This window comes from Panthera onca, chromosome B1, assembly GCF_046562875.1.
Source record: "Panthera onca isolate mPanOnc1 chromosome B1, mPanOnc1 haplotype 2, whole genome shotgun sequence".
Lineage (NCBI taxonomy): Eukaryota > Metazoa > Chordata > Mammalia > Carnivora > Felidae > Panthera > Panthera onca.
This window is the reverse complement of record NC_138342.1, coordinates 71,542,864-71,804,076: the sequence shown is the minus strand read 5'-3', so window position 1 is coordinate 71,804,076 and position 261,213 is coordinate 71,542,864. Positions and strand designations below refer to the sequence as shown.

The following is a 261,213-nucleotide window of genomic DNA, read 5'->3' as shown; positions in this document are numbered from 1 at the left end:
CTCTGTCTCAAAAATAAATAAACGTTAAAAATAAAATTAAAAAAAAAAAGAATCTCAGGAGAAAGGTATATGTCAGTTAGAATTGGAGATATTTAGCATGAAGAAGCAGAGTCATGAAGCACACAATTGCTACCTTCACGTACTTGAAAAGCATCCATGTGGAAGAGAGACTTAGATTATTTTATTTATCCTTAAGAAGTAGAACCAGGTCCAATAAATAGAAACTACTGGGTAATAGATTTCAGTTATTATAAAAAAAATAACTTTCGGGGCGCCTGGGTGGCTTGGTCAGTTGAGCGTCCGACTTCGGCTCAGGTCATGATCTCACGGTCCGTGAGTTCGAGCCCCGCGTCGGGCCCTGTGCTGACAGCTCAGAGCCTGGAGCCTGCTTCCGATTCTGTGTCTCCCTCTCTCTCTGACTCTCCCCCATTCATGCTCTGTCTCTCTCTGTCTCAAAAATAAATAAACGTTAAAAAAAAAAAAACTTTCAAATATATTCAGTTCTACTTAAAGATTTGATAACTATAAATATCAGAGCCACCTTTTGCGGGAGGGGTTGTTTTGTTTTTAATCTCATATTACACAAAAGTAGAGAAGGTTACTATTAAAGGTGGGGAGTTCTCTGTTGCTGGGGGTGTCCAAGCCATGGCTGGAAGGTCAGAATTGGTCCTACAAGCATTGGGAAGAATATGAGTTAGATATTGCTACATAACAAACCACTCCAAAGTTTAATGGCTTAAAACAAAGCTATTTAAATCTGGGGGTCAATACTTCGAGGTAATTTAGCTGGATAATTCTCCTGATCTTGGCTTAGTTCAGTCATGTGTCTACAACTGATGGGTCAACTGGCAACTGGTACGTTCATCCTGAAGCAGGCTAGCTTCCCACTGCAGAGAGGAAGTTCCTAACAGAATAAGAGGAAGTGTGCTAAGCACTGGCACATCATCACTGCATCCTATTGGCCAAAGCAAGACACAAGACCAACAGAGATTCAAGGAGTGGGGAAAGAGACTTCATCTCTTCATGGTGGGGGCGGGGGGGGGGTAGATAAAAAGTCATATTGGAGGGGCCCCTGGGTGGCTCAGTCAGTTAGGCGTCCGACTTCAGCTCAGGTCACGATCTAGCAGTCTGTGAGTTCAAGCCCCGCATCGGGCTCTGTGCTGACCGCTCAGAGCCTGGAGCCTGTTTCAGATTCTGCGTCTCCCTCTCTCTCTGACCCTCCCCCGTTCATGCTCTCTCTCTGTCTCAAAAATAAATAAACGTTAAAAAAATTTTTTTTAATTAAAAAAAAAAGTCATATTGGAAAGGGCTGAGGTACAGGGAGGAATGAAGGATTGTTGTCCTCTTTGCTATCTTGTACAGAAAGTTACTCAAGGATGTTTAGCAGAGGAATAATGTAATCAAATGGACATTCTAGAATGATCACCCTAACAGTGTATTGAGAGGCATTGCTTTAATCCCTCAAATTATACTACAGAAAACACACAAGTTATATACAGTCATCACTTTGCATGGTTCTGATATGCACAAAATTTAGTTATCATAGGTTTAAGTTAAATAGCACTATCCCTCAAGGATGCAGTTGAAATCTCTGTTATCAGGGTATAGTAACTGCATGATTATATAAGGTATCAACTTCCCCACTTTTCCTCGGTCCACAAATCACTGTGTAAATAACAGCTGCATATCATGATCAGTGACTAATCACATCACTGTTTTCAAAGTCTGTTAGTGATTGATCACTGCACATCTGTAATTCAATTCACAGATAACAAAGGATGTAGTTGCAGATGCTTCTTGTCTCTCAGTGATAAACCCACGTGACATTTTATGAAAACAGACCATTGAAAGAGGGAATTGGCCAAGAAAAATGGAAGTACAGGAAAGAAACAAAAAGTAGTAACACTAGATGTAACATAGTAACACTAGATGAAATAGCTGACCATGGGACTGGTGACATTACATATGCAGCCAGAAGAACTTAACAAAGGCAAACTTATGAACATAAAGCAGGAAAGTAGTGACTAAAAGGATAAAAATGTCCCAGGGGATGGCAACAGCAAAAAAAACTTTGCATTAAAGCAACTCTTGGGGTGCGTGGCTAGCTTAGTCAGTTAAGCATCCAACTTTGCCTCAAGGTCGTGATCTCATGGTTTGCGAGTTTGAACCCACATGGGGCTCTCTGCTGAGTGTAAGGAGCCTGCTTCAAAACCTCTGTCCCCCTTTCTCTCTGCCCCTCTCCCACCTGTTCTCTCTCTCTCTCTCTCTCTTTGTGTGTGTGTGTGTGTGTGTGTCTCAAAAATAAATTTAAAAAATAAATAAATAAATAAAATAAAGCAACTCTCAGAGCTATTTTACAACACTAAAAGCACAAAGGATAAAATGTTAGAAACTGATTCAAACTTAGGAGTATAATGGGGCGCCTGGGTGGCTCAGTCGGTTAGGCATCTGACTTCAGCTCAGGTCATGATCTTGCAGTCCATGAGTTCAAGTCCTGCGTCAGGCTCTGCGCTGACAGCTCAGAGCCTGGAGCCTGCTTTAGATTCTGTGTCTTCCTCTGCTCACCCTCTGTCTCTTTCTCAAAAATAAATAAAGACAAACAAAAAAGAAATTAAAAAAAAAAAAAAGGAGTATGAGAATTAGCCAAAGCAGAAAAAGGATGCTAGCTCCACATCATAAATTACACGATGAGAAGAAGACAAGTGTTACTCAAACTACTTGGGATAATTGTTTTACAAATAAACAGTTTAATTCTCAATCGAAGGTTTTAAATTATTTAATTATTTATTACAAAACAAATATTACTTTTACTATTCTTTTTTCTTTTTGTTATACATTTATAACCAACGATAATTATTTAATTGTTTATTACTAAACAAATATTAGTTTTACTATTCTTTTTTCTTTTTTTTTTATACATTTATAACCAACAATAAGACAGTTTTTAATGTTTTGACAAAGGGTCACAAGACAACTGTAATTCTTCCCATTGATTATTAAGATTGCTTGGCATGGTTCCAGTTTGCATAGTCATTTTTATGGTCCCATAGTAGTGTGTAAACAGAGGACCGCCTGTACGGGAAACTTCCAAATCAGGCAATGAGATTGTTATTTATAGTTACCTGGTTTGGAATTGCTTTGGGAGTAGCAACTCTGTAATTAATAAGCAAATAAAACATTAGTTGTTAGGGAAACAAATTGAATTTTAATCAGCAAAAATATTTTTAATTAAAACTAATACGATGGCTTAAAAAAAAGATTAAACTGCTTTAAGATCTAGTGAACTACTTTCAGAAGGAAAACTGGGGATATGTTTTTCCCTAAACATTACTTCAGAGACAGCAATAATGATGCATGATGAACAGCAAGTAGACCTTTATCAAGAATAAAAGCTTTCTGCAGTGCCTGGGTGGATCAGTCGGGTAAGTGTCTGACTCTTGATTTCATCTCAGGTACAGATGTCACAGCGGTGAGGTGGAACCCTGCATTGGGAACTGGGCATGGAGCCTGCTGAAGATTCTCTCTCTCCCTCTCCTTTTCCCCTTCCCGACTTGCCCACAATCTCTTACCCTCTCTCTCTCTCTCTCTCTCTCTCAAAAAGAAAAAAAAAAGAATAAATCTTTCTGTTTCAAAATAAAAATCTGTTACAATGTCATCAAAAATGAAAGCCTCCAATTCTTTGAAAGCTGCCAGTGTTTGGGGGGCTGGGGGCTTACTACCAATCTTGGGAACAGCATACTCTGTATTGGTCCCTCTGATCATCCGAGCTAGAGGAATAAACAAAAACACCTCAAAAGCCAATTCTTCCATTGCTTTCCTATACCCTTATGGTCTGTCTGGTCCCAAAATGCCAGTTGTGAAAGCATTAAGGGTGAACACCAAATTGTGTGTCCAACAAACCAAGTTCATGCACCAAACAAGGCTTTAAAAAGATAAATGTTTAAATCATAGCTCTCTTCCCTCCACAATAAAATGGATAAAAATACATATCGCTTTTGAGAAAAGGAAGAAGAAAAGAGGAGACAGGGAAAATGCAAACATGGGCCATGGGTAAGTTACAGGTATTTCTTCCGAGACTCTCTTCATACTAAATTACCCTAGCAATCTAAACATGCATTTGTTTTAAGGTATTAAGAAAACGACCATATTTATTTATTGAACAAGTGCCTACTGTGTGCCAGGCACTGTCCTATGCACCTTATGAATATTCACTCAGAATTATCCCACTTTAGAGAAAGAAACTGAGGTACAGAGAGGCTAAGTAACTTGCCCAATATTCCAGCAAAGCTGGAATTTGAAACCAGACAGACCGGTCAAACAGTCTGTGCTGTTTTTCACTGTACTATGACAGACATATCAATGCTTTCCACCCAGAAGTTTAGTTTGCTGTGTTTTTATTTTACTTTTCAGATCCCTCCTATTGACTTCTGCTTGTTCTGCGGAAACTTGGAAAGCATTATCCTCTTTACCCATGTATAGGAACTTGTACCTGATTCGGGATCTATGATTTTCATTCTGTGAACTTTCAATGAGATAAGATTCTACATAGAGCAGACATGTGCCTCTGTTTCTTAAACAAAGGCAGGGCTATTTCTGTAAAGTGATAGTCTTTGAAGAAATAGTTATAGCTACTCAGCTCTAGTGTTAATATGTATCAGGCAATGTGCTAAGCACATTTATGCACAGTTCCTCCTGTGTGTTACATAATAACTCTAGAGGTAAGCACCCGTATAATGTCTATTTTATAGATCAGAAAACAAGGTTAAAGAGGTTAAGTAAGGTTCTAGGGTGCCACCTGGGTGGGTGCACGAGAGTCCCTGATTCCAGCCCAGGCCTGTGTACTGGGTAGTGAGGAAGAGCAGGACGGGAGTTCAGGGACCTGGGCTGGAGTCCTGGCTCCATTACTACCTCACTTTGCTGCCGTCGTCTTCAGTTTTCTATTTCAGGAAATGGCCACCGTTCTCCATGCCCTTCCTTCCAAAACAGGTGGTGGTTATAAAGGCACGACAGCTCTTCAGAAGTCGCAGTCTGCAGGCAGAGCCCCTCGCCTTAATTTTCACCGATGGGTGGCTGAGACCAGCAGAGGGTTCAGGGATCACCCTGGTTCTGAGCACAGCCCAGAAGGGCAGGTGTGTAATCACTCTGGATGGAGCTAAGGAAGGCCCTGCTCATCTACCTCTTGACCAGAATTAAGGACCCTCACGTCTGAGTCCTGACTTTACAGAAGCTACGTTTGGAAGTAAGGAGTCCTTAGACCTGAGGAGGAGTGAACCTGGGTTCCCATAGCCACTCACCTTGGCCCATGGCTTTCCTTCTTTGGGTCCCCGCGTTTCTGAGCTGTAAGGTAAGAGTTTAGGACTTGAACCCGAAGTGTGGTTCTCAGCATTCCTAAAGCCTCCACCATTCATCTGAGAGGAGGAACAACAAAGTGACATTCTGTTCCTTTATCTACTTACCTTTCTAAATTATAAAAGTAACACAGTGACATTTTGAATAGAGCCTTTCCCTAAGACTATGGGCTGAGTGGGAAGTACCTGTTTCCTGTCTCAGGGCGTGATCTGTTTCAGCTTGGCCTGGGAGAATCTTTCTGCTAAGGGACTGAGGAGAGTACTAGGTTGAAGAATAGACTCCTTAGATCAGGGGTCGACAAACTATGACTGACCTACAGGCCAAATCTGGTCCACCTGAAAGGTTTTTAAATTTTTTAATGACTGAGAAAAAAATGTGACATGTGAAAATGATATGAAACTGAAATTTCAGTATCTGTAAATGAAGTTTTTTGGGGAACACACACACACACACACACACACACACAAAGGTTATAAGTAACTTGTTCAAAGCATCACAGTCAGTAGTTGTGGAGCCTGGACTCAAGCCAAGTTCATCTGACTCTGAAGATCACTGCTTTGTCTACAACCTTATATCATTCTGTGTCATTTTCCAAGGTGGATGTTTTCTTACAAGAATATTCAAAGAGTTTAAGGAACAGCAGAAGCCAGATATGGTTTACAAATAAAATTCTTCCTCTGAAAAATGAGAAGCCACACAGATAACCATTGACTAACCTTTTACAATCAACAAGTCATTGATGAATAAATACTACAAAACAAAATTTAAATGGAAGTTTTAACTATAACGAAGACTCCCTTCTAAGGCATAATTGTCATTAATATTTCTTACCTAATCCAGAACATTTCTCAGAAAAAAACATGACACTTTACAAACACCTTACCCAAGTCTTCCTGAAAACCCCTAATAGTGCTGACTTTTCCAAAATAACTATTTTTCAAAGTGCCTGAGTAGCTCAGTCGGTTAAGCATCCAACTTCTGCTCAGGTCATGATCTCATAGTTCGTGGGTTCTAGCACCGTGTTGGGCTCTGTGCTGACAGCTCAGAACCTGAAGCTTGCCTCAGATTCTGTATCTCCCTCTCTCTCAGTGCCCCCACACCCCACTCATGCTCTGTCTCTCTCTCCCTCTCTCTCTCTCTCTTTCTTTCTCTCAAAATAAACATTAAAAAATAAACAGTAAACATTAAAAAAATAAACATTAAAAAATTTCAAAATAATTATTTTTCAGAACCTAGACAGCCTTCACGGTGTTCAACAATCCCAGCCAATGTTCCTACCACAGTTTTTTCATTGTCTCTGTCTTTATTTCCTATTATCAGTGAATAAAGAGAACACTTTAAAATATGGCACGTATCCTTTCAAACACCATGTCCTTGAAAAAGGAATATAAAGAGAAAGCAACAGGAAACAGTGTGTGCTAAATTGATTTTAGACCCACTACCTGATGTTTTTCAAGATGGATTAATTTATAATTTGGAGACCATTCTACATGCTTATTTATAACTTAGCTATTTTATTGTAAATTATTTATTTAATATTTATTTATTTATTTATTTTAATGTTTTTATTTATTTTTGAGAGAGAGAGACAGAGAGACAGAGTGTGAGCAGAGGAAGGGCACAGAGAGAGGGAGACACAGAATCTGAAGCAGGCTCCAGGCTCTGAGCTGTCAGCACAGAGCCCAACGCGGGACTTGAACTTGTGAACTGCAAGATCATGACTTGAGCCGAAGTCAGACACTTAACTGACTGAGCCACCCAGGCGCCTCTATAAATAATTTAAATGACTCTCATATTGATATCTTTCTTTTTCTAAGTTATCTTATTTTATTTTTTTCAGGATCCTAGTGTTCCCAAGCAATTACCTTGATCTAATGGCAGGTGGAGGAGGATAAGAGTTGCCATTTCACTTCATTCCCTCTTCAGTTACAAATGCCCCTCTTCCTACCAAACACACACACACACACACACACACACACACACACACAGAAAAGTAAAAGCCCCATTCATTTTGGAAGAATGTGTTCAGTTATGATCGTTTTACATGAACTTTACCTGTTCCATTGGGAATCTATCAAAATACATTTAAGAAAATATAAAAGAAACCTGATTTAAAATGGGATGTTTTATTATATTTCAAATTAACCATAAGGCATCTATTTACTAATTAATCAATCCTTAATTCTCAAATTTTCCTCTGGGATAACTCCTTTTCATTTCTCCCGTAACCCCACCTTAGTCCCATTTAAAAATTTTTTGAATATTCGGGGCTCCTGGGTGGCTCAGTTGGTTGAGCGTCTGACTTCGGCTTGGGTCATGATCTCACGGTCCATGAGTTCGAGCCCCGCACCAGGCTCTGTGCTGACAGCTCGGAGCCTGGAGCCTGCTTCCGATTCTGAGTCTCCCTCTCTCTCTCTGACCCTCCCCCGTTCATGCTCTGTTTCTCTCTGTCTCAAAAATAAATAAACATTAAAAAAAAATTAAAAAAAAATTCTTTTTGAATATTCAATAAAATATGTTTTTAAGTAATAAGGAATTTCCTCCATTTTTTAGGTGTTGGACATATTACCCAAAACTGGATTCACCTCTTATGATCTAGCCAAAAAACACAACCAGGCCAAAGAATATAAAAGGTAAGGAGAGTGTTAGGGATATTTCCCAAAGCAGTGTCTGTTTGAACAACAAAACTGGGTAAATTTTAGGCTATGGGTGCATACATATTCATGACTGGGCTTGAGCAATGGGGAGCTCAGCACGGAATTGAGGCATCATCAGTTCTCTGGCTCCAGTTAGTTCGGTATCTGAGTGCTCAACGGGGGTTCAGCCCTGCAAAGTTAGCACAAGAATGTGAGTCAGCTCAATCTTTACTTTTGAATAAGCACTGAGTTTTACCACTGATTTATTGTCTCAGGTTATCTCCTGGCATGATAATGGCTGTTTGCTCTTACATTCTTTTGTTCTTTTAAAATCATTGACTACTGAGGTCTATTCTACAATTTCATCATACCCCAGCAAGTTCTGCAAGAAGTGTGCTTTGGACAAGTAGTGCCAGTCAGGCATAGGTCACAAGATGGCTATGGGCCTAACATGACTTTTCTTATGTCAGAAAGCTATGTCTCATCTTTCTTTTTCTGGGAATCCCTAACTCTTTCTGCCTGAAGACAGAGGGGTGTAAGAGCTAAGCACATAATTTTCCCCTTCAAAGCCATGGGTCAAGCCTGCAAGGAGGGTAGAGAAAGAAGCAAGATTCATATAGAATTTAAGAATGAAGCATTAAGCTGGAGTGAACTGAGTGCTATTAACTAGAATAGGTAGAGACTAGATGAGGTAACACAGGAAGCTTCTTTGCCCTCACACAGCAGTGAGAAGGCAACAGGAAAGTCACCGTCAGCATTCATTTACACAAAGCCACAGATAACATCCCTTTCTTTTTTTTATATTTTTATTTATTCTTCAGACAGAGAGAGAGAGACGGAATGCAAGTCCCGGAGGGGCAGAGAGCAAGGGAGACACAGAATGCAAAGCAGGCTTCCAGCTCCGAGCTGTCAGCACACAGCCCGATGCAGGGCTCGAACTCACAAACGGTGAGATCATGACCTGAGCTGCAGTCAGAGGCTTAACCGACTGAGCTACCCAGGCGCCCTCATAACAGCCCTTTCGGATGCATTCCCTCCAGTCTTCGCTGGCCTAGGGTGTCTAAATCAGGTGTTTTTGCTTGCATAATCTAAAAGTAGAATGAAAGGTTGAAGAATTTTTCTACACATCTCTAAAAAGCACATACAATGTGGTATCATCGTTCTCAGAGCTCATTCCTATAGTGAAATGCCCACGTGCATAAAAGGAAAGCAGCTGCCCCCCTTTGTAACCAGTACCAAAGAAAAAGTGCACTTTGCCGTCTTTATTACAGCCACCATCCGTCTTCATGCATCACTCCCTAAAGCTCCAGCATTACAGGGAGTTTCTGCTAATGCTAGATTGAAGCGTTTAATGGGTGGAAGAATTAAACAAAAACAAAAACAAAAGAGCCATCACAAACTGCAAATTAAGGGATCAGCAAAACCCCTGCTGGTTTAAAAATCCCATTCGACCTTGCCAATACACTAATTAATATAATAAAACACACAAAGATCTTGCTTAAAATTAAGCTAGCAGGCTGCCCACGGCTTGCTGCCCACTCTCTGAGCAAGCATCTGCTTAGAATGTAACCAATTGTCTCCTTGGGAGGTTAAAGGAAGGGAGGGGAAAATGGCTTTGGCAGAGTCTAACAGTTAACTATGCCCCTTTTGAAAATAGAATTCTTACCCTGTTTTTAATGCCAAGCACATATAATGTCAAGTAAATTGGTCTCAATACAAAATATGACAGAACTGCAGCGAGTGCATGAAAGAACTACTATTTACATTAATGAAAATAATAGAAAAAAATATATATAATCTCATAATGTTACCCAGTATTTGAAAATTTTCTTCTTGGGGCGCCTGGGTGGCTCAGTCGGTTGAGCGTCCGACTTCGGCTCGGGTCATGATCTCACAGTCTGGGAGTTCGAGCCCCGCATCGGGCTCTGTGTTGACAGCTCAGAGCCTGGAGCCTGTTTCAGATTCTGTGTCTCCCTCTCTCTCTGACCCTCCTCCATTCATGTTCTGTCTCTCTCTGTCTCAAAAATAAATAAAATAAACATTAAAAAAATTTTTTTTAAAAAGAAAAGAAAAGAAAATTTTCTTCTTTCCAACTTTCAGCACTCTCTTATGCCTAGAACAGAGCTTGGTACATGTGAATATGTATTTAAGAACTCTAGTAAAAAACCATACACCTGTTGATGTTTCACAGACATTGTTAATGTTAGTGATGCAGTGTTAGTTCTTGATGTCCAAACTCAGAGGCCGAACATCTTGTTTTGCTTTGTTCAATCACTAATCATTATGCCCATCACTGTTCCAGACACAATAAACAATATTAAAAAAAAAAAAATTAAAGTTTCCAGGGGCACCTGGGTGGCTTAGTCGGTTAAGTGTCTAGCTCTTGATTTCAGCTCAGGTCATGATCTCAGAGTTCATGGGATCAAGCCCCTGTCAGCGTGGAGCCTGGTTGGGATTCTCTCTCTCCCTCTCTGCCCCTCCCCCACTCTCTCTCATACATACACACACTGTCTCTCTCTTTCTCTCAAATAAATATATATATATATATATATATATATATATTTTTTTTTTTTTTTTTTTTTTTTAAATTAAAGCTTCCAGGCATCTGGTTAGCTCAGTTACTTAAGCATCTGACTCTTGATCTCAGCTCGTGTCTTGATCTCAGGGTTGTGATTTCAAATCCCATGTTGGGCTCCACACTGGATGTGAAGACTACTCTAAAAAAAAATTTTTTTTTTAATTTAAACCTTCCTTAAGCTTTTTTGGTCTGCAAGAAAAAATGTACAAATAGGAAAAGTTAAATAACAGTACAGAGAAATAAGAACTGAGTGACTCATAACCAGGAGTAAACTGGTATATTTCTCTTACAGTTCCTTTTTTAAAATTTTTTTTTCATGTTTATTTATTTTAGAGAGAGACAGACAGACAGAGTGCAAGTGGGGAGGGACAGAGAAAAAGGGAGACATAGAATCCAAAGCAGGCTCCAAGCTGTCAGCATAGAGCCCAACGTGGGGCTCAAACCCACGAACCGTGAGATCGTGACCTGAGTCAAAGTCGGATGCTCAACCGACTGAGCCACCCAGTGGCCCCAGCACATTTTTTGAAAATTTACCTTTTACACCATTAAATTACCTTATCATCTTTGACCTGAGCTGAAGTCAGACATTTAACTGACTGAGCCACCCACGTGCTCCTCTCTTACCGTTTCTTATGCCATTTATTAAATATCTTCTGCATGCTACACACTGGAGTAAGCCACGTACCTATGTGATTTCATTGAGTTCTCACTGCTTTGCTTCAGAGTAGGTTTTATAATCCCTAGTTTTATAGAAAAGAAAATAGATACTCAGAGAGATTACTCAAGGTAATAGTAAAACACGGAGTTTAGGATTCCAGATGTCTTACCTCAAAGATTATACCTTTCCAAGATGTCATGCTGTCTCCTATTTTTAAAACTTATAAAGTACATTTGTGCCACTTCTCAGAGCTACAGAGGTATTTAGGAATGGTATAATAAATTGCCATGTACTCATCGTCCATCATCAGTAACTATCTCCTTGTAGCCAATCCTGTTTTATATATACTTGCGCACCCCTCACCCTACTCATTACATTATTTTGAAGAAATCCCAGATACCATGTTATTTCTTTTTAAAAATTTTTTAAAATGCTTATTTATTTATTTTGAGAGAGAGAGAGAGAGTGCATGCGAGCAGGAGAGGGGCAGAGAGAGAGAGAGAGAGAGAGAGAGAGAGAATCCTAAATAGGCTTCACACTGTCAGCACAGAGCCCGACTTGGGGCTTGAACCCATGAACCATGAAATCACAACCTGAGCCAAAACCAAGAGTCAGACACGTAAACAACTGAGCCATGCAGGCACCCCAGAAACCATGTTATTTCACCTGGATTTTAGTGTATCTCCAAAGACAAGGGCTTTTGTAAAGAAAAATCTATAGGGGCACCTGGGTGGCTCAGTTGGTTAAGTGCCCAACTTTGGCTCAGGTCATGCATGATCTCATGGTCCATGGGTTCTAACCCTGCATTGGGCTCTGTGCAAAAGCCCAGAGCCTGGAACCTACTTCAGATTCTATGTCTCCTTCTCTCTCTGCCCCTCCCCTGCTCACGCTGCCTCTCTCTCAAAAATAAACATGAAAAAAATTTTTAAAAATCTATAATCACAATACCATTATTACACCTAAAAAATGAACTAGAATCCTTTCTTTTTTGTGGGGGGGAGAGAGACAGAGCATGAAGTTGGACGCCCAACTGACTGAGCCACCCAGGCGCCCCTTAATTAACAAGAATTCTTAATCCAAATATCCAATACATGTTCAAGTTACTCCTCTTGCCTCATAATTTTTTTATGGTTGTTTTGTTCAATTCAGAATCCAACTAGAATTCACACATTGCATGTGGCTTCTAGGTCTCTTACGTTTCTTGAAACTTAGAGTTCTGCCTTGAACACTTTCTTTCTTGGTAGTCTGTTATTGAAAAAACCGAAAATAGGAGACAGGCTCAGATATGCAAGCATATAAAGGGTTTTATAGGCCATTGTGAGAACTTCAGGTTTTAAGTGCAATGGAAGGTCATTAGGAAAATAAAATGTGATCTCAATTTTTTCTAGCCTCATTCTCATGTGGACAATGGATTATGTAGTGGGCAGGAGTAGAAACAGGCAGAGTCATTGCCATCTCCAGCATTAGATACCGCCCTTAATCTTGTGTCCCTCGGCTATGACTTCACATGAAGATTTTCCTGTTTTCAAGATTATCAGTGACTACACTGGATGTAGACATTTCCTACCAAACAGTTCTATTTGGGACAGGGGACAACTTTCTTTTGGGGATTCTTGATAATTAACATGAATGAACATACAGCAGATTAATCTTGGCATGGCAGAGAATAAGCCCTCACTTGCTCTGAAGTGCTCCCCTCTGTGCAGAGACAAAGTGGCCCTTGGCGAGACTTGCCAGTATGAACTAAACCCCACTGTTTGCAGCAGCTTGTAGCACAAGCCTCACTGAGCCTGCTGGAGTTGGCAGCATTAAAAGAAACTCGGCCCTTGTTAATTATCAGAGCTTAATGCCCCATTCGGGTTTTTCCAGCTTCTACTTCAAAATAAAGTGAATATTTCTAATTCTCAAAGATTTAAAAAAACACACCTTTCAGAAAGAATTAATATGAAAGCTTTTGGGTTTGCATGCTGCCAATGATATTGAAATGTAAGTGCCAGGAACGGACCTTTCCTAAACCGGGGTAATTAATAATAAATTATTTTATTCTTCTCTTTTAAAAGATTAAATTTCCCCAGGGCACCTGGTTGGCTCAGTCGGTTGGGCGTCTGACTTTGGCTCAGGTCATGATCTGTAGTTGGTGAGTTCAAGCCCTGCATGGGGCTGACTGCTGTCAGCATGGCGCCTGCTTGGGATCCTCTGTTCCCCTCTCTCTCGGTCCCTCCCCCACTTGCATGCTCTTTCTCTCTCAAAAATAAATAAACCTTAAAAAAAAAAAAAAGATTAGGGGCCCCTGGGTGGCTTAGACTGTTAAGCTTCCGACTTCAGCTCAGGTCATGATCCAACGGTTAGAGCCCCGCTTCAGGCTCTGTGCTGGCACCTTGGGGCCTGGAGCCTGCTTCAGATTCTGTATCTCCCTCTCTCTGCCCCTTCCCCACTCATACTCTGACTCTCTCTCTCTCTCTCTCTCTCTCTCTAAAAATAATAAATAAACATTAAAAAAATTTTAAGGATTAAATTTCCCAATATTCTCTAGAAGGCACAATAATTTTTGTCACTATGAATTGTTTTTTATAAGTTACTTCCTGTTTACCAGTTCCTTTGGAACTCTGTTGCATAGTCACAGTGACAACCCAAAGGAATGTCCTGGTTGAACGTACTTCCATGTCAGACTGCTTGGGTTTGAATCCCAGCTCTGCCTCTTAATTGTGTAACCTTCCCGAAGATACTTAATCTCTCTGAGTTCAGGTTTTCTCCTCTAAAAAGTGGAGATGGTAATAGGAATGTGTCATAGGCTTGTACTGAGGACAAATGGGTTAATATCTATAATGGATTTTGAATACTAAAAATAGTGCTATAATATTTAGTGCTATATTATTATTATTAGCTACCTCCAAAGATTTAAAATGTTGTTGAGGTTATGATTCTTTCTTTCTTTCTTTCTTTCTTTCTTTCTTTCTTTGTGTTTAATTTTTTAAGTACATAGTTCAATGGATTTGGGTATATTCATAAAATTGTACAGCTGTCACCACTGTAATTCCAGAGCATTTTCATCATTGCAAAAACAGATCTGTACATGTTACCAGTCACTCCCCACTCTCTGGCAACTGCTCATCTACTTTTGGATACTATGGGTTTGCCTGTTATGGATATTATACATAAATGGAATCATAGACTACATGGCCTTTTGTGTCTGATTTCTGTTTTTTTTTTTTTAATTTTAAAGATTTTTTTTTTTTTATTTTTAAAATTTTTTGAGAGAGAGAAAGAGTGTGCCAGTGGGGGAGAGGGACAGAGGAAGAGAGAGAGACAATAATAAGTAGCCTCCACACTCAGTGCGGAGCCCAATGTCGGGGTTCCCATGACCTGGGGATCATGACCCAAGCTGAATTCAAGAGATGGAGGCTCAACCGACTGAGCTACCCAGATCCCCTAAGGTCTGACTTCTTTCACTTACTATAGTATTTTCAAGGTTCATCCATGTTGTAGCATGTATCACCAGTACTTCATTTCTTTTTGTGGCTGAATAATACTCCATTGTATGGACATACCACATTTTGTTTATCCTTTCATCAGTGGATGGACATTTACATTGTTTCCACTTCGGGGCTATTATGAATAATGCTGTTATGGATATTCATACACAAGTTTTTGTACGGACATAAGTTTTCAGTTCTCTTTGGTAGATACTTAGGAATGAAATAGCTGTGTCACGTAATAAGTCTACTTTTAACTTTTTTGAGGAACTGCCAAAATGTTTTCCAAGGTGAGCACATCATTCTGTATTCCCACCAACAGTATATGAGGATTCCAATTTCTCCTCTTCCTCATCAGCACTCATTATTGTTTGCCTTTTTTAGCATAGTCATCCTAATGGGTGTGAAGTGGTATCTCACTTTGGTCTTGATTTGCAATTCTACTAATGACTAATCATGTTAAACATCTTTTCATGTGCTTATTGGCCATTTGTGTATCTTCTTTAGAGAAATGCTTACTCAAGTCCTTTGCCCATTTTAAAATTGAGATGTAAATATTCTTTATACATTCTGGTTACACGTATCTAATCAAGTATATACTTTGCATATATTTCTCCCATTCTATGAGTTGTCATTTCACTTTCTTGATAGTGTCCTTTGAAGCACAAAAGTTCTTATTGTTGAGGAAGCCCACTTAAGAATTTTTAATTTTAATCTTTTATTACTTGTGCTTTTGGTACCATATTTAGAAACCATCACCCAATCCAAAGCCACAAAGATTTATGCCTAGGTTTTCTTCTAAGAGTTTTATAGTTTAGCTTTTGATCCATTTTGAGTTAATTTTTGTATATGGTGTAAGAGAGGGATCCAAACTCATTCTTTCGCATCCTGGCTAGTATGTCTATCCATCTAGCAGTACTACACTGTCTTGATTACCACACCTTTATAGTAAGTTTGAAATTGGGAAGTATAAATCCTTCAACTTTGTTCTTCTTTTTAAGATTGTTTTGGCTACTCTGTGTGCTTTGTATTTCCATGTGAATTTTAGGATCAGCTTGTTAATTTCTGCAAAAAAAAAAAAAAAGAACAGTTCGGATTATGTTGAATTTCTGGATTAATTTGGGAAGTATTGACATATTAATGATATTAAATCTTCCAACCTATGACCATGAGATGATTTTCTATTTATTTAGGTCTCCTTTTGTTTTATTCAACAATGTTTTATGGTTTTCAGTGTACGAGTCTTATATTTCTTTTGATGTTATTATAAATGGAATTGTTTTCTTAATTTCATTTTCAGATTATTCATTGCTAGTGTATAGAAATACAGCTAATTTTTGTGTATTGATCTTATACCCTGCAAACTTACTGAACTCATGTGTTAGCTCTAATAGTTTTGTGTGTGTGTGTGGATTCCTTTGGATATTCTATATATAAAATTCTGTTATCCATGGATAAAGTGACTTTTACTTCTAGCTTTCCAATTTGAGTGCATTTTATTTCTTTTTCTTGGTTAATTACCCTGATAAACCTCCAGTACAGTGTTGAATAGAAATGGCAGGAGGGAGCATCCTTGTCTTGTTCATGATCTTAGGGGAAAGTTTTTAGTCTTTCACAGTTAAGTATGATGTTTAGCTGTGAGTTTTTCACAGATATTCTTTGTCAGGATGAGGAGGTTCTCTTCTATTTCCAGTTTGTTGTGTGTTTTTTATTATAAAATGTTGTTGGGTTCTCTCAAGTGTTTTTTTCTGCATCTATTGAAATGATCATGTAGGTTTTTTCCCCCTTTGTCTTTAATATGATATATTAAATTGATTGATTTTCATAGGTTGAACTGTACTTGCATTCCTGAGATAAATCCCACATTAGTTGTGGTGTACGATCTTTTAAATGTGATGCTAGATTCAGTTCACCAGTACTTTGTTGCAGATTTTTGCGTCTGTGTTCATAAAGAATATTGACCTATAGTTTTCTTGTGATGTCTTTGTTGGTAATGGAATAATGCTAACTTCACAGAATGAGCTGGGAAATTGGGACAGCTATAGGAATCTGTTCATTCATGTAGATTATCTAGACCTTCAGTTGACATTTAATTGTTTACAGTATTCCATTGTAATCCTTTTTGTTTCTTTAAGTTGGTAGTAATTACCCTATTTCCACTTGTGATTTTAGTAATTTCAGTCTTCCTTCTTTTCTTCTTCATCAGTCTTGCTAAATCTACCCTTTTGCTACTATTTTTCAAAAAAAACCTTTAGGTTTCCTTAATTTTCTCTTTTGTTTTTACATTCTCCAGTTTATATAATTCCACTCATTGGGGCCTCTGGATGGCTCAGTTGGTTAAGCCTCTGACTTCAGTTCAGGTCCTGATTTTGCGGTTTGTGAGTTTGAGCCCCGCATCTGGCTCCATACAGACAGCTTGGAGCCTGCTTTGGATTCTGTCTCCCTCTCTCTCTGCCTCTTCCCTGCTTGCACACTGTCTTTCTCTTTCTCTCTTTCAAAAATAAATGAACATTAAAAAATTTTTTATATAGGGGCACCTGGGTGGCTCAGTCGGTTAAGCGTCCGACTTCGGCTCAGGTCATGATCTCACGGTCTGTGAGTTCAAGCCCCGCGTCAGGCTCTGTGCTGACTTCTCAGAGCCTGGAGCCTGTTTCAGATTCTGTGTCTTCCTCTCTCTCTGACCCTCCCCCATTCATGCTCTGTCTCTTTCTGTCTCAAAAATAAATAAACGTTAAAAAAATCTTTAAAAAAAAAATTTTTTTTTTATATAATTCCACTCATTTATTATTTCCTAACCTCTATTTGCTTTCAGTTTACTTGATTTAAGCTCTTTATTGTTTTTTTTTTTCTGATATAGGCAACTGCAGCTATACGCTTTTTCACCCTGTTCTAAGAATACGCTTGTTGATAAGTCATTCAGGACTAAATGCATGGAATATCAGTTGTAATGCCTAGCATCCGAAGACCTAGACGTATTAACAGGACACAGATTTGTTTTTCTGCAAGAAGAGCAAGAGCAGAACTCATTATCAATGTTAAATTTGTATTATTATCTTCAATATACCAACTAAAAGCTATCAAGCCTAATATTATTTTCAGAAATAGGCTATAAATAATAAATGTAAAACTTAGAAACTAACACTCCATTAATTTCTCCCTGTCAATCAGCCAATATTTTCCTTATGTCCACGCTGACATATCTATCTCAATCTAATTGTTTATTTATTTAACCAATGGTTGGATCTCTATGTTGTTTGTTAAGCCTTCTGATGAAAGAAACTAGAACTAGGCTAACTCTCTGTTCTTCTAATTATGCTTTAAAAAAAATTTCTAGGAAGAGAGTTTCTACTGGGAACAGCTAAATAAACAATTTTAAGAAAGAAAAATGTACTGGCAAGTACCTCATCCTTCAAGTCCCAGTGCAAATACAACTTTTCTTTGAAGACTTTTCTGATCTTCCGGAAAAATTATGTGTTCCCATAATTTTCTTTCTTTTTTTTTTTTTTTAATATTTATTTATTTTTGAGAGACAGAGTGAGACAAAGTGAGACTGGGGGAGGGGCAGAGAGAGAGGGAGACACAGGATTGGAAACAGGCTCCAGGCTCTGAGCTGTCAGCACAGAGCCTGATGCGGGGCTCGAACCCACAGACTGTGAGATCATGACCTGAGCCGAAGTCGGACGCTCAACCGACTGAGCCACCCAGGCGCCCCTCCCATAATTTTCCAATATATTTTTGTTTTATAGGATTTGCCATGTTTTATTGTTATTATTTGTGTTATGGTGTCTTCCCTAGTAGACTGGTAGACTGTGAGTTCTGGGAGGGTGAGGAGCATGCTTTATTCACCACTGTGTCACCAGGGCCTGGTACCATGCCTGAGACTCAACACTGTATTCATCTGGGAACATGGCTACCAGCCAGTTCTGGGATTTTAGCCATGAGAATATGTGACACTTTGGAAGTTCATTTCACATCTGTTGTCTTCTCATTTATTCTCTCATTATCAAAGTGGTTGGGATTGATTTTGTCATCTTCAGTTTAAAATTAGAGAGACATAGTATGGAGAAGTTAAATGACTTCCCAAAAGTTACACAATGAATAAAAGTCTAAGCTTTTATGTAAATATTAAATTTTATTTAAATTTATTTGGAATAAATTCTCTATCATCAGCCTGCTAAAATGATGCCATGTGCTTCTCTGAGGCTGCCTCCCATAAGGTATCTATCTATTAACAAATCAAGTTCATGGGTTTTTTTTTCCTAGTATAAGGCAAATATTCCTAAAATAGAAGGAAACATGGCAAATTTTACCAAAATCCCTAGGAGAGAGACTACTGTTGGTTTTTTTTTAAACTTTCTCCTTAACTTGTATCAAAGCTATCAAATTTAACTTTTAGAGAGTTGTTTCCTTTTGTTTCCATTCCTTCCACCTTGAAGGTAGAGTGCTTCCTTCACTACTGCTCCTTTACCAACATGCTCCAGCAGAGGGCGCTCCAAGGGCTTTACAACTATTAGGGAGTCTCACTTCCACTCCACATATCCAAAAGACAAGTTTTAATCTAATTCTGGTGCCAAATCATTGAATGGGGCTGGCTTTTCCCTGGCTCCTACATTAGGAGCTGGTAGGGTTTGAACAACTTGAAGAGAAAGACTGTATTATATCATAAATCTCCATATTCAATTAAGGTTGTATTTAAATATTCAATATGAAGTATAGAACATTTTTAACACTTGATTTGTTATAGTTCGAGATCATAACAGATGATGATTAAATGATAACAACCATGCTCCCCTGCCCCCCACCCCCAACAAAGGTGTAGCTTGTCCAGTTGTCTCAAAGGATGACACACAAAATTTTCTTCCTGGAGGAACAGTACTTTTTAACGACAATATGCTCTATGCTTCATAATCTCATCACTAGAGATGACCACTGTTCAGTGTGCCACATAACTAACATTCCTATGCATATACAAATGTGTTTATTTTTATAAAGCAGGGTTTGGACTCTATACCTTTATATCTATCTATTTATTTGTTTGTTTGTTTATGTAATTTTTAAGCCCAGTATAATTATATTACTTATATTACAATATAGGGATTCAACAATTCTATACATTACTCAGTGCTCATCACAGTAAGTGTCCTCTTAATTCCCTTCACCTATTTCACCCATCTCTCGTCTACCTCCCCTCTGGTAACCAGCAGTTTGTTCTCTGTATTTAAGAGTCTTGTTTTTGGTGTGTCTCTTTCTTCTTTGTTAGTTTGTTTTGTTTGTTAAATTCCACATGTCAGTGAGATTATAAGATATTTGTGTTTCTTGGACTGACTTATTTCACTTAGCATTATACCCTGTAGATCCATCCTTGTTGCAAATGGCAAGATTTCATTCTTTTTCTCGCTGAGTAATATTCCAGTGTGAGTGTGAGTGCATGTGTGTGCATGTGTGTGTGCGCATGTGTGTGTGTGTGTGTGTATAAAACATCTTCTTTATCCATTCATCTATTGATGGACACTTGGGCTGCTTCCATAATTTGGCTATTGTAAATAGAAGAATATTTTTCTATTTTCTTAGTTTAGCAGGTCAAATCCTTAAAAATATCTTTATACCTACAATATGGACCCAAAATTCATCCTACTCTAAATGTACTAATCCATCCAATAATTGAACGTTGATTATAGCAAATTGTTAGTTGGCCTGTGTTTTTGATAGTTTAAGCAATGTCTAAACAATGACAAAGAATGCATTGTGGAATGCTTCTAAAAGATACATTTAGTTTGAAATAAACACTTAAAAAATATTTATTTAAAATAGTAAATCAAGGGATACCTGGGTGGCTCAGTTGGTTGAGTGTCCGCTTTGGCTGAGGTCATGGTCTCACAGTTCATTAGTTCAAGTCCCACATCAGGCTTGCTGCTGTCAGTGCAGAGCCCGCTTCAGATTCTCTGTCTTCCTCTCTCTCTGTCCCTTCCCTGCTCATGCTCTTTTCTCAAAAAATAAAATTTTTTAATGTTTATTTTTGAGAGAGAAAGAGAGAAAGACAGACAGACAGGGCCCAAGTGGGGGAGGGGAAAAAGAGAGGGAGACACAGAATCTGAAGCAGGCTGTCAGCACAGAGCTCAATGTAGGGCTGGAACTCGTGAACCATGAGATCATGACCTGAGCCAAAATCAGATGCTTAACCTACAGAGCCACCCAGGTGCCCCTTCTCAAAAATAAAATTTAAAAAACCTTTAGGGACACCTGGGTGGCTCAGTGGGTTAAGCATCTGACTTTGGCTCAGGTCATGTTCTCACAACTCATGAGTTCAACCCCCTCATCCAGCTCTGTGCTGACAGCTCAGAGCCTACTTCAGATTCTGTGTCTCCCTCCCTCTCTTCCCCTCCCCGGATCACACTGTCTTTCTCTCTCTCTCTCTCTCTCTCAAAAATGAATAAAATTTTTTTTAAAAAGTTTAAAAAAAATGATAAAATAATAAATCAAACAATGAAAAAAGAGATGGAAAATATTGAGTATCTTCTATAGGCTGGCTATGATGCTAAAAAATTTCATTTGTAAAAATCACTTCCAGGCAGACTAAGGATTTACATATAAAATGTAAACCTCAAAAGCTTTAGAAAAAAAAGCAACTTTATGTTTCATGAATAGGAAAGTTTTTTTAAGTTATGAAAAGCTCAACCCATTAGATAAAGCTTGATACATTTTATTATCATTTTAATTAAGAATTTCTGATTATCAAATGTTACCATTAGAAAGTAAGAAGAGGGCACCTGGGTAGCTCAGTCCCTTAAGCATCCAACTCTTGATTTCAGCTGAAGTCGTGATCTCACCGTCATGAGATCCAGCCCTGTATTGCGTTTTGCACTCACAGCAGAGCCTGCTTAAGATTCTATCTCTCCCTCTTCCCCTGCCCCTCCCCTACTTGTACACACTCATTCTCTCTCAAAAAAAAAAAAAAAAAAAAAAAGGCAAGAAGACAAGCCATAAGCCAGAGAAGATATTTAGTATTCATATAATAAACAGTGAATTACTATTTAGACTATAAAAATTACTCCTAAAAAACTATCTTGAATTTTTTTTAATTTAAAAAAATCTGAAAAAGAATGAAAATCAAATTTAAAATGGAGGGAAAATTAAACAAAAATTTTGCAGAAAAGGAAATCTGAATATGTAATATTAAAACTCATTTATAACTAGATAAATGCAAATTAGAACCAGGAAATACTATTTTTTTAAGTAGGCTCCACACCCAATGTGGGATTTGAACTCACAACCTCAAGATCAAGAGTCACATGCTCCACCAACTGAGTCAGCTAGGGCCCCTAGGAGATACTATTTTTATCCACCAGATTGACAAAAATGAAAAAGTCTGGGAAAACTAGGTGTTGGCCAGAATGTGGAACAACTGAAATCCTCAGAAAGTTTTCTCAAAACTGTAAGTGATATAACCATCTTGGAAGACAATTTGGCATTATTTAGTAACATGAAAGTCACCAACACTATGAAATCAGCAATTCTACTTCTTGAGAAACTCTTAATTTTTTTTTAAAATTTGCTCTTTTTTTATTATTATTATTTTTAATGTTTATTTTTGAGACAGAGACAGAGCATGTCAGAGAGAGGGAGACAGAATCTGAAGCAGGCTCCAGGCTTTGAGCTGTCAGCACAGAGGCTGATGCGGGGCTTGAACTCACGGAGTGTGAGATCTGACCTGAGCTGAAGTCGGATGCTTAACCGACGAGCCACCCAGGTGCCCTGAGAAACTCTTAATTTTCTATGTAAACTTATACATGTCACAAATGTTCGTAGCAGTGTTGTCTGTAATCGTAAAAAACTAGGAATGACTCAATTACCCATCAACAGAAAAGATGAGAAAAGTATGGTATATGCATTCAATGCAATACCATACAACAATAAAAAATGAATAAACCATAACCAAATACATTAACAAGGACAAATATCTCAAATACAATAGTGAGCAAAGAAAGTAAGTTGCAGAAAAATACATATGTTACCATTAATTTAAAGTTCAAAAACATGAAAAATAAATGCAAATATGATAAAACTACAAATAAATATGTGGGAATGATAAATATTACTTTCGGGATAGTGTTTATCTGTGGAAGAGAGAGAGGGATGTGTTTGGAAAGCACCCCACCAGGGTAAGTACACAGTTTATTTAATTACCCTTTCTACCTTTATTTTTTTTCTTTCTACCTTTATTTAAGTGGTACATGCACATATACCATTAAGTGCCAAATAAATGTAATTATTTTAGAACATTTAAAAATTTGTATTAAACATATAATTAGCTCTGAATTGAGATAAGTCATTCTGATAGAATGTGTTAGATTTAAAGAAAAAAATTTTTTAATGTTTATTTATTTTTGAGAGAGAGAGAGTGAGTGTGATCAGGGGAGGGGCAGAGAGAGAGGGAGTCACAGAATCTGAAGCAGACTCCAGGCTCTGAGCTGTCAGCACGGAGCCCAACATGGGGCTCGAATTCATGAACCATGAAATAATGACCTGAGCGAAAGTCAGGCGTTTACCCGACTGAGCCACCCAGGCGCCCCCAGAATGTGATAGGTTTAAATTTGAGTCACGAATGTAGAGATAAAGTGTTAGGAGTGTGGTAGGGTCTCCTCCCTAAGGAATATGGTAAGAAAAGACTTCAAGATAAGGGAAGGCAACCTTCCTTATGTTATGTGCCATGCCTATGTAACATCCCTCAAGCCCTTGTAACATGAGACTATCCAATCAGACTGTATGTCTATACATTATCCATATATGGGGGACGAAGAAGTAGAAAACGCGTAAAAAGCCCCTGTGGTGTTCAGGGCTCAGTTTTTTTGGGTACAGACCCAACTGAGCTCGTGCCAGCACAAATAAAGTTGCTTCCTGGAAAGAAAAACCTCGGTGTCATGATTGTGTGAGAATCCTGCTGTAGGAGAAAATGAGATATTGTGAACAAAGAAACTGCAAAATCATATTTGGATTGGGGTACAAAAAAGAAAAGAGATTAAAAAGAAGTTCCTCTATTTCAGATTTTGGAGGCCAAGAGAATTTGGGTGTCACTGAGGAAGTTGGGAATAGTAACTGATTGGAAGTCAGGACTCAACATGCTGATACTCAATATTGATAGGACATCCAGTGGAGGGATCCACTAGGTTTTTAGAAAGACTCATGTGAGGGGTGCCTGGATGGCTCAGTCAGTGAGCTTATGACTCGTGATCTTGGAGTTATGGGTTCAAGCCCCGTGTTGGATATAGAGCTTACTAAAAACAAAAAAACAAAAAAACAAAAAAACAGAAAACAAAAAACCTTCATGTGAGGGGTCACTGGTACAGGGGTCAAGGTAAAACTTAAATGTGAATTCGACACCTGAAGCCAGAAGATGTCAGAGGACTCTATTAGACAGGTCTGTTCTGCAAGAAGAATAACTGAGTAACAAAGAGCAATACAGCATGACCTTCAGCTAGCACTACAGCAGCATCTTCCTATAAGTGTCCTTATGAATAGGAATAAGGCAATTCAGGGGCGCCTGGGTTAAGCGTCCGACTCCATTTTGGCTCAGGTCATCATCTCATGGTTCGTGAGTTTGAGCCTCTCATCCGGCTCTGGGCGGATCCTGTTTAGGATTCTGTCTCTCTCCCTCTCTCTCCCTCCTCTCTCTCTCACTCTCTCTCCCTCTCAATATAAATAAATAAACTTAAAAATAAAAAGAAAGAAGCCAATTCATAAAAAAAGGAAAAGAATTACCAATGGGAATATTAAAAGTTCATCCTTATTATTAATCAAAGAAATAAATATTGGCAAAGACTTCAAAAAAATTTTTTTAACGTTTATTTATTTTTGAGACAGAGAGAGACAGAGCATGAACGGGGGAGGGTCAGAGAGAGGGAGACACAGAATCTGAAACAGGCTCCAGGCTCTGAGCTGTCAGCACAGAGCCCGACGTGGGGCTTGAACTCATGGACTGTGAGATCATGACCTGAGCCAAAGTTGGCCGCTCAACCGACTGAGCCACCCAGGCGCCCCAGGACTTTAAAAAGAAAATAGAATTGATAGAGTTGTCAGGAAATAAACAATTTTATCATTACTGGTAAGAGGATGAACCTTCCTAGGGGCCGCTTAGGTTAAGATATCACAAATCTTTTGAATTTATGTGCCCTCTGATGTTGTAGTTTCACATTTGGGGAAATATCTTGATGATTTAGCTACAAGTTATACAGCCTTTTTTGAAAATCAAAAAACTCAAAATAACCAAAAATGAAAGCTTTATTAAAGGGATAGTAATGGTAAATCCATACAGTGAAACAGGCTACAATTTTTCAATGTTGTCAAACATAAATATTTTTTAACTTGACAATTTATTCAGTATATATTCTCAAATGAGAAAAAAAAAAAAAGAATGTTAATTCATGTAAAGAAAATGGTCCAAAGGATACACAGCAAGATATTAACTGTTGCTATTTTAGAATAATGATGCTGTTTCAACAATAAATACATGGTGCTTTTATAATAAGATAAAATTACACTAACACTTACTTCTAGTTTTAAAAATGTCTTTATAATTTTTCTGCAGTGGTTCAAAAATATGTTTAGATGTCATGAAAGCAAAGAACAAGGAAAACATCAGGATAGAGAAGTTATATCCAGCAAAGCACGTCCTTTATATATTCCTGCCACAAGTAAGCTATCTTTGGTATATCTCATCATTCTACCCTAGAAGTAAAGCTGAAGATAAGAATTTAAGTTAGAATTATTTCATTTGGGAGGTGATTCCCAGAAGCAGGGGCAGCAGAGATGCAGAATGAGAAAGAGAAGGAAGCTATTAAAGGTGCATTATCATGTAGATTATCTCTGTGGGCCATTGAGTTCAGTTCCCTGAGGAATTCTGGGAAACTGTGTGGAAGGTACCTCAGAGTTACCCCCCACCCCTGCCATGTAAGTGAGTTTGCTTTGATTTTTAGTCAACTCCCTCAGTCACTGGTTGAGAGATGCTTGTAAGAGAGAGGGAAGACAGCTAACTTCCCAGCTTCTGGCCTCCTTTGCCTTTGGGTACTCAGGAAGCCAAAAACAAAACAAACAAACAAACAAAAACCACAAAAAACAAACAAAAAAACCCTCAGGTGAAGAGTCACAGATGTCTGCACAGGGAAGCCTAGGTACCACCTGCCAAACTTCAGGAAAACCCCTACTGACACAGTGTGTAAAAGTCCTAACATCTGGATATCTCCCGCTTTCCAATACTGACTTTGAATGATTTTTTTCCCCACTGAATGCCTACATAATAATATGAAGGTACAATATGAAGGGGTAGGTAGGTTGTGATGATGATCAAAAGAGGGAGAGGATTAAGAAGTCTACAGTTTGTTTTAACTGGTCTGTGCTGAACACTGTTAGATGCTGTGGAAATAGAAAGGAAGTGTAATTCAGGGTGCCTGGGTGGCTCGGTTGGTTGAGCATCCGACTGACTTCGGCTCAGGTCATGATCTCGCAGTTTGTGAATTCAAGCCCTGCATTGGGCTCACTGGTGTCAGCGCAGAGCCTGCTTCAGATCCTCTGTCTCCCCTGCCACCGTACCTCCCCCCGCCCCCCGCCCCGCCCCGTCCCCCATGGCCTCTGCCCCTCCCCCCTCTCAAAAATAAACATTAAAAAAAAATAAAAGAAGTGTAATTCATAAATTCTGGTCCACAGAGCTTACAATAGAATGGAATGTATATACATGTGAAACTTTAAAGTGTTAATAAGGATGTATATAGTCAAGTGTCAGTGCCAGCGATACAGATAAAATGTTGAGGAGAGAGGCCTTTCCATACTTAAAAGTAGGTCATACACTGAATCATAGGCCAGACCAGAGGATTATATTACAATTGACAATAATGGCATTCTAGGTGATAAGCCCAGCAACAACAAAGGTGTAATAGCAGGTATGCTGAACATCTTCCTGTTGTCTCTATCCTGATTGGTGCCAGAAAATCTGACCTTTTGGGCAAAATTAAAAGACTTCCTTGCCCTCTGGCTCCCAGCAGCCACCTTTGGCAGGGGCTGTGCTTGAGGTGAAAGAGAAGGACAAGGACTATCCCAACTTCCTTCTCTCAGGGTCACTACAAGTTAGCTGCTTTCCTTTAGCAAGTCTTTACTGTAGTCAGGAGGGCCTGTACACACAGCTTTCTCTCCTCTCCACCTTCTAGCAACTACTCTCTTTTTTTTTTTTTTTTTTTTAATTTTTTTTAACGTTTTTTTATTTTTTATTTTTGAGACAGAGAGAGACAGAGCATGAACGGAGGAGGGTCAGAGAGAGGGAGACACAGAATCTGAAACAGGCTCCAGGCTATGAGCTGTCAGCACAGAGCCCGACGTGGGGCTCGAACTCACGGACCGTGAGATCATGACCTGAGCCGAAGTCGGCCGCTTAACCGACTGAGCCACCCAGGCGCCCCTAGCAACTACTCTCTTGCTAGCTCAGGAATACTGCATTGTTCCTAGGAGCTTTTCCTAGAATCTAGAACCTTTTCATACCTTTATTAAATTTCAAATTGCTCCTCAAATACACCGTGAGTTTTCTGTCAGCTGCCTGATTGAAAGGATGGGAGGAGGCTCTGTTGAGAGAAGAGTGAAATGTTTGACAGAACTTGATGAAATAGTTCATGTTGCAGAGTAGAGGCAGGTAAGATGGACATTTTCTTTTGAAAGTTTTTAAGTTTATTTACTTATTTTGAGAGAGAGAGAGAGAGAGCGGGTACGTAAATACATGCATGCAGGAGAGAGTCAGAGAGAGAGGGAGAGACACACACACACACACACACACACACAGACACACACACACACACAGAGAGAGAGAGAGAGAGAGAGAGAGAGAGAGAGAGAGAGAATCCCAAGTACCATCAGCTTAGAGCCCAACACGAGGCTCAAAGTCACAAAATGTGGGATCATGACCTGAGCCAAAATCAAGAGTCAGACACTTAACCGACTGAGCCACCCAGGTACCCCTTTAAAGAAAAATGATACTACAAATATGAAGATAATATTCTGAGTGAAGTTTAAGCATTCTTTTTTTTGAAATTTAAACATTCTTGACTGACATGCAAATGGCTGTTTGCCAATGAGCATGCAGCAAAGGTCATCTCATATTCTCTATCCTGAACTCTCTTTGGCCTCATTTGTTTTCTACTCAACAGTTGGGAGCATAAAGGAAGTCTTTTTGTGGGTAGGCACATATCCAATTACCCACTGGTCTTCTATGATACAAGTTTTCAGCTGATGATAAAAGTAGCAACTGAAACCTTCCAACTAGGCTGAACAACATGCTATTCTACTAGTAATCCAGTTTGCCTCTGAGGAAATTGGCTGAAAGTTTCACTTCTGGTTCTGCTTCCTTAAAAAATAAATGAACTTATAACAATTTCTCCTGTTTAATGTTGGCTTGTAAACTCCTGAAGACAATTACTTACAGAGAGGCTATGAAATTTGAGCTTCTTTCTGGACCATCTTGTGTAAGGATATTATGGGTGCAGGAGGGTTACGGGACAGCCAGCAACTATTGAAGTGAAAGAATTACAACATCTACAAAAGGTTGCAACGTGATAGCCTCAAAGTATTGTCTTAAAGTTTCTATGAGAAATGGTCACTGCCTAGTGAAGTAAATTCACATCCATTGTACATCCTCTGTCTGATTACTCAATCTTGGTTTATCACTTTTCATCAGTGGTTTTCATCTGCTCATCTCTTCTTGGCTCCTGACTGTTGAACCATCTTTCTCTACTGACCCATTGAAAAAGCAGTCTTAAATTGCTAATTAACAAGGAAAGAAAGCCTGCAAGCCTGGGCAGGCCTCTGTGGCAGTTCCAAAATTTGGAAGCAGCTCCATTTTGTTTATCACATAGAGATATTATTCTTTTTGAGACTGGAAATTCACACTCCTCAAGGCCTATAGTGAGACTGTTCGGTGGTTCAATGGTCATCAAGGACTCAGGCTCCTCTGTCATTTGCCATCCTATTCATAACTCAAATAACTTCTTGATCCAAGATGGCTGCTAGAACTCAAGCTATTACTACACTTGATCTTACCCAAAAGGCCGAGAAGGTATTACTTCCAGGAAGAGAGAAGATGAGAGGATCTTCCCAGCTGAATCAATTCCCTTTAAGCAGCCATCCCCAAACCTCCATGCAATGCTTTTATCTAATGCTTAGAACTTACTTTGTCAGAGAGGCTGAAAGATAATTTGTTAGCTAGGTACATAGCCACCCCTCAAGAAACTGGGGTTCTTTTATTAACAAAGAAGGCAAGAAGATATTGTTTAAGCAACTAGCAGTATCCGCCATGCTGCATTTAATTTAATTAAACTAATATTTCAAAAAATAGACTTTTTGGAGATAGGTTCTATTATAAGAATGTGAAGATGTTATCAGAAACCTAATGTAATATAGATCTAAATCTTAATGAAACGAGTACTTTTCCTTTTTTTAAAGTTTTTATTTATTAATTTTTTTTACTTATCTCTACACCTAATGTGGGGCTCAAACTCATGACCCCAAGATCAAGAGGCAAATGTTCCTTCCATTGAGCCCGCCAGGTGCCCTGAAATAAGTACTTTGCATACAGATCACACATTTGGAATATATGTTGGAATTGAAACACAATTGCATTTGTTACACTGTGTCAGTTTCTACCATATATATGGATACAATTTTGCTCAGGAGTGTATTGCACATATTTCAAACATAGATATTGGAAAACAGAATTTCTCTAAATTTGTTTTTCTGATGACTAAAGTCACAATACTTATAGAGGGGGTAGGGATGGAGGCAAATTGCTCTCATCCTGTGACTTCATGGATTGCTCTAGAGAGCCAAATATATAGCCTGAAAGCTCAAACATGTCTAGGCAAGTTCACAGGAAATTGACTTGGGCAGGATGGAGTAGCAAAAGTGAAATGTTAAAAATGAGGGGAACGTGGATTAAATTATAAATTGTAAAAACTCACAAACACAAGTAATTTTCAAAAGAAAAAGTACACAAATTGAACCAGCAATGGCCATACCAAAGATGCTTTCTGTTTTAGTTCCATCCATTGACCCAGACTACCCAAAAAACTTATTACTGTAAACAAGAACTATGTATCTACTGTGTAAATATATCCTCAAGTAATGTTCTCTAGCCCAGAGTTTCCCCCACTCCTTTCACTCTTTTTTTTTTAACTCAAATTCTGTCTTACAGAGATATTCTGAAGCCACCAGTGGGAATTAGCTATCATCCTTTAGAAAGCAGAGTTGAATAGTTGAAACAAGGCCTTAGAGTCTGCAAACCTTAAATATTTACTATTTGGCCCTTTTCTGAATATATTTACTCAATTCTCCTTTACTTCACAAAGTTGATATGGATTCATTTATTGTCTGAGTGTTTATTAAACAGCTACCATAAATCAAGTACTATGCTCCTACTTTCTATTTAAGCATCCTTGGGATAAATGAAAGAGGTAGATAACTAATTAAAATGCTCACCGGTAAGTGCTACATTTGGGGCAAAAATAGGTTACAATGTGAGCATATATGTAAGAAACTAACCCAGAATTGAGGAGAGGGGACTGTAACCAGGGAAGACTTCCTCATGAAAATAGTATCTAAGTTGATATTGGATGATGAGTGGAAGTTAGCCAGGCAAAGAGGGAGAAGGCACAGGAATTACAAAGGCCCAGAGAGAAATTAAGGAAATGCAAATATTTCAGAGACTAGAATGGAAAAAGGTTAGCGAAGGTTTAGAGATACCCATGTCTGATTATTGGCAAGGGTAATGAAGGTTAGAACTGTCATAAATTAAAATAGCATAAGCTGGGCTGCAGGGTGAAGGCCAGAAAACATAGCCATCAGTGTGTTGTGGGGGAGAAGTCAGGAAATGACAGTTAAGGGAAGTTAACGCACCACAGTAGAGTTTGGCTGTGAAAGAGGTGATAAGATGGGGTGGAGGAATGGTAAGAAAGTGCAGTCCAGTGACTCTGTAGGACTTGGACGGGCGAGGTGGTGCTGCATAGTGGTGCTCAGGCTACCAGTGTGGAGCCTGACCTGGGTCCTTAAATCCAGGAAATCAGAGATCATTATCTGAGCTGAAGCCAAGAGTCGGATACTTAATGACTGAGCCACCCAGTCGCCCCTAACAAGGTTCGTTCATATAGCTTTCTCCATCCTAAATTCCATTTCTGGTGATTAAAATGTCTTCTTTCCTCCTGGTATAGGGAAGGCACCTTTCACATGGTAGTTTTATGAACTCTTTCAGGGAAGAAAGGTGAGAGGGTGAAGCGCAGAGTGACCTTCCTCCTTCTGCCATTTTTCTCAAATTCCTTTAGCTTTATTCCATATGCTAACGTGCCATATTCTGGGATAGCATGTCTTGAACCCCCTCAAAGGTATATCTTGTTTTGTGAGATATATATATTTTTAAAATAATTGAGAGCACTGCTGTGGATATATTATTTTTTAGGGAACGACTCTCTCCCCCCCTACTCCTAGTTTATTGACATTTGGTTTGAGAATTTAATTTAATTTTCAGGTTTTTTGTGTGATTCTCCTCTCCCAATGAAAAATTCTAGATTGGTCTACTTTATGTGTTCCCCACTCCCCTTGTCACTCTATGCATACCTTTTTATTTCTCTGTTCGTTTTCTGTTTCCTCCACTAGATCTCAGGTCTCCAGGAGTGCAGGGACTATTTAGTTTTGTTCACTGTGTATTTCCCATTTCCTGGCTCAGTGCCTGGCAAATAGTAAATGCTCAATAAATATTTTTGAATAAATAAATGATGAGTATTGAAATTTTGTGTATATTTCTTTGATGTAGTTAGTGACTACAGGTAGTATATTGCTTTGTATATTCAGCAGAGAAAAAAGCAGCTCTACTGTATAAGCATTTTTTATTTCATTTTTCTTTTAAGTAAGCTCTAAGTCTAACAGGGGTCTTGAACTCATGATCCTGTGATCAAGAGTCACATGCTCTACCAACTAAGCCAGCCAGGCCCCCTCTATGAGATTTTTTAGGAGACATAGTACACCTGATTAAAAAAAAAAAAGTTCTAATTACAGAAAAAAAATTCTATTAGAACACAGCTTTATTTATTAAAAACATTTTTTAAAGTTTATTTTTGAGAGAGAGAGAGAGAGAGAGCAAGAGCCAGCAGTGGAGGGGCAGAGAGAGAGGGAGACACAGAAACCGAAGCAGGCTCTAGGCTCCCAGCTATCAGCACCGAGCCCAATGCAAGGTTGGAACCCATGAACCATGAGATCATGACCTGAGTGGAAGTGAGAAGCTTCCAGTGACCCACCCAGATGTCCCGGTTTTATTAAATATATATTGTATTACATCATGCTTCCAGACAAATTTTATAATTGTGTGTGTGTGCACACTTTGTTTTTTTTATGTATTTATGCATTTATTTATTTATTCATGTGTATGCGTGAGAGAGAGAGAGAGAGAGAGAGAGAGAGAGAGAGAGAGAGACTCTGTGTGTGAACAGGGAGGGAGCAGAGAGAATCTCAATCAGGTTCCACACTGTCAACAGAGAGCCTCAGGCATGACATCAAATGTGGTTTGCTTAACTCACTGAGCTGGAGCTCTGTGTGTGTACACTTTAAAACGGGTCTTGCTCTATTTTTCTAAGGGCATTGACATTAAATTTGTAAAATACAATGCTCTGAAGAGAAATATTTTGAAATCTTAAGGATTATTTATTTCAATTTCTGTTATGTAAAAAAAGTGATTTTTTTTTCTGGAAATGAAATTTCAGATTCAAGTAGTCATTTTTGGGTTTTTACCTAACATGATATTTTTTTTTTTAATTTTTTTTTTTTAACGTTTATTTATTTTTGAGACAGAGAGAGACAGAGCATGAACGGGGGAGGGGCAGAGAGAGAGGGAGACACAGAATCAGAAGCAGGCTCCAGGCTCTGAGCCATCAGCCCAGAGCCTGACGCGGGGCTCGAACTCACAGACCGCGAGATCGTGACCTGAGCTGAAGTCGGTCGCTTAACCGACTGAGCCACCCAGGCGCCCCAACATGATATTTTTTTAAAAACCTCTTTTTCCAGCAAACCTATGTGTCAATACAAACCTATGTGTTAATATTCATAAATGTACCTAGAGTTAAATTTATTCTGAAATATATTTCTGGGGTTGTAAAAGCTTGAGGTTGTCTAACAAAAGACATATTAGGAAAATATACTTAAAAATTTTTTTCTTTGCTCTCTCTTAATCTCCCACCTCTACATTCCATTGACTTTATGGAAAAATTGTTTTCTTTCAACATCATTTTTACTTGCAATGGTTTTTGGCAGCGTGTGCGTAGGTCAGTTAACTGCTTAAATTTACAAACTGTGGGTCTATATTTATAAACACAAGCTGCTGTGTATATCCTCTGCAGAAAGCGTAGAGAAACTGTCATAGGAATAAAAACGGAAGTCCTCCCGCTCCCCCACCTTTTTTTAAAAAAGAGGTATAAACCCCAAGAATACCCAACGCATAGGAGGGGAGTTGGTGGATGTAAAAAGAAACTGAATTTTGCACGGCCATGGAAATGTAAGTAATGGATAACTCCAGAATTATTTATGCGGTGTCCTATCTCGATCTGTTTTGAGGACGTCCCTTAGGCCCTGGTCAACCTTCCCCCGCCTCCCGGCAGCACCGCATCAACAGTCCCCTAGAGCCTCCAGCCGCTTGTGAGCGAGAGGGGGCGGGGAGGACGCGGTGGGGGGCGGGCACCCGGCGGAGGTAACCATAAACCACACCTCCCAGAGTGCTGTGCGCGGGCTTCGGCGCGCGCTTCTCTCGCCGCGCCAGAGGCCGCCGTTCTCGGGGCTGAGCCGAGAGGAAGCCCGGCGCTTGCCAGGGCTCTACGGGGCCGCGCAGGAGGGCGCGCGTCCGTCGGGTGCTCGCGCGGGTCTAGTGCGGCGCGGCTAGGTGCTGCGGGGAGACGCTGGGTTGCGGTAGCCTGGTTGTAGGTCTGCAGCTTTAGCGAGGCCGGGAGGAACCGAGCGGAGGGACAAGCGGAGGACCGAGGTAACTGCTCTTCTTCCCCCCTCATTCCTCTCTTCCTTTGTGCGGTGCTGTGGGTTCACGCCGAGCCCTCCTTTAACCCAACCCTAAATATCGTTACGCCGCTCGAGCTTTCGCTTCTGGCTCCGGGATACTCCAGCCCTACCAGGCAGTAACTAAAACTCCACAGCTGAGAGGGTTTGGGGCCCATTAAACCGCTGCACGTTTTCTGTCGCTCCGGTTGGCGGGAGGAACGGGGTCGCATTTCCTCGAGGAGATCCCCAGCCTCTGGCTCTGTCATCCCCGTCGGTGGCCCCTTGGCTGTCTCCTCTCGGTCTTTCGAAGAAGAGACGGACAGGCAGGTGCTTGGTGGCGTGCAAGGAATGAACAGTAGCGGTGCGGCCGGCCGGGTTCGGGGCCCAGGGAGGGCGGCCGGCCTGTGGGTGCGCGGCAGGTGGGCTGTCTCCTGGCCCTGCGGCGTGGGGACTCGCAGCCCGCCGGGGACTGGCTCGCCGGAGGGGCTCGCTGCCCGTTGGGACTTGCTGGTACCGGGGGTTTGCTGCTCGCGTCGGATGTCCCTTCCGCGGGAGTAGAGATCCTAATGGAAGAGTGCCTCCTGGTGTGACACCAGTAACCAAAGCCCCTTTCCGAACACGCAGCCGCTCCGTGGAGTTTGTTTTACTGCTCCACAACCAGCTCTTTCTTCCTTCCACTCACTTCTGGGCTTAGTTAACTTGCTGATTTCTTCAGGGAGGGCGATTTGTCTACATAGTTGGGAGTTTTCTAGTCCTAGTTTTCAAATCCTTTACTGGATTTGCACAGTCGTAGCGTTTGCGCTCCTGGGTGTGAAAAGCATTTTACGTATTTTCCCACTTGGCAGTGTTGAATCCGATGACTTTACGTAGGAAATTGAACCTTTCTCAGTAATTCCCTTTTATCCGTTTTAATAGCATAACTGTTTTTGGCCCTTTACCCTATGCTAATGTTACCGCCTTGGGAGGATACTTTGGGGAAAGCGTCTTGAAAAACCTGGGTTGACGATAGTAGTTTATCTGCTGGTTGCACTTTTTCATTATTTTTGTTTTCTGTAAGTTGATAATTGACGTTTGCTGTTCTTTATTCTCACTTTATGAGGAAACCCTTTCTCCATCTCCCTTGAATCCTGACCCTGGCAGAGGGTGGTCTTGGGAGAACAGGAGGACCTCTGCTTGGCGGTGGCTTTTTTCATTGGCTGCTGCTTTTCCTTTTCCTTCCTGAACTACAACGTTCAGTCCCTTTGTATATTGCCTTTTAAAATATCAAATAATAGGAACATAAATATAAAAAGGAATCTTAAGATAACTGTACTCACATATGCACTGTTTCGTATTAACATTTAAAACATTCTTTTAGTATTTGATAAGATTACTATTATTACTGTGTTTTTTTTTAAATGATAATATATTCTGTAATAATTGCACATTCTGTATTCTGGCAGGAAACTTAATTCACAGTCGGGGTAATTTTTAGAAAACAGTATTTCCTCATTTGTTAAGAAATCCAGGTAAATTTTGACACACCCACCGACTCCTTTTTCAAAACAGTTTATATTTAGGGCAGTTTTAGGTTCATAGCAAAATTAAGTAAGGTACAGATTTCCCATATACCTTCTGCCTCCATATGCTCCTGCCCTGCTCCACATATATACAGCCTCCCTCACTATCAAAATTGCCACGTGGGAATTGTAGTTTTGTTAGAAAAGATGAATCTACATTGACAGATCATTATCACCCAAAGTCTGTAGTTTAGATAGGGTTCACTCTTGATGTTGTATATTCTATGGGGTTTAGACAAATAACACTTTTTTTTTTTTTAGAGAACTTTTAATTAAGAGTTGTAGAGAATGGAAATGAGTATTGTTATTGAAAAAAGATTACAAGGGTGGGCGCCTGGGTGGCTTGTGGGTTAAACGTGGGACTCTCTTGATCTTGATCTTGGCTCAGGTCATGGTCTTGCAAGTTGGTGGGATGGACCCCAACATGGGGCTCAGAGTTGACTTTGAAGAAGTCTGCTTGGGATTCTCTCCCCATGTCTCTGCTCCTTCCCTGCTTACACACACACACACTCTCTCTAAATAAATAACCCCCCCCCACAAAAAAAGATTACAAGATATTTTGAACATCCTAAAAATTAATTTCAGTTAGTTTTTGTGTTTTAAAAAAATTGGGTGTTTAAACTTTTGGTTTCTTATGTTTAAATTTTCAACAAAGTTATTTGTTTTTGTATATTAAGAGTTAAAGAGATGAATGAGAAGAAATTCTTCATAGAATAACAAAAATAATCATTATTTTCTTAGCTGTAAAAGGGGTATAAAATGTTGTTATAATGTGAAATCATTTTATAAACTGTCATAATACACTAATGTTTATTGATATCATTAGTTAGATGCTGTATTTTGAAATTCTGCCAATTCATCATATTTTCAGGTGAATACGGCTTAATACCATCAAACTTTTTTTTTGTTTGTTTGGCAGAACATGAGTTTATTGTCTGGTTATGAATGATTTAGTTTGATGAGTCAGAGATAAAATTATGGAAGAGAGTCAAAAATGCCTTGGGAAAATTTCTACTTCATCTCTCTGGTTCTTAACCTAGATCTATGATGGTGTCCATAAATAGTCTTCCCAGAGTCTGTGAACTCTGTGTATCTGTACTTTCTGGGGAAAAGACCCCTAGCTTTCAGTAGATGTTCAAAAGGTGTTCATGCCCCCTCCCCCCCCCCCCCAACCGCCAAAGGTTTTAAGAACTATTAGGATTGGTTATCTAGGCAGGCTTGTTTGCTAAACATTTTGTAGATTATTTTTAATATTAGGTTTTTAAAATTTTTTTTAAGAAAGGTAATCTTTGAAGCACCATGAGTGCCTGTTTTTCTTCCAGAACTAGTAGTTGATATTAATGATATACTATGTTCATATAAATAATAGTGCTGCTTCTTATATATGGAGATGACACCACTAATTGGTCCATTGTTGTTAGGCAGATACTGCCCATTCCTCTCTTCCCTTAATGTTTATTATTTATTTTTGAAAGAGAGAGAGAGGGGGGCGCCTGGGTGGCTCAGTGGGTTGAGTGTCCAGCTTCGGCTCAGGTCATGATCTCACAGTTTGTGGGTTCGAGCCCCGCATCAGGCTCTGTGCTGACTGCTTGCTCAGAGCCTGGAGCCTGCTTCAGATTCTGTGTCTCCTTCTCTCTCTGCCCCTCCCCCACTCATGCTTTGTCTCACTCTGTTTCTCAAAAATAAATAAATGTAAAAAAAAAAAATTTAAAAAAAAGAGAGAGAGAGAGAGACAGCACGAGCAGGGGAGAGGCAGAGAGAGAGGGAGACACAGAATCCAAAGCAGGCTCCAGGCTCTAGGCTCTGAGCTGTCAGCACAGAGCCAGACACAGGGCTTGGAATCCATGAACCATGAGATCATGATTTAAGCTGAAGTTGGAACCTTAATGGACTGAGCCGCCTAGGCGACCCTCCCCTCCACTCTTGATGGGCAATAGAATAGGTCCCAAGGAATGACACCCAAATACAATCCAGCATGTTAGAATCTTATTTTGAAATGCTTAAAGATAATTTGATTTCCTTATTTTAAAATTTGAACATTTTTTCTTTTCTCTACAGAACACCAAATGCTAAAGAAAATTAAGTATTTTGTTTTCCAAACTACATATTTGTTGTTATGTGATATTTCTTCTTGTATAGCACGGAGTGTAAAGTTTTATTAAATCCTAATTGATGGTTGTTTTGACTTACAGTGTTGCTGGTTTGGAAAGAATTTGGGTATGATTTTTCAAGAAATTGACCACCTGCTTATATAAATTAGATTATAATTTATAATTTTAGTTTATAACATTTAAAATTAATCTTATTTGCATTTGGGGAATTTTAGAGTTAGGTTAGAGTTCTAAGTTTGGGTTCATTCTTATAATAGAGTTTGGAAGTAAGCTATATCAAACTGCCCTATTTTTCTTTTTAGTATTAGGTTGCTGGGCTCTGAGGCTTTACGGTGTGAAGCCAACTTCTGTTTCTGGATCAATTTCGAGTAGCATTCACAAGGCCTGAAGAGTAGGAAGTGAGTTAAGTGTTGCAGCACAAACTTAATAACAAATGTATGCAGCAGAGTAATATCTTTTTGTCTTTTTCCTTGAGATATTTTTTACTTTTCCTTTTGATATTGGTATTTTCATATGAATTGGAAAGCTTTTCGAAGTTCAGGTTCTAAGTCAATTCTTGGGAATTTATAGAGTAGTGTAACAGAACTGTGTTTGACTCACCAGGTTTGCTTCTTAATAAAATTAATCTGAGAGGTTTAGATAAATCTCAAAGATCAATTAGAGGTGGATACTATCATTTGCATAGTACTTTGCATGTACAAGGTAAGTCACTATGCTGCATCTTTAGTTATTTTAATGCAGAGGATTGCTTATTACTTTAATAATGAAAGTTTGAGTTAAATTAATTGGATCTAAAACAAAGGGGGATCATTTCGGTAAAAATTTTACCTATGGAAAAACTATCATTTTAAGATCAGTGATTTTATGTGTATTCTCTTATCTTTGAACTTTAAAAAATTGAAAAACATTTCCTGTATGGGGAGATAATTATTAAATTTTTTTTTTAACGTTTATTTATTTTTGAGACAGAGAGAGACAGAGCATGAACAGGGGAGGGGCAGAGAGAGAGGGAGACACAGAATCAGAAGCAGGCTCCAGGCTCTGAGCCATCAGCCCAGAGCCCGACGCGGGGCTCGAACTCACAGACCGTGAGATCATGACCTGAGCTGAAGTGGGACGCTTAACCGACTGAGCCACCCAGGTGCCCCGGGGGGATAATTATTAATACCCCATTTTAGTTCTTATAATTTATATATACCATACAAAGATATAGTTAACGTCATCTTTGGCCTTGTGGTAAGACTTTTGGCTTTGTAGTCAGGCAAGCCTATGTTGAGTCCTTGGCATTGCCACTTAATAGCTTTGTGACCTTGGGTAGCTTTCTTAGCTTCTCTGAACTTCTTTATCCACAACTGTCAGGTAGGAATAATACCTCTTTGGTTTGTCCCAAGGATTGAAATGAACAAATGTTACATATCTAGCTCAAATAATAGCAGTTACTTGTATAGTTTATGTGCTAGACAGTTTATTAACTCATTTAATTCTTGTAACAGTCCTGTAAAGTTGGTACTGTTGTTTTCCACATTTTTACAGATGAAGAAACTGAGGCTAATGAAAAGTTATATAACTTAACCAAGGTCATACAGCTAGTAAGTAGATAGTAAGCACTCAAAGCTGACTGTTGTCATTGAAAGAACAACAACAAGGAAGACTTAGGCTAATATAACCAGTCCTTATCTTTTTCTGTAATGAAAAATGCATCTGCATGTAAATTATTATAAAGCATATTTTATTTGTTGGAAAAGATGTTGATTGGAGTATTGTGTTCCTGACTAAGGACTCGGGATCACATAATTTATAAAAGCAATAATGTTCATTTATTGAATGCCTATTGTAAACTAGATACAGGGTTAAACATTTTATATATTATTACTTCATTTAAACTTCACAACAAACTTAAAGCTGAGGTTCAGAGTGATTTTATTTTATTTAAAAAAAATTGTTTTTAATGTTTATTTCTGAGACAGAGACAGAGCACGAGTGGGGGAGGGGCAGAGAGAGAGGAGGACACAGAATCTGAAGCAGGCTCCAGGCTCTGAGCTGTCAGCACAGAGCCTGACGCAGGGCTCGAACTCACAGACTGTGAGATCATGACCTGAGCCGAAGTCGGATGCTCAACCGAGTGAGCCACCCTGGCACCCCCAGAGTGATTTTAAGTGATGTGCCCAAGGCTAACAGCTAACAGAGAATCCCAAACTGATCGTAAGGTCTGCTATTAATCATTAGTTTATGTGCCTTGTGTTAGCTATTGCTAACAGATTTTTCTAAAAATCTAAGCAACAGCTTAAGGAATTTCAAATACAAGAAAAGTACTCTCATAGTTTAGAAATAAACAGTGATTACCTAAAACTAGGGTCTTAGAGGCCAAACTCAGCTTATTCTCACTTTTGTAAATAAAGTTTTATTGGAACACAGCCACACTTAGTTCCCTTATGTATTGTCTCTTGATGCTTTCATACTGTAACGGCATACTTGAGTGGTCATGAAAGAGACCGTATGGGCCACAAAGCCTAAAATATTGACTGTTTGGTCCTTTATGGAAAAAGATTGATGATCTGTGACCTGCCCAATCCTGTTCTTTTTATAAATGAAGAAACTGAGACTTGGGGAGATTAGGTAACTTACCCAAAATGTAGCTAGTTAAAATCCAATTATACTGATTAACTCACTGTTACTTCTGCTATATCATGCTACCTCTTTTTCTTTTTTAAAGTTTTAACTTATTTATTCATTTAAGTAATCTCTCTACCCAACATGGGGCTCGAACTCACAACCCTGAGATCAGGAATCACATGTTCTTCTGACTGAGCCAGCCAGGTGCCCCATGCTACCTCTTTTTAAGTTCTAAAAACAACTGTACCTTATGGTCATTATATGAGGGACTGTAAAGCATTGTAAAATGTTTATGACCTATAAGAATATTTCTTTTTAAAGTTATTTATTTTTGAGATTGAGAGAGAGAGTGCAGGGAAGGGACAGAGAGAGAGGGAGAGAGAGAATCTCAGGCAGACTCCACACTGTCAGTGTGGAGCCTGATGCAGGGCTCGAACCCACAAACTGTGAGATATGATCTGAGCTGAAATCAAGAGTTGGATGTTTAACCAGCTGAGCCACCCAGGTGCCCTGACCCATAAGAATATTTAACCTAGTTAAAACAGGCATGCTAGCTGTGATAGTAAGTATTTAGTCATTTCTTTTTTATTCTTAAAATTTGAAGAAATTTTGGGAATATGCTTTGTATGTCCCATGCCATAAATTTCTGTGGCCCACTTTCAACTTATGTTTCCTTATTTTCCTTCACAGATTTTTCTATAGTAAATAGAAATTTTTGTAATCATTCCTTAATTGATTCCGAAACAGCAGTTGCAGTTGGAACCTATCTTGTAGCTGGAAATCTATCATATCTCCATATTTACAAAATAGAGATTGTACATCTTGCATCCAGTTTTCTTTCCATTTACCTTTACATTATCCATGGAATCTTTCCCTTCCTTCCTTCCTTCCTTCCTTCCTTCCTTCCTTCCTTCCTTCCTTCTTCATGTCCAGCACATAGCCCAGTGCAAGGCTTGAACTCATGACCCTGAGATCAAGACCTGAGTTGAGATCAAGAGTTGGATGTTTAACTGACTGAGCCTCCTGAGCACCCATATCCATGGAATTAAAAAAACACATTTTTAAAAATCTTTATTTATTTTTGAGGGGGGGGGGACAGAGTGTGAGCGGGGTAGGGGTAGGGAGAGAGGGGGACACAGAATCTAAAGCAGATTCCAGGCTCTGAGCTGTCACCACAAAGCCCCACGCAGGGCTCGAACTCACGAACCATGAGATCATGACCTGAGCTGAGGTTGAACGCCCAACTGACTGAGTCACCAAGATGCCCCTGGAATTTTTCTTTTTTTAATGTTTATTTATTTTTGAGAAAGAGAGTGTGAGCTGGGGAGGGGCAGAGACAGGGACAGAGGATCCGAATCAGGCTCTGCTGATAGCAGACAGCCCAATATGGGGCTCGAACCCACAAACAACGAGATCATGTCCTGAGCTGAAGATAGATTTAACTAACTGAGCTACCCAGGCTCCCCTCCATGGAATTTTTTAAGCATTGAGTTGATATGATCAGATTTGAATTAAGGAATGATAACTGGCAGCAGTAGGAAGGATGCACTGGTGAGAGAAGAGGCTTTGGGAGGTTGTCATCATAGCTGTGAGATGATGGGGCCTGTGACTAAAGTGGTGTTGCTGGAGAAGAAGGGCCAACATTATATGAGAGAAATTGAGGAAACATAATGTATGAAACTTGGTTATAATTAGGTAGAGTGGAGTGGGAACTTTGAATGCATGGGAGCTTTCGCATTCAGTGGGGAACCTTGATCATCTGGGATAGTTTGTGTTCTCCCTTAATATCCAGTACGTCTCTTTACTGTTGACTTTACTACATTATTTTTATCATCTGTTTTTGTCCCATCTGGATAATTCAGGCTCATTAATGGTAGGAATTATGTCATGTCTTATCCTTTTTCAAGGGGGACTTATTTTAGATAACTTTTTAAAAGGTTAGATTACTTTTGTGCATATGTTTTTTAAAAGTTTTTTATTTAGTTTGAGAAAGAGCATGTGTGAGAGTATGAGCAGGGAGGGGCAGAGAGGAAGACGGAGAGAGCGAGAATTTCAAGTAGGCTCTGCATCCGGCTCAGCATGGGAGCCCAATGTGGGGCTCTATCTCACAACTGTGAGATCATGACCTGAGCTGAAATCAAGAGTCAGGTGCTTAAGCGACTGAGCCACCCAGGTGCTGCCAGACTCACCTTGAATAGCACTGCTGTAAAGCACTTGGTTGTTGCTTTTCATATTCATCTTTGAATTTCCATAACCTGCAATGTAACATGTGACTGGTTGACGAAATGAATAGGTTTCAAGGCAAATAAATGGTGTTTCCCCTTAACACTGATAATATTTCCATTTTTATTGCAATTCCTTGAAATGTGATTTTGAAACCATGTGACTTGCATACACAGTATCTATATATATATGTGTGTGTGTGTATGTTGGTTCCTGTGCTCACCTTGTGAAAGTAAAAGGAAGTTTCCAAACTCCTAGAAGACTGATTCTTGTATAGCCATGATAACAATTAGTCACTTGAACCAGTTTTAAACCTGCTTACTGAATACATGACAGCTCTTTGGAATTGTTTTTAAGTCACTGTGATCAATCAATAACAACCTACCTTAGTGAACAGGATTTTGCAAGCCAGCTAGTCAGTGGTAGCCCTTTTAGTAGCACTGCTTCTAAGCCTCTAAAAATCCACCAATCCCTGAACTCCAGATTTCCTCCTAAACCCTATATAAGATTAGCAATCTGCTCTACTCAGGTCTGTGCCTGACCAACATAGCTCTCCCTAAGGAAGTAATTATTATCTAGCTTTGTGTTCTTTATTTTGATTGGCTATTGAGTGAGAAACATCTTTTCACAGTCAGAAACAAATTATTGGTAAATTTATTTTTTGGTAGGCTTTATATTTTTATTCAGATTGTCATTTATTAATTTAAGTACAACCCTGTGACCCCTATGACCTTCTTAAAACAATTTCTTTTAAAGCATATTTATTTATTTTAAGAGAGACAGAGACTATGAGCAGGGAAGGGGCAGAGAGAGAGAGAGAGAGAGAGAGAGAGAGAGAGAATCCCAAGCAGGCTCTGTGCTGGCATCATTCGATGTGGGGCTCAAACTCATGAACCATGAGATCTTGACCTTAGTGTAAACCAAGAGTCGGATGCTCAACTGACTGAGCCACCCAGGCGCCCCACTCCTGTGACATTCTTAAAGAAAACTAGCAATAGAGTCCCTACTTAAGAGAGAGTTCATACACATTGCTCACATACTTAGGTAAAAATTCAAGTTTTTAAAAAATATTTTTGTTTCTTTTACTACTTTATATTAGACTTTCTGACTATTATGACTATAATAAATTTTGTTATCCAGTTCAAATAAGGGGGGGATGATTATGATAGTGAAACAATACTAGATAGCTTTCTTAATAAAACAGACCCCAAAATAGGAACATCTTACAAAGTATTCAGTGTAGTAAAAACGTTGATCATAGACTCTGGAAATGACATTAGTATTTAACGAGCAGACTTTGATAACAATTGTATCTAATATGTGGTAATGCTAAGAAAAGCATTTTTTAAAGAAAAACATTTTTTTAAGTCACAGTAGTTAATTGTTAGGAGTCATGTGTACCTTGACCAAGTAGTAACAATTGAAACTGTAATCCAGTTTGTCAAAGCAGGGGCTTCTCTTAATTATTGGTTCAATATATTTTCTTTTGGACTGTTTTTTTTTTTTTATTAAATATAATTTATTGTCAGATTGGTTTCCATACAACACCCAGTGCTCATCCCAAACAGGTGCCTACCTCAATGCCCATCACCCACTTTCCCCTTTCCCCCACACGCATCAACCCTCAGTTTGTTCTTTGTACTTAAGAGTCTCTTATGGTTTGCCTCCCTCCCTCTCTGTAACTTTTTCCCTCCGCTTCCCCTCCCCTCTGGTCTTCTGTTAAGTTTCTCAGGATCCACATATGAGTGAAAACATATGGTATCTATCTTTCTCTGCCTGACTATTTCACTTAGCATAATACGTTCCAGTTCCATCCACGTTGCTACAAATGGTCAGATTTCATTCTTTCTCATTGCCAAGTAGTATTCCATTGTATATATAAACCACATCTTCTTTATCCATTTGTCAGCTGATGGACATTTAGGCTCTTAACATAATTTGGCTGTTGTTGAAAGTGCTGCTATAAACATTGGGGTACAAGTGCCCCTATGCATCAGCACTCCTGTATCCTTTGGGTAAAGTCCTAACAGTGCTATTGCTGGGTCATAGGGTAGATATATTTTTAATTTTTTGAAGAACCTCCACACTGTTTTCCAGAGTGGCTGCACCAGTTTGCATTCCCACCAACAGTGCAAGAGGGTTCCCATTTCTCCACATCCTCTCCAGCATCTATAGTCTCCTGATTTGTTCACTTTAGCCACTCTGACCGTCATGAGGTGGTATCTCAGTGTGGTTTTGATTTGTATTTCCCTGATGAGTGATGTTGAGCAACGTTTCATGTGTCTGTTGGCCATCTGGATGTCTTCTTTAGAAAAGTGTCTATTCATGTCTTCTACCCATTTCTTCACTGATTATTTGTTTTTTGGATGTGGAGTTTGGTGAGTTCTTTATAGATTTTGGATACTAGCCCTTTATCCAGTATGCCATTTGCAAGTATTTTTTCCCATTTCATCAGTTGCTTTTTAGTTTTGTTGATTCTGCAGTGCAGAAGCTTTTTGTCTTGATGAGGTCCTAATAGTTCATTTTTGCTTTTCATTCCCTTGCCTTTGGAGATGTGTCAAGTAAGAAATTTCTGTGGCTGAGGTCAGAGAGGTTTTTTCCTGCTTTCTCCTCTAGGGTTTTGATGGTTTCCTGTCTCACATTCAGGTTCTTCATCCATTTTGAGTTTATTTTTGTTAATGGTGTAAGAAAGTGATCTAGTTTCATTCTTCTGCATGTTGCTGTCCAGTTCTCCTAGCACCATTTGTTAAAGAGACTTTTTTCCATTGGATACTCCTTCCTGCTTTGTCAAAGATTAGTCGGCCATACATTTGTGGGTCCAATTCTGGGTTCTCTATTCTATCCCATTGGTCTGTGTGTCTGTTTTTGTGCCAATACCATACTGTCTTGATGATCACAGCTTTGTAATAGAGGCTAAAGTCTGGGATTATGATGCCTCCCACTTTGGTTTTCTTCTTCAGTATTACTTTGGCTATTCAGGGTCCTTTGTGGTTCCATACAAATTTTAGGATTGCTTGTTCTAGCTTCGAGAAGAATGCTGGTGCAATTTTGATAGGTATTGCATTGAATGTGTAGATTGCTTTGGGTAGTATTGACATTTTAACAATATTCTTTCTTTCTTTTGGACTGTTTGATTCAAAATTTAAAGTCTCTATTCTTTGCGGGGCGCCTGGGTGGCTGAATTGGTTAAGCATCTGACTTCAGCTCAGGTCATGATCTCATGGCTCGTGAGTTTGAGCCCCACGTCAGGCTCTGTACTTACAGCTCAGCGCCTGGAACCTGCTTTGGATTCTGTGTCTCCCTGTTTCTCTGTCCTTCCCCCTGCCCTGCTCACGCTCTGTCTCTCTCTCAAAAATAAATAAAAATTTAAAAAAATAAAAAAAAACCCTCTATTGTTTTTGTAAATAAAAAGGAAATAATGAATATAGCCTAGGATGTAATATTTTGTATCATCTAAAATCTTCACATAACTGAATTATAAAGAGTACAAAGTACAAAGTTACTTTAAAGAAGAATGAGTCTAGGCTTTCTAGAACAGGAGCTTGTGAAGATGCCCGGGTAGGAGGATTCTAAGTGCACCTCCTCCAATGGACACACCAAGGTACAACTAAATAATGTGCAACTTACTCTGAAAATGACCTGAAGACTAACAGAAGAGCTGTTTCACAGCTGAAGACATATAGAAAAAGCCCCATTGACTAAGGTAGGGAGGGACAGAGATGTGGCTGGGAACAAAACCCCTGTACAGGGAGAGGGATCTCACAGGTCTGGAGGTCCTCCCTGGGAAGTGAAGGGATCAAGCCCCATATTGGGTACCCCACAGGAGACCTGTGCTGGGAAAATGAGCCTCAATAACATCTGCCTTTGAAAATCACCACAGCTTAACTCTAAGAGAGAGTGCTATAGGAAATGGAGACTCTGCTTAAAGGGCCCCCACACTATATCACTCTCTCTGAGACCCAGCACAGAGGCAGCACCTTGAAAAGTACCTGGCTTATATGTGGAAGAGATTTGTTGACTAATTTTAGAGCACATGCTAGAGAGGCTGAGACCTGTAGGAACTTTCTCTAGGAACAAGTGCTGGCAGGCATCATTTTTCTTGCCCTCCTTCGGCCTGACTGGCCCAAAGCTGTTGGGAGCCAGTTCTGACACTCTCCATCTACCCTGTTAGTACTGCTCCCCCACCCAGCATTCTTTTGTGGATCTGACCTCAAAGCAACTCTTATCCTGCCATACCCAACAGGCAGCCTTGGTGTTCCCTTTCCCTCTAAAGCAATTGCTACCCCATCATACCCAGCAGGCAGCTCCTCCCAGTGACTCCTGCCCCAGGTGGGAGGAACCTTGCCCATCAGCACTCCTGCAACAGTTATGGCTAAGCCTCTCAGCCAGCTGCACCAGGGGTTAATCCCACCCACCAGCATGCCCATAATAGCTGCATCTGGGTCATTTAGCCAGCTGTGCTAGGGGCCAGCCCTGCTCGTCAGTGTGCCCATGGTAGTTGAGGCTGGTCATTGCAGTCATCCTGGGTGGGTGCCAGCCCCATCAACCAGTGTACTTGCTGCAGTCATGGCCCAGTTACAATAAGAGGGCGCATGCAGTCCACACAGGGGATATCCCTGGAGCACCTGGTTCTGGTGACCAGGGAAGTATTGTGCTGCTGGGCTGCATAGGAAGTCCTCTACACAAGGCTGCTACTTTCAAGACCAGGAGACTTATCTGACCCATTTGACATAGAAACAGAGTCAAATGACAGGCGGAGAGAGAAGACTATGTTCCAAATAAAAGAATATGATAAAACCTCAGTAAAAGAAGTAAATGAAACAGATAAGCAACTTACTTGATAGAGAGTTGAAAGTAATCGTCATAAACATGTTTGCAAGACTTGAGAGAATAGATGAACTGAGTGAGAATTTCCACAAAGAGAAAATTTAAAAAAAAAATCAGACCTGAAGTATATAATAACTGAAATGAAGAATACATTAAAGGGAATCAGTAGCAGATTAGAAGATGCAGAAGAATGGATCAGTGATCTGGAAGGTGAGAGAGTGGAAATCAAGCTGAACAGCAAAAAGAAAAAAACGTTTAAAAAAATCAGGATTGGTTAAGAGACTTCTGGAACAATATCATACATACTAACATTTGCATTATAGGGACCCCAGAAAGCAAAGGGAAAAAGGGGCAGAGAATTTATTTGTAGAAATGATGGCTGAAAACTTCCCTAACCTAAAGAAGGAAACAGACATCCAGGTCCAGGAAGTCCCTAGACTCGATGAATCCAAAGAAATCTACACCAAGATACATACTAATTAAAATGCTAGAAATTAGAGGTGCCTGGCTGGCTCGGTTAAGCCTGTGACTTTGGCTCAGGTCATGATCTTGTAGTTCATGGGTTTGAGCCCTGTGTTGGGCTCTGTGCTGACAGCTCAGAGCCTGGAGCCTGCTTTGGATTCTGTGTCTCTCTCTCTGCCCTTTTTCTGCTTGTGTGCTCTCTCTCTCTCAAAAATAAACAAACTTTAAAAAGTTATAAAATGTTAAAAATTGGAGATTCTTAGAAGTAGCAAAACAAAAGCAACTAGTTACATACAGGGGAAACCTCCTAAGGCCATCAGTTGAGTTTTCAGCAGAAACTTTGATGACTTTAAGGGAGTGGCATGATATATTCCAAGTGCTGAAAGGAAAAAACCTACAACCAAGAATACTCTACCCAGCAAGATCATTCAGAGTTGAAGGAGAGTTAAAAGAGTTTCTCAGAAAAACAAAAGTTGGAATTCATCATCATTAAATAGAATTTACAGGAAATTTTAAAGGGACTTCAAGTGGAAAAGAAAAGGCCAAATTAGAAATTAGAAGATCATGAAAGGGAAAAATTTCACTGGTAAAGGCAAACATATAGTAAAGGTAGTAGACCAATCACTTAAAATGCTAGTATGAAGGTTAAAAGATAAAAGTATTAAAATTAGTTGTATCTACAGTAATCAAGAGATAACACAAAATTAAAAGATGTAAAATATAACATGAGCATAAAATATGGAAGGAGGAGTAAAAATGTAGTGCTTTTAGAATGGATTAAAACCTAAGTGACAAAATATACTGCCATATACAGGGAATGTTATATATGAACTTCATGGTAACCACAAAATCAAAGCCCTATAATGGTTACACAAAAGGTAAGGGATTCCAGTCATAACAACTAAAGAAAGTCATCATATCACAAGGGAAGAGAGCAAAAGACTAGAACAGAGAAGAACTATAAAAACAACCAGAAAACAACGAAACAACAAGTACATACCATATCAGTAGTTACTTTAAATGTGAATGAAATAAATGTCCCATAAAAAGACACAGGGTGACTGAATGCTTAATGAATCAAGACCCATCTTGCTTAAACTCAGACCTAAAGACACATATAGACTGAAAGTGAAAGGATGCAAAAAGATACTACATGTAAAAAAAAAGACATTACCTGTAAATGGAAGTGAAAGAAAAGCTGGTGTAGCAATTCTTATATTAGACAAAATAGATTTTAAAACAAAGAGTATAATAAAAGACAGAAGGGCATTACAAAATGATAGAGGTCAATCTGGTAAGAAGATATAACAATTTTAAATATGTATGCACCCAATATATAAAGCAAATATTAACAGACATAAATGGAGAAGTTGACAGTAATACAGTAATAGTAGGGAACTTTAAAACCCCACTCATATCAGTGGACAGATCATCCAGATCAGGAAACAATGGGTTTGAACTATAAATCAGATGGTCTTAACAGATCTATATACAACATTCCATCCAAAAAGAGCAGAGTGCACATGGAACATTTTCCAAGATAGATCATGTTAGGCTGCAAAACAAGTCTCAGTACATTTAAGAAGCAAGCATCTTTTCTCATCACAACGGTATGAAACTAGAAATCAATACAAGAAAAAAAAAACCTGGAAAAAACCACAAATATGGAAGTTGAACAACATGCTACTGAACAACTAGTGGGTCAATGAAGAAATCAAAGAGAAAATAAATACATGGAAACAAATGAGAATGGAAACACTCTGGTGTGTGGCAAAGGCTTGCCTCAAGAAACAAGAAAAATCTCAAACAATTTAACCTTATACCTAAAGGAACTAGAAAAAGAACAAAGCCCAAAATTAGTGGAAGGAAAAAGGTAACAAAGATTGGAGCAGAAATAAAATACTCTTAAAAAATGCAGAAATGATCGGGGCGCCTGGGTGGCGCAGTCGGTTAAGCGTCCGACTTCAGCCAGGTCACGATCTCGCGGTCTGTGGGTTCGAGCCCCGCGTCAGGCTCTGGGCTGATGGCTCGGAGCCTGGAGCCTGTTTCGGATTCTGTGTCTCCCTCTCTCTCTGCCCCTCCCCCGTTCATGCTCTGTCTCTCTCTGTCCCAAAAATAAATAAAAAACATTGAAAAAAAAAAAAATTTAAAAAAAAAAATGCAGAAATGATCAATGAAACTGAGAACTGGTTGTTTGAAAACAAAATTGATAAACCTTTAGCCAGGCTTATCAAGAAGAAAAAAAGGACTTAAATATATAAAATTAGAAATGAAAGAGAGTTACTATCAATACCACAGAAATATAACGGATTATAATAGACTACTGTGAAAAATGATATGCCAACAAATTGGACAACTTAGATGAAATGGATAAATTTCTAGAAACATAGTCTTCCAAGACTGAATTAAGAAGAAATAGGGGTGCCTGGGTGGCTCAGTCGGTTGAGCGTCTGACTTCAGCTCAGGTCACGATCTCACGGTTCGTGAGTTCGAGCCCCGCGTCAGGCTCTGGGCTGATGGCTCAGAGCCTGGAGCCTGCTTCCGATTCTGTGTCTCCCTCTCTCTCTGCCCCTCCCCCATTCGTGCTCTGTCTCTCTCTGTCTCAAAAATAAATAAACATTAAAAAAAAAAATTAAAAAAAAAAAGAAATAGAAAATCTGAATAGACTGCTAGTAATGAACTTGAATTGATAATCAAACTCCCAACAAAGAAAAGTCCAGGACCCACTGGTTTCCCAGGTGAATTCTACCATGCATTTGGAGAAGAATTAGTACCTATTCTTATTAATTATTCCAAAAAACAGGAGAGGAAGGAGTGCTTCCAAATTTATTTTACCAAGCCAGCATTACTCTGATACCAAAACCAAAAACACCAAAAAAAAAAAAAAAAAAAAAAAAAGGAAAATTACATATAGACCATTATCTCTGGTAAGCATAGATGTAAAAGTCCTCAACAAAATATTATTAGTAAATGAAATTCAATAATACATAAAAAGGACATTCACCAATATTAAGTGGGATTATTCCAGGGATGTGAGAATGGTTCAGTAGTCATAATTCAATGTGATATATCACATTAACAAGAGGAAAGAAAAAAAACCACATGAATATCTCCATAGATGCAGCAAAAGCATTTAACAAAGTACAACATTCATTCATGTTAAAAACTCAACATGGGTTTAGAGGGAACATATCTCAACATAATACAGGTCAAATATGAAAAACAAGCAGAGGACCTGAATAGACATTTTCCAGAGAAAGCATTTAGATAGCCAACAGGCACATGAAGAGATGCTCAACGTTACTAACCCATCAGAGAAATGCAAATCAAAACCACAATGCAGTATCACCTCACACCTGTCAGAATGCTCATTATCAAAAAGACTAGAAATAACAAGTCTTGGCAAGGATATGAAAAAAAGAGAACTCTTATGCACTGTTGGTAATGTAAATTGGTGTAGCCACTATGGAAAACAGTATGGAGGTTCCTCAAAAAATTAAAAATGGAAATTACCTATGCACCCCTATGTTTATTATAACATTATTTATAATAGATATGGAAGCAACCCAATTGTCCATCAATAGTGGATAAAGATGTGGTATATAAATACAGTGGAATATTACTCAGCTATAAAAAAGAACGAAGTCTTGCTGTCTGCAACAACATGGATGGACCTAGAGGATATTATGTTAAGTAAAATCAATCAGAGAAAGACCAATACTATATGATTTCACTTCTGTGTGGAATCTAAAAAGCAAATGAACAGACAAAAAAACTAAACAGACTCTTAAATACAGAGAACAAGTTAGTGGTTGCCAGTGGTGAGGTAGGTGGGAAACTGGTGAAATAGATTAAGGGGATCAAGAGGTATAAACTTCCAGTTATCAAGTAAATCACAGGAATGAAAAATACAGCATAGAGAATATGATCAATAACACTGTGATAATTTTGTAGGTGACATAGTAACTACACTTACTGTGGTGATAATGCATAGAACTGTTGACTCACTGTGTTATACACTTGAAAAAATAAAATGTGTATGTCAACTATTCAGTTAAAAAAGAAACGAGAAGAATGAGTCTAATAGCACTATGCTGCCTATATAGCAATAGTTACTATATAGAGATTCTTCAAAGTACCATTTGGAGTTCCTCTTTCTACTTAGTACTGTTCTGATTAATGTGTAGTATAAAAGTCATTCTTTGCCTATAAAGACTTTAGTTATGAGAATAATACAGTATGAATTAATATAATGTTCTGCATAACAGTATTATATATTGATAGCACATGTAGATTATAAGTGCAAAGAAGTTAGAAAAAAGAAAATAGAGTGACCTAATGTAGTATCTTTATGCTTTTGCTGTAAGTCTTGTTTTCTATAATTCATTGTAAGTTGTGTTTACATGTAAAAACACATTAGTTTTGTTATATATTCTCTGCATCGAACCAGTAAAACCATCTGCTTCTGTTTGAAATACCTTTTCTTCAGAACTTCTTATTTTCTGGATTGATAATGATTTTACTAGCATTTAGGGAAACAAAAACATGGTCTCATTTCCTGTCTGCTTCAGTAGGATTAACACAGTACGGTGTGGTAGAAACAGACCTCCATGGATCATCTCTTTTTTTCTTTTTCTAATCTCTTAATATATTTGAGGAAGGAGTAGTATCTTATTTTTTTCTCCCTAAGGGTCAGAATCTAAGTACATTTTTTTTTTTTTTTTTTTAACATTTTGGGTTATAGAGTTTAGGTTGAGATTTACTTTCACTTAATACTAACATACAGCCTTTATAAGTCCTAAAGTCTGCTAAGTTCCTTGGAGGAGTGAAGTGTTGTAGGGAATATTCATTTCCTGCTTTTATCTCCCATTTTATTATATATAATAGATTTTTTAAAAGTTGAGGGTGCTGTGTTCTTTGAATAGACCATTTTAAAAGAATTTGATATAGAAAGTTTTTGAGCTGTTGTGTCTTACCCAAATCTGATGTCAAATGTAAAAATGATTTTATAAAAATGAATATTTATAATGTCCTTTTCATAGAGCAGTCCTCTGACAAAGGAAATAGATTTGTGACAATAATAAATTAAGCCTTTAAACAGAAGCTAGAGTGGTTTGATACAAGGGAAAATGTGTACGATAGTTTTGAATCATGTGTACATAAACCTTGTGAACTTTAGAAGTAAGATCAGTAATACTTGCCATCATAATACTCAGGATCTTGGGCACAAAATATGGTATGATGAAAGTTCTGGATGAAGGAAGACTTGCTAGCTTAACTAGCAATGAAGAGTTGACCCTGTTCTTTTATACTGGGGGAAAAACACAGCCAACAAAATCATGCTGACTCAATCACTTATGACCCAGGCTTATGTGGGCAAGATACATAGATTTTTTTTTTCATAGGTATTTTTAAGATACTCTTCTCTAAGAGTTAACATTGTATTAAGCAGGCAAGTCTAAAACACAAAAGGAATAAAATCATTCAGAGAACTACAATGTACTGTGTGGATTCACAGAAGGGTGATCATACCCCATCGGGAGAATTTAGAGAAGGCTTCCTACAATTCAGAAACATTGTTTAAGTTTGGCCTACATATCATTCCCTCACAAGAAATAGCTTGAGTACTTGCACATATATTTGAGGAAAATGGAATAGTGAAATCTGATAAAGTAGAAAAAGAATGGGCTGAATTAGAGCTGAATTGAAAGCTCCCATATTCTACCTGTGTGACTTTGGGCAAGTCAGGGATGTTTAGGCCATCTATAGTGTAGTTGTGGTGCTTAAATGAGAGTATGTGTAAGACTTCTGGCAAATGTGACACACAGTGGTTTAGTCAGTAGCCTTTCCCTCTCCCTTCTCCTACTTTATGTCAAAAAATAATGGAGGAAAAGACTGGAAGGTAAGTTGGAATCAGAGCAAGGAGGGGTTGGCTTTGAATGCCAGGAGAAGCAATTTGAACTATGGTTTGATCAAACAGTTTGGATTTGACACTGAGAGCTAGATAAATCTGGCAGCATTGCCCTTATTAGTTGTTTAGGGATGATAGGGGCATGGTGATTGGTTAATGGGAGCTATTCTAATCCAGGCAAGATTTGTAGGTCTCAGAGTACCATAGTCTCCTACCCCCCTTATCCATGGTTTCATTTTCTGCAGTTTCAGTTTTGTGAGGTCAACTGCTGTTCAGAAGCAAATGATCTTCCTAACGTATCATTAGAAGGTCAGTAGTAGCCTAACAGTGTGTCAATGCCCATCATTCATCTCACTTCACAACTTCACTTCAACTTATCATGTAGGCATTTTGTCATCTCACATCACAAGAAGTGTGGGTACAGTACAATAAGATACTTTCAGATGGAGTACACACAACGTCTGTGACAGACACCACACTCACATAACATTTATTACCATGTATTGTTACAATTGTTCTATTATTAGTTGTTAATCTCTTACTGTGTCTAATTTATAAGTTAAAGTTTATCATAAGTATATATGTATAGGAAAAAACATAGTATGTATAGGGTTTGGTACTATCTGCAGTTTCAGGTATCTACTGGGGGTTTTGTAACATATCCCTTGCAGATAAGAGGGTTACTGTACAGTGAAAGAGAGTTGAATTCAGTGAATTCAGGAATAGGAGAGATTTTCCCAAGCAGGTTCAGGGGAATTGAAAGTGATAGGTTATGAAAGTCAGAGGAGTTAGGTATGGCTCAGGTTATGAACTAGGGCAACCTAAAAAATGACATTGCAGGGGCACCTGGGTAGCTGTTGTTTAAGTGTCTGACTCTTGGTTTTTAGCTCAGGTCATGATCTCAGAGGTTCGCGAGTTCAAGCCCTGCATTTGGCGCTGTGTTGATAGCACAGAGCCTGCTTGGAATTCTCCTTCTCCTCTCTCTCTCTGCCCCTCCCCACTTGCACTCTCTCTAAATAAATAAACTTAAAAAAAAATGACATTGCTACATGCAAAAGTAGGGGAATTAGAATGGCTGGTTTTAGAGGGGAGAAGAGAGGGACCTTGATTTTTCATGTCTTTGTTGTTTTTTTCTTTTTCACTTAAGTGCTCTGAACAGTAGTATAGTGGTTGATAGCACAGACTCTTGGAGCTGTGCTGCCTAGGTTTGAATATTGGCTCTCCCACTTACTTGGGCTGCATTCCATCTCATTGTGCCTCAGTTTCCTCATCTGTGAAAGGAGCAAGACAAAAATTGCTGCCTCACAGAGCCATAGTGGGAGCTAAATGATTTACTAGACATAAAATACTGAAAATAGAGGTAGGCAGATAGGGTTTTGGATCGTGAGGTTGATGATGGTAGTATTTCGAATGATGGTGATGGTGATGATGTCTGCCTTTATATATTAATCTAGTGGGCTGATTTATCCCTTTAGGAAATAGACTGGCTTGTGATTATATTGCCTTTTGTGTCCTTATCATGAATATGTTGGAATGTAACTGTCTTTTTCTATTTTATTTTAATCAGATTTTATTTTTCCATTTTATTTCTTATCATACAGTAAATTTTTATATTTTTGGTGTTCTGTGAAGTTTTAGTCTAAAACTTATATATATGTGTAGTCTCTGATCCATTTTTAGTTAATTTTTATGTGAGGTGTGAGGCTTAGGTCAAGGTTCATTATTTTGTATATGGATATCCAATTGTTTCAACATCATTTGTTGAAAAGACCATCTCTTCTCCATTGAATTGCTTTTGTACCTTTTCAGATCAATTGGCTAATTGATAGATGAAAGAATAAGGGCGTTAGATATACACACAATGGAATATTAGCCATAAAAAAGAATGAAATCTTACCATTTGTGACAATATGGATGGGCCAAAAGGGTATTATACCAAGTGAAATAAATGAGACAGAGAAAGAGAAATGCCATATGATTTCACTAATATGTGGAATCTAAAAAACAACAACAAATAAACAAACAAAAAACATAAACATTCTGACAAATACAGAGAACAAACTGGTAATTACCACAGGGGAGGAGGTTGGGAGTGGGTAAAATGGGTGAAGGGGATCAAGAGGTACAAACTTCCAGTTATAAAATAAATAAGTCATAGGGATGAAAAATGCAGCATATGGAATATAGTTAATAATATTATGACAACAGTCTATGGTGATGTATGGTAACTACACTTGTTGTGGTGAGCATTGCATAATGTGTAGAATTGTTAAATCACTGTGTTATATACCTGAAACCAGTACAGCGTTGTATTTCAATTGTACTTAAATAAATAAATAAAAAAAATCAGGGGTGCCTGGCTGGCTCAGTTGGTAGAGCATGTGATTCTAGATCTTGGGGTCATGAGTTTGAGCCCCACATTTGGTGGATATATCACTTAAAAAAATAAAGATTAAAAAAATCAATTGGCCATATTTGTGAGTCTGTTTCTGAACTGTGTTCTATTGATATATATGTCTGTCCATTATCACATTGTCATTGTTTATTTAAGCTTTTACATTTAAAATAGTTTTAGATTTCTCGGAAAATTGTGAAGATAGTACAGATAATTCCTGTATACCGCCATCCACTTTCCTTTAACATTTTTCACTAAATTGGTACATTTGTTAAAGTTAATGAACCAGTATGATACATTATTAACGAAAGCCCCATACTTAATTCAGATTTTCTCATATGTTTTTGTTTTTTGATTTTTTTAAATAAGCTCCATGTGGGGCGCCTGGGTGGCTCAGTTGGTTGGGCGGCCGACTTCGACTTAGGTCATGATCTTGCAGTCCGTGAGTTCGAGCCCCGCGTCGGGCTCTGTGCTGACAGCTCAGAGCCTGGAGCCTGTTTCAGATTCTGTGTCTCCCTCTCGCTGACCCTCCCCTGTTCATGCTCTGTCTCTCTCTGTCTCAAAAATAAATAAAACGTTAAAAAAAAAAATTAAAATAAATAAATAAATAAGCTCCATGCCCAGCGCAGAGCCCAACACAGGACTCCAGCTCATAACCCTGAGACCGAGACCTGAGCTGAGGTCAAGAGTTGGATGCTTCACTGACCGAGCCACCCATATTTCCTTAGTGTTAACTAATGTCCTATTTCTGTTAGAGGATCCCATTCAGGATACCACATAACAGTTAGTTGTCATGTCTTCTTAAGCTCCTCTTGGCTATCATAATATCTCAGATTTTTCTTGTTTTTGATGACTATATTTCTTCAACACTTGAGTAGCACACTCCATTGAGTTCTTTTGCATCTCCTCCAACATATTGGCAGTTTTGATCAAGACCTTTTAGAGTAGAACGTGGTTACAGAGGAGTAGGGGGTGGCCAATTGCAATGGTCTCCTGGGGTAGAGGCTGGCGACCTGGTGGGAGCTACTGTGCTATCCAAGCCCTAGCATCTAAGGAGCTCCATGCCAGCTGCTGCTGTCTAGTCTGTCTCTATATATTTTGTGATTTCCTCTTTGATTTCTGGGTTAGCTCATTCATTGTTCACTAGCATGTTATTTAGCCTTCATGTGTTTGTGTTCTTTCTAGGATTTTTCTTGTCATTGCTTTCTAGTTTCATACTGTGTGATTAGAACGGATGCATGATATGATTTCAGTCTTTTTGAATTTATTGAGACTTTTTTATGGTCTAACATGTAATCCATTCTGGGGAATGTTCCATGTACACTTGAAAAGAATGCATATTCTGAGGTGCCTGGATGGCTCAGTCTGTTAAGCGTCCAACTCTTGATTTTTGCTTAGGTTGTGATCACATCATTCATGAGATGGAGCCCTGCGTCAGGCTCTGCACTGACAGCATGGAGCCTGTTTGGGATTCTCTCTCTCCCTCTCTTTCTGCTCTCCCCAACTCATATTTGCACACGTTCTCTCTCTCTCTCTTAAAATAAATAAACTTAAAAAGAAAAAGAATGTGTGTTCACTGTTTTGGGATGGTGGGATGTTCTGAATACATCTGAATGTTTTGAGATACAGTGTTCTAAATACATCTGTCTGGTCAAGTGAGTCATTCATTCAAAGCCACTGTTGCCTTGTTGATCTTCTATCTGTATTATCTATCCCATTAAGTGGGGGGTTAAAGTCCCCTACTATTATTGTATTACTGAAATTCTTTCCTTTGTCTTTTAACAGTTACTCTATTTAAGTGCTTTCATGTTGGGTGCATAAATATTTATCATTGTTATACATTCTCTTGTTGGATTGTGCCCTTTATCATTATGTAGTTTTCTTTGTCTCTTGTCACAGTCATTGTTTTAAAATTTATTTTGTTCAATATAAATATTGCTACCCCAGCTTTCTTTTCACTTCTATCTTGTATGATTAATGTTTTGTCATCCCTTCACTTTCAGTCTGCGTGTATTTAGGTATGAAGCGAGTGACTTGTAGGCACCATATAGATGGATCTTTTTTACGTATTCAGTCACCATATGTCTTTTGATTGCATCATTTAGTTCATTTACGTACAGAGTAATTCTAGGTGGGGGTGCCTGGGTGGCTCAGTTGGTTAAGCTTCTGACTTCAGTTTGTGATCTCGAGGTTTGTGAGTTTGAGCTCCACATCAGGCTCTCTACTGTCAGTGCAGAAGCCTGCTTTGGATCCTTTGTCCCCCTCTCTCTCTGCCTCTTCCCTGCTTGCTCTCTCTCTCTCTCTCTCTCTCTCTCTCTCTCTCATAGACATACATCAAAAAAAGTAATTATCAGTAGGTATGTACTTATTGTCATTTTGTTACCTACTTTATAGTTGTTTTTGTAGTTCTCTGTTCCTTTCTTTTGCTTTCTTCCCTTGCTGTTTGATGGATTTCTTTAGTGATATTCTTAGGGGTTCCTTTCTGTTCATTTTTTGCATATGAATTACAGATGTTTAATTTGTTGTTACTGTTAAGTTCACATACAACATCGTATGCATATAGCCATCTATGTTAAGTTGAAGGTCATTTACTTTAAACCCATAAACCCATTCTTCTTTTTTTTTTTTTAATGTTTGTTTTTGAGAGAGACACAGCGCAAGTGGGGGAGGGGCAGAGAGAGAGGGAGACAGAATCTGACAGCTCAGCAGAGAGCCTGATGCAGGGCTCAAACCCATGAACCATGAGATCATGACCTGAGCTGATGTAGGACGCTTAACTGACTGAACCACCCAGGCGCCCCTTGATCTACTGCTTTTATTATGTTTGTATTTACCTGTGAAATTTTTTCATTTTTTAATTTTCTTACTCTTGACTACAGCCTTTTCTTTCCACTCAGAAAATTCCCTTTAGTTTTGTTGGTATGGGAAACTATTTATCTCTCCTTGTAGTTTGAATGATAGTCCTGTTGGATAGAGTATTCTTGGCTGCAGGTTTTTTTCCTTTAAGCACCCTGAGTATATCATGCCACTCCCCTTTGCCTGCAGTGTTTCTGCTGAAAACTCAGCTGATAGCCTTATAAATTTTCCCTTGTATGTAACTGTTTTCTTTTCTCTTGCTGTTTTTAAAATTCTCTTGTTATTACTCCTTTTTCCACTGTGTTACATATCATGGTGTGGACCTCCTTGTGGTGATTTTATTGGCAGTTCATTGTGCCTCCTAGATACGGGTGCCTCTTTCTTTCCCCAGAATTGGGAAGTTTTCAGCTATTCTTTCTTCACATCAGTTTTCTTTTCCCTCTTCTCTCTCTTTTCCTTCTGGGATCCCTATCATGGGAATGTTATTGCACTTGATGATGTCACTCAGTTGTTTTAACCTATTCCAATTTTTATCATTCTCTTTTTCTGTTCAGCTTGGTTGCTTTCTTTACTCTCTCTTCCAATTTCCATATCCATTCTTTTGTGTTTTCTAGTCTGATGTTGATTCCGTCTAGTGTATACATTTTTAATTTCAGATATTGAGTTCTTCATCTCTGGTTCTTTTTTCTTTCCCTTTTGTGATAGTCTCACGGAGGTTTTTCAGTCTTTTCTCAAGTTCCATAAGTATCTTTATGACCCTTTGAATGCTTTATCAGATATATTGCTTATCTCCATTTCATTTAGCTCTTTTGCTGTGATTTCCTATTCTTTCATTTGGGACATATTCCTATGTCTCCTCATTTTATCTAAGTCTGTGTCTTTGTTTCTATGTATTAGGAAAATCAGCTGTGTCTCCTGTTCTTGAAAGTGTGGCTTTATGAAGAAGAGTTCCAGTGGTGCCCTGTAGTACAGCGTCTCCTGTTCACCAGAACCAGGCACTTCAGGGGTGTCCCCTATGTGTGTTGCGTGCACCCTCCTATGTGTGTTGTGGCTGAGCTGTGTTTGCTTCAAGTCCAGTTGGTTGGAGTGGCCCAGCTTCTCTGTTGTTTGCAGGGTTTGGTTGCCATGCCGTTAAGTTGCTAGTCTGGGGCTGCTGTGGGCTTGTAGTTGGGTGCTGTCAGCAGTCAGACCAAATGCCTGCCCTCAGCTTGTGTGCTGCAGCTGTGGTAACACTGAACTGCGGGGCACTTTTCCTGTGTTGTCCCCTGAGAGGCTTTTGTTCGTTGGCAGGTCTGATATCAGACCAGATGCCTGCCCCCAGTAAGTCTGCTGAGGCTGCAGTTGCACTGGTGTGTGTAGTTCTCTTCCCCTCTCCCCAGGCACAGGGAGTGGTGCTGTTCCCTGTGAGCTTCTTATAGGATGTGTTGTAGCAGGAGCTGCTTTGGAGGGATGCTTGCCAAGTTGGACAGGGTTGGATGGGGCAGATCCACAGGAGAACACAGGGGCAGGGTATGTGGTGTTAGCTAGTACAGTGGAGCATGTTCCTAGAAATGTCCAGCTACCTAGGCTTGGGGGTGGGAGGAGAAATGGCACCGGCCAGATCTTTTGTTCTTAAGTCTCCTAAAGATTCCTGCCTGTCCAGCACATGTTCTGAGATTAAATAACACTTCTTCCTACGTATCCCAGGTGCTTTTCAAATTGCTGCTTTTATATTGGATCTTTCAGGGCAAGGACTCAATTTCCTAATATCTTCTGGCTTTCCCAGAGTCAAGCCTGCTGATTTTAAGTACCTGGAGTTAAGCCCCACTGGTTGTAAAAACTCATGTAGGTAATCCTTACTGGTTTTCAAAGCCAAATGTTACGGAAATTTGTCTTTCCAGTGCAAGTCCCGATGCCTGATGTGGGTGGGTATTGTATGGACATGATTCTTTTGTTGTCTGTACTTTTGGTGTTATATTCAAGAAATCATTGCCATATCCAATGTCATGAAGCTTTTCCTTTGTTTTCTTCTAACAGTTTTATAGTTTCGGGCTTTAAATTTAGATCCTTAATGCATTTTGAGTTAATTTATGCATATGGTATAAAGAGTGTAACTTCATTCTTTTGTGTGTTGGTTATCCGCTTTTTAGGTAATGTCTTTTTATAATTGGTAATTTTCTTGGCTTTGATGTCTGTGTTATGAGATAATGTGTCTCCTTCAGTTTACTTTTAAGTACTGTTAGCATGGTATATCTGTTTCTGTCCTTTACATTAACTTATTTGTATTTTTATACTTAAAAGTTGGTGTTGTTTCATAGGCAATTTAATGTTGAGTCACACTTCTTATGCAGTCTGACAATCTTTTTTTTAATGCCTTTATTTGAGATAATTTTAGGTTTATTTGCAGTTGTAAGAAATAATCTTGTATACCCTTCATCCAGTTTTCCTCAATGGTAATATCTGACATAGCTTTAGTACAATATCACAACCTGGAAATTGACACTGATTCATGTGACCACATCATAGTCAAGGTCTAGTTCTATCACAAGTATCTTTTTTTCCAGTTCCATCACAAGTACCTTTTACAAACCCAGGCATTCCTCACTTCTCATCTTTCCCTAACCCCTAAACCACTAATATGTTCTCCATCTCTATACTTTGGTTATTTTGAAAATGTTACATAAATGGAATCATACATTCCAAAAGCATGTAACCCTTTGAGGTTGGCTTTTTTTTTTTTTCCATTCAGTATGTTACATGTTTTAGTGGCTAACTTTTTAAAAAATTGCTGAGTAGTATTCCATAATCTGTGCCTTTTTTGTTTGTTGGTGTTTAGGCCGTTTATATTTAACATGATTTGATATAGTTGGGTTTAAATCAGTCATCCTTCTCAGGTTATTACAACTATGGCCCTGGGGCTAAATCATGCCTACCAGTTGTTTTTATAAATTTTTATTGGAACACAATTATGCTCAGTTATTTACTGTTGACTGTGGTTGCTATTGTGTTTCAGTGGCAAAGTTGAGTAGTTGTGATAGAAACCTCATGTCCCATTGAGGCTAAAGTATTTACTTTTTGGGTCATTTACAGACAAAAATTGCTGACCCTGTCCTAGACCAATCTTGTTCTTTTATAAATGAAAAAACTGAGAATTAGAAATGTGTACGGACATGCAGTTGATTTTTGTGTGTTGACTTTGTAGTCTACTTTGCTGAATTCATTAATTCTGCAGGTTTTTTTGTGGAGTCTTTGGGATATTCTGCCTATAAGATCATATCATCTATGAGTAGAGGTAATCTTCTCTCTAATTTGCATGCCTTTTATTTCTTCTTGACTAAGTGCTCTGGCTAGAACTTGCAGTACTCTTGAATAGAAGTGGTGAAGGATGGGCATCCTTGCCTTGTTTCTGATTTTAGCAAAAATGTGTTCTTTCACCATTGAGTATGATGTTCACTGTGAGTTTTTCATGAATGGCTTTTATTATGTTGAGGCAGTTTCCTTCTGTTTGTAGTTTGTTCAGTGTTTTTATCTTGAAAGTGTGTTGAGTATTGTGAAATTATTTTTCTGCATCAGTTGAGATGATCATGTGGTTTTTTTTCTTTCATTTTGATATAGTGTACTATATTTATTCATTTTTATATGTTGAACCACCTTGCATTCCAGAAATAAATCCCACTTGGTCACTGTGTATAATCCTTTTAATATGTCACCAATTTTGTTTGCTATTATTTTGTTGAGGATTTTGCGTTACTGTTCATTAAGATTTATAGGTTTGTAGTTTTTTCATAGTCTTTGTTTGTCTCTGATATCAAGGTAATGCTGACCTCACAGAATGAGGTGGGAAATATTCTGTCCTTGTCAATTTTTGGGAAATATTATGAAGGAATAATATTAGTTCTTCTTTAAATAAAATGCTTGGTAGAATTCGCCAGTGAAGCCGTCAGGTCCAGGTCTTTAATTTTGGGGGAGATTTTTGATTATTGATGTAATAATTGATTTTTTTTAAGTTTATTAATTTATTTTGAGAGAGAGAGCATGAGTGGGGAGGAGCAGAGGGAGAGGGAGAGAGAATCCCAAGCAGGCCCCACAGTCTCAGTGCAGAGCCCAATGTGGGGCTCAGTCTCACAAACTGTGAGATCATGGACCTGAGCTGAAATCAAGAGTCGATCACTCAACCAATTAAGCCTCTGAGACACCCCAATAATTGATTCTTAGTAGTTGTAAATCTCTATTTATATTTTCTATTTCTTTGTGATTTAGGTTTTATTTCCTAGGAACTTGTCTATTTCATATTCAATTTGTTGATGTATAACTGTTCATAGTATTCTTTTATAATTATTTTTATTTTTGTAGAGTCAGAAGTAATGTCCCCATTTTCATTTCTAATTTTACTAATTTGAGCCTTCTCTCTTTTTGTCTTAGTTGATTTACCAGAAATTTTGTCAATTGTATTGATTTCTTCAAAGAACCAACTTTTGGGTTGTTTTCTTCTGCCGTTTATCTGTTTTCTGTTTTATTTATTTTTTACTCTATATTTCATTTCTTCTGCTAGTTTTGGGTTTAGTTTTCCTTTTCTGGTTTCTTAATTTGTAAAGCTAGGTTATTGATTTGAGATTTTTAAAAAATGTGTTTATAATCATAAGTTTCCTACTTAGCACTCCTTTCACTGTGGCTCCTGTAAGTTTTGGTATATTGTGTTTTTATTTTCCTTTGCTTCTAAGTATTTTCTTTGTTTTTTTCCCCTAATGTTTATTTTTGAGAGAGAGAGAGGGTGCAAGCAGGGGAGGGACAGAGAAAGAGGGGAACAGAGGATCCAAAGCAGGCTCTATGTTGACAACAGACAGCCTGATGTGGGGCTCGAACTCCCAAACCATGGGACCATGACCTGAGCCGAAGCCAGATACTTAACCAACTGAGCCACACGGGTGTCCCATGCTTCTAAGTGTTTTCTAATTTCCCTTGTGATTACCTCTTTGATGCATTGGTTGTTTTTGAAAGGGTATTAATTTTCCCATTTCTTCCAATTTTCCATTGTTCTTTTATCATTGATTTCTAACTTCATCCTGATGTGATTCAAGAGGATACTTGGGGGAGGGGCCAACATGGCAGAGAAGTAAGGGGATCTGAACTTCCTGCGTCTCTCAAACAAAGAAGTGTTGAAGCCAAAGGACTTTGAGCCCCAAGAGTTTGGGAGGAAAAGAGACTGGGTTGCTACCAGGAGTACACCAGGACAACCTGCTGGGCCATAGGTGTGTGATTGTGAACTGGCAGAGATAAAACAAATGGAGGGGAGGGATCCCCTTCTGTGGAGAGACAAAGGGAAAGAAAGAGCGGCTGGGGAAGCATAGGACTGTATCTGGACAAGAGAAGAACCATGACGGGGATGGAGAAAGATCCAATGTCTAATTGTGGGCCTTTCTCCGGATTGGGGCCGGCTGCCCTGTTCGTGCACCTGGGGAGGAGGAGAGCCAGCCCTGGGCTCAGTGGCTAGGTCAGGGGTGCAGTCTGCAGTAGGAGAAAGTGATCCCCTCCCTTGGAGTGCTGTGGGACAGGACAAAGCCTGTCGGGGGACCACGTATGGGGTGACGAAGAGCTGTGCTTCCCCAATACCAGGGAGCATGGAGCGGGAGTTTGAATCCCAGCCAAGCGCTGGGGCATGGGAGTCAGTGGAATGAAACGAACTGCCTCGTTTGTGCCTGCGGCACAGTGAGGACGGCTTTTACAGAGTAGTTTGGGTCACTGGTCTGTGGAGGAGAGACTGGCGGGGGGGAGGGTGTCGTCATTTTTCTCCCCACCACCACCAAGGTGGGACCTCAGGGATCAGACAGTGGGGCCCACATTGGAGGCGGGACCCCCCTACATCAAACCACACCACTCTGCTCCTGGTAACTGCGTATCTACTGGAGCGGCATAGATGCTGAGGAACTAGATGGCCCCTCCTTCAGACCAGCGCTGCTGCATTGCCTGGATTAATTCGCAGACAATTCTTATTATATAGATATATTTTTCCTTCCTTTTCTCCTTATCTCTTCCCTCCTGTAGTCTGGGTACGCTGGTTGTTGGTTTGTTTAAGCAGACATACTTAATCCATTCTCTTGATACATGTTTTTTTTTTTTTTAATTTTTTTTTAATGTTTTTATTTATTTTTGAGACAGAGAGAGACAGAGGATGAGCAGGGGAGGGGCAGAGAGAGAGGGAGACACAACATCTGAAGCAGGCTCCAGGCTCTGAGCTGTCAGCACAGATCCCGATGTGGGGCTCGAACTCACAGACTGTGAGATCATGACCTGAGCTGAAGTCGGACGCCCAACCGACTGAGCCACCCAGGCGCCCTCTTGATACATGTTCTGTACCTCCTTCTTTACTTTCTCTCTGGAATAATTAAGCTGTATAGTTTCTCTGTCTGGACAACCTTACCTTCTTTTATTTTTCCCCCGGCCTGCTCCTTTACTTTCCTTTCCGTCCTTCTGGATTAAGCCATTTAGTCTCTCTGCCTCGTCAGTGTTTTTCTTTTTCCCTACCCCTGTCATTTCTCTCTTTGTATGTGCTCTGCCATCAGCACCACCTCTACCCTGTTCTTTACTTGCAGCTGGTGTTTCTGGTTTTTTGCTTTTGGGTTGTTTTTTTCCTTTCCTTTTCTTTTTTTATTTGTGTGTTTCTGTGTTTTGTTTTCTGTTTGTTTTCCTTTCCAGGGCTACTTCAAGGAACAAATCAAAGCACATCTGGTGGAGGGTCCAAAGCATCACTACGAGTAGGGAAATATAATAACCAAAGTCACAACAACACAAAGCAAGTAACACTCTCCAAAAAACACCTCCTGAAGGGCCAGGCCCTGGACAGTGTATGACCCCTCTTTAATATAGCAGTGCTCACAGGTACAGAGCACATAACAAACTTTTGAAACACATAAGGTACAGAAAACTAGCCAAAATGATGAAACAGAAGAATTCTCCTCAAAAGATATTCCAGGAAGAAATGACAGCTAAAGTATTGATCAAAACAGATATAAGAGGGGCGCCTGGGTGGCGCAGTCGGTTAAGCGTCCGACTTCAGCCAGGTCACGATCTCGCGGTCCGTGAGTTCGAGCCCCGCGTCGGGCTCTGGGCTGATGGCCCAGAGCCTGGAGCCTGTTTCCGATTCTGTGTCTCCCTCTCTCTGCCCCTCCCCCGTTCATGCTCTGTCTGTCTCTCTCTGTCCCAAAAATAAATAAAAAACGTTGAAAAAAAAAAAATTAAAAAAAAAAAAAACAGATATAAGATTAATTGGGCTTGAAAAAAGCATAGAAGACACCAGAGAATCTATTGCTGCAGAGATCAAGGAACTAAAAAATAGTAATGTTGAATTAAAAAATGCTATAAATGAGGTGCAAAATAAAATAGAGGCAGTAACAGCAGGGATTGAAGAGGCAGAGGGGACAATAGGTGAATTAGAAGATAAAATTATGGAAAAAGAGGAAGCTGAGAAAAAGATAAAAAAATTCTGGATCACAAGGGGAGAATTAGAGAACTAAGTGATTCAATGAAAGGGAACAATAGCCATATCATAGGAGTTCCAGAAGAAGAAGAAGAGAGACAGAAAGGGGCCGAAGGTACACTTGAACATATCATAGCTGAGAACTTCCCCAAACAGACATTCACGTCCAGGGGGCACAGGGAACTCCCTTCAGGTGTAACTTGAATCGATCTTCTGTATGACATATCATAGTGAAACTGGCAAAATGCAAAGATAGAGAATTCTGAAAGCAGTTAGGGATAAATGGGCCTTAACATACATAAGGGTAGTAGCAGACCTATCTACTGAAACTTGGCGGGGCAGAAAAGAATGGTGGGTGACCTTCAATGTGATGAACAGGAAAAATATGCAGCCAAGAATCCTTTATCCAGCAAGCCTGTCATTCAGAATAGGAGAGATAAAGGTTTTCCCAGACAAAAAAAAAAAAAAAAAAAAACAACAAAAAAAAACAAAACAAACAAAAAAAAAACACAAAAACTGAAGGAATTCGTCACCACTAAACCAGCCCTACAACAGATCCTAAGGGGGACTCTGTGAGTGAAATGTTGCAAGGACCACAACATATCAGAGATATCACTACAAGCATGAAACCTACAGATGACACAATGACTCTAAATCCCTATCTTTCAATAATAACACTGAATGTAAGTGGACTAAATGCTCCAATCAAAAGACATAGGGTATCAGAATGGATAAAAAACCAAGACCCATCTATTTGCTGTCTACAAGAGACCCATTTTAGACCTGAGGACACCTTCAGATTGAAAGTGAGTGGATGGAGAACCATCTCTCAGGCTACTGGAAGTCAAAAGAAAGCTGGAGTAGCCGTACTTACATCAGACAAACTAGATTTTAAACTTAAGGCTGTAACAAAAGGTGAAGAAGGGCATTATATAATAATTGTGGGGGTCTATCCATCAGGAAGAGCTAACAGTTATAAATGTCTATGCACTGAATTCAGAAGCACCCAAATACATAAAACAATCACAGACATAAGCAATCTTATTGGTTAGAATGTGATAATTGTAGGGGGCTTTAATACTCCACTTACAATAATGGACAGATCATCTAGACAAAATCAGTAAAGAAACAAGGGCCTGAATGATACACTGGACCAGATGGAATTGACATATATTTAGAGCTTTTCATCCTTAAGCAGCAGAATGTACTTTCTTCTTGAGTACACATGGAACATTCTCCAATATCACATACTGGGTCACAAAACAGCATTCAATAAATATAAAAGAATTGAGATCATACCATGCACACTTTCAGATCACAATGCTATGAAACTTGAAATCCACCACAGGAAAAAGCTTGGAACACCTCCAAATACATGGAGGTTAAAGGACATTCTTGTAAAGAACGAATGGGTCGGGGCGCCTGGGTGGCGCAGTTGGTTAAGCGTCCGACTTCAGCCAGGTCACGATCTCGCGGTCTGTGAGTTCGAGCCCCGCGTCAGGCTCTGGGCTGATGGCTCGGAGCCTGGAGCCTGTTTCCGATTCTGTGTCTCCCTCTCTCTCTGCCCCTCCCCCGTTCATGCTCTGTCTCTCTCTGTCCCAAAAATAAATAAAAAACGTTGAAAAAAAAAAAATTAAAAAAAAAAAAAAAAAAAAAAAAAAAAAAAAAGAACGAATGGGTCAACCAGGCAATTAAAGAAGAAGTTAAAAAAATATACAGAAACAAATGAAAATGAAAACACAACAGTCCAAACCCTTTGGAATGCAGCAAAGACAGTTCTACGTGGAAAATACATTGCAATTCAGGCCTGTCTCAAGAAACAAGAGAAATCCCCAATACAAAATCTAACAGCACACCTAAAGGAACTAGAAGCAGAACAACAAAGAAACGCAAACCCAGTAGAAGAAAAGAAATAAAGATCATAGAAGAAATAAACAATACAAAATAAAAAAAAATCAGGATAACAGATTAATGAAACTAAGAGTTGGTTTTTTGAAAAAATAAAATTGATAAACCTCTAGCTAGGTTTCTCAAAAAGAGAGAAGAGAGGACCCAAATAGATAAAATCACGCATGAAAATGCATTTATTACAACCAATCCCTCAGAAATACAAGCAGTTATCAGTGAATACTGTGAAAAATTATATGTCAACAAACTGGACAACCTGGAAGAAATGGACAAATTTCTAAACACCCACACACAACCAAAACTCAAACAGGAAGAAATAGAAAATCTGAACAGACCCATAACCAGTGAAGAAATTGAATCAGTTATCAAAAATCTCCCAACAAATAAGAGTCCAGGACCAGATGGCTTCCCTGGGGAATTCTACCAGATATTTAAAGCGAGATAATACTTATCCTTCTCAAGCTGTTCCAAAAAATAGAAATGGAAGGAAAACTTCCAGACTCATTCTACGAAGCCAGCATTATTTTGATTCCCAAACCAGACAGAGACCCAGCAAAAAAAAGAGAACTACAGGCCAATATCCCTGATGAATATGGATGCAAAAATTCTCAACAAGATTCGAGCAAGTCATATTCAACAGCATATAAAAAGAATTACTATGATCAAGTGGGATTCATTCCTGGGCTGCAGGGCTGGTTCAACATTCGCAAATCAATCAATGTGATACATCACATTAATTAAAAAAGATAAGAACCATATGATCCTGTCAATCGATGCATAAAAGCATTTGACAAAATTCAGCATCCTTTCTTATATTTCTTTTTATTTTTTATTTTTTAACATTTATTATTGAGGGACAGAGAGACACAGAGCATGAGCAGGGGAAGGGCAGAGAGAGGGGGAGACACAGAATCTGAAGCAGGCTGCAGGCTCTGAGTTGTCAGCACAGAGCCCGATGCAGGGCTCAAACTCACAAACTGCGAGATCATGATCCGAGCTGAAGTCGGTTGCCCAACTGACGGAGCCACCCAGGCGCCCCTCAGCATCCTTTCTTAATAAAGACCCTCAGGAAAGTTGGGATAGAAGGAGCATACTTCAACATCGTAAAATCCATTTATGAAAAGCCCACAGCTAATATCCTCAGTGGGGAAAAACTGAGAGCTTTCCCCCTGAGATCAGGAACACAACAGGGATGTCCACTCTCACCACTGTTGTTTAACATAGTGTTGGAAGTCTAGCATCAGCAGTCAGACAACAAAATGAATTAAGAGGCATCAAAATTGGCAAAGATGATGTCAAACTTACACTTTTCGCAGACGACATGATACTCTACATGGAAAACCCGACAGACTCCACCAAAAGTCTGCTAGAACTGATACATGAACTCAGCAAAGTCTCAAAGTACAAAATCCAGGTACAGAAATTGGTTGCATTTTTATACACCAATAATGAAGCAACAGAAAGAGATATCAAGAAATTGATCCCATTTATAGTTGCACCAAGAACCATAAAACACCTAGGAATAAACCTAACCAAAGATGTGAAAGATCTGTATGCTGAAAACTGTAGAAAGCTTATGAAGGAAATTGAAGAAGATACAAAGAAATGGTAAAACATTCTGTGCTCATGGATTGGAAGAGTAAATATTGTTAAAATGTCAATACTACCTAAAGCAGTCTACACATTCAATGCAATACCTATCAAAACTGTGCTGGCATTCTTCTCAAAGCTAAAACAAACAATTCTAAAATTTGTATAGAACCACAAAGAACCCTGCAGGAGGCATCACAATCCCAGACCTTAGTCTCTACTACAAAGCTGTAATCATCAAGACAGTATGGTATTGGCACAAAAACAGACACACACAGCCCAATGGGATAGAATAGAGAACCCAGAATTGGACCCACAAATGTATGGCCAACTAATCTTTGACAAAGCAAGAAAGAGTATCCAATGGAAAAAAGACAGTCTCTTTAACAAATGGTGCTGGGAGAACCTGACAGCAACTTGCAGAAGAGTGAAACTAGATCACTTTCTTACACCATTCACAAAAATAAACTCAAAATGGATGAAGAACCTGCATGTGAGACAGGAAACCATCAAAACCCTAGAGGAGAAAGCAGGAAAAAACCTCTCTGACCTCAGCCGCAGCAATTTCTTACTTGACACATCTTCAAAGGCAAGGGAATTAAAAGCAAAAATGAACTATTGGAACCTCATGAAGATAAAAAGCTTCTGTACTGCAAAGGAAACAATCAGCAAAACTAAAAGGCAACCAATGGACTGGAAAAAGATATTTGCAAATGACATACTGGATAAAGGGCTAGTATCCAAAATCTATAAAGAATTCACCAAACTCCACACCTGAAAAACAAATAATCCAGTGAAGAAATTGGTAGAAGACATGAATAGACACTTTTCTAAAGAAGACATCCAGATGGCCAACAGACACATGAAACGTTGCTCAACATCACTCATCAGGGAAATACAAATCAAAACCACACTGAGATACCACCTCATGATGGTCAGAGTGGCTAAAGTGAACAAATCAGGAGACTATAGATGCTGGAGAGGATGTGGAGAAATGGGAACCCTCTTGCACTGTTGGTGGGAATGCAAACTGGTGCAGCTGCTCTGAAAAACAGTGTGGAGGTTCTTCAAAAAATTAAAAATAGAACTACCCTGTGATCCAGCAATAGCACTGCTAGGAATTACCCAAGGAATACAGGAGTGCTGATTCATAGGGGCACATGTACCCCAATGTTTATAGCAGTGCTTTCAACAATAGCCAAATTTGGAAAGAGACTAAATGTCAAACAACTGATGAGTAGATAAAGAAGATTTGGTCTATATATACAGTGGAATACTACTTAGCAATGAGAAAGAATGAAATCTGGCGGTTTGCAGCAACGTGGATGGAACTGGAAGGTATTATGCTAAGTGAAATAATTCAGTCAGAGAAAGACAGATATCATAGGTTTTCACCCATATGTGGATCTTGAGAAACTTAATAGATGACCATGGGGAAAAGAAGGGGAAAAAAATAGTTAAAAACAGAGAGGGAGGGAGGCAAACCATAAAAGACTCTTAAGAACAGAGAACAAACTGAGGGTTGATGGGGGGTTGGGGAGAGGGGAAAGTGGGTGATAGCCATTAAGGAGGGCACTTGTTGGGACAAGCACTGGGTGTTGTATGGAAGCTGGTTTGAGAATAAATTATATTAAAAAATAAACATCAAAAAAATTTTTAAAAAGTATACTTGGTATGCTGTGTATTTTTTTAAATCTGTGAGACTTAAATAGTGGCCTAATATATTGTCTGTCCTGAAAAATGTTCCACATGCACTTGAGAAGAATATGTATTATGTTGTTGGTGGACTGTTCTTTATATGTCTTAGATCTAGTTGGCTTACTGTGTTATTTAAGTCCTCTATTTCTTCTGTCTGTTTATCCTTTATTGTCAATGGAGTATGAAGTCTCCAATTATTATTATGCAACTATTTATTTTTCACTTGAGTTCTGTTAGTTTTTGCTTTGTATATTTTCATGATCTGTCATTATATGCATAAATGTTTGTAATTGTTATATTTTCTTGCTGTGTTGATCCTTTTGTTAATACATAATATCCTTTTGTTTTTGTAACATTTTTTGACTTAGTCTGTTTTATCTGATATGCCATATTCTCTTTTGGTTACTTTTGGCATGGAAAATCTTTTTTTCCATCCTTTCCATTTTAACTTACTTGTGTCTTTGGACACAGTTAGTAATTATTAAATTTTGGTTTAAATTTTTAAATTTTAATTAAAAGGTTTTTTAATGTTTACTTATTTTTGAAGGAGAGAGAGACAGAGTGCTAGCAGGAGAGGGGCAGAGAGAGAGGGAGACAGAATCTGAAGCAGGCCCCAGGCTCCAGGGTGTCAGCACAGAGCCTAATGCAGGGCTCAAAGTCATGAACCGGGAGATTGTGACCTGAGCCGAAGTCAGATGCTTAATCGACTGAGTCACACAGGCACTCCTAATTTTATTTTTTAAATTTATTTTAAATTATTCCCTTGAATTGTAGAGGAAACAAGATTTGGTGTTGGAAACCAAAGTTATAGTAATAGCAGCTTTTACATTAATAATTGCTTTTTCTTCTTTAAATGTAGTAGTCTCTTAAACCTGTTGGAAACAAAAAGTGTAGTTACCAACCATTGCTACAGTAATACTAGGTTTTGTAGTCATACATGTGTTTACTTTCTTGAGCTCTTTATTTTTCCATATGGCTTTGAGTTACTGTTAAGTGTTCTTTCATTTCACCTTGTAGGACTCTCTTGAATATTTCTTACATGACAGGTCTAATGGTCACAAACTCTCCCAGCTTTTGTTTATCTAGGAATCTTATTTTCCCCTTCACTTTTGAAGGTCAGTATTGCCAGATATAATATCTTCGATTTGTCTTTTAGTACCTTGAACATATCTGCCTATTCTATCTGGCTTCTGAAGTTTCTGATAAAAAAATCTGCTAAAACTCTTATTGAGGATTCCTGTGTCTGACAATTCACTTTTCTCTTGTTTTCAGGAATCTCTTTTTATCTTTGGGTTTTGAAGGTTTGATTATGTCTTGATGTGGTTTCCTTTGAGTTCCTCTTTCTTAGAACGTACTGAATGCTTATATTGATGCTTTTAATCAAATTTGGGAAGTTTTCAGTTATTATTGCTTTAAATATTTTCTCTTCCCCTTTGTCTGTCTTACTCTTCTAGGATTCTCATAATGTGCATGTTGGTCTGTTTGCTGGTTCATAGGTCTTTTAGGTTTTGTTCATGTTTTTTCAGTCGTTTTCTTTTTTTCTTCTGTATTTACCTGAGAGTTGATATTTCCCATTGTCTTCAAGTTTGATAATTCTTTTTTTTTTTTTTTTTTTGCCTGTTCATATCTGTCACTGAGTGTCTCTAGTGACTTTTTCATTTCAGTTATTGCACTTGTCACTTCCAGAAACTCTTTTTGGTCTCTATTTAGTTTTTCTTTTTCTTTTTTGAATGTATTGGTTATTTTCCTGATTTTCCTTATATCTTTAGTTCTTTGAGCATCTTTAAAAGAGTTTTTTTTAAGTCTTTACTATAAACTCCATTAGTTCTTTTTTAGTACAGTTTGTTGTCCCTCTCCCCACCCCACCCCTTGAATGGGCCATATTTCCGTTTCATTGTATCCCTTGTAATTTTTGTTGTTGTTGTTGAACACTGGGTATTTGAATCTAATAATGTAGTAATTCTGGAAATCATTGTCCAGATTAATTCTTCTTTAAGGTCTGCTATTTTTTGTTTTTGTTATTGTTCTTTTTGTTTGTTGTAAGCCATCTCTGTGCTAATGATCAGCCTGAGGTATATAATTTAAGGTCTTCTCACATCTTTTCTGAGCATTTCCCTTGGCATGCATTGTCACTTTCTAATTTTCCTTGTATATGCTCTTGTTTTTTATTGTCTTGACTGTGAAAAGGAGAAGGGGGGGGCAAACAGTAAGAATGGAAAGGAAGGGCACGAGCCTTTTAAATTCCCTGCAAGGCATGTCAGCTGAGAGGGAGGGACTTATAACAGTAGGTGGAGGTGTATTACCAATGACTGTCCACCTCTTTACCTGCACTTCTGTGATCAGAAGCAGTAGTCAGCACTCAGCAGAGATCACTGATATTTGGAGGACTAGGTCCTTTTTGTCCACCCCAACTCCTGAAAATTGTGTAAGCTGCTCTAGGAACATGTACCCGGCTGCTTACTTGCCATCTGACTGAGGATGTGGGGATGGACAGGTGCTGTTGTACTTAAGAGCTGAAGTTGACAAAATTAAACATTTCAGTCTTTCCCTGAAGTTGTAAGCCTTCCACAGACTCTACAGTTTGATTCTGCCAGTACAATTTTTGCCTAGGTATGGGAGATAGATTCCTGCTGCTTCTATTCCACCATCTTCCCAGAATTTTCAAATTAGATTTTAAAGGCATTCCTTCACTGATATAATTAGCTGAGGTAATTATTATGACATTTAGCATAGAGCTGCAAAATTACTTGTTCTTAAGTAGTAATTTATGTGGTCATTTTATATCCAGTTTTGTAAAGTATAATTATTAATGATACTTTTCTTTTAGTTTGTTTTTATGTGTTTTACTGTTTATTTTTCAGTCTCAGCCAATTGGACAATGGCAGTTTGGGTTTTGAAAAATGTCTGAAGGTTAGTGGGCTGCATCTACCTTCTGCTTCCTCCACACCCCTTTTAAGAGAATAAATGGAATATTTGAGAAGAGAGCTATATTAAAAGAAGAGTGTTGCAAATGGCTTCAGAATCTGTGAATGCAAAACAAGCTAGGAATCACTGCACAAAGGGGAAAAGGCAACAGCACCAGCAAATAAAGAATAGGTCTTCAATTAGTGATGGTGATGGAGAAGACTCTTTTATCTTTGAAGCAAATGAAGCTTGGAAAGATTTTCATGGTTCCCTTCTTCGGTTTTATGAAAATGGAGAACTGTGTGATGTCACACTAAAGGTAAGACTTTTCTTCTTTTTCAAACTCTTTATTGTATTATGAAAAATGAGGGATTCTATAACCATAGAGGGTGAATTTTTGGTATCATACTTATTATAGTCAAAATGATTTTAGTCTCAATCCTTTTTTATTGAAAGTGAAAGGATATAAAGGAAGGTGAGTAAAGGAGGATTAGCACAAGGTAAACTTGTACTTATTAAGTATTAATATTCATTATTTCATAGTTAATTTAACTTCTGAGAGTTCTGGACCTTACAACAACAAATAGTTATTATTACTGAAATTAATAAATTGCTGTTGACCAGTAAGCTTTTAACTTGTGTATTTAAAAATCCTGGTATACTCACTTACTCTTAATGTAAGTTAAAAGTTAGGAATTCTTGGTTGTTTACTCAGCTGCAGTAGTATTTTAGTACGTGTTCCTATTCTGGTAATTTAATCTCTACTTTAAAACAATGGTCTCTTAAGTGAGATTCTCTATACCTGATAATGAAGTACAATCTATTTAGACTTGGATGAAAAAGTGTAGTAAGTTTTAAGTCTGTGGTCTATAGACCACATGTTGTGTTATTCTGCTGCAAAAGACAGTTTTAGTAAAATTGGAAAAGTGATAAAACAGTGTGGAAGTCTAATTGTTCCTCATTACTTGTTTAAAGTACTTTTACTATTCTTATATCTCAGTGTAATATTAAATTTTTTTTGATGATTCATATGCATCCATGAAGCATTTTCCACATTTGATTTGCCACTTTGGGATCTCTTAAATTTTGCTTTTGCTTTTGCTTTTGATCAGACAGCTTTTTAAAGCTGAGTCATAGGGATGGAAAGCATACTTGAAGAATCAGACCAGAGAATACTCAACAGGAGTCTATAAACTGAAAGCATAAGCTTTGAATTTTAGGTCCAGAATGTCCAGGGGTATAGTATTATACTGTGGATAAATGAGCTATATTCTCTTTCCTTAAACTGTTACTGGTTTTATGTATTTCTAGGCCCTAAGATTTTGAGAAGAAAACCATTATATAATTCTAGCTCTGTGTGAAATTTAGCTATGTATATCTATTTTAATGTAGAACACTTAAGTTCTTTTGTTCTGTATGTATATTGTTTAATTTTATGCCATTGCTCTAATTTTTAACTGTGGTGTGAGATTCAGTGACCCACACTGGCTTTAGCAAAAATAAAAATGTAAAATAGATTGTTGGAATTCAGTTATCATTCAGCAAATGGAAAATAATTAGAGTATTGATTTTATAAATTTTATAACTGAATTTTAGAATAATTTATATAACATATAACATACTGCATATAGATATTAAGTGAAAAATAGGGATATAGCCACTTAAGGACAACTCATAACTTTGTTTATTGTGTAACTTTAGCAATAGATTGAAATAAAAACTCCCAAAGAGTCAGTGGTTGAAAATTAAAATACTATGTTTGTTTGTTTTTTTTTTTTTTTTTTTTTTGTTTTTTTTCAACGTTTTTTATTTATTTTTGGGACAGAGAGAGACAGAGCATGAACGGGGGAGGGGCAGAGAGAGAGGGAGACACAGAATCGGAAACAGGCTCCAGGCTCCGAGCCATCAGCCCAGAGCCTGACGCGGGGCTCGAACTCACAGACCGCGAGATCGTGACCTGGCTGAAGTCGGACGCTTAACCGACTGCGCCACCCAGGCGCCCCTAAAATACTATGTTTTAAACACTGACAGGGGCGCATAGGTGGCTCAGTTGGTTAAGTGTCCAACTCTTGATTTCAGCTCAGGTCATGAGCTCGTGGTTCATGGGATCGAGTCCCACATTGCGCTCTGCCCTGGCAGTGCAGGGTCTGCGTGGGATTCTTTCTATCTCTCTCTTTCTTCCCTTTCCCTGCGCATTCTCCCTCTCTCAAAATAAATAAACATGAAAAAAATTAAAACAAAAAAAAGTAAACAGTGACCTGAGAAACACTTCATTAGGCATGAGAATCACTTCAGTAATTTAAAGGGATCATCATTTTTATTTTTTCATCTGTAAAATTAGAGTGATGATTAGGTTTTTGTGAGGAATAAGTGAATTGGTACAAGTAACGTCCTTATGGCAGTGCTTGGTACATAATAATAAGTATCAGCTCTTTGGATCATTATGTATACTACTATAATAGTTCCAAGAGTATCAGATAATCCTGCCTATCGTGTATTCTGTTCCTATTGATTAGAAAGTGTTACAACTTAATCTCTTAACAGGTCTCTTACTGGATTTGTTTCTTCTTAATTCTTTTTTTTTTAAATTTTTTTAGCATTTATTCATTTTTGAGAGACCGAGAGAGACAGAGAATGAGTGGGGAAGGGGCAGAGAAAGAGAGAGAGAGAGAGACACAGAATCACAAGCAGGCTCCAGGCTCTGAGCTGTCAGCACAGAGCCCAACACGGGGCTCAAACTTCAGAACCGTGAGTTCATGACCTGAGCTGAAGTCGGACACAACCGACTGAGCCACCCAGGCGCCCTGTGGATTTGTTTCTTAATTCTAATTCAACATTTCTTCAACTGTCAGAATTTAACTGTCATAGAACAATTAAGTCAATAGGATTACAGATAATTCATAATGCCCTGTTTAACATAAATTTCACTTTTTATATTCATCTAACCTTAAGGATTATTCTCTGATATAAAGTCATCTCCTATTGTTTTTTTAATTAGTATGTTTCCTTTGACCATTATTGCTTTTAAGGCAAACATTTTAGAAAGACAGTTATTGGGGCACCCAGCTGGCTCGGTCAGTGGAGTGTGCAACTCTTGATCTCAGAGTTGTAAGTTTGAGCCTTTGTATGTAGAAATTACTTAAAAAGAAAATCTTTAAAAAAAAAAAAAACAACAGTTATCCAGATATATTTTATTGTCCATATATAAGGTCATTAGCCAATTTTAAAATTCCAAAATGAGCACTTATATTGGAAACAAAAAAAAAAGTTTATTTAGCAGATACTTACTAAGGTCTTATTGTAGTATGTGGAGAGTATAAATAAATTTGAGTAATATTCTGTTCTTGCCTTGAGGGTGTTTGAAATTTATCCAGAGAAAGGCACATACACACCTAACTATAATATAATTTAGTGATTATCATTTTTGTGTTATTTTTATGGCAGCATAGGAGAGATCTATGAATTATGCCTGAAAGGTGATTGGAAAGGCTTCACATAAGAGATTATTATCTTGAGGTCATTCCAGGGAGAGGTGAAATTTGCTTATATATTTTATTTGTTTATTAGGGAAAACATTTTATTTCTTAATTTATTTCTTAGATGTTTATTTTAAGAGAGAGAGCACGAGCAGGGGAGGGGCAGAGAGAGAGAGGGAGAGAGAGAATCCTAAGCAGGCCCCACTTCCAGCACGGAGTCTGACATGGAAGTCGATCACATGACCCTGGGATCATGACCTGAGCTGAAATCAGGAGTTCGTTGCTTAACTGACTGAGCCACCCAGGTGCCCCAGTGGAAACATTTTAAAGAATATATCCAGTAACAGGTCTAAAATTATATAGGGGGGAAGCTTTCTTAAGGGCAGCAGTTTGGTGATAAAAGACAGGGGAATTTGTCTTGCAGAGGTTGCATAGCACTCATGCTTAAACCATGTGTTCTAGGTCAACAAAAGTAACGTTTACAAAGATGCTTCTACTTCTTTATGATAGTTTGAGGAAATGTAATTGTTTTTATTAAAGATCATAGTTAAATTTTACTTGAAGAGATTAACAGAGATTATTAGATGAAGGAAACTCCCTAACTTGTTGATGCTTCCACTGAATAGTTTTATTCATATTATTTGGCTTCGTCTTCTTTTTTTGAAAATACATGTTTCTTTGAGTTGTTAAAGTAAACATTTATAGGATTTGGATAAATATTTTCAAGATTGTGTTATAATTTTTTGGTGTCAAACTTCCAAATGACCAGGTAAGAATAAGTACTCTGAAAGATTGCAGGGAAACAAAATATGTGAACTGCATTATAGTACCATACTTCCAATAGGTAGAAATGATAAAATTATTATCCTTATAAATGTAACAGTTAACTCCTGATGGGAAGGCAGACATAATCTAATGAAATGATAAATGGGAAGGTGATTCTGTCTTTGACACTTAAGCATTCTATGTTAAGCTGTCTAATGAATGTTCATCTTTCTGACATTCAAGTAATAAATTGATATTTTAACTTTTTTCATGTTGCTCAGAAGGTGTATTTAAATACTTATATTAGTAGATTCTTGTTTATTTGACCCCTAAAATGTTATCCATCGTTTCCATTGTGCAGGTTTTTCTAATGAATGTAGTAAGATTAACCAAGATTGTAGCATAGTGAATGTGGCTAGACATTATAATGTGATAATTCACTACATGTAAGCCAAACTATCTTGGTTTTGTATATCTAACCCCTTCTTGACCTTGGCTGTAAAATGCTATTTTGACTATTCAAACTGATTAAAATTGGTGGATTATCGAAAAGAGTAGCTAAGAGGTTAAAAGGACAAAATTAACAAGGGATTAAAACTGAGAAATTAGAATATAGCTTCTAAACAAACATAAAAGATGGGCATTTGGATTTTTTTCTTCCACTCTATTTCTGTCTCACTGTTTGTCTTCTGCATTTTTATTTCAGTGTAGTTCTCAAACACTTAGTTTTAATTAAATGGCATAATTATGAACATTTCAAACTAATACACTTTAGTTTTTGTTTCAATGATTTAAAAACAAGTTTAGTGTATTTGTAAATGATTTTTAACAGTCTGTATTAATGGGATTTTACAATTAATACTTAGAAGTAAAGTGAACCTATGTAATAACAACTAGTTCACAAAAGAATAGTTACCAGAATGACCAAATGTTAAAAAAGTATTAAGTATTAAGGGGGCACCTGGGTGGCTCAGTTGGTTAAGCATCTGACTCTTGATTTCAGCTCAGGTTATGATCTTACAGTTTGTGGGTTTGAGCCCCACATTGGGCTCTGTGCTGACAGTGCGGAGCCTGCTTAAGATTCTCTCTCTGCACCTCTCTCCCTCTCTCTCTCTCTCTCTCTCTCTCAAAAAAAAAAAAAAAAAAAGAGTGGGTGTATTATCTTTAATCACTTTGGGGGTGTGATTGTGTGTGTATTAAATATTCAAGTTTTAGTTATTGAATCAAGAAATTAAAATAGAGTTGTTGAGGAACAAAGTCTTATGAACAGTATGAAAATAATTTGTGGACCATTGATTTGTACAGTTGGGGTGAGAAGGTAGTGTTAAAATAATGTTTATCTGGAAACTGTAGAATTGTTTTATGTAATGGCATGTTGGCAAATTTAAGCAGATTTATGCCATGTGAGGTTTACAGATATTTGCATAGAAACTAAATCTCAATGGTGGCATGTGCAGAATATTTTAAAAAAGGATATTTTCAGCCTGTTTTTAAAATGCTTAATATCAGATTTCAGATCCCATTTTAGGGCTTAAGTGAATTTGAAAACATGCCAAGCTTTCTGCTTTAGTATAGGGTGCAACTTGAGTCTCAGTAAAATCTGAATCTTACCTGTGGATTCTTTTAAAAAATTAAATGCAATATAACCAACAGAGATGATAATCTTGTATTTGTTTTTTTTGTTTGTTTTCTTTTTATAATGTTTATTTATTTTTGAAAGGCAGAGACAGAACGTGAGCAGGCAAGGGGCAAAGAGAGGGAGACACAAAATCCGAAGCAGGCTCCAGGCTCCGAGCTGCCAGCACAGAGCCTGACGCTGGGCTCAAACTCACGAACCACAAGATCATGACCTAAGCTGAAGTCAGCTGCCCAACCGACTGAGCCACCCAGACGCCCCATAATCTTGTATTTGTTGAAGGGATATTCATTCTTCCTCCACATTAGTGAGAAAAGGTCAGGAGGAACATTTATAAACAAAAGCATTTATTATACATTGTAATACTCCTCAGGCCTTTTTCTTTAGAAGTTCTCATTTTAAAATTCATTCCCAAATAATGAGACACAACTGTAAGTGTATTACATAGTCAAAATGCTACATGAAAACAGGAATATTGGTAAAACACTAGCCTACTGTATTTAATTTTCTTTTTTAATGTTTGTTTATTTTTGAGAGGGAGACAGAGCATGAGCAGGGGAGGGGCGGAAGGAGAGAGGGAGACACAGAATCCGAAGCAGGCTCCAGGCTCTGAACTGTCAGCACAGAGCCTGATGTGGGGCTCAAACTCACAGACTTTAAGATCATGACCTGAGCTGAAGTTGGACACTCAACCGACTGAGCCACCCAGGTGTCCTGTAGCCTACTGTATTTAAAGATTACCTAACACAAAGTGCTAAGAAAACTGGGTAACTACTGCTGTGTTAATAAGGAGATAACTGGTACTCAGTACCAGAACTTCCAGATGGAAATAAAGGTGTATGTATAAAACATAAAACCCTAAAAATACTAGAATACCTGAAGTTAATGTGTTTAATATTAAGCATAGCATCTAAGGCAGAAATTATAAAGACAAAGATTGGTTTGATTGTGTAAAAATCTAGAGGGGTTGACTAAAAAAGCACACCATAAAAGAGAAAATTTTGAACTAATATATGGCAAACGACTCACACTCTAAATATATGAGGAGTTCTTACAAAAACATAAGAAAAAACTCATAGAATAAGTTTATAGAAGAGGTAAAAATAGCCCAAAATTAATGAATGATTCGATGATATTAGTATAAGATAAACTAAAATAGATAATATTTTCATGCATTAAATTAACAAATACTTTTTAATAAGTTAGTACTCAGAATATGGCACAAATATTGTAGGGAGATCAGAGATGGACAGTTTAGCAGTCTGTATCCCAAACTGTGCCTATCCTTTGAAATACCATTTCTTTTTAGGATTTTATCTGTAGGAAATTAAATAGAGTGTGAATAAAGTTTCAATTACAGCAAAACTTACTACAGTGTCACTTACAATAGCAAACTATTGACAGTAGTGTAATTTTTTAGGAAATAAGGTAAAATTTTAGTTTTAAGTTTATTTATTTAGAGCAGAGGAGGGACAGAGAAGGAGAGGGGGAAGAGCATCCCAAGCAGGCTCTACACTGTCAGCGTGGAGCCAATTCATGGCTCAAACTCACGAACTGTGAGATCATGACCTGAGCTGAAATCAAGAGTTGGACGCTTAACTAGCTGATCCATCCAGGTGTCCTTTCATTGTTATTCTGTTTTTTATATTATTTCAAAATAATTTAATAAGGAATGAAAAAAACTTTATTTAAGCTCATAGTAAATACTACTAAATAGTGGTCTGTTTACTTTGTGCTTCAATTTTCTCACTGATAAACTGTGGTTATATAATAATGCCTACTCATAGGGGCATTGGGACAATTAAGTGAGTTAATTAATATGTGAAAAGCACTTAGAACAGTGCCTGACATGATGACTGCGGTTGATAATATGGTGTTGTATATTTGAAAGTTGCTAAGAGAGGAAATCTTAAAAGTTCTTGTTACAGGGAAAGATAAAATTCAGAATTATGTGAGGTGTTAGATGTTTACTAAACATTGTGATAATCATTCCATTATATATACATACATCAAATCATTATGTTGTTTAACTTAAACTTACATAATGTTAGATGTCAATTATATCCACAAAACTGGAAAGCTTTTTTTTAGAAAAGGGACTCACAGACCAAAAACAAGAATAGTGCCCAAGTAGTGCTAGATGATGTATGCTGTTCTTCTTCATTCACAGAATGCTTCTGAAATTTGAGATTAATACAGAAAATCAGCTTACCAAATATACATTGTGGATAGAAGTGTAGAAGATAAGGGGCTAATCTGGAAGAAGAAAGTTGCCTGACTTTAAGAAATTGCCCTACATTAAAATAAGTGACCAAAGGATTACACTGTTAAACAAATACACTAAATTTGTGTGAAGTTTTTGTTCCTGCTACAACAGATGCTCAATGCTGATGTAAAACTGATTTTGATATTAAACTGTCTCCTTTTGTTTGTTTGTTTTGAACAGGTTGGCTCAAAGCTAATCTCTTGTCACAAACTAGTATTGGCTTGTGTTATCCCTTACTTCAGAGCCATGTTTCTCTCTGAAATGGCTGAAGCCAAGCAAACACTGATTGAGATCAGAGATTTTGATGGTGATGCAATAGAAGACTTGGTAAAGTTTGTCTATTCTTCAAGGCTCACTTTGACTGTTGACAATGTCCAACCTCTTTTATATGCAGCCTGTATTCTACAGGTTGAACTGGTGGCTAGAGCTTGTTGTGAATACATGAAGTTACATTTTCATCCCTCCAACTGCCTGGCGGTAAGAGCCTTTGCAGAAAGTCACAATCGAATAGACTTAATGGACATGGCGGATCAGTATGCCTGTGAGCATTTTACTGAAGTGGTGGAGTGTGAAGACTTTGTGAGTGTGTCACCCCAGCATCTCCATAAGCTTTTGTCCTCCAGTGATCTAAATATTGAGAATGAAAAGCAGGTCTATAGTGCAGCCATCAAGTGGCTTCTTGCCAATCCTCAGCATCATTCCAAATGGTTGGATGAAACACTTGCACAGGTAGGGGCTGAAATAAGATTGTGTATAGAAATGAAATGATATGGAAGCAAATTAACATGTGTCATTTATCAAGAAAAGTGCAGACTACCCGAAGGAATATAGAAATCATTGTGTAATATGATGTGAAAATGGCTTTCTGTTTACTTTTCTGTTTATTCCCTATGCTGTTTAAGGATAAGTCTGAATTGCATTTAATTAGAAATATCATTCTTTGCTTTTTAACTTGAATGGGTTTCTTGTTTTTAAAGTTTCTTCCTTCCTTTCTTTTCTTTCTTTGTTTCTTCCTTTCTTTTGTCCTTTCATTTCCTTCCTTCCTTCCTTTCTTCTTTCTTCTTTCTTCTTTCTTCTTTCTTTCTTTTTTTCTTTTCTCTTTTCTTTTCTTTTCTTTTCTTTTCTTTTCTTTTCTTTTGAGGGAGAGTGAGCACAAGTTGGGGAGGGTCAGAGAGAGAGGGAGACACGGAATCTGAAGCAGGCCCCAGGCTCTGACTGTCAGCACAGAGCCTGATGCAGGGCTTGAACTCACGAGTCGTGAGATCATGACCTGAGCTGAAGTCGCAATTTTAACCCACTGAGCCACCCAGGCACCCCTAACATGAATGTTTAAAATAGCCCTTTGAGATTGCAGTACTGAATATTTTATTTATGTTGATAGAAAATGGTTCTGAGGAAACAGCTCTAAATAACTATTGTTTTATGATGAAGTTTCTAAATTTTAGTGAATTTCTTATTTGGAAAAAACCACAAGACATCACTTTCCATTTTCTTTTCTCACCACAGTTTTACTTTTGTAACCTCAGAAACATGGCTGTTTTTTATTTATTTGTTTATCTACTTATTGTCAACAGGGTAACTTGGATCGGGAGATAATAGGCCTTAGAATTACTTTGAATATGTTTGTCAACAAAAACAAAAAGTTTTATTATCTTGAAGCTATATCTTATTTGTGTGAATGCTTATATACTTTTAACTCAAAATCATATTTCCTGGTTTGATCATCCCCTTTATTCGCTAGAAAATCAGTGCATCTTTAAGGGAAGAATGGTGAGTGCCTCTACTGAAAGAAGGGATGCATCCCTGATTTAGTATATAACCTTACAAGGTCATTGATTTGAAGAAAACAACGCTTGTTTAATATTATGACTGTTTCTGTTTTAGAAAGAAATCACATTTCCATTTGTTCAGTCTTAGCTTCAAAAGGCAAAAGAACAAAACATAGCGATTTTGTTTTGATTGCACCTTTTCTCTAGCAGCAGTGTGGCCTTGTGATTCTGACACAACCATTTTTGGAAGTAAGTAACTTGAATGAAGACATTGAATTATTTTATCCAGTCTACTTAAATCTGTTTTTAAAGAGGAGAAGATGCATTTAACATATAATCTGATTTCATCAGTGCACCGTACTGAAAAATCACTATAGAACTTGGCTCATTGAACTTCACTCACATGTTAGAAAGGCTTTGTGAGGTAAATGAGTTTAAAAAAGAGAACATAAACATACTACAGTTGAAGTAGAGAATGAGCTCTCTAATTACAACTTAAACTTCATATTCACAACTATTCATGATCTTAGGTTCGTCTGCCGCTGTTGCCAGTTGATTTTCTTATGGGTGTTGTGGCAAAAGAACAGATTGTCAAGCAAAATCTAAAATGTAGAGATTTATTGGATGAAGCAAGAAATTACCATCTTCATCTGAGTAGCAGAGCAGTACCTGACTTTGAATATTCCATTCGGACTACTCCAAGGAAACATACTGCTGGTAATGAAATTATTCATTTTATCACCTACTTGAAGGTTCTTTATGGTATCTGAATATTGGTTATGTATGCCCAAACTTAATTCTAAGGGGGCACCTGGGTGGTTCAGTCAGTTGGTTGTCCGACTCTTGGTTTTGGCTCGGGTCATGATCTCATGGTTTGTGGCTTCGAGCCCCGTGTTGGGCTCTGTGCTGACGGTGCAGAGCCTGCTTGGGATTCTCTTTTTCCCTCTCTTTCTGCCCCTTCCCCATGCTCACCCTCTCTCAAAAATAAATAAACTTAAATAAAAATAGTGAATTAGTGGGGCGCTTGGGTGGCTCAGTCGGTTAAGCGTCCGACTTTGGTTCAGGTTATGATCTCACGGTTCATGAGTTCAAGCCCCATATTGGGCTCTGTGCTGACAGTTCAGAGCCTGGAGCCTGCTTCGGATTCTGTGTCTCCCACTCTCTCTGTCTCTCCCCTGCTCACACTCTGTCTCTCTCTCTCAAAAGTAAAATAAATTAAAAAAAATTAAAAAAATATTGAATTGGAAAAGATGGCAAAGCAGTTTTAGACATTTTTTTAATGTAGTCATTTGGCAAGTATTTATCTAGTGCCTACCACATGCCAAGTTCTGGGGCAGGCATCAGAAATGCAGATACACATAGCCAGCCCTATTTTGAGAGAACATGCAGTCTGATCTAGGGAAATAGACATGTGAATAAAAAAATGCACTGAAGTATTAAAGGGACGTTGATATATTCACAAGTATAATGGGAAACACAAAAGAGTGGTTATTTTTACCTTGGAAGGGTCAGAAAAGGTTTTATAGAGAAAGTAAACCTTAGTTTTGAATAATAAACAGACGTTTTCCTAGGTGCCAGTTAAGGAAAGGGGTATTCAGTTCCTTTTGCATCTCTTGAATGTCTAGTACATACCAGGCACTGTGATAGCCCTGATTAGTACAAAATATAAGTTAACATATAGTCCTAACCTATCTTGGACTCTGGAGACAGATATCAGCATAATCATTTCTAAACTGTGTTAAGTGAATGATATTACCAAAAATTGCCATTGGAACCATTGAGGATGAGCACTGTATGCATGTTGCAGAAACATGAAATTTAAGACAAAGAGAGGGAGAAGATCAGGTTAGACAGTGCAACAAGGCCTTTATGCTGTGCTGGCTTTATCTTGTAGGGCATTGGTTCTCAAAGTATAAAGGAAGTGGTGGCCCCTGGCCCAGCAGCATCAGCATTCACTTAGGAACTTGTTAGGAATACAGATTCTTGGATCTACTCCACATCTATTGAATCAGAAACTCTGGGGGTCAGGCCCATAAATCTGGTTTATGCCTTCCAGATGATTCTGTAAACTTCACTGAAGTTTTGATATTTGTTAGATTGCAGTGAAATATGTATAAAATAAAAATTGCCATTTTAACCATTTAAAAAAAGTGTTTATCCATTTAGAGAGAGAGAGAGAAAGAGGGAGAGAGAGTGAGTGTGTGAAGCAGGAAAGGGGCAGAAAGAGGAGAGAATCCCAAGCAGGCTCTCCACTGTCAATGCAGAGCCAGAGCTGGAGACGGGGCTCCATCCCACGAACTGTGAGATCACGATTTGAGCCGAAATCAAGAGCCAGACACTTAATCTACTGAGCCATCCAGGCACCCTTAACCATTTTTAAATGCATATAGTTTAGTGACATTCACTAAAGTTTTTAAGAACTACTGATGTAGGTAATGGAAAGCTGTTGAAAGAGTCTTGTAATCAGTTTACTCTGTTGACAGTCTGAAAGCCAAAAGACTACTACATGGGACATCAAGTAGAAATGTGGCTTAGATATCTAGCTTGGAAGGCATTATGATACAGATGGAATTTAAAATCAAGGAATGAATGTACTTTTCCTGTGTGATCATGAAGTATGTGAGAAGTAGGCTGAGGATGAAATATGGGAAACATGTGAAAGAGAAATTATTGGAGACAAAAGGAAACCTTGATATTATGGAAATCAGAAGAGTTAAGGAGTTTCCCCCAAAACAGGGTGATCAACATATCAAATGTGGCAGTTGTATTCAATAAGAAATTAACTTAGGAGTTTACTGGATATAGTTATGACCTTAGCAACAGAAATTTTACAGAGTGGGTGAAGATCTAAACCATACTATAATGAGATGTTTGCAAACAGAGATAGCTGATGTATCCTATTTGAGACATTGAAATTGGGAAAAAGAAAATCAGATTTTTTAGTAACAATGACATTGAAGTTATCCAAGTAACTCATTTTTTTAGCAGTTCATCAAAATTTTGACTTTCTAAGTATTTTTTCCACACTAATTTTTAAAAAATTAGGGAGCTATAATTTTGATCTCTATTTTGTGGCTTTACCTTCAGGTGTGCTGTTTTGTGTAGGTGGTAGAGGTGGATCTGGTGACCCCTTTCGCAGTATTGAATGCTATTCTATCAACAAAAATAGTTGGTTTTTTGGGCCAGAAATGAATAGTCGAAGGCGACACGTCGGTGTAATCTCTGTGGAAGGTAGGTCCATTATTGTCTTAAGTCATAGCACATGATGATAACGCTTTTTATAAATATGTAAACTTTGACAATTTCTTTCTGTAAGAAAATTGCTAAATTATAAAATGTTTCAATATTATCAATAAAATATTTGGGTGGTGATTATTTACTTGCCTTATGCCCATAGATGCTCAGCGAACAATCTCTTGCATGTAGATGCTTCAGTGGGAGATGAGTAGTAGGGAGAAGGGAGTTAAAATAAAGAGTTAAACTCTTTTGAGTTATATTTGCAAAATAAACTAAGGAAAAGTGTTTATTGAACTCAAATATATATCAGCTTTTTTCTATATATTTATTATTGAAATTATATATATTTTTTTATTGGTTACTGAAAATGAAATAATTACAGAAACATGGATAAATTGTTAGGAGACTTGAAAAATTAACTTTTTTTCTGATTATAGAAGCTTTTTTGGGGGAAATTTGAAAACATTCTAATGAGTAAAAATCATCTATAATCCAAACACCCAGAAATAATCCTAGTTGACATTTTTGTATATAATCTTTACAGTTATTGTATGTGTATTTTTAATAATTTCATTTAGAAAAAGTTTGATCATATGTATTGAATTTTATATTTTCTTTAACATACTGAGCATTTTAAAAATTTTATCAAACATTCTTTGAAAGCATGATTAGTGATTTCATCTACTAAGTAATAAGTTGGGAAACCTAAGGTAGGATAGTGTTTGAGCATTTAAGTAACTTCATATACAGCAGCACATTCCAGGCATTTTATTAAGTAGAAGCTTATAATTATTTTAATTTGACTATTTAACTGACATTAATTCATGATGTTGAACAGAAGAATAGTTTGAAATTCTCATGCTATTCTAATTATATGTTGAGTATAAATCTATATAACAGTTTACTTACTTGGAATCAAATGAAAATGCTTCTCTATTTGACAGGTAAAGTGTATGCAGTAGGTGGACATGATGGCAATGAACATTTAGGTAGCATGGAGATGTTTGATCCTCTCACTAATAAATGGATGATGAAGGCTTCAATGAACACAAAGAGGTGAATCAGCATGGAAATTTTTTTTGATTTGTTGGAAAATAAAGCTCTCAATAATTTAAAGGGCTAATTTTCTGCTTTTTACACTTTTAGAAACTTAAAATACCTTCTTAAACACATTTTGTTAAAGCATCCATTGAGAATATATTTTAAATTTTTATATTTTAGAATATAGTAACAATTGATATAGTTTCCATGTAAACCTGAGCATTGACTTTTTTTTTTTTTTACTTTTAACTGTGAAATAATTTTAGGTTTTCAGAAAAGTTGCAAAAATAGTAGAGTTCCTGTATACCAATGGTTCTCAACTAAAGATGATTTCACTCCCATTTTGGAATGCTTGGCAATACCTGGAGACATTTTTGGTTGTCATAGTTTGGGGTTGGGGATGTTGGGGGAGTTGTTGCTGGCATCTAGTTGAGAGAGGCTAAGGATGCTGCTAAAAATCCTGTAATGCACAAGAAAGCTCCCCACAGCAAAGAATTTTCTAGCCCCAAATGTCAGTAGTGCTGAGATAGAGAAATCCTGCTGTATATACTCTTTAACTAGTACCTATAATGTTGACATCTTACACCATTGTGGTACAATTATTTGAACCAGGTAACTAACATTAATACAAAGATATTAATTAATCCGTAGACCTTATTCAACTTTTGCCAGTTTTTCCACATATTCCTATGCTTTGAATTGGTTTTTCTTATCTAGTTATATTGGCTATTAATCTAATTCAGCATGAATAGTAGCAGAGATAGTAGGCATTTCTATCTTATTCTTGATCTTAGTAGAAATGTCTCTGATGTTTCCCTAGTAAATGAGATACTGGCTTTAGGACTAAGGCATAGTATTTTAACATGTTAAGAAAATATCTCTCATTTTTTACTTATTTTTTATTAGCATTAATATTTAAACTTTTCATCTACAGTAAATTGAAATATATGTTGCTAAGTGGATCAGTCTAAAGAGGAGAAAGATTTGCAGTAGCATGACTTAGTGGATGTTGACTAGCCTATTCAGAATTTTTTTAATGACTATTCTATCGAATTTTCAGGTATCTTAAGGTGGTATCAAGGTTCAAAAGCATAGTAGACCAAACATACTCTAAATTGATAGGCAGTAATACTTAAAAATATTAAGGTTACAGGTTAAAAGCCTGCTTTAGATATTATGAAATATACCAGTACAACATGGTGGAAAACCAGGTTTGCAATTAATTTATGTTTCTTATGGAGAAAAGTACATGAACCAATATGAAGCACAGCTCTTAAAAAAAAAGAAAGAAAGAAAGAAAGAAAGAAAGAAAGAAAGAAAAGGAAAATGAATACAGTGTAGTTGCCTGTCTTGAGAAGTGGAGTCTTTATATCAAGGAAGATTGTAGTGGTATTCTTTATGCTGATCTGTCTGTATCTATAGCTGGGGTCTCGGTGGGATATATACAACATCATTTGGGAGATGGTAATAAAAGTTAGACTCTATACTTTTTTATTGCATCCTTTTAAATTTATTCTGATTGGATTTTTTAAATGAATTTAACCTGCTAATACAGTAATATATGTTTATCATTTGAAAATAATTATGGCAAATGGGTGCACACAAAAATTGTTGTAAATGTGAGAGTTATAACCTGGGATGCATGCAAGGACTAGCAGGTTAGTAAGAAACCTGAAAACTGTGTCATATAAAAAATTGTTGAAGATTTTTGGTTTGGAGAGAGGATTTTTAAATTTTATTTTACTTCCAGTGTAGTTACCATACTGTGTTATGTTAGTTTCAGGTGTACAATATAATGATTTAACAGTTTCACCCGTTCCCTACCCACCTCCCCATTGGTACCATCTGTTTGTTCTCTATATTTAAGAGTCTGTTTTTTGGTTTGTTTCTCCTTTTTTTTTGTTCCTTTGTTCCTTTGTTTTATTTTCTTAAATTCCACATATGAGTGAAATCATACGGTATTTATCTTTCTCTGGCTGGCTTATTTTGCTTAGCACTGTACTCTCTAGTTCCATCTGTGTTGTTGCAGATAGCAAGATTTCATTCCTTTTTATGGTTGAGTAATATTTTTTGTATGTATATACCACATCTTCTTTATCCATTCATCTATTGATGGATACTTGGTCAGGTTCCATAGCTTGGCTATTATAAATAATGCTGCAGTAAGCATAGGGATGCATATTTTCCTTCAAATTAGTGTTTTTATATCCTTTGGGTAAATAACCAGTACTGGATATTAGGGTAGTTCTATTTGTAATGTTTTGAGGAACCTCCGTACTGTCTTCCATAGTGGTTGCACCAGTTTGCATTCCCATCAATGCACAAGGATTTCTTTTATTCTGTATCCTTGCCAACATTGTTGTTTCTTCTGTTTTTGATTTTCAGCCATTCTGAGAGGCGTGAAGTGGTATCTCATTGTGGTTTTGATTTGCATTTCCCTGATGATCATTGATGTTGAGCATCTTTCCATGTGTCTTTTGGTCATCTGGATGTCTTCTTTGGAGAAATGTCTGTGTGTGTCTTCTGCCATTTTTAAATTGGATTATTATTATTATTATTATTATTATTTTGGTGTTGTGTAAGTTCTTCATATATTTTGGATACTAGCCCTTTATTGGATATGTCATTTGCAGGTATCTTCTCCCATTCAATATATTTTAGTTTTGTTGGTTGTTTCCTTTGCTGTGCAGAAGCTTTTTATTTTGATGTAATCCCAGTAGGTTATTTTTGCTTTTGTTTCCCTTGCCTCAGGAGACATAAGTATAAAGATGTTGCTATGATCAACGTTAGAGAAAGTACTGCCTTTGCTCTCTTGTAGGATTTTTATGGTTTCAGGCCTCACATGTTGGTCCAAGTCTTGGCTAAAAACCAGCTTAGCATCATGATAAAAAGGCAAGGGTATAAAAATTAAAAGTGTACTTTAGAATTTTCTCCCATGTTTTAATCTACGCATTATAATTTAAGCTATTGGTAGTTACTATGTAGCATAAATTCAGTTCTATTAAAGTATTAAAATGTTATTTCTAGGTAAGTGACAAGTAATAGTGTATTTTAAGACCAGTTTTTTTCTTCCCTAGGATTCTTTCTCCTTGTGAAGAAAAAAGAAAAGCTAAAAATCTCTTTTCAGCAGAACTCTCTTCACATTTCCATCTAATATCTCATACTATAACATGAGAAGAAAACCCAGTTAAAAACATTTTATGTTAAATTAATTAAAAATAGAAAATTAGATGTTAGTGTATCCCCATGTGCAGTTCAGTTTAAAATTGCTCATCACGAGGCGCCTGGGTAGCTCAGTTGGTTAAGTGTCTGACTTTGGCTCAGGTCATGATCTCATGGTTTGTGGGTTCAAGTCCCACCATCAGTGCACAGCCTGCTGTTTATCCTCTGTCTCCCTTTCTCTCTGCCCCTTCCTCACTCACTCAAAAAAACAAAAACATTAAAAAAAATAATAAAATTGTTCATTTTCGTATTAGCCATTTTTAACTCTTACAGAATGTTGCTACAGTTTGCAAACCTTGATATAAACCTCAATATTTGAAGTTAGGTTTTATTAGTTTGGGTTTATTTCTTTAAATAAAATTGCAAGATAAAATTAAGGTGTTTGAATTTTATTCTCTGTACAAAGCTGCTCTTAGGCAAGATTTTCAGTATTTATCCAGATAACTCTTTTTCTTCCATTACGTTTTCACTCTGAATCAAGAAGGCAGAATTACTCTCATATCTAGGTTTATGTGAATTATTGAGCTGTCTTTGACATCCTCACTCTATTTGCTGAATTGTGAATTTGAAAAAGGAAAAGGAAAAGGTAATCTAATTTAATCTCCCATGTGGTGCAAAATAGATATTATTTTAACAAATACACATATAATTCATGTAATTCACTGGGAGGAATTACAGAATGCTCCATTACATTTATTAGAAATATAAATAAATGTTACCATAAATCCATGGAAGGAATGAAATTACCTTGGGAGAGAAAGTAAAAGTGATAAGAGGCCTTAGGGAACTTCAAAATTTGACGATGAAGTAGAAAAGAAGGCGCTGATAAAGGAAACAGAATAGTACCAGCCAGAGATTTAGGAGGGAATTCACACGTGTGATTTCATGAAGATCAACAGAGTTTTGAGTAGTAGGAGATAGCCAATATGTCATATGCTCTTGTGGTTTGGGATGGTGGTGGGGAGGGAGATTTATCTGGCACACGTCTGCCACGATATAACACCTGTATGTCCTAGCATGCACACACATATTCACACACCTGTGAGTTTTTATTGCCACAGTATTTTGTAAGTCATTGCTTGATACTCAAGAGAAAAGAGGTTAAGGGGACTGAAAATGAGTAACAACATTATCTTTAAGAATTCTTCCTAGGATTCTCTTTAATTAAAGAGTTAGAATCTCAGTTAAACAGCTGTGCTCTCCAGTAATATAGCTAATACATAGCACTAAATATGGGCCAGTTGCCATTCTAAGTGCTTTACCTATATTAACTCAATACCACCCATGTCTGCTCCTTTCTCAAATGGGTTACAGATGAAGAAGCAAGGTAGTAGATGTTTATAAAATATACTGCTTTATCCAAAGTACATACCAACTCAGGGACGGATTATAGTTTCAGAATAGTTTAAATCTTTTTTTTTTTTTTAACATTTATTTTTGAGACAGAGAGAGACAGAGCATGAATGGGGGAGGGTCAGAGAGAGGGAAACACAGAATCTGAAACAGGCTTCAGGCTCTGAGCTGTCAGCACAGAGCCCGACGCGGGGCTCGAACTCACGGACCGCAAGATCATGACCTGAGCCAAAGTTGGCCGCTTAACTGACTGAGCCACCCAGTCGCCCCAGTTTTAGAATAGTTTAAATTTTGATTGCTTTGAATGTGTTTTTTAAGAAATTGATGGATTTTTTTTTCTGGTCACCATTACAGTGAGTTAGCTTTTAACAAGGGCTGTCTCCTTCTTTTCAAAAAGAGAAATAAATGCCCATCAGAAGTAAACCAATGTGATATAAATCATGTAATATAAAAATTGATTCTTTTGTGTGGTACAGTGAAACCCTGCATCAAAACACGTGCTCTGATGGGCACCTGGGTGGCTCAGTTGGTTAAGTGTCAGACTTCGCTCAGGTCATGATCTCACACTTTGTGAGTTGGAGCCCCGCGTCAGGCTCTGTGCTGACAGCTCAGAGCCTGGAGCCTGCTTCGGATTCTGTGTCTCCCTCTCTCTCTGCCCCTCACCTGCTCACGCTGTGTCTCTCTCTCTCTCTCAAAAATAAATAAACATTAAACAATTAAAAAAAAAACAATAACACGTGCTCTGCAATTACATTAATTTAGAATTGAGATTGACTTCTGACCTCCATAGCAAAATATGTGTCAGTTCATTAATCTCTTATTATGCAGCTGTGTGTTTTGCTAATTGAATGTTTTGGACTCCACTTATGGTATTTTGTTGGGTTTTACTTTATTTCATTTGAGTTTAAAGTAACCTGTGTAGGCTGCATATTATAAAACTCCAGAGGGCACTGTTCATATAGAGTCATACAGTTTGGCAGCCTTGTAGTCATCTGTTTAGAAGCTTTGATAAATCTAAAAATAATTGGGAAAAAACACTGAGGTTTAACAAAGTAAACGACTTCCTGTTAGCATGATATTTTCACTACTTTTTTCCTGGAAACACAACTGGATGCTAAAGTGTGTTTTTATTGTCTTCGCAGGCGAGGCATAGCCTTGGCCTCCTTGGGAGGTCCAATTTATGCAATTGGAGGGTTAGATGACAACACTTGCTTCAATGATGTAGAGAGATACGATATAGAATCTGATCAATGGAGTACAGTGGCACCAATGAATACTCCCCGTGGAGGAGTTGGCTCTGTGGCTCTTATAGTAAGTTATGTGGCAGTTTGCTTATTGGATTGCATCATGTTACATCCCTAACCAAATAAGGAAAAGTCTGCTATATTCATTTCTCCAGGCTGCAGAGATTGATTGCACACCATATTATGTCATGAAACACTGCTTTCTTGCACAGTCCAGTCTACCATTAAGACCACATATAAATCATTTAAAAATCTAATGTCATGTGTTTTTATTTTTTCTTTATTTAGAACCATGTTTATGCAGTAGGTGGCAATGATGGAGTTGCTTCTTTATCTAGTGTGGAGAGGTATGATCCACATCTGGATAAGTGGATAGAAGTTAAAGAAATGGGTCAACGAAGAGCAGGCAATGGAGTTAGTGAGCTCCATGGTTGCTTATATGTTGTTGGTGAGTGGATGGTATTTCTCTAGTTTAATGTATTGAAGGATATACAGTGATAGTGTCATAGGACAACACAATAACACAGATTATGTTGCAGTTAGGCTCAAGTGGAATTAGTCCTAAGATTTGCTTTTGAATTATTAAGGTTCACATTCATGCTTTTTTGTTTACATCTTCATCTTTCATGTTTAAAATTTCTACTGTCATATTTTTACTAGGAGTAGCAAATATATCTAGAGTAGAAGATTATACTTAAGATATATGTTTTTTAATGTAAGGACACAAATGTGCTTTGCTATAATCTTTAAAGATCTAAGACATTTTTTCTCATCTTCATTTCAAGGGAATTATGTTGACTTCTTTAAGCAAATGCTTTTTGACTCACTGAACTGCAGAATTGGAAGGAACCATAGGGCAGTGCTTTCTCAAACTTTAATATGCATATGAATATTCTGGAGATACTGTTAAACTGCAAGGAAGGAGCCCAGATTCTGTATTTCTAAGAGCTCCCAAGTGATAATCAATGCTGCTTCTGGTCCATTCAGCACACTTTCATTAGCAGGGTTTTAAAGAACTATGAAATGGGAATAATAGAATTACTAATGAGGATTAATGAGAATTATCTTTGAAAGACTTATTCTAAGAATTAGCGATAATATATATGAAGCATCTCAAACTGCATCTGGTACTTTGTAGCTACCCAGTTAATAGATAGCAATATTGTGATTGCTAATTCCCTTCTTTACAGAGAAACATAACATAAACATGTGAACTTATCTTACATGATGTGTTATGTAAATGTAAAATGTTTAGTGTTACATAACTTACAGTTCTTGATAAGGAAATGTGGGATAGTATTAGCATTGAAATATCTGCAAGTAATAGAAGTAATGTTTCTATGTGTTTATGTGTATTAAAGAAAAGAAATAACATAATTTACCTTCAGATCCTATCTGACCATCATAGCTTTGTGAGGTAGCAGAGACTCAGCATGAATAAATTACTCATAGTCACATGCCTGTACTACTGACAAAGCTGGAATTTGAACTTGAGTCTATGAGAAACCAGAGTTCTTGCAGCACACCACTGCTGTCTCTCACAGCTCCCTGTTTAGGAGAACTGTCCCTATTTTGGTCATGGTGGTAATGATACTACTGTATGCATTTGTCAATATTTATTGAATTATGCACATAAAATTGGTGAATTTTACCTCACTTAAGTTGATTTAGTAAAGTTAAATCCATTAGAGAGTTAACTGTTGGTTGTTGCTTTTTTTTTTTTTACTGACCTTGTTTCTAAATAGACTGATCGTTATAGCAATACTTCCTGTCCTCAGGAAAATAGGCTTACTTGCTCAGGAGAGTTATTACTCATGTAGACTGAGATGGAGTCTAGAAAGAGGCACAGTTATCTTTAAAGGAAAAAACCCTCAGGAATATAATAAGTAACATTGTTAGAATGATATATGGAGAGGACTGTCATCATCTAGAATATGTAGCATGAAGATGTAGTTTTGGCAAAAATTGGTGGAAATTCAGTCATAGCCATCTCTGTAATTATGAAGGCCATTAACAGTATTAAGGGAAACAGTTGGAAAACTTTAACATATCTAAGTGAGTCAAATGATTCAGTGGTAGTTTATTCTCTTCTCAAGCCCTCTGTTTAAAAATATGATACACACTGTACACATAGAGAAGGAATCTCGGTACTATCTTCCTTACCTCTAGGAGGCTTAAGGACAAATTATATAAATGTTTGTGGGGGTTTTTTCTTCTAAATTATCTGCTTAGAGACAGGGACTTCGAGTTTTTCCACTTTAAGATTTTTAATCTTAGTAGTGAGGTAAAATACTATCTAAATTATCTCGAATTGTAGAAAATGTCTGATTGGACTTGGTAGTGATGATGGGCATTGGGGTGAATTTTTTCCTGGATTTTCTCTATTTTCTAAAATGTCAGAAGATTTGGTTGTAGAAGCTATTGGATTGAAATTTAATAGTTAATTTCTATGAGATGTAGTACTATTAAAAATCTTTTTTTTTTTTTAATATAGGTGGTTTTGATGATAATTCTCCTCTGAGTTCAGTTGAGCGGTATGATCCCCGAAGCAACAAGTGGGATTATGTAGCAGCACTTACCACTCCCAGGGGTGGCGTGGGGATCGCAACAGTGATGGGCAGAATCTTTGCAGTTGGTGGTCATAATGGCAACGCATACTTAAATACAGTGGAAGCATTTGACCCAGTGCTGAATAGGTAATTTTCATGTTTTCCATATGCTTTAATGGGATCTTCCAGTAGCAAATTACTCCAGAGTGCTAAAATACTTACAGTCATAGCTATTAATTTAAAACATTTGGGGTATCTTATCTCCCTGAGGAAACTTGCTGCCTTTCAAAACCAGTCTCAATAATAGGGAGTTTTTGTTTTCAGTTAGCATTTTGAGTAAAATAAATCATGCTTTGTTTTAGGATAACACACTTTTCCCTATATCTTTACAGGTGGGAGTTGGTTGGATCTGTGTCTCACTGCAGAGCTGGAGCAGGTGTAGCTGTGTGCGCCTGTCTAACTAGCCAAATTCGAGATGTAGGTCATGGATCGAATAATGTGGTGGACTGTATGTGATTTGAGGTCTAGCCACCAACAATTTAGTCATATTTCATATGCAGGAAAGACAACCAAGGTTTTGTATGATCACTTTTGAACAGTTTTCACTACTGCTAGAGCCTTATTTTAAATGGAAGCTGTTGTAGTGTGACTAAATGCAGCATTTAGATGGTAGCTGAAGAATTATTAGTAATAAAGATAAATTTGATACTTCCCACTTTAGCAAATAATGGGATAGGGAAGGAAAACAATCTAACCTGAAATCATACCTCCTCTGAAAAATGTTTAAAAAAGTACAAAAACCTTGAAATCCCTTTTTAAAAACATTTTGGATAAATCAAAATGTAAAATGGAATCATTTCCATTTTGCCTGAGTTTTATCTTTCCTTTTGCCTAAAAGTGTTGACTGTAGGCAGTGGACTTTTCCTAGAGGGGTGATTAGAACCTATTCATCAACACAAGTATATTATATCAGGATACATGAGAGACCTCCTTTTGAAGATCATTTCTACTTGGTGCTGATGAATTTATGCCTTGCTTTTTTCTAGATGTCAGTTTTTAAATTTCTTGGATATTTACAGAAGTAGAAAAAATGTTTAATCTTTCTCAGTGCCACTAGCTGAATTTTCAGAAGCTTTATGGGAGAGCTATCCAAGCGCTTAATTTCAGTTTGACTTGTTAGGGCACCAAATACCTAGCTGAACTAATTCCATCTAAATAAATCTATACCTTCATTTTTTCATCTCATATGGAAAGATTTGTTTATTAGCAAAAATTGAATCAGAGGAAATGGCTTTAGAGTTAATATTATTCTAGTGCCCAGTTGAGACACCTTGAAAAGAAATGGTGTCAATTATATGACTCACTGAGAGAAATCTGAAAATATTTCTTTAGTTTAATCATTTGGTTTTGAGCCCAGGATTATTATCTTTCCATTTTGCTCTTTTTTTTTAAACAGTATCAAACATGAGTTTATTTATTATCAGAAAATGAATGCATTTTTACAAAAATTCTTTACAGAGTGTGGTTTACAGAATGTGGTTCAAGTCCATCATTACCAATAAAAGATATTGTTGGTAAAAACAGAGAAAGATTGAAACTACTGTTTTTTCTGTATAATTAATCCCCTCCAGTATATTTATTGAGCTTCAACTGAAAATATTTCTGTTCATTAATTTGAAGCCAGGATATTGATAAACCTATTGATTTAACAGCTCTTCATGGTTTTAACCAGTATTATAAAATGGCCTATTCATTATATGTGAATATTTATATAAATATTTATGAAGAATATTAAAATATTCTGTTTTGTATTTGTAATGCACTTTGGTACCTTTTTTCCAGGCCTTCCTAAATTTTCCTGTCGTCATGCCTCAGAATTTAGTGTAGTTTCATTGCTGGCAGTCATCTGGTTCACAAAGAATGAGGGCAGTGAGGAACATTACCCCCATCCATCCAACTCTGAAGTTCATTGCCTAGTAACTCTGATGGCCTTCATTAAAAGGCAACCTCAAGAGTACCTGGCTAGCTCAGTCAGAAGAGCATGCTACTCTTGATCTCAGGGTCATGAGAGCATGCCTCATGTGGGATATAGAGATTACTTAACATAAATTTTAAAACTTAAAAAAAAAAAAAAACAACCTGGGCTTGTCAGTACAGCAGGGTAGAAAACCACATTACAAAAGCCAGTGCCTATTTGGTATATTAGACCAAAAAAATAAAAAATAGTAAGAGGGCTAGCAGATAAAGGTCTTTCATGAGGCAGATTTAAAAGTTCCTAAATTGTGCCTTTTTTTTTTTTTTTTTTTTTTTTTTTTTTGCTATCAGCTCATAGGCAAGTTCGTAAGTCATTGCTAGACTTGAATCAGTGTTCTCTTGTGTAACTATAACCATATTTCAGTCAGTCCCCAAAGCATTTAACTCAATAGCACTCACTGGACAGGTTATAAACTAGCTGGATATGGAGAATAAATCTCAACACCTGGCTTCAACTGTCTATTTCTTATGTCTCATGGAATTCTTGTGAATAATGCTTGTCTGGCTGTGGTTACTAATATGTTTTACTTTTATTTTGTGGGAGAGGGGATCTCATTGATCTTACTGTTTCTAAGATTATTTAAAATGCTTTTTTTCTTTAATATATTTCTGCCTAGCACATGTAGAGTTTAGGAGCATAAAGGTGTTACATTTGTTTCTGGTTTTTATTATACTATAGTCATCTAACATACTAAATTGGTACCCTGGCTACTCATAAAATAGGAACTACTCATAAGGGAAGTAAAGTGAAGTAAAGGAAACATGTAGCTGTCTGTTATATTATGTGTAGATACTTAGGAGCATAGTCTTGAAGGACCTGACAATAGTATGAAAAGATAAATAGTGGAATCAATATACGCAGTTTATTAAAGACACATTTTTGAGATAGGAAATGACAATCAGGCTGAAGGACTCCTGCAATTGAAAGATAATTATATTCATAGGAATAAAGACATGACATTATCAAAACAATATGGCTACTTAATTGTGAGGCCTTTCATTTTAACCTTTGATGTTAATAGGAATACCAAACAGTGATCTGAAATAGAGATAACATTCTGAAATAAAGAAAAATTCTGGAAAAAAATTTAAAAAAGGTTCACATATTATTTTTCTTCAAGAAGAATTGTAGATGTGTGGTTCTCCCATAAAGTCATTAAAGCCACTGCTTTCCTATATGGTACTGCCACTTTAAATTACTTGATATTGTTTTTTACTAACTTCACTGTACTCTGCATAACTGATTATTTTAAATTATTTTAAGTGTTTGAATAAACTTTGTATTGTACTCCCTCTAAGGAGTATTATTTATTCTCTTAATTCCCACACAAATTTATAATGCTGTTAAATGCCTAGATAAGAGATTGTTGACATTACATAAACTCCTCTTGGAAATGGTAAACTTAAGAATTTTCTTTGTTCCTTTTTCTTCGTGTCTTATAGAGAATGCATTAAGAATCTAATTCATATCTTTTAAGTTAAGAATGTTTCCTGTGATTTCTTACATCAGACTCCTAAGGAAATTATTATTGGTGTGTCATTGGCTGTCTCTTTATGTGGAATTAAAAGTTGCAATAGTATTTTCTTAGAGCCATATATAAATTGTGTAGTAATACTCCAACAAATCAAAATAATAAATTATGATATATACTACCAAATACTGAGATCAGAGTTGGATTCACATCAGTACAGTTGGTTCAAAATAATACTGCATATATGTATTATGAATAGCAACATCTATAAGGTCTATGTAACTTTGTATCTTATTTTTTTGATGGCTTTTACAGAATCCTGTCAAAACTATATAATTGTTTATTCTCCATCCTTGAAATTGATTTAGTAGGTTGGCTGTAATATTTTTTCTTATATAAAGGATGTTTTTGTTTAACTGAAAATAGATTTTTGTTATCCTTACAAATATTAAAGGTTAAAGGCAACTAATATAAAAGGTTTCACTAAGCAAATGATGAAGAAGTGGTCTCTTCAGCAGCTGCAGACTTGTACTATCTAGAAATGAGATAAATGCATAAAGATGCGTTAGGATGAATGTTGCCCTTCTGAGTAAGTAACCCTGCTTTTTTTTTTCCCAATTATGTTGGCATTGCTAAACATTTTTCTGACAATGGCCCCAAGAGCCTACTTATAAGGCATCCAAGAGGATTAGTCTCATCATTCATCTTAGTCATATGTTGATTTTTTTTTTAATAAAAAAAAATTTTTTTTAAGATTTTAAGTGATCTCTACACTCAGTGTGGGACTCAAACTTACAACCCCAAGATCAAGAGTCGCATGCTCTACTGACTGAGTCAGCCAGGCATCCCAGTCAGATGTTAATTCTGACTAGAATCTTAACTTGATTATGGCCATGTGTACTTTATTCATCAAACTTGATTAAAAATATTCTATAGTTATAACGGGAAATCTACCATCAAAAAATAAGGGTTTTTTTTTAATAGAAAATTTTTTTGCAAGTCAATGGAAGATTTCTAGTCACCTTGAGCAATAGTAACTTTAATGAAGGAAGTATGTAGCTCCTTTGAGGATAACCTTGTTTGATACAAAAATCTTATAGATTTTGTTGTTTAAAAAAGTTACTTGATGGTCCATACTAAGTTCAGTCTACCTGAACAAACTCTTTAGAATATAAGGGGTTTCTTAAATTTGGATAATAGTTGAGGGGAGAATTAATGACTATAATTTTTTTAAGCATGTAGTTTGTACCAGTCACTTTATAACATCTTAATCTTTCAAAAATTCTGTATTTTACAGTTAAAAAATAGACATTAAGTGACTTGTCCAAGATCCATAACTAATGAGTGATTGGCCAGCTAACCTTAACCAGCTGTTATGTCTGCTCTTACAAGGTAGTATACATACATTTAAGGAAAGTTGATTTCCTTTTTCATAGTGTCTTAGCAATATAAAAGTATTTCTGGTCACTGTGGTATCTGTTTTTTGTCCCTTTAATTTTTTAAAATCGCGATATAATTGACATACAACATTAATTTCAGGTGTACACCATAATAATTCAATGTGTGTATATGTATATATTTAAATATATACAATGTTCATTTTAAGTGAGAGAAAGAAAGGGAGAGAAGACATATGCAAGTGGGAAAGGGGCAGAGAGAGAGAGAGAGAATCCCAAGCAGGCTCCACACTGTCTGTCCAGAGCCCAGTGGTGGGCTTGAACCCATGAACTGTGAGATAATGACCTGAGCCAAAATCAAGAATCAGCCACTTAACTGACTGAGCCACCCAGGAACCCCTCAATATGTGTATGTGTATGTATGTATGTATGTATGTATATACATATACATATACACACACACACACACACACACATATATATATATAAATGTTTATTTATTTTGAGAGAGAGTGTGTGTGTTTGTGAGCTAGGGAGGGGTCAAGACAGGCCAAGCAGGCTCCGAGGCATCAGCGTGTAGCCCAATGTGAGGCTTGAACTCCCAAACTGTCAGATCATGACCCGAGCCAAAATCAAGAGTCAGATGCTTAACTAACTGAGCCACCCATGCCCTCAGTATGTGTATATTTTGTGAAACAATCACCACAATACATCTAGTTAAGATTCATCACACAGGGGCACCTGGGTGGCTCAGTCTGTTAAGTGTCCGACGTCGGCTCAGGCCATGATCTCATGGTTCATGGGTTCGAGCCCCACGTTGGGCTCTGTGCTAACAGTTCAGAGCCTGGAGCCTGCTTCAGACTCTGTGCCTCCTCTCTCTGCCTCTCCCTTGCTTGCGCGCTCTCTCTCAAAATGTAAACATGTTTAAAAAAATGTAACAAAAAGATTCAGCCCCACACAGTTTTTTCTTGTGAGAACTTTTAAGATCTCTCTTAGAAACTCTCAAATATACAATACAGCATTATTAACTACAGCCACCACGCTGTAGTTACATCCCCAGGACTTATTTTATAACTAGAAGTTTATAACTTTTGACTGCCTTCACCCACTTTGTCTATCTCCTACACCCAACCTCTGGTAACCACTGGTCACTATAGTTCTTTATGTAATGTTTGATTTATATATAAGAAATACATGCAACATGGAAGTAATGAAGAATAAAAATTAAATGCCTGTGTACCTACTCCTTAATTAAGAACTAGAACATTTCTGATCTATTGACTGTACCTTGGTGTTTAAAAAACAAACTTTTTTATGTTTATTCATTTTTTGAGAGAGACAGTGAATGGGAGAGGGGCAGAGAAAGAGAGAGAGGGAGACACAGAATCTGAAAGAAGCTCCAGGCTCTTTCTGACAGCACTGAGCCCAATGCGGGGCTTGAATCCCCGAACTGTGAGGTCATGACCTGAGCCAAAGTTGGACGCTTAACAGACTGAGCCCCCCAGGTGCCCTAGTGTTTCTTTTCAATTCCAGTACCCAGCCTACCCTCCTCCCCAGAGGTAACTACTGTTCAGAATCAGTTGGTTTTTGCCTTTTGTTTTATATACACATATCCCATATGATGTTTACTTTTGTTGGTGAACTTTATACAAAATAATATTGTACTGTATGTAGTCTTACATTAACTTTTTTTCATTCCACAAGTTCATTTTTATAACTTATAATGGGTACAGTTTTCCTTTTTTTTCTGTTTGGCTTTTACAGACAATTTTAAAATGAACATTCATATATAGTTTCTTGGTAAAGATGTTCAAGAATTTCTTTAGAGCATATATCTAGAAGCAGAGTTGGTTATAAGGTATGTACCTGATTAGCTTTGTAACAGTTTATAAGATAATGTAGTTATTTTCCAAAGTGGTTGTGCTAGTTTATAATACAGTTTATCATTTGCTTACTACTGTAAGATTTGATTCTTGCCAATCTGGTAGGTGTAAAATGACATTTCATTGTACTTTAGTTTGCATTTTCCTAATAAGTTGAGCATGTTTTCATGATTAGTCATTCCTGTTTCTTCTGTGAAATACTTACTAGTGTCTTATGTCCTTTAATTTTTTTTTAAAGAGTTCTTCATAATACAATACGAATAGTTCTATTGTTAATTTTAACATGTTCAAATTTAGTTATTTTAATATCTTAAGATATTTTTAAAATTAATCTCTACACCTAACATAGGGCTCAAACTCACAACTCCGAAATCAAGTCAGTGTTCTTCTGAATGAGCCACCGAGGTACCCCCTCTTTTTTCTTAAAGATTTTATATTTAGGTAATCTCTATACCCAATATGGGGCCCAAACCTACAACCCTGAGATCAAGAGTCACATGCTGTACTGACTGAGCCAGCCAGGTGCCCTGTGTCTTAAGATATTTCTTATAGTCTCTTCTAAAAGTCAGAAAGTCTCATATTTGTCTTCAGTCCACTTGGAATTTATGTATGTGTGAGAAATAATTTCATCTTTTTACTATGAGGATAACGAGTTTCTTTCTACTGTTTATTGATTAATCCATCCTTTCCTCAGGGACTTTATCTACACGGCCAATTTCCATGGAAATAAATGTCTATTTTGGGACTTTCTGTGCTATTCCAATGGTCAGTTTGTCTAACCAAGAGCCAAGTGGCACCTAATTTTAATTGCTGTAACTTGATTAAAGGTCTTGATAGCTTGTAGAGCAAGTTTCGTCTTATTTTCAGAAGTATCCTTGACCTTTTGCTCTTTCATTAAATATTAGAATCATTGTCAAATTCTTTGGGAAGAAAAACAACTCCAGGAGGTTTTTTTCTTCCTTTTAAAAACTAGAATAGGGAGCCTGGGTGGCTCGGTTGGTTAAAACTAGAATCATGTATCTTATAGATTAATTAGGGAGTATTGACAGCCCTACAATACTGAATTTTATTAGGTTTTTCTACTCTTTTATCAGGGAAAGGAAGTTTCCTTCTATTTTATTAAGCTTTTATTATGGGGGTTGCAGTTTATCAGTTTTTTTTTCTCTTGAAGTAAATTGTGTTTATTTTACTTTGATAATGTGGCGAATTACACTTAAAAGTTTTAAAATGTTGAGCCACCTTTACATTCTTGGGCTAAAGCCAGCTTGATCATTAAAGAATGATCATTTTTTCTAATTAAAAATTGTTTTTAATTTTTTTTTTTTTTATTTTTGAGAGAGCGTGAGCCGGGGAGGGGCAGAGAGAGAGGGAGACACAGAATCCAACCTGCTCCAGGATCTGAGCTGTCAGCACGAAGCCCAAAGCGGGGCTCAAACCCACAAACAGCAAGATCATGACCTGAGCTGAAATCAGGTGCTTAACCAACTGAGCCACCCAGGTGCCCCATGATCATTTTTAAAATACACTTTTGAACTTTAATTGCTAATGTTTTGCTTAGGACTCTTAACATCTGCACTCTGGAGATTGGTCTGTTATTTTGTTTTCATAGTTTTTAGCTTCATAGAATGAGTTATGGAGTATTCTCTCCTTTCTGTTCTCTGAATTACTTAACATTGAAGTAATTCACTTTTTGAACATTTGATAGAACTTAATTATAAAACCATCTGGACCTCCAGTTTTCTTTTGTAGAAAAATTAACTACCAGTTCATTGTCTTATCAGTGGTAGGATATTTTAGGATTTTTAAGTTGGTTTTGGTAAGTTTTGATTTTTAAAATGCCATCATTTTCTGAATCCTACAAGTTTTATTTTCATTATTTCATTAATGTTCACTTCTGAATATTTTTTTAAATGTTCATTACAAGTTTTTCTTTGAGTTTAGAAGTATATCTTTAAATTATTAAGTTAATTTCATTTGATCAGTGATCATGATCTGTTTGACTCCAGGGAAATATACTAAACTTGTTTTATGGCCAATTATGTAGTTAAATTTTGTTATTTATGTATTCTGTTTTGGTGCAGTTTCTGTACTTGTGCAGTGTATCAAACTAGCAATTTGTGTTGCTCAATCTTCTACACGTTGCTATTTTTTTCTTTTGGCTGTTAGACGTATCAACAGAGGAAGTGTGTTGACATTCTGTATTATGATTAGTTGTGTGTGTTGAGGCTTTAGGTGTAGAGTTGAGCATTTTAAGTTGTATGTTTTCAGATGTGTATTTGATTCTGTTTCCAGGGACTTTACCCTGAAGAGAGCTTTTACTGGTTAGTTTTGAGGGTTCATGGGCCCAAAAATACTTCAGCCCATTCAGACCTGCCTCAGACCCTTTGCACTCTTACTTGCTAATGGAGAAGGCATAACCCTATCCACTTTTAGTGCTGTTCTGGAGCTATCTAGTCCCCTGAATTTTCCAGTGAGTTTGTTTCCTGCTTTTGTGCTTCACAAACCTGGTTGCTTTCTCCTTGCTCAGTTTCTAGTTTACACAGGTCTTCTATCTGCTCGAATTTGGGGTTCCTGAAACATGTAGTTTAATTAGGATGTTGTACATAGGTTTTTAATTTTGTTATCCGTATTTGTCCTGTGTGTTTTTGGTGGGGGAAGTAGGGGAGTGGCAGGGAGCAGATTAAGTGGTCAGAAATTTCACCAGCACTTTAGTTTCTGTCCAAGACTTTTGCCTTCATTTCAATGATTTTTTGTGTTTCCCCTCCACACCTTTGTATTCTTTTAGTCGTTAACCTTAAATGTGTTGAAATCTTCAACATCTAACTAGTATGTTAAATGCTTTCCTGGAACACTGAGGGCCTTAGAACAGTAAAATTCATCATCTCTCTTCCAACCTTTGTTATACAGTATTTTAGTTGTTACCCAACCCACATTTAAACATTAATATTTATTTGAGTTCACTTTGATCATTTTTCTTTTGAGTATCTCAGACATGCCTTCTTAGGTAATTTGTTTTCTAAAGGATGTATTTCTAGAAGTGACTTTAAGGAAGTTCAAGTAACTGCTTGGGTTTTTGTTCATTTTACTGCCGTTTTTGTATTAAAATATTGTTTTTAGCTCTGTTGTAGTTGACAAAATTGTGTATTTAAACTGTAGAACATAGGGGCACCTGGCTGGCTCAGTCAGTAGACTATGTGACTTTTGGTTTTTGGGTTGTGAGTTTGAGCCCAAAGTTGGGGGGTACTTACAATCTTTTTTAAAAATTTAACATCACATTCTTTATGAAATAATCATCAAAACCAGGCTAGTTAACACATCCATCATCTCACAGTTACCTTTATGTGTGTGTCTGCTGAGAACACTTAAGGTCCACTCTTAGCAAATTTCAAGTACACAATACTTATTGTTACTCTTGATACTTCTACTGGGTATGGTTCTAGTTAATACTCTCCTCTCAACAGTTTGAAGTTATTATTCCACTACTATCTGATTTCCTTTCTAGTTTTAACTCAACTGCTGCCCTTTCCTTCTTATGGTATCTCCTTTTACTTTCTTCTGTTAAGATCTTTTCATCTGGTCTGATCTGTAGTTTCATTAAAATGCACTGGATTATTCATCATGTAGGTCTTTCTGCTCAGAAAAGTTCAACCATGGACTTTGAATATCACTTTTCTTTTTCTGGGACTTTACACAGAGGTGAAATGGTAATAAAATAATTTGCTGTTAAACCATTGAATCTCTAATTTCACTGCTATGTTTTTCATTTCCAAAAGTACTATTTCATTCCTTTTTCGATAGGCTTGGCCTAAAGCTTTTTGATTCTTTTTGCTTAATTCCTTTGTTTCTTTGAGCATTTCAGACACAGTTAACTTTGTATCCTGTGGTTGGTAGTTCCAGTATCTGAAGTCTTTGGGGGTTCTAAATCTGTTTACTGTCTTTGGGTTTTTTCCTTATGGTGCCATTCTGTGTGTGGTGAATGCTTTCTTAGTTAAACCCATGGGAATCCAGAGGTTCTAAATTGGGCGTGTTCTCTCAGAGAGGTTTTGCATTTGCTTCTCTAGGCCAGGAACTGCCCCTGGGACACTTTAGCCCTCTTCATGGTTCCAGACCTAATATGGAGTACTCAGGCCTGGCTCCGCCCTTTACTGGTCATCCAAGGCTTAGTCTCCCAATCCTAATGCTGAGGGCATTTTTCCTCAGGGCAACGGCTTTTCTGTTTACTTACCATTCCTGCTTATAGGAGGTTTCCTTGCTTTTCTGGGAATCTAGAAAGCGTTTGAAAGTTTTTATTTTATTTTATTTTATTTTATTTTATTTTATTTTATTTTATTTTATTTTTTAATTAATTAATTAATTTATTTATTTATCCAAGCACTAATAGTAATGGGAGAGCCCTTCAGAGGGTGTCTGACTGGCTCAGCCAGTAGAGCATGTGACTTTTGATCTCAAGGTTGAGCTCAAGCCCCAAGTTGGGCCTAGCTCTTACTTAATATTCTATTTTTTTCTTTTCTTTTTTATTTTTTTTATTTTTTATTTATTTTTTTAAACGTTTTTTATTTATTTTTGGGACAGAGAGAGACAGAGCATGAACGGGGGAGGGGCAGAGAGAGAGGGAGACACAGAATCGGAAACAGGCTCCAGGCTCCGAGCCATCAGCCCAGAGCCTGACGCGGGGCTCGAACTCACGGACCGCGAGATCGTGATCTGGCTGAAGTTGGACGCTTAACCGACTGCGCCACCCAGGCGCCCCTCTTTTATTTTTTAAATTCACATCCAAGTTAGTTAGAATTTAGTGCAACAATGATTTCAGGAGTAGATTCCTTAGTGCCCATTTAGCCCATCCCCCCTCCCACAACCCCTCTAGTAACCCTCAGTATGTTCTCCATATTTATGAGTCTCTTCTGTTTTGTCCCCCTCCCTGTTTTTATATTATTTTTGTTTCCCTTCCCTTATGTTCATCTGTTTTGTCTCTTAAAGTCCTCATCTGAGTGAAGTCATGAGAGTTTTGTCTTTCTCTAATTTCACTTAGCATAGTACCCTCCAGTTCCATCCATGTAGTTGCAAATGGCAAGATTTCATTCTTTTTTGATTGGTGGGTAATACTCCATTGTATGTATATGTGTGTGTGTGTGTGTGTGTGTACACACACACACACACACACACCACATCTTCTTTATCCATTCATCCATCGATGGACATTTGGGCTCTTTCTGTACTTTGGCTATTGTTGATAGTGCTGCTATAAACATGGGGGTGCATATGTCCCTTCGAAACAGCACACCTGTATCCCTTGGATGAATGCCTAGTAGCGAAATTGCTGGGTTGTAGGGTAGTTCTATTTTTAGTTTTTTGAGGAGCCTCCATACTGTTTTCCAGAATGGCTGCACTAGCTTGTATTCCCACCAACAATGCAAAAGAGATCCTCTTTCTCCGCATCCTTGCCAACATCTGTTGTTGCCTGAGTTGTTAATATTAGCCATTCTGGCAGGTGTGAGGTGGTATCTCATTATGGTTTTGATTTGTATTTCCCTGATGATGAGTGATGTTGAGCATTTTTTCATGTGTCAGCCATCTGGATGTCTTTTTTGGAGAAGTGTCTATTCATGTCTTTTGCCCATTTATTCACTGTTTTTTTGGGTGTTGAGTTTGATAAGTTCTTTATAGATTTTGGATACTAACCCTTTATCTGATATGTCGTTTGCAACTATCTTCTCCCATTCCGTCAGTTGCCTTTTAGTTTTGCTGACTGTTTCCTTCGCTGTGCAGAAGCTTTTTATTTTGATGAGGTCTCAATAGTTCATGAAGTATTCTGTTTAAAAAAAAAAATCTAGGGGCTCCTGACTTCGGGTCAGGTCATGATCTCACAGGTCGTGGGTTCAAGCCTCGCGTCGGGCTCTGTGCTGACAGCTCTGAGCCTGGAGCCTGCTTCGGATTCTGTGTCTCCCTCTCTGCCCCTTCCCCATTCATACTCTATGTCTCTGTCAAAAATAAACAAACATTGGGGAAAAAAAATTGAAACAAAAATCTAGTCTTTAGTAACTTGCACAAGTAGAATGTGGCCACTGCCATTCTACAGCCAAAGAAAAGGGCATAGCTTTGTCTTGATATCACTTACCTTTCTCTTATTACTGCTAGAGCCCTTTGTAAAATTTGTTGAATATCTTCATAGACTTTAACAGATTGAGGTTTTTAGTCCCATATATTTATCATACCTGTTTTTCGTGAATAAATATTAGTTTATAAAGGATAATTCATAATATGTAACATTACTTGGCAAAGATGTGTCTATCACTTCTTGTCTCAAGTTTATCACTTATTCTATATACACCAGACCCTTAAGTTAACTTGATGTTATAAATCCCTTCATAAATGTGACTCCAGAGTACTGGTGTTCATTCAGAAAATAATTGCATTCTGCCTGAAACTTGCGACTTTTTTTTTTTTAATGTTTCTGTTTTGGCTTCTAGCCAAAAGTAATAAAATTTTTACCTGACCATAAATTCCTTTATTTCCCCCCATTCATCTGCAAACAATGATCTTTTTTCCTGTCTGGAAACCAGAGCTCAGGACTGAATGATACAGTGGCTGTTTGTGTTATAGGCTAACAGCGCTCTAGTTTTCCTTCTTGTTTCATTTGTCAGTACCTATTCTAATACAGTACTAAGTCAGTGTATTTTGGGGATCCAGCTTTATTTATTGGAGTATAATTTATAGAACCTCACCATGTTTACAATTCATGATTTAGTAAGTTTAGAGTTGTGGCAATATCACCACAATCCAGATGTAAACATTTTCATTACCCCCAAGATTCTCATGAGCACTTCTTGCAGTCCATCTCCACTTCTCCCCAATCAGTAATGTGGTTTCTATCTATAAATTTGTATAGGTGAAATCATATTCTATATGGTGATTTTGCATCTGGCTTTTTACTTAGTATACATTTTTTGAGGTTCACCTGAAAAGTTACTCTATACTGTAGCATTTTTATTGCTGGATAGTATTGCATTTTATGCATATATCACCTGTTGTTTATCTGTTCACACGGTGGACATCTGGACTGTTTCCAATTTTTGGCTGTTATTTCTGAACTTTTGACAGCAGCATTGCACATAACAGAAGTAACACCAATCCCCAAAGTAGTAATTAGTAAAAGCTTATTGTACACACACTGGGAACATTCAAATCAAACCATGGAATGAGGCTCAGGGGTATTATTATCAAATTGATATTATTATCAAATGGCTTATGTAGTGAGAAAGCAGTGACTGTTTATTCTTCACAGTGATTGATTAGAATATTAGAATTTTCTTAAATGATAGGGAATTGGTCAGTGGTTCTGTCATATCAACTTTGGGAAACATTTCAAATTCTGCTTATGAACTTTAGAGGCATAAGCAAGAAATGACCTAGGTCAATTAGTCTTACAAACTAAGCTTCATTTAGTTTATTTTGCATGACTAAACTGGTGTTATCTGTCCAGGGAATTTTTAAGGCTGGTCTCCATTTGTTTTTAATTTTAACAATTCACCCTGTTTTGGTAATTTTCTTAGCAGTCTGAGAGTATTACTAATCAGTATAGCATTATTCTCAGTTACCACCGTTACGTAGTCAGGCCAAATAATCACATGTTCAGTGTTTTCATCCAGTTGAGTCATCAGACTAGAGGGTCATCTAGTCACCGTTTTCATCATTTATGTGGTTATTGTTGATTTCATCCAGCTGTCTGATGATAATTGTCATGTGAGTGCCTGCTGATAGGCATTTAAAACCCTCAAGAGTATACAGTGCACTGGAGAGGTGAACATGAGGACTGTAAGAACACCACCAAGGACTGAAAAATTCCCCACAGCAGAGATAACCACTTAGAATAAAAAAATGAAACCCATTTGTTTCCATAGGTACAATGTGATATATTAGCATTCACATCCTCATGATTACTTAAAACTTCCTTATATTCATCCTGTCATGTTTTAGGTGATCTTTTACCCAAATTAGGCCTCTATATAATATGAGCAAACAGGTAATTTAATGAGATGCAGCTCTATGGAAAGAAAAGAAAGACAAAGATTAATAGTTTCAGCAAATGATAGACTTAGTTTTTGAGTTTGGAGAGCGGTCAGTTGAGAAGATTCCTAGTGTTAGGTTCAGAGCATCTGGAAGTGAGGGCAAACAGTGGCAGTCTGACAGATTTTCCTGGTTTGCAGCATGAATGTCCACAGGTGAGCTAATGTGATTTCTCTGAAGTTCATGTCTAGTTGTCCAGCTTTAGCTTGCATGGCTTTGGAAAAAGGGCAGTTTTAGTTTCAGGTGATTCTTAGTCAAAAGAGTGGGAGGAAACTGGAGGTGTTTGGAGAGTTCTATTGAAATATTGGAGCAAACTAGAAGAATTCAGGATCCAGTCTAGTTTATAGGTAGAAAAGAAAACCTCAAAGACAATAGCACTACAATTCAGTGTCCACAAAGGTGTAGTATTGAAATGTAATTTCTCTCGTCACCCCCATTATGACCAGAGATAACCACATGCTAATTTGTTTGGAAATTAAATCTAATTTCAATGAGGTTAGCCTAATTACACAAGTACAACAAGAATAGTGATTGACCATATAGGCTCTTTTAAATCTGCTTTGTCAGGACTTTTCATAAAGAATCTCAGACTAGACTTTCAAAAGCCTGTGACTAATCCAGCTGTGTCCTGTTACAAAGAGAACAGATTCTTATTGAACTAATTAAATATTCTTATTTTTCGTGGCAGTATATCTAATGGTATAAGAGTTTCCAAATTCAGAGATCAGGTGGGAAGAAAGGGATAAATGCTTCAACCTTTGTTGCAAATGTACCCTTTACCAAATTGCTGTAAGCTATAGATAGCTTAAGCGAGGAGCAAAAGGGGTCCTTTAAATCTGGAAAACATTAAATAACCAGCAGTATTCTAAATGAAGTCATAAAAATTCTAATCATTTTCATAAGTTCATGTAGTTGTAATTGTTTTGTTTCTCCTTGGGTAAGCAGCTTTATGAATCAATTTTCCATTAGAGCTTTAGAAATTCTTTGTTCACTGTTAAGATATTGTCAGAAGCCTGCATTTTGGAGTACTTGTCAAGGTCTTTTACATGAATTTCTTTGAAAATGAAGCATTTTTGCAGGAACACTTCTGCAAAACCATCAGAGTAAAACAACTGTCTGTAAATGTCAAAAGCCTTAAAATTACCCACTTAAAAAGGATCTAGTGAGAGTTCTATATACAACCCCCAAATGATGCAACTGACATGTAAAATTTGGTTATTTTTGTGAAATATATTTTAAGATAATAGTTGAAATTATGACTAATAACACTATACTAGGACATACTTGAAATTTTTTTTAAATTTTTTTTTTAACGTTTATTTATTATTGAGAGAGAGAGACACAGCATGAGCAGGCAGAGAGAGGAGACACAGAATCCAAAGCAGGATCCAGGCTCTGAGCTGTCACCACAGAGCCCAACGTGGGGCTTGAACTCACGAACCGTGAGATCGTGACCTGAGCTGAAGTCTGATGCTTAACTGACTGAACCCCAAGGTGCCCTAACATATTTGAAATTCTTAAAAATCTTACAATTTCTGAATTATTTTAATGAACTATATGTATATCTCAGAAATATGATCTAAGAAGGTTAAACAATTACATTTTATTTGATGTTTCCAAAATAAGCCTAATTTTTTTTTCATTCAGAATTTGATTGAGGGAAGTTTGTCAAATAGGTCAGAAGATTTAAAACATTTGATCAGATAGGATCATCAGTCACCGTGAGACAGTACTTACCCATTCAACCAAAGTGACAAAAGATTTCAAAGGCAAATACAGAAAGAGTCATAGTTGTAAAAACAAAACAAAGAAAAACCCTTAGCTTTTTTAATAGAGAAGATTCTTGTTGTTTTCTTAGTCACCAAAGACTTGATTGATAAAGACTTGAACCACAAATTATTTTCATAAGACATAGAATCTGTTTTCTAGGCAAATTACATAAAGGTTAAAAACAAAACAACTTTGTTTATAATTTCTTAAGAGCAGACCAATAATCTAAGAAAAAAACAGTTGTTTTAACAGAGGAAACCAAATTTTAATTTTGCATCGGTATACTTTTGATATTAAATGTTAAAAAAAAATTTTAATGTTTACTTTTGAAGGGGTTAGAGAGGGAGACAGAATGAGCGAGGGAAGGGCAGAGAGAGAGAGAGGGAAACACAGAATCTGAAGCAGGCTCCAGGCTCTGAGCTGTCAGCACAGAGCCTGATGTGGGGCTCAAACCATGAGATCATGACTTGAGCTGACTTGGACACTTAACTGACTGAGCCACCCAGGCACCCTGATATTCAAGTCTTTTTTAAAACAAGTCCATTCTAAGCTTGATCACATAAAATTCCTTTCTCAAGATTCCCTTTTCACAAACCTTCTGTAACTTTCTATATCCAATTAGGTTTTGTCCTTTTTCCTTATTCTGGAACAATCATTTTATTTTAGGACAAAATTTTTATTTTTTTACTAAAAAGAAAAAAAACCCCAAAAGTCCTTCATATGTTTCCTTATTCAAAAAACGTTGTTTTCTTTACCTTCTTTTCATATGCAGTTGGTCTTTTTAGCCCTTTTATTTCAAGTAGTTTTATATATATATATATATATATATATATATATATATATATATAAGAATTCTTAACTGTTAGGATCTTTAATTCCTAGTTGAAAACTAAGAAAAAAAAGTAATTGTGGGTTGGCAAATTTATAAATATATTTCACAATTTCTAAAGTAGTAGATTTTTCAGTGTGGCACAAATCATGTTTATTAATGGACCCAAATATCTTTTATCTCTGTAGAAAATTAAAAAGCCAAAAGTATATTAACATTAAATGCTAAATGTAAGTTTGGAAATGATTTAGATATTCAATGAATACCCATTATTCAATTAGAGTTAGTATAAACTTTAAATTATTACTTTAAACAATTGTGCTTGGATTAGACATAAACAACTATTGTATTTTTTGGCAAATGTTGAAGACATACCTGCTTTTATTAAACCAGCATACTTAAACTAGCTTGTATTTATCAAGGATTGTCTTAGATCATAAACTTGAAAAAATCTGGGTTAGTTTCTATACTTCTGAGAGTATCTTGATAAAACACTTTTCTTTAAATAGAGCTCTTTACAATTTTGGTAATACCATCTGGAAAGAGAAAAATATCACCTATCTGTAACATACTTAGACCTACATAAACATACAGACATCCAAAAAGTTCTTAAAGCTTTTGTTTTGAAAACTGTAGCCACGTCTCAGGTACAACAGTCAAAAGAATTGTTGGATACAAACTGTTTCTGGCAGGTGGACTAAATTAACAGTACCTACTTAGATGGCCAAAGACACTATTTGCATGCTGTAAGGATTTTTTTTCAGAGCTCTTTATGGAGTCATTTTCGTCTTTTAGAAGCTTCTACATGCCATTTAAAGAATACATTCCATGGTTTCTGAGAGGTTTGGAATCTTCTAAACGTGCTTAAGGTGGACCTAAGTTAAAAATTCCCCAAAGTGGCCACTACAATTTCAAAAGATCAGCCATTTTCCAAAAAGGCACAAGAGCCTCATCCATAGGCCAGACGGAACCCATCTTTACCTTTAATGTCTTAACTGTGAGAGGCCCTGTTTTCCAACAACTGTTTCAAAACACAGGGAATCACGTTCCACCCCACCCCCGTTCTTTGAACAGCACAGAGTGACTAACCAAGAAGCTTCAACAAGCAAAATGCAGGTGTGCACAACAAAGTTGGAGCGCTCAAAACACAAAGAGCAGACCTCAGATCTCAAAGAGACTTACCCTCAAATTCCCGGGTTAGCTAGAAAGCAGTGAGTTCACTGGGCTTTGTGGGTACTAGGCACCTATGTGTTCACTGGCCTTGGAGACATTCAGGGTCTTTGGATCCCACTTCTTTTGCCAGGAGATGTCAGAAGTTCAGAAATAACAGAAGTAAAACCAATCAATCACCAAAGTAGTTAATTAGTAAAAGTTTATTATGCACACACCAGAAACACTCAAACCAATATGTGGAATGAGACTCAGGGGAATATTTGTTATCAAGCAGCTGCTTTTACAATGAGAAAACAGTAACTGTTTATTCAGTGTTAGAATATATTAGTGTTTTCTTAAATGATAGGGAATTGGTCAGTGTGTTACTTCATACCAACTTTGGGAACTGTTCAAGTATTGCTTATTTTCAGAGGCATAAGCAAGAAATGACCCAGGTCAAGTTAGTCTTGCAAAGTAAGCTAAATCAAGCTTTGTTTATATGACTAAACTGGTTTTGTCTGTTCAGAGAATTTTCAAGGCTGGTCTCCATTTGTTTCTTAACACTGCCATGAGTGTTCATGAACATGTCTTAATGTAAGCATGTTTTCATTTATCTTCATAGGTTCATACAAGTGGAATTGCTGGGTTGTAACAATTTTTAAGAAACTACCAAACTTCTTCACAGCGGCTGTACTATATTATATTCCCATCAGCACAGTATGAGTTTTCTGGGTTCTTTTCATCCTTAACAACACTGTGTGTTGTCCTCTTTGATTATAGCCATTCTACTGGGTGTGAAGGTGTAGCTTCATGTGGTTAAATTCATATATTTTTTCCTAAGGTAAAGGGTTGCTCTCTAGTGGTGCATTCTGCACATTACACGTGGGAAAAGGGCCCTAATGAGAAGCCTAAAGCTAAAACTTGTTAAAATTCATTCATTTCATGTTGCGCCTGCATTGCTTAGCACACCGAGTGCAATTTGAGGCCCAGGTTCAAAATGTTTTCCTCATTACCACTATTCATAGTCCTCAGGAGCTGGCTGGTTGGCTGTGGCTTTTACTTAATCCCCAGAGGTACATTATAGTCAAAACCCTAAGCTTTTCTGCTTCAGATCTCCTCCTCTTTATGCACACAGATCTCTTGGTGTACAGGTTTACACCTGCAGGGTGGCTAATGCCTATGAATAAGGGGAGGAAGAGGCCAGAGACGGTTTTGTTGACTCAAACCTACCACATCCTTTCAAGCCAGAGCCAGAGAAGTAAATAATTCTTACTAGTGGAATGAATGTAAATTCTTTTTAATGAATTGCACACAAATGGAATGTCTGGTGGCTCCTTGGTATTTTCAGGTAACACTTTGTAAATATGCCTGTAGGGAGTTGTAAAGTTTTAGGAGAATGGGTCTCAGCTGACCCTAGGCTTCTAGGCCTGCTGAAAGGAGAGAGCACTATGCACATTAAAAATAGCAGAAAGTTGAGCCAAGGAAGGAACCTGGCCAGGGATTTACTTAACTTACAGGAATGTATATTTGGTAAGTAATGAAAGATGTGGCTTCAGGAAATTAGGGAAGTAGAACCAAACATTTAATGGTTTAACGTAAGAACCTACAAGTTTTGTTTTATTGCAACAGGATATTTTTTTTTAAGTGTCCATATGTGAAATTTCCCTAACTTCCTGTGTTTTAGGTAAATGTTTCATGCTAACAATGCATTTTACTATCCTTACCTATCCATTAAATGATTATGGAGATTCATCATTTGTGTAAATATGCACAAAAATACATATGCATACTCAAATGCCTGAACATAGAACTGTAGAGAATATAATGGAGGGGTCTTGCCATGGCTGATTAATGTCCCAGTCAAGGGGAAACAAGAGGAAGAAACACATCTGTGACATTTTTGTACACAGTAATTCTACTCCATAGTCCAGTCCACTTGTGTTTCCAATTGAGGTGGATATAAGCGTATAAGGTTCAGGATAAAGTTTATTCAACTTTGGGTTAAGCACTGGATATAAAGGGGAATTAAAACATTCTGGGGTGAATACAATTTTTAAACATGTATTAGAACTTCAAAAATGTTGATATAATGAATAGCGCTTTCCAAAGAATATGTGGAGATTTTCATTAATCCAGTGATGCTGCCATCATGCCCAAAACAAACGTAAGGAGATACTGGAAGTATTTAATAGGGACATACTACTTTTTCCTCTGCCTTTTGAAAATACGTGTTTTAGAGCTAAGTCTGGTGAGTTATTTATATGGACAAAACTACCATATAGTAAGGTGTGTGTGTGCTTATCCATCAAGTACTGCAAACAGCTTTAAAGTGTTCTACATATTTTCTGAGCAGTGCTCACTGATGTGTACTCCTCCCCCTCACCCAAGATGATGATTTTGTAGGACAGTAGTCCTTTTAGTGAGTTCTGTGTATCTCTAAATTTTAACCCATCACATTTAACAGAAATACATGATTACTATTACTTTCATAGACTTTAGGATAGTATGTATTTCAACCCCTTTCTGTTTTGATAGGAAATAGTATCAGACATTTAGGTAACTTGCACAAGGTAGAGGATGATTATTGTTTTGGCTTCTGGTTGTATTTTATAGATAATATCATGAAAGTGAGACACATCCTGCTAGGCCAAGGCATTCAGCCTTCAAGGTTGTCAGTTTCTAAGCTAAAGTTTTATTTGGCCCCACTACTCTACAACTTGGAGGACCCTGGGGGGATTCACACTGTTGCCAGTTTCAGTTATTTCATATTTGTTGGGATTTTAACCTTTGAAGTTACTTTGCATGACTTTAAAACTTTTGTTTTATGCTAGTTTCCTTAAAGGTTTATAACAAAAAAGTAAAATCTAGTGATACTTTTTTTTATTAAATAATACATGTCCTCATAAAAAGGAAAAAACCTATCTATTTCAGCAAGCACTAGAGATGTACTCGTGTTCTGACTGGTTCAGGTAAATGGATAAAATCTACAAGGCATATGTAAGGCAACATCTGACTTGGGAAATCCCCCACTGTGCTAGTCATTGTCTAGTGACTACATATTCTCAGGACTTCCTTCTCAAGCTCCATTAAATTTTTTTTTTTAAGTTTATTTATTTTGAGAAAAGGATGAGAGCAGGGAAGGGGCAGAGAGAAGCACTGAGGTGCCCCTTGAGCTCCATTTTATAAAACCTCTCTAATTCCTACCCACAATCCAATTTTACTAATTGCCTCTAGTATAATCCAAAAGTGGTTAAATGTTAAGAGTGTTACGATTCTGTTTGTAGAGGACATTAAAAGAGCTTATTTAAAAAACAACAACAACAACAACAAAAGCCATGTTTCCTCTAGTTCATTCTCATAAGCAAAATTCTTCATAATGAAGTCAGGCAAATCAGTATCATAATCTGGGTTTCACCTTTTGCTAGCTGCTTGACCATAAATTACTCCTCTTTAGCTTAAATTTGATCATCTGCATGATAATAATGACTAATTTGGAAGGTGGTTTTAAAAATACAACTATGGAAGGTATACAGGACAAGTGGCTTAACACATGTTCTTTTCCCCTTCTCCATGTTTTCATTTTCTAGGTCTGTTGGGCTCTGGGGATGGGGATGTATCATGGAGGTAGTAAATGAAAGGGAAAAAGACTGAGTGGCTCCATTTTGCTCTGGTGAATTCAGGACAAATACATAGACACAAGAGGAGTGCTGTCCTTTGCCTAATAGATACACTGACATATGCCATGCTGTCAAGCTTGAAATAACTCTGAACATTGTAGCTACAGGGTGTTAGTTTTACAATAGCATCTATATTAGGATGGGCCAGAGGCAAGGACAATGGCTATCTGAATGGGAAAATACCAGATCTGAAGTTAACCTGTCACCTGGATGGAAAAGAGACATGCCATCCGGAAGCCAGGCACCTTGACCTATACTTTGTGCTACACACATTCTGAAGCATGTCACTTTACACAAAGGAATCACTCAGACTATTGAATGGATAGAATTAAACTTCATGGGGATAAGAAATCAGTCTTCCCTTGCTCTTTTATCTTCATCTAAAATAAGCAAATTATCAGGTTATTAGGACGATAATCAAGTGAGGCTGGGGACTGACCTGTAACAAATTTTAGATTTGATCTCTGTAGGCCATAGAGAAACCTATGGTGAAATTCATTCCATAGATCCTCAAAACTGTGCCCATATTTCATAGCTTCCATTTTATCCAGGATAAATGTCATCTGCTTGGACAATGAATATGTTTTAAAGATTAATGGAGCTTCAAATCCTGTGTATCAATGATGTATGCAGTTTCACTTACTTAGGGGTTGATCATTGCCTCCTACAGGGTTGGAAAAAAAGAAATGGGAATTGTAAGCAGCTCACAGATGATGTTTTCTGAGGTGCAAGCAATGGAGTATTAAGAAAACAGTCCCATTTACAATTGCACCAAAAAGAATAAAATACCTAGGAATAAACTTAACCAAGGAGGTGAAAGACCTCTACTCTGAAAACTCATGAAAGAAACTGAAGAGGACACAAAGAAATGGAAACACATTCCATGCTCCTGGGTTGGAAGAACAAAAGTTGTTCAAACGTCTGTACCATTCAAAGCAATCTATGGGTTTAATGCAATCCCTATCAAAACACCAGCAGCATTTTTTCACAGAAGTAGAACAAACAATCCTAAAATTTGTATGGAATAACAAGATGCTGAATAGCCCAGGAAATCTTGAAAAAGTAAAAACTGGAGGTATCACAATTCCAGATTTCAAGTTATATTACAGAGCGGTAGTAATCAAAACAGTATGGTACTAGCATAAACACACACACAAAGATCAAAGTTATAGAAAACACAGAAATGAACCCACAATTATATGGTCAATTAATCTTCAATAAAGGAGGAATGAATATACAATGGGAAAAAGTCTCTTCAACAAATGGTGTTGGGAAAACTGGACAGCAATATGCAGAAGAATGAAACTGGACCACTTTCTTTCACCAAACAAAAACAAAATGGATTAAAGAGCTAAATATATGAGACCTGAAATCATAAAAATCCTTGAAGAGAGCATAGGCAATATTTTCTCTGATGTCAGCTGTAGCAACATTTTTCTAGATAGGTCTAAGGTCAAAGAAATAAAAACAAACCATTGACTACATAAAAAGTTTCTGCAAAGGAAACAATCAACAAAACTAAAAGACAACCTATGCAATGGGAGATGTTTGCAAATGACATGGCTGATAAAGGGTTAGTATCCAAAACATTAAAGAACTGCTACAACTCAATACCCCCCAAAACAACCCAATTTAAAAATGGGCAGAAGACCTGATCAGACACTTCTCCACGGACATTCAGATGGCCAACAGACACATGAAAAGTAGCTCAACATCACTCATCATCAGGGAAATGCAAATCAAAACCACAATGAGATATCACCTCACACCACTCAGAATGGCTAAAATCAAAACCACAAGTGTTGGCAAGGATGTGGACAAAAAGGAACCCTCCTGCACTCTTGGTGGAAATGCAAACTGGTGCAGCCATTCTGGAAAACAGTATGGAGGTTCCTCAAGAAAATTAAAAATAGAACTACCCTATGATCCAGTAATCACACTACTGGGCATTTACCCTGAAAATACAAAAACACTAATTCAAAAGGATACATGCACTCCTACATTTATAGCAGCATTATTTACAATAGCCAAACTATAGGGGCACCTGGGTGGCTCAGTCTGTTGAGTGTCTGACTCTTAATTTCGGCTCAGGTCATGATTCCAGGGTCGTGGGATCGAGCCAAGCATAGGGCTCTGTGCTGAGCATGGAGTTTGCTTAAGATTCTCTCTCCCTCTCCATCCCCACTCATGCATGTGTGCATACATGTGCTCTCTCCAAAAAAAAAAAAAAAAAAAAACCCAAAAACCAAAAAACAAAACACACACGCGCACATACACACACAAACAAAACTTAAAAATAGCCAAACTATGGAAGCAGCCCAAGTGCCTACTGATGAATGTATAAAGATGTGTTGTATACACAACAGAATATCATTCAGCCATAGAAAAGCATGAAATCTTGCCATTTGCAACACGGATAGAGCTAGAATATAATGCTAAATGAAATGTCAGAAAAGACAAATACCATATGTCACTCATACGTGGAATTTAAGAAAGAAGCCCAAAACAGGCGGTGGTGGGTGGTGGTAGCGAGATAAACCAAGAAACACTCTTAACTTAGAGAACTAATGGTTACCAGAGAGTAAGTGGGGAGGGGAGGATTAAAGAATACACATATCATAATGAAAGAAAAAAAAAAAAAGAAAGAATGTATACCCATCCACAGTTGCTATAAGAGCTTTTTGGGAGAAGTAGGTTTGGTAACATCAAAAATTTTAAATTTGACTTCACTTTTGACTGAGACATCCCTCTTACAAAAATTTATCCTGTAAAAATACTTAAAAGAATGCACAATGATGTGTTTATCAAGATTCCTAAAAAAGAAAAAGAAAAGAAAGATTCCTCAGTACAGCTGTTTGTAACAGAATAACGGCAGAGGCCCAGGGGAGGCTTGTATGCATAATGTGAGAATGTTTACATAAAGGGAGATATATCCTTATTACACAATATATTGCATCCAAAATAGGATTACCATAAAAACACTGATATAAAATCAAAAGAATCAAAATATACTCCAAATTTATGTTTAAAAACAACGTATAAGTGCGCAATGAGTTCTGGAATGAGATGCACCAAAAGTAATGGCTATTAGCTCTGGAGGGAAATGGATGAAATACGTTTACCCTTGTGACTTTTTTGCTGATTGTTAAATGTTTATTTATTTTGAGAGAAAAAGAGCAAGTGCGGGTAGGGGAGGGGCAAAAAGAATCACAAACAGGTTCCACGCTGTCAGCAGACAGCCCACGGAGACCAATGGAGGGCTCCATCTCACGAACTGTGAGATCATGACCTAAGCTGAAATCAGGAGTTGGATGCTTAACCGACTGAGTCACCCAGCTGCCCCTGCTCTTGTAGTTTTTGCTCTACATGCTTTTATGTCATTTGATTTTAAAAAAATTTTTTTTAATGTTATTTTGAGGGAGAGAGACAGAACATGAACAGGGGAGGGGCAGAGAGAGAGAGAGAGAGAGAGACAGAATCCGAAGCATGCTCCAGGCTCTGAGCTGTCCGCACAAAACCTGACGTGGGGCTCGAACCTATGAACCATGAGATCATGACCTGAGCCAAAGTTGGACTCCTAACTGACTGAGCCACCCAGATGCCCCATCATTTGATTTTTTTTTTTTTTTTTTAGGTTTATTTTTGAGTGAGTGAGAGAGAGAAAGAGAGGGAGGGAGAGGGAGGCAGGGGCAGAGAGAAAGGGGGACACAGAAGCTGAAGCAAGGCTCCAGGTTCTGAGTTATCAGTGCAGAGCCCAACACAGGGCTCAAACACGCAAATTACAAGATCATGACGTGAGCTGGCAGTAAGTCAGGCACTTAACCCACTGTGCCACCCAGGAACCCCTCATTTGATTTCTTTTAATGGCCTATCTGTAGATCAGTTGAAAACAGGATTTTAAAAAAAAATCCACAATAATTTACATGATTGGGAAGCTCTGCAAAGCCACTCTAGCATATCACTCCCTTAAGATGCTTGTAAAGTCCTCAACTACAATCCTGCGTGCTAAGTCCTACCAGCAGGAATAGTTTCTTCAGAGACTGTAGGACAAAGATAGAAAAGCAGGGAATTGAATAGTTAACTGAAGACATTTTTCTAAGGCCCATGCAGTTGAGTACAACTCATTTTTCACATCTAATCGTGTATGTACCTACAGAAAAATGTGTGTGCGTACGCCTGTTTGTGTGTATTGTTGCTTAGATGATAATTTATAGGAATACTTAGCAGTAGAGAGATACAAACCCATAATTGTTTCTGCCGCCTACACATGAAATAAGGTAAATAAGATGTTAGGACTGGGCTGCAGCAACAGAGAAGGGTGATTTACAGCACTTATCCAGAGCAAGCACATGGTCTTTTGAAGCTAAAATAGAATTGTCTGTTTAGAAAGCATTCAAGGTCCACCCTGCAGTCAGTTAGAAGGGCACAGGTCTTTATTATCAGAGCCTTGATGTCAGCGGAGTGTGGTCTACAGGGAAACCGCAAACACCGAAAGAGTCCTGTTCTAAGACAAAACAGACTAGACGGGTACATTTATCTAAGCACAGCCAAAATAACAGCAGATAAAATTCTGATTATATTACGGTAAACACCCGCTGGCCTTCAAAGTTGTTTGGAATGGACTGGAGGGTTCTAAACACCTAGATGTCCTAAGTAAAAGTAGCCTGGAATGTGACAATTTACATTTCCAACAACTCTGGTAAATCGTGAACAAATATCTGTTTAAATAATTCAGGCTCCACAAGTGCCTAAATACTTGCTAATACAAATACTAACAAGGCCACCGAGGGAAATTACTACTTACCTTAGAGTTGTTGCTGGTTTTAAATAATACAAAGCCTCTCAGGGTCTGGGAAGCAGCCCACACATACAAGACACCAGAAGCAGAAACTGCAAAGACATTGGCAGAAGTTGGCCTACTTAAAACTAAACAAGCTCTGCTTAAAAGGGCCCTAATAAAAACTGAAAAGCAAAAGATAATTTGGAGGAAACCTTTATAACATAAGGAGAGGTTAATATCGTAAATACATAAATCAAAAGGAAAAAAATTAATAGCTTGAAGGGAAGTCATCTATTCCTTTTTCTGCTCAGCATCCTCTCTCTTTGTTAACAAAACCCTTCCTAATGGTGAACTCATTACATGATTTCGGTGAAAACCTTCCCCACATCTACTGAATTGGACACTTGAACTGGATTTGGGGTACTGGTCACATAACCCATGCACTGCAAATGGCCACTTGGTATGTGATGGGGAAAAAAACTATGTACCACAGGAATAATATCTGAATGAAAACATCAGAAGATACCATTTCCCATCTATCAAATTAGGTAACTTTTCCCTTTGCATTTTTTTTTAATGTTTATTTTTTGAGAGGAAAAAAAGAGAGAGCACAAGTTGGGAAGGGCCAGAGAGAGAGGGATACACAGAATCTGAAGCAGGCTCCATGCTCCGAGCTATCAGCACAGAGCCCGATGTGGGGCTCAAACCCGTGAACCGCGAGAACATGACCTGAGCCAAAGTTGAACGCTTAACCGACTGAGCCACCCAGGCGCCCCTCCCTTTGCATTTTCTAAACATGATATCTAGAATCGGAAAGGCAATGGATTATCAATGCATGCTAAAATAACTGGATGTTGGAAGATGTTGAAACAGGAAAAAGCCCGTATTTACAACAGCATTCTGGTGGTCATATCTTAACCACTCACTCAAAGTTAGCATCACTGGAGAGTTTAGGTGTCTCCTGATGTAACACCGTGTGAAGTATACCACATACTCTGTAGGGTCTTTTCCAATATAACCAAGAGTCTAAGACTGAATCCAGTTTGCAGGAAATATAGAAGTTAGAGGAATTCCACACTTAGTGGAAACACACAAATGTTTTTAATATATGTTATTCATGAAACTTGACTGAATCCTGGTTTGAAAAATATGCCCTAAGGCCTTTCAGGGACAAATGCTGAAATTTTAACATGAACTGAACTTTAGATGTTTGTGAAAAAGTTTTCTTAGTTGGTAACATGTTACTGACATTGGAAAATGTCCTGGGAAATGCATGCTCAACTTTTTAGGGCTGAAATCTAATTCAGCATAAATATATACATGCACACATATACTAAGGATAATATACTACAATATTAAGTGCTGAATCTGTCCAAACAGTTTGCTTCAGGGATGCTTGTAGAAGCATTCTTTATAATATCCCCTACTTAGAAATAATCTCCATGTCTAACAAGGTTGGTTAAATAAACTGTTGCAACCATGCAACGGACAACCACTACTGATAATCTATAATGGACAAGATAGGACACGGATAGCATTTGTGAAAAAGATGAAAACCAGAGATTTTATGACCCATTTTTCCAGGCTTAGTTCAAATGAGAGCTCTTCCCTAGAGATCCCTTCCCTTCTCTTAATGACTGAAACACTCCCTTTTCCCACACTTGCCATTGCATGCTTACCAGTTCTTGCTGCTTGTCAACTTTACCACAAGCTTGCCGAGGGTGGGTATCTATTCATTAGGACCAATATAAGTAGAGGTCAACCTAACCTAAGGAACAAAAAATGAAAAAGAGGTGGGTAGTGAGGTCTGAGGCTGGAGGGTAGCTGTGGGTAGTGTGGTGCAGCAAGGGGAAGGAATAAATTAAAGGAGCCACCAATTTAAGAGTGTTCATGCCAGGCACTATGCTAAACACTCTCCATATCCTCTTGTACAATCCTCACCATCTTACTAGGTACATACCAAATCAACAAAGTTTATAAATGAAAAAACCCCACAGAGGTTAAACAACTTGCCCAAGGACACATAGCAAACTCAGGGGCCAGAATTCAAATTCGCCAAGTCAGATTTCAGTATCTAGGTTCTTGCTGATTTTCTAAAACCACTGGCGTAAAACATTAGCTCCTTCAGAGTAACAAAGGGAGGACAGACCATATGCCTTTAGATTCCTTTCAATACTAACATTATACAAATCTGTCCATGCAACAAGTTAAAAATAGGCAAATTATGGTCACCATTGCACCGGGCAGTTGAGGTCAGAAAGAAAAGATGCCACAGTGGTGGTATCAAGCTAATTTGTGACTGAAGTTCTTGCAAATAAATCAAAGGGAAGGATGAGCACCCTCTGCCCCCACTTCTGTTCCCATTTTAACAATAAATACATATTGTGAACAACGGCATGTTATTCCACCATGTGAGTCTCGCGCCTTGGCTATATAATGGGAATTATATATGGCAATTTTAGGAATTCGTTTATTCAAGCAAAAGGAAAGCATGAATTCAACCCCAACAATTTCTCTAAATTTTTATTAATTTTTTTTTTTTTACAGCTCGATCCTCTTGTGAAAAGGAAACAATTTGAAGATTAACAAGTCAATTACATGTTTTTGTTTTTTTTTTTTAAACAGCAATTAATCCTCATTACAGAGAACAAACAAAAGATCTGTGGCACAGTTATCTTTGGAAAGATCTTTTGCAAATTTTTCTTCTAAAAAAAGAAAACTATAATTTTCACAGATCACATGTCTCTTTCAAAGGACTATACAAGGCAGCTAAATTTTATTCACAAAAGCCCCAAGTTGCAGTTCCATTGCTGAAGTAGATAAAATACATGGAGTCCCCTTGTGTTGCACATCTTCCCATTGAGAGCATCACTGCTTCCCTATCCTACATACAAAATCACTGTATGGACTAGACAGCTGGCACATTATTCCACAATAACTAAAGAAAAATTCATATTTTAGACCAGTGATCATTTATCAACTGGACAATTTTATTCCTTTTTTAAACAATTTTAATACCAAGATTTGACTTCCTCTAAAGTTATAAGAAAGCAACAAATATATAATATAATATAATATATAATGGTAATAAATAAAAAAAAAGGCAACCCTGCTCAGGTATCATCCAAAACATGATCACATTCAGAAAAAAAAAAAAAAAAAAAAAAAAGATTTGGGACACATGCCTATAAACACACACACACACCAACATGAACAGTGTATACTTGATATCTGAGGGGGGATGTGCAGTAATTTTAACAATACATGTTGATGGCCTGAACAAAAGGCGAAGTTAATACTGCCTGTGTTAAGCATCACTTCAACATCTACTTTTAAGCAAAGCAAGTTCTCTTCCTTAGGTCAGCCACTGCCTGGTCTCACCAGGGCAGCATGGCCACCTTGCTGCCAGTGGTCTTATTCCCTTGTCCTTCCAGGCCAATATAGTACCATCTAGGCTCACGGGGAGCTGTAGGTCTTCTTCCTGCCCTTGTGGGTAGAGAAATATAGGCACTTTTCTGCCCATCACAGTACCTGTTGATATCTGGCGCACAGTGGAACATATTGTGATTTCCCTAGGACGACAGGAAATTCACAGCTCCCTTAAGTAGATGGTGCTTCTCAACTCATCACAAAAACTAAAGAACATGGCCAGTGGTCATCGTTCTTAGTCACCAAGAAACCAACACAACTGGATTGCATACTGGAGGTTTATACGGTAGAAATACCACTTGCAATGTTTGAAGGAAAATCCCCCGACATGTTATTCTGCCAGTCCACCTCCAGCAAACAAAATGACAGAAGATAAAAAAGGCACAGGAAAAAACCTTACATCCATTAATTCTCAATAGAACCAAAAACAATCAAAAGAGGCAACCCACCACAGAAAGGGAACAAAGGAGTAAGTACCGCCATAATCCTGACACTCCTCCTCCATGGCCACTATGCAGAACTCACTTTCCAGGGAGTGAATCTCTGCATTTGTTTCTAAAAGAAGCCCAAATATTCTTGCAAAATTTAAATGTTGGTAATTGATAGTAAAGAGTGTAGTAGATGAAGTGGCAAAGTTTTTCAAAGATTTGTGTAGTGTCTGGGAAAACAAATCCTTAAGAAAAAAGTAGAATCTGTGATAGGAGGTATGGAATCAAGCCTTATTGGATTCATTTACCTTAAGGTATACAAATATGCATCACACTCCATGAAGCAGAAGAGCAAAGGTACACATTAAGACCCACATTAACAGGTCTTAAAGCCGTATCAAAATAAATACAGCATTATCCCCAAATTACCATTACTTCAAAATTATGTTTGGTCAACAAAGGCACAATAAATACATCCAATTCAACCAGCCTCATATTCTTGTGTGTGTGAATGTTTATGTAACACATACAACACACACACACACACATCTCCTTTCATCTATCAGATATAAGAGCTGTTCGTTTTGGAGGACATAATGGTTAATCTTTTTAGTTCTAAAAATTATTGGACAGGAAGCCTAACAAGAGTAATAAGCTCCCAATTCTAACATGAATATTTAAGGTACCAATTAAGGCAAGTTTTCAGCCAGAAAGGGGTCAATTGTTAGCTTCTCAACAGCCTGAGATCTGGAATTAAAGGACATAAATGTGTTCTAATTTGTCTACAGGAAAAGGCTAAATATTTTGGTCAAAACAAATCTATAAAATCAAGGTCCTTTTGGCTTAAAAAATCAGACTCATTCAGTCTCATTCAGTACTGAGTATGTCAGATAAACCATTCTATTGCAGTTCTCTTCTTGATACTATACCTGCTGGACCCCCACTTCCTCACCACAGCCAGCATGTGGTGAGTGTTTTCACATTCTTAACCCAGTGTGATTTGGTAAATTTCAGTGAAGTGTTTTTCATTGTTTAGCAGGGCCCCTAGTCTGGCTAAAATCTCAAGTTCAGTGATTCACATTTTAATTATCTCCAGAAAGGACAGAAACATTCAACATTTTAAAAAGTAAAACAGTGTTCTTCCATTTCTTAGTAAACACACACACACACACACACACACACACACACACACACATACACACACACACAACTGTAGTGCCAAAGGCAAGATTTTCACTTCTTAAGATGTTTTGTATTTGTCTCATTTTATAATCTAGTCCTTTCAACCATCTACCTCAGTACAAAAAATCTGCCTTTGGGAATTTAAGCATGCAGTGAAAAAGTGCAGCGATTTTAAAAATTCTTTAGACTTCTATATACAACTGTAACAGGAAAAAGACCTTATGAACATTAAGGATTCATCAGCCACTATTTTTCATATACTCTATTTTAAAAGTAGCCATTGGGAATCCTCTTTTAGGTACAATGCAGTAAGAATCAGAAATATTCCATGATCAAAATACTACAAATTGATCTCTGCAAATTAATGTTTTTTCAAGGGACAAATAAATTTTTAATATAAAGGTCAGAGTGGGGGCAACGCTACACACAAGGAATAAGGCCACTGAAAAAGCAATCAGGTTTATTTATTTTTTTACAAGTGGCTGAGAAATCGACTTAGAAACGTCTTCAGTCACAGGAGCACTGTCTTTCACCGGAAGACCACACACACCCCCCCACACACACCCACACACTCTTTCTCTCTCTTTTTCTCTCTCTCCAACACAATCTGCATAGATCAGAACCTGTCCTAAAAAACACACACTTCCAAACTGACAGGTGACTTGCATTGGGGAATGGTGGGGTAAAAGGGAGAGGGAAGGCCAAGTGAATAAGGGGAAAAAAGGCATTAAATAATCACATAAAGCTGATTCTGGTGTCTGGTCTCCCACATTTTATGAGATGGACACAATGCCACAACCCACCAGGCAATTACTGTTCATTTAACAAAAAGTTTTGTTAAATGGCCGTGCTTTAGAACATTGATAAAGGAAATCTGTCCATCGAAATCACACATCAAATTCTTACGCTCAGGTATTACTACTGCCGTAATTCTCCGGCTTTAACCTAAACATGAGGTAACAAACCTCTGAACTAGCTACTGGTAACAAAATAGGTTGGATAAGACACTGAGGGAACAGCTTCACACAAACAGTTCATATGTGAAAAATAATCATGACTCCCACCCTCTACACGTCCCTTTAAAGATAGACCAAAACTTACATTCCTCATATGGACCTTCAACCTGTTCATTACTCCCTTCTTCATTAATGATACAAAAATGACAAAACATTCTTGGTAGGAAACAAAATGTAGAGGGGCAGAATGGGGTAAAGGTAGTGAAAAATGAACCAACTACAGAGGTAACACTCACTCCTCAATTTTAGTACATGTGCAAATTCTACTTCTAAAAGAGATATAAAGAATTGGCTTTTAAAAACACTGCACTCAAAATAATGCTTCCAATAACCTTCAAAGTTTTAATTAAAAAAATCTGTGCTTATGGTTATGTGGGAATTTTGATCGTGTTCTTTCATTCTAGGTCATTCCAAATGAACTTGGTTAAATGTCTATAACATGGCACTAACAACACATGGGAAGGCCACAGCTCCTCTTTAATCCAATCAAATCTAGTTGACTGAGAACACTTTGGAGTGAAGGCATGTGGTGACTTTTTTTTTTTTTTTTTTTTTTTTTTTTTAAGTCTAATTAACCACCCAAATCCCCACATCCTCTCAGGGAGTTGATTTACCGTAGACAATCAAGGGCTCAGAAAGTCTACTTTTTGCTATAAATATAAAATAATTTGTAGCAGAAAAATATAGCCTCTCTAAGAAGTAGATTTCATTTTTCTTTGCTGACAAAATTCTGAGTTGGTTAGACAACATGAGTTACCACATAACTGTAGACCACAGATCAGCACCTCAAATTCCAGCTCTACTCAAATAAACATTAAAAAGCACTTTAGCCATCATCTGGTCAGGTATAAATGTTGGTTCCCTTCTTCCCCAAGGTAGAAAATTCATAATATAGTCAATGGTGACTGCCTTTCACGGAAGCGGGGTGGTGGGGATGGCAGCGCCGTGTCCTCCATTGCGCATGCGATCTCAAGATGGCTTCCCGGTGTGCGGTAGCCCCTCCCTCCACGGCTCTGGTGTAGGCGGACTTGCAGCAGTGACTGAGAAATCGGAGCTGGGGTGAACGTGCGGTACTCCAGGCAACAGGAGGGTTGGGGGACGGGGACGGGGACGGGGACGGGGACGGGGACGGGGGACGGGGGGGGGGGGGGGGGGGGGGAGTTGCCTTCAATTTTATAAATTATGACAATACTTGGTATTATCAAAGTGATTGTTCACGGGCAGAAAGTGGGGTACAGTGGAGTCCTTCACAACTTACGCTTTATAGATGACCATTAGAATTTACTAAACAAAACAAGTATTTCCCCCCTAAACTTAAAAGAAAAAAAAAATCATCCACAAAACCCTACACCAAAATTCACTGTTTAAAAAATTTCCTTCTGGGAATGGACTAAGGTGGCTACTGAGATGACATGAACTTGCTCTCAGAGCTGAAACTGCTTCTCCTCATTTCATTTGCAATTTGCATCCTGCTGGTTAAAAAAAGTATGGAAATGTTTCTAGACCACTCATACGCCCACTTAAGTCTACATTGCACTTCTGTCCTTTAGTTAGGAAAGGCAAGATCATCTCTGAGGCCAGCCTCCTCATTCTGCTCCTGCATAACCACCGTGTCCAACCAATGATCACTTAAGTTCTTGAAAGTTTAAGTGGACAAATGTCCTGGCCATCTCACGGTGCTTCTCTTCTTGGTTTGGTGTCCTGATGAGACAAACGTCTGAACTGTTTTTGAGGCTTTCAATGTGCAAAAAAGTTCCCAAGCCATCAAATCAACTTGGGCCTCCGTTAAGGTGTTTTGGTTGCTTGTTTTAGCCGGTGAAAACCCTGTCTTGTATAGTGCACCAGATCCATCAAACTGCTGTTGAGGGCCAAGGCACACACACTTGTGCTGAGCTGAGCAAAAAATTCTGCAAACAAAGCAAAACCAAAACTAAGCAAACACATTTTCATACACAAAAATAATATAGGAAACATAAAGAGTCAAAGTTCCAGCAACTGTATCCCTGCAATATTCTGTACTTCATCATGGCAAAAAAAAATCACAATCTACTCTAACGGCCTGCTAGTTCACACCCCTCTGCTAGACCAGAAAGGTTAAGAACTGAGTTGGTTTTAGAGTTGAATCCATAATGCCTGGCACAGTGGCTGGTGTTGGAGAATACCCTATTTATACTACTGGATCAGCAGATGCATGAATCAGAACAAAACAAAACAATCCCAACATATTAAAAGCATCATTTGTTTGCTAGGAAAGAAAGTTCTAAGAGGCTATGAGAAAATTAAGTGGCTACAGCCAGCTGGCCACCGCCTTCCCTGCAGCCAGGAAAAAATATGTAATGGCATTAATGTGGCATTTACATATACGCATCTCCTTAGTGGTCACTGGCACTGCCACAGAGCGGTCCATCTAACAGCACACCCTATACCGTCTCCTAAATCTTGCATTTCTCCAGGGGCCGTCTTCTCAAAGGAGTCTCAAGAATGTTCACTATGCCGTATTTCTTCTGCTGTCGCTAACCATTTTTCTCAACGCACACTGAAAACAAGCAGGCAACTCCGTATTTAGGTTACACCGCGCCATCTGTTGTGCCCTAAGACGGCCAGGAGCTTTCCTTCTTCACCTGCCTTGTCCCTGTGCTGGAGTTTCAGTTCAGGCTGAAATAACAATGCCAGAACTCCTGAAGGCGCAAGGTGCCGAAACCATTCCTAACTTAATTTTGCTAAGATCGAGCCACAGAAATCTGGCTCCATGCCACCAGAGCTCAAGAAAGAACTGTGACTAGGTGATGGAGCAGAATGGCCAAAATGTGAAAAGAGTAAATACCTACACATTTCCTTTTCTTCGATAAAATGCACATAAAATACAAACCAACAACATCCTTCCCTCCCAAGCCCCCTGCCCCAGGAATTACCAGCAGAGCCATTTACCTTTATTCTTCCTCGTAAGGACCTCAGCCTGTTCCCAAAGATCAAAGGCGGCAAGGACATGGGAAGTGATGGTGACATAAGAAGATGTCATGTTTTGGATGGTGACAGGCATCCCACTGCTCCCTACGCTGCCAGCACTTGACTGGGAACCCATGGAGCTGGCAGAAGAAGGCATTGGGGAAAGAGGGGACGGTGTGCCTGTACTTCTGAAAGGTGAAGAAAAGAACTGGTTAGTCATCTAAACCCACAGATTACGGATTTCTTGTCTCTGGGACCACAGTGCTAGTTACAAAGTTTCCATGTGTATTAGCCAAAATGACAATCACTCCCACCAGATCAGAGATACCCCTTTACCTTCAATATTTGGGGATTTCATAAAATACAACAAAATGCCCCCCCCCGCCCCCAGTAGAGAAATTAACAGGACAGAGGCAAGGTGTCCTCCACAGAATCAGGCAGGCAAATCTGGATTCTGAGTATGCCTACTCCATTTACACAGTCTACCCCTTCAGCCCAGAAGCCCTCCTTTTCCCCACCCTCAATTCCAACTTCTACTAAGACAATGCTTCCCTGTGAAGATGGTCCTAACCTTCTATATATTCATTCTTTCATCCTCCCCATTTACTGAGTAAAACTCCGTACCCGACAGTCTTCTAGACACTAGGGAAACATCATGGCTTCCTTTCGGCCACCACCTGAACGCGTCTCTTTGCATTTACCTATCAATTTATCCATTGCATTTATCACATCCCATTATACCTTTCTGTCTATTCCTTTTCCTTCCTTGAAGGCTGGGACCATTTCTTATCAACCTTTGCATTTCTAGCACTTAGCACAAAGAGTGGGCTCTTGACAAATATCTGCCGAACCAATGACTGGATGAGGACAGGACAGCCTCTGAGGAGACTGAGCAAGAAGTATTATGCGTCAGGGGAGTCACAGTCTTCTCTTTGCTCTCATCTTGCCTGCACACCTGCACATGCAAGTTAATGAGCGCCTTGATGTGCATCAAATACGAAACACAAGGAGAACACTTACACATAAAAAGTAATGGGAAGATGGGCCAGTGGCAGGAGCCTCACAACTGGGTATGTCTGCCCTCGGGGGGTCTGTAGGGACCCGAAGTGTCTCCAAGAGAGCGTGCATTTTGAAAGACTAGAGTGGAATCTCCATGAGGGCAGAGATTCCTGCCTGCTTTGTTTACTGCTATACTCCCTGTACCTAACAACAAGGTTTGGTACAGAGGTGGCTTGCTATATAGTGACTGGACAAACTGAAGTTTTCTCAAATAATGTGTCTGACATCTCAGGGGTGAGGGTCATGAAAATTTTCAGAGATACGAAGTCACTTCTCAATCAGGACTTTTTTTTTTTTTTGAGAGGCCATATGGGAATCTCTTGAGTGCGCTGGAAATGGGGCAACCTTCTAGGTGATACTCTTAAAATAGCAAAACTTACCAGAACTGGGAATTTTTCAAGGAGTATGACCAAATTTTTAAAAATACTAGGCAAGTGCTACAGGGAAGAAAATTCTATCTTTATTTTAAAAACACCTGCACAAAAATTGCTTTGCAATATATTATGGCACAGATGAACAATTTCAGTTCACAAGGTGGGGTGGGGTGTGTGTGTGTGTGTGTGTGTGTGTGTGAATTTAGTTAGAACTTTCTTCATTCTTAATATCACTGTCACTGTCATAGATCCTAGAGGAGGTGGAGGGCATACAGTTCTGGATTGTTCTTGTTTACTGAAACACCAAGACAACACGCTATCTAGAGGGAGAAAAGACTGGCTCTGACTGGCTCTGCCTCTGTTTTGTTGTCAGGCAAATCTAAAGACCCTATGTTCTCTGTAATTATCTTTTTATATTACTTAATATTATATTAATTACTTAATAAGCCAACACGTTGACTTATAACTATTCCTTAAAAAGGTAGAAATATGATAATAATTTAAGTTTAAGGAGAGTAGCACACAGATGTACACAATCTTTGCAAAGCCAAAGTCATACAGATGGTTGCAAAAGCAAGAAGTAATTAAAGAAATAACTCAATTTTGAAAATTATTTAAATTAGACTCTTCATTACCTTGCAACGCATGGAGATGGTGCCTGGGCAACTTTGAAAAAACTGCTGAAGTGTTCATTAAGAGCACGAGAATACTTTATTGCTATATCTTTTTTACAACGAAACATCGCCATGTTCAAAATGGATTGGCAACGCATGCTGTGGACATACACAGAAGTTTAAGTGAAGCATTACTACTTTACAGACACGAGTATCACCACTACAGAAAGCCATCTAACTAATCTCTTATAGCCTAAAGAACACACTGGGTTTTCCTCCTCTACACTAGGAAGAGTATCTTAACAATCTTACTACACTATTCACACTATCAGCAAAAGTAAATATTGGTGGAAAAACACAAATATACAAGAACATAATTGAAGTTACAAGACCAAACCATCTACTGAGTCATCAGTAACATGGCACTAGATGCCTTTCATAAAAAGTAACTATCACTAGGTTTAACCCCTTGACCACACCTCCTACTACTATCTGATTTTGTTCCACCTTTCATTATCATTTCCATGTTAAGAAAGCAAATTTTAAAATCTTTTTTGTAACAGCAAAAGAGGCAAAAGCAAATGCTATTTAGACAAAAAAAAGTACACACCATAAAACAGCAAGTATTTTCTCTTGTGGAGCTGAGGCATCTGAGAAGGATTTTAATGACATTATAAATCTATAGGAAAACATAAAAACACATCAGGTTAAACAAAAGCAGTTAGAAAATCCCAGGCACAAAGACATTTTACTATGTCTGTCTTAGCTTTCTGCTGATTCTCCTGAAGATGTGAAGACATGAAAACCGCGCAGAAAAAACCCCAAGGCTTTAGAGCAGTAATTCAAGCCATTCAGAAAAGCAGGCGAGCGCATGTCTCTTCTCTGGCCTGTCTACCTGCTGGAAACCACGTAGACTTGCGACTTGCGTCCTCACTGAGTCCCCTGCCGAAATGCAGTCGATAAGGAAGGGAGCTTACAGTGAGCTGATAAGAAAGCCAAACTGGAAAAACCAGCCTCTCCCTGAAAGGACTGGCATTTCACAGTGAACCTGGCAAAATGAGAGCGCCAGACTCAGTCACTCTGCTCTAGCGCATCATCTAGAAGTGCTACACCCTTAGTTTGGGCTCCAAGAAGAGGTCCTGGATCAGTTACTTTTTTAAGGCTCCCCTTTATTAAGTTGTCTTCATACTAAGTTCAAATGGATTAAAGCAATAAAGGAGAGGAAAGAGAAGTACTTAGGGAGATGGCAGAATGACTGGGCACTTACTTAATGAGGTCTACGGTTTCTGAGTACACCGAGTAAGCCGACTGGGACGCCGGGCTCTCTGACTCCATGGCGATCCCACACTCGATAAAGGACAAGGCGGCCTCCAAGTACTTAAAAGCCTTCCCAACCTTGTCTGTCTGCAGGAGGAGAACATGGTCGTTGTTAGACTTTTGTTTAGTTTCTCAAACACATTCTTTAACCTTCATTTCCCTCCAACTGTCTTAGTTTACTTACGGCCAGGGAAAAGCGTGAACTCAAAATGATAACCAAAAAGCCTGCTGGCTCTGACCCGCTGAAAACTTTCTTTTAGCAAAAATTTGGTAGGAAGAAGAAAATAATGTTGTTAAGACTGTTCTCTCAAAATCTTAAACTACATATTCAAACCAAGGCAGTAAGTCCCCTTGCTGTTAGTGTGCAATTACTCATTACATAATTTTCTTGGGAAATAGATTTTTCTACACATCTAGACTGATGCAGACATAAATATCTTTGTTATGTGTTGAAGTTTATCTTATAAGCAGTAGAAAACATTACGGTTTATGAGCATCTTAGATATTATGTCTAATAATAATCGTTTTATGTATTTTACAGCCAAACAGATTATCCCATCTTCTCTGGAAGTCAGGGTTCAGTGCACAAGGCTATCCCCTAGGCTAGCAGGGATAAACTTGCAGAGTCCCTTAAAGGGCAAGCAGAAATCTATGAATGAAATCAGATACCGGTGGTCACCCAAACCTGAAGGCATACTGTGTCACTTAATGCCCCCTCACTGGAGCGAAGCCAGCTCCTCTGAGGCTGTGATAAGCACAGCCTTTTCTCTACACTTGGCATCTGCACCACATGTCATAAGAGCAACTGATTAACATGACATTTCCAAGTTTGTAGCTGCTGCCAAGGCTTTCGATCTGATACGTTCAAAAAGAAGTAATAACAGCGAAGATGCAAGTGGAGTGGAAGGAGATGGTGACATATCAGCAAAGAAAGATAGTGTGGGGCTACTAAGTTTTTAAAATAACTTGGTTCTGGGGCGCCTCTGTGGCTCAGTCGGTTGAGTGTCTGACTTTAGCTCAGGTCATGATATCACAGTTCATGGGTTTGAGGCCCACATCGGGCTCTGTGCTGACAGCCTGGAGCCTGCTTCAAATTCTGTGTCTCCCTGTCTGTCTCTGTTCCTCCCCGGCTTGTGCTGTCTCTCTCTCTCTCTCTCAAAAGTAAATAAACGTTAAAGAAGTTTGTTTTGTTTTTTTTTTTTTTTTTTATAACTTGGTTCTAAAATACTTTTTCTAGAGCAGGTAGGCTCAGAGAATTAGCGACAGAAAGAATAAAGATCAAAGTGGCAAGCTCCAGTGAATCAGCAGTAGAGGCTTAATGGTTTGCTTCATTGGTAAGAATTTAACTCCTGAAATTTATTTATTCAATGCCAACTCCTTCACGGAATTTCCAAGATTTATACTGGCCTTAGCCTATACACAAAAGAAACTATAGCAAAACAAGATGCCTCTTAGAGGTAACTATTTTCTAAGGCCATTAACGCAAATATTCCTGTGCCGGCTCCTGTGGAGCTCCGGAGACAGTGTTCCAGCAGTAGTATTCACACTTCCCTACTCAACAGTGACTCCAATGTGGAGATAAAATACACCCCTCTATATTCAGTTGTGAGCTTAACTCCTTGGAATCCAAAATGGACCTAGTTGAGACCTTGTGCCATTAAAATATTACAAAAAAAAAAATTACAAAGAGGCTGGTCATTCAGGTTTTTGTCCAAACCGGCATATTTTCACAGCAAAATGAGCTGTTATTTATTAAAATGAGATTCAACAGGTATAAATCAGGACTATCCTGGGCAACCGGGGATATAAGGACAGCTTAGGTAGGGAGAAAGAAGATGTGCAACTGTATAAATAAAAAGCAAAAGAAAAACAAAGTTCCCTGTACTACTGTTTGAATAATGAAGGGATCTAGTAATGAAGGGACGCTGAAAGCATCCACTGCCAAGACAAATTTTAGATAACCGGCTGACAAAGTGCTGAATATTTGCTCTTTTACAAAACGCAAAAGGTTCTGACAGTTCTGGCACCAACTTTGGAGAGCTAGAAGGCAGACACTGGAAGAACACTGTCATTTGGTACAGAGTCGGACATCTTAATCTGACTCAGGCCATCCTAGTGACAGGGCAGCTTTGGAGATAGGTCTACAGAGGCTTGTCTCTGATCCCCTTACAGCACCCAGCATAGTAAGGACTTGATAAACATACTGCCCTGGTGAACGGGGCTGATAAAAGGGTCTCAGTCCAGCCCTCCCTAGGCAGTCAGTCTAAGCAGAGATGTCTAGGTTGGGGTTGAAGAGCACCAGGCCAGGATCTCAGTGGCCACCACGGTCTGGTCCGACTGCGATCCCCAAGGGCTTCTGGAATGTGTGGGTCGGTTTGTATGTGGGAGAACAGAGGCAACCCCTGTTCTTCCCATGTGGTACAAGGTTCAATATATGGTATTGGCAGGGGTTTAGGTCTGGGGAATACGTTAAACAAAAGGTCCAGAGTCTCAGATGTTTCAACATAACAAAGGGCAAACATTATCTAATTATACTACAGCAGAAATGTAAAAGCACATTTAATTGCACATGCACAAAGCATCACTTTCCAGAAGTCCCAACAGCCACTGGGTAAAGAGAGCTCTTCTTTTAATTTGTTTAATGTTTTTTTTATTTTGAGACAGAAAGACACAGAGCATGAGTAGGGCAGGGGCAGACAGAGAGGGAGACACAGAATCTGAAGCAGGCTCCAGGCTCTGAGCTGTCAGCACAGAGCCCGACACAGGACTCGAACTCATGAACCATGAGATCATGACCCGAGCCGAAGTCATACACTTAACCAACTGAGCCACCCAGGCGCCCCAAGACAGCTCATTTTTAAAAAGCATATTTACCAACAGTATAATCATTACCTTCATCTTAAAATTTTACCTAACAGCCTTTGGTCTGCATTCCCACGGGTTACTATCTCAAAGGTTTTAATTTTGGAGGCAAACAGACTATCTCACCTTTTGAAATGTTTCAGGCTGAACATAAATTCATAGACTTTCAATAGCAGAACTTGTCTTTCACATCCAAAGAATTCATTCAGTGGCACAAGGAAGCACTCATGCATTAAATCAAACACTACCAGGTGGATTTAACTTCCATTCGTTTAGATATAAAACTTGTCACTAGGTACACTGTATATTTGCCCATGCTCAGACCGAGTCAGAGAAAATAATTTCACTAAGAATCCCTTACCCCTTGTTCCTTAAGACCCTGTTGATCCCACTTACACTGTGGCCAATGTTCGCCCTGCCCCCACCATCCCCGTCCCACCCCCGCTGTTCAGTGAGATGGCAAACTACAGATAACTTATCAGAACACATTCTACCAAAGGGAAGAAGAGCCAAACTGACCATTAACTCTGCTCTTTGCTTCAACTTTTTGGCCTCCTTCATGTGAAAATCTGCTTGTTGTCTGAAAGAGAAGCAAAGACCAGGGGTGGGTCACAGGAACCTAGAAATTACTACTGGGGGCAAGAGGACTTAAGACTAAGAGGGTAGAAAGCAATGGGAGGAGACAGAGGGCAGAGGAGGGAGTCAGCAGAGAAGGGGCAGAGGGAAAGTAAAAAAAAAAAGCAGGAGCGGTGAGCATCCAGGGTCTTACCTGTCAAGCTTCACTGGAGGCTTCCCTGGTTTAGAATTACCATTTGGCAAAGAAGGCACTAGAAAAGGATTTGCAGTATCTCCAGAAGATCCCTTTAAAAAAAATCATCATACAGATCACACTCCAACAGTTAAAACCATTGACCTAAAGGTACCACCCCTCTAAATTAGACCAAAATAGTAGTTCAAAAAAGATGAAATCAAGCACTGCACAGTTTAGCTTGGTTTAGCATTTTCCCGGCTAGATTCGACTGACACTGTAGGTTCTGATTATATTGAGAACTAAAAAGACAAGAATGTCCAGAAGAGATATTCAACAAAGCTAAACATAACATTTTCTCTTAGTCAATACACACACATGTGCGCGCGCGCGCACACACACACACACACACACACACACAGGTTAGTGGGAAGAGAAGAACTGTATTTGACTTGTATTTGAAAAGTGGCTAATTCTGTCCCATTATAACCAATAGTGAAAGTATTTGACATCAAACTTCCAAACCGAGAACTAACCAGAGTAACCAATTTTTATTGCAAATCACCTGAGAGAAAATTAACACAAAAACTGATTCTGATTTTTCAACCTCTGAGTCACTTTAAGATGAATAGACTGACATCTAAACTTACATGGAATATTAACCATCTTTTTACTCTCCCTCTAAAAAGTAGAACTTTAAACACAAATAACTCACTGCAATACCACCACTGGGAACTTCTCTTACTGGGAATTTAAAGATGTATCGATGGACTCCGTTCCCTATGTCCCAGCAACCCTTGCTTACTTTGTGCTCTGTACAGCTTCCAGATCCCTTCCCCTCCACTCTTCTGTGCTTCGGAGCAGAGGAGTCTTTGTGGCTGCCCTTGCTACTACTGGCACTTTGGGGAGGGTCCTGGTCCGCTTCCCGCTTTGGCCTCTTTTGTGCAGGCTTGGCTGGCTTCTGGGAGGATGAGGACGAGGACAAGGAGGACACAAGTTGGGGGGAAAGCATTTCCTTCTTTGAGGGCTCAGAGGAGGGCCTGGGTGTTCTGGAAAGAAACATCACTCAAAATTGAGTTAAGGAAGAACACAAACCACATAACTTAGTTTTAGTTGTAAGATAAATGGCTGCTGACACCAAAAATTAAGAAATCAGACCATGAAATCCATTCTTGTAGAAAGGCCAAATTTCAGAGACTTTTGGTACCTTTGAAAGATCTAGTTCTATCTATGAACAATGGATTAAGTGGTGGAATTTGTCACTAAGCTTGCAGAGTCTGCCAGAGATCCTAACCTCCCCTAACCCAGTTAGTCTTATTAGCTACTCCCCAACCTGTATTTTTCTCTGACAAGTGGGCAAGCCCAGCTGCCACCTTCACCCTCCCTCCCTGACTCCCTCTCAAATCTCTGCTGGCTCCCAGCCAGTGACACTATAAACTTTCTTTTGCCTGTTGGGAGTCCTGTTGGGAAGCGATTTCTTCACTTAACCAGAGAGTGAATAACAATTACTTTCTATATTCATACCTTCTTGGAACTACTCCCCTTCCCTTTGGCCCTCTCTCTCCAAAGCAAGAGACATAGTGAGCAGGCATGTACATTCCTAGTAATTGCTTCAAGAAAGAGCGCTGAACCGAGGCTCTCAGAGTTCAAGTGCTGGTTCCATCTCTCAAGAATTCTGTGACTACGGACAAGTCACCTTCTCTCTCTGTGCCTTGGTTTCCAATTCTGAAGAGTAGGGTAATAGCAGCACCTTTCTAGTTTTTATTTAAAATGCTTTTAGAAAGAAGTTGTTTCCAGAAGTTCTGGAGATTTTCCACTGTTAAAATGCCTTTGATAAACCCAAGTTTGCTGCTCAGTGAATTGCTAATTCCTAAAAGGTCCTTTTCCATGGACAAAAGCAACATCAAACCAACCTATCTGCACATCTGAGCTGGACGTGTGTGTTAATCCACTCCTACGGCAAGAGAGAAATGTTTTTGCCCAGTCAAGACCCAGGAAGACTCGATCACCTTTCAAGGCTGTTGTTAATCTCTATACTCACTTTATTTTAGAAGAATCTTTGTGGGAAGATGAACATGATGGCTGTGCCTTGGTTTCTTTCTCCAGTCTGGCTTTCTTGCTATCATGGTCTTTCTCTGTGTCACCCTATGAGTGCAGCATAACAAAGTACACAGTTATAAACACAGTCATGCAGACAAAACAGAAAAGACTACACGGCAAAGTAACGACAGTAATTAGACTTTCGGCGACATCTATACCACACAGCAGACTTACAGGTACCTACACCATGTGTGTGTCGGGGGGGGGGGGGTGGAGGGAAACAGACAATCTAGATTTGATGAGGTTTGTACTGAGACAGATTTCTGCCTGAGGAAGGAGTATTCTTCCCACCTAGGAAAGGGAGGATGTCTAAGTAATAGCTGACAAGAGTGATGGTCTTCAACAAATTACTGAAGTTTTTTAAACATAAAAGAATCAATAAAACACGCATATTCGCAGCAATAAAAGATGATTTTATGAATGAGGGTATCTCCCTTTCTTTCACAAGAACCATCCACTTGACGCCTATTAATTTTTTTCTCTTATTACTTTTAATTTTTTAATGTTTATTTTTGAGAGAGAGAGAGAGAGAGAGAGAGAGAGAGAGAGAGAGAGAGAACACACACGCGAGCAGGGGAGGGGCAGAGAGAGGGTCCAAAGCTGGCTCTGCGCTGACAGCAGTGAGCCCAATGAGGGGCTCGAACTCACGAACCATGAGATCATGACCTGAGCTAAAGTTGGATGCTCAACCGACTGAGCCACCCAGACATCTCCCTTTTTTAAAGACTGTTTTTATATTTCTCTTTTTTAATGTTTTTATTTATTTTTGAGACAGAGAGAGAGCATGAGCAGGGCAGAGAGAGAGGGAGACACAGAATCTGAAGCAGGCTCCAGGCTCTGAGCTGTCAGCACAGAGCCCGACACGGGGCTCGAACTCACGGACTGTGAGATCATGACCTGAGCCGAAGTCAGACGCTCAACCGACTAAGCCACCCAGGCGCCCCTATATTTCTCTACATAGATATGGGGACACATGTTTTTATTTTTCAAAAAATTTGAAAAAACTGAAGGATAAGTATAATTTGAGAGAAGAGTGATGAGCAAAACAGATATTTAATTCTACAGAGACGCACGTAATCGCAAAAACACGTTTACACCAACTAAAGTACAAGATAAACTATATGTAATCGCTAAGAGAGCAAAGAATTCTTTATGGCAAAGTCTTTCTTCATTTGTCAACATGCAGACCAAGTTCACAGCAAGTCTAACACAGACCGAGTGACTTCGCAATGGCTTCCTTCCCACTGGTCTGGACTCACATGACCGCTCTGTGGGAAGAACAGTAAGCAGCAGTGAAGTGACAGGTGGGAGGTCCTTCTTAATTCTGATACACATTTAGAACCAAACTCCTCCCACTGTCAGTTCACCAAGAGAAATCTGGGACACGGCCAGTGAAACTAGGACAATCCCGAAAAAACCTAAGATCCTCTCTCAAAGCCTTAAAGGAAAAAAACATTCTTCATATTAACTGATTGTGGGAGGCCCTGGTTTTCACCACAGTCTCTCCTTCATTCCCTGAATTTCTCCAAGAAAAATGAATAAATTAAGAGGTGTAGGCTCAAGCTCTGCCCCGACCCTAACAGCCTGACCCTGATCAAAAGATGGGGAAAGAGGAAAAACATACCCTTCCTCCTCCAGACATTCTGCAAACAAATGTGCCTAAGTGTATACATGCATTCAGCCCTTCCTATCTCCTTTGGAAAAACAGTTTTATTTCCTGTTCCAAAATTGACCAAAGGGGCTTAGAAAAGGTAACAGGTTTTTAATCTCTTGGTGTATGTACAAGTGAGATTATTAAAAAGGGTAAATATGGATATAGAAGAGAACTTAAATCCAAGGGAAAGCCTTTACCTTCCTGGAGGCTGATTCTGTGGGACCTGCACACTCTGGACAGCCCCCAGACAGCATCTAGAAAGAACCTGGACATGGGTAGTCCAAAGTGATTAACTTCAAAGACAGTGCAAAAATGAGAAATGTAATTATTTTTATATTGACTAAACAATGAAGTAGTGATGTTTTGGACATACTGGATTAAATAAAAATTTTTAAATTATTTTCACTGTGGGGGCACCTGGGTGGCTCTGTCAGTTAAGCATCTGAATCTTGGTTTTGGCTCAGGTCTTGATCTCACAGTTTGTGAGATTGAGCCCCATGTCAGGCCCTGTGCTAAAAACAAGGAGCTTGCGTGGGGTTCTCTTTCTCTCTGATCCCCTACCCCTGCATGATACCTTTCTCAAAAACAGATATACAGGTTGTTTTTTTTTTTTTTTTTTAACTATTTTCACTGTTTTTTTTTTTTTTTGGTGCTACATATATTATGTACATATATATATGTGTATGTGTGTGTGTATATATATGTATATATATATATATATATTTTTTATTAGAGAGAAAGAGAGCAGGGAAGAGGAGCAGAAAGAGAGAGAGAGAGAGAGAGAGAGAGATGGAGAGAACCTTAAGCACACTCCATATTCAGCATGGAGCCTGATGTGGGGCTTGATCCCATGACCCTGGGATCATGACCTGAGCTAAAAATCGAGAGTTGGACACTCAAAGGACTGAGTCACCTGGGTGAGGCTTTTTATATTTTTAATGTGGCTACTAGAACATTTTAAATTACATATGTGGTTTACATTGTATTTCTAGTGGACAGTGCTGTGCTACAGTTCTCAAGAGCCAATCTGCAAACTGGGCTCTGAACTTCCAATTAGCTAATGCAAAGAAGGAATAATAAAATGTACAGGCTAAATAAGATAAAAAAACAAACCAGCTGCTCAAAAATATAACTATTTATTACAGAATATTGGAGAAAAAGTATCTCGGGGGACCTAGTAAGGAGATAACGTGATGTAAATGAATAGCTACATCTAAAAGGCACAGCCGTTTCTCCTGTGACATTAAACACAGGCCAGCAGCAGAATTCAGGAGCACAATTCAGAAGAAATGAAAGGCACTGGCACATGCCAGGAGAAGCCTCCTGGGATTCTGCCCAGCACATGGATCCCCATTCAACAATTCATAATGGTAACACTTGAGAGATAGTCCATGTTGGCAGAGAAAAGAGAGCAAATTGGGAATGACTGGGTTAAAATAGAACCCTACTATCCTCCTTGTCAGTTAAGAACCTACTTATGCCTGGGGCATGGGGGTGGCTCAGTCAGTTAAGTGGCCGGCTCTTGATTTCAGCTCGGGTCATGATCTCACAGTTTGTGAGCTCAAGCCCCGCACTGGGCTCTGTGCTGACAGTGTAGAGCCTGCTTGGGGTTCTCTCTCTCTCCCTCTCAATCTCTCTCTCTCTCTCTGCCCCTACCCTGCTTGTGCTTTAGCTCTCTTCCAAAAATAAATAAATAGTAAAAAAACAAATGAACCTACTTGTGCCCAAGAGTCTCTGCCACCAGTGGACCCAATGAATTCTCCTGAGTTTTAGATTAAAGGCTAGAAAGTTGGCAAGCAAACAGTGCAAGAAGATGGGAGATTTATCTTTGGAAAGTCACAGAATTTGCTAAAATATACAGATATTAACTTGCACGTGGAGTGGTTAGTAATACATACTTTTTCCAGTGGAAGGTGTTTCCAGGCAATTAATGACATTTAGGGTAAATTCCCAAGGCAAAATTAGGCATAAACTGTCCACAAGGTTACTTCCTTAAAAACAAAACAAACAAACAAACAAAACCACCAAACCCCAGAGGTGGAATGTGAGTTAATTTTTGTTTATAGATCTTCATCCTGCTTAGGACTATAAAACCAAAGTGGCAGACCTTATACACCACACATGAAAATAAGATTCATAATGAGTCAATCCTCACAGACCGGACATAACCCTGGCTTGCGCCAATCAGCGACTCAAGAGAACAGCCAAAAAACCCCAAGAAGTTACCACACAATAACTTCAACACAAGCATTTAACAACTGTGTTGGCACTTACTGGAATAATATACTGATTATATTGATGTGTAGAACTTACAAGCTGATAATATTCTTTAAGCCGGTAGAAAGTAAGCCATTAAACCAAATAAAGCAACATTCCCCTTCTGGTGATTTTCCTTGCCTGAGTTCAAACCTGTGGGCTTGAGGTTAGTATTTCTGTACACTATGCACTTGGAACCCTGTCATCCTCTGTCTGGAACAGTCACAGAGGCTTCCCCAGAGTAAGTATTTGTCCGGTGGCACAGAAAGCAAGTTTAGCAGCTGACGGCACAGCTGAAGCCCCTGGAAACAGGACTGCAAGACAAGTCTCAGGGGGTGGATTTAGGAAAGGGCCATTAAACAGGGAGCCAAGCAATACTGAGCGGCAGGAAATGCACACTTGAATTCCAAGACTGAAAAGGAGGCAAGGAGTTCTTAAGATTTTCCTGGGACATGAAGCCATTTGAAAATGAGACAAGGGGCACCTGGGTGGCTCAGTCGGTTGCGCGTCGACTTCAGTTCAGGTCATGATCTCACAGTTCGTGGGTTCGAGCGCCGCAACAGGCTCCGTGCTGACCGCTTGCTCAGAGCCTGGAGCCTGCTTCGGATTCTGTGTCTCCTCTCTCTGCCCCTCCCCCACTCACGCTTTGTCTCACTCTGTTTCTCAAAAATAAATAAATGTAAAAAAAAAAAAAAAGAGAGAGAGAAAAGAAAAAAAAAAAAGAAAAAGAAAATGAGACAAGAGCGATGCACTCCGTCTTCAAGAGGAAAAAGACGTCTCCTTTGCCCTTTGGCCTATTCACAGATCACCCCCCCTTACAAGGAACCCTTGTCTAAGGTCTGGGCTTCAGAAGTTCTCTTTTTCTAGAAGGATAAGCATCTCAAACAGGGCCTATATCTACAACAAAAGGAGGCTGCTGGCTGAAGACTGGTTCCTAACTGACTTGTTTGCTTTTCTTAACCCGGTGGGTCAGGCGGCCAAGGATTATCTGCCAAATGGCGCTCCACCTACAGAGTCCAGTGGAAGGGCAAGCATGAAGACCATACAAGGAAGAGATGGGGACTGTGCTGGGCCAAGCTGGTTCCTGAAAAAGAACACCCCCAGGGCAGCCTCATGCCCACCCCAGCATCTGGATCACCATCTATGTACCCAAAGGTGGCAGAGGGAACATGAAGACAGCTTTAGGCCATAAAGTTTCTAACAGGTAGAAAGATGGTCTACCACAAGCTTTGCTATGGCAGGGAGAGATGAGGGGCATCTGAAAGGGAAACTGATGTAGAAGGGTGTGGGGGGAGCACTGGAGTGGCAGGAGCAGGGACAATGCAGGGACTGGGCCAGGGATGACACTCTGTCAGTGTCCATACACTGCCCTTGAGCTGTAACCTTGTGCCTCTCTCCAGTAATCCCCCCACCAGACACCTGTGTACAAAAAGAAACCCCCATCAGGTGTGAAAGATAAGAGCACTGCTGGACTGGAAGGGGTCAGCACATGTGAGCTCCAGACCCACTGGTTGCTAAGCAGCCAAGCGATGTTAGAGCCGTCCTGGATCTCATCTAGAAAAGGGGGCAGCTGAACAAGGAACCCACAGTGTCTCAGCACTCAAACTACCAGACTGTCCTCTCCCTCAGGAAAGCAAAGGAGCTTGGCAAGCACCTGGGGGTGGGAAGAGTGGAGAATCTTCTGGGCAATCCAGGGACTTTCTGGGATGTGCCTTTGCACAAAGTTCACTAAGACGACGACACAGTGGTCCAATCAGCACCGAGAACGAGGGCAGGGACTTACGGAGAAGACAGCTTACATTCACTGGGATAAGTACGACAGACAAGGAAAATTAGCCCACCTTTGGCCTTTCTTTTTGGTGAGGAAATACACAGGCATTAAGAATGGTTTAAGACAGTCTTCACACCACACTCACATGGTCATGATGCAGAGTAACAAGGCATGAAGTAATTAGATATCAGTGACTTGAGGAAACTTCTAGTTTCTTTATAGGGATGACTTTTCAAACCCTTGATGTTGAAGAAGAGTAACTGGGAATGTTGATCTCAATAGGTAGTTTAAGGAAAGACAGATCTTGGAGAGAACGAAGGGACTGAACCAACCATCCTGAAGCAATAAAAATGCACTACATCCCCTAACTTCATTTACCCATTCTCCAAAACTGACATAAATGATAGCTCTGAAATTGTATTTCACAAAATGCCAAAGCTTCTTGGTCCGTAAAGCAGCTATTAAGAGAAAGGAAAAGACAGGCTTGAATGAATATGCCTCCTTGTTCAGACATATGTCTACACCATGGTTAGGACATGCTGACATTTCATTTGAAAAATGATCTATACAATGATTGAAATTAAATGAGATACTGTCAACAAAAGTGCCTAGAATAACGCTTAACTCACGCATGGAGCTTTGTGCGTGTTAAGTATGTTGTTAAATACTCTCAATTGCACTAGACTGGTTGTATTTCTTATATTGTGCTTCCTGACTTTCATTTTTCTTCCAAGTCTGAGCAACATAAACTTGGTTTACAAATTATATAAATGAAAACATAAGTTGTGTTGTTTTTTTTTTTTAACATTTTATTTATTTTTGAGACAGAGAGAGACACAGCATGAACGGGGGAGGGGCAGAGAGAGAGGGAGACACAGAATCGGAAGCAGGCTCCAGACTCTGAGCCATCAGCCCAGAGCCTGACGCGGGGCTCGAACTCACGGACCGCGAGATCGTGACCTGAGCTGAAGTCGGACGCCCAACCGACTGAGCCACCCAGGCGCCCCATAAGTTGTGTTTTAAATTCTAGTTCTTTTTGTTTTTAATGTTTTATTTATTTTTGAGAGAGAACGTGAGCAGGGCAGGAGCACACAGAGGGGGACAGAGGATCCAAAGCGGGCTCTGCGTTGACAGCACAGAGCCTGATGCAGGGCTCGAACTATGAAACGGGAGATGATGACCTGAGCTGAAGTCGGATGCTCAACCGACTGAGCCACCCAGGCGCGCCCCCTAAATCCTAAACTGTAATCAAGTTGATGAAATTCTGTAGTTTATGTAAGGAGCACTCGGTCAAGTCATGCGTGTTTCCCCTAATTTTCTCCACTTCTCCTCACAAACTGCTCCTTGCCCACTCTTTCAGGTGCCATATCTGACAGCTTCATCACAGCTACTGTCATCCACTGTAAGTCTTTAGGATTATCTTCTCACAATTTTAAGCCTACAGTGGCTTTAAGGGTCCATTAACACTCTGAAAATAGTTGCCAAATTTTGCATCAGGAAAGGAACACACTGAATTTAAATGAAAAACTAAATTTCAGGGGCACCTCACTGGCTCAGTCCAGTCGAGCATGTGACTCAATCTCAGGGTCATGAGTTCAAGCCCCATGTTGGACATGGAGCCTACCTAAAAAAATGAAAAGAAAATACAAAAGAAAAGCTAAACTTCACTAATGTGAAGGATAAGGTACATTCTTCAAACTGCTCTCATTACTTCCGCAGACAGCTTTTTCTAGTGCTCCCACTTAAAATGAAGGCAATGAACAAATTTTCACCATCCAAATTTGTGGAAAAGCGCTCAGTCTTAAAACAAGAACAGTCCTGCCTGCCTTGGGGTCCAACCCCACATGCCGGAGGAGCAGCTACACTATGGGAAAGGCCACAGTCACGCTGCCCTGAACAAAGGGAGTCAATGGGGTCTCAACAGCAAAGGGGGAAGCCCGCCTGCAAAGGGAAGGATCTCAGGTTCCTATGACCAATATTCATACTACCTGGAACACAACAGGTATAAAAACAAAGGATCATGATTCTCTGATCATGAAATAAGTATACAGCTGAATTATTTTTAAGTTTATTCATCTGAAAGCTTCTAACTAGTGATATCCGTTAGGTAAGGATTTCCTCACTGCCTAGATCCATGATGTTGAAAAGTAGCACACAGGAGGTACTTCTCAATCCAAAGAACTAACTTTGTACAATCTTGGCCCTGTGGTATGGCTCTGCTCCAGTGGTCCCCAGCTCCACTAGACATTAGGATTTAGGAAACACCAATGGAGGGAGGAAGGGAGGGGGACACAAACCTTGCCATCAGCATCAAAGGCTCCCTGGTGACCATCACATTGGTTCAGACCCCGATCCTATCAGTACCACAGCAGAGAGGCAAACTGTTCCCAGGGGCAGTTCTCTCTGCCGCCTGCCGAACACCCAAGAAAGCATGCATCTGACTAAGATGGGGGGGAGGGGGGTCATTATTTCTCCATCCTCTAAACAAAGAGATCAATTAGCTGCCCCGGTGGAGCAAGGCCAAGGGCTGGGAATGGCTTTTAGAGTGCACAGCTCATATCCTCAACAGGAAGAGCTGAGTTTCCCTTTATGGAGCTGCAAGCGATGCTTCTAGTTTTGTGCTGGGGTATGGACAGGGCTAAGAACTGTCTGGGGGAGCCTCCATTTCTAACATCCACACTGGGTTAGTAAGTATTTTAGAAGCCAGTATTTCTCCCCACTCCAGCTACCGCAGAAGGGTCACTGGAGACTAGACGAGATCATGGTGGCTGGAGGTTAAGTGATTAAAAGATTTCCCAGGAGGAAGGGGAGGTGAAGGAGTATATTTCTGAACCTTTCTCATGGGTATGAGATGCAGGCACCTTTTTCCTACCCAGAACCATCACAATTTTATCCGTGAAGTTTTACACCTTCAACACATACACATACCGTTTTAAGGGTTTTCTGACCTGGGACATGCCCCCTTCTAGCTGAAACAGCACCACCAATCGGCACTGGATCCCACCCCGCTTGACTTGCCGGCTGCGGTTATGGTGGTAATGCACACCCTCAGGTCTCATTCAACAAGCTTCTGGAGAAAACAGTCACCCTTCGCTATTTGATAAAGTCATGTTATATTTTTAACCTAGTGGAGTAACTGGTCAAATCACAGACAGGACAGCAGGCTTCATGATCTTTTTGTCCTCTGTTATTCTTAGCTCAATTTCCACAACTGAGTAAGAAGGTTTTGGTGGACTTGTGAGAGTGTTAAAACTTTTTATCCCTTGTCAGCAGGAAAGAGCTGGCCTTTCTTGTGCCTTTCGTTCTGAATCTTGGGACAGATTAGGCTGGAATGCCACTGGGGAAAAAACCCGCTTATCTTTCACCATGAAGAGTATCAGGAGCTCAGTGATTCAGAATACAGGAAGGAAGGAGATTGTCCAAATGAATAGTATGTCCAAGTTAACTCAGGGTCTTAAGTAATGTGAGATTTTTTTTTTTAACCTTCTTCACTGTGTTTATTCCTTAAAGTGAAGTTTCCAAAAATTATGATAAATGAAATGACAGATTTTTAATACCTCACAACATACCATTACCAGCCTGTATTACTCAACAAGATATCCCAACCATGTGTTTAATAGCTCTATAACCTTTTTTTATAATGTTCTGCTTATTAATAAAAGTCTTTAATAGAGGTCACAAATTCTAAATCTGGTAGTTTCAAATTAATGAAGTGTTAGGCGGCCGTGAGTTAAAATATAGATGTAATATTGGTGGTGTTAAAAAGAATCATATTACGGGAGTAAAATTTAGAGTATAGCAGTTCTTTCAGTAATTCAGAATACTAATTAACATTTCAGTACATTAAGATTTTAATTTCTAGGACAAAACCTAATCATGGGCCAGGTGGTAAATATCAATGTTACCGGAAAAAATAAAAGTGTACCCCCAAAATGCTACATTATCCTAAAACAAGACATCCTTTAGGAGGACTGCCTCCCCTTTTCAGACTGTTGAAGGGACCTGGCATCTGGTAATGCCCGCTGGCAGAGGGGGAAGCATGCAGATCCTCAGGGAGAGGGTAATTCTGGTGTCGGAGCAAAGGCTACATCAGATCAAGGCAAAGATTCCCCGTCTCTTCTAGGACAACTCAGGGGTCAGAGCCAGCCCCAAGCCAACAGGAGGTACAATCCACACGGCTGGGGGAGGCCAGGCACCTACACTCACCTTTCTCTTTTTGGCCAACTTGCTTGAACTGTCTGCACCTCTCTTCTCGGGATCAGGCTTCTTCCCTGTGGCGGGCTGCTTGTCCTCCGGTCTCTTCTGGCGGCCCCCTTTCCCAGGAAGCTGGGGTATCCGAGAAAGAAGGTCGAGGGTTATCTTCACCATCAAGATCGGCGGGGGAGCGGTGTCCCTGAGCGGGGAGAGCAGCTTGGGGTCTCTCGTGGGCCCCGGGAGCCTGTCCTTCCGGCGGTCTTCCTGGACAACCACGGCACGCCGGCAGCCGCTAGTCCTTCCACCGCCGCCCTGGGGCAGGCCCTGGCTCTGGGTCAAGGGGACCAGGGCAAAGTGCTCGGGGCTCCTGGCCCCCACATTGTCCTTCGTGGGCTCCGGGCCCGAGAGCGCCTTCGAGGGGGCCAGCGGCCCACTCCTGTGCTTCTTCCTCTCGCTGGGGCTGGGGCTGGGGCCGGGCGCTGCGGGCTTGGGCTCTCGGCCGTCTCCTGCGCGGGGCCTCCCTTTCGTCTTCACTTTGGGCTTGTCTTTGGAAGGCTGGTCTTTGGAGCCGTAGGGAGGGGGTCCCGGCTCACTTTCCACCTGCAGGCTGGCCCGCGAGTCTGCCTGCGCAGGGGCCTTGACGGGCTTTTTGGGCTGTTTGTTTCCAACGGTCTGCCTCTGGGGAGCCTCCTGTTGGGCGGGGGACTTCTGACAGCTCCTCTTGCCGGCGTGCAGGCCTTCCGAGGGGCCCCGAGGGCCCTTGCCGGAGCTCTTGAGGGCAGGATCTTTGGATTCCGAGCGCTCGTGGCTGGCGGCACCACCGCCGCCGTCGCCCCCGCCCTTGCCCTTACTCTCTGGGTGCCGAGGCGGAGGCTCCGCGCTCCCCAGGGCGTCCGGCGCTGCTGCTGGCTGGCTCACTTTGGTCAGCCAGTTGTCCAGCTGCCATTTGTTGGTTGTAGGAGGCTCGGGCTAAAAACCAAGGAGTAGAGAAGAATGTGAGCTAACCAAGGATGATAAACTCTTCTGTGCTAGTCACCCAATTGTATAGGACTCTCCCAGGGAGACGTAATCATTCCAAACCTAGGAATTCGAGTCCTTTTTATCCCCTCTAGATACAGGTCAGAGCCTCTTAATAATTAACTCTTAAAACAATCTTCCCATCTTTTTGTGCTACAGGAATTTTGCCGTAGCAGATATCGACTAATAACAGACCATGAGATATTGACCGATGTAGACCACTGACAACTGGGGAGAAATCTTTGTAGCAAGTATTCTGTTCTAATAGTAATTCCAGTGTAATTTAGACAGAAATGACACATTTTGGCTCCTAAACTATCCTATCAGAAAATAAAGGGAGAAATGAAGAATAAACAGAATCCTTTTATCAAGAAGGATTTTCAGAAGGCTAATGAGTAAACTAATAATCTTAGTGATTACCTATAGGCTTTATCCTTTTTTTTTTTTTTTTTGACATACTTTTCAACTGAAAAGCACTTTCCGCAAGACTTGATTTCATTTCTTTACTTAAAAACATTAAACATTTATACATGACAAGGTTTGCAGTATGTCGTGGAATACTGCTTGATTTTCAAATTTTACACCTCGCTTGGGTAAAAGAATCAAGTGAAGGTGCATTAACCACTTGAATTTAGTCCCACTTGAAGTCTTTAAAACTCAAACATTATGTCTCTTGTTACAGGCAATCTTATCTGAAATAGCATCTATTTTTCTAAGAAACACAGGGTGGCTCCAGAACACACAATTAAGAGCAGTGAGATGACACTGATTATACGTACATCTGATAGGACAAACAAACAGAAGTTCCTGGCTTCTCCTGGTATCTTAACTGTTTTTCAAATCTTTGTTGCTCACTGGCTATTGATGCATCCTAACACGTCTCTCCAAGTAGATTATTAACAGAATGACCCAAAGACGTTTCTGTCTCCAAGTTCCACTCTTATGTTTGCAATACAGTGATGTACATGAGATATTTACTTAAAGCATTTCTACAGGCATGTTACAGCACCTATACATTTTACGCCATATGGAAACATTAGTGTCTAATAGAGTAAGCAATGATTATCCCTTTTAAAAGGGCAGCACATCACCCACATGCTACATGTTTTTTAAGATCCATTCTGATCTGTGGTTTGTATGAGTGACGAAACCATATATGCAATGTACCAGAGAGTTAACTGAAAGATATTCCACATAGGATTTAACTGGTTAGAGATTAGGGATAAGCAGATCACTCCAGTAGGTGGATGATATTTTACAGGAAAGACTGCTAACAACTTTCTGAAGTGGAATGTCCCAAATAATTCAACTCTATAAAAACACTACAAATTGATACGTCAAGACGTGGATATAATGTAAAGGATTTTTGACCAGAAAAAAAGTTAGGTAATAAAATGATCAGGTAGGTAGTTTGGGCTTGGTGTGATGAAAACAGAAGAGGAACTGTAAGGAACCAGGTAGGACCATAGTTCAGCCAGAAGGAGGGCTGCAGAACTGTTTTTTTCTGCTTACCCCTCACTGCTGCTTAATATATCTCCTTCAATATCAACTCTACACCCAGGCTCTCATTTGAATTTCAGAGCAGAAGGGAAGGAAGAAGGAAACTACTCTAATGTGCCAGGCATTTATTTTGCCACAGGAAATCTAAAACTGTATTCCATATTCTAACAAGGCAGGATGATTGTTAATAGTGGAGAAAAGATTAGCACCCAATACCTACTTGTCAAATGTGACTTCTTGCAAAGGCTTGAGGGTGTGGCAATCTGGGTGCTAACCAGGAACAAGGCATTAAGATATATCACTTGCCAATCACCTTAGGAACCAAAACTTTCAAATCCTTTCTTGGGAGAGGTATGGATCTCTCACCAAGGCTAAGTTTACAGCCCCACTGACATCACTGACATGCTCTACAGAAGAGTATTTATTCGTGAACCAAAAAGGAAAGTCATTCCTGGTATAAATAACATCTGTTCTCCCCCCACCCCAAAACAGGGCAGTATAAGATACATTTAGTAGGAATGTCCTACTAAAGGAATGTCCTGGTTACAGAAATAAAACACATTTTCTTCAACTATGGTCCTAAAATTGTCCAGAAGGAAGGCATATGGCCCAATTGCAGGGTAAAATTGAATTTATGTGCCTAGACAAGGAGAAAAGGTATGGACAATCCCTTCTACAGACCTGACATAAAGACGTAAAATGGATAGAATTATTTTAAGATCAGATATTATTTGGGTGTTGGGATAAGGAAAACTTTTACATTAAGGGATTGAATGAAATAGATTTTAAAATGAATTTTAAGCGCTGGACAGGATCAAGATTTGGACTTTCCTTTCTTCCCCTGCCTTTCCTCATGCCCCGCCATCAGTCTCCCAGTCCAGTGCTGGTGCTACCCCAACACTGCACACTGGGTGTGAAAAAAAATACCGGATTTTCACTAGGTTTTTTTTTTTTTTTTTTTAAATTTATTTTGAAAGGGAGAGCATGCACGAGTGGGGGAGGGGCAGAGAGAGAATCCCGCTCTGTCAGGGCAGAGCTCGAACCCACCAACTGAGAGATCATGACCTGAAGCCAAAGTCGGATGTTTAACCCACTGAGCCACCCAGGCGCTCCTCACTAAGTTTTAAGAAATGTTTGACTATACGTCCCTTTACATCTCCTAACTCCTCAAATTGGTGGAAGTTCATGCATTTTAGGATAAATTGTGATTCTGAATAAAAAGTTTTGAGCTATGCACAAATATGTCTCCTTTTTTTTTTTTTTCTTCGTAAAAATGTCGTTATGAGTCTCAAAATGTAAGGAAAAGAAGGAAAGGAAAGGACTATGAGAGAGAGGCATGGTATAGTAGCAAAAAATGCTCTGGAGTCAGATGGCCATGGGCCTAAATCTTGGTGTTGCTACCTTTCAACTGGTAAAAAGACAGCTCCCAACCTCCCACGGTTGATGGAGAGCTAAGTCAAATAACTCATTAAAAAATACCAAGAGTATGGGAGGCAAATCAACAAAGGCACTTCACTATAAACAAAGCGGGACAATGAATCTACATTAGAAGACCAAGTAGATCCTTGAATAATGGAGAATAGAATCATTTTTTCTTAATGTATGCAGTAAAAAGACGATGTGTCCCATATATTTGGAAAAGCTGAGATTTACATTTCGATTCACACTATAAAGCAGACACCAAAAGCAGCTTCCCCCAAATTGCCAGCCCATTGGTGGGCATACGGCATTTCAGATCGCCTAAGATCACTGGACTACTTTATCAAGTGGGTTTAAAATGGAGCCATAACAAGCACAAATCTTAGCATTAAAAATAGATTTTAAAAAAGGGTGACGGGGCGGCTGGGTGGCTCAGTCGGTTAATCATCTGAGTCTTGGTTTCAGCTCAGGTCACGATCTCACGGTGTTTGAGCTCAAGCCCCGTGCTGGGCTCCACAGCTGGAGTTTCAGCTACTTGGGTTTCATCCTCTCTCTCTCTCTCTCTCTCTTCCTCTGACCCTCCCCTGCTCGCACTATCTCAGTCTCTCTCAAAATAAATAAATAAACTTAAAAAAAAATACTCTCACACATGAGATTTACAATAATGCAGGTGTTTCTTTGAAAAGAAAAGAAGGTATGGGGTGCCTGGGTGGCTCAATCAGTTAAGTGTCCGACTTCGGCTCAGGTCATGATCTTGCAGTTCGTGAGTTCAAGCCTCGCGTGGGGTTCTGTGCTGACAGCTCGGAGCCTGGAGCCTACGTCTCCCTCTCTCTGCCCCTTGCCTGCTTACATTCTGTCTCACTCTCTCTCAAAAATAAACATTAAAAAAAAAAAAAAAAACTTAAAAAATATATATAAATAAATAAAAAATAAAAGGAAAAAAGGTAGTTAAATACACCGGGGGGTGGGGATGGGAATTAAAGGTTTAAAATCTACACAAAGACAAATTATTTCTGGTGACATCTCAGTACATGACATATAAACTGCACCCAAATCTAGACTTGCTCATCAGCGCAAACGTGCAAATATGAGCCTGTTTGGTAAGGCAATTTAAAAAAATAAAGTAGGATGGGAACAATTTTTTCGAAAAGTCTCAATCTTTTCCAGTAACTTTTGAACAACAAGATATAATGGTTTCATTAATATAAATGCTAGATGAAATTTTTCTTTCAAGTTTCAATTATTCAGCCAAATCTGTACCATTTCCATTTTATTTGAACTGAATTTTACTATTTAATTCAATTCTCTTCCTTCTTTTAGTAACCAAACAAGCATGAAGATTTTTCTAATTGAATAAGGAGACATAAAGCAAAGTTCTTATAAGCAGGGAACAAGCAATTTGTCTACAAAGCATTTTCAGTATCTTTTCCCTGATGCACAGAATAATTATTTCAACAGTAATTAGAATCACACAAGGAAACAGCCCCCAGAAACACATAGAGTAGTTTCTAAAATCTGCAAGGCATTTTAAGTACAGTTAATGCTGATTCATGTTTATTCACTCAAAAAAAATATTTATTGAGCATTTAGTCTGTGCCAGACATAAATTCATGTCTAACAAAAAAATGACACTCAGTTATTTTTCCTTGCCCTCAGACATGGCTGTTAAGTCTCACTACATTATCTCCAGATGCATTCAGTTAATGCTCTAGTGGAACTGCCCTGATTTCTAAACAGATGTAAATATTGGGAACTTGAACGCTTTCTTAATCAGAAAGGCTCATTTCCCAGGATTCCCATCTAAAATGAGCAGAGTAATTTTCTCTATACAAACTGGTCTAGTTCATTCACCAAAAAGGTCTTCCCTTTCCACCAAGTATAATTTTTAATTGCTACTCCACGTTTTGAGGGCCTCTGGCAACCCTGATTGTTGTTACTAGACTTCTTGTATTCAACAATCCAGTAAAAAAATAGAATAAGTCTTCCAGATAAACGTGCTTGCGATTTGCAGTCTCATCTGTTTATCTTACAGTTTCTCCCAAGGGTGGGTGACAGGCACACACAATTATCCCTGTTTTACATGGAACACAGGGAGCAAGAAACACAGCCCTGGCAAGATCACTTTGCCATCAATTTAATGCATGGCTTTTAGTGATTCAAAAATAGAACCTCTGATGACTTATTTCTAGTTCACGTTCCTGTCCTATGCTAAATTGGGCTGTCTCCTTTTGATTTCCTTAATTCATGCATTCCTGAAATTTCAAAAAGAATTCTCATTAATATTAAAACAGCAGCCTACTGAGAAAAAAAAAAAAAAAAAAACCACACAAAAAGCGAGTTGTCTTTTTTAATAGAAGGGAAAAGAAAATGGTGTGCAAACATTCTTAATGAGTCGCTCCTCCAAACAACACTAGCCACAACAGAGAAGAACTTATCATTTTATAGAAGGAGAGAGAAGACCTCTCTCCCAAACTTCTATTGCCAAATGTTTGGTAAGAAATAAATAGAAATAGCTGGCCCTACGCAGCACAGGGGTAGGAGAGAGTTGCCCCATGGGACAGAACCACTCAGTCCACAGCCAGTGCTGGCCCACAGCAGACTAGCCCCAAAAGCAGAATGCCGCCATCCTAGATTGCCTCCTGGAGGGGACACAATACCTCAGGAGCCGGAGTTTCTAGGGGCTCATTCTCTTCGCTGTCACTTGAGCTGCTCTCGCTCTCCGAGTCCGAGGAGCTGTCTGAGTCACTGGTGCTCTCTGACTCGGCACTACTGGAATGTGCTGAGGCCGCGGCTTCTGGAAGCGACTGTGGAGCACTGCGAAGCAACCGAAGAGAGAATCTGAAGACACCTCACAAGGTGGATTTTCTCCCTCTTTACTCACACCCCACCCTGCCCTCCAACCATTTTTCTGCTACTCAAAAGAGAGGGCCTTAATAATACCTAACATTACTAAATTACCACATCATCCAGTTGAGAGAAAGGCCCACAGTGGCTCAAAAAGTCAGTGAAAAATCTTTAAAATGGCTCACCAAATAACTACATAAATGAGAAGCTTGTGGATATTTTGCTCCTGAAGAACATTTTGAGTTACACAAAATTCAAGTTAGATGGTAGCACTTTATATCAGAAGTTTAGTAAACCACGGCATGGACTGCCTGTCTATTCTTCTAAATAAAGTTTTATTAGGACATGTCCACACCTGTTATTTAAGTATTGTCTAGATCTGCTTTTATACCACAAAAGCAGAGCTGAATAGTTTCAAAAGCTAAATAGTTTTTAGGCCATATAGCCTAAAATATTTACTTTCTGACCCTTTGTGTTTGCTTTAAATGGGTATAAATTAACCCATTAAGTTATTTTATGAAGTTAGTTTATAAAAGAACAGCTAATAAATTAAAACCTCCCTCTGTTCTCTATATGAAAACTAACCGAATGGTAGCCAGAGACCATTGAATATAAATGGCGCTCCTCTGGAAAGTGGCCTCAAAGGTAATCCAGTCACACCCTTGGGCAGAGTTATAGAAGAGGCCATTCTTTATGAGTGGCTTAGGATCACCCCCAAATACCAGCTGAAGTAGAGATTAACTACTACAAGTTTTAAGAATAAGGCAAGAATTCTAGTCAGGGAGAAAACACACTGATCACACTGCTGGGCCCATACAGAATTTCATAGCCTATCTTAAAAACTTGTCCCAGATGGGATCAGCCAGGGCAATAAATCAAGAACTATAATCTTTGAAAGCCTCCACAACCACCTAAAATATTAAATGATTTATTAAATAAATTTTTTTATTAAAACAAAATAGAGTAACAAAAAAAAATACCAAAGTCACTAGTTGAGGTAATTTTAAAACACGCACACTATACTACAAATGATGTAACTGCCTCATATAAAACGCTACATCAAATTTGCGATCCCGTTCTCCCTGGTAGCTGAAGAGCTTCAGCCAGTGAGGATTAGAATGAGATGCACTTTCAGTGTGCTTCCTGCTTCTAATTTATCCCCATCTTTCCTATTTTCTCTTCCTCCACTTTAAAGTTAGGCTATTTTGTCATATTTTATGCCACCAGAAGTTACTGAACAGAAGAGAAAATGAGCAGAGCTTTTGAATCCAGACAACCTCACATAATTACACGATAATTACATGGTCTGCCTCCACAATAACTGTAACGTCACCTGTGTGGCAGGAAGGTTTTTATTGCTGAGCACGTCTCGGAATGGATGACCACATCTCAAGAAGTAAAACAGCTACAGCATAGTTTAACCCTTTGTCCATGGAAGGCAGGTACCAATATATTAAATCATTAAGTTCAATACCAGAGGAAAATATTGTAAAGACAGTTCAGATAATTCCCACTTCCAAAAACTAAAGCACCTTATTTTCTGAAATATGGCTGCTACTTACAAAGAGAAAACAGTGCCATTTTTCATCACACTAAAATGTACTCTAGGTCAACTTTTTAAAGCAGCTGAAACAACTAGAAAACTCACATGACTGAGAAAATAGGCACTATGGAAAACAATTTCTAGATATGATTCACCTTTGTAATTTTTGAAAACAGCAAATAAAAACATTATGCTCCTCAGCATAACTTTTTAAACACTGGTTATATTAACACTGATGAAAGTGATTTAAGCTTATTTTTTTTAACTCTCAAAAATTTTTAAATTCCAACCTGATGATCTAGGTAGGTACAGGGACTTTCTCTTTTATAGAGCTAACAACCTCTCTAGGCTGATTTAAGCTTCCAAAAACTTAAATAGGTACTTTCTTCTAACTGTGATCCTTCACGTCCTTCTCCATGAAGAAGCTATGAAAGCACTAACGGAGAAACGCAAACACTTTGCCCGCACACAATACCTTGGAGGTGCAGATGCAGAAGGAGGCTTCTCTGGGCTCTAGGTATTCACAATAAGGGCAAGAAGGACCAGGAAAAGAACAAAACAACAGGTTAGGATAAGCAGCTGGAAAACTTACATTTTTAAGGATTCCTGGTATTACGGGGGTGTACAAAACTTACTTGTTCGTTGTCACTGTCCTCACTGTCACTGAGCTGAAGGTCATCTTCGAGCATGCTGGAATGGGCAGGGACACAGACATTGTAGGATTTAAAGTATTGTCTACTAACTTCTTTTAGTATATAAATAGAAAATATGCTTAATGATAAAAAAAAAAACAACAGAGAGATGGGATAGGTATAATTTTTATTTATTCATCAAATGCCTTATTTTTCAGAAATGTTAAGTTTTACTATTATAACACAGAAACTAGTTTAGTCCAAGCTCCTTACTATCTCAAGACTGAATCTTCCACACGTTCTGAGCATTAAAAGCAGAACTACCACGAGACAGGGATTTGTGACCAGCCCGGAGACTCAAGTTCCTAGGTCTACACAAATAAAACAAACAATAACGACTACCAGAAAAAATATACACAATACACTCTATTTTCTTCAATAGTCTCTAACTACATTAAGTGATTAACCAGTAAATAAGTTAACACTGGATAAGTGAGTATTTGTAAAGTGTTTAGAAGAGTGCCAAGGCACTCAAGTGTTATATGTGAATTCAATATATAGTAAGATATACGAAGCTATCAAGGCCATTGCCACCAAATACTGCAGGTATCTTACATTTTTGTTCAAAGGACATTATTAATATTAAACTTTATTTTTCACCCCACCCACAAATTCTCTTTTGTCTGCTTAAACACTCATTAGTTGAAAGAGTAGTAATATCAATAACACTGTTGTCTAGAAAATATGTTTAACCTTACTGCTATCATTCTGGTGAAAATAAAACCTCAGTTCACTTCCTCAAAGTTATAGTTAATACTCATCTCTAGGAATTCTGGTCTATGATCAACTTCAGTGCTAAGAGCAAACATCAGGGGCACCTGGGTGGCTCAGTCAGTTAAGCTTCCAACTTCGGCTCAGGGTATGACCTCACAATTCTTGAGTTCAAGCCCCTCACTGGGCTCTCTGCTGTCAGCACGGAGACCACTTCAGATCCTCTGCCTCTCTCTCTCTCTCTGCCCCTCCCCTACTCTCTTTCTCTCTCTCAAAAATAAAATAAAAAAATATTTTTAAGAGAAAAAAAAAAAAAGCAAACATTATACTTCAATTAAAAAAAAAAAAAGCCATTTTCCAGTCCCTACATGTTTATTCAACTCTCAGCCCTTCCTTATCTCCTCCCTTTTACCATCTTCTAAGGATAAAACTACAATCAAAAGAATGTATCAGTAATTAATTGTTTGTTCCCACTTCCCCCAAATTTATGAACATCACTATTTGAGGAAATATTAGTGAAGGTGAAAAAAAAACAAAAACCAATCTGCTTAAGTATATAAGAAATGCTCCAAAAAGCAAAATTATATTAGTTACAATCCTTTAGTATTTCTAAAAATACCTCTGCAATAATCTGACCAACAATTTTTACTGCAAACCCACTAGCTGCCACTGAAGTAAAAGCAGGCATGATTATTTTGGGAATCCTTGGTAAAATCACTCTATTTTCTAACGAAAATAAATTATAAAACGTGGCTCTTTTGTAAATGACCACCTACATGCAATGTTTTAATTGTGCCAAGGAACTATTTTCACCAACAAATGTACGAAAACTATCCTGTGATAAGTCTCTTAAAAATACAAAAGCTGTTAGCTACTTGTAAATGGAGATGCTGCTCAATATTTATCTAATGACATAAGGCTAGAAAAACACAGACTTCAGATGCAAAACCTGGCAGTAGCTATCATAATGGTGTGTAAGAAAAAAAGTCAGTCAACAATGTTAGTGCTGAAGGGTGGCTTGGCTGGGGTATACACACAAAAAAGATAAAAGATATATATATATCTTTGAATAAATTTAAGGTATAACGCAACCAGAAAAAAAGAAAAAAAAAATAACCTGACAAAGTATATTCAATGTTAGCCACTACCACCAAAACCACAGTTAACAGACCTCTTTGTTTCTTAGTTATTGGGTTTTGCATAAAACTGGTTTGTCTTAACTTCCCAAAATATCAACGATCATGTAATCCAATCACCTTCCCGTTGTAAGCAGAGGGCTAGATACTCTGTTAAGCTGTCTGCCTGGCTTCCATGAATATACTCTCCTAAAGTGGCTTCCATGAATATACTCTCCTAAAGTAAGTCAGAAAATATATGTTCTGACCTTTAGCTCTACTTTCTCTGAGGGAATGAAAGGGACTGTGAAAGTGCTGTCCCAGATTCCGAGAATTTCCCCCTCAGAACATTATGTAGGCAATAACAAAATAGGCCCGCAGGTCTGACACCTAAAGAGATGAGTGGCCTCTGAAGGCAGACTGCTCCAGATAGCTCTAAAGAAACATTCACTCAAAAAGCAATGATAAACCAATAGGCAAACAAAATCTATCACTTACGTAGCATATACTGGTTATTTACACTTGGTATTCCACTGAATCAAAATTCAAGATACAATTTGATGCAAAAATCAAGATTTTTTTAAAAATAAGCTCTATGCCCAATATGGGGCTTGAATTCGTGACCCCAAGGCCAAGAATCGTGTGCCCTACCATCTGAGCCAGCCGGGCGCCCTGATGCAAAAATCAACATATTATATTGTCAGTGTCTGCCAAAAGTAACCACGGAATCTTCCAGAAACCATAGTTTATTATTATCGCCAGATGGGTAGCTCAACATAAACCAGCATGCTAATGGGGGGAGGGGGGCGGGAACCTCTAAAGTTTTTTTTAACAAACATGTACTACATCTGTATTAAGAAAAAAATTAACTTGAGGTGCCCGGGTGGCTCAGTCATTAAGTATCCAACTTTAGCTCAGGTTATGATCTCATGGTTTGTGGGTTCAAGACCCACATCGGGCTGTGCTGACACCTGGAGTCTGCTTAGGATTCTGTGTGTCTCTCGCTACCCCTCTCTTGCTCGTGCTCTGTCTCTCTCTCTCTCTCTCTCAAAAATAAGTAAACACTAAAAACAAAAACAAAAAAAGTTAACTTAAGAACCATAACTAAGTTTTGCCAATATAGAAAATTAATCATGAATGCCATTGTGACTTTACAAAAAAAAAAAAAAAAAAGAATCTATATAGTTAGGAGAAAATCTAACCAGATGACAGGTAAAAGTTTTACTGTTAGAGATAAAGAAAAAAATGTAAAGGAACCAGCTGCTAAAACCCCGTTTGTCCCACTAACAAGCATGACTGAGGCCAAGTACATTACTATACTGCACTTCACATACCGTATGTAGAAGAACAGGTCCTTAATGGGAAAAATGGCAAAACTAATTATAGCACATCTGGGTGACCACCTTTGCACCCCTAGAAGGGAATCAAATCTCTTAGACCCAGTCTCACTCATACCAGTAAGATCTAGGTCAAGAGAGCATAAGGCTCAAGGGACATACTCAACTGTAAGCTTTTCTGGGGCAGGATCAAGTCATTTTCACCTTCATATCTTCTATATCCAGAACTTGGCAGGTACCCTAAAAGGCTGGCTGAATGAACAGCACTGCTTTTGCTGAATAAGTAACAGTACCACATAGCTGCGCCCACTGCGTGATCACAACTCTATAATCACTGCCTTTGCTCACAACCCTATAGGCTGCCTCTCATCATCCCGTCACATTCTAAGGGTGAGGCAATGGGCTCAGAATGGCCACCTAGCTTGCTAGCTGAAGATCATGGGGCTGGTTCATGCTGGATCCAGAATGCAAAAGCCATTCCATCTTATATGACCCCCTTGCTCTGGCCAATAAAGGACACAAGGGCTGGAAAACCTACCTGATGGGATGGAATCTAAGCTTCAGAATCCCCTGAAAGACTTGGATTTAAAAGAAAATAGTAATTATCCTGTTGGAATAAAATGAATACACTATTTTTCCCTTATGAAAATAAATGAACTAGAACCCTTATATACTTTTAAAATGGGTGAAACAACAAATTTCACTTCCAAACGCAAGACAAAGCAGTTATTTCAAAGCATAGGACACCATACGGCCTACCGTAGCACTGTTCAAAAGAAGCCAAATAGGTACAGCAACTCTTTGAACTAACACGGAGGTTTAACCACATTTCACATTACTGGTGAGGGAGAGTTTTCACTTAAAGGTTACAAACAACCCTCAAACCCCTTTGTACAAACGCATTCTTCAGGCAGCTGCTCCACAGAGCCGACAGAGCCACGTACAGGTTCCGGCAGGCGCGCTTCAGTGACTCATGGCCCGACTGTTACTGTGCGAAGACACACAAGACAAGCCTTTATTCCTTTCCCATTCCTCAGTACTGGGCTTGCCAAAGACTTCACTGCCAATATTCTGTAACATCTCAACTCAAACCCCAAAATGACATAAATAAGTGGATTTTTTGGCTCAACATTTCCTATGATCACGCCATACATTTTATTTGGGGAAAGAGCAAGTGAAGGCAAGCTCACGGTAATTAATAAGTCACAACCCTGGTATTAGGTGTGTTTAAAACAGTAAGTAATACTTTTTCGAAACCGCTAATGAACACGTGAGAATGTGTAAACTTGAACAATCTCACAAACTTAAAACTGATTTGGGAATAGGACGGGTGATGGAGTGCAGGGAAAGAGAAAGAGGCTGGGCTCCAAAGTGGACATACATAATTCTTCAAATCTAAAATTCAATCAGGCTGTGATTCCTTTTCTGGTAAAGGGCAGCAATAAGGACTGCAAAATGTTTTGCAGATGATGGAAGATTACAAATTATGAAGAAGGTTCCACGTACACTAAATGAAAAATCGAAAAAACAAATCTCAAGTAGCTTTGACACTACATCTAAGGGGAACTCTCCATAAATGGTGACAGTGTTGGCATTACTCAAATTCATGAACTATGGGAGGTTATGGACAAACAAGATTGAGGGGAAAGTGGCTCAAGTACATGATCTACTGTAGTAATTGAGGTTATGGCTGATTAAGTAAAAATTGCCAGAGGTGTAAAAGATGATTTAAAATCCATGGAAGAGGTGAAGATTATCGAGGTCACATAAGGATATGAGAAAAATTACAAGAGTATAAATGAAGGGAAATCTGAAGTAAATAATAAGACTAAATCAGTAAATGTAACATGGGTGCCTGGCTGGTTCAGTCAGTACATCACATGATTCTTGAGCTCAAAGTTGTGTGTTCAAGCCCCAAGTTGGGCAGAGAGATTACTTAAAAAAAAAAAAAAAAAAAAGGTATGACATAAGATACTAGTGCAAGAATGACCTACTGGACAACCAGGAAGAACTGGGAAAAATTACCGCTGAAAATCCTGCTAATATTGCTTATTGGGGTGCCTGGGTGGCTCAGTCAGTTAAGCATCCAACTCTTGATTTCAGCTCAGGTCATGATCTCACGGTCGCGAGTTCAAGCCCTGCATCAGGCTCTGCGCTGGCAGCGTGGAGCCTGCTTAGGATTCTGTCTCCCCTCTCTCTCTGCCCCTTCCCCGCTCATGCTCTAAGTAAACATTAAAAAAATTAATAAAAAATATTGCTTATGCATATATTTAATCAAATCTATGTGTAATATTTTTTCCTTCCACATTTACTCTTAGTACTTACTATATGCCAAACCCTGCTCTAGACTCAATGGATACAACTCTAAGCAGACAAATTCTGTTTTGTGGCACTTACAGTCTAGGAGAAGGAGATGAACAACTAAAATAAATACTTTTCCCTTACGAAAAGGGAAATAAACAACTAAATATATACTTTTTCAATGGGTAAAAAGCCTATGGAGGGAAATAAAAGAATAAAGATGGGTTCGGGTTCCTTTTCTACATGGGGTAGTTAAAGAAGTCTGCACTGATAAGGGGGTGGCGTCCATTGCACAAATAGAGGGTAGAGTGATCAGGGCACAGAAAATAGCAAGGAGGCCAAGGAGGCCAACGTGGCCACAGTGCAAAGTACACCAGAGTATTCAGGAAGAGGGGTAGTAAGGGAGGGTAGAGAGGTAAATTATCAGAGGGCTTTGGAGGCCCATGCAGGATGAGACAGAATAGACATTCTTATGGAAGTAGACCACATCTTGTTCATTTAGTAATAGCCTACCATCCCACAGTGGGTGGAATGTACAAACTGCCTTTAGGGCTAACAGATTCTTAGCAAATTAAAACATTTTATTCAATCTTTCAACCCATGTTTAAATTAGTCTATGGTCAGTTACTGCAGTAAATCAGCAGTTATGATCCAAAGTGAGACTTGAATCGACCTTCATGGGCTCCCTTAAAAACCATGTTTTTGCATATGCAAAGGAACTACTTCAAAGTTGTCACCCCAAGTAAGAATGACTTGCTGATGTTTTCAAGTGGCTTCAGAGCCTGCTGCAAAATCTATCAAACCCCTTTAGACGTGGCAGGAGTTCTCTGCCTTCCTCTCTCATCATTCAGGCTCCAGATCAAATGTTACCTCCTCTGAGAGACCTTTCCTGACCTCCCTCCCAAACATCTCACCACCACCCAAAAGAACTCCTCCCTGAGCCTGTCACTATCACATCACCAAGTTTGTATTACATGCCACCCGCATTAAGTTACAAGATGTGGAAGACAAGAATTTTGTCTTATTGGCCACTGTTTCCAAGTCCCTAAAGGAGCACCAGGCACACAGCATGTGTTCACTAGTTATGCACTCAATGCATAAATAGAAGCAATTTTTAGAAATATCTCCAAAGTCACCTGGAGCCAAGCCCTCAGAATAAGATTTATATAATTGGGGTCTAAAGCATGTTAAATAAGAAGAATAATTTTTCTTTTGTAGAAGAAACTCATTTTCCTAGCACTTACCTATTATACAACAGACAAGCGATAAATTTATTCTTCTGGTCCATTTTATTTATCTTTGGTCTAAGACCAAATATAGCAGTTATTTTATCCTAAAGGGGCACTCCCAAAGTAGTTTAAGCCATGGCTGGATCATTTGGGAAAATTCAGCTCCAAGGTGAAAAGTCTGAAGAGGACAATCCTCTAGCACCTTAGTATTAGTTTTATAATTATTTAAAGTATGCTTCATTTCATAGCCTCATCAGAATATCCCTTCAATATTATGCAAGTTTCCAGCATGAGCTTGTATAGAATGTTAAGTCAAATATTATCTTCCAAGGGATTCAAGAATATCATCTACTAAAGCTAGAAATCTAAGAGTTAAAATGATTATTCCAAGAGACCATAATTCTACCAGGTGCTGGTTACAGCACAGTGCAAATGAGGAAAAGAGGTGATTCTACATTTGGGAGTTTCAGTATTTTCTAAATATTGGTTTAATGTGCCTGAGGGACTATAATTCTGAAATAAGCAGATTTTTGTAGAATATTGCACACCAAGATTCTTTTTGTTTGCTTTCACTTAAGAGTAGAAATTCTTGGTGGGCAGGGCACCTGGGAGGCTCAGTTGGTTGAGGGTCCAACTCTTGATTTCAGCTCAGGTCATGATCCATGGTCACGGGATGGAGCTCTATGATGGGCTCACGCATTGAGTGTGAAGCCTGCTTAAATTCATTCATTCATTCTCATTCATTCATTCATTTATTCTCTCTCTCTCTCTCTCTCTCTCTCTCCCTCTCCCTCCTTCCCCCCGCCCTGCCTCTCTCCCCAATTTATGCTCTAAAATAAATTTTAACACAAATTCTTTTAAAGAAATTCTTTAATACTCCATTTTATAAATTCTCATTTCTCTATAGCATGGCTAACATTAATTCCTTTTTTAAAAACAGCTATATTCCATGGGGCTCCTGGGTGAGCTTCCAACTCTTGATTTCGTCTCAGGTCATGATCTCACAGTTCAGGAGCTTGAGCCCCGTGTCAGGCTCTGGGCTCTACCTGCCTCTCTCTCTCTGTCCCTCCCCTACTCATGCTCTCTCTCAAAAATAGACATTAAAAAAAATAAATTAATTAGAATAAATAAATATAAAATGCTATAATCCTTATTTGCTTTCATTTTACAATTCTACCTTTTCTCCTGAAAACTAACACTTCTTAAAATACCTAGGTAACTAAAATAATTATGAACACCAATATCCCTGAATTCATCAGACAAATTGGGAATGAATATGAAGCGTATTCTTCTCCAGCAACACCTGGTCCTGAGTACTGAGAATTATCATTAAAAATGGGCTCTCCATTTACATTCTGTGATGCTCAACTTTAATGTAGTCCTACCAACACATAAGTGACCAGCACAAATGTTTGTTCTTTGTTTTGAAGAACTGTGAATAAGGCCATAGGAGTGTGACCTCAGTGACAGATAATTCATAAGCTATGCACATTAGGGTGATTTCTACTACTTCTTCTGAAATGTGTACCAGCAAATAGTAAAAACAAAAATAATAATTTCCTTAGGCTAAATATGATTTAGATGAACTGGTACAGATAAGCCACTTCTTTAGACTTCATTCTGGGACATTTCAACTGTCAAATGTCCTGAAGTGATGATTTTATATTATAATAAACTGATAGAATAGGTTTTCCCTAGTTCTTTTACCAAGATATTTAAAAACCAATAATGTTTTGAGCAAGAGATGAAAACTCAGACTCACTTAAAAAGGTATCAGACTCTTCCCAGCTTTTATTAACTTTGCACCATTCCTTTTTGTCAAACTTCCAGGACCATCCCAATCCCAGCCTTCATATCCAGATATTCTCCTCATGTCAGAAGAAACTTCCCATGTGAGTAATAAAAATTTCAAATTGCTAAAATGGTTAATTTCTGCCTCTTAGTCCCAATAAATACTGATGATTTTGGAAGTGGAACCAATAAAAATAAAGGAGGACACCTTCTAGTAAAAACTTGCGATTTGAAGGTAGGGTAGGAAGGGAGAAAGAAGTTAGCACGGTAACACCTATTCAAGTGCTTTGTAGTTTCTAGAATAAACACATGATCTCTTTTGAGAGGCTGACAAAAAACAATGACACTGGTCAACTATATCTGGCTGCACAACAAGGGAATTATAAAAGGACCTAAGTGTATAGAAGAAGGAAATACAATAAAACCTTGGTTTGCAAGCATAATTTGTTCCAGAAACATGCCTGTAATCCAAAGCATGTATCAAAGTGAATTTCAAGAACCACTGGCTCAGTTGTGATCATGTCACATTCGGCATCATGTACTACTCGTACTGCAAGACATCATTCATTTATCAAGTTAAAACTTATTAGAAATGCTTGCTCATGGGGAATCTGGGTGGCTCAGTCGGTTGAGCGACCAACTTCGGCTCAGGTCATGATCTTGCAGTTCGTGGGTTCGAGCCCCGCATTGGGCTCTGTGCTGACAACTCAGAACCTGGAGCCTGCTTCAGATTCTGTGTCTCCCTGTCTTTGCCCCTTCCCTGCTCATGTTCTGTCTCTGTCTCTCAAAAATGAATAAACGTTAAAAAAAAATTAAAAAAGAAAAATAAAAAAGAAACGTTTGCTCGTGTCGCAGAACATCATAGACCAAGTTACTCGCAATCCAAGGTTTTGCTATACCTTACACTTTGCCTTGGGAACTCAACAGATCTAAGCCTTAGAAAAGGATTCCAAAGTCAGGAGGCCTTAAATCAATACCACTTCCCCTAAATTTAAGGGCAAACAGCACTAACATCATAGCTATTCACTCCCTAGCAAAGGTTGGCAGAAGGAATTCATCATTTGAGAGTTTCAACTTCAGAGGTTAAAAAGTAAGGGATTCAGCACATATTTCTTTCACACCTACATCCTTCCACCACCTAGCTAATGGCCCCCGCTGCCCTGCCCTGCTCCCCACCCCAAGCCTGGACAGATGTTAAGAGTTAATACAGACTCTCCACAAACTTATTCTCCAGTACTGGGTCACTCTGTTTTCCTTTCACATGCACTACTCCACTTTTCTAAGGATTCCAAAATATTTGCGACTGAAAGAAAAAGCATTAAGACCTGGATTGATTTTTTTAAACCAAAGTACAAACGACCCCAAAATTAACATTTTTCCCTGACATTCAAAGTACATTAGGCCATCCCTCTGGTACTCTGTGTGCCACTCAAATCGTTTAACTACATGTCAAAGAACCTTAATGCTGACACTAGATCAAATTAACCCGTGAGCACTAACAGATGTGACATACTAAATCTGAAACTACGACTGCACTTTACAAATTAATTGGGACACTGAAGTGATTCCTTTCCCCCAAGGTACATTTGGCACTTATCGATACCACCAGCCCCACCCCCCATCCAACCAAAGCCATACCACCCTCATTATTCTACTGAGCCTGGAGACTACGTTCTCTCCTATTTCATGCTTCCTTTTCCTCTTCACCTTCCACAGGCCCTGCTTTCCTCCCCTCCTTCAACCTATCAGGATCATAATAAATATTCTTTCCTACGTGATTTTATTTCTGGCAAATGAACAGTTTTACGAAGAAAGCACTATGTACGTCACAAGACAGAAGTTTACCTGCCATACACTTTCAGGCACCTCTGATTTCAGTGGTTTAACTCGGCAGGAGAACTGCCTATTCCTCTGAGGAGCAAAACTGTCAGAGAAAATGGTCTACCCAACTACCCAAGCCTGAAAGCTGATGGAAATTGGTGTGGGAAGCTGTAACTTTGGCCCGCTCAGTCTGAGGCTGCCTAGCCCTCAGGCCTAGCTCATACCAGAGTTGCCTTTTTTCCTCTACCCCCAGGCCCAGGCACACAGCGGCTTCCTTCTCTTGGTGCTGTTGCCTCCAAGCGCTGCTCCAAGGGGAACTCCTCCCTGCTAATCTTACTGCCAAGGGGGATGCAGGCTCTTTAATTCCCTCTTCCTCACTGTCCCCAAAGACACTGACAAGGGCCTTTTATTGTATAAAGGGCTTTACTACCAACCATTACAAAGAGTACAAGGTGTACAACCCTGGGGAAGTTAGAGCTTCCACAGAATTATTGCAATTGTGATCCCTGGATCTATAGTTTCTATTTTCTACCAGCCATCAACTGGTTTAAAAACTCTCCTCCTTTCAATGTAATCTAAGTCAGTGATTCCATACTTTCAGAATTTAGGAGCCAGAAGAATTAAAAAGGGAGGAGGAGGAGGACAAAGAGAAGGAGGAGGGGCGCCAGAGGGGAGGGGGAAGGGAGGAGGAGAAAAGGCAGAAGCAGCAGCAGCAGCAGCAGCAGCAGCAGCAGCAGCAGCAGAAAAGAGGGAAAAAAGGAAAGAAAACGCACATAGGGGTTAAACATTTTTTCTGGTAAAAGGACAATAAAAACAAGCAAATGTTCACCATCTGCCAGTACTATAAATAAAATAATTTTTATTACACACACAGAAAAGTCCACCCTTCAAACTATAATAGGTTAATCTTAAAAAAAAAAAATCATGTTTTATATATATATATATATATATATATATATATTTTTTTTTTTTTTTTTCCCCCTTCTGATTTTGCTATGGAGAAATGAAAACAAATTCCATCGAGGAGCTGGTGCTTAGGAACAGGGATTGAATCCAGTCTCACATTCAGAGTTACGGTGAAAAGATAAAATAACCTCTTTGCCTCAACTACACAGCTTTTTAAAAATTCAACCCACAGCAATGCCTCCTTCCAAAGCACATGGGACAAATACTGTGCCCAGAGCAAAGCTGGAGCTCGAACCTCAAATTCTGGGAGATTGGCAGCTCCTGGTCAGTTACTGATTAGATACTGAAGGAGTATCACCTAGTTCCTAAAAAGCCTTCCTAGTTGTATGAAAAGCAAGAAATATTACTTTAATACCATCAAGAAATGACAAATTAGGTCAAAATGCTGATTTAAAAATCTTTATTATGTACTTCAAACTGTTCCAAAAACCCCAAATGTATCTGGACTTACTTGGCCTTAATAAAGAACAGCTGGGCAACAGGACTTGTTCTTTATTAGTTAAAACTAGGCCAAAAAAGTGGCAAAAAAAAAAAATCTTAAATTGTACACATCCCCCCAAATTTGTTTCCTAAAGCCAAAGCTATTTGAGACTGAATTTTACTAAGCTAAAACCTTCTATTTTCCACAGTTAATATGTAAATAACAGCTCAAATGCTTTTCTTTTGAGAAAACCCCTTGGCAAACTCTGTTATGGAACCTGAACCCTCAACAGGAGAACTTAATCCAAGCATAAATCTAGGGTATTACTTCCTTTTACAAAGCAGTGGTAGTTCATGAAAGAAAGCCATTACTTGAAAGCAGTAGGGCAAAAAAATCTAGGCAATAGATTTACGTGGGAAATTACAATGTTACGTTATAAACTCTTAATAAACAAAAGCATTTTACTTACGATGTTCCCTGCTGAGAATTAGTGTGGTTTTTTGAAGATGTATCATATTGTTCTGTGGGGAAAGGAAAATGATCAAAGCAACACAGTGAGATATATTCATGAGTTTCTTATAACCCCCCACCCCCCCCCTTTTTTTTTTTGCTGTCCCTCCACCCCTGTCCTCATCTTTTCCACCTAATCGTTTAGTATACTTGAACTCAGTCAACCACAGTGCTTGCTATACACACCGCACTTGGTACAATCTCACCATTATATAATAACTTACGTCACCTCTAGAGTAGACTTGCTCAGAATCAAAGAATCCTGAACAGAGCAAAAACACAGAAAAGAACTGCTTGCAGCACACACTGCCACATGGCTGGTAACTTTCCTACATGCTGGAACCTGACTTTCCTTGACGTCGGGTTGTGGGGGGCGGCTCACGTGTTAGCACTATGACAGGGCGGCACTCACTCTCACCTGGTCTGACCTCACCTATCTTTCAGTGATTTGCTAGCACTCCCTTTTCTCAGCCTCTGTATTTGGTCAAGTGTGCTCCCCTTCTCATCCGTACCCCCGTTATTCAACACCTGCCCCCATTTATTTATTCAACAGCTACCTGCAGAATGCCTCACAGATACAAGATGTTCAAGGCATTTGACCCTGTCCTCGATGAGCTTACAATTAACTGAGGAACACGTGACAGGCACACAAATATCTATGACCCCAGGCAGTGTGAGACGAGTACACAAATCAATCATATAAATTAACTGTACCAGGAATCTAGGGAATGGTCTGTTGACTATGACTAAAGAAGGCAAGTTAGACAAGGAGCAAAATGAATTGTGTCACAAAAGATGGGGGAGATTTTGACAGAATGACTGCTCTGGCCATAGAGAGACAGGAGGGTGAGGAAGGCCTTTGGCAGAAGAGACCGAGTAAGCCAAGGCAGAGAAGAGGGAAGATTTAAAATGGCACAGATTTGGAAACGGTAAGGGTGGGGCGCAAAAGGTGTGGACACCACAGAAAGATGGGTGAAGGTTGAATTTTAGAGGGCACTGGATGCCACGATGGTAAGTTATAACATTGTTAGGCAATGAGACATCACCAAAGGTCTAAACAGGAACATGACAGATTCCTCAGAAAGATTAGTCTAGTGGTGCCACCTGATAGAACCTAGAAGGGAATGGGGAAATAGTAAATGTGGAGGAAACGAACCAGCTGGGAGCCTGCTCTAGGTGTGAGGTAATAGCTGAAACAGAACTTGAAGTGGAATGGCAATATGGGTGCCTTTTAAGATACCGTTGAAGATTTCCCAAAAATGTCATATGGAGACCCTGTAATTAATCACTCTGTCCTCATGGTGGCAGCAGCTCTTGCATGATATTTTTGAACTGCTTCCCCTTGGGGCTAAAGCTGGAGGCAGGACTACAAATGGGAGGGGCTAAGGTCACTCCTCAACACAGTCACAGGGACTCCCATACAGTGGTCTTCACTGGGTCTTAAGCACCACGAGGCTTGGTTATCCTCAGGCAGTCATGTTTTTGCAAACCTGTGAACATAAATACTGGGGCATGCAAGTAAAACCCTTATACCTCATTCTCTACAGACTCTAAAACCTGAAGATAACCTCTCAAGAAATTTGAATTCTCTTGCTGAGCATACTTTGAGAAACACATGTCAAACTTTACTTTTCTGACCACTAAATCGGCACATAATCTACTCCCTCTTCATCCAACATACAACTAGACCCTTCTAGGGTCCAACGAGGCCCTGCAAAGGCCAGTCTCACAAAAGTGAACAAGGTTCCCCAGAACACCAACAGACAGAGTGGCAGCAGCAGGAAAAACCCCAGGGTAAGCATCTAGTGAGCCAAGATCTACTGGAGTCCTGCCAGGGTCTGAAACCGTATCAGAATAAGGGGGAATCAGCCCATGCTACTCCAGTGGCCAAGAGGGCGGCCATCCATCCGCAGCCAAAAAAAGTGCTTACCAGCTCATCTTCAACTATATTTTTGCTATAAGAAGGAAATCAAACAAAGAATTAAAGGGAATCTTTCTAAACCAAGACTGAGCAATCATCAGAGCTGTAAGCCAGTGGAAGGCATACAATCTGCCTGACCGGCAGACCTAGCAAAGGGGGAGCAGGGAGAGCAACAAGTAAAAGGGGCACATACTACTCCTAGCCACAGCTAAGCTGGCAATGCATCTAAGGCTTGTGCCACTCTCACTGCTTATCTGTCTCTGTATAGGCAGCCAAGACGTTGAGAAAAAAAGATTTCCCCATCTCCCCCAAGAAGCCACCAATTTCTGTTAATTTTACCTTGCTACTTATACAATACTGTGGCAAGATGATCAGGTTTACTTCTCTGCATGTAGGGGAAATTCAGTAATAAATTCATTAAAGATCTTATTCAACATCTAGAGCAGGGGATGGCGAACTTTTTCTATAAAGGTTAGACAGTAAATATTGTGGACTTTGCATGCTGTACCTTGTAGCATAATAATAAATGAATGGGTAAGGCTGTGTCCTAATAAAACCTTTACAAAATATAGTTGCAGAACAGATGGACTCTCAGGCTATGATGGGCCCACCCCCATTCTAGAGGAAAGGATATTCTGCTTCTTGCTTTCCTCACCTTTTCTACTCTCCCCACATCCTTGTAATTTAAACAATAGAATAATAAAGGGAAAAATGTAAGTAAGGGAAAAGAATGAGGTGGGGAGATCTGAGGAAGAGTCGCCTCCATGAAATATCTAAGAACAATCTTTTCCTGACATACATACATATCCTACTTTGGTAGCCCTATTTTTTGAAGATTAGCACTTCATAACTTGGATGCTCACCGTATATTACTAAACTAAATGACTGCAAATACCTGAGTCATTTTTAGAAGGTTTCAAATGCCTTGTATGTAGTTGGTACACAAAAAAATTTACTGAACCAAGGGGTTACTGATGAAGAGAAAGGCTAGATCCAGTTAGCTTACTTCTGTTTCCCCCTAAATTCCCAACTATTTACAATCCATAAAGAGAGACAAGCAAGAATTACAGGGTGAATACATACAGGAAAAACTAAAGCATCTGTGTGCTCTATTCCTTATACAAATTTCTTACTTTTTTTAGAAAAAAACCCACAAGAACCACACAAAATACTCCAATCTATTCTTATATATAATTCCTGAATTATAATGCTTTGAGAGCCACATTCAAAATGTGTAGCACAGATCAGCTAATTATATAATTATATATTAATTATATATACAGCTAATTGTTATAATTGTAACACATTATATTTGTTAAGTATTTTACTACGACCTCTTCATTAAGTCTTTGCAACAATCTGAAATTCCATCCAAAGAACAGTTTTATGTTTTCCCTCCTTTCCTATTCTTTCAATAGAGGAAGCCCTCATCTGTGCTAGGCCATTTTTCATTAATTTTCTTATATTAAAACAGTAAAAACTATGCTTTGTTTTTCAATGCAAAAATCAGTTCCACGCAATTTACTTACTTTGGTTTTGAGTTGCAGAACTGATGTGCTGAGAATCCTAGAAAGAAAAATAAAAATCTCTAGTTCTCAAAATACTAAGGTTTATAAATCTTACGTAGCATCACCACTAAGTCTGATGAACACTGGTAAATCTAATTTTTACATAAAATAGGTTTTATTTCTTCTGCTGTTTCCTAGAGTTTACTTTTCCTTACAGCAAAGATAGATTTGTTTTATTTTATTTTATGCAAAGCATAAGGTTTTACCTTAAAACCAGTAATAATGAACATTTTTTAAAAACTATCATGAGAAAATATGGAAAGTATCTAACATGGCAAATTCCGGTTTGGGTAGATATAACCTCTTTTGAAAACAATACCATGGAAAGGAATAGCTATAATATATTAACAATGTGCATGCATACAAAGCTGGACAAAACACAGATCTGAAGGTGCTATTTCTATGGCTCCAAGGAGATCCAAAAGTACAAATAAGCAAAGGAAAACGGCAGTGTTTAAAATACATTGTTCACAAATGCTTCAATGAAACATGCAAGTCAGCAACTGATCCACTTGTTACTAAAACCAGCGCTAATGTAGATGATCATATCAAACTTTAAGAAAATTAGGAAGCATAAGAAGTGGAAGATTTATGTATTAGACCTGAACTAGGAATCAGACACTCACCTTACTTACTTTCCCTGCACTTCTGTTTTCCCAGAATTCCCAGAGAATTTACTGAAAAGTCCTAAATGCTTTCATAAGCTATAAAACTTGGTACAAATGTAAGATGTTCTTACTGACATAGTTTGGAGAGTGAAGTGTTTGAAAACATTATGAAGCATTTTAAGAGCTAAATTAACTGCAATTTTAACCTTATCTGCAAAGATTCCAACAGCTAGTGTTAGATTAATCTGGTTCACAGCAATACTTAAGACTTTTCACTGATGTGGATACAGTGCCTACTGTACTTGTAAGGAATTACCTTTGTCGGAAAAGGAAATTTGGAGGACTCGGCTGTACTGGGCGTATGTATTGCTGTCAAAGGAGGCGGCCATGAATGGGTCATTTCCTGGAAAGAGATTTGGAAAGGGATGAACAATTATAAATAGAACACTTATTGCTATGTAAGTTAACTTTATTTAAGACTTTTTTTTTTTTTTAACATTTATTCATTTTTGAGAGAGAGAGAGAGAGAGAGAGAGAGCAAGGGAGGGGCAGACAGAGAGAGAGAGACACAGAATCCGAAGCAGGCTCCAGGCCGCGAGCTGTCAGCACAGAGCCCGACGCAGGGCTCGAACTCACAAACCGTGAGATCATGATCTGAACCGAAGTCAGACGCTAAACTCACTGAGCCACCCAGGCGCCCCAGCTTTTTAAAGTGGGTTGATAGTAAATAAAAAGTGAAATCTTAAAAGTTATTTTACTTTAAAAAAAAACCCCTACTTAATGGGCTATGTTCAAACACCAAAGATCTCCAACTCACAAAACAGTAATCAGTTCAAAGAAGAAAAACAAGAATGCAGAACATGAATGGTCTTAACACTGAATATTATAAAGCATATAAACAGTAATAGGTATTAACAGAGCTTATGTAACCGTGAACACAGAGTCTCTACTCAATGCGTTCTTTCTCCCTCAGCTTCTTTATTGCATTTCCTGGAATTATTTAAGTTCAAAGGAAGAAGAACTTTCCTGTTTGACTTAAGCAAACAAGTAATTCAGGTCACTTGTTCCACTTGGGAGAGTTTTAATGGATTTGACCCTTCCCTGATACACACTATTAGTACGTATGAACTTTTTTGGAGGAAAGGGCCTTTAAGAATTATGTTCCCTTTCCAGCAACAGAAGTTTCACTTCTATTCACTATTTTCATGGAGGCAAGATTTTTAGATCTTCCAAATTAATATATATATATCCTGACATGAATTCTTTTTTTTCTGAGTGCATTCATGACTTATACTCTGCTTTGCTAAAAACCTGGCCCTAAACAGAATGTCAGATTAAACATGCCCAATCACAAATATATGTAGGTGCACACACACACACACACACACACACACAATTTCTTAAAATGGCATTGGAGATCATGAATATCAACCCCTTCGTTTTACAGATGAGAAAACTGAAGTCTGAAATGACCGGATTTGGTGTCCCAGGAAGCTGATGGCTGAGAGCACAGGGTGTGGGCCCTTTCGCTTATCCAGTCTAAGAGAAAGAAGTTCATTCCCACACATGTCAGACTTGCTTGGTAAACTGGCTTAAAGATGGACAGGCGACTCCCTATGAGCAAGCTTGTGACCCCAGATTTACTGCTGAATTACTTCACCTGTATAACACACTGTATACTATAGCATTTCTTTTCAGAGTGTGGACCAACCTCTCCATTGCCACAGAAATGCCATCTGATCCTTGAACAACTGGAGATGGATCTCTAGCAAGTATTTCCATTCCCAGACTCTGCACTTTTCCCCTTGCCTTTCCCCACAGCCACTCTCTTGGTGGCTATCACCCCAGGACAGACATAAATGACCTGGCACAGTGACAAGAAGAGTAACTGATGCTGGCTTTCTTGAGTAATTTTTGTTAAAGGTGAAGACATGTCCATGCCTACTGACTAACCATCTGCTTTGTTCAGCACAAAGGAAGAATCCTGTCCTAGAATATAATGGAAAGAGTAACCACTCTGGAGCCAGAGTCCCAGACTGGAATCCTAACTGATCCTCACCAGCCCTGGCAGCCTACAGTCCCTGAGCTCTCTGCACCTCTGCTCTCAGTGAGGGGTGAACTAAGACCACTTATTTTTCTAAGTAGAATGAGGGTAATTTATGTAAAATGCTTGGATACATGGTCATAAAAAGTACTTAATAAATTAAAAGCATCACAACTTTTAATTAAGTCTAGTTTTGAAAGAATTTCAATACTGCACCAAAGCGAGCGCCCTGCTGTTTTATTTATTTGACTATCCTTTAAGGAACAGGATCATTATAATGCTACAATATAAAAATATAATTAATTGAGGTGTTTGAAAGTATCCCCCCTTCTGTTTTCCAAGAATTTCTTTAGAATCCCAATGGCATCTATGACTTTTAGTTACCAATTATTTCCAGAAAATGTCCATTGTGCTCACAATGCCTAGGGCTGCCCCAGCTATTAAATTAGGCAGTTGGAAAGTGCATAAACTCTTTCAGGACCTAAGTTGTTTGCCAACAGCCTGAAAGAATTTATATACTTCCCTAAATGCCTGGCTTACTGGAGGGAGTTAGGCCTTAGGAGAATTGGGGCCATAAGGCAAGGAGGCTGCCCAGAATTGCACACAAGGCCATGAACTCGCTCCCTACCTTAACAATGACTTACCACACGAATGAGGGCAAATCAGGTGGCACCTGCCTGGGTCTTAGCTTCCAGGTGCCACGGAGCTGTTGCTCCTTGCTCTCTACCTTGCTCACTCTGCTCTAGACACACTGTCTGCTTCCTCTAACTTCTGGTGCTCCTCGAATACACCAACCTGTTCCCACCTCAAGGCTTTTTGCATTCTTTCCTCTGCTTATCCTCTTCATTTGCCTGCTATGGGAATCACTGCACTCATCAATACCTGATATTTTTATTATGCAATTATCTTCCTCCTGTAATCCCCATTAGAGCAAGAACTAGGTCTTATTCACGTGGCATCGCCAGTGCCTAGAAAAGTACTTGAGGCTTAGTGGCTATTTGTTGCATAAATGAATGAACAAGTAACAGTGCTACCACTCACTGTACCAGAATTGCTAGAATGCTGCACTGAGGTACTGTCTACAGATACTGTGCTGACTTCCCCAGGAGGCCGTCCAGGCCATGGCACTGTAAGTAGAAAACCCGAGCTGTTGCCCTATGCCCACTGAGGACATGACGGCACAGTCCGCTGTCTGGAACTCATGTGTGACCAATTCCTAATCTCCAGTACTGTCTGCTATCTTCTTACCCCATCAGCCTGCAGGAATTATAGGCCTTTGTTAAAACACTTCCACTCTTCGTATTTCCACCAGAGAACCAAGAAAGATTTTCTATGATTGTTTTTTCTGTGAGGAAACTATTTACTGCTTCTATCACCCATCAGAAATATTTGTGTTAGGATTCCTGGCAATCTTCATAAATTGCTGGTAAAAGAGAAGAACATGAACCACGAGGCAGAGGAAAGTACCTGGATCAGCACTAGAGAGTAAGAGCTAGATAGGACCCTAGGGATCATCTATTAGCCCAGGGCCTTCATTTTACCAACAAGGAAACTGAGGCCCAAGGAGTGCATATAACATGGCTGGAGCCCCCAAGAGAGGGTGAGTGTAGGGGGAAAGACTCCAAGTCTCCACTATGCAAAGGCTTGTGTCCCTCCTCAGTCCAGGATATCCTTCTATTTGCTCTCCCTATGATTTTCAAATGAAAATACTCACCTGGTAGCTTGCATTAACTGTTCACTTTCATGCCTTTCCAGGTAAGCAAGAACCCATGAAAGTGACACTGGCGGAGAGGGGAGGGACGATGAATAGGTTTATTAAATTAAAACTGTCTGATACTCTAATACCATCATCCTAAATAAGGGATTTCATGAGGAGTATATTAACACATCAAAATCTAAGAGCAACATTTGATATATACAGAAGACAAGTAATCTATATTGTTGCATTTACTTTTGAAATAACTATAAAACAAATCACACACACTTTCAGAGAAAATGCTAAGGCCATATTTTATAACTAAGTCATTTGTTGTTTTATTACTCATCACACCAAAGGATTTCAGAAATATCAGAAGAAGAGGATGAGACAAAAGCTTAACCAACATAACCTGTTTATTATTAATCTTACTTGCTTGTTCATAAAAATTGTTCAATTTTAGCAGTACAAAGTGTGCTTCCTTAGAGATATTTCTTAGAAGATTCCAACTATAAAAGTAGGGGACAAAAATTATAAAACAGAAATGATGGAACTGCTTTCCAAATATCTGAACATCTGGTTAGACACTACCTTTGTCAAAAATTTTGCAAGTGAGGGGCTCCTGGGTGGCTCAGTCAGTTAAGGGCCCGACTTGGGCTCAGGGCATGATCTCACAGTTCGTAGGTTCAAGCCCCGTGTAGGGCTCTGTGCTGACAGCTCAGAGCCTGGAGTCTGCTTTGGATTCTGTGTCTCCCTGTCTCTCTGCCCCTAACCCACTCGCATCCTGTCTCTGTCTCTCTCAAAAATAAATAAACAGTGAAAAAAAAAAAATTTTTTTTGCAAGTGAGAATTACTGGTTTCAATGCCACCCACTTAATACTTTATAATAAAAAATTAAAGGAAAAATTGGATAAGCATATATTTTGAGGAAAAGTGAACGGTGAAAATACAAATGAATAGGTACATGTGTCATACAGATCTCTACTTCAAAAAAAATCAGAAAACTTACAGTAAAAGATAAAGCAAGAATAGCACTAACATGCTTCCACTGACATAGAAGAAAGTTAAAAGCCAAAGAGGAGCAATGAGAAATAAACAAAACCCTTAGTTATTACAATTATAGTACTTGAGCATTCAATTTAGCTCTAGATTTCCTGGAAATTGAAGCCAAAGTAAGAAACTAAAGAGTTTATGTAATTCTTCTCTGATAAAATGAAAGCACACTGGTTCATGAGGAGAATTAATTTATTTTTTTCCTGGAACTGAATTCTAGGAAGAATCTGTTGTCCTTGTGGGGGGAAAAAAACAAAACAAAACCCTGAACCAACAGATAACGGGTTCAATGATGTATCTGTAGAAACAGCAAAAATGTTCACAGCACCATCTCAAGAAACAAGAGTGAAAAATAACCCTTCAAGGTAAGTTTATAGATATCCATTTACTTCCTACTGTTTTTCTTCATTCTTTTAAAAATTCATGGTCTCACTGAAGATGAGGCCATACATAGCAAGTGTCCATTACAAAACACCCAGAGGTATAAATCAAGCACCATTTAACCCCTCAATACAGAGGGCTTTCCTTTCTGAGAAGTGAGCAACTCTTGTGGGTCTTTATGAGCCACCAGAAAAACCTGAGACAAATGCCTTGCAGCTTGCAGATTTCATTTTAATTAATAGAGTCTGTCAGAGAGCTCAATAATGCTTTAAGAGTCCTTCTGTTACTATTCTGGTTTATTTTGCATTTGAAGGTATGAGGAGGGGAACAGTTTAAAGGGGTATGGAAATGGCAACTGTTCATTAAAGTCAAAGTAAATGGAGATATGCCTGCCTCCTTAAACATTTCTTCAAATGAAAAACAGTAAATGAACTCACCTTTAGAATCTCTTCAACACAATGAACTTCATTGGAGTAGGTCTGCTGAAAGTGAAAACCAAGAAGGGAAAGATTAGCACAGAAACAAAAAGAACTCGGGTGATGGTATTAGTAGACGCTGGTATTCATACGGCAACCTTCTGGTGAGTGGAATCACCTCAGGGCCACCCTTTACTAGCTAAGTATTAGGAACTTCACATTCTGGATAAAACAAGACCAGAGACTAACCTGACTTAATGAGCGGGGAGGGGGTTCTGCAGGAGACAATGGCAGACTAATTCTGACCCTCAGATCAAAGTTTCCAAAGGAAAACGTGTGTATTAGTGAAAATTAGCAAATTACTAAATCTATGGGGAAAACAGATATAACAAAAGTAGAGGCAGAAAGAAATAAAACTGGGGTCGCAGTTTGCCGCTTCATAGCAACATGTGTCCTGTGAGCCAAGTAAAATGAACACAAAGATGGAAATCATCTGAACACCTACCTCATAGTTAAAAAGGCCAACATCGAATCACGGACAGATTTTTTTTTGTAATATTCTAACTGGCCAAAGATTCACTTTAAGGTAAAGACATTCACTTCAGTGTCTCCGCCCCTGCTTCCAGCCAGCATTTTCACCTTATATACGCAAATATACACATACACGTGTGTACACACAAACACATACTATGTATTTCCTCAGAGAAAGACCCTAGGAGAAACAGATTTCCTAGTGTCTTGGATAAAAGATCTACTACTTAGACTTCTCTTCCTTATCTCCAGCTAAACAAATGACGGCTGCTGCCACCAATATCACCACCACAGATGGTGTCTAGGAAATGTCTTTTTACAGTCTTTATAAGTGCAAAGAAAATGCAAAAGTTTAAAAAAAAAAACTTTAAAAATCATTTTTCCTTAACTAGAGACATGAAATCCCACGACCTCATGATTTTCCCTGGAAAAGCAACTTTTTGCTCTGTGTCAATTCACAGCCAAGTGCCCTGGTCAAGTTCTATACAACACACACTCCTCCCGTTACTGGTCTTCCCAGTCTGTCTGGTCCAATACCAATACCTGCCTCATAGCTGGAGAGTAGATGAAAGGCTTCTTTTCCTGGCTCTCATTTCTGATCTGAGTGTAATTTAATACAGCACTGGTTGCCAATTCCTGATCTACGATTCATTAACCCACCATTCCAGTTGAAGGATGAAGGCAAAGGAAAGAAAAGAGCATACAACATTCACACTGCCATGGAATCAAACTGAACGGATCCGTCAATGTTCAAATGTAATTTAATTTGCCTGGGGTCAGGTTTTAAAACGTGAATTTCATGCAAACAGTTTTGTTGAAATGTTTGCAGTTTGATATTTTTGACTGGCTCTGGAAGTCAGAAGGTACATCCAAAGAATCAAGGGTATCCCTTTAGTCCACATGTCCTATCAGCTCTGCCTTTAGGCATTATGCATGTCAAACACTAGACTTGCTTACCTGCTCTTTGTTTTTCAAAACCATTAATAGATGCCTAAAAACTGGACCAAATACTAATAACCCAACATTTCAGGACAACTGTCAGGAACAGAAATGAATGCTGTTTTGACATCATGATAAAATTTAAGAGTATTCTATGGTTTCAGTTTTTCACATGCATAATTAGGACAAATAACAATTATAAGCTGAAGGTGGATCAACACAACAGAGATACAGCATATTACTACTGACTCTGGTCAAGTAGTCCCCTCATCCCATCTGTTCCTGGAATGAGAATGGGAATCCAATTAACATATCTGGGAATCAATGAAAGTGAGGAATCAGAGAGAAAAAGATTTCTCCACTGCTTCCAACAGAATGAGATGAAAAAGCTGTAACTTCAGGACACTAAACGATTTTCTGAACTTCTTAATTATTCAAGGAGTCAATACCTAGCCAAGATGTTTCGTGTCACTAAAAGATTTTTTTTCTAAAGTTTTTATTTTTCTTTAAAGTTTATTTATTTTGAGCGGGGGAGGGGCAGAGAGAGAGGGAGAGAAAGAGAATCACAAGCAGGCTTCACATTGTCAGTGCAGAGCCTGATGCAAGGTTCAAACTCATGAATCCGTGAGATCATGACCTAAGTGGAAATCAAGAGTGACACACTTAACCAACTGAGCCGCCAAGCTGTCCCTAAAGTTATTATATGAGATGAAGCAGAATTGAAGAAATTTTTCTATAGCTCAGTATTTATTAGTATCTGGATAAGATAAACATTGCTAAGGAGTCACCATTTAACCCATTTAAAATTATAAATAAGGTCTTAGGTTCAAGCATTAATCGGTTAATTTACTGTGAATGTTCCTATTAAATCCATTATGAAAGTGGGAGTATTTCAAAGGGATGTGGGGATTCCATTCCAAATACATGAGGATATATTTAAAGACCTCCCTGGGGCGCCTGGGTGGTTCACTTGGTTAAAGTGTCCAATTCTTGGTTTCGGCTCAAGTCATGATCTCACAGTTTCATGGGTTCAAGCCCCACGTCAGGCTCTGTGCTGGCAGCGTGGAGCCTGCTTGGGATTCCTGCGCTCTCTACCCCTCTCTCTGCCTCTCCTCCGCTCATGCGGTCTGTGTCTCTCTCAAAATAAACTTAAAAAAATTTTTTTTAAGACTTCCAAGCAGCACTGTTTATAATGGCAAATAACTGGAAATAATCAAATGCCCAACAATAGGAATCTAGCTGAAGACCTTTATAGTACATCTATATAGCATGGAAAGATGCTCACGATATTTTCAACTTTTCTTTTTAGAAATAATTTTATATTTACAGAAAAATTACAAAAATAATAAAAGAAATTCCCATGAACCCTTCACCCAAACTCCCCAAATGCTGGCATTCTATCGCATTTACTTTGTATTTTTCTCTCCCACCCATACCTCTACACTGAACCATTTAAGAATAAGTTACAGAATTAGAGTTAATTCCTCTTTATCAAGATATATTTTTCAAACTGTATTTAAAAGAGGAGAGGTTATAATAGAGATATATAAAGAGAGTCTGTATAACATGGGCCCATTTTATGTTCCATCTGCCTGAAATTCAGATCTCTACTCTTCTTCTGGCTCAAATTAGAGACTCTTAAACTAGAGTACAGGTATTTCAAATCTGTCTGCAGAGAAAGAGCTGTAAGGACAGGCTCTCTTGTGTTTAATAAAGTACATCTTGGCACCTCCAAGTCGGCCGCTGGAAGGAGACTTTCCAAAAAGGGAGGGGAAGCTCAACAAACCATTATGGCCTAATCCTTTCCTTAAAATCCACTTTTGCCACAGGGTCTCCAGCAGAGTACTGCCACTCCTGCTCAGAGAAGCCAGGTCCCTGTAACAAACACTGCAGCCAAATAGTAAACAATCAGCCTCTCTAAAGCACAGCCTAGTTAAGGCTGAAGATCTGCAGGTAAGACCTCCACAAAGCACAAGACAGGATAAAAAGCAACAACAATAATCCATGCTGGTTGCATGAATCAAGAAATTCTAGTCTGCAGGTCCTTCTTTGTCCAGCTCTGCTTCCACGGTGTAGACAGTGACCTTAGCACTTACAACCACAAATCCCACTGCTGTCTCTCACAGGCAGCATCTAGGTTCCTAGGGGAATGCAGCTCTTCCTTCCTGCCTACCTACTTCTGACTGCCTCACAAATCTGGTATCCTGTATGTAGACTGACCTTGCTTCCCCACAAAGGTATGGACTTAACACAGGAACCATAATTCAATTGAAAATAAAATGACAGCAGCTACTTACTGAATACATATTGTACCTGACATTGCATTAACCTTTTTATGTACTGTTATTTCTTCTATTTGATACCATTTATTGTAAGATGCAACATCATTAGCTTGGCGGGGGGGGGGGACTGTACTAAATGTACCCATCAACTGCAGATATAGCCCTTATTGTAGAAACTTAAAAAAGAAATACCACAGCTAACATTATACTCGAATGTGAAAAGCTGAAAGCTTTTCTTCTAAGATCAGGAACAAGATGAGGATGCCCACTCTTGCCCCTTTCATTGGAAGTCTTAGCCATAGCAATCAGACAAGAAATAAAAAGCATCCAAATTGGAAAAGAAGTAAAACTATCATTATTTGCAGATGACATGAAACTATATATAGAAAGCTCTAAAGGCTTCATCAGAAAACTATTAGAACTAAAAAAAGAATTCAGTAAAGGTTCAGGATACAAAATTAATATACATAAATCTGTTGCACTTTTATACACTAATAACTATCAGAAAGAGAAATTAAGAAAATACCATTTTCAATCACATAAAAAAAAAAAAACCAAAAAAACCAACTAGGAATAAATTTAACAAAGGAAGTAAAAGACCAGACCAGTACTCTGAAAACTGTAAGACATTGATGAAATAAACTGAAGACCACAAAAATAAATAAAAAGACATAACGTGGCTCATAGACTAGAAGAATACTGTTAAAATGTTCATACTACCCCAAAATAGAATACAAGTAAAATAAGATAAAGTAAAATGCCCATACTACCCAAAGCAATCTATAGATTCAGTGCAAATTACCAAAACACTAATGACATTTTTTCACAAAACTAGAATAGTATGAAAATTTGTACAGAGCCAAAACAGACCCCAAATAGGCAAAGCAATCTTGAGAAAGAAGAACAAAGCTTGCAAGTATCATACTCCCTGATTTCAAACGACACTACAAAGGTATAGGAAGCAAAACAATATGGTACTGGCACAAAAACAGATGCACAGATCAAGGGAACCAAATCGAGTCCAGAAATAAACCATGCTTGTACAGTCAATTAATCTTCAACAAAGGAAGCAAGAACATACAAATGGAAAAAGATAGTCTTAAATAAATGGTGCTGGGAAATCTGGACAACTACTTGCAAAAGAATGTAACTACATCACCTTCTTACACGATACACAAAAATAAACGCAACACGGATTAGAGACTTTAAGACCGGAAACCATAAAACTCCTGAAAAAAAAGGATAAGCGGTAATCTCTTGAACATCAGTCTAAGCAATATTTTTTTTTGATCTGTCTGCTCAGGCAAGAACAAAAGCAAAAATAAATAAATGGGACCACATCAAACTAAACGCTTTTGCACAATGAAGGATACTATCAATAAAATGAAAAAGGGAAACTACCGAATGGGAGAGGATATTTTCAAACAACCCACTAAGGGTTAATATCCAAAATACACAAAGAACTCACAACTACTATCCAGAAAACAATCCAATTAAAAATTGGGCACAGAACCTGAATAGGCATTTTTCTAAAGAAGACATACAGAGAGCTGACACATGAAAAGATGCTCAACATCACTGATCACCAGGGAAATGCAAATCAAAACCACAATGAGATACCACCTCACACCTAAGGGAATGGCTATTATCAAAAAGACAAGAAGGGGTGGCTGGGTGGCTCAGTCAGTTAAGCATCCAACTTTGACTCAGGCCATGATCTCACGGTTTGTGGGTTTGAGCCCCACATTGGGCTCTGTGCTGACAGCTCAGAGCCTGGAGCCTGCTTTGGATTCTGTCTCCCACTCTCTCTGCCTTTCCCCAGCTCGTGCTCTTTCTTTCTCTCTCTCTCAAAAATAAACATTTGGGTGGGGGGGGGGGGGGGAAACGCAAGAAATAACAAGTGTTGGTGAGTATGTGGAGGAAAGGGAACCCATGCGCACTGTTGGTGGGAATGCAAAATGGGGTGGCCACTATGAAAACAGTATGGAGGTTCCTCAAAAAGTAAAATTAGAAATACCATACAATGCAGCAATTCCACTTCTGGGTACTTATCCAAAGAATCCAAAGAAAACAAAAACATTAATTTGAAAAGATATAAGCAAACCCACATTTACTGCAGCATTATTTACAATAGCCAAGATATGGAAACAACCTAAGAATCTATTGATAGATGAAGGCATAAAGATGCAGTATATACATGCAATGGAATGTTACCGAGCCAAAGAAAAACATAATCTTGCCATTTGTCACAATGTGAATGACCTAGAGGGTATTATGCAAAGTGAAAGAGGTCAGAATTAGACAAATACTGTATGATTCTACTTATATTTAGAATCTAAAAAACAAAACAGAAACAGACTCACAGATAGAACAATTCGGTTACCAGAGGGGAGTGGGATGGGAGATGGCTGAAATAAGGGAAAGGGATTAAGAGGTACAAACTTCCAGTTCTAAAATAAATAAGACACAGGGATGCAATGTACAGCATAGGGAATATAGTCAATAATAGGTAACAACTTTGCATGGTGACACATGGCAGCTAGATTTAGTATGGTGATCACTCCGTAATGTATAAAGGTTGCATCACTACGTTGTACACCTGAAACTAATAGAATATTGTATGTCAATTATACTTTGACAACAAAAAAATGTGACAAAATTCCGTATAATGCTCCAATTCTCATATTAACCTCTGTGGTAGGTATTATCCCAGACCGAATTCTAGAGAAATTAAATTACATATCCAAAGTCACACAATGCTCTGAAGTGACTGAGCCTGGTTTCATAATATTAATACTACCTTTCCAAAAACCTCAACCTTCAGGCAAGAGGCAAATATATTAGCATTTTAAGGAGGAGATGTGACTCCAGTTGTCCTACACGTGACCAAAAACATTCTTTGAAAAACAATGTCTTGCTTCTGTTTGTACAAAGAAGCGCTTTGGTATTCAGATTTAGCTGCCTCTTCCTACTACACGGCTTCAGACCAGAAAAGGCAGCAATGCTGGCCTCAGTCTGATTTCTCACTGCTCTTGGAATGACATTGTGTAATCATAAGGAAATACACAGATACCAAAATAAGTTAGTAAATGAATTCTAAGCATGACACAGTTTGTTTTAATAAGCTAAAAAAGAGCAGGACGAAGAAATATACCTCACCACTGAGACCTGGAGGCTCTTGCAATACTGTGTTTTAAGTTTCTCAAGTTTCAACGGAGCAGCACTTTTATAACAATGCCAGTCTCAAAAAGGCTTAGTTATCACTAACCAGGAACTGCAGGGAGCGTGAAGGCAGCATGCTGACAAAGGAAGTCAAAAAAGATCTTGGATTCTAGTTCTGGCCCTGCTGAGGACTGGCTCTCCAATTCTGGATGAGATTCAACTTCGTTGCGACTATTTCCTCATGGTGATAAAGGGGATAATATTAACAAACCTAACTGCTTCACAGGATTGGTATGAAGGTCAAATGTGAAACTCTAAAAACTTTCAAAAGGCCCAGGGATATGTGAAATCCCTGGTGCCAACATCATTAAGGCATTCTTTTTAAAACATTTTTTAAAGTTTATTTATTTATTTTGAGAGAGACAGAGACAGCATGAGTGGGGGAGGGGTCACAGAGAGAGGGAGAAAGAGAATGCTAAGCAGGCTTTGTGCTGCCAGCACAGAATCTGATGCGGGGTTTGAACCCATGAAGTCATCAGGGCAAAGCCTGATCTGAAACCAGACACTTAACCGACTGAGCCACTCAGGCACCCTAAGCCTTTCTTTAATAGTGTGGACAGAAACCTCAAGAGGGTTCTCTATCAGTTTAATTTTTAAAAGATAAGGCTCATGCTATTTTTCTTCAAACACAGGTCAACTTTTGGATTACGGTTCGGCCTGTAGTATCTACTTGTTGCACACCAATCCCCATCTAGCTAGATGACTCATACTTTTCTTGTCCCTATCTAAAACTCTCTTCCCTCACTGGTGTCCAGATAACTCCCACGCAGACTTCAGGTCACAGCCTAAAAAACATCTTTTGGAAAAGATTCCCCAATCCCTCCCTCCCAAAACTGTTCACGTGCTCCCACAGCTCTCTATACTGCTAAAGCACCTCATGTAGCATCATCTCTGCTACTTCCTGATCACAAGTTCCATGAGAGCGGGGGCCAGCACTACCTCGGTGAACCACCAATCACACAATGCCTGTCACACAGAGGCAACCAATAAACATTTGCTGGTATGTTTTCAGGCTCAGAACTCAGAACATGAAAATAAATTTCCAATTTTTAGAGCTTTAGAGACTTCCTAAATACTGTAGCTTGTAGGAATTATAAGTCAATGTCTTAAATAACAAACTACTGGAAATAAACATACCAGGGACAAAAGGGAAACTGTTTTGCATTGTTTTCTCCTCAAAAACACTATGACTACGTAGAAACTATTTTTCACATACTGACTGGCAAAACAAAAAACTGATGATACTGTATCTGTTAAATATGAGGAAAAAGGCACTCTAATACCCTGGTTTGTGGGAGGGTAAAGGGTCACAACTTCTAAAGGCCTCAATTAGGCAACCGCCCCCAAATTCTAATTTCCCATAGACACAACAATTTGACTTATAGCACCAACTTCTACATGTACACAAAGACATATGTACAAACCTATTCACTTCAGCCTCGTTTGCAACTAGTAAGATACTGGATACAATCTAAATGCCCATTCAGAAGTTAACTGGCTAAGAAAACTGTGGTACATGCCCCTTACACAGAAATACTATGTAGCCATAACAAAGAATTAGTACTCTCTTCATGTATTGATTTGGGAGTAATCTCTAAGACATATTGTTAAGCAAGAGGGAAAAATATAGGTGCAGTATATGCCAAGATTTGTATACATGAAAAGGTGACAGAAGGGAACATGTATGTAGTTACTAACCATGCAAAAAAAATACTACTGGGAATACAGACAAGAAGCCTGTGACATCAGCCTTGTAGAAAAGAGAATTAGGTGGCTAGAGGGGTGGAGCAGTGGGAAGATTTGCACTACATATTTTTATCTTTTAAATTCTGGATCACAAAATATATCTGTTCATAAATAAAAACATAATTGATATTTTTAAAAAACAGGGATAAAAACTTTTACTCAAAGTACAGTCAATGTAACTTTCCTTCTCCCAAACACACACCTATGTGAATCAGTTTCCAGTTTCTTCCTCGGTGCTCTGGGCTTGCCCCACATTAACACTTAGCACACCGAGCTATTCACAGATTTGCAGTCAGCCTTCCACCACAGACTGTGAGGTGTTCCTGTGGAAATCCAGGACTACTATCAAGGCCTGATCCAGTGTTTGCTGGCTAATTCATTTTTTCTTCCCAAACTAAACTACAAAGTCCTTGAAACAGCTGCATTATTTGGCTTGGTTTTTAAGAAATCAGTCATACTTAAATACTGAGCACACACATTCGAAATACACAAAACCTCACAGGACTGCTGTGAGGAAGAAGTAAGACAATACATGTTGAAGCTAATGTCATACAAATAACGCATTTATCATGAAGATGCCATAATCAACATTTCCAAGACACAGATTAGAGATGGAAACCAAAAGGCCTGCCTGAGCAAGGTTTTGACACAAAATTAATTTTACTTTGTGAATACACAGTAAATTACCTCAACAGCGAGCCCTATTACAAGAACACACTTAGACTGCCTGGGTGTGCCTACTTAGGCTGGGAAAGGTATGAAGGTGCTAGCAATATTACTTCTTCAGAAGCATCATGCCCTTTGGGCAACTACCTAAGCATCTACTTCCATACCTGGTATTTTAAAAGAATTTTTAAGATCCCTAGACAGACTGGGGCGCCTGGATGGCTCTGTTGGTTAAGTATCCAACTTCGATCTCATGGTTCCTGAGTTTGAGCCCCGTGTGGAGCTCTGTGCTGACAGCTCATAGCCTGGAGCCTGCTTCAGATTCTGTCTCCCTCTTTCTCTGTCCCACCCTGCTCATGGTCTGTCTCTCAAAAAATTAAAAATTAAAAAAATTTTAAAAAAAGATCCCTAGTGAAATTTATGGGCACACTTACAGTACAAAACGTATAAGCTTTTGTAAGTAAGAAAGTTATAGATTGTTACTATGAAAGGAGGGATAATGAGCTGACAGAATAAGGCACTCTTAACAGTGTAATAGTATTATGTAAAGTGCAAACCAACTTTAATTGTTAAGTTCTCCCTTCAAAAAATTAAACACCCTCCCACCTCTCCCCAAGTATTTTCAAATAATGGAGAGGTTTTGGATACCTTTTAAAATGTGATATGCTCCAGGGGCGCCTGGGTGGTTCAGTCAGCTAAGCGTCCGACTTTAGCTCAGGTCATGATATCACAGCTGGTAGGTTTGAGCCCCACATTTGGGATTCTCTCTCTTTCCCTCTCTCTCTGCCCCTCCCCCACTCATGCTTTTTTCCTCTCTCTCAAAAATAAATAAATAAACTTAAAAAAATAAAATAAAATTGATACACTCCAACATGTAGCAAAGATCCCTTTTTTTAATGCCAAACTGTCTGCCAGGCACGAAGGCTCCCACAATTAACGTCATGCTAATTGCAGAAATCTCTACAGCTCCCCAAATAAATTTTTCAAGGAGAGGAGGAAAGAGACTGATAAAAGACAAGGCTATTTAAAACAATTTTAGGAATCTATAGGTCACCTACAGTTACCATCAAACAAAAATTTATTGTGGAAAGATCATGCCTTCTACTCGTATTGGAGGATCCAGAAAAGCGGGGAAGTGTAGAAACAGAGGTGTCAGAAATACTGACAGACCTTTTCTATAAGTCTTCTTACACCAAGATAACCCTTGGTGTTTTCATTTATTTTCCTCAGACTCGTTTCCTATTTGGTGGGGTCTGGAGTTAATTCATTCATCTCTGTGTCTCCCATGACCTCAGCATAATTATGGACTAACACAGATATGCAAGTAGTATTTGTCAAATGAATGAATTTGATTTTGTCATTTCGTGGCATCTTCAACGAAATTCAGAAACATGAGCTTACCAAAAATTTGGAATATGTTATGGTGAATTCTCCCTTTTCCCCCTACATATTAGAAGCAACGTGTTTGTTCACATTTGTAATATTACAGACATCTCCACAGAACAATGATGCTTTTTAAGACACAGAAATCCTCAAAAAAACAAACAAAAACTATTATAACAAAATTCCATTACCACCAACAACCCAATCAGATGTTTTTCACCCAAGGAGTAGTTTCCTAAGTGCAGTGTGGGGACATGAATTTCTCTGAGCAAAGTTTCAGATATGAGAGTTGCATGAGATCATGACTGTTGGGAGAGGGGGTACATCAGGCATGCTTGGGTGGGGGTAAGGAAAGACATGTGTATCCTTGAGATAGGAGATCAAGAAATACTCCAGGATAAAAAACAGAAAAAGAATGCTGGAAGCTTTGGAAGATGTGGTGGCATCCCAACTCACTTTTTTTTTTTTTTTTTTAATGTTTATTATTTTGAGAGAGAGAGATAAAGACAGCAAGGGAGGGGCAGAGAGAGAGAATTCCAAGCAAGCTCCATGCTGTCAGAACAGAGCCCAACATGGGGCTTGAACTCACAAACCATGAGAGATCATGACCTGAGCCAAAACTAAGAGTCGGATGCTTTACTGACTGAGCCACCCAGGCACCCCCCCCCAATTCACTTATTAAATGAGAGCTAATATTCCTGATTTTTTCAAAGTTCACCTTTAAGTAAACTTTTTTATAGGCAAACTGTATGTATCTACTTGTCTTTCACCAACTAGAGCAAAATGGTCTAAAAATGAAAAGAACCCTAAATATCATTACTGAAACTTAAAAAACCTCACAGAAAGAAGTATTTTGAACTTTTAAATATCAATATGAATAATTAGAGTTTATTGTTCCTTTCCAGTCACTGATTTTACCTGAAGTGGTTTGCTTTAGTGTCATAAAGAATTTATTTTTCAAAAGTATATGAATTTATAAGAAAGCTCATAAATTGTACTAACTGAATTAGTTAAAATATTCTGGAAATTCTGTTTTGATTTCTATTGAAAGAAAGCATCTTTTCATTGTGAAAACTAGGATCTAGTTTTGAAGACTTGGTTTAAATAAACAAAAATAAAAAGAACAGTGAGTAGCTGTTTTCCACATATAATTGTAAAAACTTGATCTAAATGTACAAATGAACACGAGGGGAGTAATAAAAGTGTTAATTTCGTTTATTTTATTACTATTATATTTCCTAAGATCAACTGAGTGTGTACATTTTAATGTATTCCCAGGGCTTCTGTAAAGCCACATGAAACAGTTCCTATTTAAAAAAAAAAATTATGTTTATGCATTATATACAGAAATGTCTTCAGTAGATATGACAATGTCAACTAGTTTCTTGGTGTAAAAGTTAAGAGGAATGGGGTATACCTGAGCCAAATTTAAATTGACTTAAAAACAAAGTAGTTGGATGAAAAACAAATGTAAAAAACTTACCATTGTTTGATAGTACTCATGTCTAATCTCAGTTATTCACTGACTTCCTAACTTTTGCCTGTGAACCACTACCATTCACCATGTAATAAGGTATCAGAAATCTCCAATGCTCTTAAGACTTGAAAACACTGTGCCTATGATGAAAGATCACATGAGACCCCATGAAGCCCACTGTGGGCATATTAACTGTGAATGATTTAGTAAGACTAGCTAAAAAGGCAGTGCTTTAAAAAAAGAAAGGGAAGGGAGGGAAGGAAGGGAGGAAAAGGGAGGGGAAGGGAAGGGAAGGGAAGGGAAGGGAAGGGAAGGGAAGGGAAGGGAAGGGAAGGGAAGGGAGGGGAGGGGAAAAGGCATCACAAAGAACAAGTCTAGACAATGGTTCCATTCCAGTGATAATAAATTGACAACCTTTTTCAAAAGTACCAAACTATATGATCTATTCCTACCACAACCAATCCTCCTCACCAAAACAATCTTTAGAGCTTTTTCTAAGAGAGATTTAATTTTTCTTTTTGACTGGGTACATTACTTTGCAAAGCATGAGTAGTCTTTTCAATTAAAATATTATCACTGTAGAGAAGGTGTTATACTGCAGTGTGATGGTGTTTTGTGACCATGCTTACTCCAATCCCCATCCTACCCTTCCTTCCCTCTTCCCACCGCCCCCCTCTCGCTCCCTTGAGTGCTCACTCTGTCTCTCTCTCTTTCTCCCACACACACACACACAAGTTAAATTGTATTAACTGATGGTTGTGAGTATAAAACAACACTACCAGTTTGTCAACCATGACCAGATTTATAGATACATAAACCTGTGTTCTTCACCTCCTTTGAGTATAGGTGTCTATCAAACTTAAGTGGCAAACAATGTTCAGAAACCATGTCGAATTCTACATTCCATAGGGTGCCTGGACTTTTTTTCTTTTTTTCCATAGCTGAGCATAAGCTAAGACTACAAGAGGCATCAGAAAAAAACTTTCCATCAGTTTCTGGATTAGGTTGAAAGAAACTGAAGTCATATGAATAAGATAAGCCATTTAATCCATGCTTTGTCTGAAAGAACATAAAGATTTTATCTTGGATTTATTCCAGCAGTAATCTCAACAGTCCCCTCTGGGCTAGGTGTTGGTTGTCTGTCTCCTGGCATGTTGACTCTTAAAAACAAAAAACAGAACCCAGGGAAAAAAAGGAAAGAAAATTACTGAAGCAGGCATATATGCACTGAGGAAGCAATTTGAACTTCACACTACCTTGGGGATTACTGATACTATAATAAACACAGAGGAAAGAAGGCAAATAAAGATGGCCTCGTGCTTTATATCTTAATTCTGAACAAGTAAATTCCCCCCTCCCTTCTTTCAGCTTTAATATTGGTAACAACTAACCAGGTTACTTGCCAGAGTGTAGAAAAAGGGCCAAAGATCATTCTGGGAAAGTACAATTCATCTAATATTGTAACATTATGAATGATTATAAATCACTCATTTAATCTTATCATCAAAGAGCACCTCCATTTAAGAGACTATTTTGCTTTTCTATAATCTACCAAGAGCCAGATTCAGTCATTCTTTTTAGGAAAAAAAAAAAGTTTACTAATTCCACTGAATCTCTGGGAGACTTAATAATCTTTTCCTTTTCCTGCATTATCTTTGTATGTAAGTTTGGTCAGAAAATACAGACAAATTGCATCAGGTTTCCAGTAAAGTTCATCTTATAAAGTGATTTACTAAACTGGCCAAAGTGAAAATGTTTAGTAACAATGTTCTGAATAAATACTTAGTCACTCCACAAGTGCCAGTATTTTTTTCTTTTATAAATACAAGGGATAAGGTAAATATATACATATAAGTTTTATTCTTGCACTTATTTTAAATAGCTATTTCATATGTGCCAAGGAAAAACATTCTTGTAAAATAAATGTACTCTAATACCTGCTGAATTAAAAGCATTTTAAGCATTCATACTATATATAATCACGATTCCAAAAGTTGCAGCAGCAAACAATAGGTGTGTGCCCACTTTGAAAACATGAAGCAGTGACTATCCTTGCAACTTTTTCCATCTCAATCTTGTCCACGCTCCGTCTCCTTTCTGCTCTTCTCATCCCCTCACACTGACACACACCCACAGTGGAGTTTTCAAAGTACTCTTTTGACTTTAACCCAGAGCCCCTTGAACCAAGACTCCAACTTTTTGAGTGTTTTAAGACACAGGGTGACTCAACCACATCTGTCATAACTCTCAATACTCTTGCATTCCCTGTCGTTCCCATTTCCCCTCTTTCCTTCTAAACTTTTCTAGAATATACAATCTAGGTGCCACAGAAGAGAGAATATGAAAAACAGTCAACCATTCTAATAGCAGCAACAAAACCAACTCCTTTTGAAAACTGCCTTTAGGAGATGGAAGGGTCAGGGCGCTTGGCTGGCTGAGTCAGAGGAATGTGTGAATCTTCATCTTGGGATTGTGAGTTCGAGTCCCACGTTGGGTATAGAAATTACTTAAAAATAAAATCTTAAAAAAAAAAGAAGATAGTAGGGTCAAACCAGAAATAAATTACATCTCAGTTGTACATAAATCCAACTGTGGCCCTCCTGAATGTTCCTTATACCTGGCACATGGCCTGCTGGGAAAATGCTCCTGGAGCCTTGGTCACTTTTTTACTGACATTATCATAATCACGCTGCCAGTTTGGAACATGAGAAGGGGCACCTGCTATTTAAAAAGTCCTTTCAGGGGCGCTTGGGTGGTTCAGTCAGTTAAGTGGCCGACTTTGCCTCAGGTCATGATCTCACAGTCTGTGAGTTCGAGCCCCGCGTCGGGCTCTGTGCTGACAGCTCAGAGACTGGAGCCTGCTTCAGATTCTGTGTCTCCCTCTCTCTCTGACCCTCCCTCATTCATGCTCTGTCTCTCTCTGTCTCAAAAATAAATAAACATTAAAAAAATTTTTTTTTTTTTTTTAAATAAAAAATAAGTCCTTTCAACTTAAAGTTCTTTAACTGGTACAGCAGAATCCTCTGTAAAAATAAGATTATTTATGATGCCATAATAATGCTGTCTGCCAAGTAACATTAAGTGAACCTGAAAAGTTTTACACCGGTTCCAGAGCAGGTCAGTCTTATTCGTTTTATTATCTCTTTTAGTAAAACTTTTCAGAGGCATCTCAATGTCAAAAAGTTGTTTCCTTAATAAAATTCTCTCAAAAGCTTTTTGTAGGAGAAAATTAGCCAGTTTCTTCTGGACTTCATTAGAACAAGTTTAAAAACAAAAACAAAAACAAAAACAAAAAACATTATTTGTGAGGGATTCAAGTCACTAAAAAACTCTATTCCTTCCTAAATCTGGAGCTAACAGGTCCTCCAACTCATTTTAGGACACAGTTCCTAAAAAAAAAAAAAGCTCAAAGGTATAACCTGAATTCAAATCAATCAAGAAAAAGTTCACATTATAATAACTTGAGGGTTCTCCCTCCTTTCTCATTACTTGTGCCCAATTTCTCAGCTCTCTTGTGGCAGACAGAAAATGCACTAGTGCTTAACTTTAAACAAATTCTATCTTCTAAAGCGGGGTGGGGGTGGGGATTGTAAACACTGTCATCTTCTCTAACTAGCCTTTCATCACATACATTTACATCCTACACAGTCATAGGCTACATGACCACAAATCCTGGTCAATAAATTAATGGGAAACATATAACTCTAAGAACATTAAAATTTATCTCCTATACCTGCCTATACAGAAGTAAAATTACTTCAAAATATTCTTTCACCACTGGAAATCAATTTTTAATTTAAGTTAGAACTTGGGTAGAGCCCCACAATCCTTTGAATTTGACTTAAACGCCATTTGCTGAAAAACAAAAACACAGCAATAAAAATCAAGGGGGAGAGGAGACAGAAAGGGAGGGTGCAGAAGGGCAGGGAGGGAAAGCAAAGCAGGGGAGCATACACGTGTATACACACATACATAAGCTTTTAAACTGCCAATATCTTCCGTGTGTACCTGTACTTTAGAAAGATAAAAGAAACCATCAATATTTGCCAAGCGATTCAGGAGTTCAAGACCAGAGCTTGAAAGATGAACAGAAAAAATCTGAATGGTAAGGAACTGCTTATTTTTAAATGTTTTTAATTTCTTTAAAATGCATTGCCAAAAATAGGCTGTGATTTCATACAGTTATAAAATGATAATATTACACTTTCTCTACTTTAATTCCATTATTTCATTAGGAAGAAAGAGACAGAGAAAGGAAAATCCATAATCCAACCCAACAACCACGAAAATCTCAAGAGGTATTCAGTCTCTGGTGGCAGCCAAAAGAAAAAAAACACGCACACAACAACAACAAAGCCACGCCACACCACCTGTCAGCTACCTATCAAGTGTATACCAAGGGAGGGGCCATGGGAGGGGCCGGATACCTGTGGCTGGAAAGCTTATTTATCTTGTTTAGACGGTCATGCACAGCCTCGCTCAACTACAGAGGTTACTGGGATCCTTCTCTTCTCTGATGTTAGCCCCTAACAGAGAAGGCAAAGAGAAGAAAAGGAGGGAAGGTGGAAAGAAGGGAAGGAGGAGAGGAAAGGGAAGGATGGAATGGGAGAAAAGGAGAGGGAGAGACGTTCCTTGTTTGAGGCCTCACTCTCTCACCTCCTTCTTCCCCACCTGAACCTCAGGCCTGCACTTCCTCATACTTACTGTGGGGCAGCTGTTCACTGTGGGGCACTTACCTCTGTGAACATGTCTTACTGCCTTCCTACATGGCAAAAAAGCTTTCCTGTTTTCATACATCCCCTTGCCAGCCCTAATCGGTGCCACTGGGCCACTGTCTTTTGTGCTAGCGGCTGCAATGGCGGCCCTGACAGGAAAGAACTTTGAATCTCTTCCCCTGTACTGAGCCATAAGCGGCAGCGAGTGCTCCCAGGCACAACTCCCCTGGCTCTGCTCCTAAAAATGCTCTCAAGTACACCGTTGCTTAGCAATATTTGCCTTCCCCCTGTACATTTGAAATTGGCAACATCTGTCCCTTTAGCAGTTTTTACTTGTGCAAAGCACCATGCTCACAGTTTAAAAACATACGGCTTTATGACACGGGCAATCCTCCACTCTTTCCATCAAAGCCAGGGTTGTGAAGACCCCCAAAGTGGTTTAAATCTTTACTTTGCTTTCAAGGTCCATATAAAAATCTTCATGATTTAAAATTGCCAATAGTATAAAAGCAAAATATTTAAGCCACCACTGGGAGTTCCTATTAAGCCCCACCTAATAAGTGTCTGCACAATGACACCTGAGGTGTCTGAACTAAAATTCCCATTCAGCTCGAAATTTTCTATATAACTAATTCTATCCCCAGGTATTATGTGCAAATATGTATTAGATAAGATAAAATATGTATTAGTTAATATGTGTAGGTATAAGGCAATGTATTCATGGAGTAGACAGGGCAATTTTCATGCCCACGTTATAATCCAACATCATAAACAAAAATACACCAACGTGCGCACGCGCGCGCGCACACACACACACACACACACACACACACAGATCAGTGGCAAAGGAACTCTTTAAGAGTCTAGAGGGAAAAAAAATTCATTTAAGTAATTCCAACACTACGTATTTCAAAACAAATGATCTTAAGTTTCCTAAGCTTTTTATCTCCTGACAGTAATCTAAGTATTGTACTAAAGTTACTCATTAACACTAAAGTAGTTCATAATGCTGTAATTTTGCACATAATAACCAAAGATAAAAATGAACATGGGTATTTTATAGGCAGTACATATGTCCTGCATATAATTTTACTTACCTAGCACATTGATGGGAAATAAAAATCAGAGTAATAAAAAGCATAAAAGTCAATGAAGAATTAAACCATACTCTGTGCACTGAAACTTTGGTGTGTAGTTATTTTTGTTTCTTTAAACAAACCAGGCTACAAAAGCTACAATTTTCCTTTTGGCCAAACCAATTTTGACAGATCAGAAACACATGTTTTCAAAGACATTCTGTAGGAACTGAGCTCCAGCTACAAAGGGCAGGCTGACCTATTGGTCTCATCAAGTCTCTACCTGGTGCTCATAAGAAGCAGAAAAGACTGGGTGATACTTACACCACTAAAAATACATCCAAAAGGTCCTTGATTCTGTAGGTTTAATCACAGCCCTGAAATCCCATTAACATGCATGGATTTGTAATCCTGCTTAGCCAACAAACATGAATTCAACACCCTCAAACTCACTTCTCATTGTAGCTCATCACTCACTACTTGCCCAGATGCACACAGTAATTCTTGTGAAGTCAGGCTTTTTACTGCAGTTTATTAAAGAAACTTGAGTGCACTCTGCAACTGGGGATTCTCAAAAGCCTCAGATGTTCCTCTAAGTCATCCCCAGTGGTTCTGGCCTTGCAGGGTAGTGCTTAGGAGCAAGGGTCTGAGTTGGACACACTGGCTTCCAGATATGGCCCTGCCAGGGACCAACTCTAAGCTCACTGAATAGAAAGGACTTAAACACAGTGCCTAGCACACAGTACCTTCTCAATAAAATATATCAGTTTTACTGCTATACTCTTACCATGACACAAAAGTCTCAATCTTATTTTTCCTTTTTTTCCATTTTATTAAACTTTCCCACTTCTCCACACCATCACCCAGGCACAAACTTTATTTAATGAAACCTTCCTCTGGAAGGAGGAAGGGAATGCTGAAGGAATGAATGACAACAAATTTTATATTTTTTCGTAACTGTTCTAGGACAATCTTTGCTTGCACCTCCCTCTGATTTTTCCTTTTTTTAAAAAATGTTTGTTTATTTTTCAGAGAGAGAGAGAGAGAGAGAGAGCGAGCAAGGGAGAGAGAGCAGTGGGGGGGTGGGGGGTGGGGAGCAGCAGACAGAGGGAGAATTCAAAGCAGGCTCTGTGCTATTAGCTCAGAGCCCAATGCAGGGCTCGAACTCATGAACTGTGTGTGAGATCATGACCTGAAGTGAAGTCAGACGCTCAACTGACTGAGCCACCCAGGCGCCTGATTTATCCTTAAATAGCCAAAGTCTCTTCAGCTCTGGAGCAGCCATCACCTATGGACATTCTTGTCTGCACCTCTTTCCAAATTAATTCATGTGGGGGAAACCTGGTAATTTGTAGAAACTGGGATCCTGAGCCCTAGAGACTGGGAGAATGGAGGGAGCCAGGGCAGGGACTGTGGTGCTGTCCACCAGGCAAGTGCTGATAAGCCTTGAGGGTTCAGTTGAGACTGCCTCCAGGATACCCCTCATGTCAAGCCATTTACTGAACAAGGAGAGAAAGTTCAAAAAGCTTTCCCTGAGAGGATTTCAGAGCTAGCATGGGAAAACAAGGACTGGTCATGCCAGCAATGCCCTTACAGAGTGCCCTGTAGAGGGCACTCAATGAGGGGTCACTAGAAAGCCAAACCCTGGGGTTTACTTAACCAACTACAGCATTATTGATAATTTCTCCATTTTGATGCTTCTGGCATGAGACTTGCTCTTAAAGATGAATGCCATGACCTATCTATCCCACAGTGCCAATCAACAAATTAAGTCTTCAAGCAAGGGAAATAAGACACAGGCTGTAACACTCATCAAAATCAGTTGTATCTTCATTACCACGCAGTGATACTATACCCTATTCTGATATCCTAAAGAAAATCTATAGCCCTTGCATTGCTTCCACCTCTGAAAATGCCGAAATAGAGTTAAGGCCCAATCTCTTTCAAATAATACATACCTAATAACTTGCAGGACAATCTGCTGGCACAGTCTGAAATAAATTTCAAACAATATTATCATAAAGTCTTCTAGGGTGCCTGTATGGCTCAATCGGCTAAGCATCCGACTTCAGCTGGGGTCATGATCTCACGGTTTGAGTTCAAGCCCCACATCGGGCTCTCTGCTGTCAGCACAGAGCCTGCTTCAGGTCCTCTGTACCCCTTCTCTCTCTCTCTCTCTCTCTCTGCCCCTCCCCCTGCCCCGTTCTCTCTCAAAAATAAACATTAAAAAAAAAAGTCTTCTAAAAAATATCCCTTACTCATGAAAAATTTTATAGATGGTATTGGTAGCAGCAGTCAGTAGTAGAAACATTTAAGAACCAATTAAATAAAGGGGGGTGGAAGAAGGGGAAAAGAAAATAATGGACACAACTTAGTTCTGAACTGAGGGAAGCTCTTCAAGCATGAAGAAGTCCTCCAGTGGTGAAGACAAGGAAATGTTTTAGATCACCACCAGGCCTCAAGCTTTTTTTCTTTTTTTTGATACTGCCCCATCTCTAACCAAACTTTGTCAACTCTTTCCTCCATGACTCAAAGTATAGTCTAAAACAGCTTTATACAAACTTCAGTCATTTCCACAGTATCTTGACAATGACACCATATTATAATACTACCTATGCTATTTTCTTTAAATCAACTTATGATTAACTTTTTTACTGGCCTCACCCTAAGTAACAATATTTATGTAATCCTAAATTTGATGTGATGGTACATATATTTTTTCCTAACTCACATTAAGATAAATAAATATTGGTACTCCTATACTCTTTTGGAAGTTCAGGTGCTAACCATTATTATTTAAACCAAAAACTGAATGGATGCCTTGGCATACTTCACTGATGTTTTCCAGTAAAGATGTGGTGACTTCCCTAGCTCATAAAGTCATCCTATTTTATTAGCTTATGTGTCGTCCATCCTCTCTATCACACTCAAGAAGCCTTTACAAATTACATGAATATGCCTACTCATGCCTATCCTTACTGGATTTGTGATCCAGACTACAAAATTAACATTATATGATCTGCAGTTCAGTACATAACTTTCCCCCCATGTATTTCATGATGCCCAAATACAACTGAAAGTTCTTCACTAGCCCCACGGAGTCCTTGTAACAACTAATACCAATTCTGGAATCCTGAAAATACAGCAGGTACTCAGTACTTAATTAGTGGTACAAAATATTCATTCAAGTCACTTATTTTATTTTTTTTTCTTTTTTTTTTTTAATTTATTTTTGGGACAGAGAGAGACAGAGCATGAACGGGGGAGGGGCAGAGAGAGAGGGAGACACAGAATCTGAAACAGGCTCCAGGCTCTGAGCTGTCAGCCCAGAGCCTGACGCGGGGCTCGAACTCACAGACCGCGAGATCGTGACCTGGCTGAAGTCGGACGCTTAACCGACTGCCGCCACCCAGGCGCCCCTCAAGTCACTTATTTTAAAAGGCATATTTTAAAATCTTTGTAAAATTAAATGCATGATGCAGAATTTCACTACCTCACCAAAACAATTGAGAAACATAATTAAACCAACACAAAATATCAGGACGTTTCTTAGGATCCTAGTGACTTCTAAACATAGTTGTAAAGTCAATAAAGACAACTTGAAGACGGTTAAATATGATTTTCTGACAGTGTGAATTTGCTTTTACTGTTACTGCGTGTCAACGAAGGTGGGACATCATGCAGCCTACCGTGTGCCAGACCAACATGTACCCCATCCATTTTCACACAGGCCCTGTAGCTCAAGCAGAAACGTCTTGGAGGAAGGGGTCACCTGGGTGGCTCAGTCATCTGTGCATCTGACTCTTGATTTTGGTTCAGGTCAAGATCTCATGGGTCGTGAGATCGAGCCCTGCATCAGAGCCTACTTGGGATTCTCTCTCTCCTCTGTCTGCCCCTCCCCTGCTTATGCTCTCACTCTCTCTCTCAAAAGAAATAAACTTAAAAACAAAAAAAGATGGAGGAAAATGGGGCATCTGGATGGTTCAGTCAATTAAGCATCCAACTTGATTTCGACTCAGGTCGTGATCTCATGGTTCGTGGGATCAAGCCCTATGGTTGGGCTCAGCACTGACAGAGCAGAGTCTGCTTGGGATTCTCTCTCCCTCTCACTCTCTCAAAATAAACAATTAAAAAATCTGATAAAGTGCTATAAGCATTACTTAAAAAAAAAAAAAAAAGATGGAGAAAAATTAACCCAAGTATTCTGACTCCATAATGCCATCTAACATTATCTCCCACGTATTATTTCTTTAAAGTTTAAAATTCAGAACTATTAAAACTACCCAAATTTCAGATTCTAAGCCAAGGCGAAGAGATGAATCTACTACATTTACTTATACACTTAGACAGTGTTAGAATAACTATGATAATGATGTAGACACAGCAGCTATTTATGAAATATTCACTATATGCAGTAACTAATAGAGTTTCATGTTCATTTTCTCATTTAAATCTGACAACTACATTGTGAAGAAAATTCTATTATTATTTCTGTTATACAGCTAAGAAATGGAGGCTTGACCAGTAATTTTTAGTATTTAAGTAATTTGCCTGGTCTAATAGCTAGTTTGAGATAAAGATTCAAACCCAAGTCTTCCTTAATCCAAAACTTCATGCTCTTAACCACTATGTATAATGCCCTAAAGTCCCATCTATAATTAGCCAAAAAAAAAAAAAAAAAAAAGAAACCAAACAAATCCGAGATTACCAAAAAAAAAAAAAAGAAAAGAAAAACTTAAAAAGTATGTCTTTGTTCCCTCCAATGACTCCAAAGTTCTCAGTGTTCCATGGATTGCATGTTCTATTATAGATTTATTATTTATCCCTAGTTATAAATATTAACACATCAAACTTCTCAGCAATGATACTGACAGAGGGGAAAAAAAATCCTATCCAACAAGAAAAAAATAGCTTAGAAGTTCTCCAGAACAGTCACACCCCAGTTCTTAAATAGTACTCTATACTAATTACATATACGTGTATATTTGTACAAGTATAGAAACCTGTACTCTACAGAAAGTTCAACATGAGTTGCCCATAAAACTACAGGATCAATATTGCTAAGATCAGCCTTTTTGGAAGATGATGAATATCCAGAGCCACGCAGGAGCCAAAGCTGTTGTATCCCTTCCTCTCTTACGTTTTCTGTTTGAATCAATAAAAGCTGTTCATATCATAAAAACATGTATACACGTTGTTAAGATCAAAGAAAGGAATGCAGCTCTTTTTTGCTGAATGGGCGCTGAAAGCCAATTTCCCATTATTCACTTTAAAAACAAGAAAAGCATTTCTGAATAAAAGATTTTAGAGAATATGCTACTGAACTCAGTATAGGAAACAGCATCAGCATCCAACTGGTAGGAATTCAACTCCTTTTTTAAAAAGAATCATAATATTTTAGAGCTGAGAAGAGCATGAAATGACTATCCACCTCTTCATTTAGGAAAACTAAGTGAGCACATTTCCATTTGGTGACAAACAGAATAAGAATCCACGTTCCATGGTTTTGGGTAGTAGCAAACTTAAAAACAAAAAACAAGTGGTTAAGTAGCCTAACACTGTGGGGTTTTTTTTTTCTTTAAAATATGAGTAAGTGTCTGAACTACACATTTAAAGGTTTATCAGAAAACATCTCCATATCTGGAAACAAGGGCAAAAGATAAAGAAGTGGGACCAACTTTACGTAATTTCTTTTAAAAGTCTGAAAATCAGGGGCTCCTTGCTGGCTCAGTCAGTACAGCATGCAACTCTTGATCTCAGGCTTTTTGTTTTTGTTTGGAGAGGAAGAGAGAGCGAGCAGGAGAGCGCTCACTCCAGGAAGAGGGGCACAGGTAGACAGATGATCCCAAGCAGGCTCCACACTCAGTGCAGAGCCTGACATGGGGCTGGGTCCCAGAACCCTGAGCCAAACAACCAACCTGAGCCAAAATCCAACAACCTGAGCCAAAATCAAGAGTCGGACGCTCAACCCACTAAACCACTGGGGCGTCCTGGTCTCAGGGTTTTTTGAATTTAAGCCCCACACTGGGCACAGAGCTTACTTAAAACACACACAAAACAGTTTGGAAATCAATTGCTTTTTACTTCAACTAGAACCATTAAACACATTTCACTATAAATCCTTCCGAAAAGATAGGTCTTTTGCACGTCTGGGTTTTCATCCATTGGATCTGCCCAAAGGGAGGGACAATCAAGGATACAGAAATACTTGAATTCACAGAGAGAGCACAGACACTCAAAGGGCTCAAGCAAGGACTGGGACAAGCCAGCGTGTTTGCCTTAAAGGTCAGCCAACTGTTGCTTTGCAGAAATGCAAAACCTATGTTTCCAATGCCTACGGAAAAATAAATAAATAAATATCCAGATTTCAATGTCAAGTATATTAATTTTCAGATGCTGGCAACTCAATCAGTACACCATACAAGACGCTGTCCCTTCAAAGGGGAGCACTCTCCCAAGTTGGCTTTAATGCTGCCTTCTCTCACAAATGGGGGCTTGGGGGAACACGGTATTTGGAAACACGCTCATTTTGAAGAGATGAATCTCTTTTTATACTAAGCACAGTGCCACATACATTATGGACATCTTCAGTTCCCTCTGAGAGACTGAAAAGGCCCTCTGTCTGGGGGACACGGTACAAGGCGGCCTGCCGGCTGCACTCTGCGACGGTCTCCTGTTGGCCGCACGAGTGCCTGCCAAAGCCTGCTTTGGCGGACTGGCATATGCAGCCTGACAGATCACCAGAAATGCGAACCAAGTAAGCAAAACAAACCACAGTGTAGTTATTTTACATGACTTGCATGGAATAAACCTGTGAACTATAGGTGAGTCATAACATAATAAAGGACTCAATTAGGTTTCAGAACAACACACCAGTGTTTTCCCTCATCGTAGCAACTAGTTCACCGGCATCTTGAGAGAATATAAGGGACATAAAGAACCCTGCTGTCTCTGTCTCACCCTTTCCTGCATGATAATTAATCTTACTAGAAAATTAAACCCAGGTTGCCAGTCGGGCATTTTCAGGGTCAGTAATTCTTAAGTTACTAGGATACCAATTAATGATACCCAAGTGCCCTAAGAAGAGTTAATGCCCCTACCCAAAATGGTTGGCTCATTCCCAAAAAAGTGATTCACTCGATGGCAAAATATCTGAAATTGAGATTCCTCTGAGAGTAACAGCAATTTTATCATATGTAACCACTTACATAAAAAGACACCCAAAATACACCAAAGGAAATCTGGTGTCTTGTTTAATAGAGAGGAAAGCACCCAAATACATGACAGACACAGAAAAATCTTCACTTTCCAAATTCTATAGTACATAAAACCACCTGATTAATCTCTAAACTCAATACTGAAAGTACAGCAATCAGGAGGCTGGAGCTCTACTAAGAATACCTGATGATCGGATTCGACTGCTTATTTTCAAATCCACATGTAAGAATGCCTAAAATGACCTGGGAAATACTTAGGCTGAAAATGGTAAGTCAAACAATTTCTTTTAAAAACTGCTGAACTTAAGTACCTGCTTCCCATCCCAGCATCCTAAATAATAAATATGGTCCTGCATCAAACTGTTTACCCCCATTACTCCCACATTTATAAGAGACTGTCTTTCAGACTGCAGATCCAAGTGAACTAAGAACTCGAGCTCAGCACAGAGCAGGAAAATCCCCATTTTTGCCTCACTTGTGCTAAACACAAAGGACAAAGAAGAAAAGGCAACACATGATCCTGCCCTCAAAATGTTTAGCACCTGGAGAAAGACAGAGGACAACACCAAGAAGTGCTGAGACCAGAAGTCTGGGTACCAGGAGCACAGAGGAGAAAATCACATCTTTCAGGGCCTGGGTGGTGGGAGTGGGGACAAGGAAGCGTCAGCAGGGGTCCTCGACCCAGGCCTGGAGTGACAGGCAAGAGTCCGGTGGAGAAAGCAATGGGGGGGGTGGGGGGGGAGGGGCGGCGCAGCTGGAGGTGGGGGCGGGGGAGAGAAGGCGGCAACTGGAAACACCTGGATTTGTATCCTGGACAATAAAGAGGTACTGAAGGATTTAAACCAGAGGTGACTTGATTCAGTTTTCATATAATAGAATCACTCTCTTGTGCACAATATGGCAGACAGTTTGAAGAGAAGGAAAAGGGTAAGAAGGCAGATTAGAAACAAGCTGTAACAGTTCAAGAAAGAAGACAAAAACCTGAACTAGACATGGGACAGTGAGGAACAGAGAAAAGAAGCTTTCAACAATATCTAGAAAGCAATATCCATAGGACTGGGTTGCCAAATGGGTAATGCAGGAGACAGAAAGGAATGGGGACTGATGACCAGGAGGGAGGAGAGTGTTCTGCGTGTATGAAGAGGTACAGGAAATGTGATAAAATCCCTTAGAGCCACTGAATTTGAAATGCCTGTGCAACACCAACAAGAAAAGCTGGATGAAAGGATCTAGAGCTGGAAAAATTTTTTACGAGCTTTAGGCTAGAAAAATCAATTTGGTGGTCATAAGTGTGTCAGCATTTGAAATCTATGTGCAGAGGAGATTACCAGGAAAAGGCTACAGAAGGAGAAAATATGGCTGAAGGAAGAGCTTGGGGAAGCGGTGGGAAAGGCAGCCTCCAGAGGGGATTAAAGCATGTGTGGAGAGGTAGGAGCGAACCCAGCCAAATGAGGGCGGTGGTCAACAGTGTCAAACGCCCCAGAGAGGTCAAGCAGGCTACTACGCCTCAAGAGTGCTCCTTGACTCTGACCATCAGGCATCCACTGGAGGCAGCACAGGGGCACAAGCCAGCCTGCAAAGGGTTTAGAGACTGGCTGGGAGGAAAGGAAGCAGGCACAGAACGTCTACCTACTTCTTTCTCCTGAGCCTTGGTTAGGAAGGGAGCAAGAAAGAGGTGATTAGAGTAAGACAGGGGTGAGAAAAGGTTTGTTTTGCCCTGTAAGCTAGGAAAGGCCTGAATGTAACTACAGACTGTTAGGAAAGAGGCAAGTGAGGAGGGAAAGGCTGAAGGTAACCAAAAAGGGTATGCAGGTGGAAGGCAAGAAGAGAAAGATCACCTCCTTCTCTGAGACCAAAGGGAAAGAGGCAAATGGTGGATGTAAATATGGACTTTTGTGGGGGTGGAGGAAATCAATGTAGATGGAGAGAACAGAGATCTCATTCCTGGTGGCCTCCTCCTTTAAAGGGTAGAAACCTCAGAGAAAGCCACATGGCCACCATGAGCAAATCTGAGTTTTAATCATTCTCTCATCTGAGTCATAGTATCGCCCAACATTTGCATTTATCAGGCACTGACATGAAGGCAAGGCCATGTAGAAAATCAGAGTTCTTAACGCTTCCAATAAAAGTGTTCCACAAATGATCATTGCTCCACAGAAACCACTTCCAGTGGTAGAAACAGGAGCCAAGGGTCCTGGTTTCATGCCCCCATCACTGCCACTTAGGAGCTTAAATCATTAACCCCCTTAGAGACTCAGTTCCATGGCATGTAAAATGGTAATCTGTGCCAACTTCCCTAACTCACAAGGTTGCTGTAACAATGGAGAGAGAAACAAATAAGCAAGTGCTTTGGAATTAAAAGGGGGTGGGGAGGGGGCGGCAGTAAAATATTTTCAAGCACAGACGTTTTTATAAAGGGAAACATTTACACCAGGAATTGGCAAGCTATGGAATCTGCTCTACAGGAGCAAGTGCAAACCCCTGTGCTATCAGGCAGGGCCCGGCAGTGGGGCCTTCACCTCAGCAAGTCAGTTCTTTAAACAGTTCTTGATAAACCCTAAGCAAGTGCCGTCTTTCCCCCTAGGCTCTTCGTTAGTTTATTTTTAACACTCGTACACCAAAATTTTAGGGTTTTATTCACCTAGCATCTTAACTGGGAATTCCTGGTTCCCATGATCTGATTCTACCTACATTTCTTTTTAAATTTGTTTTATGTTTGTTTATTTTTGAGACAGAGAGCACGAGCAGGGAAGGGGCAGAGAGAGAGAGGTAAACACAAAAATTGGAAGTAGCCTCCAGGCTCGGAGCTGTTTGCACAGAGCCCGATGCGGGACTCGAACTCGTGAACCGCTAGATCATGACCGGAGCTGAAGTCAGACACTCAAGCAGCTGAGCCACCCAGGCATCCCCACCTACGTTTCTAAAGTATACACCAATTAACAAGAATGGGTTCAGAGACTTTCTACCTTCCCAACAACACCAACTCCTCATGTCCAAATTCTACCTTTTCCCCTGAAGCCTAGTTCAAATTTTAACTCTAACTGCTCCAACTACCGCTCATTGAGCTTTTACTATGTACCAAGTACCGTTCTAAGCATTTCATATGGACTACCCTCAATCTAGTAGCCCTGTTACTAACAACACAGCCAGGTCAATTTCCCTGCCCAAGGTCTCACAGAATTGTAACACCATGCTGAAGTGTCTGCCATCAACCCAAAGTAATTTCTCCTTTTTATTAACCACCAGTTCTTGGATAAAGTACTCAGTAAGGAACTAAAGAATTTCACATACTGGCCCCATTCCTCATCTCCCCATTGCTCTGCTCTGTCTCTACCCAATCTCCTTGAACCACAGGCCCAGACATTCTTGCTGGGCTCCTCACTGTGTCTTGCCTCCATGTTTCTTCTCCCCTGAGTACTTGAGCCTGGAATGCACTTTTGCCAATACCCAAAACCCAAAGTGCTACAAAAGTCAACTCTAAAAGAATGTGCAGCTTCCTCTTTTGAAAGGCAACTTAATATAGGGGTCAGAGTTAAGAGTGTGGACTCAAGCCAGGCTACTTAGATCTGGATTCCAGAGCCAGCACTTAAGGCCGGGTAAGCCTGGACAACTGAATCTCTCTAACTCTGAGTCTCTCAATAAAACTGCAATAATAATAGTGCCTACCACATGGGGATAGTTGCAAGGATTAAATGAGTTAATGCACATAAAGCATTCAGAACTGGTCCCACCATAAACAAGAAAACAGTGTGAGCTCTTTAAGACTGTAATTAGTGGTTCCACACTACCTTTTTCAACCAGATGATACTTTGTTATTTTTTTTGCACTATATAATAAATGTATTGTGTCAATGTCTTTCTCTCCCATTAGCTCCCTTTATATCTAGTAGGTGTTCAAATACTTGTTGCCTAAAAAGGCGGAAACCTAGAATGTAACAATGTGAATACTTTCTGACCAAACTGTTCTTGACAGGAAAAGAATTTTTAACATTTTTAAAGAATGTCTAGATTATTTGATACCAGGGAAAAAAAGAATTTTTTTTACAAATTCACATGTTCTCAAGTATGAAAAAATGTTGGAAGCAACATAAGAAACTCTACAGCACCAAAATCTGTTAAAAAAAAAAAAATTCTTTTTCCCTACAATGCACTAGCAAATATTTGCTTTGAGGCAGAAGATTTTTTAAGAATTGGCTGTAAGGAAAAGGAGCATCTATAAAGCTTGAGTTTGTAACTACAGGAAATTTGAATACGGAATGCTTTCTTTTCTTAATTCATGTAGTTCAATTCAAGCTTCAAATTCTTGTCCAATATATATTTTCAGAGTTCTACTATTTGTAAATTGGAACAACAACAACAACAACAAAAAACCTAAGGTGAGTTATCTAAGGGACAGAGCTAGAAATAGGACCTCTAATTACTTAAATACTGAGGCCCCCAGATTAAAACATTAAATCTCAAAACCCTTCAACCAAAGGATTAAGGAGATTAGAGCAGGCTTGACAAATTACCACAGGGTTAGGGGGAAAATATGCAGAGAGAAAGTAGGCCAAGCTTAAATAGGGAATGAAATGAAGTTCAAGAGAAAACTAATGGTGTGTGTGGACCCTGAACCTCTATGGGGGAAAAAACTGTCAACCTAGTGATTTCAACAATTAAAGAAACAGCATCAGTGTAAAAATAGCTGCTTCTAAAGTTCTTGGAAAATGTGAACACGCAGCAAAGTTAACCTCGGAAAATAACGATTTTCAAACAGATCTTGGCAACTGGAGAGGAGAAATACAAGGCCAAAAAATAAACTTGTTATGATAACAGGAACCAGGATTCTCTCTTAAAAGGACTTCTGCTTAAATATCCCATTAGTAATGGTCACTCCCATCAAAACAACCAAAATCAAAACTACTAAAACTCACTCATCAACAAAACTCTCCTTTGGGTTTTCTGTCCCTGAAGATTATCAGTTGGCTCAAAATAAATCACAATTAATCTAGACAAGAGCTGAAACGACTCCGGTGGCTACATGAGGGCCTGGGAGAGCACACGGCCTGGAAAGCTTCTAAAGAGATGAATGTCTCCATTTTGGCAAAGGCACAATGTGAGGGACCCATGGGGGATCCAATAACTCTCCACAAACATCTCAAGTGTGAAAACAACAAGGAGGAACAGGAATTTCTTATCCTGGTACCAAATGTACTTCTGGCGTTTTGAGAAGGAAGAGAACATAAAACGTACAAAGAAAACAACTCCAATTAATACCACCCAAAAAGATTTTCAAGGTTCAATTGTAGGCTTGCTTCTTCGCCTACTATAAGTAATTCTATTATTCACACTAACTCATTTCTAGTAATTTTTGAACTTTTCAAAAATGTCTTGCTTTTATTACTTAGAATGTTTCCTTCAAAGTTTAAAGTGTTTCTTCAAACTCAAAAACAACTACCAGGATCAGGACATTAAAGGCGGAAGCTTCTACTCAGCTCTAATGGTGAAATTGAAAATCTGATTTTCTCCAGTTTGTAAATATTGGCTCAAAGGCCGGGCGGTGGGGGGGGGGGGAACCCCCAAACCCTAAAAAAATACACACATTACAGAAGCAAAACAAAATCGTCTACAGGCCCTGTCTAGTGCTCAGGCTGTCTGTCTGTAGCTTCTGCTCTAAAATTTCCATCAGTCACTTGCTACTACTTTTTCACTTCTTTATTTAGTTATTTGGGGGCTCTAAATTTTAGCCAGTGTCTAAGCAGATCCAGGTTGGTTACTATTCAGTATTTCTCCTAAGATAGGAAGTATTCTGCTGCAGGCATCATCAGGGAGTTGTGTACACAGATGACCTTTCTGCTTTGTTATCATTTTCTTAACATAAACATTTAAGTAGGGCAGGTCTGCCCAAGTTCACTGAGCACTAGCTCCTGGAATCTAATTTGCTATTAAATTACTGTTACTGTAATAAAAACATCTTTAGAAAACTGAGGAAAACTAGATAAGGTTGCATCAGAATCTTTGCCCACAAGCTTGCGAGTGTTGATGCACAACAAAGTGGAGTCTTTGGGGTCCTACTCCTTTTTCTTCCCTGAGGCTGCTCTCATTTCCTTCTGGACAGGAAAAGCCCCACCAATTCAGCAGGATCTTTTAGCCTGAGGCCCACATGGGAGACAGGGACCGCTGAGAAGAGGGCACTCTTTTAACCCTGCTGGGGTCCATTTCAGCTCTTCTGCTGCAGTTTTCATTTCTAGACCCTAGAACAAACCTCATGAAAATCAAAGATACAGATTCTTGAGCCTACCTGTATACCTGCTGAATCAATCTCCTGGAGCAAAGGAATTTTGAACAAGTTGTATCTTTAGCAGGCTTCCCCCAGGTGATTCTGCTGTGTTGCCACGTCTCAGAATGAATGTAAAAATTCTCTTTGATCGACAGTAGTGGGCTTCTAACCCAAGAGGACTTGTAACAGTCTCCACACATCACGTGGCATAAGCCAGGGGCACATGCTGTTCCCTCTTCCTGGAATATTGATGCTCCCTGACCCCTGGCACATCTGCTATGGTCTGAATGGTCATGTGCCCCCCAAATTCATGTGGAAATCCTAAATTCATGTTGACACCCCATAGGTGAGGACAGTAAGAGGTGGAGCCTTTGGGAGATGGTTAAGTCATAACGGTAGAGCCCTCAAAAATGGGATTAGTGCCTTACAAAAGAAGTTACACGGAGATCCCTGCCCCTTACACTAAGTGAGGATACAGTGAGAAGATGTCAACAGGGAACTAGGAAGAAGGTCTTGAGACTGTGGTCATGCTACTGCCTTGATCTTGGACTTCCACCTTTCAGAACTGTGAGAAGTTTCTGTTGTTTATAAGCCACCCAGTCTGTGATATTTTGTTCACAGCAGCCCAATCAGACTAGGACAATCCCTCACTTTTTTCCCTCTTTTTACTCACTATTCAGGTCTTGTGTGAATTCTTCTCTTAGCTCCTGCATTCTAAACTGCAGTCCCCCTTTATCCTTCTTATAATAAATCATCTGTGGATACCTTTATAGTGCTGGCCAAAGTTCTTACAACTTAATCTGAGTGGTTACTTGAATGTCAGTTCCCAATTAGACAGTTAAGGTCCAAGAGGACCAGAACCATCTGTTTGGCCCACCATTGTAACCCCATCCCCAGCACTACACCTGGCACATAGCAGGTGCCCTAGATATTTTAGTTAGAAGTTGGAGAATTCATGGTGTATAGGGGAGAGGGTGTGCTTCTTAACTCTACAAGAGTGTTTTATCAGCAGGACACATACCATCGACACACCAAAAGTGAACTGCCTGAAGGGTTACATCATTGTGTAATAGGGAAGTTGCTCTTTTCAACTTTAAGATAATAAGAGAACTAAATATGGAAGAAGGAAAGACTGTACAAACGAATGTAAAGTGAAACCACTATCACAGAGTTTTCCACCATGGACCAACTCACACTGTTAGGCTGAAAATGGAAGATTCAGTTTAAGAGTTGCCATGAATCAAGGTGATCCAAAATGGCATTGACAGCTGCAGGTGACACCTGGGTTTTGGAAATTAGTTAGGAGCATTTGGTAATATAAATCATCCCTCACTGATGCCCTAAGAGGCCACAAGGTAATCAGAGACCATTAGGACTCAAAATCAAATTTATCTGGAGGGGTATGGCATGGGACCACATAAGGAGATAGAAGCAGTAGCAAATTTAAACTGATACTAAATTCTGCTAGATACCAATAAGTAAATTAAGATAATTGTACCATTTACATGTACACTTCAAACTCTAAGTGAAAAAGAAAAAAAAAAAATGGAAACCTCTCATTTCTACTCTTTTATAAGCAGATTCTCAAGTTCCCAGAATGATCTTCAGTTTTTGCTTCTGAAGATGAAGCCACCCTCATTTCTTCCCACCCACTTGCCCCTAGCCACAGGTAAGCTGAGCCAGGAAGGGCTTGATTCAGGGACTTCTCAGGCAGTCCAGTCCCAAAGCTTTAAATCCCTACTGTATGCAAACACAGACCAAAGTTATCATTTCCAGTGTTAACAGTTTCTCTAAGCCGGTCTCAGAGACTTGTCGAGTCTACCTGGACAAATAACAGCATCTCAAGCTAGGTATTTGATCTACTCAGACCTCTTGCCTTTCCCTCCAAACTTGCTACACCAAGATCAACTCCACCTCAGTAGCAGCTATCATCCCAGCATCCACACCTATCAAGTTAAAAAAAAAAAAAAAAAAAAAAATCCTTGATGCCTCACTTTCCCTCACCTCAGTCTCATTCCCATCTCTAACCAATCAAAGCCCTACCAGTTCCCGGTCAAAAACATCCAGAAATCTGCCCAGTGTGCACCAAGCCCACTCTTATCATCCTACTCTAAGCCATCATCATTTCTCAGCCCCTAACTGGTCTCCCTGCTTCAACCCTTGCCCCTTCAAGCCTTTTTCCACCCAGAAACCAGAATTATTATTATTTTTTTTTAAAAGAAAGATTTATCACTGTTATGCTCAAGATGGTCCAGTGGTATCCATTCCTACTTAACAAGCAGAAGTAGAAAGATCACAGTACTGAGGGTGCTAGCTCTGGCTCTGTTACTAATTATAATAAATCTTGGCAAAATCAAGTGATTTCACCTGCCTAGGCCTTCCTACCAAATGAAAGGGCTGTATGTTTAGCTTCACAAGTCTAATATTCTAAATCCAATATATTTAAAATTCCCATCTCAGCATATTCCATTTGTCTGTTTCAATAAAACATCTATTTCCTAAATCCTGTATCTAACTCTCTCTCCCTCCCTTCCCCTCCGTCTCTCCCTCTCTCAGGGTCCATGCTCCGAAGCACAACACAGAAATACCACAGCTCCTCTCTCACATCCGTTTGTTATCTTTAGGCAGAAAGGGGAGACAGCGAGGAACCTCAGCCTTCCATTTGGGCAGGTCCATCTCCAATGGGGCGACTCTACACCTGGAAGGCACCCATGTAAGATCGCTGAGGCCTGGCTGTACCCTCACGGATCACTTCACGCCACTACACATCTCCCAGCTGATACAGAAGAACTAACACGCCCCAGAAAGACCAAGTGCAGATTTTTGTGAGCCAGGCCTCTAGGTGGTCATAATATTGACCTGCTGATCACTTTCTTTCCTGTAGATTTTAGGAAAAACTTTTTTTTTTTAAGTTTATTTATTTTTGAGACAGAGAGAGACAGAGCATGAATGGGGGAGGGGCAGAGAGAGAGGCAGACACAGAATCGGAAGCAGGCTCCAGGCTCCGAGCCAGCAGCCCAGAGCCCGACGCGGGGCTCGAACTCATGGACTGTGAGATCGTGACCTAAGCTGAAGTCGGACGCTCAACCGACTGAGCCACCCAGGCGCCCCAGGAAAGACTAAGTTTTAACTATGAAGATGATTTATTCCAGAGAAGAATACCATTTTTTAGGAGAAACAACTAAAATGTACAAACCATGTTCATCTCCCACAAAAGGAAAGGACTGTGTAAGGAATTCATATGTACGTGGCTTGAGAATGAAAGAGAGCCAAGCAGACAAGAGGATTTTCCCAATTTGGTTCATTTTTAAAAAATACTGTTTCGTGGAAGCCACGGGGAAAGGGGTGGAGATGAACAAACAAACCGCAAAACCCTCACACTCAAAAAGCCAGGAAAGAAAACCTCTTCTGACTTGCCTTAGGACAAATTAAGCAAATAAAGGAAAACCACTTAGCTACCCCCATACCCCTTCTCGAAGGGGCACCAACAGCCGATTTCCTCTATCCCCTTTCTCTATCCTTCTGCTCCAATGCCACAAACAGCCGAAGATAATTGCTAATATTCTGGTCCTAAATTCAGAGTTTAACTGCTCTGGGGCTAATTCCCTGCTTTCTCTGACGTCCCATCTCTATGCTTCCCTTTGATTCGTGAGAATATTAAAATTTGATACTTTAACCCAACCTATACTTTTTAACATTTATTTCAAGGAGAGGGAGAGAGACGGGAAGGGGCAAAGAGAAAAAGAGACAGAGAATCCCAAGCAGACTCTCGTCAGTGCAGCGCCCCATGCAGAGCTCAATCTCACAATCTCACAATCCCACAATCTGTGAGATCATGACCTGAGCCAAGATCAAGAATCGGCTGCCTTGGCACAAAAACAGACACGCAGATCAATGCAACAGAATAGAGAACCCAGAAATGGACGCACAAACGTATGGCCAACTAATCTTTGACAAAGCAGGAAAGAATATCCAATGGAATAAAGACAGTTTCTTCAGCAAGTGGTGCTGGGAAAACTGGACAGCAACATGCAGAAGAATGAACCTGTACCACTTGCTTGCACCACACACAAAAATAAACTCAAAATGGATGAAAGACCTAAATGTAAGAGAGGAAGCCATCAAAATCCTTGAGGAGAAAGCAGGCAAAACCTCTTTGATCTTGGCCGCAGCAACTTCTTATTTAACACATCTCAAGAGGCAAGGGAAACAAAAACAAAAATGAACTATTGGGACCTCATCAAAATAAAAAGCTTCTGCACAGCAAAGGAAACAATCAGCAAAACTAAAAGGCAACCAACCGAATGGGAGAATGTATTTGCAAACGACATACCGGATAAAGGGTTAGTATCCAAAATCTATAAAGAACACATCAAACTCAACACCCCAAAAAACAAATAATCCAGTGAAGAAATGGGAACAAGACATGAATAGACACTTCTCCAACGAAGACATCCAGATGGCCAACTGACACATGAAAAAATGCTGAACATCATTCATCATCAGGGAAATACAAATCAAAACCACAATGAGATACCACCTCACACCTGCCAGAATAGCTAACATTAACAACTCAGGCAACAACAGATATTGGCGAGGATGCAGGGAAAGAGGATCTCTTTTGCACTGCTGGTGGGAATGCAAGCTGGTGCAGCCACTCTGGAAAACAGTATGGAGGTTCCTCAAAAACCTAAAAATAGAACTACCCTACAACCCAGCAATTGCACTACTAGGTGTTTATCCAAGGGATACAGGTGTGCTGTTTCAAAGGGGCACATGCTCCCCCATGTTTACAGCAGCACTATCAACAAAGGCCAAAGTATGGAAACAGCCCAAATGTCCATCGATGGATGAATGGATAAAGAAGATGTGGTATAAATATACAATGGAGTTTTACTCGGCAATCAAAAAGAATGAAATCTTGCCATTTGCAACTACGTGGATGGAACTGGAAGGTATGATGCTGAGCGAAATTAGTCAGAGAAAGACAAGTATCTTATGACTTCACTCATATGAGGACTTTAAGAGACAAAACAGATGAATGTAAGGGAAAGGAACACAAAAATAATATAAAAACAGGGAGGAGGATAAAACGTAAGAGACTCAAATATGGAGAACAAACAGAGGGTTTCTGGAGGGCTTGTGTGAGGGGGGATGGGCTAAATGGGAAAGGGGCATTAAGAAATCTACTCCTGAAATCAGTGTTGTACTATATGCTAACTAATTTGGAGGTAAATTTAAAAAATAAACATTAAAAAATAAAATAAAATATAAAATAAAATAAGACTGATTTCAAATTAAAAAAAAGAGACAGAGTCGGCTGCTTAACCAACTGAGCCACCCAGGTGCCTCAAATTCAACCTACACTTTTAAAAAAATATTTAAAAATACCCATTTTATCAGGTGTGTGAAGTTAATGTTAAATCTATGAAATGTGAGATATTAGATAAAAGAGCTAAACAGATCTGAAACCTAGACAGATAACACTAATACCCCTGCTTTCCAGATTTATTCCCCCTTCATTCCAAGAGCTTAACTCTGAATCCCCCCCTTCACATAGGCTGCCCTGAGCCCTCCATCTCCAGGGGCTCAAGGCAGTCGGCACCACAGCTGCCAGCAGCCCGAGAACCCTGAGCAGAAACTAGCCGGAGCCACCACCATGTTAAAATGAATGCTAACTGGGAACACAGCACAGGCCCAAGATGAAAGGTTCACATCTGCTCAAACTGTTGACAGCAGATGACCTTGGGCCAAGAAAACTCCATGCTCCAATCACCAAACCTATAGAGGATTTTGTTCCTTTCAAATATCCATTCAGAAAATATTCCAGGGCCATCTAGCATGGTCCTATGGCCTAACATATTACATCTGAGGAGCTTTGAGACCTTGGAGAAATCTCAACTTGGCTTATCTTTTCTTCACCAAGAAAGCAAAAAGTTGACTAGGATTCTCTCCCCTGGAAGGTCTATTAGAAATCCCATTGGTTCAATTTACCTAGGTTCACCGCTTTATGAGGGCCACTTGAAACTTTCTCCTAGGAACCAAGTAGTAGATAGTTTGGACTCCACTGACCTCTAACTGTTTCATGTGTGGAGGCTGATGTACACACTAGACTGTCATCTCTCCTGGGGCAGCACCAATACTTGCCTGGCATCCCACCCTGCGCTTAAGCATATGGTGGAGCATTTGGCAGACAATGCAAATATTTGCTAATTTGCCTTAAACTTGTTTTAAAGCAATTTTTAGTGGCATGGTTTTTTGTTTTTAAAGAGAATATGTTTAAATTTCCCCCTTATCTGTTTTTTAAACTAGGAAAACAGTTATTTGATAAATAAGGCAAAGAAAATCCCACTAAATTCTTTACTGTCTGAATTATAAGGCAGGCTGGCTGACTGACCATTGTGAGGGAAGATCTCACTTCATTTCACTCTAACTTAATTTGCTGCCTACCTCTCCCCCTAGCCCAGCACACAATGTTTAGTAAATATCATTACAGTGAATTTTCATAACTTATGGGAGTTATGAGTTCTGCCATTTTGGCCATTTCTACCACTTGTTTTCCTCCCGCTTTCCCATTTTTCCTCAGCCTCCAAATAAGTCACATGGTGAAAACATCCAGAGACACTCCATCTCAACAGCTGACTGTGGATGGAGCCATAACCTCTTTAAACCAAAAGCTGACACCCCAGAGGAACAGATTTTCCTTCTTCAAGATAAGGGTTATCTTTCCAGTTAAGCATCCTGGAGTCTGTTTTGGTTTTGTTTTTAAACCTTAAGGAATTTTACCTTCTAGCACTAGGTAAGACTGATATCTGGGTGCCCACAAAAGCCTTTGAGCAATGGATATGCAAATTAGAATGTTTATACAATAGATGTGACTAAACCAAGGACATTACCTTAACAGATAAGCTTCAAGACAAATTCACTTCAAACATTTCACTTTGCACTACTAATCTGAATTTTGGAGTAACTAACTGGTGCTAATTTAGAATTCCAGTGATAAGATGTGTGCTCTGATTCTCTTCATTCAAACACAATGCTGCCATTTACAAAGGAGCAGAAAAAGGAATTTCTTCTTTGTTTAAAAAGATAAAGTATTTTGGTTACTTGAAAAAGCCAGAGTTGAAAAACATTCTGCATTATATTTGTGACTCACTTTCAAATGAGAGGCCACCATACCCCCACTCCTTTTTTAGGTGGTAAATAAAACAGAACTTCAGTTTCAGAGTTTCTTATAATTTACAGGGAAATCTTTATAATCTTTAGAAATACTTTGCCTTCAACATTTTAACCTCTTACTTTCACTTTTGTATGGTTTAGATCTCAGAAAAACTAACTGGGGTAGAGGAAGTCTTAACTTTTTTTTTTTGCTCTACAATGTTAAAGAAGTCAGTGTTCCCCCAAACAAACAAAAACAATAGCTCAAAACCTTCCTGAAAATTTCTTATGATAAATACCGTGATTGGGTTGTAGATTATAAAACGGAGCGAACGGTACTCATGATCTCTATATTTTACAGCATATAAGTTATGGCCCAATAAAAGTACTTTTTTAAAGACCTTCCTGAAAATCACATTTCAGTATCCGTCATCAGCAATTTAGCTCAGACCTGAGTTCTCTTGGGTCAACATGATCCCAAAGCCAAAAAGGAGTCTCACAACCCAAAAGCCATTGACACCCATGCCCCCAATTCTCCAGAACCTTCCATCTCAAATTTTCCTTCACACTAGAATTGTCCCAGATACAAAATTTCACTCACCTCAACCGACTGAGAAGGCATCTTCAGCTTGGTGAGCTTGGCTTTCGCAGGCACTTTTAAGTCTGTTTTTTCAAAGGTCTGCTGCCGGTAGTCCTCCGGCAGTGGTTTCAGTTCAGGAGACTCACTTGGAGCCTGATCTTGACCATCCATGGGCCGGACATAAGCCGTGGGCTTCTGCTGCATTGCCACAGTTTTTGAGGGGAGGGAAGGTGGGGGGAAAGTCTGAGAAGGTGGCTGGGGAGGGGCTACCCCAAGGCTGGCAACTGCCACTAAACTGTCTTGAGGGGTCTCTTTATCATGGACCTTGACCACTAGGTCTTTGGGAGATTTGGCCGGGCAATAGCCTTTATTGTTACTGTTACTGCTGTGAACCTTGTTGCTTCCTTGTGTCCTGGGAAGAGTCTGATGGTTGGAATGTACAGGTGACAAGGGGGCCACTGGGGAAGGCAAGGAGAGCAAGGGAGAGAGCTCCCTCTCTGGAACAGAGTCTGTCACCAAAGCACAGCGGTCTCCATCACCTCTGCGGTCACCTTTTTTGTGATGAGCAGAGCCACACCCCTCCTGACCGAGGCGATCTTGGGTCAGGTGCTGGCTGTCTGGTGGGCCATAGCCTCTGACATGAGGATTTGACATTGGTTCCATTCTTGGCTGTGCCATCTTTGGATTGTGGCTATTGTTACCAACAGGAAGTGGTCCGGAGGCAGGAGTGTTAATAGGCTGGTGGTGGGCACTGGTGTGGAAGGGGTGGGGTGGAATGCTGCTCCCCTTCTCAGGAAATGAAGGATATCTTGGCTTTCCCAACCTATTTTCAGAAGCATCCAAGCGATGAGGGTGGGACTTGGTACTGAGGAACTCCTTCACTTCTTCATAGTTTCCCAACATGTTCTGTATTCGACTGGATAGCTCATCACCTTTTTCTGTCTGAAAAAGGAAAGACAGCAGAGTTAGATACCAGAAAAAAAAAAAACAAAACAAAAACTAAGGAAAACCACTATTTAATAAACAATGTTACATAATACCATTTAAAAGGGGAAAAAAACCCACAAAACTTCAATTTAATGTGACAGGAAACGTAACATGAAATTTAAACTCAGTTCCCCTGTTGAGAAGCCTGTCATGGACAAATATTACTAAAGACAAGAGACTGACATTACAAAAGACTATAAACTTTGGTAATTTGCACAACAATGTTCAGAGAATTTTCATAGTTTGTTTTCAAAACCAACCTAAGATAAGTTGTTTTATTTTCACGTTTGTGACCCTTGTTCAAACTCATTTTCAATGCAGAGTTAAATACGGTGATAAATCAGACTTTCTAGTATTCAATAAATACCTTGTAGGGCTCTCCAAAAAGGGGGATCTTTTCAGGAAATGCCTCTTTCTCTTGGTGAGCTTCCTGGTTGCGTCTTTCCTTCTCTCTAATTCGAAGCAGATTTCTGTCTTCATTGTACAAGCTGTTTCAGATGCCACAAAAGAACAAAAACAATAAAATTTATCATGTCCAAAGTTTTGCTGTGCATATGTAGATGTGTGAAGGAGGCCAGGATAGGTCAACAAGAAGGTATGACAAGGGAGATGTTTTCAAGAAAGCCTAAGTCCCCTCAACCCACTCTTGGATTAAGGCTGTGAACCTCCAGCTGTGGGTCCTGGCTCCAGAAACCTAAGCATTCACTCTGGAATACTGCCTTCATGGCTCAGGACTGATTCCAAACTGAACAGTCTTTTATAGGCAGTCATGGAAGAGAGACAAGATTAATGATATTTTTACTTTCGCTTGCAAAATATGGGGTAGAGGTAGAAGCTTTTCATCTGAAGGAGTCAGCAGGATGTGAACTTTAAAAAGGCTGTTTTCCTGGATCAGTATTATACATTCTGGAAGATTAAAATCAAAAGGCTTATTTCATAATTAAAAGATTACCAACCACCCCAAACAGCATTTACTTTATTCTCAGCTTATTCTACTGGGAGTGTCTTGGCATGTAAATCCGAAAAGATAATTTTTATTTCTCATTTCAAACGTCAAGGATGGGAAAATCCAATTGTAGATGTCATCTCTACCTACCGAGAAGTCTGATAATCTGCTTGCCCTAAACCACATAAAACTATATCCTACATCCTTTTAAACCACATAAAAATACATCCTAAATCATCAGCCCTGGAACCAAAGGAGTTATAAATGCATTCACTGACAAATAAATTGCAGAGATGGAAACCAACAAGAGTGCAGTTTTAGCCAGCATATAAACCAAAAGTGGGCTTGCCTCAGGTGGGCAACACAGGCCACACCCTCTCGACCCCCCACAAGGTGATGTATGAGAATAACGAAAATAAGAACTATAAGCCAACTTTTGTCCTCAAAACACTTCCTTCTAGGGTATCTGCTGAATCCTTTCCCTCAACATTATGTAAATAAATAAGTAGGAAATGTTTCAATTGTCTTGCCAAGACAATATATACCTTTAGAAACTCGCCCCCATCTCAGACACCCCTTTTCCTGGCCTCTCTGCTCTCATGTCTCTTTATTTCCTCTGGCAAGAGCCTACTTACTGGTCTCTCTGCCTCCCCAACATCTTGTCCCTCTAAATTAACCTTCTCATGGAAAGAAATCCAATCTAAAACTCTGGTTTTCATGGCACTATCCATATTTTAAAATAACAAGAATTGGACAGCTCTTTGCTGCTGCAGAATAAACTCTAAATCTTTGCTTTGGCATTAAAATTCCCCCATAATCGGGTACAGATCTACCCTAGATATTATCCTACTGTCTCTAGGCATTATCCTACTGTCTCCCTTGCAGGCCTGCCACAAGCATTCTCTTGACAGTCATGTCCATTCCCCAAACATACCCGGTTAAAGATACCCTCTTGCTCCAATCCCCACCCCAAAACCCCTGAATGATATCCAATTCTTCCAGGACCAGCTTACACACAAAATATGATTCTCCTGCAGACCACATCTATATTCCAGGCATACCAGACTATTCCCTGCTCCTCACTGACATCCTGAACTTCAATGCTTTCATTCTAAACAATTTCCTCTGCTTCTCTCTCAACCTCACACCCATCCCCAATTTTCAGCCACCAGCAAATCTCTGGAGTGAAGGTTCCAGTGTTACTCACCCTAAAGGGTTCCTCAAATCCACCAAGTATGTGCTGATAGAACATACTGATTGCTTCTCTCTCCTCCTCCCCTTTCCCCTAGAATGTGAACTCCATCAAAACAGAACGACTCATATTTCTCTCTTTCCTGATACTAAAGCATGGTACTTTGCATTGAAGCTTATCATTTAAGTATTTTTTTAATTAAAAAAAAAAAAAACAGCTGCTATTGCTTACAGTATATTTTTAAAAACTTACTTGTAATTACAAAACAAAAAAATGCTGAAAGACATATGCAAAAACAATTTTTAAAAAATAGTCATCGGGGCACCTGGGTGGCTCAGTCAGTTAAGCGTCCAACTTCGGCTCAGGTCATGATCTCACGGTCCATGAGTTCGAGCCCCGCGTCGGGCTCTGGGCTGACAGCTCAGAGCCTGGAGCCTGCTTCAGATTCTGTGTCTCCCTCTCTCTCTGACCCTCCCCCGTTCATACTCTGATTCTGTCTCAAAAATAAATGTTAAAAAAATAAAATAAAATAAATAAAATAAAATAAAATAAAATAAAATAAAATAAAATAAAATATAATCTAGGAGCACCTGGGTGGCTCAGTCAGTTAAGCGTCCAACTTCGGCTCAGGTCATGATCTCACGGTCCATGAGTTCGAGCCCCGCGTCGGGCTCTGGGCTGACAGCTCAGAGCCTGGAGCCTGCTTCAGATTCTGTGTCTCCCTCTCTCTCTGACCCTCCCTCCGTTCATACTCTGATTCTGTCTCAAAAATAAATAAATGTTAAAAAAATAAAATAAAATAAATAAAATAAAATAAAATAAAAGTCACCTAGGAGCACCTGGGTGGCTCAGTCGGTTGAGCGCCTGACTCTGGCTCAGGTCATGATCTCAAGGCTTGAGCTTGTGGGTTCGAGCCCAACATGCACTCTCTGCTGTCAGTGCTGAGCCCACTTCAGGATCCTCTGTCTCCCTCTCTCTCTCTCTCTCTCTGCTCCTTTGCCACTCATGTTCTCTCTCTCAACAATAAATATTTTTTTTTAAAACAGAGCCCTCTAAAAAGTGATTTGCAGCTATTTCTACAGCCTTAAGGTAGTGGGGGGCTAAGCTACCTGGCTAAATTCACCAGGATGTGGCAAAGAATTACCTGCTCAGACCACTGTTACCAAAAACTTTTCCTAAATGATGGATATCTTGATGTCCTACTTTCAGAGAACTACAAAGTGAACAATTTATGTCAGTCAACATACTGAAAAAAGTGAAGGAAAGAAAAACTAAACCAGAAACTAGCCGTGGAGTATTCTTTAACAAAGTCTGAATCTCACATGTTTTGGACAATTAGATTTATTTCTGGTTGAAAGAAGCACAGTGGACTTGATAACCACTCTGGAATTCCTTTCAATTAGCTTAGAATTTTGGTAATTCCTCGTTGGCCCAAAAAACAATCACATAACATTAACATACGTAACGTTAACATACATCCATGGGAGCCAATAAGAGGGTTGATCAGGAAATAACTTTCTTCTTTCAAACTTGCTTTTACAGCCACTTTGTTTACAGAAGGCGTGGGGCATGCAGCTACCTCTGGGCAACCTGAACTGCCAAGTTTCTCTTTTCCAAACCTACTTGGTACTGTACCCCGAATGGGCACGCACAAGAAGAAGCGGCCTCCCAAGGGCGTCCGCTTTACCATTCTCACCACGAAGGGAGTTCTCCCTTTTCAGATTCTGTTGGGGACAACGGCAGAGTCCCTGTAGCTTTATTGGCGTGGCGTGTTCACAGCCTCTGGCTCTGCTTCATGAGTAACTGCTTCTGAATAACTGTTACCCTTGTCTCAGAAAAGGGAACCACAAATGGCTTAAGTCTCCGTTCAGGATTGAAAAGCGAGGATGTGAACAGCAGCACCTCAACCATCAAGCTGCTTGGGGTCCTCACTTAGTTTTCCTGTTGACTCCACACGTACCTTTAAGAAAAGCTACCCTGGCTTAAAATGACTGAAGTATTTCCAAATTAATCAGCACAGCCTTATCTTAGCATCTGGTACATTCCACCATGCTCGCTTCCAGGTATAAAGACTGCTATGGAAATAACGAGAAGAACCAATTTGACAAAATTCCTAACACTGGCTTATTGCTGTGTGATTCAAATATCAAGGTACCTCCCACAGGGGAGAAATCCTATTAAATTAGGGACTCTGCTTAATTACAAGTTTTACTTCATCAGTTTAAAAAAAGTGAAAAACCCACACCAAGATTTTATTGGCAACATACATAATACTACACCAATCTCGAAACAAGCGTTGAATGTATTTTTTTCTTATTAATTATTACCCTTCGACTGGAAAACCCAAAAATAGGGAGATGAGGAAAGACCTCAGGAATGTCACTGATATGGATGAGTTTTAGGAGGTCTAGACTTTGAGAGAGAAACTCTCTCTCACCCACCCTGTCCCTTGGGTCTCACTCCCTAGAGGGCCGGGGAAGGCAGAAGAGACAGGAAGTGACCAGTCCACAGTTGCCAGGACTACACAGGACAAGGTGAGACCTCATTCTTCTGGACTGTCCACATTCTCACCTTGCAACTAACAGAGTTTTGCCAACCGTACTAGGTAGGGAGCTTTCTGGTTTATTTGGCTTTTACTTGTTGTAAGTTTGCAATGGCTTCAAGGATGGTTTGTTCAAGTTCGTAAGCAAACTTTTTCATGAGTATCTTCTTTTTCTTGGTTCTATTCTGACATCGGGGGAAATACAAATTTTAAAAATATTAACTCAAGTAGTAGCATGAGTAAGCAAATCACTGTTCAGCCTTATATGTCATTGTTTTTAACTCAAGGTACAAGCAAAGAGCGAGTGGATAGAATTTTAAATGAGGGGTTTTAGGTAGCAGTACATGTCCTACAAGATTCACAAACTGTTAATTACCTTTGAATAATTACAAGCTGACTACCACTTCATTTAATTAAAGGTGGCATTTTTCCTCTGTTGTGGAGGAGAAAATATTCTCCCTCATGGGATAACCTCATCCCAACATCAGCATTTCACTGTTAGACTTTCTCACGGTTCCATGCAGAATGGAGTGAGCTAGGAGTTCTCCTTCCCTTTCCATTAGATGAGAGGTTCCCAAACCAGCAAGCATTAGCATCACGAAGTGGGGGGGGGGGGGGGGGGGGGGATCAGAACACAGAGGGCAAAGACCTGCCTCCAGAGTTTCTGAGTCAGTAGATCTAACGCAGGGCCTGAGATGTGCACGTGTAACAGATTTCTAGGTGGTCCTGAGGAGCACAAGATAGTACACTCTTCTTGGGCTATGTGGAGCACTCGAACAAAGCTTACCGAAAAACAAGAGCAATGAAGACAGCAACAGCAGCAGAGCCTAGCCACATCCACCACTTAGCATCTGTTGTTCAGTCGGCACTGATTCAGGCACAGCACATCAGTCTCCTATTTAATTTTCACAACAACTCTGTGAGAGGGAGATTATTAACCCCATTTTCCAGGTGAACAAAAAGAAAGCTCAGAGATTAACCTGCTATTAAATAATAGACCTTAAAATTCGAATGCAGATCTGCTTGGCACCAAAGCGTGTGCTCTTAACCACAGTTCTGCTGGCAAAGCTTTCAGGCTGTGTTAAATAGGGCAACAACAAAGAAGGTGGGCTGTGTGTTCACAATTCCTTGGTCTCAAAGAGGGACACGTCGATTAATTCAGGTTTTATCCCTGCCGGCAGAGCAATCTCAGAGCCGCAAGATGCGTTTGCTTAAATGTGTCCACACAGGTCTGTCTTTGCCGAAGGACCTAACAGAGAGCCCTTTGAGAGAGGGATGGCTGGCAGCATGAAGTGGCTCCTCAAATTATAAACACTGCACTACAATTTCTCATTTTGGAAACTTTTTTGTTGTTGTTAGAGCTTTCTTGAATTTACAGATTTGAGGTCACTGGCCCCATAATAACCTCTGGATTCACAAGTCATGTCCAATGTGCTAGAGGCTCTTCGCATTAATATCTTTAAAGAACAGGCTGCAGATAAACTTGTACCAAAGCAGCCATTACATGCCCAATATCAGGCTCCACTCCCAGTAACTTCTGGCCACTGACCTAGGCCTCAATGCTAGTTGTCTGGTGGGCCCAGGAGTCCCTACCTGGGGAGAGAAAGACCAAGTCACGTGACGACTTCAAGCAGCTGAATGCATTCAAAAACAAGTCCACAGTGTTGAAATACCCCCGGGGAGAGGGTGCAAAGTCTGCCCACCCGGCAGATATCCATGAGTTCCACGGAAAGTCTGCTTTAAGTATTCTAAATCAGGGGATTCCTTTCAGGAGCCACGTTGTTGCTTTTGGATCATATGCTACCATCCACCATCTATCTGCAAAGGTTGCAGCGCTGATACACCAAAAGGATCTCTGCGAATGGCAACAAACCACCTCCCGCCACTTTTTTTTTTTTTTTTTTTTTTTTTTTTAAGTGAACTAGAAGGACCAAAGGGGGAAGCACAGGCCTCACATCCCAGGGCCCAGTGTGCCCTGCAGAACACAACCAACCGCACGAGACATCGCTGTGCTGGCCTGCACCACCCATGTCTTCGGTGACAGAATCCCACCATTCTCATCCACGCAGGAGCCAGGATGAAGCCTGGAAGTCTAAAACAAGCCAGGATAGGATGCTCTCACTTTCAGAGAGGTTGTGAAACTCCTGGGGAATTCGGAGCTGCCCATTCAGCCCCTGAATGCAGTCATTTAGTCAACCCCATGCTGGGGCCTGTCAGGGCACATTGATTCCGACTTTTCAAATGCTCCTCCTTGGGGTTTCGGATGGACGTGTTAGAACACTGTGATAAAAATGAAGAAATCCCAGCTCTGTGAGCATTAATGAGAGCAATCCCTCTTTCTCACTTTCCCTCACACAAAAAAGGAAAGACCGTATGTGGAAGGAGGAAAAGACGGCAAGAGGAAGGCCCAAGCTGAACATGTGCAGTGGGGCGGCGTGCCGGCCTGGCCATCATCTGGCTGTGAGCACCTTCTTCCAGGCTGGAGCCCACGGGCCCTGCTGCTAATCTAGGTTAGTCATGCAGGATTGCTGAATGCCACTGGGTGCTTCCATGGCAACCCTGGGCCCACGGGGCAGGCTATGCACAGCTGACTACCCATTTATCACCCTTGACTGGCCACTTCACACAGACCTGCCTCTGATAGATGGGACCAACTCTCTCTAGAACTCACGTTTAAAAGTTTAATTCTCCCTTGGGGGACAGAGTGTAATTTCTCCTGTGTATTTATCTCCCTAGGCATGGAAGAGACATTTGGCGGGAAGGAAAGGAAAAATCCTAAAATCAGCCACGTACATTAAATTTGGAAAGGAACAAGTCTTTTATACTGTTTTAGGGGAAAATGATGCCATTCGGATTTGAATGTAGCAAGGATAAAGCAAAACATAAAACTCTCAAGTCTGTTCACAGATGTTGGGCAACCCTGGTTTAGAAACTGGTGATATATGTGTCACAGAGGCAAAAGAACAGCAGGCTTGGGTTCTTACTCTTGTGCAAGTGACTTTTTTATTTTCAAAGCTACCCTCTATTGACTTTTTAAGTCCATCTTCTGGCCCTTTTTTCCCCATGTTCCTCTAGTCCTATAATCTAACATCCAGGGGACGTTTTTCAAACACTGGCTTTACAGAAAAAGGTCAATATATGCTTCAAAGCACAAAATTAGTCTTGCCATTAAACTGTATCACTCATAAACACAATTTAAACATGAGAAATCAAAGTGGCTCCAAGTTTGAAAGCAGAAGAAATGTTGCTTCAAAGAATGGAGGATTGGGGCACCTGGGTGGCTTAGCTGGTTAAGCGTCCAACTTCGGCTCAGGTCATGATCTCATGGTTTATGGGTTCGAGTCCCACATCGGGCTCTGTGCGAAAGCTCAGAGCCTGAAGCCTGCTTCGGACTCTGTGCCTCCCTCCCTCCCTGTCTCTGCCCCTCCCCCACTCATACTCTCAAAAATAAACATTTAAAAAACAAAAACAAAGAACGGAGGATTTTTTTCCTCTTTCACTTTTTGCATGGGAAAAATTTTGCAACAGGCTTTCTCACAATAAAAATCACTCCACTAAATCTTCCAGGAATTTCACCTTCATAAGAAAAAACAAAAAACAAAACAAAGAATCCTTAATTTTAAAAACAAAATCTGATTTAACATAAAAGATAAAGTATCAGCATAGTGAAAAGGCAAAATAGCACTCTGCCACTGTTGTTTTCCTGGAGGCACTCCCAGGGGATCTTCTCAAAGTGACAGCTCTCTGCTGGCCACAGAAGACTGAGCCTCATTAGGATACTGAAAGAGTTGTAGGTAACTTCATTTTGCAAAATTAAATCAACCTTTAAGATATGTTGACATAATTTACAAGGAATCCTTTGAATTTCAAATTGAGACAGCCTCTACCTGGGCAAACAACTGAAAAAGTAAGTCACTTCTAATAAGAGACATGCTAATTTTTACCTTTCAAAATGAACCTGCCGCGTGCCAGGTACTTTTCCGCATGCATGTTAATATGTGGCAAAGGTCCGAAAGGATTAACTTTACAAAAATCTATCAAGAAGGAGCACCAGATTATGGTGGAGGAAGTTAACTGGTAGTGTGGTGGTTTAGGGAGTATTTTAACATTCTTTTCACAAGCAAGTATCCGTTTGGGGCGCCTGGGTGGCTCAGTCGGTTAAGTGTCCAACTCTTGATTTTGGCTCATGATCTCACGGTTCATGAATTCGAGCCCTGCTTGGGATTGATTCTCTCTCTCTCTCTCTCTCTCTCTCTCTCTCTGCCCCTCCCCTGCATATGCACACTCTCTCTCAAAAATAAATTTTTTAAAAAGTGTCCATTTAAGATTTGTGTGGTTAAAATTTTTTGACTGAAAACAAAAGAAACTAGGGCGCCAGGATGGGTCAGTCGGTTAAGCGTCCAATTCTTGGTTTCAGCTCAGGTCATGATCTCACAGTTTGTGAGTTCAAGCCCTGACACTGATAACAAGAAGGCTGCTTGGGATATTCTCTCTCTCTCTCTCTCTCTCTTTCTCTGTCTCAAAATAAACAAATAAACTTTAAAAAACAAAGAAATTGCCTTATATAACAACATCAAGATCAGGGCTAAAGAACAGGGTGTTGAACATTTTGGCAGTAACTCTCACTGGAAGCCCTGAAAACTGATTTTGGACCCTGGACTCCAACTTTGATCATTATGAATAATTATAGACCCATCTGCATAAAGCTGTGTATCAGAGACTATGTTGCAAAGTTCAAACACGAGCAGCTGTTTTTTGGAAAAGTAGTCTCACTTATAGCCTGTTTTGGTTACCTCAGCAGATCATAAATATATTCCAAGAGGCACTTTTTTTACCCTATAGGTGGAAAAGCACAAGAATTTGTCTTCACTGATTTTCAAAGAGCAGTGGGGGAAGCTGTGTGTGTGAAGATACACAGCCCCAACAAGGAGAGGAGAGAGGAAAGGAGACAGATGAGCTACTGCACTATGTGTCCTTCTGCTACTGCACTCCAAGTCCTTCACCTTTTAAATACATTTTAAACAAACAAAAACAAACAAAAAATAAAACTAGTGCTGAGGAAGGCCATCAAGCAAATGGAACAATTACACAAACCACACCAGTGAAAAGAAATCACTCCTGACCTTGAAGATTTGGCAATCTATGTGTGAGGGCTTAATGAAAGTTGCTTTTAATGCCATTTGAAATGAGAACATATTACTGTTACTGAGAAATTCTAGAAAATACAGCCTCTGACAGGGGTTCCCTAAAATGCAGACAGTTCTTACCCACGTTAACTGAAAGCACACACAGAAATCACCGCCTCCCATAGGGGCAACAGGCTCACTAGAAATAAATCTGCCACCTGACGATTTATGTCCTCCTATTTACTTATAAAGGCCCCTGGTGTTGGGAGCTACCTCAGACCACCTGCCTTACTGGCAACTGCACATTTGGCCCCAGTCAGAAGCATGGGCAGAAGCTGTTGGCTCTTCCCCCTGCAGGTCTCATCTGTACTAAAATCAACCAGAGCACTGGCCTCCCTACCATGTCATTCTTCTTACACACTCAACTGACCATTAAGGACCACATCACATACCTATAAAGTGAGGGTGGGGAAAGTCTGTATCCTTAGAGCCTCAAATTAAAAGAATGTGGTGGTTACTAAGAAAGAAGTAGACTAGCAAGCTCAAAGTTTTGGGCTTTTTCATTGCTTCCCTCATTTGATTTATACTCAAAAACGGGGGTCATTAACTCTATTAAGCATCCACAATTCAAATAAAGTGTTGTGTGGACTTCCTCATTTCTCATTTGGAGCACAGCCCCAACAGGCTCCTTGTCCTGGGCCACTCAGCTCCACACAGCTGCCTCAGTGAACTTCTAAAAATCATGAATCTGATCTTGCTATTCAGCGATTTACAACTTTTCTGACCCCAACGCTCCCTACAAGATTAAAACTGACAGACAGTTAAGCCAAGCAACACCCTTCACTACCTGGCTTCAACTTACCTTTAATCTTGGGGCGGGGGCACGCAGGTTAAGACTTCTTTTTCATTTCTCACCCAAAAATGCGCAAGACCCAGTTTTGCCCCCTCTCTCTCTTCTAGACACTATGAACACAAGGAACTGGGATGCGTGGGGAAAAGCAAAGCCCTGGTCTTGGCCAATTCTCTAATGAATTCCTCCCCTTACTTTCACAGCCTTCTGAAATATCCTTGCCTCTCCATCACAGTCCCCAGCCGGGACCTCCACTCTCACTTCCCAACCTGGCTGTGAATGATTCCTTTCTCTGGGATACATTTGTCCTTGCAAATCTGCCCATGTTTACCTTTACAAAAATGAGATGGACTGTACACGTGCCAACAGATTTTCTTTATTAGACTGTGAGCACCTTAATGGCAAGGACTATTTCTGAGAGCACAGTGCTTAGCAAAAAATGATGCTTAATATACATCATTGATTTAATGATTATATTCGAGTATTACTCAAACAATCCAGAATTATACTGAAGTCTGCCAGTCTTATTCATTATTAGATGACAAAACATGATTCACTGTCTAATACCTAAAACCGATTTTACCAGACTGTTGTACCCATCAAATGACTCATCTCCCTTCCCAGGTCAGCCGTGAAAGCTGCCTCAGCTAACACCATATGTTTATCAGCTAATACAACAGGTTTATTCTTCAGTTTGCTGTATTACTCATAAAGCCCAAGTATACTGTAACAACAACAAAAAAGTTTTGAGTAACATTTATAGCAAATACACATTTAACTTTAAAATTTTTTTCATGTTTGTTCATTTTTGAGAGAGAGAGAGAGAGAGAGAGAGCGAGAGCGAGCGAGCATGAGTGGGGGGAAGGACAGAGAGAGAGGGAGATACAGAATCCAAAGAAGGCTCCAGGCTCTGAGCTGTCAGCACAGAGCCCGACGTGGGACTCGAACCTGTGAACCACGGGACTCGAACTCGTGAACCGTGAGATCATGACCTGAGCTGAAGTCAGATGCTTACCGACTGAGCCACCCAGGAGCCCCTTAAGTCAAGTAAGATTCAGAATGATATGAATAAGCTGTCTCTAGGACTACGACTTCACCAACAAAAATTCCACAATGAAAAATCTTTCCATGCTGCCACAAACGCATCATGGGAAAAACAAAACAAAAAATACAAGATCTAGAGAGTTTTAAAATGCAAATGAGATTATGTGGCTCCTTCCACTGCTGACAGACCACCACAGGCTTCCCTTAGCATTCAAGATGAAAACCCAGAAGCTGGATCTATAAGGCTCCATTCCCCAGCACACCTCCTCTTAACTGCTACCTCCGGATGCATTCCCCTCCCCCCTGCCCTTCTCAAATACTAGCCACATTGGCCTTCTCATGCCTGGAACGAGTGGGGCTGTGCACTGCTGATTCCCACCTGGATGCTCTGTCCAGAGAGCTGAGGGCAACGTTGTCACTAACACCTCAGGTTAAATGAGCTCTTCAGCGAGGTCCCAGATCTGAACGGGCACTTTACCCCTCCAGCACTCCACCCTCCATCTCTTTTTATCACTATCTAAAATTACCTGGTCTATTCACTTATCTGTTTAATTACGTCTGGCTCTCCACGCTCACCTCCTCCAGGAATGCGAGTTACAGACGCCCAGTCACCTTTTCTAGCTCCACACTGTATATACCCAGCACTAACCCATCAGGCTAAATGAGTATTGGCTGAATGGGTGGAATTCTGCATACAGATGCAGAACCTGAAGTCGTGGTTTCTTTTTAAAAACAAAACAAATCATACAATTTGAAACAAACATTTTCAAAAGATAGTGTGTTATTTTTTTTTAAACTAGGCAGTATAGGGGCGCCTGGGTGGCTCAGTTGGTTAAGCATCTGACGTCAGCTCATGATCTCACAGTTTGTGAGTTCAAGCCCTGCGCTGACAGCTCAGAGCCTGGAGCCTGCTTCAGATTCTGTGTCTCCCTCCGTCTCTGCCCCTCCCCCGCTTGTGCTCTGTGTCTCTCTCTCTCTCTCAAAAAATAAACATTTTTTTTTGTATTTTAAAAATACATACATACATAAAAACCAGGCAGTTATGGAGATCATCCTACCAAATAACGGATTTATACATCAAATTTTCAAGTACCACACAGAAAGCAAGAGACAAACCAATCATTTCCAAATTCATCTTGTGTCTCATGAGACTGCTGAAATGTCTTTAGGGAGATTGAAGCGGGGAGGAGAGCAATTCTTCTCTCAAGTAATTATTCAGGAGTAAGTTTATTTTTTGTTTGTTAAGAAGAGTCATAAGAGATCAAACATATTAAGTGGATATTTTTTGTCACTTGACATTTTGAGCACCAGATAATTCCCGACATACATCAAATTGAATGCATTACATTCTGTAGAGCAGCTTAGAAAACTGCACAGGATTTACCACTCCGAAAGGAAGAGTCCCTCCCAATGACTGAACTTCTAACACGCACATTCCAGAGAACCAATTGCACCACATATGATAAGAAGAACTGTTTGAAACTGGGCCAAGGTACCAAGCACTGCTCCAGCCAGAATAAATGCTCAGCATTTAGACTTGCTAACCAACAGCAAAAAGCAACAGGAAAAGGCTTCATTTGGGAAATGAAAGGAAAAACAATGTCTATGTATTGATAAGATAATAAGAAAACTGGCAAGAGGCGATTTATTTCTCTAAAGAATATTAAGAAACATTTATTCTTTAAATAAGTACACATCAACACATTTCAGTTACTGAACAAACCAAAACAACTGTACAGCCCCCTCCTCTATTCATTTAATGAAATGTATCCCATTATGGGAGTATATCTAAAACTAAAGACCAGGCAACACACAACTTGCAGGAGAAGCCACCGGCAATTATATTTTTAAACCTAGTTAAACAGGCTGCTATGGACACCCCATAAGAAGAGATAAACTTTCTATGACTGAAAAACTTGTTTTAGGCTCTAACAAACACCTGGACATAAAAAAACACAAAGATATATAACCTTATTTGCATAGCACACAAAACAGACAACTACGTAAGAATAAAGCGTTCATGTTTTTATAGAATCATCACTTTAATCTCTTGACTTCCAGTTATCTTCTTTTGGTTAACTGCACATGTCACACTTGTTTTCACAGAGAGAAAGCTTAATGTCATAAAAACTAGAGGCAGCCTCATTATTCTATTCCGTTTCATTCCACAGACATTTCAAGTAGGAAGAACAGGGAGATTATTATAGGAGAAGAAAGCTGAAAACATGTATTGGTATTTTATATGGCAACAAGCAACAATTACATGTTTCTAAATATTCTCATTTTCATCATAACCCCAGCTCACCTCCTACCACTGGCTATAATTGGCATCTCCTTAAAACTAAACAGTAAGTCATTGTTTTTCTGGAGAAGTCTCCCTTCATTTTGACCTCTGCTAAGCAGTGTTATGAGCCTTACAAAGCTTGTCAGGATTCTTTGGGCTGGATTTTGGCCCAGCCATGGACATTTATATGCAGAATATATCATCTTTTCCCCATCACTGTCAACAGGCAGTTCACTTACATGAAACAAAGGGTATTTATCAAACTTAATACATCACCCTCCACCTTCTTCAACACTGGTAAAGTAGCATCTGAGAGTTCACTTAATTTTTTCTTAAAAAAATAAACTTCAGGAGTATTAGAGATTGTGTCTTTTATAATGCTTTAAAATTTCCATTTTTAACTCTCTATTTGAAAAGCGAAGCTAATACATCCATTGTAAGGAAACAATAAGCAAACATTTAAAATTACCAAATGCACTGATGATTTATATTAAAAGCCTCTCTGACTGTAAAAGAATGTCTTCAAACAGAATTGCATTTTAAATTTCATGCCACTTAAAGTTATTTAAGAGCACAAATGCACTTCTATGGTTTTCTGTAGTCCAACTCAATATCGTAAGCTTCACAGAATAAAAACAGAAAATCTATTTGTTTTCAGTCAATATTGACTCCACTCCTATGTGCTAGACCTAAAGGACAAAAGAAGTAAGGATTCGACAATCTAGTAGGAGAAATGCAAAGGGGGGTGGAGGGTGGGTTAGGGTAAGGAACAGACTGCTAAGAGTGATTTGCAGAGGTTGGTTACAAGTGCTAAAGAATCAGAGGAGAAAAACACCAAGTCTAAAGGAAGGAGCCTGGGATGATTTAATTAGGAGCGGTGACATCTGAGCTTGAAGAATGAGGAGTTTGAAAAAGGGGAAGAGGCCCCCATGCCCCTGCTAAGAAAGCATGTAAGTCGTGGAGGGGTGATCATTCACCATGGGGTGTTTGCACCATCTCACCTCGTTCCCCAACTCCAAATTTGTCCAGAAAGGGTCCAAAGAACCACTGATAATTCATGAGGATGACAGCCTTTTGCAGTCATCCACTCCACTTGGCTAGCCTAGAGCCTCGAGGATATTTTAAGGCAGCGGATCCCCTGAGAGTGGCCTGCAGACTTTCCTCTGCCTGAAATAATGACCTCAAATTACTTTGCACATGAAAAACTGTCAATTTTAGGAAGTGAACAGAGTGGGGATGTCAAACTTTGGAATGCAAATGGACTTAACTGCGGCCTCAGAGGATCACAGAAGCAAAACTGACCACTCCTCCCACCCTTAATCCTCCCCACTGCCCCCAAAGAACACAGTCCTGGTGCCCACTCAATACAGAGCCTTGCTGTGCAAAGTCTGGCCTGACTTCCTAATTCAAATGATTTTACACTATTTTCCAGACCTCCTTGTATCCTCGTGTTTGTTGAGCCAGCAATCACAATTTCATGATTTTACAAACTCTGTAATATATCTAAAAGGAGCATTTAGTAGAACATCCCCACCTGAAACTGTTCCTTGATTTCTTGGCCTGCTTAGCCCAGAAACTTCAGGCCTAATTTTAAGTAAAATTAGTTGAAAAAGAATAAGGCTACAGTGGCAAAGAGGGGAAATTTTTTTTTAAATATTCCAATTTGCATTAACATTGATCAATGCTTAAATTTCAATCTAAAACTGTATGGTAAACAAAGTTAGTAGAAATAAAAAGACGGACTAGACCAGGCATTGGTAACCTGGCTCATGAGCCAAATCTGCCCCAGCTGCCTGTTTTTACAAATAAAGATTTATTGGAACTCGACCCTGCCCATTTGTTTACATACTGTCTATGGCTGCTTTGGTCCTGGAACTGCAGAGAGTAGTAGTTGCAACAGACTGCATGGACAGCAAAGCCTGAGATAATTACTACCTGGCCCCTTACAGAAAAGAGTTGTCAGTCCTTGGACTAGACCCTAAAGTATCAAAAAATATGAAGGGTGATTTTTAAAAGTTTATTTTGAAGTGTTTCATTTTAAAGGAGTAAAGTAAGGACTATTTCTGAAATAATTTCTTCTGAAACACACAAGTCTTTCAGTAACATCAAACTTCTCTCTTATCAGCTTTCCTGACTTGGGGGGAAAGATGAGAAATCTACTCATCTCGATCTCATTTTAATGCCTTACTCTATTATTCCAAAAGATTAGCATAATGTAGTGTGTGGTGAAAAGTGTGCCAAGCTGGCTGCCTCCAGAATCTGGCATCATTCACTGTATGATGTTATCTATTACTTCCAGGACTCAGCTTCTTCATCTCTAATACCCTGCCCTGGGGCCTAATGGTCAACAGTCTCAAAAGGGTTGTAAAAAGACTGTGTTGGTGAAGTTTGGGAGATGTAGGAAGCATAAAAAACATCCCAGTCACTGGTTCCAGCTGCATCTTCAATGGAGTAATGGACTTCACACTACAATTCTGTATGACTTTAGCATGAAATGAATGGAGAAGGAGAGTATATGAGGGAGATTGCAGAGTAGAAGAAAACATTGGGAGAAGCTCGGGAATTAAAACCTCCCAAGGCACAGTGAGTCCATCCAACTTCCCTGAGCTATCTACTCCAGCAGGCGGGTGTGGTTTGCGGAAAATATGAAGAATTAAGCCAGTGGCTGCTATTAAAGGTCAGAACTTACTGTTCCTCAAATGTCCTGGTTTTTTAAAAGTGTGGTGGGAGACTGCATCACTAGATTCAAAAACCTTTATTTAAATAAAAGGACACTTGTCAGGTTGACAGTATAAATAAAGAAACAGGCTTGACAGCCTTTATAAAATTAAAGTGAGATGTTCAAATGTAAGTAGAGTGAACCTCTTACACGTTTTAATCTTATTCCTTGGACTTAAAACCTTCTAGGGGATCTCTCACTAATTAAGGCTGCTACTACTCCCACTCTGCCCTCGGGGGAATGTCGCCTCCCTACAACTCTGGCCCAATAGTAAACTCAACTATTCCCTTATAAATAGCTGAGAAATGGCTGAAACATTTACATTAGACTACCAAAAGCTGGAGGATAACAGAACAGAAATAAACAGGTAACATTCAACTAGATAATTTAACAAAACACAACTTGCCTCACTTCAGTCCGGGGCCCCTGTTTATCTACAGACCCACCACTAGGTTACTTGGAAAGGCATTCCTTCACCCCCAGACTTCTCTCATTCATCCTGGTCCAAGAAGGAGGCTCTGAGAGTCCTGAGCCCACCCATACATGATGAGTGGCATCAACTAAGTCCACCTCTTTCAAGAGAGAGCCCATCTCCCTACCTGTGACTTCCACAGCATAATCCTGGAAGAACACAACCCAACCATCCTGGCACCTCTCTACTACATACACTCTTAAAGTAGCTGGCTTTAAGTACATCGTGTCACATGCATTTCTCTGTTACCCAGAAATAGGAAGGTCTTAAAGAGTGGACAGAACTCTCTACTCTCCATGAAGTCTTCCACTGGGAAAAGGACTAAATCACTCCCCCCCCCCGCCCCCCAATTAATGATTTTGGAGTCAGATTCAAATATTCAAAGCACTCGGTAAAGACAGGCTTTGCTTGTTTTAAAGAAAGCAGTCACCATATGCCTCATCACAGAAGCAATTTTAGTTACAGTCATGGGAGAAGTCATTTTTGAAACAAGATTCAATATATCTTAGGAAGGTCAAAAATCCTAGAAACTCAATACAGTAATTGAGGAGAATTCTTAGCAAGAGACAACCTAGGTAAGGAAACCTCTACCTTAATCCAAAGGTTTTAGCCTGAGACCCCAAGAAATTACCTAGTCTCTACAAAATGAGACATTATCAAACATACACAAGTCATAAATACAATTTAAAAATATATAGAAATGATACCTTGAAAGAAGGAAAAATAAAACCCAAATGAGGTTATAATTATCTTCTAATCATCTTACCACATACATGCCAAAAAATAACCCTAACATTAGTCCTATATCTTTTTTTTACATTTATTGAGAGAGAGAGAGAGAGAGAGAGAGTGAGTGTGTGTGTGTGTGCGCGCGCGCGCGCACACGCACACACAAGGTGGGGAGGAGGGGCAGAGAGAAGGAGAGACAGAATCCCAAGCAGGCTCCACACCATCAGCACAGAACCCGATGTGGGGCTCGAACCCACAAACTGCGATACCATGACCTGAGCTGAGATCAAGAGTTAGACGCCCTACCGACTGTGCCACCCAGGCGCCCCTAGTCCTGTATCTTAATAGGGGTTTGGGTTACACAGACGTATACATTGTCAAAATGTACCAGTACACTTAAAATCTGTGCATTTCATGGCATCTAAACTTTAAGGCAAAAAAGGAAAAAAAACTGTAATACTTAACTTTAGTTAATGACACACAGGTTGCAGTATTCTGAGATCTGCAAACCCACACAAAAAGCCTAAGAGATGAATGGATGGATATAACAATGAAGAGATGAGTACTTACGTGGAAACACAAGTATAAGTGTTAACAAGAGTATAATCTGGGAATAAGGCTTTTTACTGTGAAATTCTTCCAATTTTCTGAATGTTTGAAATTTGTATTTTATATAGAAAAATTTACATTTAAATTATAATTATATATACTACATATAACTATGCATAAAGTAACTTATACTGTATAATATAACATTAGAAACAATAGCCCCAAGAATAAACTAGTAAATACGATAGGATCTGAGAGGCTGCCAAACACCAAGAAATCCCACGGGGTTCCATCACACACATCTACAGAGAAACTTGAGGTTTAAGCAGACGTCTCCATCAGAAAAGGGTAAGTGGGAATCACAAATTCATCTATTAACTAGTAGAGTGGATCTGTGAAAGGAAAGGAACTGAGGAGTGGTCCTGAGCTCCGTGAGACACACAATAACAGCTGCTACTGGCAGAACTGAGACAGCTCGAGTGTATGTATGCCTGCACGCTGCATGAGTTGATCTATGCGTGCGCGCTGAGCAAAACCTTACCTTGTTCCTCCAAAATCCTGCTTGGGCTTCTGCTTTTGTTCTACTGAGAAACTACAACTGATCCAGTAGAGATACATACATACATTTGGAGGAATACATTTCAGACTCCCCTCTGGAAAGCTTTCAGGCAGTCTCCTTCACAGCCCCCGTGGAGACTTAATTCACCTTTCCGTCTTTCCTCCTCCAATCTTCATCTTTGTAAAAAAAAAAAAAATCATTGTTTTTCCCCATTTGAGAACTAGGTTGGTTGTGAGGTTTCAGAAAATCAATCTTCTCTAATTCTTGTCCTACTTCTTCACGTACAGATTTAGTGCCTATAAAGGAACCACTGGAATCACATTTCCTTCTTCATATTTCAAAGTGTTTTTCCTGCAAGTCCTTCCCTACAAAATTACCAAGCCAGAAAGCTTTGAGCTTTAGGGCGGGCCTGATTCTATGGTTTCCCTAGTTTAGGTTACAACTGATATCCAAGATACAAAAGGTCCAGATTTTAGACACGCATTTTACACAAGTAAATTTGTAATACAATCAGCGGTTACCTTATACCTACCAATCTCCCTTTCTGCCTATTTTTTCCCTTGAGCTAGTTCAAAATGCTTCTGCAGGCAACGTCTTCCCTGCCAGATATGTTGAGGCCCCAAGCCACTCGGAATTCTTTCCTTGCTGCTTTAAAAGGCTCCCCTTAGTTCTCTGCTAATGTGTTCCCTCACCTCTGACCCCTCTATATCACCTCCCAGTACAGAGCAACCGGATGGGCACTCAAGGTCCCCGAATGGAGACTGCTGTCAGTCTCCCACAGCAGCTGTGCTGAATTCAGGGAAGGCAGAGAGGAGGCTGAGCGACAGACAACAGGATGGAACACTCTGCTTACCAGCAGAGTAAGCTGGTCAAGAGCATGGTCTCTGGAGTTAGCAATGGGTTAAAACTCGGGCTCTGCAACTTTCTAGCAGCGTCCTTCGTCCTTCGTCCTGTCCTTCGGGTCAAGTCATTTAACAGGAATGTCGGCCTGCTTAAAAAAGTAGAGATAATAATGGTGCCAATTCCCTAAAATTAATGCGAGGTTTAAGTGAGCTAATGGCTTACAATACAGAGTAAAGGGAAAGCACTCAGGTGAGTAAGAAAGGGGAAATCTGAAAACGACCCCAGATGCACCTCCAGCTGTGCTTTGTCCCGCTCAGGTTTTACACTTTCCAGTTTTGCAGCTTATACCTATCCAAGCCTTTCCCCACCCCACGTCCCCTCTGCTTCGACAAACCCTTTCCTCCCCACCACACTTCCATTTTTCCCTTTCCTATGGGCTGTGTTATCCACACGGTGCCCAGCAGCATCCTGCACATGTTGTGTCTAAACTAACAGTCCAAATGACTAACACAGAGTCAGCACTGGCTGAGCAGGAGTCTGGTTATGATGTACTGATGTTGTCTGGAGCACAAACACCCCCAAACCTATGAACCAGGGGGAACCAGCAGAGCAGGGCACTTCTCAACTATGGCACTATTGACATTTTGAACCAAATAATTATTTGTGTCAGGGCTGTCCTGTGCATTGTAAATGCTTAGCAGGGTCCTTGGCCTCCATCTTAGGTGACAGTGCACACTCTCCTCCCAGCTGTGACAATCAAATATACTTCTAAGCTTTGCCAAATATCCCTGTGCTTAGGGTGGGGGTAAAATAACCTTCTCCTCTTTTCCCTGCCTCCCCCATATTGAGAGCCAATGCTGTAGATAACGAGAGATATTCTCCATGTCACAGTGTTAGTTTTCTACTGAGACAACAGCCACCACATTGCAGCACACTGAAAACAGACATGGGAAACATTTCCTAATAGCTATATTTGTGAAAGGCACCTTCGAGACTCTATCACTACTAGCTATGGCCAACAGGGTAAGTCACAAACTCTAAGCTCTAATTGTACCAAAAGGTTTAGGACGGTTGTAAGATTTAAATTAACTAATACATACACAGTGCTTAGTCCAGTGCCTGGCTAAAGTATTTGATACCTGTGAGCTATTACTAATAAGTATATTCGGCTGCAGTTCAAGTGCTTGGCAAAGCAGCACGGGCCTTGGCTGTCCTCTCACCTATTCTTTCTATGCTCCTCCCACCCATCTCCCCAAGGAGAAAGTAAGGTAATTCAATACTGAAAACAATACGATGGTCCCTAGAGCTGACAGCGTGTGAAGCAGGGTAAGAGAACAGAAGAAAAAAAGGAGAATCCAAAGATAGAATGTAAAGTGCGGTGTCCTGCCAGAGAGGCAAAGGGGTTTACACATTTCACACTAAACAGGAAGAGGCAGAGGATGACTTTCATTCCAAAATGAGTTTCTTATAAGGAAGGAGCATCCTGAAAGAGGATGAGGGGTACAAGGGATTTGACATCTTTTACCCAGAGAAGTTCCACCCCACATAAATCTCCCTTTCCAAATATCACAGGAGTTCCCTGAGTTAAAAATAACCACAACTTCAAACAGTTGTATCATCTCTCCTTAATTCCCCATGTGGTAACCAAGTTGTGGGGGGAAGGCACTTCCCAGTGCTGGGCATTAGGGAACACTGACCTCACATTTCTTCTGTACATGTCTTCACTCTGCAAGGAATTTTACACATACCATGCTTCCCTACTCTCATCTCGTTCCCTTTTCCTGTTTCATACACTTCAGGTAACAGGCACGCACACACAATCACGTTCCATTTTCTCCATCCTTCCTTTGCTCCATTAGTATACCAAGGAGCACTGACCACATAGATACGTGTGTGAAGGACAAAAACAACATTTACATAAAAGTCTAGAGTAGATTAGCAGAGGCTGTGTAACCCTTATTGGTCAATCACTGAGAGTCAAATCCAATCTCCAGGAGTCTCAGTTCTTCACCTGTACACTCAGAGTGATAATTTCTGCTATAGATTCAGTGATACCAGATATGCAAATTTCTGACTTGGAATATAACAATGCACAAATGATTGCTATTATCATATACTAAAATGATACACAATGTCTGTACTTCAAAGTACTCAAGTTTGCCAACAAATACTCCGAAAAGAATTCATTTTGCTCATATTTTGTTCCTATTAAGCCTAAGGATCCCTTAGAGCACTCCTCTCTCCCACCAAAAGAACCAACTTAGGCAGAAGGTAAGCTGTCTTACTCAAGCATGGTTTGTATGCTTTGTTTAATCAAAACCGCTGTTTTCCATTATTGTACCACATGTTTGACATTTTGGCACCATAAGTGAAGAAACACTCTGGGTTCAGCCTTGGGCCTAACCTTCATCACATGATTTTCGTAGCTGCTTCTGCAAAATATCTTCTGTGCTCCAAACCCATTTCTAGAAGAAAAAGCAGTTTGTAAATAGGAAACCGTGCAGGTTTTCTTCTTAAATTTCCAACATCTACTGAAATAACATCCACTCTTACTAGCAAGTCAACTATGAAAACAGTGAAAGAAATGATTTTTGAACTAAATCAGAAACGTTTCTCTCAAAAACAAAATGAATAATTTTGGTGGCTCTTGCTGTCCTACAGTTTGGGCACAATTTTTAAAGGAATTCAATAAAAATATAAGATCTAAAATTTCTATTCCTGATAATTTAAACAATTAGATTAAAATTTACAAAGTTAAAGACAATTGCCAAAAATCTATTTCCTTATCAATTTTAAAAACAAAACAAATGAAATTTTTCATCAGCTAATTTTAAGCTAATATTTAAAAGCACAAGGAAAAAAAAAATCATTTGTCTGCATTCTGATTCCAGCTTCTACCACTGAAGCAACGTTTGTGTTTCTGTGTGAGCATGATGTACATATACCTGCGTGTATGAATACAAAGGAAAAAATACTAGAAGAGGTCTTCAATTTATAGCAGTTTCTGAGTTATACGTTGTTCTTCAACTATGACAGTCTTATACATAAATATGAATGAGAGGTGTCGGGGTGGCTCAGTTGGTTGAAACTCCTGGTTTCAGCTCAGGTCATGAGCCTGGTGTCGGGCTCCACATTGAGCATGGAGTCTGTTTAAGGTTTTCTCTCTCTCTCTCTCTCTCTCTCTCTCCCTCCCTCCCTCCCTCCCTCCCTCCGCCCCTCCTCTTGCACACTCATGCGCTAAAATATAGACAGATAAAATAAGAATGAGTGAAGTTCATAAATATGGTACTCAGTATAGTTTCCATACCCAGCATCATGAATCACATAACATCTATCTGTGGAAGTGTGTTATTATCTGTTACCACCTTGGTTTCTAGTGCAATGTATAAAAAAACAACACCTTGCTTTGGGCAATATTAACTTTTTGACTTTTAAAAATGTATTCTTACCATTGCATTTCCAGGCATAAAAAAGATCTCAAAGTCTTATGTTCCTCTTCAAATTTAAGACAAAATGAAAATCTAAAAAAACAAAAAAACAAAAAAAACCACAACTGCCTCAAGTAACCCCCACCTCACCTTTCCCCCTATACATTGAGCACATCACCTACCAAATATATACCAAGAATGATTCAAAGTGCGGTAACATTTAACATATAAAGAAAAAGTAGAAAAGGAACAGAAGAAAATGTTTGGTCAAGCTGTTAAAAATTACGAAAATGTTTCTCTTTCATTTTAATTACAATTAAGTTTAATATATTCTTTTGTTTTACTGAACTACTGAAATACAGAGTATTTCAAAAAGTAGAAATTATATCTATTACAGTCAAGGAAACGTGAATGAAAAAAGTCTGCTAGAAAGTGAAAACTTCTCAGGACACGTAGAGGGCTCAGTTGGAAGGCCATGCAACTCTTGATCTCGTGTTTGTGAATTCAAACCCCACGTTGGGTGCAGAGATTACTTAAAATAAAATGTTTACAAGTGGGGATGGGGGGGGGAGGCTGCCTGGGTAGCTCAGTCAATTGAGCATCTGATTCTTAATTTAGGCTCAGGTCAGGATCCCAGGGCTGTGGGACTGAACCCTGATGGTGGAGCTTGCCTGGGATTCTCTTTCCCTCCTGCTCCTCTCCCCCAACTCGCACACACTCTATCTAAAGAAATAACAATAATAATAATAAAATTATCTTAAAAATTAAAAAAAAATTAGAGTAAGTTTAAAAACAAAACAGGAAAGTAAGATCCCCTCTACAGCAATACAGAGACCATAAAATCCTCCTCCTGCCTAAAGTCCTATGTAGTCACTCACAGAAATAGGATTCCCCTTAGAGAGTTAGATTAACAACACGCTCATTCGGGACAAGAGCAAACGTACATTTTTACTTCCTCCTGAAGAAACTGAGGCAAACAAGATTTCCCAAATGTGTCCAAGATAAACAAGCGGTGTCTGTCCAGTGATTCAGGAGTCCCTGGCACTCAAACCTACTCTTTTCCATTCCATGAAAATCTGCAAATTTAGACAGTAATCCTGTCTAAAACTTTAATGCTTCTGAAAAACAGGATGAGGTTTTTATAGGAAATTATCCTATTAAAAGGCCACACACTTTTTTTTTTTTTTTAAACAAAATACTCAAGCTGCTCTTGAAAAATATCTGTGAAAATACCAAAAGCAGGACAAGTTAGGTATAGTGATGGAGTCTGACAATGGCTCTTGAATAGAGAGAATAGAATAGCTCCTTTTGAGGGGAGAGAACAGGGGGATCCAGAACCCACACTCCTTAAGCCAAAATAAAATCCACATGGATAAAAGATGTAAAGACACAGCTTTTTAAAAAATTTATCACCAACACTCAAAGAAACCTTCTACAAAAATACTTTAATACCTTCAAGAGGACAACTTAAAATGAAGACATAACAATTATGAGTGTCTATGCATCAAAAACATTGCATCAACATTCACAAAGCAGGGGTCCTGATGCTCAGTCAGTTAAGCGTCTGACTTCGGCTCAGGTCATGATCCACAGTTCGTGAGTTCAAGCCCCTCGAGCCCCGTGTCGGGCTCTGTGCTGACAGCTTGGAGCCTGAAGCCTGCTTTGGAGTCTGGGTCTCCCTTTCTCTCTGCCCCTCCCTGCCTCTCAAAAGTAAATAAATGTTAAATAAATAATTTTTTAAAAATTTAAAAAAATTCACAAAGCAAAAACTTCAGAAGATTATTAGGAGAAATAGAAGCTCATTAATTGTGACTTATTCATCTCTTAGTCCACAGAATGGATAAAATAAGAATACAAAAATAAGGGGTGCCTGGGTGGCACAGTCGGTTAAGCGTCCGTCCGACTCTTGATTTTGGCTCAGGTCATGATCTCCCGGTTTCAGGAGTTTGAGCCCCAAGCCTGCCTGGGATTCATTCATTCTTTCTTTCTTTCTTTCTTTCTTTCTTTCTCTTTCTTTCTTTCTTTCTCTCTCTCTCTCTCTTTCTTTCTTTCTTTCTTTCTCTCTCTCTCTCTCTCTCTCTCTCTCTCTCTCTCTCTCTCTGCTGCTCCCCTGCTCATGTTCTGTCTCTCCCAAAAAGTAAACTTTAAAAAAATGAATATAGAAATAAGGCAAGACAGGTCTAATGTACAAACCCACATTCGACTCTGGACCCTGAAAATAGAGAATATACATCTATGTTCACATTCATGGACTTATCATCTATTAGGCCACAAAAGGTCCATGACTAACTATATTTATTTGAAAATAACTGTAAATAGAGGTACAAAAGAGATGAGGTGACACTGAATGCAGGATCCTTAGAGTAACTTTATATAATTAAACATAGCTGTGATGCATGCAGAGCATAAGAACTTTCAGTTCCTCTAGCAGTTTGTTGTGATAACATTTTTTCAAGAAGCCACAAAATCCCTTGAGAAAAAGGTACTCAAACCATCTGCTACTTCCTAAAATATCCAAGGTAGAGATTATCTATTTCCTATTTCTCAATAGACTAAAAGAACTCCACCTTCCACTATATTTTCATGTTTAATTATCTTCAATGAGAAGTTCGTTGCTGGGCTTTCCTTAAACCCCTTAACATATATAATTTATTAATTCAAGGTCTGTTTTTGGCAGAAGTGCAAGCCATCTTTCACCACACTTCCTATGGCAGTCTTTCACAAGCATAAAAGGTTGCTTTGTAAATTAACCTTTGTATTTAATAGCCAGGCTAAACATCCTCTTTACTGTCTAAATCTTCACCTCCTTATGACTGTACTCCCTGAGCTGGGACTTCTCTAATTCTATCACATCTCTTACTTGATGGCTTTCCAAACTAAGAAAGATGTCCTCTCAAATTTATTTTCTGCATGTTTAACTTGTTTATATTTATGCACCAATTAAGGCAAACTCTTAGAAAACAGTCTCTATTTTAAAAGCTCATGTTATGTTATGAAGCTCATTTTATCTGTATTAAAAAACAAAAACAAAAAACACAGGACTGAGTTTTGGTCGAATTAATCCACAAAAACAATTTTTATTTTAAGAAACTGCCACATGACAGTGTTTCCTAAAATCCTATCTGCCCTGTTTAAAAAATGCCATTCTTTCCACTATCACTTATTTCCATGTACATTCTGAAATCGCAGTTCTAACATATATCATGACTTGATTTTTCTCTGCTTCAGTCAACTCTACCAGAGGTCCTTGTGGCTGACAAAGTCCCCCACATTCCATTATTCTCTGTCACGACACCCCCATTTGTTTTTTGTCATGGTGCTGTAACAGTTTGCGACTGTTTCATTGGCCAGTTTTGTTTGCTGATTTTCTGTCCCCCACCCCCACAACCAACTATGAGCTCCTCTCCATGTGGGGAGACAGCTCCCCACATGAACCAGCTTAGAGACCTGCACACACAGTGGCTGGCTCTCAGTGAGCAACAAGGCATTCGTCAATACATGATATGGATAATATTAAAAGCACTGTTCATGTATGTGAATTGGCCACAGTCATAAAGCTATTAATGCTGATATAATCTTTAAGTAGATAAATTAATACCCAGAAACAGTGAATTCCAGTCACATGCCACAATGTTCTGAGGCCCCAAAGCTGAAAGCGCATGGGCAGACTTGTTAAAGGCAGCCATGTAGGAGACAACTAAGTGTGGCCTCACAGCTCCTTTACAGAATAGCAACAGGAGTGCTCAAAAGGGGATTCACTCTCACTACCATCACACATACACCCACAGATAATTTCAGAGCACTTCACGAAGTATTCTTGTTCATAAAGCAGATCCACCTTTTCCTGAAGTTTGGAACATACTACCAATTGGGGGAATATGGTCACCACCTTCCTCTAGCAAAACCCCAGTTTTAAAGATAATTTCCAGAAGCTCCACTCAGATAACATATCTTTGCACAAATTCAAGACTGTAGCTAATGAGAACAGCTAAAATTTGCCTGAAAGTTTTTTTACTAAAAACACATCTAAATGACAATTTCTAGGGCTGTTTAGCAGTTCTGAAAAATAGAATATATATATACACATATATATATGTATACATATATATCGATTTGATGGGTTCATAAGTTGTGTGTTGGAAGTTTCACTTGCAATTTTGACAAAAGCATGCATTGATATTTTAAATGTTAATTTGACTTTCTTTAAATACTTCTTGATGTAAGCTTCTTCATCACAAAGTCTGACCAATTTTAGAAATCTTCATAGTATCTTCTATGAAAAAAACAGTTGTGTTTTAGCCATATGTATTTAAAACACATTATTTTTTAACATTCAAATGCAAAATTGATCAGATCTCAGAACCACCAGTTCCACAGCCCAGTTGACTACAAAGACAGTAAAATAACTTGCAAGAAACTGAACTAGATCAGTTTAAACATGGGTTAGGATGGACATACAGTTTGGAAAACAGTTCAGTGGTTTCTCAAAAAAGTAAGGTATAGGGGTGCCTGGATGGCTCAGTCAGTCAAGCATTCAACTTTGGCTCAGGTCATGATCTCACAGTTCATGGGTTCGAGCCCCGCATCAGGCTCTGTGCTGACAACTCAGAGCCTGAAGCCTGCTTCAGATTCTGTGTCTCCCTCTCTCTCTGCCCCTCCCCGGCTCGCACTCTCTTTCTCTCTCTCTCTCTCAAAAATAAACAAACATTAAAAAAAAAAAAAAAAAAAAAAAAAAAAGGAAGTAAGGCATAAAACTATCCTAAGGACCCAGCAAATCTACTCTTTGGTATCTAACCAAGCAAAAGGAAAATGTATGTCTACACAAAGACTTGCACGCAAATGTTCACAGGAGCATTATTTGTAATAGCCACTCCCCTGTGAACACACATGAAACAACCAGTCTATCATACTCAGACAGCAGAATACTATTTGGTAATTACAAGGACAAAGCTGACATATGCTATGTCACAGATGAATCTCAAAAAAATTACACGAGTGCAAAGAGCCAGATGTAAAAAACCTCAAAGTTCCATGTAGGTGAAGTAATGACAAAAAGGCAAATTTACACACAGAAAGATTTAGCAAGGAGCTAGGAACATGGATTACCTGTAAATGGACATGAGGGATCTTATTGGGGAGATAAAATGTCCTAAAAAAGATTTATAAAAAAGATGGCTGTACCACTTAAGAAGGTAAACATAATAAAGTGAAATCATTGAGTTGCACACTTGAAATGGACAACTCTTAGGATATGTAAAATATACTACAAAGTTGTAAAGAAAAAGAAAAAACTTGGGTTGAGGGAAAAAATGATAAAATGAGAAGTCACAAAAGAGATGAAAGATCTGGGTGATAGTGACTGTATCTTGATTAAAGCAATCTGCTCCCCTCCCACCCTGCCAAAAAAAAAAAAAAAAAAAAAAAAGTCATTTGCCAAGATACCAAAAAAAGAAGTAGGAGTAAAGTTTCCACTTCACTCTTTAATATAATGGATAATACCAACACCTTAGAGGGATATCACCACAGAATATGGGTGACCTCAGGAAGAAACCAAGTTTTATTCTAGGCTTATGAGAATTGTCATGATTTTTTCAAAGCCTACAAACTAAAGTCCACAGTGAGTAAATCTAATGATTTTCACTTTATCCTTAGAAAAACATGACTGTTAAAATAAGAAAAATATGACGCTATTTGTAAGAATAAGGCACCTGTTGGGGTGTCTGTGTGGCGCCATCGGTTGGACTTCAGCTCAGGTCATGATCTCATGGCTTGTGAGTTCGAGCCCTGCTTCGGGCTCTGTGCTGACAGCTCAGAGCCTAGAACCTGCTTTGGATTCTGTGTCTCCCTCTCTCTCTGCCCCTCCCCTGCTTGCGCCTTGTCTCTCACGCACTCTCTCTCAAATATAAATAAACATTAAAAAAATAATAAAATAAGGCACCTATCATGAGTTTTAATATAAAAACCCCACACTATCAACAAAAAGATAGAAACTACCAAATTCAATCTTTTATAACTTCCAATCTAGGGCTTTTTGTCTTCTGGGCACAGTTCCCACTTTAAAAAACTGTGTTTAATTGGTTTACTCTCGATTTTACTAAAATCAAGTGACAAGCAGACAATACTCATCTCTGTATTCTTTACAACACTTTCAGCTAGAACTTGGTTTTGGAAACAAATGTAACACACTGGGTTCCATTCTATCTTTTTACTATGCTAATGTCAGTAAATGTAGCTGCCTAATTTCTTCCATGTGGTACAAAGTTTATATTTACACAGCTTTTTAAAATGGAGAGTTAGCACAAGTATGGTTTAACTCTAAAAGGGAAGTGAGGGGGGGAAAGAGAGATACACAGACCATAAAATAACAGAAAAACATAATTTCTAAAAGTGCAATTGCAGGTCAACATTACTTAAAGAGAAAGAGAGAGAGAGTGTTAGCTACGTGTTACCGTCCAGAATTTTGTACCACTAAATATCCCCTTTTAACAAACTTTTAGAAGTATTTAATATTCAGCATATTAATTCAAGAGGTTCTGTTTGCCTTTAAACACACACACACAGCATAATTTCATGAACTCATGACAGCTAAAGCTACCAACTGACTAGGTAGGCCATCTTACTTAAAAATGTCTACAGTAAAATATCAGTTTATCGACCAGGAGACAAAAATATGTAATTTCTACACAAAACTAAGTAGGAAACATGTTTCATTCTTTTATATGAAGCAATGGGGCCTGGTTAATTCTACCACTTACCAAAAATTCACATCCAGAGTAAATCAGATACACCTGCATTTTTAAGGCAATGAGAATGAGGGGATCGATTTAACAAGTTATCCAGATGCACATTGTCCGGGATGAATGTCACGTCAGTCTCGGCTCTATCATGACCGCAAAAACATATGCACCAAATCAAAATTTAATTACACTGCACAACACCGTTTGTGAATTGTGCTACATATTTTATCAACTGCTCTGCTTTTGACAGGACAGTTTCCTGAAGGAAAGTTCCAAGAACTGAAGAGTTACAACACCCACATACCAGAAAGTGTTTCCTGAATTTTGTTACAGGAATTGACATCTGCTATAATTTGAACATTTACTTCCCAGTAGGAGTCTCACTTAAAATTTTTACTGAACATTATTTGTTCAACAACAGTGGACACAGACAGTATTTTGTTTAAAAAACAAAAACAAAACACCACCACCTTTTAGTTTCATGGAGTTTGGATATAATTGACCAATTCACAGTTGTAACTTTTCTCTGGGAACAAAAACAACTGCCACCTGATAAACTGGGGTGTGTGTGTGTCAGAATGCGAGTTAGTAGTTTTGGGAAGGAGCCCAGAATGGATAGGAAAGGGTAAATTAAATATTTAGGTCCTTGAAAAGAAACAATTCTTGGGAAAGTGCTGCATGATCAAATTGGGCATTACTTCTTGATGCCTTCCTTTTCCTTTTATTTTTTAAATTTAGGTGCATCTGGATACTTTAGCACATACAGTTTGTAATATATATATAAATAGAGATGGAGATTTACTTTTTCTACCAATCTCTTGTCTATTTCAAGGGGGGGAGGAGGATATGTGAGTATATATTAAGTCAAAATGTAATTGCATTGTATAATATATATATATATTTATTTTATTTTATTTTATTTATTTTTTTTTTTTTTTTGCATGATATACTTTATATATCTCTCTCACACAGACTCCATTTCACAAAGGGTAGTAGGGTGGGCCTCTGGCCTCAGAGCCGGCAGGGCTCCCCACCCAAGCTCCACCCTACACCTGTCTAATGAGACTCTCTGAGGGTGGGGAAAAAAGGAGTAGAATCGGCATGTTAGCAACCACCCCCCCCCCCAACCCGGTGATTCTAGTGTCAAGTTTGAAAGAGAACCTTGAACTTAATATGACCACGTTGCACCTAAAATATTCTTTTACTTTTATTTAATTGCCAACCCAGCAGTAAGCAATATGAAAAAGAAAGCAAGATCTTGTAGGGTAAAATAAAGGCAAGCCAGTGACTCAAGAGTTGCATCCTTAACTCTCTACAGCCCACCTAAAGGACCATGTGGCCCGCAGGTCTCCCAAGTATTCATCATCATATGAGCCAATAAAGAGAAACAACAATTCTTCGTACCTTTAGAACGTGGTCGGGCACCTGGGTGGCTCAGTCAGTTATGCGTCCAACTTCGGCTCAGGTCATGATCTCATGGCTAGTGAGTTCGAGCCCCATGTCAGGCTCTGTGCTGACAGCTCAGATTCTGTGTCTCCATCTCTCTCTGCCCCTCCCCACTCACACTCTGTCTTTCTCTCTCTCTCAAAAATAAACATTAAAAAAAAGTTTTTTAACAATGTGGTCAAACTGTGGGTGTCCTTTGGAAATATAATACCTAACACCAAAGCAAAGGCAATTTAGGCATCAGTCGAAATACACTATAGATTTCCCCCCTTCAGTTAGTTTTCGTTCTTTTTGACAAGATGTTGCTACTGGGATTCCTCTTACCATACTAAATCTGACATAAAATTACTGCTTGAGTAACAGCCTTTTGAATCTGATAGTTCAATCTGGTTAAATTAAAAACAAAGCCAATAAACCATAACAAGAAAACAGACATTCATCAGAGAACAAGACTTCCAGGATATTAAGTCTGCTGGCTTTGTGGCCATTGGGTTAAGCTTTAACTCACTAGGCATAGCTAGAAAAAGGGAAAAGTTTGCACAGGGGAAAGATTCTCAACACCGATCACTGCCAAGTCACAGAAAGTCAGCACTGGGATGGTTTTGAAGTTAATTTTTACTTTAGGGTCTCTAGAGCATTAACACGGCAAGTTATAAATCTTATTTTTCCCTTTAAGGCCTAATACTAAACTCCACCTGATACATCTATATTTCAGCAAGACATTATTGTGCCTTCTACTTACTGCATTATTTTGAGCAAATGAATACATGTATACTCATAATAAAAGGAATGAACAAAAATACAGCCTTAGTTCTCTCCCCATTTTTTTTTCACTTATGTAAAAAAGGTAATCATTTAAGCTGTAAAAGTTATGCACACACCCTATACCAATAAAACGTAACTGAACTGCAACAGAGACTATGATATCCAAGTTTGTTACATTTTTACTTCTGAGTCAAGAAACTTTGTCCTAAAGATGTAGACTGTATTTCCAACTAGTTCGGAGGGATCATCAGAAATGCTACTGCTTGTAGTTCCCACCACAACTCACATACAGAACTTTCCCTTTTAAAAGACAGGAGCTTTTGGAATTGAGTTTATATGCCAATCTTGGAAAACAAATGAAATAGAGAAATTCCCTAATAGAAAACTAAGTTTATATATTTGGAAGCAATCAAGTTGTATGCTGTACCTCAAAGCAGTAACGAAGATACTCAGCTTTATTTCCTGCATTTTACAGCTACTGGGTAATATATAGATTTGGAGGCTCAAAACGAACGACAGCACCAAAATGAGATTTCCCTCTTATCCGTGACTAAGAGAACATTTCTCATGCCTGAGAATATGTGACATTTAAATTGCTTCAATGCAGCATTCACTAAATTCCATTTTCAAAAGAGTATAGAAACTATCAAACACCTTTTCATGCTATCCCGTAAGAATCCCCTAAATCTCTTGAGAGATCACGTGCGTTAATATCGCCAAAGAACATCCCCATAAACCAGCTGACTGGAAAAAAAAATGACTCAATTCTTCTTTATGTTGGAAGAAACTGTAGTCTGGTGAGTCAGGAAGCTCGGCTGGCTCTCAGGATGAACTAGTAGGAAATCACTTAAGAGACCTGTCTGTGTTTCTCTCCTGTCAAGGACACTGTTTACCATGGCGTCACAAAGGAAAAAATGAAGACATTCGCTGGGTCAAAATACTGCATAAATTATTTCCTTCTTGAAATCACGTCCTTGAACCGCACTTCCCAAAATACCACAGCATTTTTCTTTGATATCTGCTCATATTTAATAATCAGAGCTTCTTTGCTTTCATGAATTTTCTTCCAAGGTAATTGGTAGCTCACAAATGAGGAGGGCAGAAGACAGAACAAAACTGGTTCTGTACCAGTTTAAGAGCAATGCTTTTTGCAATGGAAAATTTCCCTCACCAAAGAGATCCACCAAAAACCGGCTTCATAATAATCTTGGGAACAATCTGACTTTGCTTTATTATTATTATTATTATTATTATTATTATTATTTAAACTTCATTAACATTAACCTCAGTCAAATTGAAAACAAAAACACCGTGGGAGAACTGACTAACCCTAATTTCCTTTTGCAAATTGTCTGAAAGTGCTTTCTTCTGAGATGTGCTCAACCACCAGATGCTGTTCTTCTACAGAATTTCAACTCCCCCACTCCCCTCCCTCCCAGGGTGGGGGTGGACCAGGGCTTCTCCCTTAGCACAAGGTACGTTTTAAAACTGGTTAATCCCTGGCAGTAGTTGAAGGTACGTATATATTCCTTTCTAGAATTCAAGGATTGCTTCAATGAGGGGGTTAGCAGAGATGGGGAACCAGACAAAGCCCTCCTGTTTTATCCATCAACACACTTCTAAATATAAAGTAAGTTAATCCTCATGGAAAAGTATAGATCTACAAACTATTGAGATGCCATACCCACCTTTACCCCATCACAGGCTTGCTATTATCCAAAGAGGGCACGCCAGGTTATATACACTTCTATAAAGCATTCGGTGCTTTAGATCAGAATTTGGAAACTAAAGCCACGGATCTGTAACTATTTCAAGTTAAAGAAGGCAAGTTTATTACAACTCCCATAAGAAAGTAGCCAGTGTATCTGTTGTGCTTAAAGGTTCCAAAGAAAGCACACACGAATCTGAGAGTGAGAGCAGAGGCACAGTATGTCCTGCTTGAACTGGTACTGCATTTCTTTTTATTTTTTTATAAATTTTTTTTAAATGTTTATTTTTGAGACAGAGAGAGACAGAGCATGAACGGGGGAGGGCCAGAGAGAGAGGGAGACACAGAATCCGAAGCAGGCTCCAGGCTCTGAGCTGTCGGCACAGAGCCTGACGCGGGGCTCGAACTCACAGACCGCGAGATCATGACCTGAGCAGAAGTTGGACGCTTAACCGACTGAGCCACCCAGGTGCCCCAACTGGTACTGCATTTCTAAATGACTGCGTTTCTCCACAACTTGAATACTCAAATCAAATATTACATGTTTTCAAAATACTGACCCAAAATCTAATTTTTAAAGTTTAGGCAACTGACCTTTCATTCAACAGATGTCTTCCACTTCTGGGGGAAGAAATCAACAACAAAGCAAAACAAAATAATCAATTTCCTAGTTTTAGGTTGTTGTTGTTTTTCGCTCCTTTTAGGTTTTAAAATGAGAGAGAGGACTGTACAAACTCAATTTATAAAGGTTCACAAGCTAAGAAATAATTACGTAGTCTCTTCCTCATTCAAAATTCTTCTAGCTTATGCAGGAGACAATAAAAATGTGAGACAATGTCTTGCCTTAAGGAGCTGACTATAGAAAAGGAAGACACTGCCTAGCCTATTCAGTCACACAAAAAATTAGTCATATACCAACCGTAAGTATCAAATGAAAAATATTACCTGAAAGCAATGCCAAATAACGAGAAGAAAGTGACATGGTCCTCTCGTGTAGTCCCTGTCAGTGCCACAAAATTCATTTTGATCTAAGCTCTCATCTACCTCTTCGAAGAAAAAAAAAGTCAAATTACTTTAAATAGTGCACAATGAAATGACTGTGGTTAGAACAAACTGAGCTATGAATCCTGAGGACCAATGAGTCCAACAATCTAAACTAATTGTTTCAAGAGCAAACAGATACTGTGTGTGGCACATGGACAAGATTTTACTGCCCCAGATCATAAATCAGAGGTGATGGTTCTGTTTCTCTTAGCACTACTCAGAACAATGTGGCCCAGCTTGAGGTTTCCTTGAAATCCAAAAATATCTGCAATCTTCTCTTTGGATCTCAGAAATTACCTACTATCCCACAAAACACAACGTCTAAATGAGCGTAGACCACATTCCAAATGTAACTGAAGAAAATGAATATTTATAACTTAAGAGATCTACTCCCATCATGCAGGCTAAGAAAACAACAGACATCATGGCCTTGTGGCTTTGTTCCTAGTTCAAGGGCACGTCTGAAGGCCAGGAAGAGAAGAAGAGCAGAATACAGGCAGTCCTCCTATTTCAATTACCCACAAGTTGAACTACCAGACCGATAATTCCGATTTTTCCATTTTGTAGCAGAGCACTTTGAGCAGAAATTGCTTTTTGTATACTTATATTAAGGCTTTGCAGATCCCTTTTCACACCTCACACCTCACCATTAAAGAAGCATCCTGGAAGTAAGCAAATCTGCAGCACAGCTCAGGAGTCAGGCACTGCTCCACCTGTGTGATCTCGGGCAAGAAACAGGCAGGCCGGGACTCAGTTTCTTTAACTCCAAATGTGAAAAATAAAACTCCTTACCTATTTAAGTGACTGAGAAGAATCAAAGAGATAATTCAATTACAGCAGCTGTGCCTGGCACGCTGCAGTGTTCAGTTAGTTACTATCTTATTTTATTCTTAGCTTAAGAGCAGAGGCATTGAAATCACTTGCACCTGAGTTCAAATCACACCTCTATATGAAGGAGTTTTGTTGAATAGTATTTAATTATTTTGATCAAGGTATCTTATCAAAGGTTTTATGCCACGGGCCCCCTTGGCAGTTAATTTTCATTACAGGTTAGCACACAAAGATGCAACTTTTGTTTCTAATCAAAGTTTTCCTACTACTTGGATCCAAGAGCCCCTTTCTCAGAACAACCAATAACATGGAGCAGGGAATAAACCACTGAGTTGAGATGTTAAAATATATACAGCAGATATCACACAAGAGGTGGTCTACATTAGAGAAGTTGTTTCTCTTCCTAGAAAGTTCTCTTAGGAAACAATTTTGAATTTCATCTCACCCAATCGTCAGCATTCGAGCATCTATTTCTTTTAGTGGTACACCAGGGTTTTGGGACCCGAAACGTATTTAGCCTAAGACATCCCCAAATCACTATACTACAACAAATGTCAACTTGAAGGGCCCTATTATTATTTTAAATATGTGACACCAAACTGCTTTCTAGTAAAACAGTTGAAAAGAACTTAAATATAACTTTAAGCTTCCCTTAGCACCAACTGCTGTCACATCTAAAATGAATTCACACACAACAGTCTGAATCGTATACTAACCACTAACGCCTTGTTATCACTCTTTAACACTCATTGCAAAAAAAAAAAAAAAAAAAAAAAAAAAAAAGGAACCAACCAGGCAAAGTCAGAGCTTGAGGTCCTTACAATAGCGCTCCTCTGACAGCAACTGCAGTTCATTATCCTCTCCCCTTCGCCAACCCCGGTACGTTCCCGGTCTTTGCCTACTCAGCAGATTCTCGCAAGCCGTGCGTTTTATGAGGAATCCTACATTTTAGCAGCAACATTTTCGATCACTCACCAGCCAAATTCTCAACCACCTTCTCTAAGGCGAACTGTTTTTACATTTACTGACTTCTAAAATTCCGATCAAAAATACTAGCGCTCCCCCTCCCCCCCCCCCCCAAATCAGGCGAACCAAAGAGAGGTGCACAAAGAAACTAAACGAAAATTTGGGCAAAGGTAAGCAAGTTCAAACAACTTATTTTCTCCGAAAATAATTATTTTGGAAGACGGAAGAAATTTAACTTTTAACTTTAACTCAACCCCTCTCCTCCGCTCTGCAGAAATTGTCCAGTACGCTCTCCCAACGGTTTTTTTTTTTTTTTTAATCTGACGTTAAGTAATGAACCACAGCATCGGGAATGATGAGAGAGCAATGACAAAGCTGCTTCCTGCCGGTCGTCTTCGCAGCACCCCAACCGTCCCTCCCCCACCCCCCGCCCTCAACCTTCAATTCCCCTAGCCACTAACACATTTAAAAAGTTTCTCTCGGAGCCTGGCTTACCTTGACTGGGCTGCCATAATTCACTTTGCAGAGCTCAAGGTCTTCTGTCCATCGGAGCCTTCCACCCGCGGCCCTTCTGCCAGCACCGCGCTCACCATTTGCCGGGGCCGGGCGGGGACGAGCTCCCCAGCGAAACTCCCCGGTGTTACGGGACTACCTGCTCCCGAGCCCGGGCGTCCTCAGCGCAGCCTCGGGCTCCGAGCGTATTGGCTCGCACTAATCCTGATGGACATCCGGGCACTGGGGCCTCTGCAGGCGAACTACTCTTTGGACCAGCTCGGGGAATGTTGCGTCCGAAATGAGAGCAAGTGAAGACCCTCGGGGCGATTTCGGAGAAGGGAAACCCGAGGAGCCCCACGACCAAAGCCCACCAGCGCACAGCTCCCCCTGAGCGCCACTAGAACCCGGGCCAGCGTTAGAAGAGAAACGAAAGCCTCTTTAGGCTCCCTGAAAGTTGTCCGAGTTCGCCTGACTACCCCTGTCAAGAAAGTTCTCGTGGTACGGTCCGCCTCCTTAAATGGGCACGGCGCTCCGCCGGCCCGAGCCGGAGGCTGCGCCGGGCGGGGGCACCGAGCCCGAGCGCCGACGCAGCCCCGCTCGCTCGTTCGTGGCCGAGCCCCGCCTGCCGGCTCTTGGCTGGTGCTCTCTTGCCAGGTTTTAACAATGTACAAACACACCGCCGGAACACACAGTACCCGGCCGCTCAGAACTCCGGCTCCAATTTGAATATTTGTTGAATATTGGGCCCCTAGAGGCTGCAGTGAGCAAGGAATAAAAACCACAGCAGTAAACCACGTTCGCTACTTTTGATCATTCCAATGCTCGCAGTCAGGAAATGTGCAACCAACGCACTCTTGTTTTACTTTGTTCGCTTTCAGTTTTGATTTCATTACACTGGGAAAACATTTACAAAACGCCCTGCCTTTTCTGGACAACATACAGATTGCAAAGTAAACAGTAACTCATTTTGGTCC

The 261,213-nt window shown here is 39.1% G+C and overlaps 2 protein-coding genes across 11 annotated transcripts; one reads left to right on the top strand and one right to left on the bottom strand.

The window, feature by feature from the left end:
* The first annotated feature begins 30,751 nt into the window (after positions 1–30,751).
* Positions 30,752–100,513, top strand: KLHL8 (kelch like family member 8). Of its 5 annotated transcripts, none has more exons than XM_078445932.2 (10): positions 30,752–30,852; positions 74,215–74,576; positions 82,581–83,129; positions 84,700–84,886; positions 87,257–87,400; positions 88,351–88,462; positions 94,165–94,333; positions 94,555–94,714; positions 96,761–96,962; positions 97,208–100,513. In XM_078445932.2, exons 2-10 carry the CDS (start codon positions 74,364–74,366, stop codon positions 97,329–97,331), a joined length of 1,860 nt encoding a protein of 619 aa, XP_078302058.1. In that variant the 5' UTR covers positions 30,752–30,852; positions 74,215–74,363; the 3' UTR covers positions 97,332–100,513. The 5 variants fall into 5 exon arrangements, with proteins under 5 accessions (XP_078302058.1, XP_078302062.1, XP_078302057.1 ...); XM_078445936.2 differs by lacking the exon at positions 30,752–30,852 and adding an exon at positions 33,465–33,736 and having other exon boundaries at positions 87,275–87,400; XM_078445931.2 differs by lacking the exon at positions 30,752–30,852 and adding an exon at positions 33,467–33,736.
* A 14,297-nt stretch (positions 100,514–114,810) lies between these two features.
* On the bottom strand, positions 114,811–260,859 carry AFF1 (ALF transcription elongation factor 1). Of its 6 annotated transcripts, XR_013555213.2 has the most exons (23): positions 228,432–231,024; positions 223,332–223,452; positions 221,999–222,919; positions 182,749–182,793; positions 177,454–177,540; positions 176,491–176,527; positions 173,000–173,051; positions 160,782–160,836; positions 160,622–160,659; positions 158,417–158,573; positions 151,836–152,792; positions 141,890–141,993; positions 140,654–140,897; positions 139,870–139,961; positions 139,620–139,680; positions 136,189–136,325; positions 135,532–135,600; positions 134,943–135,080; positions 132,857–133,062; positions 125,553–125,641; positions 123,898–123,983; positions 119,533–119,757; positions 114,811–115,557 (listed from the first exon to the last, which is right to left on the bottom strand). XR_013555213.2 is itself a non-coding variant. In XM_060654671.3 (20 exons), exons 1-20 carry the CDS (start codon positions 260,254–260,256, stop codon positions 131,714–131,716), a joined length of 3,660 nt encoding a protein of 1,219 aa, XP_060510654.1. In that variant the 5' UTR covers positions 260,257–260,859; the 3' UTR covers positions 126,370–131,713. The 6 variants fall into 6 exon arrangements, 3 of the variants coding, with proteins under 3 accessions (XP_060510654.1, XP_060510653.1, XP_078302063.1); XR_013555214.2 differs by lacking the exon at positions 119,533–119,757 and having other exon boundaries at positions 114,817–115,557; XR_013555212.2 differs by lacking the exons at positions 114,811–115,557; positions 119,533–119,757 and having other exon boundaries at positions 123,509–123,983.
* Positions 260,860–261,213: the final 354 nt, after the last annotated feature.

Bases quoted from the DNA above. Each gene is read 5' to 3' on its own strand.
- AFF1 (XM_060654670.3), bottom strand. From the start codon at position 228,481: ATGTGGCTAGGCTCTGCTGCTGTTGCTGTCTTCATTGCTCTTGTTTTT. The intron at 160,660-160,781 runs GTAAGTTTTGTA...GTGAATACCTAG, and splicing joins AGGACAGTGACAACGAACAA to AGCCCAGAGAAGCCTCCTTC. The intron at 139,681-139,869 runs GTAAGACCCTGG...CTTCTCTTTCAG, and splicing joins CCTCCAGTGAAGCTTGACAG to ACAACAAGCAGATTTTCACA.
- KLHL8 (XM_078445932.2), top strand. From the start codon at position 74,364: ATGGCTTCAGAATCTGTGAATGCAAAACAAGCTAGGAATCACTGCACA. The intron at 83,130-84,699 runs GTAGGGGCTGAA...TCATGATCTTAG, and splicing joins TGGATGAAACACTTGCACAG to GTTCGTCTGCCGCTGTTGCC. The intron at 96,963-97,207 runs GTAATTTTCATG...ATATCTTTACAG, and splicing joins TTTGACCCAGTGCTGAATAG to GTGGGAGTTGGTTGGATCTG.